The 277,305-nt window shown below is 40.7% G+C and overlaps 5 protein-coding genes and 3 long non-coding RNA genes across 37 annotated transcripts; 6 read left to right on the top strand and 2 right to left on the bottom strand.

Moving 5' to 3' along the window:
* Positions 1–14,399: 14,399 nt before the first annotated feature.
* On the top strand, positions 14,400–16,889 carry LOC145422009 (uncharacterized). The gene is made up of 2 exons (XR_013903377.1): positions 14,400–14,850; positions 16,638–16,889. It is a non-coding gene; the product is annotated as an uncharacterized LOC145422009 (long non-coding RNA).
* Positions 16,890–20,245: 3,356 nt separating this feature from the next.
* Positions 20,246–21,344, top strand: LOC145422008 (uncharacterized). The gene is made up of 2 exons (XR_013903376.1): positions 20,246–20,471; positions 20,575–21,344. It is a non-coding gene; the product is annotated as an uncharacterized LOC145422008 (long non-coding RNA).
* Positions 21,345–30,193: 8,849 nt separating this feature from the next.
* On the bottom strand, positions 30,194–31,946 carry LOC113027857 (uncharacterized). The gene is made up of 4 exons (XR_013903375.1): positions 31,809–31,946; positions 31,390–31,443; positions 31,067–31,292; positions 30,194–30,963 (listed from the first exon to the last, which is right to left on the bottom strand). It is a non-coding gene; the product is annotated as an uncharacterized LOC113027857 (long non-coding RNA).
* A 21,818-nt stretch (positions 31,947–53,764) lies between these two features.
* LOC113009894 (receptor-type tyrosine-protein phosphatase F) lies at positions 53,765–216,808 on the top strand. Of its 23 annotated transcripts, none has more exons than XM_026148492.2 (35): positions 53,765–54,261; positions 116,984–117,158; positions 129,378–129,523; positions 130,306–130,447; positions 149,951–150,139; positions 152,557–152,574; positions 154,728–154,838; positions 161,334–161,603; positions 162,890–163,471; positions 163,770–163,903; positions 164,256–164,400; positions 168,578–168,883; positions 169,668–169,861; positions 174,649–174,675; positions 177,714–177,831; positions 178,252–178,836; positions 179,590–179,690; positions 180,302–180,549; positions 181,763–181,841; positions 182,933–183,157; positions 189,264–189,418; positions 192,898–193,010; positions 195,417–195,449; positions 196,832–196,929; positions 200,496–200,619; positions 200,958–201,133; positions 205,632–205,751; positions 206,440–206,594; positions 207,073–207,358; positions 208,632–208,810; positions 212,754–212,880; positions 213,810–213,935; positions 214,985–215,139; positions 215,246–215,381; positions 216,021–216,808. In XM_026148492.2, exons 2-35 carry the CDS (start codon positions 117,059–117,061, stop codon positions 216,087–216,089), a joined length of 5,772 nt encoding a protein of 1,923 aa, XP_026004277.1. In that variant the 5' UTR covers positions 53,765–54,261; positions 116,984–117,058; the 3' UTR covers positions 216,090–216,808. The 23 variants fall into 23 exon arrangements, with proteins under 23 accessions (XP_026004277.1, XP_080149248.1, XP_080149245.1 ...); XM_080293119.1 differs by lacking the exon at positions 53,765–54,261 and adding an exon at positions 100,815–100,985; XM_080293118.1 differs by lacking the exon at positions 53,765–54,261 and adding an exon at positions 100,816–101,147.
* A 3,411-nt stretch (positions 216,809–220,219) lies between these two features.
* On the top strand, positions 220,220–222,507 carry larp6b (La ribonucleoprotein 6, translational regulator b). 3 transcript variants are annotated; one of them, XM_026148519.2, is made up of 4 exons: positions 220,220–220,358; positions 221,022–221,093; positions 221,169–221,355; positions 221,470–222,507. In XM_026148519.2, exons 2-4 carry the CDS (start codon positions 221,077–221,079, stop codon positions 222,415–222,417), a joined length of 1,152 nt encoding a protein of 383 aa, XP_026004304.1. In that variant the 5' UTR covers positions 220,220–220,358; positions 221,022–221,076; the 3' UTR covers positions 222,418–222,507. The 3 variants fall into 3 exon arrangements, with proteins under 3 accessions (XP_026004304.1, XP_026004305.1, XP_080149267.1); XM_026148520.2 differs by having other exon boundaries at positions 220,224–220,358; positions 221,004–221,093; XM_080293141.1 differs by lacking the exon at positions 220,220–220,358 and having other exon boundaries at positions 220,937–221,093.
* Positions 222,508–224,796: 2,289 nt separating this feature from the next.
* LOC113009898 (neurturin) lies at positions 224,797–234,025 on the top strand. 2 transcript variants are annotated; one of them, XM_026148524.2, is made up of 4 exons: positions 224,797–224,952; positions 225,121–225,549; positions 231,178–231,487; positions 231,986–234,025. In XM_026148524.2, the coding sequence occupies exons 3-4, from the start codon at positions 231,205–231,207 to the stop codon at positions 232,426–232,428; spliced, it is 726 nt and encodes a 241-aa protein (XP_026004309.1). In that variant the 5' UTR covers positions 224,797–224,952; positions 225,121–225,549; positions 231,178–231,204; the 3' UTR covers positions 232,429–234,025. The 2 variants fall into 2 exon arrangements, with proteins under 2 accessions (XP_026004309.1, XP_026004308.1); XM_026148523.2 differs by lacking the exons at positions 224,797–224,952; positions 225,121–225,549 and adding an exon at positions 227,708–228,331.
* Positions 234,026–248,141: 14,116 nt separating this feature from the next.
* On the bottom strand, positions 248,142–262,412 carry ranbp3b (RAN binding protein 3b). 5 transcript variants are annotated; one of them, XM_026149536.2, is made up of 17 exons: positions 262,302–262,411; positions 260,460–260,515; positions 260,103–260,139; positions 259,933–260,010; positions 259,748–259,819; positions 257,030–257,095; positions 256,083–256,175; positions 255,801–255,910; positions 254,169–254,288; positions 252,744–252,844; positions 252,557–252,632; positions 252,351–252,447; positions 251,731–251,855; positions 251,509–251,629; positions 250,749–250,891; positions 249,478–249,673; positions 248,142–249,359 (listed from the first exon to the last, which is right to left on the bottom strand). In XM_026149536.2, exons 1-17 carry the CDS (start codon positions 262,321–262,323, stop codon positions 249,316–249,318), a joined length of 1,557 nt encoding a protein of 518 aa, XP_026005321.1. In that variant the 5' UTR covers positions 262,324–262,411; the 3' UTR covers positions 248,142–249,315. The 5 variants fall into 5 exon arrangements, with proteins under 5 accessions (XP_026005321.1, XP_026005322.1, XP_026005323.1 ...); XM_026149537.2 differs by having other exon boundaries at positions 260,460–260,473; positions 262,302–262,369; XM_026149538.2 differs by lacking the exon at positions 256,083–256,175 and having other exon boundaries at positions 262,302–262,412.
* A 10,352-nt stretch (positions 262,413–272,764) lies between these two features.
* ccl25a (chemokine (C-C motif) ligand 25a) lies at positions 272,765–274,384 on the top strand. Its single transcript, XM_080292744.1, has 4 exons — positions 272,765–272,916; positions 273,121–273,238; positions 273,570–273,675; positions 273,763–274,384. Exons 1-4 carry the CDS (start codon positions 272,853–272,855, stop codon positions 273,790–273,792), a joined length of 318 nt encoding a protein of 105 aa, XP_080148870.1. The 5' UTR covers positions 272,765–272,852; the 3' UTR covers positions 273,793–274,384.
* The last annotated feature ends 2,921 nt before the right edge of the window (positions 274,385–277,305 follow it).

The raw sequence follows: 277,305 nt of genomic DNA on the forward strand, positions 1-277,305 counted from the left end.
CTGTCTAAATTCTTTCATCTTTAATAAAATGATCAGCGTGTAACATGATATACCATGTTCTGACTGAGAGATTTCGGAAAAATGAAAACGTACAGCTCTGCTATCACTTCCAACATAAATGAAGACAGAAAACTAAACAGCAGTGACGTTTGTAGGGTTACTGGTAGGGTTATCATTATACTGGTATATAATGATGTGCTACGTGATTGCTAGCGACACAGCTATGTTAGCATAACATAAACACAGTGAAGCTGGAGGATGAACGCTAACTGTTTTCCACTTGATAAAAGTGAGGGTTCCTGATGGTTAGGGACAAATGCAATCGCATGGCAGGATGCTGTAAATGGACCAAACTTCAGCCAGGAGAACAACTGAGATAATCCATCCACAATATGAGGTTAGTCATTAATATACTGCAACAACATGGGAATAGAGCAGCTGCCAGAGAATTCAACATTAATTAATCAATGGTACAGAAGTGGAGGAAGCAAGAAGAATGAGTTGAGCAAAGTTTGACTTACCTGACTGTTTTGTTTCGCTTAATGCGCCTTATAATCCGATGCGCCTTATGGACTGAAAAATATAACTATAAAATTATAGGATAATTCATTTAAATGTCTGCATCTTTGATTTGTTTTTTTTCCATAGATGATATGTCTTAATGGAGAATATTGATTGTCCAAATTTAGACCTGTGGCAACAACAGACTAGTGGCTCTACCACTGTCTTGTGATGCATCTGGAAAGACTTTGTTTATACATTTGAAAACTGCTTTAAGGAAACATAATTGAATGAACGCTAAATAGATCATATTTTAAAAATGTGACAATGATACCATGGAAGAGTCTTTTTATCCATTATTCTCAGAAACTAGTTGTATAAGGATGCCAGATGCTTAATTGTAGATGGTGACACTTGAGCTCAGGCAGTTATACAATACAAAAAATGAAAAAATGTCATAGAATGGAGGATGCAGGGCTTCCTGAGCGGGTATGTGGTATCAAATTAGCTTAAAACATTTCAGTTTTGTCTTAATTGCCTTTTAATTGTCTTCAAGTGGGAGAAAAGGAAGAAACACATACATTTTTATTTTTAGTACAAGACATTTATGTTGCAGCTACTGATGTACACCATCTAAAAATGAAGTTATTATTGCTGCTGCCTCGTTAGGTGACAAAGCAGTGGTACATGTATATATTTCAGTAGGCTTTACTTCCCTTTTTTTGTCTTTGTGACTGCATCATCTGCCTAAAACCAGCATCCAGCTTCTCAGCAGCTAGCACTGAGGTCACTGATGACCACTCTAAAAAGCAGTGGGCCAAGAACCTGTCCTTGGTTAATGCTCATTCTATCCTCCAGTGGTCTATGATGACATTTCTGTGAATTATTTGAATTGTTTTGATGTAAAATAATATTTTGTCCAATGAAGGTCAAAGGAGCTTGCAAAGAAAAGCGTCTGGACTTCTTTAAGTTGCTTGAAGACGTTTCACCTCTCATCCGAGAAGCTTCTTCAGTTCTAAGGTCAAATGGTGGAGAGTCCCAGATATAAACCTAGTGGGAGTGACCCCCCACAGAGGGACAAAAGGACCCCCTGATGATCCTCTAATCGCCTGAGCCAAGGTGGGAAACTGGGCGTGGGTCCCAATCAGCCAGAGTTTCGGGTGTCTTCATTGTGAAACCTGGCCCCACCTTATCATGCGAATTCCTGAGGTCAGATGGCCCAGGATGTGAGTGGGCGTTAAGGCATCTGGGAAGGGATCTCAAAACTGGATTATAGATGGCAGAGAGTTGGTGTCGTAAACCCCCGCCTCTGTTCAAAGATGGTCGCTCACAGTGGACATAGATGGCTTCTTTCACTCCTCTTTCAAACCATCTGTCCTCTCTGTCCAAAATGTGAACATTGGCATCCTCGAAAGAGTGTCCTTTATCCTTAAGATGCAGATGGACTGCTGAGTCTTGTCCTGTGGAGGTGGCTCTTCTGTGTTGTGCCATGCGCTTGTGAAGTGGCTGTTTGGTCTCTCCAATGTAGAGGTCTGAGCATTCCTCGCTGCACTGTACAGCATACACCACATTGTTAAGTTTGTGTTTTGGCGTTTTGTCTTTCGGGTGAACCAGTTTCAGAAACTGGTTTCAGAAACTGGTTTCAGAAACTGATCACACTCACATATGACACGGACCTTCACAATAAAACAGGAAACTCAGATACATGGAACCAGACAAGACATTGAACTAAACAGACAGATTCACAAACAGATGGGGAGACACCATAGACAGACAGATACAGACGCAGACTCAGAGGCAGATCGAAAATAACACAGAACTTAAACAATCATCTAGAAAATGATAACAAACTAAAAGCACTGGGTCACCGACCCAGGACCATGACAATATTTTTTATTAATTTTGTGACATATGTAATCATGTAGTTACAACACACATCTAAGGTATCTATCTACCTATATGATTCAAATTAATACATGCAAGGTCACATTCAGGTTGTATAACTTTAGACTTGGTCACAAAAATCTTTCTTGGTCAGGGCAGAAATGTTTTTCAGCTCTGGAATTTATTGTACCAGATTCATATTTGAATAATAATTTAGGTAATTCTATATTTCAGTGTTTCATCGAATCCAAGTATAGGTTAGTCTTTTACTTATTGGACTTTTAAATATCATTTCAATTTGATTCACAAGTACTGAATAATTTCCTTCAAAGAACACACAGACTTGTCCTTCCTTTACTATAATGCTAATTAGGATGAGGCAACCATCCCTTTAGAGGTTATTCACTAAACTCGCTGCGCTTGTTTATGAACAGGCAAAGTCAAATTCATTGAAGGCAATACAACTTACTTCTGGCAACTAATGCAGCTTATTTTTTAGTTGCTCGCCTCAGTGGACTCCTAGCTTAGATTCTTGTCAGCAGGTAACCATATTCACATAGCAGCTGAACATTAAAGTTAAAGCCTTTGATGCACAGAATTTAACTCGTGTGTTTGCCTTGGTTACATATTGTTCCTGCAAGGCTAATGCATGAATATGATGTGACGTACTATGGTGAAGTGTCTGCAGAATAAACTCTGAAGGGCCAGCACTACCTCAATGCCAGAAAATGAATCTTGCATACATTTGATTTTGTAGGAGAATCTATTTATAAAAAGCACGGTAATAAACATCACGACACAGTACTGTGCTACCTCTACAAGGTCCTCTCAACAGGTTCATTGAGGATTACTTTGCCCACAGCTATACCAGGACTACTGTCACGGGCTGCGATGGCAGACCGTGGAGTTGCAGTGAAAGTAGGGCCCAAACGCGAGACAGTGGATTTATTGACAGGGGGTGGAAAACACACAATTACAGTGGGGCAAAAAAGTATTTAGTCAGCCACCGATTGTGCAAGTTCCCCCACTTAAAATGATGACAGAGGTCAGTAATTTGCACCAGAGGTACACTTCAACTGTGAGAGACAGAATGTGAAAAAAAAATCCATGAATTCACATGGTAGGATTTGTAAAGAATTTATTTGTAAATTAGGGTGGAAAATAAGTATTTGGTCACCTCAAACAAGGAAAATCTCTGGCTCTCACAGACCTGTAACGTCTTCTGTAAGAAGCTTTTCTGTCCCCCACTCGTTACCTGTATGAATGGCACCTGTTTGAACTCATCATCTGTATAAAAGACACCTGTCCACAGCCTCAAACAGTCAGACTCCAAACTCCGCCATGGCCAAGACCAAAGAGCTTTCGAAGGACACCAGGAAAAGTATTGTAGACCTGCACCAGACTGGGAAGAGTGAATCTACAATAGGCAAGCAGCTTGGTGTGAAAAAATCAACTGTGGGAGCAATCATCAGAAAATGGAAGACATACAAGACCACTGATAATCTCCCTCGATCTGGGGCTCCACGCAAGATCTCATCCCGTGGGGTCAAAATGATCATGAGAACGGTGAGCAAAGATCCCAGAACCACACGGGGGGACCTGGTGAATGACCTGCAGAGAGCTGGGACCAAAGTAACAAAGGTCACCATCAGTAACACACTACAACAGCAGGGAATCAAATCCCGCAGTGCCAGACGTGTTCCGCTGCTGAAGCCAGTGCATGTCCAGGCCCGTCTGAAGTTTGCCAGAGAGCACATGGATGATACAGCAGAGGATTGGGAGAATGTCATGTGGTCAGATGAAACCAAAGTAGAACTTTTTGGTATAAACTCAACTCGTCGTGTTTGGAGGAAGAAGAATACCGAGTTGCATCCCAAGAACACCATACCTACTGTGAAGCATGGGGGTGGAAACATCATGCTATGGGGCTGTTTTTCTGCCAAGGGGACAGGACGACTGATCCATGTTAAGGACAGAATGAATGGGGCCACGTATCGTGAGATTTTGAGCCAAAACCTCCTTCCATCAGTGAGAACTTTGAAGATGAGACGAGGCTGGGTCTTCCAACATGACAATGATCCAAAACACACCGCCCGGGCAACAAAGGAGTGGCTCCGTAAGAAGCATTTGAAAGTCCTGGAGTGGCCTAGCCAGTCTCCAGACCTCAACCCCATAGAAAATCTGTGGCGGGAGTTGAAAGTCCGTGTTGCTCGGCGACAGCCCCAAAACATCACTGCTCTCGAGAAGATCTGCATGGAGGAATGGGCCAAAATACCAGCTACTGTGTGTGCAAACCTGGTAAAGACCTATAGTAAACGTTTGACCTCTGTTATTGCCAACAAAGGTTATGTTACAAAGTATTGAGTTGTATTTTTGTTATTGACCAAATACTTATTTTCCACCCTGATTTACGAATAAATTCTTTACAAATCCTACCATGTGAATTCATGGATTTTTTTTTCACATTCTGTCTCTCACAGTTGAAGTGTACCTCTGGTGCAAATTACTGACCTCTGTCATCATTTTAGGTGGGGGAACTTGCACAATCGGTGGCTGACTAAATACTTTTTTGCCCCACTGTATATACAAAATCCCGGGACTGTGGCCCCGTGGGGATTCTCCCTGAATCCCACACAGTGCAGATGTTCGTGAAAGGTGAAACAGTGGCAACTCCAAAAACTCCCACACCGTGACTTCCAAAACACACTCCGCTCCAGATTCCTGGTAACACAAACACGTTCAGGTTAGCAGGGAATCTACTTTCTCGAAGGTTTATACCAAGTCCACGCCTGTACTGACGAGTTCTGACGCAAGGATCCAGCGTCGGCCTCAGCTCAGCTACAGTCTTAGGCTACTTTCACACTGCAGGCGAAAGCGCATCAAATCCGATTTTTTTGACCCTATGCGACCCATATCCAATCATGGTATGACAGTGTGAACGGCACAAATCCGATATTTTCAAATCCGATCTGGGTCACTTTCGTATGTGGTACTGAATCCGATACATATCCGATGTTTTAGAAAGCGACTGCTGTTTGAACGGTCATGTCACATTAAATCAGTCTTTTTCGTCACTGACACAAGACAGACGCCAATTATCAGCGCCGGAGAAGACATCGCGAACGCTTCCTGGCCATCCAGTGTAGATGTCAGTGAAACTGTTGGGAAGACAACGTTGGAGAAACGTGAACATTTTATTTGTACTGTATAATCTGCAGATTTTGACAGAAATCTGCAACTATTCTTTGAAGCACTGCTCCTCTAAAACAGCAATAAGGATAATTATTAGGTTATTTACATTATTATGTAAATAACAAAATAAGTTAAAACAAAAATTGGGAAACGTAAAGTCCGAAGTCTTTATATTAAGGGCCATCAGTCAAACAATATTGTTTGCTCTGGGTCTAAACAGAGCACGTTGTGTGTGACATCTTCTTTTGCGCATGCGGGCCGCTTTGAGCGTTCACACTAGAGCGTGTTTGCTGTCGCATTTTATTTGTAGTGTGAACGAGCAGACAAAAAAATCGGATTTGATCAAAAAATCGGAATTGAGCATTAACACGGGCAGTGTGAACGTAGCCTTAAACGCCGCTCCCTTGACGAGCGTAATCTGCTGCAGCTGGCAGAGGACGACGAGCGGCAGGTGTGGCTGTCTCTAGAGCAGAAACACTTCCGGGTTCGCAGTCTCCTCAGCACACCAAAACCTCCTGAAGCTCACACGGAGAAACATGGAGAAAAAGGAGAGAAAACCAAAACAACACACGGAAAATATAAACATACACTAAAATACATGAGCCCTGGGTCCCTAGACCCAGGCCATGACAACTACAGCTTTAGACAGAAACCAGTTTTCTCAACCAACAACATAGAGCATATTTTCTAAGTTACATGTTAATTATAAAACCTTGAAGTGGAGGTTTTCTGAGTGAAATCAATCATTTTCCAAAAGCGAATTATTCAAATGTGCTTTTTCTTAATGAATGTCATATCTATCATCTATGGCTCATTAATTCCACAAAAGCATAGTCCATCATAGACTCATATTTAGATGATTCATGTCCTCATAAAATGGGAGGGTGTTGTTATCTTTGCACAGTAGTTTCTTATACTTTGTAGCACAAATCATACCATGAACCTTGATTAGATAAAACTGTCTGTGGCCATCCTTTTTTACATCAGATATCTGGCCTGTTTTCAGAGAGAAAGCCATCTGACTTTTTGTGTATTTCAGGACTGCCACACCTCTGACTGCCCAAACACATAAATGTTATGTGATCATTAATGGGGCTCAATATCAAGCCTCAGGACCAAGGGGTTTCTCCCATCTGGCCACTGGGCTTTGTGTGTGAGTGTGTGTTTGTTTGTCTTTCTAAGTAATCTGTTAGCACCTGATGATGTTTATTTGTGTCATTGTGTTTTTTACACTACTTATGTATAATTTCTTGCCATACACTCATTTGTTTTTTTGCTTGACTTACATTCTGGCAAAGTGATTGTTGTTTCTTCCTGTGTTACCCTAGACTTGGAAAAAAAAGTTTTTTCTACCAGAGTCATAAAGCGATAACATTTGTCAAAAAGGTACCTCGGAAGCGATTACATAGTTCCACAAAGCACATGTAGTGGAAAGCCCAGTGGGCTGATGCACTTTTGGGCCAATGGGCCAGCCTGAGGGGCCCGTACACACCGGCTGTACAAGGACTGACAGTAGCCCATTGGTTAATTTTCATTACTGACACTGGATTGCCCAATCAAACCTCTTAATGCGGCCCCTCCTCTACCTTCGCTGTGCACTCACAGCAGCATGCAGAAAAAGTTTAGTTTGGAACAAGTGGTGAAAAGGTGGAGCTGAAAAGCTGGGAGGAAGTAAAAATAAACTAAAAATAGATGCAGCAAAATGTGTCAAATTAACCAACACGTTAGCTGTCAGGGCTGCTTCACCATGAACAGTAGAACCAGCAAGAACTAGTAACCAGGTCTCACAGGAGGCTGCTGCTAGCACCAGCTGTGGAGAAGTGAAAAGAGACGAAGAAGATTAAATTATCGTGGTAAGAAAATAGGTGGAGGGACATAATTAGGAAGGGACAGATTCAAGGATTCGGGTAAAATGAATGGCTGCTTTGACCATGAGCCACTGCTAAAAGCTAAAGTGTTGCTTTTAATCATTGTCACATGTTGCAGTGCAGCTAAGAACTAGCCCAACAACAACTGTACCAGTTGTGTAATGCATTAAGGCATAGGGAATGGACAGCTTGCACACCTGGAAAGACATCATGTTCCCATCCTATGCTGCCACCCAGATGACAACCACCAAAATAATCATGACCTAGCATTGTATATTTTCTGTTTACATATTTGACTTGTTTTCTATTTTCTGTTGTGAAAAGAACATCAGTTTATGATATTATAAAACAGTTTACAATTATAATTACAATTTTTTTTAGTTTAAATTTCACAAGCATCCTAACGTCTTTAAAGATAGGCCTGTAAAAGTTATTGAAATACTTTAAAACTTTGACAGCGAAATTTTATGTTCTAAAATTAGAATATCTCACTCTCAAAAGTATCGATCTATCTTTTGGAATACAGCAAATATTGTCATTAGAAAACAAAACCAAAACAGCCTCGGTCCGAACGTGTTATACAGTATGAATTGGAGGAGACACCAGAGTGCCGGTGAGGTTGTAAGTGCTTTGGTCTGTAGCGTGTGCCATGACCCCTGGCAGGGCCTATTAGAGGAAATGTCTCTGTGGTCTACATGCCTCCAACCTCTCTGGCAGCCACCGAGCAACATCAATTACACCCACAGCAGCTCCAGCCTATAGCTACACTAGTATATTGCCATCACCACGGGGGTAATTGGTCCACTATACACTTCCAATTCTGAGCAAGTCGCAGCCTATTTTTCCAGTCAGTCGACACCGGTCCATGTTAAAATAGTTATTACAGCCCGCAGCTTCACTATGGAGTCCTGAAATTGAACAAGGGGGGAGGAGCAAATTATGATACGAGTAGCAAAGCCAGTGATCAACTGTCACATTGTTGATGAATTTAGGACTGATGAACTTTATGTTTTGGCATTGAAAATCTCTTACTAGGTGTAACGTGCAGTACAGTAATGAGGGCTTTCCTTCGCCCTGAGACTGAGTGAGATTGCATGATGCATCCTGCTCCCTGCAGCGTATATGACTTAAATGTCCTTTTAAGTGGTGCATGCATAAACTGTTGTTGGAATTATACGTGTGACCTTTTCATTTAGTTTTCAGTTTTCTTCCCACCAGGCCAATGCCACCACTTAAGGTCACTGGACAGTTCTCTAACAGGCAGGATGACAACAATAATTAACTCCATTTAGTAGAGTCAGGGATAATGTAAATGTCTCATGTCATTTCTCTTTATAATCCTTAACTTGACTGATATTAGCCCTGACAGCAAAAGGACACACACACACACACACACACACACGTTAACACTACAGTTACACGCTTGAATGCTTAATAGCATGCATATATGCTGTGAAGTGAGGCACACATGCATGCAACTTTATTTCTGCTTATGTAATGATAACATTTAGTAGATGATAAATAAATATAGCGTAGGGGTTGTATGTGCCACCAAATGCACGTGCACATGCAAGCTGCCCACAGTTGTAATATATTTTCTGTCCTGTGTGTGTGTGTGTGTGTGTGTGTGTGTGTGTGTGGTGCAAATTGCGCAGATGAAAGGTCAGATGAAGTACAGCCTGGCCCAAAGCGCAGCATGGGGTGTGTATATTCAAAGAGACAAGTGAGGAAGGAGCCACATCACGCCTAAGTAAAATATTTTCACCAAAATTCAGAAGCGTGCAGTGCTCGAATAGATGCACAGAGAAAGAAAATATAAACACAGAGTTGTGCAACCTACACTACGGAGAGATAAAGACAGACATGCAGAACCGCACATGGGTACACACATACAGAAACACCACGTCCCCTGGCTGAAGTGCTGGCTGAGGCACTGGGGCCAATTAGGATGCCAAGGCCAATGCATCATCTGAGGGAGCCAGCTGTCTGTGTGCTGCCCTGATGTGGCTGTCCTCGCTGTGCTCTGTAAGCTCTCTGCTCCGAGGGGCCTGGACCAGATCTGACGGAGACAGGCAATCTCTCCCTCTCTCCCTCAAAAAACAGGAGTCATGTGAGAAGCAACAGGTAAGCTGGTTGGCTCATTCAGCAATTTCCATTTCCCAGTTTAAATCATTAATGTTTGCTACATTTTAAACATTTAACAAGACCTCGGTCAAGTGGATCGGTATCTTACTTCCTCGCTACAGCCGTGTTGTTAGCCGCGATGTTTTCCAAAAAGTAAGACCCTATTTCTCATGAATAATTTTCCTGCTCTTTCGAATAAATCTCTGTCTTTGTCAGTGGGAAAACAAGGTAAACATGTCAGAACTTTTCAGAAAATTTCTTCCTCTTCCCCCTTGTCTCACCATCTGCTGCTGTGAAATCTCAAAGTCTTTGGCTTTCTTTGTTCTTGATAAACATCAGCGACCCACTGGCACATAAAGTAAAAAGCAGTATAGAGGCTAGCACGGTCTTTTTTCTCCATCTGATAGCTGTGCTAGTATCTCAAAATATATTTGAATCACCGCTTCACATACACAAAATGTAAAAGCTTAAAAAAAACATTGATTCATTGATTAAAAACACTGAATATATAGAAATAGGTCTAGGTATATATAATAATTAAAAGGAGGCTGAATAGTGGCTTTATTTTCAAGACAAAGATGTGATGTGCAGTTGAATCAAGAAGTGCTCAACCTTGACCATCTGCTGGGTGGGAGGAGGGCTGAAGTTTCCCAGAGGAGACGCAGAAGTGCTGCTGAGGGTGAAGGAGAAAGAAAACCCGACTGACAAGAAGGAAGGACAAATACATGTAGCCATTATGCACCGTTTCATATGCAAAAAAGCTCAATATTAAAAATACTTTAAACTTTACATGAAGCTTTTTGCTATACCAGGAATTGCTATGCACACTTTTTTAACAGCGGTGAAAACAAACTACGGAATTAGTTTATTTTTATGGCCTTAGGTAATTTCACAACTAATATAGAGGCAACTTTGTGTATCCATCAATCGATATGGGCACTTTTTCATCTTAGTAACTCTTAACCCTACAGTGAAATATTTGGTTGTAAGCTCAGATCAGCACTCTGTGAGCCAACAGCCAGCAGAATTAACTGTCAGTGCAGCAGCTTCAAGTTTTGTCATAGATCACAGGATTTCTTTCCCAGTTTCTTGATTTGGAGAGCGTTTGTTGACTTCACCAATTTAACTCCATCCGTTACAGTAAAAACTTAATACAGTATTGCGCTAAAGTCAGTTCTTTATATTCTTTATATTTTGCTAGCTTGTTTTTATGTGGCTGATATGCGTATAGGGATGGGTTTCCTTTTCCGCTTCATACATGTTGTATCAAAAATTTCATCTAGATCAAAATATGTACAGCGTACTTTGCACTCAACCAGTTCAGCGGGATCGCAATCTAAATGTGCAAGGGAAGATCTTCTGCTGTCTAAATACCTTCTGGAAAATAATTACATTGCCACCAGTTGCTCAAAGGCAAGTGTTCCAGGGTTTCGGTGCTGTGTAGAACATTTAGCTATGATCTGGGAGCAGATTCAGGCAGTTACAGTGGCTTGCAAAAGTATTCGGCCCCCGTGAACTTTTCCACATTTTGTCACATTACAGCCACAAACATGAATCAATTTTATTGGAATTCCACGTGAACGACAAATACAAAGTGGTGTACACGTGTGAAGTGGAACGAAAATCATACATGATTCCAAACATTTTTTACAAATAAATAACTGAAAAATGGGGTGTGCGTAATTATTCAGCCCCCTTTGGTCTGAGTGCAGTCAGTTGCCCATAGACATTGCCTGATGAGTACTAATGACTAAATAGAGTGCACCTGTGTGTAATGTAATGTCAGTACAAATACAGCTGCTCTGTGACGGCCTCAGAGGTTGTCTAAGAGAATATTGGGAGCAACAACACCATGAAGTCCAACGAACACACCAGACAGGTCAGAGATAAAGTTATTGAGAAATTTAAAGCAGGTTTAGGCTACAAAAAGATTTCCCAAGCCTTGAACATCCCACGGAGCACTGTTCAAGCGATCATTCAGAAATAGAAGCAGTATGGCACAACTGTAAACCTACCAAGACAAGGCCGTCCATCTAAACTCACAGGCCGAACAAGGAGAGCGCTGATCAGAAATGCAGCCAAGAGGCCCATGGTGACTCTGGACGAGCTACAGAGATCTACAGCTCAGGTGGGGGAATCTGTCCATAGGACAACTATTAGTCGTGCACTGCACAAAGTTGGCCTTTATGGAAGAGTGGCAAGAAGAAAGCCATTGGTAACAGAAAACCATAAGAAGTCCCGTCCCCACTGTCAAATATGGTGGTGGCAGCATCATGCTCTGGGGGTGCTTCTCTTCAGCAGGGACAGGGAAGCTGGTTAGAGTTGATGGGAAGATGGATGGAGCCAAATACAGAGCAATCTTGGAAGAAAACCTCTTGGAGTCCACAAAAGACTTGAGACTGGGGCGGAGGTTCACCTTCCAGCAGGACAACGACCCTAAACATAAAGCCAGGGCAACAATGGAATGGTTTAAAACAAAACATATCCATGTGTTAGAATGGCCCAGTCAAAGTCCAGATCTAAATCCAATCGAGAATCTGTGGCAAGATCTGAAAACTGCTGTTCACAAACACTATCCATCTAATCTGACTGAGCTGGAGCTGTTTTGCAAAGAAGAATGGGCAAAGATTTCAGTCTCTAGATGTGCAAAGCTGGTAGAGACAGACCCTAAAAGACTGGCAGCTGTAATTGCAGCAAAAGGTGGTTCTACAAAGTATTGACTCAGGGGGCTGAATAATTACACACACACACCACTTTTCAGTTATTTATTTGTAAAAAAATGTTTGGAATCATGTCTGATTGTCGTTCCACTTCTCACGTGTACACCACTTTGTGTTGGTCTTTCACGTGGAATTCCAATAAAATTGATTCATGTTTGTGGCTGTAATGTGACAAAATGTGGAAAAGTTCACGCGGGCCGAATACTTTTGCAAGCCACTGTAAGTGTAAAAAGTGAGATCTCCACATAGGCTGGATCTGACAAATGCCTACAGCTCAGTTCCCCACCAGCTTATCACCTTTTCCCTTGAGTTCTTTCATATACCAACCAGTATCCAGAAGCTAATTTTCCAACTGCTTTCTCAGCTTCAGTGTCTGCTACACAAATCAAGAAGCTACTACCAGCTGACACCAGCTTAGGAAAGGCATTGCAATGGGTTGCCCAATCTCTTCCACCCTTTTCACCACAGCTTTCGAAATCATACTCATAATGGTGAGTATGGAGTCAGACCACTGACTGCCAGCTCTGAGGAGTTACACGGACACGTAACAACTCTTCTCCAAAGATCAGCCTGTACCACGCTCAACCTGAAAAAGACTTGAAGAACTTCTTTTTGCATGGAGGATTTGTAGGAACATCCACCCAGCGCTTGGAGGTACCTTCTTACTTGTGTTTCCTCCTTCTTCTTTTACTGGTGTTTTGACCTCTTTGATCTCTAACCAAATTGAAAGTCAATATTTTGTATGACTGCCTTTAATCTTGAACGCGGGATAAACTCTCTTAGACGAGCTTTCTTTTAATTTCTTTAATTAGTCATATTAGTCACCAGTAGTTCTCCAGGCTTCATGAAGGACATTCACAGCTCTTCTTTAGGTGTTTGCAACCTTTTTCTGCATTTTCTGTTCAGATTATTTGACACTGTTTCACTAATATTGAGGTCAGATCTCTGGGAAGGACAGTTTATGACTGATAGTGTTCAATTGTCCAGGTTTGCTTTTACTGCGTTGGCAACATTATCAGACTGAAAAATGAAGCCATTTCCAATGAGATGCTTCCCAGATGTTATTGCATGGTGGATCAAAATCTGACAGTAATTTTCTACATTCATAATTCCATCAATTTTGACAAGATTTGTTGGTGCAAAAATAAAATGTCAGTCATATATTTAGCCATACATTTGCCCTTCTGTTATGTGCAGACACAACATTGACTCATTCCTTGAATTAGTTACTTTCTTGGTGGTTGAAAGATTCATGGTTAATACGAAGTGGCTTAACAAAAAGAAAAAAACATTCCTCTGAAAATGGCCAGGTAAAAGGACTAGACTGAAAATTGCTCAAAACTTTGAAAGACCTTCAGAAACCCTGGAGAACTATTGCTTAACACCGCTTTAAAATTAACTGAAGTCTGGAACCTTGAAAGCTAAATGTGAATAAATGAGGGGTCACTCAAGATTTTAGCACAGCAAGCCTTTAATTAGTTTTTAAGGGTTATTGTCAAGTAAGATAATCCATCAGAAAGTTAGTTTCTATTGCAGTATGTTTCTGTGATTCACGGGGCTGGTTTTGGATTGTAGTCGAGCTACAGCAAGAGAGCGGTGCACACTAGATGCTGTGGGTGCGACAGAAGTTCCTCTTGAGAGCAAACAACGCAGAGGCCTGTTCCAGGGGATGATAATTGAATGAAATAGAGATTGGATTGGAAGCTTCTGTCAGTGCCAGACATATCGTCAGGTTGATGACTCGTACCCCCAGGGTCTGGCTGGTGATAAAGAAACGGCCTACTTGGATTGCTCTGTGGTTTGTTTTTGCTTTTAAACTGTCCTGCTCGGACCAAGTGGCTCATAAATACACGTAGAAAATCCTTTTTTTCTCAGCACGAGTACTTGAGCGCAATCTTGTCCATTCCTAGAAAATATGCAGATACTCACATTAACTGGGGCTTTCAGTTAAATACAAGCATACACGTACACATACACACACTCTAACCCACACACTGAGAAAAAAAACAAAGGAGGGAATGGGAACCCTTTCAGTTTTAATTAGTCGCTGCTGCTGTGTTTTGGAGGCGGTGCAGGGGTCAACAGTAATTGGGTTGTTTTTTTTTTTATATTTAGGCATTCAGAGCAGAACGGAGGGATATGGGTCACAGCGAAGTGATCCCAGAATCCCACTGCCTGCTTTCCACCCTCTCTTCCTGCCCCCCAAACGCCCCACCATCCGCTCTGGCACCATCACATTAACTGGAAAGACTTGTAGATCCTGGCAGGCCTGGCAACTGGAGAGAGGCCACTGCACCACCCTCTCAGCACTGCTCCAAGTCGGTTTTCACCAAGACCAAATGGAGGAATCTGGAGAGTTCAGCTGTGACATGAAAGAATAGCCTTCTGGGAACATGTCTGGGAAAATAGAAGGAGGCAAGGATTCAGAGTAAGGCAGAGGAATTGCAGAAGTGATGCCAGGATTTTCTTCACCAGCAGAACCAGGAGAGCCAAAGTGTGGAGTGCCAAGCCAAACGGAGGGAAGCCAGCTTAGAAATATAGAAAAGGAGATGATGGGAATGGTAAGAAGCTGAAAAGATTCAGTGAGAGCACTGCTGCGGAGGATAGACACCATCCAGATGGTCAGCTCAGTTGCTTACAATAAATTATTTATCAACTTCTTTCATTTAATGACGCCCAAAGCATAAAACTTGGTCTTTACTTAGTATGAGTATTCCTATGAATACTTGTTTTGTGACAATTGCATCACATTAATACAGAGAGTTAGCATAAATTAGACACAACTACATAATGAATGCACATGGCTCTCCAAGCACTGAAGTGCCTTTGAGGGGTATTATGATACAGCAGAACAATGGCAGTGGACTTTCTAAGCTGATTGCACTAGGCACGTTTGAGTGATTTGAAACGATGTTGAAAGAGATTTTCTCACAGATGTGTATTAAGATGAAATCACCTGTAAGGATTCTGATATTGCAGGCTGTTTGTGATAGATTGTAACTTTTAGCTTATATTGTAGGTTATTGCAATTTACCTTTTTATACATTAAGTTCTAGTGTTCAGGAAGGTTTATACATTTTTGCTGACAGAGTATTTTTTAAAACGAATATTTGTTTAAATTTCGTTTTCCCTGGCATCCAGCTAGAAGTCAGTGCGTTCCATTAAACATGATAGTTGTGCCAGCTCATAGCAAAGTGCAGAAAAAATAGACTATTTGTATGAGGTACTAATGGTTGAATGTAATTTCTTCCCAGTGAGATTCTAGCTAAGCATTAATAATGAGACAGGACAGGCCTGTCGAGTTTAGATTTCTCTATATTTTGAAGAGGTGTGAAAATGCCTCTACAAAAAAATATGCATTCCTACAAAAACGTGCACAAACACGTTGAATGAATTGCATAGTTTGGTTTTCAGCAAGTTGCATGTTCTTTATAAAAGTGCAAGTTAGTAGCCAAGTGTTACTTCTAAGGCACTCATCAGTATCATGAATGTTGTGGTAATTTGGGGCTTTTGATGATTTCTTTGAAGTGTTTTTTCCAGGGTGGAATAATTGTACGGCATACGTAATTGGTGACTATAAAAACTAAGGTTTTATTTCTTTTGGATTTTCTCTAATCCACATTACCTTAATGCCCAGATAACTGGAACATAACCATAACAATAAGCCATGACAGGTACCAATAGGTAGCTTGAATATTAGTCTATAGTTAGAATATTATCATTTCAATTGATAACTGAACCATTGTTTTAATAGAATCCAGGTGGAATTATTAAAGCGGCCTCTCTAAAGATGTTTTAATTAACACACATCAGTATTATTAATTCACCAGTTGCAATTAATAAAATTTGCTAAACAGTTTTGTTTATTTTATCTCAAATAAAGAACCCAGTGTTTTAAAACCATGGCATATCAACACTTAATCTGCTTCTGCAGGCAAAGCTGTATAAATACAGCGCTAATTTAAAAAAAAAACTCAGCTGTGCAGGTGGTCTCTTTATATTCAGTTTAATTACTTGATCGTGGGGCGATCGTGGCTCAAGAGTTGGGAGTTCGCCTTGTAATCGGAAGGTTGCCGGTTCAAGCCCCGGCTTGGACAGTCTCGGTCGTTGTGTCCTTGGGCAAGACACTTCACCCGTTGCCTACTGGCGGTGGTCAGAGGGCCCGGTGGCGCCAGTGTCCGGCAGCCTCGCCTCTGTCAGTGCGCCCCAGGGTGGCTGTGGCTACAATGTAGCTTGCCATCACCAGTGTGTGAATGACTGGATGTGTAAAGCGCTTTGGGGTCCTTAGGGACTGGTAAAGCGCTATATAAATACAGACCATTTACCATTTACTCCTTCTTAACCAAAGGTCTGGAGATGCTGCCTGCCACCAGCAGTTCCCTGTCTTGCCACCAGGCAACTGCTTGGGAACCAAGGTCGGTGGAGGGATACACTACGGATACTGGATGCCTGTGCTGGCATTTCTCCTGCGGTGTTGCTATCAGTGTGTGAAGAGTGGGAGAAGAGGGTTGCATTGACAATCCAACACAATGGGCAGCACATTGAAGTGGTCAGAAACTTGTAAATAACTCATGAAAGAATAAAGTTACGTTGAAACCAAGCACACCATTGTTTTTCTTGTGACATTACCAATAAGTTTGATGTGTCACATGGCCCTCTTCCTATTGAAAAAACAAAAGTTGTATCCAAGATGGCCGACCTCAAATGGCCACCATGGTCACCACCCATCTTGAGGAGTTTGCCCCCTCACATATACTAATGTGCCACAAACAGGACTTTAATATCACCAACCATTCCCATTTTATTACGGTGTATCCATATAAATGGCCCACACTGTAGCAGTGGCAATAGCAGGCGAGACCTGTTATCCCTCAAGGGAAACTAAATGCTGCTGGTCTAGACTTAACTCTGTGGGAATGATACTTAAATATAACTTCCACTGTTATCGTATTATTTCCACAATTTATTTTGATTATTGAAATTAGCTCATTTAGGTAGTAGACCAGCCAAGTCTCAGAGGATTTTCTTTAGTAATCACTCCAACACTGGTTGGAGTCATTATTCAAAAAAGGTCAAGCAAGATAATTCTGTAAAGTAAGGCAGTATGTTACATAATTACTCACAAGAGAAAGTCATTCATTACACTACTCTTTATACTACTTTAGTTTTTGTCTGTAACACTAAAATGCAATGTCACATAGTTATGAATTAGCAAGTAACACATCAACACAAATCCTGGCCCTAATGTGGACACACGTGCAACCTTTCTTTTAATGTTGTTTGAACAGTTTAAACACAAAAACAGCAACACACAGCAAAGATGAAAACCAGCCCAAAGAGACTTTAAAGCAATCACCACAGTGACTGTACTTTATAATCATGAACAGGTAGACACAGAAGCTGTAAAGTGTGATTGATCAACACTGACTTTGCTATCTTTTGAAGATCAGATTCTAGCTGCTGAGGTGAGGTCAGCATAGACCCAGCTTTATAACACCACTCTGAGCTCTTTGCTAGTTTTGTGTTTGTGTGTTGTTTGTGTAGATGTGTGCAAAGGGCTGAAGTTATGTTAGCAGTATAATGCAGTTGTTTCTGTCCTAGGCGCCAACTCATTACACCCAACACTGCCAACAACACATAAGAAAAACTAACCCAAAAAGCAGTTGTTTGTAACACTGCATAAAGGCGACAATATTAAATATTTCAAAAATATTTCCACCAGTTTTGTCGCATTCTGTTTTTTCGGTTAAATTTACTACTTTTACCTGTTAATTTTCTATTGAGCTCAGCTAAAAGTCACCTCTGTTCAGAAATTTGATTAGCTTAGTTCAGTTCAGTTAGAAATGTAATGAACAACAATCAGCACATGACCCATTTGGTTAAAAGCAAGAAAACAAGGCTTTCACAGAATAACAATTCCATCTTGCAGTGGTGCACCACACCACTTCTTTTCTTTAACTCATCTTGCAAAAATACCACCGCATTGTTCTCAGAGAGTGATATTATACCCCTTATGTCAAACTGAGTGATTTATGACCCCCTTAATTGATTTATGACCCCTAATTAAATTATCCCCTAATTAAATTAGCTCCGGAAGTCCGGAAGTAGGAAGTAATTAAATTATCCCCTAATTAAATTAGCCCCTAATTAAATTAGCTCCGAAAGTCCGGAAGTAGGAAGTAATTAAATAATAAAAATATGATATTCATAAAAATATGATATTCATAAAAATATGATATTCATAAAAATATGATATTCATAAAAATATAATTGATTATTTAGAAAGTTTCTTATATATCAAAATAGCATTCTTTTATTTCTTTAAGCAATTAAAAAATTTATTTATTTTTTTATGCTCAAAAAACGCCATCTGGTAGCGGGTCAGTGTGTGCGCGCGCCCGCGCGCGCCCGAGGCTGTGTGTCTGGGCGCGCGGGGGCGCGCCCGTGTCTCCGGACCGTGCTCTCTCGGGCTCTGTGCTCATGTGTTTAAAAATGTATTAAACCATATTAAAATTGTTTAGTTAAACTTGTGCTTTTGTAACGTTCAGTATGGCCACAAACACATGCTGCATGCCTTGGGCGAAAACTTTATTTCGATTTATATGCATTTGTAGATTTAGAATAAAACTCATACTCAGAAAAAACAACTCGCGATCCCCGCAGCCCCCTTAACCTAATCCTTAGATACATAAGCAGGGAAAACTCCTTAAAAAACCCTCCGCTATTTCTCCAAAACCCTACAATAACTTGTTAGGGTACCCCCTCTATTCCCAAAACCTTATATTCGATAACAGGGAAAATCCTGAAAAAATCCTTAGTCTTTTTTTCTCAAATTCAGCGCCCCGCGGCTCCCTTCATGCTCAGCCAAACAAACCCAAAACTCCTTTTAAAAATTTCTCCGCGATTTCTCCAAAACCCCTAGAATAACTTGTTAGCTACCCCTCTATTCCCAAAAAAAAAGCGCTATAATCCAAAAACATTGGGAAAGCTCCTTACTCTTTTTTCTTCAAAAACTTGCCTCTTGCTAGCTACCTCTAAAATTCTACGCAGAGTCTAAGTTCTACCTCGCTCTTAATCGCACCGATCCCGCAACAGCTTCCAGAGCACAATTTTTTCCTGCTTGTTCGCTCCCCGCTCTGCTCCCGAATGCGCTGCTTACCTCGTTTGAAAATTCCCCCCTTAGACCAACTCCGCCTCACTGCGCCCCGCTGCCAATCACATAACCCTTGCACCGCTCCCTTCGCACCCCGGTTAGCCAATCGGCTCCAGGTCTGATTTTACGATCTCCCGCTGATGTTAAGACTATCTTCGAACCCCCAGAACACATCTGCCTTCAGCCATATCAACAACTGGAACCGCTCAGACTGCTTGCGACTTCGCATAGGGAGCGGCCGATTTCAACAGCAACTTGCGTCTCTTTCCTTATCCGCATATCATTCGGTAAGTGTTAATCTTGCTCTCTAACTACATTTTTGCATTTTCCTTTTTACCATTCTGTCAATCCTTTCATTTAAATAAATAAATAAATATCACAATGGTTTGTAACAGGTACAATACACCATCCATCCATCCATTCGCCTCCACTTATCCTTTTCTCAGGCTCGCGCAGTGCGCTGGAGCCTATCCCACGTGCAATACACTTTAAAATATATATAAGCTCCACTTTTAACCCCCGTAAAAGTTTATACATTACATGTCTACATCACCTATCATGGCCTCATCGGGTATCTCATTTTTTCTCACTCTTGTTCATATAATGTTTATATTTTTACTGTTTGTAAATACTCGATGTTATTTCTTTTCAGACTCTGAGATAAACCTGCTCAACTCCTCTTTTTTTGAGTCTCTCGATCGAATTGGTAGGTTTGGTTCATTCTTGTTCCCCTTCTTAACAGCTAATTGTACAAGAAAAACAAAACATTTACCCTCTTTTTTCATTTTTATCAAACTTTCTAGATATCTCTCACTTGGACACCTTTATTGGTACGAGTTCCCCGAATTCTTCACCACCAGTGCTTGTGCGATCCACAGGAAAGAATATTCGTCTCTCCACACGGGACAGAGAGTATTTGCTCTCTACGCTAGATCGCCCTGCTTCATCTGGCCCCAGTTCCATTCCCGTCGGAGCTTGTTCTCTCCCGCAACCCTCTGGGAAAAACTTGCGCCTGTCCGCCGGGGACAGGCAAGATTTGCTATATCATCTTGTTATTGTTATGTTATGCTTCTTTGATATTTTGCTAGTTTGCGTGTTTTAAAACTCTTTTTGTTTTTCTTTATATTTTTAGACCCAGATGTGTTAACCTGATCCCTGCGAAACACCAGCTCTGCGTGGATTTTGACCGCGAGTGACCGGATGTTGTTTCCGGCCTGAGGTTGCCTGAAATGCCGTGAGGCTCGTTTGAAAGATTGCGCCCGAGACCAACTCCGCCTCCAAGGCATGCCTACCTTTAGCTGCCACCAGTGAGATATCAGAGCCGGGCTCCACATATCCAATCAGGAGCACGAGCAAGACAGCTTTTGCAGACTCTCCAGAAATATACAAGTCCTTACCAACTGCTCTGCAACCCAGTGTTTCTGGTCCCCTCACTAACATCGCTTTTTGAGATATTTTTTATGAACCACCAAAAAAGCAATTTTACCCCACAGTACAGAAGACTGGGTCTGAGGGCAGCAGCGGGGAGAAATGATTGAAGCGACGGACATTTCATGGCTGGTCTTGCATAATCGTGAGTTATTATGTCATATGGTGATAAGTACATAGTTTTGCAAGAGGCATACAAGCACTGTGGAAAAAGTAATCATAAAACTGTTTTTGTGAACACCCTACGTTATGCTTTAAAAAATGTGATACATGTAATGTGATCATCAAAGAACATGATTTTTTTTTAAAAAACTTTTATTCTTATGCTTTTAAAGTATGTCAGATTATCTTAAAACACTTATTTGTATGTTATAATGTTTTTCTTACACCATGTGTAATTTTTATAGACACCTTATTCATTGTATCAATGTGTAATTATGTATCTTTGATAAATAAATAAAATATTTAATCTTGTATTTGTGTACTTTCTGGTGATTCAATAAAAAATTAGTCACATATCGCTCTGATAAACACAGATGGCTGAAAGAAATGTTTGATGGAACAAAGGAAACAAGTGTCTTGCTGCTAAACTTTTAAGTCACCATGGTTTAAATGAGAAAGTCTGTATGTAAAACATGAAAAACTCCATATCAGTGATATCTACAAAGGTGTACTCATTTCTTTGTAATGGTACTTTACTGTTCCAATGAAACAAAAAGAAAATCTCATTTTTAAAGTACATTTTTCGGCCATCCTGACCTATTTTCAGGGGCAAGAATGTTGATGTTAGACTGTGTTTTAAATCAGGTTGTGATCTTAAACTAACTATCACAGCACTGATTTCAGTTGTAATCTCAATTAGAATCCCAATTTGGCTTTTCTCCAGTCAGTGTTATGGTGAAATTTAACTTGTTCTTTTGTGTAATTGCACATGGCCCAGCAAAGGACCCCTTAGTAAACTGTACAGCATAAGTTTTCAATTCACTTTTGTCAGAAAACTTCACAGTATGAGAAGTTACAGCACAGTTTCTCCAAACGTGTGGTTCTTTTTCAGCCAGCGTGCTTTTAGAGCATCTACATTAGCTCATGTAGTAAAAGTACAATCAGTAAGTGTACTTTAACATTTGAGATTCCGAGTCACTCTTGCTTAGATCATGTGAACTATATCATGAACCTTTTTTTGTATAATGCATTAAACGTGTTCAAATCAGTTTATTTTCAATTTATTTTAACTAATCTAGAGACAAGCAACTCCTTTTTAGCTTCTGTTATGTATTTACCTCTCACACCTTAATCTAGATGTTAGTGTTCTCAGAGTTAACATGTCTCATGTTGCCATGTTGTATTTCTAATACCCAGCCTCAGTGTTCGCCCTGTTGACCCTCAAATCCAAACACCAATGATCTAGATATTCACAACATTCATAAGGAGATTCTTAAGGTCTTAAGTTTTGTTGTTTTTATGTTTTACAAAAAAAAACTTCACATTTTTTATATTTTTAAACGAAAGTGACATGCAAGGATATTTTTCTTTAGTGATGTTGCTTCAGCAATCTCAAATACTAATTATTCTGGGAATTTTTATGGTCAAACTATGTGATTTTCCAAATGTGTGTGTGTGGAGTAAAATGACCTTGTTCTTATGATGTTGTCACCGTGAATCATTTAGGATTAACAACACAAATTGTATCGATAGCAGAAACAGTCTTATAACTTATAATTCTCACACGTTACCGCTAGTTTTACAAACGCAGTCTTCTTCAGCTCTGTTTATGTAGCTTTTATGAAACTGATTTTCCATAGTACAAGTAGAATTTAATTTTTCTTTGCTCTCCAGTATAAATGCAATAATTTGCAGGCTTTTTACTGAAACTCTCACAATGCAACACTCAATGCTCAGAGCTTCATATATCAACAGCTCTGAAAATATCTTCTTTTTTAAAGTAATGTAGGACAGGATCTCTCACTCTCTGTGTCTCAAAAAAAACCCAACTAAACTGGCAATCACCACTAAACAAATGAAAGTAGTTTATGGCTTTTTTATCAGCTGCATTTCTTTCATTTATGTATTGATCCCATTGTTTATTGGTAATGCTTTTAGGTCACTGTTTTAGCATGTCTGCCTCACACTCCATTTAAACAGTTTAACAGATAGTGGGGTCTGGTAAGGAAGTTGGGGGGAAGCAGACAACTCCACAGGAAGAGTCTTTTTGTCTTTTCTCCACTGTAAAAGATAGCAAGGCAGTGTGAAACTTTCTTTGCGGGAAAGACAAAACTGAGAGCCATGCTAGGCTCAGTGAGAGACTCTGCTCACCCTCTGCCCCAGCGATGGCAGTCCCTCACCAAGCTCGATTTCTGTTCTTTGTCTTGATTAAAGAATGTTAGCTACCGCTCATCGCTTGTCTGCAGGCTTTATTAAACGGAAAACTTCCACAACAACCTCTAAACAGTGGTTTATGGCTTTTTGTCACCTGCAACACCATGTAACACTTGGATGTTAGATTCTTTTACCAGTCAGTGTTGTTAGCCCCAACCCCCAGGCTCCAGGTGTCTGAGCTCTAACCCTGGCTGCCAAATGTCCCCCTGAGGCCTTTGTGCCTTTTACCACCAGACTAAGTTTGTAGTCCTATCTACTAATATTATTTTATTTTTTTATTATAGCACAAGGTTCAGTTAGGTTACTACTTTGACTTCCTCAATTTGAGCACATTTCTGACCCGATACTTTATCAAGCTTTTACTCGAGTGTTTTTGACACTAGCAGCTGTACTTCTACTTAAGTGAAAATTGCCTGCAATTTTGCCACCTCAGTTGCCACTTTTCTGGAGTTTGTACACTTTTTATATTGAAACGTTCAACGTTTTACGTGTTATCCTTGATCACAGTTCTAAACAAGTTAACTTTCTTCACTTCAAAGTAACCCAAAAAAAGAAACTATATGTCCAGTTCTCTTTACTCCAAACCTGGTTTAAGGCTATGCTGTTGTTGTGATATGGCCATACAAATAATATTAAGTTTAATTAATCTTTTAAAAAAATGGCTGCTTCATGGCTACCTGTTCAGAGAATTTGCAGACTTTTATGGAAACTGTCACAATGTAACACTCTCACTGTCAAAACAGGGTTGATCCATGTTTCTATGAACACTGATTAATATATCAACAGCTCTGAAAATCCTTTTTTTTTTAAAGTAAAGCAGAACAGGATCTCTGTATCTCTAAAAATCCCAACAAAACTGGCAATCACCTCTAAACAAATGGAAGTAGTTTATGGATCTTTATCACCTGCAACACCATGTAACACCTAGATGTTAGACTCTTTTACCATCACATTTGCAAGGGTTTATGTGTTATCCTTGATCACAGTTCTAAATAAGTTAACTTTGCTTGACATAAAAGTAGCCCAAAGAAGACAAATATATGTCCAGTTCTTTTTTACTCCAAACCTACTGATCGGAAAACATTATGTGATGCTGGAAGTTTTCATCCTATCCATCTGCAAAACAAGTTTACCTGTAAGCCAACACATTAGACGTAAGCAAATTTGTGAAATTCCTGAACAATGTGCTTTGTGGAGTAGCAGTAGTACTAGAACTAGTACTAGTAGTCCTAGTATTCTGCAGCAACCAGGCTTCAAGAGTGATCACTCTTCTGGCTTTCAAATGGTGAAAACATGTCACAGTCTTAACTGCAAATCAGAAATGTTGGTAAATTTAAAAAGGAATTTAAACGTCAGCTTTGACATAGACACAGACTTTATTAATGCCACACTCAGGAAATTCACATGTTACACATGATTTAGCTCACCTGCTAAATCCCCAGAGCAATAACCACATCAGCATCATTAGCCTGAGTGTTGATCCTCCAGGTGTGTGTGTGTGTGTGTGTGTGTGTGTGTGTGTGTGTGTGTGTGTGTGTGTGTGTGTGTGTGTGTGTGTGTGTGTGTGTGTGTGTGTGTGATCAGAGGTGAAGCTGCTTTCTGCAAAGTCTCATCAACAACCAGGAAGAGTCTAAAAGCACTAAATATGAAACAGACCATTTACCATACCCAACACTGAGCTCCTGCACAGTCAGATGGAGTGAAACATAATGTCCCAGTGGTGTTCTGTTGGATTTAGCAGGTGAGCGTTGTTGCCAGTCAAAACCTTTTTGGAAACTCTTTACAAGAATCAATGTAATTATTTGTTTTACTTGAATCAAATGTATTGGTTTATATACCTGAAATAAAACTTTTTTTTGGAAACCCGTTACATCAAATAAAACTTTCTTGGAAAAGCATTGAAAGAATCAATCGAGTTATTTGTTTTACCCCATTCAAATCTATTGGTTTCATTACATCAAATTAAATAATTTTGGAAACCCGTTACATCAAATAAAACTTTCTTGGAAAAACTTTACAAGAATCAATGTAATTATTTGTTTTACTTGAATCAAATGTAATGGTTTATATACCTGAAATAAAACTTTTTTGGAAACCCTGTACATGAAGTAAAAGGTTTTTGATCTTGTAAGTTCTGGCTTTAATATTTTCAGCTGATAAAGTGAACTTCATACAAACTCTGTGTTAGAAAAATCAAACTGTGTCTCATGCGGGTGTATTGTGACTGCTCCATCACAATGTATAATTTGACTTGTGAGGTACACACAACAAGGCCAACAAGAAAAAGTGAATTAGAGATTCATTACAAAATACAAAAAATAAAAATAAATAGTGCACAAATTTAAAACAAGCAAAACACCTATGCAAGAGTAACTACTAATGATTTACAAATACTTGTCATATACAACCAATACACTCAGAGAATTTTACCATATCAGTATAAAGCTCTCTGTAATTCCTGGACAGTTCGTGAAATAATTTAAAATTAAATCTGCACTTCAGTTAACTATTCTTTTTTAACAACAGGTTTATGTCTTAGATCTACGGATACAGCTAAAACACTCTGCTTGTATAATGCTATATTCTCTCCCAGCTTATCCTTTTCTCACAACAGGGTGATTCCCAAAGTACGAGTCAATAAAACAATCACTCTAAAAACCAGAACAGAAAGATAAAGTTGCAAAATAAAAGATTAAGGATTGTGTTTTTATAGCATGTAGTAAACTATCCCCTTTTTCTAACACAGAGTTTGTATGAAGTTCACTTTATCAGCTGAAAATATTAAAGCCAGAACTTACAAGATCAAAAACCTTTTACTTCATGTACAGGGTTTCCAAAAAAGTTTTATTTCAGGTATATAAACCATTACATTTGATTCAAGTAAAACAAATAATTACATTGATTCTTGTAAAGTTTTTCCAAGAAAGTTTTATTTGATGTAACGGGTTTCCAAAATTATTTAATTTGATGTAATGAAACCAATAGATTTGAATGGGGTAAAACAAATAACTCGATTGATTCTTTCAATGCTTTTCCAAGAAAGTTTTATTTGATGTAACGGGTTTCCAAAATTATTTAATTTGATGTAATGAAACCAATAGATTTGAATGGGGTAAAACAAATAACTCGATTGATTCTTGCAATGCTTTTCCAAGAAAGTTTTATTTGATGTAACGGGTTTCCAAAAAAAAGTTTTATTTCAGGTATATAAACCAATACATTTGATTCAAGTAAAACAAATAATTACATTGATTCTTGTAAAGAGTTTCCAAAAAGGTTTTGACTGGCAACAACGCTCACCTGCTAAATCCAACAGAACACCACTGGGACATTATGTTTCACTCCATCTGACTGTGCAGGAGCTCAGTGTTGGGTATGGTAAATGGTCTGTTTCATATTTAGTGCTTTTAGACTCTTCCTGGTTGTTGATGAGACTTTGCAGAAAGCAGCTTCACCTCTGATCACACACACACACACACACACACACACACACACACACACACACACACACACACACACACACACACACACACACACACACACACACACACACACACCTGGAGGATCAACACTCAGGCTAATGATGCTGATGTGGTTATTGCTCTGGGGATTTAGCAGGTGAGCTAAATCATGTGTAACATGTGAATTTCCTGAGTGTGGCATTAATAAAGTCTGTGTCTATGTCAAAGCTGACGTTTAAATTCCTTTTTAAATTTACCAACATTTCTGATTTGCAGTTAAGACTGTGACATGTTTTCACCATTTGAAAGCCAGAAGAGTGATCACTCTTGAAGCCTGGTTGCTGCAGAATACTAGGACTACTAGTACTAGTTCTAGTACTACTGCTACTCCACAAAGCACATTGTTCAGGAATTTCACAAATTTGCTTACGTCTAATGTGTTGGCTTACAGGTAAACTTGTTTTGCAGATGGATAGGATGAAAACTTCCAGCATCACATAATGTTTTCCGATCAGTAGGTTTGGAGTAAAAAAGAACTGGACATATATTTGTCTTCTTTGGGCTACTTTTATGTCAAGCAAAGTTAACTTATTTAGAACTGTGATCAAGGATAACACATAAACCCTTGCAAATGTGATGGTAAAAGAGTCTAACATCTAGGTGTTACATGGTGTTGCAGGTGATAAAGATCCATAAACTACTTCCATTTGTTTAGATGTGATTGCCAGTTTTGTTGGGATTTTTAGAGATACAGAGATCCTGTTCTGCTTTACTTTAAAAAAAAAAGGATTTTCAGAGCTGTTGATATATTAATCAGTGTTCATAGAAACATGGATCAACCCTGTTTTGACAGTGAGAGTGTTACATTGTGACAGTTTCCATAAAAGTCTGCAAATTCTCTGAACAGGTAGCCATGAAGCAGCCATTTTTTTAAAAGATTAATTAAACTTAATATTATTTGTATGGCCATATCACAACAACAGCATAGCCTTAAACCAGGTTTGGAGTAAAGAGAACTGGACATATAGTTTCTTTTTTTGGGTTACTTTGAAGTGAAGAAAGTTAACTTGTTTAGAACTGTGATCAAGGATAACACGTAAAACGTTGAACGTTTCAATATAAAAAGTGTACAAACTCCAGAAAAGTGGCAACTGAGGTGGCAAAATTGCAGGCAATTTTCACTTAAGTAGAAGTACAGCTGCTAGTGTCAAAAACACTCGAGTAAAAGCTTGATAAAGTATCGGGTCAGAAATGTGCTCAAATTGAGGAAGTCAAAGTAGTAACCTAACTGAACCTTGTGCTATAATAAAAAAATAAAATAATATTAGTAGATAGGACTACAAACTTAGTCTGGTGGTAAAAGGCACAAAGGCCTCAGGGGGACATTTGGCAGCCAGGGTTAGAGCTCAGACACCTGGAGCCTGGGGGTTGGGGCTAACAACACTGACTGGTAAAAGAATCTAACATCCAAGTGTTACATGGTGTTGCAGGTGACAAAAAGCCATAAACCACTGTTTAGAGGTTGTTGTGGAAGTTTTCCGTTTAATAAAGCCTGCAGACAAGCGATGAGCGGTAGCTAACATTCTTTAATCAAGACAAAGAACAGAAATCGAGCTTGGTGAGGGACTGCCATCGCTGGGGCAGAGGGTGAGCAGAGTCTCTCACTGAGCCTAGCATGGCTCTCAGTTTTGTCTTTCCCGCAAAGAAAGTTTCACACTGCCTTGCTATCTTTTACAGTGGAGAAAAGACAAAAAGACTCTTCCTGTGGAGTTGTCTGCTTCCCCCCAACTTCCTTACCAGACCCCACTATCTGTTAAACTGTTTAAATGGAGTGTGAGGCAGACATGCTAAAACAGTGACCTAAAAGCATTACCAATAAACAATGGGATCAATACATAAATGAAAGAAATGCAGCTGATAAAAAAGCCATAAACTACTTTCATTTGTTTAGTGGTGATTGCCAGTTTAGTTGGGTTTTTTTTGAGACACAGAGAGTGAGAGATCCTGTCCTACATTACTTTAAAAAAGAAGATATTTTCAGAGCTGTTGATATATGAAGCTCTGAGCATTGAGTGTTGCATTGTGAGAGTTTCAGTAAAAAGCCTGCAAATTATTGCATTTATACTGGAGAGCAAAGAAAAATTAAATTCTACTTGTACTATGGAAAATCAGTTTCATAAAAGCTACATAAACAGAGCTGAAGAAGACTGCGTTTGTAAAACTAGCGGTAACGTGTGAGAATTATAAGTTATAAGACTGTTTCTGCTATCGATACAATTTGTGTTGTTAATCCTAAATGATTCACGGTGACAACATCATAAGAACAAGGTCATTTTACTCCACACACACACATTTGGAAAATCACATAGTTTGACCATAAAAATTCCCAGAATAATTAGTATTTGAGATTGCTGAAGCAACATCACTAAAGAAAAATATCCTTGCATGTCACTTTCGTTTAAAAATATAAAAAATGTGAAGTTTTTTTTTGTAAAACATAAAAACAACAAAACTTAAGACCTTAAGAATCTCCTTATGAATGTTGTGAATATCTAGATCATTGGTGTTTGGATTTGAGGGTCAACAGGGCGAACACTGAGGCTGGGTATTAGAAATACAACATGGCAACATGAGACATGTTAACTCTGAGAACACTAACATCTAGATTAAGGTGTGAGAGGTAAATACATAACAGAAGCTAAAAAGGAGTTGCTTGTCTCTAGATTAGTTAAAATAAATTGAAAATAAACTGATTTGAACACGTTTAATGCATTATACAAAAAAAGGTTCATGATATAGTTCACATGATCTAAGCAAGAGTGACTCGGAATCTCAAATGTTAAAGTACACTTACTGATTGTACTTTTACTACATGAGCTAATGTAGATGCTCTAAAAGCACGCTGGCTGAAAAAGAACCACACGTTTGGAGAAACTGTGCTGTAACTTCTCATACTGTGAAGTTTTCTGACAAAAGTGAATTGAAAACTTATGCTGTACAGTTTACTAAGGGGTCCTTTGCTGGGCCATGTGCAATTACACAAAAGAACAAGTTAAATTTCACCATAACACTGACTGGAGAAAAGCCAAATTGGGATTCTAATTGAGATTACAACTGAAATCAGTGCTGTGATAGTTAGTTTAAGATCACAACCTGATTTAAAACACAGTCTAACATCAACATTCTTGCCCCTGAAAATAGGTCAGGATGGCCGAAAAATGTACTTTAAAAATGAGATTTTCTTTTTGTTTCATTGGAACAGTAAAGTACCATTACAAAGAAATGAGTACACCTTTGTAGATATCACTGATATGGAGTTTTTCATGTTTTACATACAGACTTTCTCATTTAAACCATGGTGACTTAAAAGTTTAGCAGCAAGACACTTGTTTCCTTTGTTCCATCAAACATTTCTTTCAGCCATCTGTGTTTATCAGAGCGATATGTGACTAATTTTTTATTGAATCACCAGAAAGTACACAAATACAAGATTAAATATTTTATTTATTTATCAAAGATACATAATTACACATTGATACAATGAATAAGGTGTCTATAAAAATTACACATGGTGTAAGAAAAACATTATAACATACAAATAAGTGTTTTAAGATAATCTGACATACTTTAAAAGCATAAGAATAAAAGTTTTTTAAAAAAAAATCATGTTCTTTGATGATCACATTACATGTATCACATTTTTTAAAGCATAACGTAGGGTGTTCACAAAAACAGTTTTATGATTACTTTTTCCACAGTGCTTGTATGCCTCTTGCAAAACTATGTACTTATCACCATATGACATAATAACTCACGATTATGCAAGACCAGCCATGAAATGTCCGTCGCTTCAATCATTTCTCCCCGCTGCTGCCCTCAGACCCAGTCTTCTGTACTGTGGGGTAAAATTGCTTTTTTGGTGGTTCATAAAAAATATCTCAAAAAGCGATGTTAGTGAGGGGACCAGAAACACTGGGTTGCAGAGCAGTTGGTAAGGACTTGTATATTTCTGGAGAGTCTGCAAAAGCTGTCTTGCTCGTGCTCCTGATTGGATATGTGGAGCCCGGCTCTGATATCTCACTGGTGGCAGCTAAAGGTAGGCATGCCTTGGAGGCGGAGTTGGTCTCGGGCGCAATCTTTCAAACGAGCCTCACGGCATTTCAGGCAACCTCAGGCCGGAAACAACATCCGGTCACTCGCGGTCAAAATCCACGCAGAGCTGGTGTTTCGCAGGGATCAGGTTAACACATCTGGGTCTAAAAATATAAAGAAAAACAAAAAGAGTTTTAAAACACGCAAACTAGCAAAATATCAAAGAAGCATAACATAACAATAACAAGATGATATAGCAAATCTTGCCTGTCCCCGGCGGACAGGCGCAAGTTTTTCCCAGAGGGTTGCGGGAGAGAACAAGCTCCGACGGGAATGGAACTGGGGCCAGATGAAGCAGGGCGATCTAGCGTAGAGAGCAAATACTCTCTGTCCCGTGTGGAGAGACGAATATTCTTTCCTGTGGATCGCACAAGCACTGGTGGTGAAGAATTCGGGGAACTCGTACCAATAAAGGTGTCCAAGTCAGAGATATCTAGAAAGTTTGATAAAAATGAAAAAAGAGGGTAAATGTTTTGTTTTTCTTGTACAATTAGCTGTTAAGAAGGGGAACAAGAATGAACCAAACCTACCAATTCGATCGAGAGACTCAAAAAAAGAGGAGTTGAGCAGGTTTATCTCAGAGTCTGAAAAGAAATAACATCGAGTATTTACAAACAGTAAAAATATAAACATTATATGAACAAGAGTGAGAAAAAATGAGATACCCGATGAGGCCATGATAGGTGATGTAGACATGTAATGTATAAACTTTTACGGGGGTTAAAAGTGGAGCTTATATATATTTTAAAGTGTATTGCACGTGGGATAGGCTCCAGCGCACTGCGCGAGCCTGAGAAAAGGATAAGTGGAGGCGAATGGATGGATGGATGGTGTATTGTACCTGTTACAAACCATTGTGATATTTATTTATTTATTTAAATGAAAGGATTGACAGAATGGTAAAAAGGAAAATGCAAAAATGTAGTTAGAGAGCAAGATTAACACTTACCGAATGATATGCGGATAAGGAAAGAGACGCAAGTTGCTGTTGAAATCGGCCGCTCCCTATGCGAAGTCGCAAGCAGTCTGAGCGGTTCCAGTTGTTGATATGGCTGAAGGCAGATGTGTTCTGGGGGTTCGAAGATAGTCTTAACATCAGCGGGAGATCGTAAAATCAGACCTGGAGCCGATTGGCTAACCGGGGTGCGAAGGGAGCGGTGCAAGGGTTATGTGATTGGCAGCGGGGCGCAGTGAGGCGGAGTTGGTCTAAGGGGGGAATTTTCAAACGAGGTAAGCAGCGCATTCGGGAGCAGAGCGGGGAGCGAACAAGCAGGAAAAAATTGTGCTCTGGAAGCTGTTGCGGGATCGGTGCGATTAAGAGCGAGGTAGAACTTAGACTCTGCGTAGAATTTTAGAGGTAGCTAGCAAGAGGCAAGTTTTTGAAGAAAAAAGAGTAAGGAGCTTTCCCAATGTTTTTGGATTATAGCGCTTTTTTTTTGGGAATAGAGGGGTAGCTAACAAGTTATTCTAGGGGTTTTGGAGAAATCGCGGAGAAATTTTTAAAAGGAGTTTTGGGTTTGTTTGGCTGAGCATGAAGGGAGCCGCGGGGCGCTGAATTTGAGAAAAAAAGACTAAGGATTTTTTCAGGATTTTCCCTGTTATCGAATATAAGGTTTTGGGAATAGAGGGGGTACCCTAACAAGTTATTGTAGGGTTTTGGAGAAATAGCGGAGGGTTTTTTAAGGAGTTTTCCCTGCTTATGTATCTAAGGATTAGGTTAAGGGGGCTGCGGGGATCGCGAGTTGTTTTTTCTGAGTATGAGTTTTATTCTAAATCTACAAATGCATATAAATCGAAATAAAGTTTTCCCCCAAGGCATGCAGCATGTGTTTGTGGCCATACTGAACGTTACAAAAGCACAAGTTTAACTAAACAATTTTAATATGGTTTAATACATTTTTAAACACATGAGCACAGAGCCCGAGAGAGCACGGTCCGGAGACACGGGCGCGCCCCCGCGCGCCCAGACACACAGCCTCGGGCGCGCGCGGGCGCGCGCACACACTGACCCGCCACCAGATGGCGTTTTTTGAGCATAAAAAAATAAATAAATTTTTTAATTGCTTAAAGAAATAAAAGAATGCTATTTTGATATATAAGAAACTTTCTAAATAATCAATTATATTTTTATGAATATCATATTTTTATGAATATCATATTTTTATGAATATCATATTTTTATGAATATCATATTTTTATTATTTAATTACTTCCTACTTCCGGACTTCCGGAGCTAATTTAATTAGGGGCTAATTTAATTAGGGGATAATTTAATTACTTCCTACTTCCGGACTTCCGGAGCTAATTTAATTAGGGGATAATTTAATTAGGGGTCATAAATCAATTAAGGGGGTCATAAATCACTCAGTTTGACATAAGGGGTATAATATCACTCTCTGTTCTCACACATCTCAAAAGCATTGGCATTCCCATTTGTGCATGCCATACGTCACTTTTGTAACATTATGTTTGTGGAGAGAAACCCCGATGCGGCTCGGAAGTTTTCGGCTGCAGGGGAAACTGAAAGCCCGGAGAAGCAGAAGCGATTTTCGCATTCTGCCAGAGCTCAAGCTTTGAATCATCATTAGTGTGATTAATTTTCCCTCCAGTCCTACAGTCCTCATTGGTGATTCCCCTCCAACACTTTGGCCATGCTCCACAGAAGTGACAAATGTGTTCCCATGGAAACAGACCTGTCATGCCATTGTCACCGCTGGCCTGTAAAATAAAATCCAGCTCTGCCAGAGAGGAGCCAGCTGGTGACCTGACTGATCTCACATCAGTACATCAGTGTGACTTTTGACAACCAACTTGCTATTAAACTGCATATGAGCTCTCACTGTCACCAGCAGACACATGCCCATAACAGTTTGTTTTGGTCCCTTTGTCTCTCAGCCTCTTGTCCCTTTTCCTTTCTCTCCCTTTGGTACGTCTCTTTTTCTTCGCTTCCCATGACCTGGGCTCTACAAAGACTCAGCACATCTCACTTTGATGACACTGGTCAGTAGAAACACAGGTGCCCTGAGGGGGGACAAAGTCTCTCAGTCACTCACTATTCACTCAGAATAGTTAAGAAGTGACTTTGTTCTTATGACTCAAAAAGCAAAGAACGTTCTCTGTGATCAGAGGCAAGTGGAGCAAGGTTATGGCACAGAGATAAATCTGTCAGTTTGCAGGAATCGCCTGATCACACTGCGTGGAAAAAAAAACATTCTCTTACAAATGAGTCGCTATCGTTGCTGCAGGTAATATTCATTAAATGATGTCAATCACAAAAGAACTGTGTGTACTGTAACATATCCGTTTCCCTCACAATGGGACTCAGTAATGTAAGATAAAAGAATTAAAAGTTAAGGCTACAAAGAAATACAAAACTGAATTTCCTCAATTAACAAAATCTGGGAGAGCATTTTGTTAAAAGTTCAAAATTATGGTCATTATTGTTCTCAGTGTAATTACAGAGCTCTGTGAAATTGTTTTCCAGAAAGCATAGGACATTTTGCCTAACTTAAAGATACTTGGTAACCTAAGAAAGTCATTAAGTAATGACGTCACAATCAAACTAAGTTAATTTGTAGACAGGTTTTTTTTGTGTGTGTGTCATTGTACATCCTTCACGTACAGTATTTTGTGACTTCATCACATCAGCAGTAGGCAGCAGTTTAAGCACAGAATGCCTGTTGTGATATAAACACCTCTTTCCATCTGCTCCTGTTTTAATCAGTCCTTTGTGCAGCGTCTGTAGGCTGTTTATCTGCGGCTAACTGAGTCTACCCACAGCTCAGCTCAGTGAAATGCATCCAGCATGTCGACCTCACATCCCTCTCGTCTTAATCCAACCCTCAGCAAATGTTCTCCTGATTAGACATGGCTCTCAACATACGTGTCTTTGCTTTCACGAGGTGGGAGGAGGCGAATCGATACTCAAAATCTGTCTCAGGGTTCTAGAAATAAAGGCTCCAGTGAGTTTTGTGAGTGTCAGGAGCCCTTTGCTGTGAAATTGTTTTTCTTCAAAATATAGTGGCGAGCCTGAGAATGCATAGGCCCGCTTCATATGTGTAAAGTTGGTCAGAAGGTTCCTTTGTGAGTGCGCATGCGCCATTAGCGTGCTGCCTGCTGTAACCCCTAATTTCCCTCGGGCTGAATAAAGTATTCTGATTCTGATTCTGATTCTGATATTCTGTGTTTGCAACTTTCAAAGAGAAAAGTATTGATGATGGAATTACGTAACTCCTTTTCTTCCTCTCCCCGGCTCTGTTATCTTTTACTCTTTTCCCAAAACAGTTCATTAAAAAAGTACAAAAGAGGAAGGCAGCAATTTCTTCAGCTTAACCAAGTGTTACTGACATTGTTGAAATCCCACTTTTTGTTTTAATGCGTGTGATGCATTCACCGGCTTACATCTGCCAGACTTCTGCTCTGCTACATGATGAATTGATTAGGAATATTTTCCATGAATTATTAATGAGGTATATTTAGAGAATTGCTGATATTTGAGGGGTCATGAAGCCCAAGGGGTGGCGGTGTAATACATTTATATATGCTGCTTAAATTTCAATACAGTATGCAGAGGGAAAACAGGCAATTATAAAACCTGGATGTAAGTTATACAACATAAATGAATACTCTTGCTGGTCCATGCTGCCTCAGGATGCTGACTGTCCCAAAGTCATAGATTACACACCGTTTTACTGCCACTACATGACATGGAAAAGATGGATGTACAAATGAGGGAGCGCGACAGTGCCTATCAGGGCTCTTTCTGTGAAATGCGGCGGAATTGGCCGCAGAGAGAGGACTCGGGACATATTGCTTTGGTTAATGACTGGTGACACTTGCAAGATTTGTGATCTTTGAAGGTCGTGCCCCTGCTGAAGTCACACATGGAGGGGAATAAGTCGCGGGTTGATCCCTGCTGAAAGCTGCAGGAATGGACGGAGTCATGATTCATCTCTATCTCATCGCTCCTGCTGCTTGGAGATTCCACGGACGGCTGCTCTCTGTGACACTTTCTTCACTAGCCAGCTCTCAGCCAGTGACAGGAACCATGTGCTAAAATGTGGGCAAGTAGATGGAAGCACTCTGTCATTCTCTGTTGTAAGAACTGTTTGCTAGTATTGGGTAGCTATTAAAGCACCGTTTCACCATTCTGCTGTAATTCCACATTAGCCAGCACTTAAAATCATCATGATAACATTATAGACAATTCTACTCAGACACATTTGATGTGTTATGCAAATACACTCGCTCAGCACTTATGCACACTAGTTAAGTGAACCTACAGAAGCTTATTTTTTAAATGTATTTGTGAATCGTGTTAAAAATTTGCCTTTTATAGACACAAGTGAGTGTAATATGAAGTTACACAGACAGTTCAAGTATATTGGAGAGACACCATTATGTACACCAATGAGCCAAAACATTATGACTGCACACAGAAGTGAGCGCTGCAGTGTTAAACGTCAGAGCACACGTCAGAGTGTGGGATACAGGCCTATTAGACTGGACATCTGTTTTCATAGTTGGACACCAGAGCAGTGGGCAGATGTAAACCACTATGTTAGAATCCATATTGTTATGGAGGAACCACCAGCACTTCATATTCATACACTGATCAAAAATACAGTGTGGTTATTAATGAGAAACGATGAGGTCAAAATTACATAATGAGGCTGAGGAAATACACGCTGCACTGTGAAGCAGGATGTGAGGCTTAACAAGGTTGCTCCAGTTTTAACCCCGACTTTTCAAATGTGGTTAACTTCTTTCCAGGGTTCATTCTCATGATGGCTTCTGCTACAGAGCTGACCTGCTCCGGAGCAGGTTATGCTTGAGATAAGAGTTCAACAAGTATCATCGCTTACTGACTAATAAGTTCTCAGCAAAATAGCATTGCAACTCCCAGAAGACCCCATAGCGTCTCTGCCAGTGCAGAGATGGTATTAGGATCAAAGGTTTGGTTTTTTTTTCCAAAGTCTGTCTTAAAGTCTTTGTATTTCCCTGATGAGCAACATGAATTATTGGAGCAACTTTATTCCTTCCTCTCTTTTTTCCTGCTAGCAGCAAGCAGCAGAAATGTTATCATTCAAGATTCAATATATGGTTTCAAAATAAGGAACTTACTTGTCCTTATTAATGTTATCAATATTGCAAATATACCCGGCTCAAGAAATGGAAAAAAGGAACGTTTTAAAAACACATCAGATTTCATTGGGGGAAGAAAACACACTGATGTGGATTTGGTCACATGTTAGGAAAGAAAGGACGCCACATCATTTATGGAAATGATCATTATCAACCTTCAGAGGGTGTGTGTGTGTGTGTGTGTGTTTGTGTGTGTATCAGCTCGAACATTTTTGAATGAATTCTGATAAAACTTTACAGGCGTGTAGCATGGGGTCATGTTAACAATCCAGTAAAATTTGGCTAACATCCACCAAGGTCTTCAAGGTCATCTTAATGATTTATTGGTTGAACACTGAAAAAAGCCTTAGAAAGAAGGATTTTTACAAGTGTGCTGTCAACATAGAGAGAGTACTGTATGAGGATTTAAAATATTGTATCACATTTGACCTTTGAACTTTCCTTGAACTGAACTGAAGGTCAAAGTGATAATAATGCTATATAGAATTAATTAAAACTATGTTTCCTACTGTGATTGTTCGCATTGACAACATATAGGGATATACGAGGATTTAGAATCAGTGTATTCTAAACATTATGGGGAATCTAAATAATGTAAACATTTTCAAGAGTTTAAATTAGTGCTTTCAGCGTTAATCTCGTTAAAATGACGTTAACCCCATAACTGCATTAATTCGGAAAATCTCCTTTAGCGAGTTAGTGCGGATCGCCCTGCGCTTGGGACTGCACGGTGCTAACGCATTAGCGAGCTAACCGCGCTAACGCATTGACACCGTGCAGCCCCACCCACAGGCCGATCCACGCTAAGTCGCTAACGGAGTTTTGCCGCGTTAATGCGGTTATGGCGTTAACGTCATTTTAACGAGATTAACGCTGACAGCACTATTTTAAATATAACAACATCTGCATTGCATTATATCATCAAAACATTCTGAATATGGAGAAATCTCTGTGTGCAAAGGGACAAGGCTGAAAATCAGTACTGGGTACCTGTTATCTTTAGGTCCTCAGATGGCACTGCCTTAAAAACAGGCACAATTTTGTCACAGAAATCATTGCATGAACACAGTTCCTCTTCAAGAAGTCCAGATTTTGGTTTCCTAAGTTCCCAGATATTTACAGACTGCTGTTAAAAGAAGAGGGAATGCTACACTTTAGTAAACATGAACCTGTACCAACCTTTTTGAGATGTGTTGCTGCCATCACATTCAAAATTAGCTAAAATGATATAATGTTTTTCTTAAACTGGTCATTTTTCTTGGTCTAAACATTTGATGTTTTGGTGTTCTCTTGAATGAAATATGGGGTTATGCAATCAGTTTTTATTTTCATTTTACACAGATTCCCAGATTTTTCAGCAGCGGACTAAACTATGCTTTTCATGTCACCTGTGTTCAAACCACTGATTTTTGTACAGCAGTTTTGTTGCTTCAAGTCTTCTTTGTAAACTGTTCATGTTTGTGTTTGTGACATGCTGCTAACACCACACCTTACATATGAACACATTTAAAGCTAGATTGGGAAACTTTGTGGTGCTTAGAAAATGGTCAATTGGGCCAACCCATCAACCACTGAGTTAAAAACATAATCACAAAGACAGTTCTTAATTGAGGTTTTCCCCCTCAGACACAAAAACATGTACCTTTTTTAGACTTCTCATTCATGCAGTGCACATTAAAGGTTTTAAGATTCATGCTACGATTCACAGGAATTAACCATGGTGTATTTAAGCACCCTATCTCTTGTGCAGTTTATCTTCATTAACCCAGAGATCAATATGTCATCGGCTCAATTACAAGAGGCATTGATGACATTGAGCCCACCATCCATATTTGTTCCGAGTCACTTCATCCTGTCCTTAACCCAACTTAGACCATTTATTTGTGCACCTTCAACCATCTTGGGTATAACCTATTGCGAGACCATTTTCATAATAGTGTTTGTAGAATAAACAGAGCTTGTTATGATTATGTGTGCAGAGCTCCTGCACGTGCCCTGTGGGAGAATGGTTGGCTAACAGAGATAAAAGAATGGCAAAAGGAGTGCTAAAACATCTAAATTTTAAACTATTACTCTGCAGTAAATGAGCGGGCAAATGCAAACAAATGCAGGGTAAATGAGGGTTTTAGCTAATATTAACTAAGCTTATAAGTCAGAGCAGTTAATGATCTTTCAAATCAGCTCATGCTAGTACAAGAACTTTCAATTAATGTCAATTTAAAGCCTAAAAAACTTTTTTTATTCAAGCAATTTCAAGTCTGCACTGATAAGAGTTTTTCTTAGTGAGAAAAGTTGGTCTTGATGGAACTGTTAAAATTAAAGAACAATTACTTCCGAACACCCCACCCAAGAAAAAAAAAAAAAAAGAAAACAGATTCAGGGCTTTTTTTTCCCTCTGCTGCATTTGGACAGTTTCATGCATTTCAAAGGTTGTTTTTTCCTTTTTCTTTTTCTCTGTTTAGAGCCATTTCAGCTCAGTTGTATAAAGAACCATTTCAAAAGAGCTTTACATTACCCCATTACGTTTTTCAATTTCATCATACAGAAGCTGAGACAGAAAGGCTCTGATGTAGGATCACAAAAGTGCAGACCGATGCTCCTTATGAAATACTGGCTTCGGCTCTTCCGTGCTCCTTTAGCACCTTCCTTTGGCTGCCTCTTGAGCGGAGATCCACAAAGAAGTGATTCGAACTCGTGTGATGAGGACACAGGTCAGAAGAGCTGGTAGACTGCTGGTCAAAGCTGAGAGGAGCAGGTGTCACGAAGCTGTGTTTAATAGGATCTTCTCAATCTGCTTAGATGTATTCCATGACTCCAGAGCTGTGTCCCACTTACTGGATGATATTACTCCTCATATCTTCAGCCGGTCTGGTTTGTTGTGAGGTGGTGATTGAGCTAGTCAGCTGAAGTGAACGGCAATCTCTGCTGCCTTTGATTTGCTCTAATGGCCCTGTGATTTCTATTATTTTTGGAGTGCACTTTTGGCAGCTATGCCGGGACTTATTAGACTTGAATTTTATGCATTGAATACAAACAGGTTATATGTCTGCAGTAATAAAACAACAGCTTTGGTATACGCTAGCTTAACAGAAAAATATTTTGTTGCTCCTATGCGGTTTAGTGCATATTTCATTAACAGTCTGACACTTTTGAAGGAAAACATTTCTTTCTTGTGCTTACAGACCTGTTTTTCATCCCTAAACTGGAGATGCAAGCAGCTCGAGACTGTAATAAATAAATAAGTCCCAAAAAGTAGGCATGCCCATTGATGCCCATGACCTTAAGAGACACAGAAGCAAACATGAAAACACACATGCCTGGCCTGCTAATAACCTGCTTAGACAGCCTGGCACACTGAGCCATCTGTTGATTGTATGGTCAGCTGCTCATCACAAAGCCTCTTGACAGCTTTTGTCTTTTTTTAGTTCTGTCACCTAGCTTCTATGGGTCATGCTCTTGCTTCCAAAAGGGCTTATTTCTCTACTTAGGTTGCTCCAGCTTACATCCTTAGAGAGACAAAGGCCAGCACAGACTTTCTATCTTCACTCACTGGGCTGCCCACTGCTTCTTGTCCAAGGTTTAGGTGGTTAAATTTAGATTTAAAAAGACACTGTGCCTTTTTTTTTTCCAAAGCTCAGCACATGAGAATAGTACACCAAAGTATTAGAGCCACATTAAGAAACAAGAGCACTGATAGGCCACAAGGACAAGGGCTATAATAAAACTTTGATGTTTTCTGATGTGTTTATTACCATATGATGTCAGCCTGTTATGCCATAGGGCACACTGAAAAAAATGAAAACTGAAGAAATAAAGTGATTATTTTTTTCAAGGTCAGTTTTAACAATGAAGGTCAAGGTACATGTACCTTGACCTTACATAGTATGTTTTTTTGTTTGTATTTGTTGTTTTGTATTGTGAAGTTTGAAGACAATCCATCAAAAAGACCTTTTCATTAAAAAAAAAAATGTGGGTAATATAAAGTTTTTACAGATTATGTGTGACCTTGAGCTTTGATCTTGACCCAGTTTTCCAATAAATTAAATCAGAGCTGTTGTTGGTATCAACTATCACAAAAAAAATTGAAAATTATATGTTCAACACTGTGGAGGCTAGACTGCTAACAAACTGACAGAATTTTTTTTTTCATTGTGTTAAAACAACAACTTTAATCTCCACATTTCAACCTTATTCTCAAAATAGCATTTTGAGTTTAATAGCAAAATGTAAAATAATCAAAATGAACAACAATGGAAAAATGCTTCTATCTTTTTTTCTTTTTTCTTTTTTTTCATTAATGCGTCCATAATCCTCATCATGTTCAACAGTGAACACCGGAAAGCATTAATCTGATTTTGTTTTTTAAACTCAAAACTTTTTAGGACATTTCCTAACACAGACTCTGGCCTTCTATAATAGCTGCAGCATGCGATACTGACCTCATGGTATACCTATATACAGCAGATACGTAACTTAATATTTGCACAATCCCATGCAGTTCCATACGCCACTTACTGTAGAGGCGCCTGACCGCTGCATTAACCCCTGCTCTGCCACCACTTTGGCAGCCAGCGAGATAGTTATTTTCAAGGCAAACACAATTAAAGCTGTGGGTTGAAACACATCAGTAGGGGAGATGTGAGGGAGATGCAAGCATCTGTATCCTGACATGTTGTGTAGCTTCCTGCCTCCTCTCACATAACGCTGCACATTTGTCACCCCCCCTTTCCCGCCTACACGCTCTGCTGCTGATGTGGAGGAGAGTTCATGCTCTTTGGAGTGGCAGTCTCACTTTTATAGCAACAAGGAGGTGCGGGGCCGACACCCTCACTGGCAGACGTATTCATTATTCAATAAATATTTTTCATATTCCGAGTTATGAAAGCACAGTTCTTTCTTGGTGTGATTATCCTTTGTGGCTGTTTGCCCCAGGCTGTAGAGAGAGATAAACAAAGCATACCAATGATCGATGCCTTCCAGGAAGGACAGTAACAATATATTAAGTAGGAGGGATTGACTGTTCTCCCAGTTTTTTAAACATTGCTTTGTCTTACTTTTCTTCAGTTAAAGTTTTGTTACTGTAGAGATCAGATTAAACCAGCAATACTTAATGCAATCAAGTAATTGCTGTGGAAGGTATTGTACTAGTTTGCTTATTGAGGTAAAGGTTAAGGCCTGGCACTGAGTTTGAGGGTTAGCGGTTGGAGAGTGAAGATAATGTACACCAGTAGAGCTTCCTTAAATGGTGTGTGTGTGTGTGTGTGTGTGTGTGTGTGTGTGTGTGTGTGTGTGTGTGTGTGTGTGTGTGTGTGTGTGTGTGTGTTTTGTTGCTGTGTGTGTGTGTGTGTGTGTATCTGTGTCTGTTTTTCGCTGTGCTGAGCCATATTGAAAAGATAATCTGTGTTTTTGTGCCATTCCTGCCAAAAACAGTAGACTGATAACCTGATTTGCTGGTAACCTTACACTTGGGGGACACTGATGACAAATACCTTCCTGGGAGGCCTTGGCAGCCGCAGCCCATATATTACTGAAGGGTCACCTTGGCCCGGTCCCCATCTCATCACAAAATAGCGTTCAGTACCTTCTCACTGTGGACAAGGCCATACTTCATGCTGCCATATATCTTAGCTGCAGGAGCATCTCTGGGTGTATCAATATAAATAGTAGAAAACTGATAAACTCAGTGAGGATGTTGATGTTGTAATGCTCTGCAAAAACGATATTATTTTCCACAGCGTTGCAGAGATAAAAACTGCCTGCTCGCTGATTCACGTGAGGGATTGGAGTCTGTCTACAGTGCACACACATGCAGGAAAACACACACAGACATGAAGACAGTCATGCAGAGTATCATCTAAGACAAGTATAATGCAAGATTAAGTATTGATGTGTCACAGCACCATAGCCCGAGGTATTAAGCTCTATCTGGCATGTGTTACAATAACTACAAAAGACAATATTCCGAATGTGGAACAGGCCTTGTAGCAATTGTAGGATGTACCAACTTAAGACATGCAATAAAAGTTTAAAAAAAAAAAAAGTACAATAAAAAATAGTAGAAGGGGCTGATAAATCCCGGTTACCTAGCAACAAGCGGCTTAGAGAGAACTCAACACTAACTCTGGCTTTCGTTCTGTGGGCCAGTCTCATTCCATTTTTCATGATTAAGCTTAGAGAGGGAAGTCAAATTTAGAGACAAACAATCATTGTGGTGTTAATTGCTCAACTGCTTCTGCCAAAGCATTAGCACAAGCTAAAACTGTGAGCTATTGTGTGGCAGGACGATTTGGAAATCGACAATAATCAAAAATTGTTGCAACTTGTTGCTAATTTGTAGCATTAGGTGTGTTTGTTCAAGTGTAGCCTGTGGTTAAAAAATATTCCTCTCAAAGACTAATGAATAGATGTTTGTCTGACACTGATAAGTATTGGTGTCTAGCTCTGGTGCTGTGTGTGTGTGTGTGTGTGTGTGTGTGTGTGTGTGTGTGTGTGTGTGTGTGTGTGTGTGTGTGTGTGTGTGTGTGTGTGTAAAAGGGGTGTTAAGCACAAGAAAAAGTTTGCAGCTTGACTTTTATGCCAATACGAGTGTGTGTATAATGGATATGTGTGAGTGTGTATGTGTGTGGAGCAAGTGCATATTTCTATGTGTGGGTAGAATCTGATAGGTGCTCCCTTTTTCCTCAGTGCTTCTCCTCCGATCAATGCCCTCCCACAGGAGACCCCATGTCTTCACCCACAAAGAGGTTCTGTTACCTCCTCCCTCTTGTCTGGGAAACAAGACACCTCTTTACAAAAAGTGCTTTTTTTCAACCGCTTTCTTTTCAAGGGACCTTCATTTCATTATTCACTCTTTTTGCGCTACCTGCATATCTGGTAGAGATGCTCTACTAATAAGGAAACAGATACAAAAGAAAGGGGGGAAGAAAAAAGAAAGTACAGAAAATAACAATCAATAAGAGGCCCACCTGTCTCTTGCTGTCTCTGAAATTGATCTTCAATTTGCTGTTGTGTTCAGTGGGTTCTTTGGTTAACAGTTTTACTTGTATTTTCCTCTTTTCTTTGCCAAATAAGTCCAGTTAACCTGGCGGTTTCTTTACGGCAGCAGTAATGGATGGAATGGCACGCTGTGAGCACTGTGTCCTCACAGTAAGAAGGTCATGGGTTTGCATCCAGTCTGGGCCTTTCTGTGTAGAGTTTGCATGGTTGTCTGCTTGGGTTCTCCAGCTACTTTTACTTCCTACTACATTTCAAACAAATGCAGTTAGTGAGGTTAGGTTAATTGTGATTCTAAATTGCCCACAGGTGTGAATGCCCTGTGACAGATTGGCCACCTGTCCGGGGTGTACCCTGCTTCTCACCCTGTGACAGCTGGGACAGGCCCTAGCCCCACTGCAAGCCTGAATTGGATGAGTGGAAGAAAATGCATGGATGGATTGTTTGCCTGTGTCACTAATCCCACTGAAAAGTAGCCACTACTACCAATAATAATATTACCATTTATACCAAATCTACAAGGTAATTACAATGGCCCCCCGATGAGCAAGCACTTTTGCAATAGTGGGAAGGAAAATCTCCCTTTTAACAGGAAGAAACTTCCGGCAGAACTAGGCTCTGGGAGGGGCAGCCATCTGCCATGCTACTTCTGAATGTGAGATCCTCCGTATTTCCTTCTATGTGTTGAAACAGTGACTCTATCACAACAAATGTACCAAATCGTCTCTTAGATACTCAAGACAGATATCACTTGGGAAATTTAGGCCACTTTGACACAAAAAGTGATGTTTATTCGCCGGCTTGCCGGGGCTTCAGGTGCACAATAAAATCACAGAGCGCACACAAACATAGTCAGAACACGAATTCCAGAGAGATCTAAGCTGGAACTGGTCCAGAGTTGCACAACAACACAACCTTTAAGAGGAGATGGCTTAAATTTAAATCAGGTATGATTACTGATGTTTATAGATGGCTTTGTGGCACTATTAATGTCTGTTAATAGAGTCTATTAATGTTGAAGCTATAGTCTAGTACTAGAATGGTGGGGCAGTGTGATAAACAATGTAAAAAATAATAGTGAAAGAAAAAGATGGGGAAGGACACTGTTTTTGAGCAGCAGATTGAAGGCCTTTGTTTCACCCCTTTAGTGAAGTATTTAAGCTGACTCTGAAACTATGGTTCAACAAGTTTGTGCTTATGGTGGCATTTTTAGGGACGCCTGAAAGTGGCTGCCGACTCATGCAGAAGGAGCAGGTTGACAGAATGATGATTCGCAGCCTCTCAGTGCCTAGCAAATACAGATGGTATGGTGTGTAAATGGAGGCTTAAGGACGGAGACACAGAGGGAAGGAGTGGGGGTGGGATGCAATGAGACGTGTTCGTCTGAACTGAGACACTGAGCAAACCTAAATGAAAGCAAAGTGTGTCTGAATTAAAGGAGAAGATAATGGGACAGAAAGAGGGAACAAGATGAAGAGAAGCAATTGAGGTGAAGTGAGAGAACACTTGGAAGATACAGTGAATGGGCAGAGAGTGGGCTGAGCTGAGAAAAGGAGCTGTTTACCAGAGAGAGGAAGGCAGCGAACGAGAAAGAGACCGCAATAGAAGAGAGATAGATAATCGACGCGGGTCGGAGGGAATGGGAGAGGGGGCGGTCGAGAGTGAAACAGACAGTGACAGAGTGCACAACGGGGAGAGAATAAGATAAAGGTATAAGCAAGGGCGGAGGTTGTGAGGGAGAGATTTTCAAGAAATGGGTGACAGTCGTACTGCGAAAAAAAAGGAAAAAAGGGAAGAAGAATTCCTGTTGTGTCTGCTGGGTGCAGTCCTTGAGCCGGCCAGAGGGCAGCCAGGACGGATGCGGCCCTGGTTGGGGCTGTGGAGGGCATCGGGCAGGACAAGCACTTGCAATGGGGACATTAACAAAGCGTGAAATTAAAGCTGCCATGCTGCAGGGACCCTGGATCCTTCCTTAACCCACAATCATCATCACCCCTCTGAGGCCTGCCTCAGAGGCTGGAGGGAGGAAGTAGCTGCGGGGCATTGACAGGATGCTGAGGGGTAATAGAGCTTGGTGTATTACTGTAATGATGTGTGGAGAAAGGACAGAGGGGGGAGATTATAAAGGGAGGCTCTAATCACTCCTGCGTGACAGCACGGCTCTATCTGGTACCACAGGCAGTAATGATGCCACACACAGGTGTTCATGGAGTGACAGCACCGAGCTCTGTGTGTTTGTGCGAAATCAGAAATGCTGACAAGGCACATGTTCACGTGTGTGTGTCTACGCATGTTTCCCAATGTGAACATCTATGCGACCTGTCACTCACTGCGCTGCACCTGCATGTCTGTTTTCTCAAGTTGAGTTCAGCTGACAGGATGAGGTGGTAAACACTCTACTCAGCATGTTGATTTACAGCGGAAATGCTGATGTGAAATGGCAGTGGTCTTAACCACCAGTTTTTTACAAAGTATTTTAAATTCGTATTTTTTTCCCTACTTTTTAGGTTCCTGAATAACGCTGTGCTGAAAAAGAAGTTGTTAGGACATGGGTACAAATCCCCAGTGTGTTGTTTTGTTATTTATCCAGAAAAAGAGACAGAAGATCCACTTGCTTCAGTGTTTTAACACTGGAAATTGAATATCTTTTTGCTTTTTGGGCAGAACAAGCTTTTTCACCTTGGGCTCTGTGACAAGCATTTTTTTAACTGCCTCATCGATTCATTAAAAACAGTAAGCAGCACAGGAATCAAATTAAAAAAAAACAAACACTTTGTGCAGTCTTAGAAGATTTTCTGTTGATGCATTTTTCACTCTCCTTACATCACCGTTAAAAGAGCTGTTATATAATTACATTATTTCCTCTGGTAAAATGTTCACCTAATTAGATGTTTTCAAGCCTTTTATGTCATTGAGTGTAGCAATCTGAGCTCCCTTCAAAATCAACAACGTCGCTGTAAACAATCCAGAATGTACAACACAAATACTATGTGCCACTGTCATCTAGCTTCAGTTGGCTGTCGTTAATCTCAAAACACCGTCATCCCCATCTTCAGCAATCTAATGTCATCCCTGCTCTGCTGGATGAAAATGAGGACAGCATTGATTTTGTCCATGTATGCATCACTGTCATGGAAGCGCTGGTGCTCTGCTGCAGTGGCGGCCAGTTAATAACCCTAGTGTGAGGTCTAGTGATGGGGCATCATCAGCCTGCTCTGTGCTGCTGTCAGGAGCCATTTACCCCAAGCATCTCCTCCCCTAATGGAACATCTAAGTCAATAAAAACAATCATCACTGCCAATTCTACTGAAAGCAAGGAAATTATTTTAGGTCATCAAAGAAAACATGGCTTAGGTGTTTGAATCTATCTGTCCAGGGAGCAGCTTGATGTGCACTTAGCCAGACAACCTATTACAGTCTCGATCTTCTGTATTTGTCTTGTGTGAATACATTGATGACCCCAGCAGGGTTTTTTCAGCGGTGAAAGCCAATTGCCTCACAATGAACCGGCTGTTGTTTGACCATGCAGATGCTGCAGTTTGAGCTCTCTTGGTGGGCCGGGGAACTTGTTTAGTGGGAAACAGAAATCTATGTCTGACTGTGTTAGACTGGGTACAAACCTTATCAGCGGCCATGTTTTTACTCTCACCATGGTTTAATGAACCACTCTCAGCATCCACTCAATATCTCTTCAGCGAGGACCTCCATTGTGCTGCCAAAAGGTCAATAGCTGGACAGTGTGTCTTTGAGAGGCTTTCTGCCTTACTTCAGGACTCTTAATGGTGTTCAATGGAGAGAACCACATCATTCCCAAGGGGCCGTTCCCAGATATCCGTCCGTGATACCTAATCCGGGCCCATTAGCTCTCCTTCCAGCCGTGAAAGAGTGTGTCTCTCTTGCATCTCAGGAATTAAAAATTAACTAGCTATTATCCATTTGTCTGATGGGATGCTGTGGATGGTTGAAACAGCAGATTCCCCCAGCGATGGCCTGCAAGGGCCGGTTTGTGGAACCCAATCTGCTGGAGGGAAAACGCTGACTGTGATGGCAGGAAGTAACAAAGAAATAATGTCTCTCCATCACATCCATCACAACCGACTCGCATCTGTAACAGCTAACAGCTGGCTACAACAAAATGACCTCCCCCGTAAAAAGCTGCAGTCTATTCCTGAGCCGTCATGAAGCACGCCTGACCTTGCTGCCAGCGTCCTTACATATGTATGCACTGTCAGTGCACTGTCAGTATAGTGGAAGCTACATATGACTCACACCAAGCAGAATGTTGCGTTTTCGCTCACGTCTTGTAGATGTTTAACATTTAATGAGTAATTATGTCATCATATAAGATGGCACGTTTGCCGCCGTAGGAAGTGCTGCACTGCAAAAAGGCAAATAGTGTCACTGTTTTCAGCAGTGTTCAACACTCAGCAAAATCCTCCACATTGCAGAATAGAAAACAATTTGTGCTGTGTCGCCTCCTATTCCTTCTTAGATCCTTATGCTTAAGGGCCTTGCCAACCTGCTGGCTGCCATGCATCTCTCTTCTATTGCTGAGTGGCTAACTACTCTAACCACACTGGGAAAAAAGGAAGGGAAAAAAAAAACAAAGAAGAGGAGGACAGGCTTGTTTCTCTGCCCCCATCCCTCTGCAGGAATTTTCTGCCTTTGATTTCTTCTTTTTTCAATAACCAAGGGCTCTTTTCACCGTTGCCAACTCAATGAGAGCTTATGCGTCTTTCATCCAATTCCAACCCACCACTCTCTGTCTCTTGCCGGTACTGTCTCTTCCTCTTCGTTTCTCTGCATTTCGTCTTATAAATATAACTTCTGTGAAAACGTTGCTGTGTGTTTCTTATGGTTCCAGTCTTTGAAGAAGAGGAGTATTTCAAATCATTCACAGCTCTCTCTCATGGCTTCAGAGGTGTACATTTACATGCTGTTTAGTGGATCACGTTGTATTATCAACATTAAAATCCTGACTAATAGAATGTTTTCTTAGATATATTGGAAGAGCTATTTTCCTGTGTCTTTGGGTTAACTAGAAATATACACAGTGGGAATCCTTTCTGCTAATTCGTGTATGTCACACATGCATTTCCTGTCTAAAATTGCTAATGTGGGCTGCCCACATTCAGGTCCAGACCAAAAAGGCTAGGCAGCGCCTGTATCACCTACGACAACTGAGGAAGTTCAGGGTCTCTCCAAAGATCCTCAGGATTTTCTATACAGGCGCTGTGGAGAGCATCCTCACACAGAACATGACATCGTGGTTTGGGAACAGCTGTGTGAAGGACCAAAAAGCTCTCCAGAGAGTGATCCGTACAGCAGAACGCTGCTGCAGGATTGCTCTCCCCCTGCTTCAGGACACCTACACCAGGAGATGCCGGACTAGAGCAGCGCAGATTTCTATGTCTGCGCAGATTTCTATATATATATATATATATATATATATACATATATGTATATATATATATATATATATGTATATATATATATATATATATATGTATGTATATATATATAATGTTTTTCCTCTACACCTGCCCCCCCCCCAATTTTTTTGCACATGTCGAGGAGCGTGTCAGGCTACATTTCACTGTGTGTTATACTTGTATAACTATGCATGTGACAAATAAAGAACCTTGACCTTGACCTTGACCTTGAAACCACATTTAACCACATTCTCAGTACCAGTTTCCTTTTCCTTTTGAATGAGATGCAAAGGTAAGTATCTAAGTTTGGGTCTTTATTCTCTCTGACTGCAGGGATAGTAAACACAATCATTAACATGTTTGACTGCATGTTGGTTAATGATACAAGAACTCTGTGTGTTCTCATCATTAACTTCCATTAACTGTTTTCCTGCCTCATTGAATCCTGCGTTAATTGTACAACAGTTATAAGATAAAAGTATCCTGCTATATGGAGTTCGCGTTAGGTCTTTCTATCATTATTTATCAGCTCTTATCCAAAACATGTTTTCATTAGGATGCGTCAGCTGCAGTAATACATATAATATGTTAAATAGACACATATTGTACTACATCCAGTTCCAATAGACAAGCGTAGGATGCAAAAGTTATGCCTGCATTGGAAATATTTCGAAAATGGTCTATCCACCATGTATTGAAACAGTTAGTATCAGGAGTCAAATCTGAATTTTATTATTATGGAAACATCCAAACAAGTGCAGGGAGATGTCGATGTCATTTTAAGAATATTTAACGGGGAACTTTTATGAACCAGGACAGAACCAAATCAGATTATATGAATCACAGACTTTCCTGGGGGGATTGTGGTAATAATGTAACAGTCTCTTATGAGAAACAATTTTCTCTATGAATTTTGAAATAATTAGCATCTATATTTTATCATAAAAAGCCAATTTAATTCTAATAGCAGCATAGATAAGAAAATAGAGCAGAGAAGTTAAGCAGACTCTCGTATGGACAAGTATATGCATGCAGAGTCTGAATGAGATTAAGATGTGTCATGGTCCTGGGTCGGTGACCCAGCGCTTTTAGTTATCATTTTCTAGTTTATGATGATGATGATTATTATTGTTTGAGTTCTGTGTGTTATATTTGGTCTGCCTTTGAGTCTGTCTCTGTCTATGGTGTCACCCCATCTGTTTGTGAATCTGTCTGGTTAGTTCAATGTCTTGTCTGGTTCCATGTGTCTGAGTTTCCTGTTTTATTGTGAAGGTCTGTGTCCTTTGTCAGTGCGTTCAGCTTTGTGCTCCCCCTGTCTCGTCAGTGTAATCAACGTCAGCCGTGTCTCCCAGCTGTTTCCTCTTTGCTCCGTTCACCTCTTGTATTTAGTGTCTGTGTCTTCCCCTACTCGGTGTCGCGTCGTACCCTCAACTAGCTGTGTGTTCTGCTTCTATGTTTCCTAGTGTTTGGTCTCCTGCTCCAGTTTAGTGTTTCTTTCCAGTGTTTCAGTCCTTGGTTCCTCTGTTCTGACTTTTGGTTTTCTTTTGGTGAGTTTAGTTTGTACAAGGTTTTTCCCAGCAATAAAGCTGCGCCTTAAGTTTCACTTCCGTGTCTGAGTTCTGCATTTTGGGTCCACCACTCCTGCTTGCCTGCCACACAGCGATTCATGACAAGATGTTAGGATTGGGGGGGTTTGTGTTTGGCTGCGTCACAATAATGCCTCTGATCAGTCCCATCAGTAAACATTTCTGGGTAAAAGTACCAAAACCTGATGCAGAAATCTTTTTAATATTATTTTTAACCCTTCATATGGAAATTTTTTACCCACTGTGGAACTCCTTGTGCATACAACATGCATAAGCTCTGCCCACATCAGTGATTCTCAAGTAAAGGAACAGTGAGGGCCACTCAGAGAACTTCAGTGTCTCTTGAAGTAGTTCATAGTGAATCTTGAGAAATACTTTAGATAATTCTCCAGCAGAAGCCAGCCTCTTTTTATTGTCAGTGTCTTGACTGACAATGTTATTACTTAAAGAAAACCCATTTTTAATATCAAATCAGAAAATTTCCCATTTGCTTCTGGGATGAATAAAACCTCCCTAATCTACACAGAATGCATTTGTTTTAGTCACTTGAAAAATCCACAGCATGAGTAAATTAACATGCCAAAAGAGGCAAGTAACACTATTTCTTCTTAGAAGTCCAAAGTTAATATTAGTCCTGTGTGAGATCTGTGTGTTCAGTTTACATTTAGTCATAGTCCATATTCTATTTTTGTACAACTATTAAGTCAGCCTCAAAACCATCAAGTGCCAACTGAGGGTCTTCTAGATAGAAATTAATTTCTTTACAAGTAATTTCTCTTGACTAATTTCCCCACAGAGTTCAATAAAAATTTAATAAAGAGGAACAACTGATAAAGGGATCCATGTACTGTATGAATCTTCCTCCTAGCAGTGTTGTGGTTTAAGGCTGATATGGTACCTCAGACACTTTTTGATTTGCACTAATTTAGCTACCAATCAACTTCAAATCACAGCAATAATTATGAAGAGAAAGAAGTTTAGACGGGAGAGTTCGTTCCAGTACTATGATGAAAGTAATTGTTCAATTGACTGAAAAAAATGGTTTTAAGGTTCTGTGATGTATATTAGCCCTTAATAATTATAACATTAATGTGCAAAAAATGGAAGATATTCTACTGGTAAGAGCATCACAGTACAAAACTGTACTGCTAAGCAAATGTTTGGAAGGACAAAGTATAGTTGCCCTTTTAGAACTCTTTAGCAGTACTGCTGAAAAAACAAACACACACACACACACACACACCACTAGACATGTTCTTTGACCTTGACAAACAAAGATTGTTTATAGGTCTCTAACACTGTCCACGAGAGATGTCTAAAACTGAAAAACAGGCCTGGTTTTGGCCACCAGAGATATGTAATGGCGTTATTGGACACATGCACCACTTTCTCTCTGTGGCACCTACATACTGAAGGTTGTTGTGTCAAAACAATGGCCTCCTTTAAAGTGTAATAAAGCTGGCTCGGCCTCTTATTTGTGCAACAAGATTCTATTCCTGGAACAATGCATTAGACCGTGATTATCATTTGTCAGCCAAAAGGAACAGAATTCCCTTTCAATCACTCAGAGGTCAGGTAGCAAGTCATTTTGTTGAAGTAGAGGTGAATATATTCGTGAGCCTCTATGTGTGTGGTGAACTCAGGACCTGCTTGATTGCCCAATTGCAAGAGACATTTATGGCAGGGTAAAACCTTGTGTAAACGTCATTTGCACCAGTTATTAGGAAGGTGTGGCAGATAGGTTGGAGCTGCAGTACAGCAGGGGTTCTGCCAAGCAAACGATTGATCATGGTAAGGTTAGAAGGCGGAGTAGATGGGTTGTCAGAACCCTGAAGATATTTAGGTCCTCATTACTGGGGGTCACAGTATCCATGACCTGCACGTTCAGCTGTGTCGCTTGAGTGCTCATGCACTAACAGCCAGGCTGCACTGTAAGCAGAGCCCATTCTCTGTCCCCGTGAATTCTGTTGGTCCCAAAAACTGTCCTTGATTGCCAGTGGGTTACAATTAAACTGGATTCCAAGTCCAGATTTAAAGTGATCACCATCAGAAATAAAAAATTATAGCGTAATATACAAGGATTGCAGACCACAAAGTCAGTCTGCAAATCTTTCTTAAAAATAATTGTGGATTGCTTTAAAATCAGTGCAGTATTTGTTGTCAAAGAAAACTTGTTAACATGCTTGGGTGTCACTGCACAGTGGGGAATTGTTCTTGCCACCATCTCCCAAGGTTGCCTTTTAAAAAAACAAACAATTTCAGCTAGTGGTGAAAGAGCTACAAAGTTGCTTAGCACTTATAAATTATATTCATATATATATTGTACCTTTGTACAAAGCCTTCACAAGGTGAGATCAAGGATGAGGTTTGAGGATGCAGATGCATTTTATTAGCTGAAGAGTAGGGCAGTACTTAATAGTAAATTTTCTATTCTCGGTGGTAATTCACGACTTTGCTCGTTGCAGCAGTTAGTAGACAGTTTAATGTAAGAACTGTGTTTGCCTTCTGAACCATAATTAACTTCCAAATTCGCGTATTCGTTGCAGAAAAATGCCTTGTCTTCCATAGCAGTTGCGTATAGTGTAAATAGAGAAATCAAAATGACTGTTTTGAGAGCCCCCTGTGTCTAGTGCGTGCCTTCAGAGGCTACAGGACTTCAGGAACAGAGATGAATGGACACAGAAGCGAGTGCAGCCGAGTGAATCCGAAAATCCTGCTGACCGACCTGTATGTGTTTTCTCCACGGGGGCAGAAAGAAGCGTGACTGTGAAGGGAGAGACGTAACAACTCCCTACCTTCCACAGCTCCTTCTGTGGGGGGAGACTGTGCGCAGACTTGTGCTTACTAATTAACTTGCCAGAGAAGAAAATTCACACAAAAGAGAAGAAGTCTCATTTCTTATCGTCTCGGGGTTTTTTTTCCCCTCACATGCATGCAGCGACACTGAGCACTTAAAGCTGACGTTAACCCGTTAGCGGCGAGACGCAGGAGCTGCCACGAATAGATCCAGTATCCACGACCCCGGTCGGCTGACCGGGATAGGACCTCGTGTTCCTCTCGCACTGGACTCGTATCTTTCCCCCCCTCCTTCGCTTCTTTTACTCCTTGGACTGGTTCTAACTCCCGTTTTGTGGCTGTTAATTACATGAAGTGGATTGTTGTGCTCGCTACAAACTCAAAGCGGGACTAAACGTTGTGGTAGAGAGACGGAGAGAAATGCCAACGGCCGTGACAAAGAGGAGATTCAGTAAGTGCACGTTATCTCTGTCTAAATGTCCCCCATTGAACTTGAGACGCGGCTTTTAGCGGTGCCGTTAAGTTGCATAACTTGCGGATTTTTTTTATTGTTCAAACGTTCACGAATTTGTTTGTTAAAAGTGGAAACACTTAGAAAAAATGGCATTAAAGGTGCACTACGTGAACTGCTGTCGTTCCGTTTGGGGGGGGGGAAATGGGGCTCCGACTAACCTCAGACAGCCACGCACACAGTTTGTTGCTGTTTTATACATGCTAACTCTAAATGTATAGCTAACAGCAACTTTTATTTCAGTGCCGAATGAGAGCGACTAATATGTGGTCCGCTTGAGAGACGGTCCAAGAAATATCCTGCCTCTCATTTCATAAAGAAAGCTACCCACTCAGATGTAGGTAAAAGGGAAAAGATGAGGTGGAATATTAATCTTATTTTTTCCTTTTCTTTTTTTTGTAAGCGCAAACCTGCGCATTTCATAGATTGCATGCACTTTTCAGTGAGCAGGAGTCTTCGCAGGACCGAAATCTTTAACCATGCTGAAAATCTGTCGACAATTACTAATGAAAGAATAAACGGGGGGAGCAGTGGTGGTCTTTGGGCTGCGAGCCCATCGTCACCCTGTTTTTCTTTCTTCTTTCATTCCTTTTTTTCGCAGGGTGTGTAATTGCGATGCGGTGATTTTGATCCCATTTTGATCATTACAATAAAGAACGATTTGCCCGGAGGTCCTAGCTGTCTCCAGACCTGGCTTTTTCACTTCGTGCGAGCGTGCATGAGTGCGCGGGCACGTCGGTGAGTCCTCAACCCCCCTCTGGCATATGAAATCTTTGCTCTGTCTTTATTTATCATTACCAGACAGGTCGGTGAGTCCTTGTATGCCCATCAGTTGCAGAGGCTCCTGTCATGTGTGTCTCATCCCTCACACTTGCTGCAGCACTGGCTGCAGAGGAAGGTTTCATGTCAAGAAACTGCTCCTTGCATCTCTGGCAAGAAAAAGAATAGATTTCATCACCAGCCCTTCATGAGAGACTTTAATTGTGGAGCAATTTTTATGACAGCGTTTACAATTTGCAGGTGCGCCACATCATCTGATAACCTCGAGGCCGGTTCAGATCGTGAACAGATGTCAATTGGTTTTTCACTGGGTGGATATACATGTAGATTCCTCAGCATTGCATCAATCCCTCGCCCTGTTGGGTTTATTTAAAGAAAGGATTGGAAGCAATTTTGCAGGGTTGGTTATATGCTGAAGTGGGCTCATGGCCGTGCTTTATCAATACACGAATCCGTTTAAAGCTGTCACAGACACAATGAGGAGAGCTAACCATGAGCCACACTGTAACAGGATGATACAGGGTGAGTTAGTTTCTTGGAATTGCATCAGAGGCTCTCTGCAACCAAATCCTGGGCCCTGCTGCATGTTTGGGTTTCTAACTGCCAGCTGAAAAAAAAGTGACCCGGTGTATTTCTATTCTACATTTGTAGTGAGCTGTCCTATAGATGGTGTGTGGCTTATGCATATAGATTATTTTACCAGCAAACGTACGGATTTGTCAAACTTGGATGTCATTGCTTTCCCAAAGTAGGTGATTCTGATGGTGCTTCTGTTTGGCTCCATGTTTCTGAATTATTCTGGTGGACAGACATGTTATCAATTAAGCGTGTGTTGACAGAGCTGGAGCGTTAAGATTTTCTTCAAATTGCTTTGGATGGATTGTAGGGGAGTTAGAGTTTTTTGCTGTGTTTATCTTGGCTCATTTTCCTGTTTACTCTATTTTTTTGCGAGCTGTGAAAGCTATTGCAGAATGAATCTATATCTTTTTAATGCTCTCAGTGAAGTGTGTTTGTATTTTTGACCATGGTATATGTTTGTTTGAATGCTGGCACATTCCCACAAGCCATTAGGCTTAATTTACACCCCCCCCCCCCCCCCCCCCAAGAAAAGACGTGACTTATTTGACTGTGATTGCCGCAGGATTATACTCTGGCCCACGATTGCTTGCTTGTTTTGTTTTGGATTTTGTGTGTGTGTGTGTGTGTGTGTGTGTGTGTGTGTGTGTGTGTGTGTGTGTGTGTGTGCAGGAAAATATCCTAGGCCCTTAGGCGGTGACGTCATTGTGCACACTGAAATTAAGTAGTTCTTATTACTGAGGTCAATCAGCACTTTGCTAATTTCTTTGCTGATTAAAATTCATTGTTTTATTCTCCAGTTTTCAGAGCAGATATTAAACAGATCAAAAAACTTTAGCTAAGAAATCTGCTTTAGTTAAGATACTTTTTGGTCAGCTTGAACTGCACTGTAGACAAAGATGTGTTCTGCAGTGTTTCCCACAGAATTAGACTGGGTTTGAGGTATGTAAAGGATAAGAGATCATTACTTTGCTGGTTCTCCTTCAGTCGTTCTCACATCATTTGAACTGACTTCATCTTAATTGTCTGGAACTGCAGGTAGAAACAATGACTTCTGTCCTGCTCTCCAGCGTCAGCAAGTTCAGCGTAGCAGCACCAACAGGTGTTTCCCACCTGCTGCAGGTTCTACTTCAGAATGACCGTTTAGCTTCAGAGCAGAACAAGAGCTACAGTTGGCAGATGCAGTCAGAGATGGTGGAAGGTTGCTGAATGACATTGAGGACCACAACAGCGATCTGTCAGAGGGAAAACATTAGACAGGAAGGACCAGGGCTAAATGGCTAGTAGCAACTGAGCTTTCAAAATAAGAGTATCTATAAATAAATGAATACAATTTTTATTTACAAAATATTGCAATACTTGGACAGTCATTAATATACCTGCACAGCTTGCCTAAGTGTGTGTTTTTAGATACACTTTTTAAAGCCATTTAAAGCCATTTTAAACCCAAATTCTGAGAACAGGATTTGTGACATCGCATCGAGTTTGGAAGATAATCCTTGTCCACTGGGAAATATACAGTGTTGTCCAGAAACTTGAAGCTTGCATTGCTGATGAGAATGGGCTTTTGTGATGAGGGGGACATCTTGCATTCAGTGGTAGCGATGCACCGATCGATGTGCTGGTAATCTGAATCGGCTGGCTTGCTGCTGATTTAAGCTGACACTCACTTTCTTTTCTAGCAAGGGAATTTAGGTTTATACTGCAGAGGAAGTTTTGGTGCCCACCCAGGGAGGTTTCATCCAGGTCTGAAGAAAAATCCACTTTCCTTTTAAAGATTGGAATACCTAGGATGTCACTTCCTCGGGTGGGATACTCAGGCATTTGTATTAATCGAAAACAAGCAAATAAACAACACAAAACAGGAAAATGCAAAGATTTAAGTTGAAAAAGATAAGGGAGTGATTGGATTTACCCCCTCCTACACACACACACACAAAGCCAGGAAAAAAACAAAAAATTTGATTTTACAAATAAATCACATCAAATAAAAGGCTTTTTATCAAAGCATGGCATTTCTATACATCTAAAGCAGGCCTGTAGGCAATCATTATCAACATGATAGTTTCAGGTTTTTGGTATTCCTTTAAATGGTGGAAAGCTGTCACAATTAATTTAGCAAGGACACACACACACAAAGTAAAAGTAACGATACTCTAACCTGCTTTTAAAATATTTGAGTGAAAAATGAGGTTTTTCACTGAGGATTTACTTTCCTTTTCATGTTGTTGATTTGTTGTGTTTGTTGGCCTCAGTACATCTTTGGCCTTTGTGGTGATTTGTGTATTCTTGTGTAGGGTATTTCCTAGCAGGCCTGGTTTGGGGCTAGTAGCCAGAGCATCTGCCTCAGCTCCCTCATATGCCGGTACTCCCTGGCAGGGGCTGGGCTGAATGGCACTGTTAAGGAGCTCCAGCTCCTCTGTGGCCACACATTGAAAAACCACTCGGCACAGCCCTCTCCCCGCCGATGCTTTCTCATGCTTTCAGTATGGGTAAAATCTTGGTAATTTCAGGGCCCTGAAGTTCTAATGAGAGGTTTTGCCCATAGTGCGTTGGTCTGTGGTGGGCGGGATCAGCATTTCTCAGGTTTATAGGGGATTATAACTGTTCTGAGATGCCTCACTGGCCCACTGTCAGGGCGTTGGCACAGAAAAACCAAAACTCTTTTTTTTTTTTTTTTTTTTTTTTTTTTTAAACCACTCAAACTGGTTCAAACTGGTTGTGATGTGTTTCTGGCATAGAATTTGTTTGTCTGTAAGCTAAAGTTTACAATCAGAGCTGCAAATCAGGTCAGTAACTGTAGGTATAAGGGTTCAGATTCACATGCACATATGAGGTGTGCTGATTTTTCCGCCTAGGGGATCAGGATATCTTGCCGTTGCATCTATGGGGATGCTGCAAGCAGCAGCTATTGTCCTTTTTAGCATCCCATCCCCACATAGAGACAGGGTGCTCTTAGTAGCACGCATGGTGGATTTTTAACAATGCCTGTTCCTTAACGTCAGCAGCATAGAGGCAAAGAATGATTTACTACTCTGTCTGCAAGGGTAATGTAGGAGCAATTTGACTGCTGATTGAAACCAGGTCTACCATTTCAGAGTCCACTGGTGGCATTATAAACCATTTACACCAATGTTTTACAGGGCACCTCTGCATTTGGAAAAGTGGAAACAGACACAGGGGCTAAAAATGGCCTGCTCTACCATGTGCCCCCCCTTTTTTTTTTATCCATTCCTTGTGCGGTTTGTTGTTTTTTACTTCAAACTATGTGAGTGCTACTGAGTGAAGTAGTGAATACAGATGACATTGAAAGGTCATATGTTAGGTTAATCAGTTCTGTCTGTTTTCATTTAGGCAGTCGGAGATATAGGGGGTCCATCTGCTTTTGATTAGGCAGCCTTTTCCCTAAGTGGTAAAGCTTTTCTCTCCAGCTGCTGAGAGTGAATTAGAGCCATGGTCCAATTTGTTTGTGGAGACCTATGGACATGTATGTAACTTGACTTGCACTTGTGTATACATAAAACATCGCTATTACTTAAATGGACCAAGCAGCGTCGATTGAGTTTTTACTTTGAAGCACAAATCGACTCGTTCCACAGTTAAAGTGTCACTGAAGAGCAAGAAAAAGCGAGTTTTCAGAGAAAAGTTCCAAGACTAATGAGTGAAGAATGCTGGAATTTGATGGCTCAGCCTTGAGGATATCAGTGATCTGTTATTGCCTCTATTTATGACAAGAACTCAAGAAAAGCTGCAGTAATTTCACAAACCTGTCAGCTGAGGCCAGTGACTCTGGTGGAGTGGGGCTTTATTGGTTGCTTTATAAGTTGAGTTAGTGTTGCTGTATCTCACTTGTATTATTTAAAAATATTTAATAAAAGCTGGATATTTTAACATTTGTTAAAGCAAAGATGCAAACATCAGTGAAAACGGTTGGCATTTGCTGCACTATAATTAAATACTGTCTTTAAAAGGGTTTTTGATGCAACTTTTGAAGATTTAAAATCCCGAGAGCCCAGAACATCACCGTCTCTTTTTTTCCCTGTTAACAAATTTTCTGATGTGAGAAATGGAAACTCTGGACAACTGTGGGACATCATACACACAATGTGCAGTTAGCTGCCCATTGGTATGCATAACAAAGTCTACAGTGAGATGTAGAAACTGTTGCTATTCATCTGCTGTCCCTGTGATCTCAGACAGTCCCAGATGGCTCTGCATTCTCAAAAGGCCATCTAATTAAAACCCGTAACCCCCAAAACACACAGAAGTGGGGTGTCTTGAGTTTAGTAACTGTTTTATTTTTTTTTAAACGTCCTATGTCAGCATTCCTGCTTTTTTGTATATTTTCTTTTCAATTAAGCAAAAGAGAAAGATCAGGATCATGTGATTTGTTCTTAATGATGGCATTGTGTTTATTTTTGCCTTTTATTAAGAGGAATGTGATTCTTAAGTAGAGAATTATCAATAATAATGAGTTTGGGGCCTACTGATGACGATGCTGCTGATGGCTTGGAAAAATGTACAGTACAATGTCGTAAGTACTTATACAATAAGTTAAGTTACGATAATATATCCATGGAAAAGTGGCTTAGAAATTACTATCTGAAATACACTGAATATCACTGCCTCTGTGTTCTCAAAAAAAAAAAATATTTTCTGCTTTTCTGATTGCTAAATTATAGCGTATAACATGCTTGTTGTAGCAACACGTTGTACAATGTAGCATAACTCAGTGCGGCAATAAATCAGGCTATTGACCATGCAATTTCCTCAGTATCTGTTCAACAGCAGTGATATGGTTGTTCATCTGAAGCGATGTCTTGTGGTTTGGCACTACATGAGAATGTTTTTGTTGCATTGTATGTGGCGGCTTTTGTTTTTGTATCATCCCACTGAGAAACCTCTTGCAGAGACTAAACTCCATTGTTACACTTTGTGCTCTCGAATACCGTAGTTTTATGCCTTCATAAAGATGGCATCATAGTAAATTGAAAATGGAAACATGAGACTCGTCCTCAGGCAGACCTTATTTTTGCGGTGTTGAAAACATATGAAATTGTAATGCCACTGTAATGCATCAAATCCAAATGTGAATTTTATGAATTAGAGTCCAAATAGCTTCATGTGCTCTACACTTGCCGCTCGTGGGTTATTACTTCTTTTGAAGGAGACGTTGACATCAGTTTTGTGGATGCTGAGGCTCGGGCTTTGCCACTGTAGAGGGTATTATCCCATCCTGTGTACTGGTAAACGTATCGGGCTGTTGACAGGAACATGCAACGCACGTCTAAGGCCTCGGTGCCTTGGCCGTTCATCTGCCCAGTCAGCAGAAGTCTGCAGATGACGCACTCTTTCATTTTAGACAAATGCTGGATGGGGACAAATGGATAGAGCAGCGGTTCAGCGGCTGGTGTCATTCGTTGCGCTTGTCATTGACTACCTATTCTTTTCAGCTTCTCATCTAATTAGGGCACACTGACTCACATAGTCTCACAAACACACAGATTGGTACCTGAATTGATGCAGAACATTACATGAAGGTCAAACAGTCAGCTGTCTTATCAAGCTGATTTAAATGTCACATACATAGATTAATCACTGAGTGCAGTTCACAACGAGCTAGTTTTTCACCCTAAACACGGTTTGACTTCTCGATTTTCAGAAATATTGCCTTACACTAACACTGGGTAAATTATCTTTAGAAAAATAGGAGACATGCCCATCTTTCATTTAGTGCTTTACTGTTCTTCATTGACATGTTGCAGCATAGTTGCCTAAGTGATAATGGGAAACATTTGACAGTCATAATGCAATTTTCCAGTTATGTTAAGAATCATGACTTTGCAAGTTTTATCTCGCATGCGTTCTTTCTTTAGATGGATGTTAGTACACTCCAGCTTTCTTTCTTTTTTTCCCCCAAAAGCTCCTTTGCTCAAGGGAATAACTGTCCAGTCCATTACCAGCTTTGGTGAGAATATGGTTATACGAGGACATGGATTCTGGGCGCTCTTTAAGGTGCAAAAATCTTCCGAAAAAGAGCAAGAAATCAGTATGAAGAGAGGACACTCGTCAAATTCCTTTTAGCGTACAGCCTCTGTAAAAGCAGTTGAAGTCTCACAGTTGGTTTGGTTTTTAGAGGCTTGGTAATATTGAAATTGTGTCAAGACAAGACAAACATTTTTTTTCACACGTAAACAAAAACTGAGTAACTGACCTTGAGATGGTTGTGGCAAGTGAATTGTGACACATGAGCCCTCGTTGGCACTAACTGGTCATGCTAAAACACAACAGTTAATGGAAGAAAAGTGCATGCCTTGCACTCAGTCTGCCTCGCTGATATGGCAGATGGATAGGATTTTAGGGAGTGGGGGTGGGGCTCTTTGGCAGTGAGGGACAGAGATGACAGCTCTTCGTCTGTGGAGGGCTACCGAGGGCCTTGGCTCTGAGCACCTATTGTGTCCTCCTGACAGAGCCTTGATGCCATCAACGACCATTAGTGTTGACAGCATGTCATCGTGTCACACTGCAGCTCACGGTGAAGCAGTGAATAACTAAGAGCAGCAAATAAAAATGGCACACTGAGAAATAAACTGGATTTTGTAATGTGAGTCTGAAGATTTTTGTCTCCTATGTTTTGCAGGAAGGCTTGTCAGAGTTTATAAAAGCTGAACAGACCCAACACTTCATTTGAAATAGAAATATCCACTTCAAATAAATCACAAAGAATACAAAAACAATCAAGCTACAACAAAAAGACTAAATTATGTGCTGTCTAAATCTCATCTTGACTTTTGGCCTTTCCTTCGAGTGAGACGGTTGGGAAAGCTAGTGTTATGACACAAGTGAAGACAAGTGACTCCAATAAAGCCATGTAATGAAATAATTCAGTAAATGAATTAAGGGCTGAGCAATGCTTAAACGAGGACTTTTCCCACGGCTAGTCGCGCATTGCACAAACCCCCCAAAAAACCTAATAATATGAGGCTGCCAATAATGTGCCATCAGGTCTCTAACTTGTACTTGTGAAATACTGAAATGTGTAAAGTATTTATATATTCAGAGTATAAAGGATAGCATCTTTAGGGTCTCTGGCGTTAAACAGGTGATAACAATCACAAACATATGTGAATGTTTATTCTTTTTTTTAAATTTATGTACTTTTATGATAGTTTGATTCCTTTAGGATGTTATTCGAGTAAGATAACCAGGGGCCCGTTCTTCGTACGTCGCTTACTACATCCAAGATCAAATGACACATCCAAGATCAAATCATCGCGCTAACCGTGAGCTCGCTAATCCGGTTCCCCGAACACACCTGCTGTTGACGATTACTACAGCTGGACGCAGGAATGTGACATCACTGGGCGTCGTAAAAGGGGCTACGCATCGATAGTAGAAACATTGATCGGCAACCCGCTGATTGGTCGGCGAAAATGTCGAAGGGGCGTGCTCGGTATTTTCCGGCAGCAGAGCAAGAACTCTTGAGTGAGGGATTTCAGGAGTTTCAGAGTTTAATTAAAACGCAAGAGAACACTGCAAAGGCTGCAAAAGCAAGGAGAGAGGGCTGGCAGAAAGTTGCTGACAAATCAAACTCGTAGGTAATTTAATAATAATAATAATAATGGATTGGATTTATATAGCGCTTTCCAAGGCGCCCAAAGCGCTTTACGATACCACTATTCATTCACTCCCACATTCACACACTGGTGGAGGCAGCTACGGTTGTAGCCAGGCTGCCATATCGCGCCATCGGCCCCTCTGGCCAACACCAGTAGGCGGTAGGGTAGATCTATCATATGACACTATATTGTCCAATATCATATGGCATTATATTATATTATAATATGTTATATTATATCCCCTTTCACATTAGAGCCACAACAGGACCCACAAGAACATGGGAACAAGTAAAAGTGGAATACAGGAGTATTCTACAGAATGGTAATATTTATCTCTTAGATTGCTTTGCGTCTCTTGGCAAGGTAATACTGGCCTGTAATACTCTGTTAGTTTGTTCATAACAGCAACCAAGAAAAGGGCAGAGGAAAAAAAGACAGGTGGTGGTCCTGCACCCCCTCGTCAACAAGTTGGTTAAGTAAATAATACCCTCACGGGAAAATCGATATCTCTCTATGAGCACACTGTCGCGCTGAGCTAAAGGATCCTGTCTATCCCACAATATACGCTGAATTCTGAGGACTCTCCTTATCAATCTTGCACCTTCCGCAATGGGCTGCTCGCGTATACGGACAGGACATGGCTGCGACAGACTTCCCAAATCCACCTTCGCTTTTATAGCCGTGGTCTCTCATCTTGATTACACGAAGTAATTTACAATTACTACTCTGAAATATGAATTACATCTGTAATAATCACATACATGTAATAGAATGTTAATAGTACATTTCCCTTTTTTAGGAAATGACCTGTATGTATCTGTGTGAAATCAATAAAAGGATCAAGTGCTGCATTATCTTTAGTTACATTGATAATATTTATTTATGGTGAAACAGTGGAAAAATATCGCTGTTGCTTTCGTATAAATGAAGCGGACATACCTGCGTGGCCGCGATCTAATCCTGTTTACATAAAGTAAACCTGCTCCCGAGCAGGTTTACGCTTACGGCTCTGTTGCTATGACAGCAAGTCCCGGATGAGCTTCGGGGAACCGACTGATCCAAGATCACGCGAAATCGTCAACAATCTAATCCGGCTAACCTACTTAGCGAGGTACGAAGAACGGGCCCAAGATGGCCACAACAATCACAACAGGGGGACGAACCTGCAAAATTTTGTACATTTAGGCCTCACGTACACGGGTATTTTTGAAAACAGAGATTTTATTTTATTTTTTTTTTAAATCCGGTCCACACACGCAGATTTAAAAAAAATCTCTGTCCATATGTAAATGCAAAAAATTAAGTCAAACACTGTTAAGAACGCGCCAAATCCTAACCGCGTAGAAATGTTGGCCAATCAGAAGTCTTGAAGCCGGAGAGGGAAAGAGTAAGCAAAACCTTAGAAGTCTTAGTTTCACTTATCCAAAATGCCATTGACATGTGAATGAAAGGCCCAAACACATAGAAAAAGCTGCATTTTCAAAAATACTCATGTACATGTGGAGGTAGTTTTACACTAAACAACAAAATCTGCTGTAAAGCCAATGTGGAAATGCAAAAAAAAAAAAAAAAAAAAGTTCCTTCAGTGGCCACTTGAAGCTGGCTCTGAAAGCATCAATCGTAAAGTACTCACCAAAGACTCTTCTGTTAAAATGCCCAACTCTACATCATTAAATAGCATAGGGGTTTTTGTGGGGGGTTTTATGTTTTGGTCTGAAAAACCTTTTTGGTTTCCCCCCTTCAGATATCACTTTACAAGTCACTCAACTGGAGTCTGTGTTGTTGGTTCTTGTGGAGCATTTCGATGGACCAATATTTGTAATACTTTTGCTGTGTGCTACAGACTGTCCTAGGAGTGTGCTCCAGTTTTAATGAAGGAAATTCTAGTATTTTATCAGTCTGTAACTTTGCACTAACTCCAAAATATTAACTTGGCAGTGTCCAAAATGGTAATGAACATTAGGCTTCAAAATGCCTAGTCCAGAGCAAATGGGACGCATTCCCATCGACCTTAACAATAGTAAATAACCATATGCTTTTCTTTAGTGTAAGTCCACCTTCTCTGATATTATTAAAAAAAAAAAAACTTTAAATTTTTAAATTGCATTTTAAAAATTGCCAACAGATAAAGCTGTAGTGTCTGATACTTTCCTTGAGGGATTTGTTTTAGTGTTTCACTCCCATCTCTCTGCAGTGAAGTAAAAGTAAGAGGGAATGGAGAAGCGCTGAGACTTTTGAACTTGCTTTTAATGGAATATCTTTGCAGTGACCAACATGATAAGTTGTTTCCTGGATCCCATTTATATATAAATATGGGCTATGATAATATAAATGGCCCTGTGTGTAGGTGCACATAACCAACATTCATCAGACTCACAATAAGTACATTTCAAGGTTACACACTGCAGTGCACAGCTGAAATCCTGTCGAATTTTCCTAACTGTAGTCAGAAAGTAATGGAATATCACAGCATGAGGTTACAGAGTGGTTTAGGTGGTGGAGGGAGGGGAACTCATTTGGCTCTGTTGGTACTAAATGGAATTTATTGTAGATTTAATGTCTATGGACATTGGATAAAAGACTGCTTTCCATTTCAACAAGGTCTAAAGGTTATTTTCCATTACCGCACATTCATGGGTGTGGTAGATCTTCCAAATAAATAAATATTTATTTACTCATTTTTTTTATGTTTCTTTTTATAGTGGCAAATACACAAGCATAAAATGCAAAATACAGCATATCATAGTATTAAAGCTGGAGCTAATTTTCAGCTTTTATTGCTAGATAGATTTTTGCTTTAACTTAGAACTGTATTTAATATCGTACACAACATATACGCTATTATACAAGACAAACTACAAAAATATTAAAAAATACCCAACCTGTTCCCTAGAAGGATGCAAAGTCCCTGATGACTGATGACTACGTGCACTGGATCAACAAATGTGACTTTATTTTCAATCTTAGTTTTAATTCTTGGAAATTTTGGATTCTTGCAAGAATAAAATAGTAAACCCTTACAAGAAGAAGGCTAAGGCATTCTTAGTCTTCATAGATACACCTGAGAAGTGAGCTAGTTTGCATTTAATGATTTAATGATGGCATTAAAACTTGGCAATTTCTTTGAACCTGACTTTAATGAGATATTGCCAGTTGCAAATTTTAAAAAGTGTTATAAAATAATAGTGTAGTCAAATTGTTTAAGCTAATCCACAATCTTTTTGGAAACATTTCTTTTACTATTACAAAAATGATTTTGATTAAATTAACTTGAACAAATTTGTCTTAGAGCAAGTTGCAAAGTTTCCCTCAGGAAAAAGTGACGTATACGTAAACAGTATATGTCTATTTCACAGGAATAGATATGTCTTAGTCCACATTTACATGTTCTGTGTTTTTTCCCTTCTTTTTTTTTTTTTTTGAATGTCTCTTGATGATTAGCAGCCTAGAAAAAAGTTTTGTTTTCATGTCAATGCTGCAAGAGTTTCTGAACATATTTGACCTGGAAGGAGTTTTCCCAAAGGTCTATGACCTAAAACTGCATTTGCATGTGGATGACAGACATAGAACAAGCAGTGTTTTGGAAGAAAAAAAAAAACTGTGTGCTGTTGAACAAGACCTTTGTTAGACCTTTGTTAGACATCCCTTTTAGGCTTATATTATAAGTTATATTATGTCAGTGTCATTAATTGTTTTTTTGTTGTTTTTGGTGTTCTGTAGTATTGTATTCCTATCCTGCATACTAATTTGCGGTGGAGGGTCTGTTCTTTCTTTTAACCTGGTTTTCGTCAGCTCTGAGTCATTATGATCTATAACTAAATTTTTTGGATTTTTTTTTTTTTTAGTCATAGCTCAAACATTTTACTTTACTGACACCCTTTGTTTGTGCCTACCAGGAAGAGTCAAGAGGACCCTATGGACTCAGCAAGGTGAGATCCATGTTACAGCTCCACTAAAAGGGCAATGATTCATGAGGCTAGCTCTTCTGTCCCTGGGGCTGGGAGGAATAGCTGGCATTATCTTCTGCAAATGGGTTTGAAAATGCTCTTGGCCAGGTTGACCAAGGCTGATTTATAGCTCAAGATGCGCTGAATGGCTTGGCTCTCATTCCCAGCATAAGTATGAGCCCCTACTACCACCGCATGCCTAAACATGCACACAGAAATGCAAGTATACTTACACCTCGCCCAGTTCACTGCGTTCAATCTGCAGTTGTGAAGTTTTCAGCAGACGAAAAAAAAAAGAAGTAAATTTATGACATCAGAGCAGAATAAGTAGTCTGTAGTTCTTAATGTCAGCCCAAGGATAAGCAGTTTTCTACCTTTATCTTTCTTTGTCAAAGCGTATATACAGATACGAACCTTATCCTTGAGTTGAAGTTGGAACCACTGTCAAAGAAATAGAAATTGCCTCCGAAAAAAATTATTCCTTTTTATCTTGAATCGAAGATAGAGCTCCTCTTTCAGAAATAGTGTGAAACAGTGCAGTTAAGCTTCTCTGGACAGCTTAGTCTTAAGAATTTTCTTTGAGTGTTTCCCATCCTAATAAGTTGTATTTCCATGTCTGATCTTTGGATCCTCTTGGCAGCTCTGAATTTGTTCCAGCCAGGTAATATTGCATACAGTACTTGAGATAAGACGGCATAATCTGAAAATGTTTGGAAAAGCTTGAGTCCCTTGAAATGGTGCCCATTTATTTAAAGCCTTCAATTGTCACAAAGCAATTAATGTGGCAAACAACATCACCGTGCCTCTCGGAAGGGCTCAGGATTCTCTAGTCCCTATTAAGTCAGGCACTCCCCTCTCTGATTCCCATGCTGTTTCCTATGTAACATATAGAAATGGTCTCATGCTTCACACGCAAAGGGGCATTAGTCACATTGTCAGGTAAACGAGGACTGCGTATGAACAGGCGGATTGTAATTGAAGGTCATAACGACATCAAACATGTCCTTTCTTGTGATTGCATTTAGCCTTTTCTTATAGAATTGTAGGGACCGGCAGAACCAGAAATCGGGAAATCATATTACAAATAAGGTTACACAAACTAGATATGACTTAGTTTGTGAAACGTCTAAAATGCAAACTGACAGTGAATGTTTTAGCCAACATCACCTGCTTGTAGCGTTGCAGCAAACCCCTTTTTAGAAGATTCCTAGCTCTGTCTCACCATTCTTACGTAAGATCCAAAGGAAGGCAAAATGTGAGCTCAAATCTTGTCTCCCAGATGAGCCTCTGGAATTCAGTAGAGGATCAGCAGCAGTAACTCTGGATTTTAATGAGTGACATTTAAAGTCTCTCTGTGTTAGAAGTCTCCGCATGATGTTTGTCCAAGCTATTATGTATCTTCTCCTGCACCCCCAGCCCCTCATCAGAAAACCAGCTTTTCCAAGCAGGTTGTTAAAGTTTGTAAACGGTGTACTTACAAGTGGATTATTTAAAAGGTCCCCGTGTCAGACAGATCTTTATCTGGCGGCTTGGCAGCTTGACTCTGGCTCACTTGGCTTCCTGTGTCTGCATGTTGATTAGCTTGTTTTTCTCCCCTTCCCTGGCTTTGGTGTGTAGGTTTCTGAGCTAGCTCGTGTCGTGTAATATAGGCCAAGCTAGGGAACTTTTTAACTTATTTTCCAGTAGAAATATATTTTTAAGAAAACATCATCAACTGATAAGATAAGACTACGTTATTATATTAAAACGAGTTCATTTTTTATGTAAAAGGAAACTAAAGACATGAGAAGCTACCAACTGTAGTTCTAGCTAGCTGGTGATGCTGAATGTTGAGAATGCTCGTTTGGGCCCATTGAGCTAAGCCTCCTGACTCGGAACAATAAAACTGTGATCAAATACTACCCTTAGATAGAAAGAGAGAGTTCAGTGTATCTTGACTGTGTGAAGATCGTTAGCGTTACAACAGACCATTGAGAGCCCCATTAAAGCACTGAAGCTTATGAGTGGCTGGCCTCAAGTGTAAAATAAATGACAGTGGATGAAGGAAGTTGAGTGCTTGACATCAAATTTTGTCATGTTTGTTTGTTCAGCACTTGTTTGATGAAATACTCTTAAAGTAAATTCTCTACATACAAGCATTTTTTCTCTCAGTTGTTATTATTTTAGTGTTGATTTTCTTCTTTAACCTGAAAGTGTGTCTGTTGGGAAAACAGACACTAATTTGCCTTTTCGGCACAGACCAGTAGAGTCCATTTTCTACACATCTGATATGTTTTTGTTTTTTTTAATATATAGTTGTCAGGCAGGCTATCATTTCAGACAAATAAGTATTCGGACCACTTTCTAACTCTTTGATTAGCTTACTGTTGTTGTGCCCCATCACTGAGAGCGGTGCTTTTGGATAAAGAAAGGCAAAGGTAATGTTTAGCTGAAAAGTGCATTTTTCCCATGGATATCACTCTGCTATGTCTTCACTGAGTATTTTCAAAGTAAATGGGAAAGTAGATTGATAGTGCTGTTTGTGATTGCTTTTCATGTATGAAGCTCTGAAGTGATAGAGGCAAGCGTCATTGCCCACCCATACAAAGCTTACGAGATGGGGTTTGAAGTGAAAAGCATGAGACATGCTGCGAGTCTGACCCAATGAAAATAAAGAAAAGCTGTTAAAGTTTTTGTTATCTTTTCTTCTCAACGATTGAGAAAATCATAAATGTTTGATTTAAGAAAGCCCGATGCAATATTTCAAGTCTTTACAACCTTTTTTCCCCAATATTTTATTCTTGCCTTTTCACAGAGCGTAGTTACTAGCATGACACCATGCCTTAAATCTTTGTTCTAAAAATGATCAAAAATGAGGCTAAGGCAAGTACTGAATAACAAGACATTCACTATTATGAAGCGTCATAACCCAGAAAAAAGGTATTTCTCACATTTGCTTGTTTCAGGTCTTATCTATGCTTTTGTACCTGCACAAAGCTGAGCCACTTTGATCTAATCTGAAAGTAATGTTCAGGCATACTTTATCTGCTGAGGTACCACAACCAAACAAACAAACATCAAAGTAGAAAGTTGGGAAATGAGTAAGATTATTTTAATTGAAAAAATAATTGGAGTTCTAAATGACTCTTTCAGGAGAAAACCTTTGCATAATATTGATAGAAAGCAGCAAATATGGTAGCCACAGTTTGGTCAAAGTTATCATAATTAGGTTCTCTGAAATGACGCACAACTTTTAGAATAGTTTTGACTTATATTTTGGACAGTGTCGCATTGTTGGTAAATGTCTTGGTAAGGTTATTTTTTTGCATCATGTAAAATAAAACGAATCCACATGTTAGTGCTGCCATTTTCACTGGTCAAAGTGATAATGTTCTTTACAGCCGGAGATGGAAATTTTTAATGAACCGTATTAGCCCATGTTAGTCCTTGTGCCTGTTACTTTATTATCCGTGCACCAGCCCTCTGGCGTTGGGATTATTCCAATCAGATATGTCAGGTCTCTTATATAATGCTACAAAGTTCACGGGCAGCTTCATGTGGGTGTAAATTAAGATCAGTGTTTCTTTTAGACGTATTTGATGGCTCTATAGTTTTGTTTTAATGAGCTATGATTATCATTACCTTTTAATAATTAATTTGCAAATGAAATATTAACGAGTGTCTGGATAGTGTTTGCTGTATATAGGTAGCGGGAATGTTGAAATGTTTGCTCCTGTAGTATGTTGCCAGCTTTTTTCATGAAGCTTTGCCTTGTGCCAGGTAGCTAGTGAAAAATAAGAATTTCTTTCTGATCAGTTGGCTGCTTAAAGAAATGGTGGTACATTTGACCTTCTGGATTGCTTAAATAAACCCATGAACAAATAAACCATTGAATGCCAGTAACCATTAGTCTTAGTAAGTGCAGGTTTCTGGCTTTTGTCATTGTACTTGAGGTAATATTTGCAGAGGTTTAACTGTGAATAACTGAACCTTTCTGACAGGTAGTGGGCTGGATAGTATTATGTACTGCTTACAATGTTCCACTGGGGTGAAAAAAAGGTTGGGTTGGAAGCGATCCAGGACCTTGTCCTGACTACACAGGAAATTGTAACTTTGTCGTAATTTGTCTGGAGGGACTCGAACATAATGGTTTTACAAATTGTACAGATTTGTAGCTGCACGTTTGTGATCTGATCACCCAAGGAAAACATAGGTAGCAACAAGGTCACAGACCCAGAGACTTTCCATAGCTCGCAGTGAAATGTATTCCAGTCCCTGGTTTTGGTTCAGAATCAATAAAGTGAAGTCCTCCAAAATGCCAACAAACTAAAATGATTTATAAGATAAGCAAAAATTATTTGTGGTCGTCTGCATATTCATTGCTGACTTGTCCCATTATTCAGAGACTCATTTACATTTTAAGCAGCATATCATGGTCAAGGACTGTGTGTTCTTCCTCCTGTGAACCTCTGGAGCATTGCAATGAGTTTACTCTTTGAGGAAAGAGATGGGCCTATTGATTAGAGACAAATTGACCTGTGTTGGGAACAGATGAGTAGTCACTCAGTTCTAAATCTAAAGCATGGCGGTGATTGACCTTGTTCAAACTAAATTAAGGCAACAAAAACATTAGCATGTATTTTGTAATTGTTTCTGAATATGCATTAATAACTTAATCACAGATTAGCAAGATCAATGGATGTATTTTACCATGAAGTAGTAAGGAAGGAAGATGCTTGCCAATTATCTCTCTCCCTCTAGCTTTTATCTGCAGGACTCTTTTGTCACAGATGTTAATTGCAAGTAAATGTTTGTCAATAATATGTCAGTCCATCTGGGCTGATAAATATGTCTTGCGTTGGATGTGTGACAACCTAAATATGAGCAACAAGTGCGAATGTTATGAAATGTCAAATGCGCGATGATTTGTTGATGAAATCACATCATTCTTGATTTCTAGCCAGTTAAAAGAAAAGTGTGACTTTCACAAAAACTGATGAGCTGAATTCTTCTGTGCTGTACTTGAATCATCAAAAAACAAACCTTAACAGACAGATCCGCCCCCAAATAAGCCATTTTATTTACTTTATTTACCTAATTTATGTGCCTCGATTTAAGAGTCCCTGCTGGATGGGACTGCCTGCATACATACAGTCTGCCTAGCAGTTAACCATCCAGGAGACAAAAAGAGAGAAAATAGCTTTACTTCAGTTGATGACAAGTAATAAGCCTCCTGGAAGTGCAGCAGAAGATGTTCTCTCCATGTGATAGAAGAAAAGCAGTAAACCTGCGGGGGAAACACAGATGTTGAAGACCTATATTAATGCAACCAATGAATATATTATTTGAGCCTCTTGGGTTTAAAATAAATATGAAATTTTTTAGGTGAAACAGCCAGCAAAAGAAAAGACTTATCAGTGACATATTGTAGTTGTTTACATATTTTGAGCAAAATTTGTGGTGGCAGAAATGCACTGTATTTTTCACAGGGATATGCAGATGTGAATATGGTGCTTTACATATTTGTGTATGTGTTCTTTCCTCTGTGTTGCTGCAAGCACCCTAGGCAAAAGAATGATGAATTCATTGTTGCTTCTTCTGCACTGGTGCATCTTCTGTAACTATGTTTAAAGACCACTCTGGCATTTTTGCATGTTTTAGCCCACCCAATATGTGCTCGTGATGCTTGATGTAGCAGCTCTATAGCAGCTGGGCTTTGCTTTCTGTGTGCTGGCACTTGCAATGGCACGTGGTGTGTTCGTGTACTCTTGGGAAAGTCCAACACTAGAAAGCCAAAATGATGAACGTGAAGTAGGAAAAGGTTGTTTTTTTTTTTTTCTCTCCTTAGCTGCAGCCTGTGTTTATATTGACTGTGAAATAAGCCATCTTTACAATCCTCATTCTTTATGAAGCGTGGATGCATTTCAGCTATTGTCAAGCAGTAACAGTAGATTTGTATCAGGTTAATCTTTTTTATTTTTAAAAAAGCCTCATCACTCACTCTATTTTCTGTGCAAAAGTCATGGAGTAGTAGCTTTAGGGTGCTTTTATAATAATATATTTTTACAGTCAAATACAATTGTCAAGAAGTTGACCAAATGCACACACACAGGGCTATTGTTCTGTAATACAGAAATCATAATACCTCACAAGCATTTTTGCCTTGTTTGGGGAGCGATTTAAGTGACTGTGTCCAAAATGAGCAGAATAGAAGCACTGCAAAGCCCGACGAGCACTTGAAAAATTGCCCAACTCTGAATTAGACACAAAAAGCTGTGAAATTAAACAGTTCCTCACACGTGTGATAGATTTCAAGGTTATCTCCGTCATTAAACGATGGAGGAGACAGACATTTCAGGGTTCATGCCGGAGCCTGAAGAGTGCTGCAGCAGCCACAGGTCCAGAGCTCAGTAGGTGTCTATCCTGAGGCCCTCGTTCGCTGTGGTGCACTTCTCTAATGTGAGCTTGTGCTTCTTTGCATTAGCAGCAGTGATGCTTCCATTTGACCAAGCTGTTAACAAGTCAGTGCCATGTTTGTGTCCAATGCTAACACAGTAGGAGCAGCGAGAGTGTGCGCACACGGCTGGATCATCTTGGACACGTCAATAAACAGCCAGGGAAGATGAGGATTATATTGCTTCTGTCAATCTAGAAAGTCAGGAAAAGTAAATGACAGTTTTGCCTCGGGGTAGCACCCAATAATATAGTATCTTGGCTGCTGTGTATGTTATTAATCTTCATAATAAGGATTAGACCCACCAGCAGGCTTTGACAAAAACAATCGACCTGTCACTCGAGGCCAGTTACTCTAAAAAACCACCCAAAACTTTATGGCTTCAATTCAATATTTACCCAGTCTGCTGCGCTTGCCTTGGCCTGCCATGCTTCACTTGTCTGATCCCTCTTCCAACCAGCTCCATCAGCATTAAAGCGTCTTAAAAACCTAATTTGACTCTAAAGCCACTTAAATTTTTCTCAAGTCTTTTGTGCTTAATTGAAGTTTTTTTTTTTTTTTTTTTTTTTTATAATACACCTGGTATGAGCCACAAGATGCAGAAACAACACTTCATTTACTGTACAAAACTAGTGTTGGTAATTTTACATGATTATATGAGCTTATTTTGTTGCTGGTTTATTATTACCACATTTAAATGCTTGACTTGGATCCTCTTGGCGCCTAATGCAAATCTCCAAAAGTCTTTCACCCCCATTTTTTTCCCCCCAGATAAAAACATCAAGTTCAGACAGGTCGCTAGTATTCAAGCTGCTCTTTCTTTTATTCTTCTGCTGTTTGTCAGAGTTTAATGTGGTATTAATATAAGAATACAGATTTTTTTTTTTTTAAATGGGTATTGAAATTCTCTATTTACAAAAATCTATCTGCTGGTGTTTGGTGGAGAACACTTACTAAATATCAGCTCATGGCAAACAAAAGTACAATATAGTTTGTTGCTAACATGCAAAAATTAAGCAGAAATAAGTAGGAAGGATTTTAAAAGCAAAGCATTTCTGACTAAAGATATAAAAGGAGAGTAAATATGAGAAAAAAAAAAAAGAAAAAAAAAATCAAAAAAAAAATCTAAAGGGTAGGAAAAGTAACAGAAACATGAGGTATGAGAATTCTTTTTATATGCTTTTTTTTTAAGTACTTCCTGTATCATCAGAAAGCTCAGTCTGAAATGAAATGTAATTTTGTGGATGAACCTGTGCAAGCTGCTTTGGACTTTGTGCCCCTTAATTAGTGATGCATTCAAGCACGATACAATTAATTGTTTAACATGATACAAATGGATCCAAAACAGTGTTTTTGTGTTGATTTTCTTAAAGGGTTTGAGAGGATACCCTGCCTGTCACTGTATCACAGCTGGGATACAGGCCCCGCCACCCTGAATTAGATAAATGGAAGAACATAAATAGATTTAAATGCACATTTTTCCCTTCCACATAAAGGAATCAGTCGTTCTTGTTGAAACTGCCTGCAAGAATGAAACAGAAAGCACTTAGAGTCACGTGCACGGGAAACAAACAAGAATTTTAAGTATTTTGCGAAATGTGTTAATTTGAGCTTGATTTTCATCTTGGATTCACAAATTTGAATATTGAAATTTGTTCTCGCAGTCTCGCTGTTAGTCAGAGTGGCACTTTGGGGCACATATGACAATCTGCTATCAAGCAATCAAGATAGTGGTTTTATTGTGTATGGTTCAAAACGACCTATAGTTTACATGTTCCACCAATTACTGCGCGCAGCAGATGTATTTGGCTGATTTTTAAGGAAAATGACTGCAAACACAGACTAAATGGCCATACTGTAACTTGAGCCAGCAGCACCTTGTTTGTATGCTGGCATTGCTGCTTCCTCACGCCCCCACATCAGGTCCCAGTAATGTTCTGGCAAAACGAATCCGTATGAATAGCCATTCTCTGTGATTTTCCATGTTACTGCTGATTATATTTACAGAAAGGCTTCTGTTAGGCTTACTCATTAATACAAAATTTGCAGCAAGGACCAATTAATATTATGGAGTTGTTGAAAATAATATATTTTAAATTATTCACAGTCAGTTAGAGCAACACGGACGGATTTTCCCAAGGACTTTCCCCAAAGGCTTTGTCTTGCCCTGTAAAACAGCCAGTATAACGCCGCATATTAATTAATGAAAGGATTAATCTGACAAGTTCAAAGTCATTAATTCGTTTGGTTGCTTGTGCTAGAGTGAAAACAAAATCTTCAGCTTCAGCTGAAAGCCTTTCTTCATTTTTAGACCTTTGTAGTCTTGAAAATGCCACACAAATGCTTCTGCTTGTTCTGTGCCTTTAATAGACATAAAGTTAACTTCTGTCAGTTTGTGCTGATTATAAGTGATATCCTGTCTCTATGACGTCTGGCTTTTCATTCCACCTCCCAGTGTGACCATTAGAGACGACACTAAACACATTTGATTTCCAATTTGGTCTGACAGCATGTCTGAAGAACTTAGAGTCACCTATATTGTCTAGCAGCAAGATATCCTCATGAAACTGACTTGAAAGCTGGCAAACTCACCGAAGAAGTAGATTTTCTCATTTTGCGTACTTGTCAGGTTCAAAGCTGCATTTCAAGTTGTTTCACTATAGCTACGAGAAAAGATTTTGTGTCGGACAGTAAGTGCTGAATGGCATCAAGGTTTTTATTGGCATGTTCGTCTTGATGCCTCATGAACCTCTCCAAGATTTCTCCCATCAATCTAATACAAGAGAGTGAGCGTCTTCACAGGCTGTCTGCCATTCTTTCATTGTGGCCCTGTTGGGAATGGTGATTGGATCTCAGTCAACCAGCAATAGATTGATTGGTCTTCGACCAGGACGATCGAGTGGCCCTGCACTCTGCGCACGTGTTTTTAGCTTTGTGCGTGGTGTGGGCTCTTATCCTGTATGTATGCTGCTCTCTCTGAGCAACAGCACATCTGTTTCACTCAATCTCCTCTCTCTATTAAGTTCCTGTTTCTCTTTATTCTTTATTATTCTGGTTGCTTCCGTACATTTTTTGCCGCTTAACTACTCCCTCAGTTTTCATGCTATTTGCACTGTTCAAACTTTAAAAAATTCTGCTCTTTCTGCTAATTATTACTATGACTTTTGGTGCTCATAACTTCTATACTTTTTGAGATATTGAATTTTTTATGCAATATTTTTTGCCCATTTCTGCCACATTATCAGTGGGGTCACTGATTTTCCTTGCCTGGTTGAGCTGTGTTTTAGCTCAGTGAGATGAGCATCCGTTCTCGGACTGGGAGGTCCGGGTTCAAATCCCGCTTATGGCAACATTTCTTTCAGTTAACAGTTAAATTTTTTTAAATTCTTTTCAGCACAAATTTCAGCTTTTTCAGCTGTTTTCAGCAAAAACCTCTTTTCAGCAGAAATTCTGCTGATTCACCTCTTTTCTGCAAAATTTTCAGCCTTTTCACCTCTTATCAGCACAATTCTCAGCCGCTTCTGCTCATTTCAGCACAATTGTCAGTCTCTCCACATCTTCTTTGTGAGAATCGGTTTGGCTCAGTGAGATGAGTAGCTGCCTTGAGACCAGAAGGGCCAGGTTCGAATCCTGCTCAGGGCAATGTTTTTTTTTTTTCCAACTTTTTCAGCTCTTTTCAGCAGAAATCTTCAGCGTTAAGGCATCCACACAGCATTTTCGCAGGAAATGCAAATTTTTCTAGTTTGAATTGTCTCAGTCTCTGCCAGTGCTGCTGTGCTCATTCTCTTGCTAGGTACAGAGAAGGATGATTTTCCCGTGAACAAGTGTTCCTGATGTAGCCATCAAATTGTTATCTGAATCTATTCCCTATGGAAATTAGCATGCACAATGACACTATTAGAGCACGTGTAGTGTAAAATGAGGAAGCTAGACGAGACGTGAAATAGCAGACAAACTTTCCTTAACGCTCATGAAACAAAGACTGATTTGAACAAAAAATAAAGCATCTCTGCAAAGGTAATGAGTTTAGATTGCACAAAAATATAATCCCAAGAGATTACACAAAACACATAGCCTGTACACACATTTCATTTTTATTTAAAGAAAACATTCACACTGGCTGATCTCAAGGCACGTCACTTGTGTGCACCATGTTGTATTAGTCTATTCCTTTTTTAATGACTTGGTAATTGCTTTGTCCCAGGTTATTAAGATGACTGCCATGCACTATTACACCAGTGTAATGGTGTGTAACTATTCCTTTTAACAAAGCCATCAATCACAGGTGTTACTATGGTTACAGTAATAGCCATTATGCAGATGTTGTAGTCAAATAAATGTAACACCTTGCGAGGTAGCACAAGGACCGTATACAGCTTCTACTACCTGAGGAAATCAAGTTTTATGAGTTTTATGAAGAAAAAAATGAGTGGTTATGAAATTCTGTAAATGTTCATCTTTCTATGGATGCTATTTATAGTTTTATTGAAATGAGGTCTCAAAACTGTCTGCTTCCCCCCCCCCCCAAATCCATGCTTGAGATTCGTTTTATGAAAATGTACTCGGCCTGCGGAGCAATCATAAGGAATTCAATCATCTGTTTTTTTGTAGAAGGGCCAAGCTATTTCAATCAGAGCTGCTTAAACCTTGGACTCTCTTTTTTTTTTCTCCTCTTGAGTTGTTTGAAAGTTTTTATCTAAATCTCCGCTGCTTATTCCGGCCTTGAAGCTGCATAAAATGGAACATGGCAATTCAAAAGACATTTTGTGTTTATCCTGTCGGGCAGGCTAAGGGGTGGTGCAGACGAGTTGGCCCTTTTGCTGTTAGTGGCCATTAAGCTTTAAGCACTGTGTGGTATTGACCTTATGGTGACAATGGAGATGACAAGGGCCCGTGGGTCTCTCCTGGAAAACCAGAAAATGTGTCCTTCAAGAGGTTTTCCTTCAGACGTGGAGCCTACAGCTAAGAAAGGTAAGAGTGTCAGTCAACATGCTATTTGGAGAGATCTGAGAAATGTTATTGTAGACATTGCTGTTTCAGAGTATGGTCTGTTCAGGGTACTTCTGTCCTGGTTAGTTTCGTTCTTTGAAACCAAACATGTGTTTACAGCAGTAACTATTCCTAGAAATGCCCTAAAAGGCAACCCTCATAAACATGAGTGAGGAATTAATAAAAGAGGTGGTTGTTAAACTTAATTGTTACAGTTATGCTTTTTCACTTCCTGCTCTTGCCTCTTTATTTACTCTCTAATCTTTTCATTCCCTTCTTACTCCTAACCCCCAACCCCCTTTCCTGGCAGTTTAGTCATCCAATTCCCTGCACCCACTTACACACCTGTCCCACATTCCCCCATCACCTCTGTTAGTGGAAAATGAGTTGCTATAAAAACGAACTGCCAGGGTGTTGTAACGGCATTATCTCTCGTAGCTTGTTTTTCTTTTAAACACGATTTATTTTAGCTTCCTGTCTATTTTTGAATAGGCCTTGTTTCTGCCAAGTTTTTCCAGTGCATTTGGCTGCGTGTTGCTGACCCAAGCCTGCCTTGTAATTAGTGTGAATGCTTGAAAAGCATTCACAGTATTGTTGTTGTAATCTTTATTATTATTAGTGTGAATGCTTGAAAAGCATTCACAGTATTGTTATTCGAATCTTTATTCTATTTTATTCTGTATTCCGTACGTTTTTTGTACTCCTACTCCTTCAAAACCGTTCAACTTAGAAAAACCATTCAAACACCATTAGATTCCTCTTCTTTTGGACATGACTGCTTCTATTTTTCTCATTTTTAACATTTATATTTTTAATTTTATTCAACTTTATTCAACAAAAATTTCCCAAAATTTCCCATGTATTTCAATGGGGAGACCCTTCAAATCCTCATTCGACTTACTCATTTTTAAACTCTTACTACTTCCACATACATTGACATAGAGCCACCATTCAAACTTTAAAACGAAGACAAGACATTCAACTATTCAACTTGTATTTATCTTTTCAATATCTATTATACTTTTTCTTCAGTTCCAGTTTAAGTTTCATGATGTTTTTTCACCCGTTTCAGAGTTTATAATGGGTGTGTATGGGACGGAATGTTGGGGCTAGAGTGAGACAGCTCAACTGCTAGAGTGAGAGGAGCAAAAAAATTAATCTTAAAATCTTTTTTAAAACTGCTGCTGTGTCCACAGCGTTTGCTCTACAGGTATGATTTTACCCTCAAAACGTAGCCATGGCTGTCCTCTTTCATCCAATGTGTTTACTATTGTACTAGGTGTTATGGTTCTTTCATAAATGTCACCAATGCACAGCCTCCTCCCTCCAACTCTTCCATAGACTCTAATGTTAAATTGGCTCAGAAGGTTGGTTTGAAAATCAGAAGAGCATGGTGTCTTTCCACTGTCACCACGTCCATATAATAAACTCCACAGGCACGAAAACTGAGAATTCAGTAGACTAGAAGCTGCTGTCGCTCACGGTGAAAGAATTTCGTCAATACGACTTTTACTTTTCATTTGGGAGCGATTTGTTTCGGCCTGACTTTTCTGTTCATTTTAAGCAGCAAAAGTGAGGTGCATGTCTGTGTACGTGTGTATGGAGCCATTGGGTGCAGTCACTATAGCAACCAGGCTCACACCTGCCTGCTTAACGAGCTCTGCCTGCCACTGTACCAAGATTCATATTAAACACTTCTCTTTCAACTGCTGCTGTGTCCACAGTGTTACAGCCATCATTTTACCCTCAAAATGTCGCCATTATTGTTCTCTTTCCAACACAGTGTCTTTCAAAGCTCAGACATTTAAACTGTGTGGATCAAAGTGGAGGGATCACATTTTCTTCATTCAGTGATTCAAAGAATATGACCTTTTAATATTCATTCAGATTTTTTCTGACTCTAAATGTTCTTTTCTCATTTCTTAGGGTTTTCTAATTTACATTTAAAACATTTTCAGCTTTTTTCCAACTTCTGCTTCTGTGTAACCTTCAGCTTTTAGCAGTTCAGCACCTTTGTTTTCAGGTTAAATTTGGTTTTTTTTTTTGGTTTTTTTTTATTTCATTCAATATTTTTAACTCAAAATTCAGCAATTAATTCATTTCAGTGCATACATTCAGATTCAAGCATTCACACTGCAGTTTCTTCAGAAAATGCACTTTCTAGTTATTATATTTTATTCTGTATTCCGTACGTTTTTTGTAATCCTACTCCTTCAAAACCGTTCAACTTAGAAAAACCATTCCAACACCGTTAGATTCCTATTCTTTTGGACAACACTGCTTCCATTTTTCATATTTTTAACATTTATATTTTTAATTTTATTCAACTTTATTCAACAAAAATTTATAATGTATTTCAATGGGGAGACCCTTCAAATCCTCATTCAACTTACTCATTTTTAAACTCTTACTACTTCCACATACATTGACATAGAGCCACCATTCAAACTTTAAAACGAAGACAAGACATTCAACTATTCAACTTGCATTTATCTTTTCAATATCTATTATACTTTTTCTTCAGTTCCAGTTTAAGTTTCATGATGTTTTTTCACCCGTTTCAGAGTTTATAATGGGTGTGTATGGGACGGAATGTTGGGGCTAGAGTGAGGCAGCTCAACTGCTAGAGTGAGAGGAGCAAAAAAAAATAATCTTAAAATCTTTTTTAAAACTGCTGCTGTGTCCGCAGCGTTTGCTCTACAGGTATGATTTTACCCTCAAAACGTAGCCATGGCTGTCCTCTTTCATCCAATGTGTTTACTATTGTACTAGGTGTTATGGTTCTTTCATAAATGTCACCAATGCACAGCCTCCTCCCTCCAACTCTTCCATAGACTCTAATGTTAAAATGGCTCAGAAGGTTCGTTTGAAAATCAGAAGAGCATGGTGTCTTTCCACTGTCACCACGTCCATATAATAAACTCCACAGACATGAAAACTGAGAATTTGGTAGACTAGACATTGCTGTCGCTCACAGTGAAAGAATTTTGTCAATACGACTTTTACTTTTCATTTGGGAACGATTTGTTTCGGCCTGACTTTTCTGTTCATTTTAAGCAGCAAAAGTGAGGCGCATGTCTGTGTACGTGTGTATGGAGCCATTGGGTGCGGTCACTATAGCAACCAGGCTCACACCTGCCTGCTTAACGAGCTCTCTCTGCCACTCTGCCAAAATTAATCTTAAACACTTCTCTTTCAACTGCTGCTGTGTCCACAGTGTTAAAAGCCATCATTTTACCCTCAAAACGTCGCCATCGTTGTTCTTTTTCCAACATCTTGTCTTTCAAAGCTCAGAGATGTAAACTTTTTAAACTGTGTGGGTCCAAGTGGAGGGATCACATTTTAGTCATTCAGTGATTCAAAGAATATGACCTTTTAATATTCTTTCAGATGTTTTCTGACTCTAAATGTTCTTTTCTCATTTCTTAGGTTTTTCTAATTTACAATTAAAACATTTTCAGCTTTTTTCCAACTTCTTCTTCTGTGTAACCTTCAGCTTTTAGCAGTTCAGCACTTTTGTTTTCAGGTTAAATTCGGGGTTTTTTTTTTTTATCTCATTCAAAATTTTTAACTTAAATTCAGTAATTATTTCATTTCAATGCATACATTCAGATTCAAGCATTCACACTGCAGTTTCTTCAGAAAATGCACTTTCTAGTTTATGATACACATTGTACAGAATCCACCTGTGAAGCAGGAAGAACTGTAGGCTGAGCTAATGATAGCATTCAGACTTTATCACTTCTGACCTCTAATTGATTTAATCAAAGTTTGTAATTTGTCATTAATTAGTCATAGCCATATGGGCTGCGCTTGATGTGGAAGTTAAGGCTATTTCTTCCTCTTTTCCTTTAACGGTCACTACAGCAGATCATGTACCTCCACCTTCACCCTATTCCTAGCATCCTCCTCTGTCACACCACGCACTACATCTGTGAACCTTCGCTGTGGTCTTCCTCTTTTCCTCCTGCCTGCGAGCTTCATCTATAACAAGTCCAAACCATCCCAGCCTTTCCTCTCTAACTTTGTCTCAAAAGTGCTTTATTTGAGCTGTCTCAATTTCTCTCATAAATTGCCCACACTTTGACTGGCGCACTTTATGGCCAATAAACCACAGTAAATCTACATGTATGTTTTTTTTTTTTTTTTTTTTTTTTTTTTTTTTGTACATTTTCTCTGACAAGTCTATAAAGCAATAATCTCAAAACGAACATGAAAAATGTTATGATTAGGGAAAAAAAACTACTGAAAACAATTTAGAAAAGGGATTTATGGAAAACTCGGTATTGCTAAATATAGGATTTATTGAGTCATATCACACCAGTATCCCCCAAAAGCCAAAATGGGAAACTCAAATTCATCATCTCTATGCAGGCACAGTTTCAGCTTCCTGTGTGATGGTGTTGTGAAATATTGCACACGCCTAACAGAAGTTTAACCTGTGGTGGTGATGCTGGAGCTTGTTGACTCATTTTGGAAATTTCACCACAGTTTTTCATTGCGAAGGTGTACAGTGTACACAGTGTGCACTCACCACTTTTAGGTACTATTAGGTACACTTTGCACACATGGCCGATAATCCCACTGTGTTCATAAACGGATGGAGTCAGCAACAGTACTCGGGTAGGCTGTGGTATTTAAACGATGATCAGTTGGTACTAAGGGGCCAAAAGTGTGCCGAGAAAATATTCCCACACCATTATGCCACCACCAGCCTGAACCATTGATACCAAACAGGATAGATCCATGCTTTCATGGCGTTTACACCTAATTCTGACCCTACCATCCAAATTTTACTGAACTTTTTTCTCTTTTTGTGACAATTTCCTGTAAATGGATGGAAAAATCTCAGTAGATCGTCGGTTTCTGTAATACTTGGACCAGCCCATCTGGCACCAAGAACCACCACATCTTCAACTAACATAAATCAAGTAACTCGATCTGATGCTCAACATTGTTATTTGTTTTAAATTTCACAAGTCTTCTTGACCATGTTTTTATGCCTAAATATATTGAGTTGCTGCAATGTAATTGGATTATCCCATATTTGCATTAACAAGCAGTTGAACATCTTGCAAATTGTTGTTGGGGCTCTCACCATTCATTGGGACAGGCCATCTTGCCGGTTAGAGAGGAAGTACTCATTGAGAAGTGGACAGAGAATCAATATATCATACTGGTTGAGTACCATAGCAGTCAGTGGAACTGGCTACAAGACAGTGGATGATTCTCTTTAGCTGAAGAAATAGGTTTTAGTCAGCTTTAGTTATACAAACTGTATAACTAAATGGCTAATTAACGGGAGAGCTTTGCTTAGAATTACTTAGTTTTTCAGTCCTTTATCATGCACACATTTTTTCCCTACAGTGTAGTTACTGTACTGTACAAGATGTAGTCCTGCTACTTAAGAATGAGTTCAGCCAGAATGAGTCTTTTATTTTTTTATTTATTTTTTTAATACTTCAGTACAAGGGTTGGGCAGTTTCTTGCGGTTCCTCTGAATTGTTGTTTTTTTATTTAGTTTGCACATACTGTTCTGAATCCTGCTCTATAGTCCTTCGGAGGCACTCACAGGTCTACGTCAGAGAAGGTCTTTTTTTCCCCCTCCCTTGGAAACGGCGCCAAAGTTTAACGTGACAGTTCGTGCGGTCAAAACATGGACAAAGATGCGTACCGCCCTTAAACGGCCCACTAGTTCCTGTGATGGAAAAAAAAACAAAAAAAAAACCGTCCTATTGTGACAGTCTTGGCTTTGCTCCACTTACCCCCCACCTCCGCCCCTTGACCTCTTCATTAGATAAATAGGCCAGTCTATTCTCTGGCCTTCAGTTGTGATTGACAGCATCTGGCTGTTTCCGATACCCACCGTGAGAAATGTGGAGACAAAAGCCTCCATCTCCTCCATTTTCTCACAGCTTCCTCTTCTTTCTTGCTCCCTTGTATACGTCTCTCAGAAACGGAGCATGTATGATATCATACTTCTTTGAATGATCCACCAATATAATGGAGGGGTGGGACAGAGCAGATGCTGATTTTCCCCACTCAGGGTGTTATTTTTCAAGAGGAAGTAAAATTGATTGGTCACACTTTGCATAAGGATGGCAGTAATAGGTCCTCATGTGATAACAATGCTGTACTGCATGCCGTTTTCCTCAGACATATCTTCATACATTCCTGCGAGGATTTAGGCACATTAGGAAAATTATTTGGTGGGTCAAGTTAATGCACCAGCACAAGCTCCGCAGCTGATTTTCTCAGAACATCCTTCACTCCTTTGCTGCACGGCTTCTCTTAGTCTTTTGTTTTCATTAATATACTAAGTGTTTTATGCTCCTGGAATTAGCTGCAGTTAAAGATGTGATGAAAATCTGTTAATAAACAGGGGTTTGGTCTACATTTAGATGGAAGTTTCTAAACCCCTTCCTAGATTCAATTCAGTGTATAAACTTAGTAGATTATATTTATTGTTAACTGATTTTTCTTTTATTAGTTGATGAATTGTTTGTGCAACTGGTTTGTTTAACCAGCTGCACAGACAGCAAAAATAATTAATGTATAATGATGATTCAGAGTTGTAAATCTTTATATTTATGACACTGGAATCAATAAATAAATGTCAGGCAGGCTTGCCTGGTAAATTATTTCTCACTGATCCTCACGATTATAGGTATTCTATTCTGTTGGGATCGCTGTCAATTAATTGACCATTTGTTTCAGAACCAATCCAATATGACATTTACTCCTGTGCGTTGTGCCATTAAACTATGTAACTGTGTTTGTGATAGAGAGCCATCTAGAACTCTGTTTGACCAAAGACTATATTCTGAGTGTGTTCTGGCCTTCGGCAGAGGAGAGGAAAAATATACACAGTCCTGCCAAATTAATTTAGAGAGTCAGAACCTGTATTAGAAAAAGTACTAAACTGTGTTGCTCAGATGTTATGGAAACTGCCAACCCAGGCCTGTATGTTATGATGTGCTTGAAAGCTAAGCATTTTATCAGCACTTCTGTCTCCTTACTTTATGTGCACTAGCACAGCCGGACAGGCAATCTATCAGCCAGCAAATATAGTGTGCGTCACTGAGAAAAGTGCCCCAGCCGAGTGTGAGTGCCACACACATCCATATGTCTAATGTCCATGATGTCTGGTGTCCTTGGCTTGAAATTCAAAACTGTTGGTCTCCGTTAAAGCAAAACATGTAATTTTGCTAAAAGCTTTTTTCAAACTGCAAACATTTTGGCATTATTGCGTGCGCTGGTATGCTGTATGTACATGTACTTTAGACATAAATGGGATAATTAATTGCGATTTACCCCTGTGAGTCTTATTTCCCCTGAAATGTGTCACATTTTTATTAATGGAGTGAGAGTTAACACAAGGTGCCTTTAAAAAAAACCCTAAATTGATTTATTCCATATTTAACTCCTTTACTAAGATGGTACATGACCAAATGAAGCTCATTGTTAGATTAGAAGTGCTTTCTGAAGTAATGTTTGCACCCTCCTCTTATACAGCTCATTTGGTGCAGGGCAGTCTGACAGTTTCCAAAGAACAGGCCTCGGGGAATGCAGTGCACACGTCTGATGTCATATCTCCTTGGTCCAGCACTTGTTCTTTTGGAGCTTTGCTGAACCAATCCTGCTCCCCATACTTACCAGACCCCCAGGCCCCACTTTGATCTCACTTAACAACCAGGACAGCAGTTCAAGCATCTTGTTATATTTGACTGTTTAATCCATCAAATGTGTTTGTCTCAGCAATAGGCTAATGAACATCTCTATCAGAGCCTTGCCGCTGCCGAATGACTTCTGTGATAGCAAGTTTATGCAGGATAGAGTTGCATGAAATTTAAAAAGGGTAATTGCTTGTTTCTGCAAATTGCTTATGTCTGTATATTAGTAAGTGCAATGCTTATTTTCCACACTTTCTCTAAAATAACGTGCACTTTGCACAAAGGACAACGAATTACACCATCATATTTATCATATTTAGCATGCAATTCTACTGCTGTGTTCCATGTTCTTGGTTGGTTGACTTTTGATTTATTTTTATTTTATTTTTTTTTAACACAATTTTAGTAGAGCAAAGGAATTAGACTGCTGATTCAGCCTTTTAGGTTGTGTCTCTCTGCTAGCATGTCCAATACAATCTACTGTATCATCCCCCCTGTGGCTAAAATGCCAAGCCACTAAGCAAAATGTCTCAACTAATTAGGGACTTCTGAGCGAAGCTGTAGTAGTGCATCATGACGAAACTTTCTTTTTTTTTCTCTCCTCTTTTCTTTTTCTATCTTTTAGCTATATTTTCACACTGAAATCAAACAACTAGACGCTAGTGTACCGAGCAGAACAGCTTTGGCAGGAGACTTGATATGGAAAATGTCTTTAATTGGAGTCACAGACATCCGTCGTAATTATCGGGAGTGTACGGTGTTCTTCAGAAATGATGGAGTTTACACAGAAAAATGCTGGAATCTCAACAGATGTGCTGGAACTGAAGAGAAGCAGTAAACTGCATGTATTGGAGACATTTTTAAATGCTTTGCCAAGTTTATGGTATAGCCTTTTAGATCTAATGATGTCGTGTGTTTCTTTCATTTTTGGTAATCTGCTAAGATACCAGTCTTTTGTTTAAACGTTGTTGTGGAAAATCTCTTACAAATATTTTCTTTGTTACGGTTGAATACATTTTAGCACATCTTTGCTCTTTCCCGCACATTTTGCAAAATCCCACTGGGAGCCATACATTGTTGTAACTAATAGAATTTCTACGCTCTTCAAGGTCTGTTTCAACTCCTGACAGACATTTTCCTAGTTCACGTTCTCCGTGCTGCTTCTCCCAGATGCTCGGTACGTCTGATGTGTATTTCATAGTCGTTTACAGAATGCGCTCACTGTCACTTGATGTTCTTTTTTTTATATATATATATATATTTGCCAAGAACCTTCAATTAGGTTTGAACTGTTTTTATATCTTTGGGGAGGTGATCCTTTTGTCTCCGTAATGTCTTTTGTTGTGGAAAACAAAGCCACCTGGATTCTGTGTAAACTCCATCGGGGTTGGATATAGCAGACGAGGATGTATCCTGTTCATGAGGATGTATGGACTATCACAAGGATTGTCAGTTCTCATTTGTTTATTTCACAGCAAGCACTCTGGCGACGCAAACTGACTGGCTCTCCTCGAGAGTATCTTGTGTATGTCAGTCTGTATTATTGATGCAGAGAACCATGTAGAAAGGATAGCCCTCAAGGATGTCTGTATCTATGTATGGAGGAAAGCCTCTGTTGGCCCCAGATTCTAACCTTGTGAACCCAACAACGATTTACTGGGCCCAAATTTTAAATCTGTATGCCATATGTGTCAGGTCACCAACATTTACACGTATACTCGAGGCAGGGTTCTTGTATGTAGACTTCAAAATGATAGGATCATTCTTTTAACTCATTGTGTTACTAAGACAGTAAATCAGAACTCCAATTATCACAACAGCTACTTTCACAATCACTGACTTATTAATTTTCTTTTATTATCAATTAATTCAGTAACTAATCATTTTTGACTTCAGATTAAAACCAGTAAACTGAGGAAAGCACATCACAAGCCCCTCAGGTCTAATGCAGTGTAGGTTTTCAGTTATTAGTTCAAGTGAAACTAATGGAGATTTAAGTTGTTACCACAGACTCTGACTGCTGGCATTCCAACAAGACTTGGCTGTTGCTGTCCTCTAATAAACAGCATATATTACCTCTGTTAGCAGCTTTCACTTTGTCAAGTGCCTATTAAATTTAGGGCTGACAGTAAGCTTGCTAAGGCTGGTTTGCATGCATATTATACCGCTACTTATAACTTTAATGCGGAGGCTTGTATCTTTGGCTACAGTGTCCTAAAATCATATTATGATATTTATTATTTCATGTTATTAGTAAAAACACAGGGTAAGAGTGAGGTGAGCCAGAATACTGATGTACGGGATTTCTCGCAGCTTAAGTGAAGACATCTCTATTCTTCGGTGCCTCCTTGCACATCTGTGATCTTTCAGCCTCCCTTTTCCACTTTCGCAGTTTGCATAGACGTTTGATAAACCTTACACCAGGAGATGGATTTCCCAGCCAACCTAGCTCTCAAGTAATGGGAATCTAGAGCGTAACAAATGGTGGTGCCAGTAAAGTGTTGGCTCCGCTGGGTGTGCAGGTGGTCCTCCATTCCCCTTGTCAAACCCCCCACTGCTCCCCCAAAGTGGCCATGGAGACTTGAGCAAGATTATTTTGGAGTTCAGGTTACAGACCAGCTCTTTCACTGCCTATTAGTCACACCCCAATTTCTGTGATAGGATTTTTTTCGTTTCCCCTCGCGTTTTGTAAATGTACACACAGCCTTTCCCCTTCAAATTTGAAAGGTCGTAGCTTGTTTTTAGAAATACTTGTCTGCTTTGATTATTTTCATCTTAACAACGGTGCTGCGCCTGTGGTAAGCTGGTGTCATTTAGCCTTTAAACGTGAGAACTGTGGTGCAATCTCCACTTGACCTAAATTAGGAATAAAAGGTTTGCAGTAGAGTTAACAGGAAATATTAATTTGGGATTTCAATGATTTCAGAGTATTTTCCCTTAGATGGGATCGTTGTTTTCTTTAAACCTTACTCTCACTAAGCCAATAATGTGTATTGATTGGATTTTACCCGTGTGTTTGCACTTGCAAATCAAAGCCTGTGTGTTTTTGTGTCCAAAAAAAGCTGCAAGAGTTTGAGCAGATTTCACTGTTAGTGTATGTGTAATATTTACAGAAGGAGAAACCTATGCAAATACTGTATATCAAATGGCACGCCTAACTGGGCGATACATAATATGCAATTTTTAGATAACAATAAACCCTCAGTAATGATTTAGATTTTATGTGGCAGACCAACTTGCTGTTTAAATTTGAGTCATATTTTGCCCCAGAGACCATTCCTATTTCTCCACTTGTATTATTCAGTTACTGTTTAGCTACTTTATTTAAATTGCCAATTTAGTTTAGGTATTTGACATTTAGACTAATTTGCATAGTCACTTAAGGGACACGGGGTTAGTTTAATTCAGCAGTGAACATATTTTTCTGCCATGGTGGCTTGTATTGGCCATCTGGTGACAGAATTTCAAAGTCTCTCCCCTTGAAAATTAGTCACAGGGTTTCCAGAAGACTTACTTCCCTCAAGAATGCATTTTTATATGTCTGAGTTAATATATACACCTGTACAGTTTAATGAAATTTGATACAGCTGACTTGAAATAAATGATGATGAGATTTTTTCCCAAGTCAACTGGATGGCTATTTGTCACAGTGTGCGGCAGCACTCTGTATGAAGTTGCGAAGAAGACCCAAAATGCAGACACCAAGGAACAGGGAACAAAACTTGAATGTTAACAAAAAGCGAGCCGTTTAATATGGCTGATAAAAAGGTACAAAAACAAAAGGTAGATGCACACAGGAGACAACCTAACTAGAGCTAAACTGGGAAAATTAAATGCTGAACAAAGAACAAAACCTTAAACATGGAAAAATCCTGGAAACATGACATGGAACAACAGACGACCTGAAAATGAATGAACAAACACACAGACTAAATACACACAAGGGTAACGAGGGGTAGGCAGCACGGTGGCACGGTGGTTAGCACTGTTGCCGCACAGCAAGAAGGTCCTGAGTTCAATTCCACCATCAGGCCGGGGTCTCCCCGTGTTTGCGTGGGTTCTCTCCGGGTACTCCGGCTTCCTCCCACCATCCAAAGACATGCAGCTTGTGGGGATAGGTTAATTGGATAATTCAAATTGCCACTAGGTGGGAATGTGCGAGTGAATCTGAGTGTGAATGGTTGACTGTCCCGATGTGTTAGCCCTGCGACAGACTGGCGACCTGTCCAGGGTGTACCCCGCACTTATCTCGCCCTATGACAGCTGGGATAGGCTCCAGCGCCCCCCGCGACCCTGAAAAGGATAAGCGGTAGCGAATGGATGGTAATGAGGGGAAGTGGAAACACATGGGGAAACAGCTGACACTAATCTGACATAACGAGACAAAGGAAGCAAAGCTGACTATACTGACATAGGACACAGACCTTCAAAATAAAACAGGAAACATGAGACGCAGACATGATAACACAAACTTGATAACATAAGACACGCATCATGAAACACAAAGGGTGAGAGAAACTTAAATACAGGGGAAGAAAACACAAGGGGGATCTAATAAACAAATGAACTTCGATAACTTAATGAACTTAAACATAAACATCAAAATAAACTAAAACTAAAACGCTGGGTCAACAGACCCAGGAACGTGACAGCTATTATGTTTTGTTTTAACAGTGTATTCAGCACTGTGCAAAAAAGAAAATGGGAATTTTTGTAGACACAACATTATTTGTGGGTCAACGTTAAGTAGCTTAACAAACAAAGAATTCCTCTGAAAATGGTCAAGTACAAGGACTGGATTGAAAATGAGTGAAAAAGTAGCCAATGTCCAAGGAAAGACTTTGGGAGGCCTTCAGAAAGGTTAGACAACAATTGCTCAAGACTTGCATGAAACGCAAAATATATTTTATTATATTTTCTTAACATTTACTGCTATCTGTAATAATAATATTCACCAGCATGACTGTGGCGATAGACCGGGTCATCCATTAAAACTCTTGGTTTTAATCTTTAGATTTCCTAGTGTGGTGTTGAACTGTTATTGGGACACTCATCCCCAGAATCGCCCCAGTGTACCATTAAAGTACGAACGGTAATAAAGATCAGATTATTCGATTATTATTAAAAACAAAGGAAGACTTTTAGAAACTAAGCTCTTCCCTCTTTGTAGCTGTTGTTTTGCCAACTGAGCCCTCAAGCATAAACCTAGCCCACATGTGCAGATAATTGAATAGCATAAATCAGAATGAGAAATGCAACACAAATAAATGCATTTATTCATTATAGAGATCTGATCTTCTTTGTTTGTAATGCACCTTTTATTCTAAAATTGTTTAGGCTGATGCAGACAGCACCCTCATTGTGGTCACGCCTCTGTTGTGGTTACATATGTCTGCTGTATATACCTGAAATATGAAATCAGGCCTGAACTGCAGTAACCTTCCTGTCGGGGTTGATTATCAGTTGGACATATTTTTGACTGTAGTCTACATAGCGTGTTGCACCTGATTTTTTTAGAAATATATTAAAATGCAAATCTTATTACAGATCCATACATACAGTTTACATTTAAAAGTCAAATGTGGATTCATGAGCAGGGTGGCACGTTTTCACATTTGACACATTTAGACTCAAAGGTCACGCTCAAAAGACAAGTGTAGCCTGGTTCGTTGTCGCACCATGATGAGAGGTGGCATTTGTCCACTATAATGCTGTTCTTAATATTAGTAGGAATATAACCGGAGGGGCAAAACTCATTAAAGAGCTCAGAAGAGATCTGAACATTTTCTGAGCAGGAAGCCGTTTTATAGGCGAGGATGCATCAGGAAATGCTGGAGGAAATTACATCACGGTTCACCTAACATTTCAGTTTGGGGCTGTCCGATGGGATCAGCCGCAAGGCTCAGAGCAAACTGATCAAATAGTGGACGTAGTGGCTGTACCTTTACAGCCTAACTCTAAACTATGCTGCGAATCTTAAAAGTCTGATCTGTGATCACGGTGGCATGCTGTGTTTGCCGTGTAGTAATACCCACCATGTGACCTCTGCTATGGCTTTGACCTCTGCCTAAAATATTTGAATTCAGCCTGGGGAGGTATGCTAGTACAACGTTGCTTCAGTGTTACCAGCGTGGTGTCCCACTTTATGCCATGCTGGTGCTTCAGACAGTGGGGAGCCTTGATGGAATTTAGTAACTCCAGGAATGCTGATCTCTTTGCCGCGCCCAGTGTGAACACTCTAATGCAGAAAACCCATAATAAGAATAAATCTAATTTAATTTTCGATGTGACCTATGAGGGTTCTCAAGAAAACCTCCAAAATACTGGCATTTGGTATGCAGTTAGATGATATCTCAGTCAGTAAAGCTAGTATCAAGTGGATTATGTTCATTGCAACTAATATATTTCTTTAAGGGTAACCAACATGAAATGGGATTTTCAAAATTAAAAGGGACTTGGATATAACATAACAAATTATCTCAAGAATAGAACATCCGAGTCTTCTGCTGTTTCAGTTAAACTCAGAAAGGTTTCAGTACCTTTTAATTTCTGTTTTGTGTTGCTGATCACGTCCTTGAAGTGCCTGGGTTTTTCCCTCATATGATCCACTGGAGTCTGAGAGAGCCGGCAGTTGCCCTGACTTGACTGTCAAAGTCCCAGAAGTCTTTGTAAGCTTAGACGTTGGGCTGACGGCACAAATATAAGTAAGACTTTTTCTGGGGATTGTTTTTTCAGCTGTATGGTTGGTACCTGTACAAATTTTCCAATGAAATATGTAAAAACCAGTCAAACATTAGTAATTGGATATGCTTGGATTTGACAAATTCTCTGTGAATTTAGGATTACCGTAGATGTGCAGGTATTTCCCCCTCGGTCTTGTGGAAAAACTCTTTCTTAGGACACTTTTTATTTCTGTGCCTGCCTCAGCCCTGCACTTAGCACTTCTACATTTAGTAAAACTCCCCCTTCAAAAGGTAAAAGTGGCACAGAGAGCTCTGAACATTTTGAAGAGAGAGGGGGGAAAAACAGTTTCCCCCTGGGGCACTTAAGCTCAGATCTTTGTCGTTATTAGCTGGCTTCTTTAGCCACGGAGTCCTCTTTATATAACGATGGAGAACAATGCCTCAAACCCATTTTGCCTGATCTGCCATGCGCTAGAAATCCCAGAGATAAGTAATAGAAGGTGTAACTCTTAAAAGGCTAAATGGAGTTGAATTGGAAGAAAGCGAAATGACTGGCTTTTTTCTCCATTAGCACACAGATTAATCCACTCATTTATTCCCTTTAAATTTATGAGGTACTGATGCTATAATAAGAAGTTTTGTATTGAATATTTCATTTCCTTAATTATTTTGGGATAGCTTTCTAGTCAGTTGAAGTCCATTTGTTACTCCATGCTATGAATTGTTAATTGAGGAGAAAAGCACTGAGATTTCCAGTAAGTTGTGGAAGGCTTAGATTAGTGTTTATCTTTGGCCAGTTATTTAGTTATACTGTTGGGTATATTTAATAGCACTAGGCATTAACTTATAGGGCCATCATCTTCTCATGCTTATCATTTAAAATTTGTAAAATATTAATCCGTCTTACTTTGAGGTCTCCTTTAAATCTAGATAAATTGTAGTTAAACAGATAAAGATACCTATTGAGTAATCTAACACTGCTGCAGTAAAAGAAAGATGCATTTAAAAATGATACTATTTTATACTAAATACAAATTAAAAAAAAAAATTAAATTCTTTTTGCTGCTTTAAGCTGTGGAGTGATGATGATGTCATTTTCCCCCCCCATTTTGGTCAACAGAGGGCCCATTTTATTTTCCTTGTCAGTCAACCATTGCTGGAGAGAGCAACCCTGCATAATGCAAAATGGCCCAAGTGATGGATTACTCTTTTATTTGACAGGCTTTTCTTCGGCTGAAAGTATGTGTGTGCGTTTGCTAAGGGATCCATGCATGCTAGGTCTAAGGCTGACATGCAGCATTTGAATTACATGTAGTCATTTGCTAATATTCCAAATTTTAAAAAATGGGTACATTTAAACTATTATTAAGCAAAATTTGTTGTGTTGTCTCCTACATTGGGATACTTATTTAAATATATTTGAATTGCATTGTGGCAATTCCATTAACTAACTACCATTAACACTTCTAAAGCTATAAGCAATCAGCCCAGCATCAGCTATTCATGCAACAAGAAGATGGGTGACAAATGAAAGGGTTATTATGTTCCGCAGGGAATGTGGCTTGCTTGACGGCTGGATCACTGCAAATGAAAACATAGTTGTCCTGCGTGATCGCTTTTATCTGCGGCGAAGCATTTCTATCTTGATGGAAGCAGTCTTTTCCAGGATGACAGTCTCTCCCTACAAAAGGACACGAGGGGTCACTGATTGGTTTGACGAGCATGAAAGTGATGCAAATCATATCTTATCAGGATTATCGTGGCTCAAAATAGACCTTTAGGCAGTGACTATATAAGTAGGGAACAATGGTCTGCATATATGAGGCTTATTTTCATAGAAATCTGCTCATGTTTGTTATACTTGAGTAAATGAAACCCTATTCAACCAAAGAGGTTAAAAAAAATGTTATTACTGTGCTGTTGATTTTCCTTTCAGCTCTGGCTAAAATCCTCCTTGGGAGTTCTCAGAAATGGTGTTTGATCTCTCCAGATGTGTTTAAGAAACGTGTCAAATCAATATAAAGGCTTATCAAACCTCTTCTGGGGGCACATTGTGACTCGGTGCCTTACTAGGACATGTTGGTGTTTGTTTTTTTTTTTTTCTATTTAATTTGTGGTTTGTTTTCTTTCATAAGTGAACACAGCCTCCTCTAACAGAGGGAATAATTTCACGTCCCCTTTCTTTTTACTCCAGCAACGGGATGTACTGTGGTGCAAAGCAAGCTTCGGGAGATTTCACTAATGAGAGCTATTAACCACGTTGACGTTGATTTGTGGTTTTGAAAGCATCCTGTTGTTTTTTTCTAAATGCTATTGGCAAATTATTAGGACAATGAAATGCTTTATTTGAACAAAATTGGGTTTGTTCTCTGGAAAATTCCTTAGAAATGCGAGAAGCACATTTCGTTCTGTTTTCGTGTGGCTGAAGTCCAATGCATATTGACGCTGGACACGCACAAAGCCTAGAGTGTATTAGAAAAGCAGTTGACACTTCTCTTCGTAGCCAGTCAGGATAATCATTTTCTTGAGTGCTAGCACAGTGTGCTCTGTTTGAGGTGGAAATTTATTGAAGGAAAGCATCTGGAAGGCGTTCCTGTCAGAGACAAAGTGTAGCCTTCTCTGGTTGGGAGAGACGACTCTGTGGGGCTTTTATTAGGAGCTTCTCACTGAAAGCTTTTCAGATTTATCAAAGTCTCCTCGGCGCAGGCCATACCTGCTGCATCTGAGCTATTGCAGAGACTATTCTTTAGTACATGTTTGTGTTCGAGTTTCTATTACCCGTTTGGATGCCGGCTTACATATATATAGAAATGTTCTCTTGGAACTGGAAAAAATCTACATGATTAATTTGAAAAACTGCTGTCCAGAAATAATGGCAGTTTGTTGCATTTTGAGTAAAATGTGGAGTGAAAACCAGAGAACATTCAGGGACAGATATCTATTTCTCCATTGACAACATCTTCACAAAATTGGATGCATTGCAGAAACAGCTTGCATCTTTGCGGACAGCCTGTGAAATGTAACACTGCTGAACAGCTGGTCGCAGCACACCACAGCATTGCTTTCTCCACGCTGACTTTTTCTTTATTGGAAAACAAACTAGGCTGCTTTTGCTATCACTCTCTCCACCTACACAGAAGGTGAAACATCTAACGGCATCCTGGTCTTGTAACCTTTCAGTATACTTGCAAGAATGTGATGGATGTTTGTTTCTGTGTGTGTGTGTGGGTGTAGCTTTTCTAAAAAATAAATAAATAAAAAAATGCATGTGACGGTAATCTCTGTGGAATGAACATTGATCAAAAAGACAAAAAGAGGTCGGAAAATTAGACCAGTCATATAAAGGTGATAAGAGACGTGAAATAAGCCATGTATGCTTGAGTGGATGACACTGAAGGTCACCTGCTGTGATACGTTTGGATCAGTGAAGCCAGTATCTATAGCAATGATTGCCAGTTTGCCCTTTGAAGTTGCAGACATGCACTGACTTCCCTGTCTTGCATGCTGTCTGTGACCCTGTTTATATGCCTTTTCACCCACTGGAGATCATCTTAGTGCTAGAGCAGCCAGTACAACTCCTCGGGAGCAGCACTGTGCAAGAATTAGGCATGCAAGATGAAACAGTATAAATGATGCAATGTCACTCGGGCTCAGTATTGCTTCTCATATTGCATATTTCACCCGAAAGCAACTTCTCCGAGCCACCCGCTTCTTTGCTTTGCCTGCCACCCCCATACCCCCTCACCGAGTGCCATATGCAAGGAAGTCATACTCTGGAGGGCTCAAGGAGCACAAAAGGCTAGAGGGTAGAGAGGGCCACAGCTCTGTAAAGTGCCTCAATGTCGCTTCATTTCCCCATTTTAATTGGGCTATCTAAATGCATCCCCGGTTTGTCAATACCCGCCGGGGTCCCAGATAAAAATGATTTGTCTCATGCATTCGGCGGCATGCTCTGCTGTTCCCCCTTAGAGAGCTTGCCCTGCTAGTTGTCAGCAGCACAGTGTAATGGAGAGCGCTAGTTGTTTTTCAACCAGTAGTAGTAGACAAGAGGTGCATTCCTGTAGAAGTTCCACCCTTTTTTTTTTTTTTTCTGTACTTTGATTCTGTCACTCAGTAACAGTAAGCATATACACCCAGCGCTATGGAGACATTATAGGGCAAAGAGGCACAGAGACATATGCACAAATTCACATGAACTACATAACATGGGCCTATAGTTGTACAAGCATGTACACACGCCAGTACCCACTGAAGGTCAGCTCCATGAGACCAATCTTATCTGTGTTTTTATGTGCTCTGTGTCCTTGTCTTTTTTACACCTCCTGTTGCCATGTACCATCACTACCTCTCAGTGTTGGAGCCAGTGTTATCTGCAGACAGCCTTGAGGAAAAAATCAGGGCCAAAAGTGCGTCCTTGGTGGTGCGACTGTTAGGCAGAAGTCGCAAAAGATACATTTGTGCTGCATTTTAAAGCTAGCCATTTTGTGGTTTACTTACTCTGTGCAAGAGCTGCTTTTTATAATCCCCCGGGTGACCTCATGTATATATTAGTGTATATGTGTATGTTTGTATATATTGCTGCTACGTGCTTCCTGCAGATTTATTTTAAGTTATGATATGAACCATGTATGTAATGTAAATACCACAGCGCACTATCTGGGGGTGAATTAGCTCACAGACTAATGGCAGTAACCAAGCCTCACTAAATTGTGAACTGGACTGGGAATTCTAAACTAACAGGTGTTACCCAGCTGTGCTTATGGGCACGATGACATAGTGCTAGTCTTAAGAGCCCATCAGCAGCAGCAGCACACTGACTTTCACAGCTCAGTGTTTACGACACAGGTCAGCATTTTTTCACTGGCATGCAGCCACAGTTCTGTCCATCAACTATTCCACTGAATGGGAAAATAAACCACATCTGTTTGGAGTGCTTTTTAAGGATTTTTACATTTTTGTGGAGAAATTATATGTTTACATACGGCTATACATTATTTTAGACTGCAGTGTTTCAACAAATATGTCTTATTTTTGTAATGCTGTGGTCATTCATTTGCTTGGTACTCTGCTGGATCTATACCAAGAAACTTACCTCGAAGCAGAACCCTCTTAAAATGTTTTGGGAGACTTGTTAGATGGTGCAGACAGATATATTGATAAAGCCCAGGGCCAGTGTGATTCATCCCATCCTGCAGCAGCCAGTGCAGCATCCCATCAGATGAATGAAGGCACCACAGAGAAGCTGAGTTAAGATAGTTTGATTCATTGGCTCTTCACCTGCAAATAATCCTGGAGTTGCACAACAGATTTTATCCATGCATTTAAAATAAAGCCAGAAAAAAAAAGCTATCTTAAAAAATAAATAAATCAAATTTACCCTAAAATGTATTAACTGAGGCTTGCAGACTGGCCTAAATCAAGGAGAGGCTGGCTCCTTCAGATTGAAGAGGTTGTCAACCCCTTTTTTTCAGCCTAATGAAATGAGCGGGGGATGGGTGGTTGTCACAATGTTATAAATTCTCTTGGTGGGGGTGCTTCCAACTCAATCCGAGCTCTTTGAAGGGGGTGGGGGGTGGGGCCAAAGATAAGTCCTAAAACAGCCTGAGCCTCAAAACCTCACTCGAGGCAACAGTTTTAATCTTGCATCTGGGCGGGGGGGTTCTTACTGCTCAGGTTCCATCTGTGTTTTGAGTTTTACATTACATTAAAATGAGATTACATTTGAAACAGTTCATGCTGTGCAGCTGACACAATACAGTAGCAAACATGACTGTAGCTTACAATTAATTTTCTCTCCCACACTGCTGTTGGGACCACCGACCAATGATCTTTACTCCTGCCTTTTACTTAAGTGTGATTTGTTCAACAGTTTCATCCCAGATTCATTTGACATTTGATGTGGCACAAGCTGTTTACACCCACAGATATACTTTTTCTCTTCTCCCCGGGGATGTGTGGGTGTAATAATTATTTTCCAGAAGGTTCTCTCAAACTCTCAAGAGAGTCTAAGAAAATACGAGGCTTCCAAAACATCCAGATTGTTCTGTTCTCCTTTTTTGCAGATAGTTGTGATGTAGATTTCAGTAAGTTTCTATCCATGGTGCATGCATGATATCCCCATTTGTCTTTCAGTTCCGTTTTTTTTTTCTCTTTTTTTTAAGCCCATGCAGCTGAAATATATTTATATTTTAGTCCCTTCAAATTGAATCACTTTTTAATCAGATGACCCACATCCAATTTGTTATAAGCTAGAAAGAATGTTAAAGATAAAACAATTCTTTCTCTTGCAGAAATGTCTGTTGTGTTCTCAGATCTGCAGCCTCCAGTAAAATCAGACTGTCTTCCATTGTTAACAACAAAGAGAAATGTAGAGCACGTTGCAGTTTGCCATTTCCTCCAGTAAAGTTTAAGCCTGGAACAGATTCAACATTCTTACTCTTGGTAAAAAGCTTTATTTGTCCTTTATAGAATCTCATTGTGATTGTCTTTTGTTATGTTAGTTTATTAAAGTTACTATACTGGCACTTTCCAGAATGAAACTAGCCCACAGCAGTCCAATTCTTAAAACTTAGTTCCACTTACATTAAAATCTAAGTAATATGAATCATTTAAATATTATTGCAAAATGATGGCCTGTCTTTAAAATCTTATCCTTTCTTTGAATTCATTGAGTCATTGAACAGCATTTCCACTACATATATATATATATATATATATATATATATATATATATATATATATATATATATATATATATATATATATATATATATATATATATATATATATATATATATATATATATATATATATATATATATATATATATAAAAATAATATAAAAAAAAACAAAAAAAACCCCCACATCATTATGTGGAGGGTGAAACATTGTTGAAGCGCTGTTCAATGAGTCAAGTTACAGTCCACACAGTATCATTGGGATAAATGAGCAAACCTCTCCCCAAGGTCCGGAGGCTCTGTGAGCTATTAAGGCACGGGCGTCTCGCATGGCGAAGCTCAGAGAGAGAGGGAATGTTTTTGGGGAAGAGAATGGTTGTGCTGACATCCTCTCTCGGTGCAATCCCTTGTCCTTGTAGGACAGAAGAGAAAACAGCACCAGAGGCTGACTTGGCTGTTCCTCTGAGCTCCGTCATAAATCCGACTGAACATTTCTGAACATCTGTTGTGGATGATTAGCTCCATGGCTAGCAGAGTTTGACCAGGGGGAGTGAGAACCAGTGTGTTTGCGAGTCGTGTATGTGTGTACTCGATGCCTTGCAGTTTTAAGAATGAGGGTTTTGCATATTTATCCCCCCTGACGCATCTTCTCCTTTTTTTCCAATATATAGAGAGAAGGAAAAAATATTCTTGTAACTGTTACGTTATCCACAAAACACATTGGCGGGCATGTATTATCACAGTCCCTGGGGAATACTTGTTTAAGTCTCAAGGTCAAACTTAGTTAACCAGTTAAGTTTCACTAATAATGGCAGGGCAGATGCTTGAGTTTCATTTCAAAGCAAGAGTGAGGGCTCATTAGCCTGTGTGAGCTTACACTGGGACAGTCTTTTCCCTGGAAGGTGATCAATAGATAAGAGCCAGATACAGTCTCTAAGCAGCGGGAGTGCATCACAATCACATATACTCCTTCCCTTCTACGTGCAGGTAAACCACAAGATGATCATTGGTCAGAGTTCAAAAAGGTAAAGCCTCCTCCCTTTTCATACTGAAATTTGACACCATGACATCACACGGTGGGTTTGGCTTCTCCCAGGCAGTCCCCGACTGCCCCTCAGTGTGTGAACAAGCTGTGACTCTGAAGGATCTCTTCCCAAGCTACTCTGCGATATAGCCACAGCTGGAAACTTATTACTGGAGAGCAAAAAGACAGTTCTTCTGGTTTAATGAAATGCTGTGAATGGAATAACTAAGCAGGAACTGGAGACGACTTTCTCTCACACAGGGTATCTCTCACTTTCAGGAATAATCTTTTCCGATACTGCTGGATTTTCTTTTGTAGGATTTGGAAACTTGCTTTCTGGAATAAGTGCCTCGCAATAAAGAGGAATAAAAAGTATTTCTTTAAAATATTTCTTTATTTAAGTGGACCTACCTTAGATACATGGGTAAGTTCGAATTTTTTGCCACATAATCAGCCTGACATGAAAAAAACAGTTTTTTAGTTCCTAAAACAAGTAAAGAGGCACAGGTGCATTTTTTTTGAAAGTGGGTGAACTGTGTAAGATGGTGTGAATTTCATTTGCCTGTGTATCCCTCTCCCAGTACCCTGGTTTTTGTTTTGGGATCTAACTTCTTGCAACTTGCTTGGTATAATAAAAGTAACAATATAAGTTGATGTGTTACACTTCAGTGGTCAGGTATTTTCTTACTACTCTTTTGTCTCCCTTACTTTTGTCCTTGCTCACTCTTGCTTGTGAAGCCAAAACAATAGTTTAACCTCGTGTTGGCTTAGCTCTATTGGCTGGCTCTCTGGCAAATTGCCTTGTCTGGTGCAAGCCCTCCCCTACGTATTCAGAGGACTTTGAAAAGAAGGGCCATAGAATGTCCCTTAGCTACCGCTGCTAAGGTTAGACACCCTGCAGCTCTACTGCATTAGGCCTACGCTGAGGCTAAACAACCTGCTTTTTCAGTTGTCTATATCTCCCTGGGCAATCTCGAGGGTAAAATTTCAGGAACAAGAATTTCAGTTAGAAGTTGGCTACGAAAGGCTTTGAAATCCCAGATAATTGCAGAGGAGAACTTCTGAAAGTCACAAAATGTGATTTGTGGAAAATGGTTGAGTCTTGGTTGCCACAAAGCATATGCTGTAATGGGTGTTTCTTTGTGTGTCTTCAAATTTTGCTTTTCCTATAATTGTGAAGTACACCGTTATGAGTAAATCTGCAGGACTCTTTTTGATCCCGTTTAACCAGCTCTAAATGTTCCCTTCAGATGCAGTTGTGTGATAAATCTTTCAACTGAGAAAGTTTTTGACCGAGTTTTTTAATCTTGGCCACAGAAAATGTGGCAGTTGTTACTCAGTAACTCTGGAGCACAAAAGGAGGGTTGATGTCAGTGGGAAAATCTTTTACTTTGACCTTTTCCATCAAAGCTGTCTTAAGCTTTCAAAAAACACAGCCAAGACAGCATGTTTGTTTCATTTTGTTTGGCCTTTGAAAGGGCCAGACGTCCCCATAAGTCTGCTCTGCTGTAATGGGAACTTTGTGCTATTTGTACCAAAAATCGGTTGTTGTTTTTTTTTTCTTTTTTGTTCAGTGTGGAATCTACCTCTGTTAGTGCTGATCTCAAGTGGTTCCCTTAGACTTACTTGAAAAAAAAAAAAAAGATGGTTCAGTTTGGTTCAAAATGTCCACTCAGCAGCTCTGTAGTGTCACAAAAATGACAAACTGTCAACTGTGGTCATTTGTTGAAACAGAGCGACTCTTGTCCACCTCTTGGGTGATCTGTAAGTCGATGTCCTTCACCTCCGCCGGGCAGGCCGTCCTCTTTTGCGACTGTGCCTCAGCCCCCTCATCAGCACTAACGTTCCAGAGAAACATTAAGTGATGTCCTGAGGAAATAACTGCAGCCATTTGTGTACCACTGCTCTTTTATTAAATTCCCAGACCAAACATGGCCTATATAATATGCTTTGCTCAAAAGGGTGTCTTGGTTGAAGTCTTTCCTTCTGAATAAATTACCCTGTGAGGAACAGTCAGTCACTCAATCTCTCTCCCTAACGGATTCCTCAAAAGTAATTATGGGCTGAGCATATGGATTTTTCCATAGAACTTGATTTCTCATCATTGGTGGATTGGGTGATGTGTAATGACTTGTTAACGCATGACAGATTTGCTTAATCACTCTCATGCCTGTTGGGACAAGAAAGAAGTTGCTTACAATCACAGATCAATCTCTGTGAAGGCGGCTGTGTCAGTGGAGCAAGACATTTGCCGCGACACATACTGTAAATAGAAAACACAGAAGGGTTTGTTGGGTTGTTCAAGTTCAAAGCTTTGATGCTGATGCTTAAACAAATTCTTTGGTCTCAGACTTTAAAATCTTGGCAGAGGCGAGGGGGGTGTTCATTCGTTGGGTGTCAGCAATTGTTGCCCGACGCTGACAAGGTCATAGGTAGTTGTTTTATGTTGACGAGGCCCAATTCTCAATACTAAATAAACATGTTTACACAGTTAACATGTTTATGAGTGTGACAGATACATCCCGCATAACGTGCGATGTCAATCAGCGTCCACTGCCTGTGTGATGTGCTAGCTGTGCTGATAGTCACTTTGTGCTTTTATTTGTGACACTTCCTTCTTGCAGACAGCGACTTATTCGTTGTGACAGGTGCTGAGGAGAAGGTTTCGAAAAAAAGGCCCTTCTTTACCACTAAAATCACCAGTGTTTTGACAAGAATGCTTTTCTCAGCTGCCCCAAGCAGAGAGCTCATTTGATCGAAGTAGGTCTTTGCGTATCCTTTGACATCCGCGCACACGTTGAGGTTTTGACACGAGATCATATCCGAGACAGGTTTATTTTAGGGATGGCATTGTTATTTTTGTTGTAAGTAAGTAAGCGATGAATGGAAATAGTCCTGTTTAAAACAAACAAACAAACAAACAAACAAACAAACACTACATCCGCTAAAGAGTAGCTTTCGGTCATTGTTAAAAGTGAACTGAAGCGAATCTGGGCGCTCGGAGCGTAGATTACATTCTTGTCTTTCCTCCCCTTCATTCCTTTTCCGCGCTCCTGTTTACATTATATATTTTATTCTGCATTTTAAATGTATCTTTTATGGCCTGTTACAGCTTACCATCAGAGGTCTGTTTTGTGCTCATAGCCTTGCACCTTTCATTTAAACCTTGGCTTTTTGCATTACAGCCATGGGTTTCTCAACGGGAACACAAATCCGCTTTGTCAGAGAGGACATTTTCCCCCTTGCACAAAACTCATTTCAATTCCACATCATCCCATTACGCCTCCACATTGATTGAAACAGCCTCCATTTCCAGGGGTAGCTGCATTTTTCTGTAGTCTGCATGTATGACAAGGCCAAAGCTCACGCTTGTATATGTGCACTATGCGACGGCGCAGGTCCGAAACGTCCAGTGACCATGGCAAATAGAAATTCTGTAATGCATTAAACTATTTTCTGAAAGTGGAGAAAGCTAGAGATCACTGTTGTCTCTGTTGCATGATTGTATTCATGCACTAAACTGTTATGTCACTCAGTTATTCCATGGCACACTGATACTGATCTTATTGCTGAGGTAGTGTCTTTCACTGGAGTAAAACAAGGTCAGATTTCTTCCTCTTGGACGACCATTAAAGGGAAATGAACTTTGCAGCTTTACCTTCCTCTTCATTATGGCGGGATAACTGTGATGCTTAACTGCACAAACAAAAAAAAAATGTAGGCTTAATTTATTCTGTGCTTGGTTCAGGAAGTATAATCATGTGGCTGATTTATCCCTGGGCCTCCACCAGCACCTTTGTTTGCTCAGCCTCCCAATTTCTTCTAATGCCTTGCTGTGCTTAAACCCGACATTCTGCTTCATTACTTTATCAGCCCTCCTGTCACTTCTTTTATCAGCCCACGCGTGTCACTTCTAATGAAATAACGAGTCTTCACACTCTTGGCTACTCATACACGGATTTGGACATGCTTGCGTTGGAGAGCACAGAATGTGTGTTTTGTGGTGGGATGCGTTCAAGATCAAACATTTAGTTTTTGTTCATCTTGTGGCTCAATCCTCAAACACCGGTAATAACTCTTCCTCCTGCAGAACTCTTGGGTCCCAGGCTTGTTTTGGGAAGATGGATGGAGATTCATTTGGCTTCATTATAACGCCTGACTTATTTATAGCCTGCCTGCGCAGCGCCTCTTGGCCCACTGTGGCCCGGTAAGGATGCTGGAGGCTGCGGCATTGATGAAACATTCCTGTGTCCAGGGGGTATTCTCTGAGGAGAGCACTGCTTGTTTAAGGGAGGGTGATAATACAAGAACCATGGGCAATGCCACTGAAATCTTAATTCCACCAGCCCTGCCTAGCTACAGCATTCCTACTTAAAAGCTTTTCCTCTAGACTTGCGCTGTGGGGTGTTGGGCTTGGTTGTGATGCCACAAAGCCCAACATCATGAAAGCATGCGATGTGGTCTTGTCTTGTTCTGTGAAGGTAGTTTCCATAACAAACAACTGAAGGGAAAGCTTGCTTAAAAATATTGAACCCCTAAAACACACTTGTATATTCCGCCTATGCACAATTTGGAGTTCCACAGCACCAATCCCAAAACCTTTATCTGGATCTCCCCCTTTAGCCTTAGAGATTACTGCTTCACAACCCTGGAGCAGGGATGCTGTCTGCCTGGTAATTTGATGGCTAATCCCCTGCCTCCTCCCTACAAATCTCTTCCCTGATAAAGGGGTTGCCTCTACATTAGTAAACATGGGAGACTTGGCCGCTTTGGCTGACTGTTAGACAAGAGGACTGGTTGAGGAAGGGGGAAGTATATGGATAACCAGTGAGGAAAGCCCCTTTGCATTTTGTGCGATGAAATTAAATTCAAATATATGCCAAGTTGACTGTTTATACCAGAGAAAGGACTTTAAACTTGCTGTTAGAGCGATCTGTTTCTTGCATGAGGTAAATAATGCATAACACATTTTGTACTTGTTGGTCAAAGTCTTATACAAATGATCCCTCTGGTTCAGTATCTCTTGAGCTTTGTGGTTTTAATGGTTTGACGGGGAGCTGTGAAAATGTTGTGCTTTATAGAGCGATTCCATAAAAGTCATTGTTAATGCACATTCATTAGCTTTTTGACCCGAATATGTTATTCCAATGCTACTGCCACGACTAGACACGATGGCTCACTTAAAAGGAATTCACTTTCTCAGATCTTACTTCACAGTATTACGGTGGCCTGTATGGACTCGGTACGTGACCGAGCATTACTGATTGCAGACTCAAGTGTTTCATTTGGTTTTAGCCTACATCCCCTGCATCATTTCTGGTTCCCGGCTCACTGTTTATCTCCTGTGATGGTGCATCAACAAAACGCTAAGCCTGGGAATCAAAGCTGACGCCTTCAGCCTAAACATGCTCAGCCAAGTTTAACAGGACTTGGCAAGATAGCATTTAACCAGTCTACGGGATGACCTCATCATGGCGACTGCAACATTGGCTGTGATGGCTTTTCATTTGCTGACCTGACAGAAGCACTTTAGGCGTCAGGGTGGATCTGTTGAGATGACTGACAGGACCTGTCCCTGCACGTCTTCTTGTACGCGGAACGTCCTGGTGTTCGGTTTAATCGTTGTCACAGAGTGAGATGACATGTCAGCAGAAATTTGGTGAGATCTCTGTTTTGAGCACTTTGCAAACAGTCTGAAATCACATCTAAACAGAGTGACTTCAGTAAAGGTCCCACATTGCATGTCTTTTTTGTTTTTTACGAACCCAAGATGTCTTTGAGCAGCATGTATGTGTATTAGTGACTATAAAGATTGGTTAGACCGTGAGTGAGGTTTACTTGGTTTTTTAGCTTTTTTTGTGTTTTTTCGTCTATAAATGGCAATAAATCTGTGGCATGTTATGTTCTACTTCACTTTTCTTCCTGTTCTTTGTGCTGCTGTAACATGTGAAACCACAAATGAAAGTCTGTCTATGTCAACTTTAGAACAGTTTACTGCATTGGATGTATTTGTAAGTTTGCACTGAATCTCTGAAGAAGCCCTTGTCTAATTATTATTTTATGAAGTGGATTCTTACCGAACAATTTGATTAGTCATTAAAATCGTCTGACTCATAGTCAGCCTGGATTTTCTCTAACTGGATGCGTCGATGAGGTCTGTAATCACACTGTGTGTACTGTGTGTGTGTTTTGTGTCAACGTCTTGTTAGTGAAGCTACAGAACAGTGACTCTACACTGGCGGTAATTGATAGTCTACGGGCTGTCTCAGCTGCAGGTAAATCCTATCTGTGTGGAAGGGGGTGGGGCAGAGGAGAGAGTATAAATAAGTCTTCCAAGGACTAAGGATTTCAGTATAACTAGAGGCAAAGGGTGATGGTTGAAGAAGTGTTTAATATGGTAGAGGTTTTCCTTTGCAGACACTTAAAATTCTTTCCAGGATAGCACAGGCTTGAATTTACATTTCAGCTTTATTTCCCCGTGTTTCACAATATGTAATACCCCATGTTGTCTTTCTTTTGCATTTATTCCTTAAACTAGTGCATAAACACAAAGTGCATGTGCTTAAGTGTGGCTTTTTCCTCCTTTGAAACGCTTCCATCAGACTGGCAGTGAAAATGATTTTTGTGCTTTACCCAGAGAGATGGACCGTAGAGAGAAAGCAAGATAGAGCAAGAAGGGGCCGAGGGCCAGAGAGATTGGTCCCAGAGAGAGATTCATAGGTAGTAATGAGGACGTTGGTGAAGTGCAGGTCGTCGTGTTGTGGCTCTGGCCTGTCAGTATAATGGACCTTACTAGTCAGCTGGCGATCGATTGTACTGCTCACGACCTCGGCCGCCTGTTGTTCTTCACTCTTCCTGTCCGTCAACCTGCCACCCAGAGATGGAGGACGAAGCAGAATCTTTTCCCAGACGACAGATGCCGTGTCCAGATACTTTCTCATTACCTGAAAGGTGGCCTGAGGAGAGGAAGGCAGGTCTTCCTCCAAACTTCCATCTAACACAATCTGAGCAGATAGCCAAGTACTATTTTAATTAATTATTACTATTGTAATTCATTTATTTTTTGCCTGTGACTAGTAAGCACCAATCAGAATTCAGTTGGTTTGGGACTACAACTAATCATCTACTTTTATTATTATTATTATTATTATTATTATTATTATTATTATTATTATTTTTAATAACAAAAAATTCGGCTAAAAAAAAAGCCCAGCAAAGAACCTGAGGCATTGTTCTAATCTTATGAGCTAAATCAAGTTAATTTGTTGTTTCTTGTTAAAGCACGTACAGCATTTAACTGATGTTTATATTTGATATTAATAACTTTCTGGTATTGTAAAATTTGGTTTTGTCTACCCTGACACTTGTCGATATCTCATGTTCATATCATGTAGAAGAATATGTTAGATTAGAAACTTATTGGCAGACATGCCGAGTTAGTTTAGAGCCTACATCTTCCTAATTGATAGCTCTAGAGCATAGTTACTTCCTGCTAGCATTATCCTCATTTGATGAACATTGCCCAAGCTGAGAGTCCCTGCTTCTCTTGCCCTTTATCGAATGGCCTCTGTCTATTCCACACTCATCTCTTTTACATTTTAAATCCTCCGGCCTCTGGAGAGCGATGGGGATATATGGTTCCATCTGCTCCAGCAGACTGGCTCGTGGCTGAGACAGAGAGAAAGAGACAGAGAAGAAGGCATGGTCAGGGAGAGAGAGGAGGAAGCAGGGGGATGGAGAAACGGAGACTGACAGAAAGACAGAACAGCTTATTAGAATCTGCCTCTTTTCACTCGTTAGACAGTAGCTGAGAGGATAGCCGCCTGGAATCCAAGGCAGGACACAAGTTGGACCAGGACCTTGAGGGATTTTGTTTTTTCCACATTTGCAATTGCAGCTAACCCAAGTTAAATCTGCCCAGTCTTAACTGTTTCAGGTTGGCCATGAGTCTTAGCTTTCCTTTGTGTAACACCTGGAGTTTTTGTTTCAGGGTAGAGCTCAGAATAGCATTTGTTTGTGTTCTTGTTTGTGCACCTGGTATAAATGCCTGATTGTATACAAGGTGCTTTTCCCACTATGCCTCGAGTTAGTCTAACCATTCTTTGTGTCAACACAGGGTTTGTTCTTCTGTACCTCAGACCGCAGTGGATTGTTTTCCCTTTTACTCCTACATGCCCTAATGTAGGGATAGATAATAAGTTATGTCAATGCACAGTTTCATCTGTGAGTTTTACCTTTGAGAACACAAAAGCCCATTCAGTAGGCTATTGTATAAAAAAGGACATTCTGTGTCATAAAATAAATACAGTCTACAGCTGCGCACCCTCACGTCTGTGTTTAGCGGTTGATTTTCAAAGGTGTTATTGTGGCTGACTTAGCAGTTCCTTCGAGGTAGATCTGCATAAACAGATGTAGTGAGATAAGGAGCTGCTTGCAAGATCGCAACAAGATAAACATTCACTCCTTCATTTATGAATGACCACTTTTTCTTAATAGTCATCGGTAGAAGTCTGGTGAATATGTGCAATCAAAAGTTAGGGTGTGCAATATAGATATACCTCTCAATAAAAAAAAACAGTGTAATTAAGTTCTAGACACATCAAAGAATTTTATTAATTTTATGAAAAATTGCAAATCCAATAGTCTCTGAAGTCCTGCATTATTTTCTTTTTATAGGATACACTAAAGTAAGGGAAGAAGCTTCGTAAATTATCTGCCAGTCTCATTATATACATCCTCATACACCCCAACCTTACTAAGCATTGTGGCAAACAATAACCAGTTGCTGTGCTGTCATCGAACACTAAGGCCACAGCTTCTTTCTCATGTCGGCCTCTGGAGGGTCCATGCCAGCCAAAGAACTTCACTCCCAGCGCTTTACAGTTACTAATCTGGGCTGACACCAAGCTGATTTACAATACCCCCTACCCCAAACAGTGACTGACTAGAGGTAATTGATTTAGAACAGTGCAGACACCCGCTGAATAGTATGAAATCCTCATACACTATACAAAGCTTGCTCCCATATTCCCACCTTAATGCCAAATGTAAAAAAATAAAAAATATATGCATTTAAAACTAAACTTCTTACAATATTTCCTTTTTGGAAAATTTCTGCTGTTTCTGGACACTGCAGTCTGTCCACATTATATCCATGGATGAGCTGAACCTGAACAACTGCCTCTTGTTTGGCCAGTTATTGATCTATGGAGCTCTATATTTACCAGTCTTTGGGTGCACATGCCTTCACTCTGTTTGTCTTTTGCTGACGGAGACGAGGCTTTCTGCCCAGGAGGTGGGGGATTGAAGTCCTCTGCGTGGTGCGAAGGGGTGGAGGAGTGGGGGGTCCATGCCTTCTGTGCTGCCTGCCTAGTCATTTTATGGCACCATCTGTCCACAAGCTAACTGTCAAGTAGTGACGTCTTAGCTCATCTTTCTTGCCCGACAGTGCGGATTTTCTTTTGATATATATGTGCACATCTGCTGTTGAGAATGTGTCTCAGTTTATATTGCTAATTTAATGTTTGGCTATTTGCACAGAAGCAATTAATTATTCACTAATTCATTTCTAGACATCACTAAAATAAATACTAAACAAAAAGAAATCTTAAAACCTATTTAAATCTCTCAGCTAGGGCAAGGCTGTGGGCTTTATACACTATTAGAGACCCTGAAGTAAATAGAAAGCTTTGCTTTTACCATGCTCAGTTTTTAGGCCCCCACTTTGAGCAATTCTAGCTTGGCCTAAATAACATTAAGATTTTATGTTCAGTTGAAGTTGGAAGCTTATTCCCTTGGCCAATTACATTTAAACTCAATATTTAACATTGGTTGACATTTAATCCATGCCTTGGGTTATTTAAAATCTTGACTTTATTCTAAGAATATGATATGTCAGATAAATAGCTTTAGAATTATTTATGTCACCTTTTATTTAATAAATTGCATTCCTCGGGTGTCAGAAGTTAACATACATCCTATGCTTATTTGGTAGCATTGTCTTTAAATTATTTAACATGGGTCAAATGATTTGATTATTCTGCAACAAGCTTTTCACAAATAACTCTGGAATTTTGCCTCATTCCTCCTAACATAGCTGATATAGACGAGCGAGGTTTGTAGGCCTCTTTTTTGCACACACTTTTGAAGCGTTATCCACAAATCTATGTTGGACTTCAGCACCTCTACTTTCTAAGAGAAAGAAGAGGCAGCCTGGCCCCATGGATGTTATACTTGCATGCTGTTTGTACACATGAACTTTGTGCCTTTTTAGTTTGATTATTTTTTTGCTTTTTTTTTTGGTCTTGTGTATTTAATTTTGTCAGAAGCTTTGGAACACATAACTTTTGTTAACGTTTTAGTTTTTCCAATACTTTTTCTAAACTTCTAACCATCCAAAGTTGTGCACCAGATTCAGTCAATTTAATGTAGGGGTTAGTACATTTGCCTAACATGTGAAAGAGCTCCAGTTCAAAACTGGGGAAAAAGCACAGATCCATGGAACTGTTTGCTTCAAGCGTAAAATCTGTGCCAAATCAGAACATGCCGATTCATCCGCTGCGACGAGCCCTTGCGAATAAGGGAGCATCTGAAGGAAGCTTAAAACTGAGAAAAATCTGGCTGAAATTGTTGGAAAAACCTTCTGCTTATAGTAGTTTTCTCCAAAAACTGTAGCTTACTATGAGAGAATCTCTAAAATTCACATTGAATTTTCCATACAAGGCTTGTAGAGTTAAGAAACGGCCTTTAGATGACAGAGTGACACATTTTTTTTGTAATTCACCTTCTTACTTGAATGTTGGACTGTAGTTTTTAAAGTGAGCTGGTTTAAATGGGTGCTAAGGAAGGAAAAACTTGCTATTTAATGCACTTGATTGGTTCATGTACATGCAGCATTTCTTTTATTTGATGAATGTATGTTTTACATTGAGCCTGCCTTTTGATTTATTGCAGACCCCTTTGGCCAGCAAGCACTTTGTTGTGTAAGCTATTTTCTCTTTGCTGTGCTGCTCCACAACGCCAATAATCCTTGTTCAATAAATTCAAATGGAAGTGACACTTTGGTATGTCTTCTCTACTATGTGTAGTACATATCATTGTAATTCATTCCCAGATTGATTTGCAGTTGAAAAGATTGGTAGCCCAACAGAGCCGATTGTAAATCCACACTCGGAAATTTATGGAAGTGTCTGAATTTTTGTTAAATGTTCATATAATCAGGCCAAATTGCAGATGATAGTGTATCATATGGGAAAAGCCAATATGCAGTGGTGTTTGTATTCTGCTGAGAGGCAAGTTGCCGCTTGCGTTAGACAATAACAGTAGCGTGATGCATCACGTCTGCCCCTCATGCGTCACAAATGACGCCAAAACGCATCATGGAGACTGTGCGTAAATGTCGACTTAAAATTTACACATCTCCTATATTGCCTCATTATTAAATGGTGGTAAATAAACTTCTAGACAGAAAGATACCTTGATTTATTACACATGCTTTCATTGTAGGTCAGCACAATCAGTGCGCCATCGTTTCTATTGCTCAACTTAAGTGCACAAGTCTGTTGTAGGTGTCTTTTAGTCTTGTAATCTTGAGCTCTGCAATAATGTGTTAACAATTAACTTTGTGGTATCAGCTTGTAAACAGAATGGCTGTAAAATTCGATAGGTCACAGGACATTACCCTTTGTTAGGGGGAATTTAAGTGCAGTCTTGTTGCAGCTCTGTAAAAAGGACGTGCACCATCAAGTCTGTAGACACAGCAAGGCTTTTCGAGTCAGAGGGAAAACCTAATTTGGTTACTTTGCACTTTCATTTTACAATATGGTGCTCACCATCTTGAGTAATTCTCACAGGTGTTGTGATATTGTGTTCACTGCTGAGGTTTAAAAAAAAAAAAAAAAGGGAGTGTGAGCCTTCTAGGGCATGGAAAACTAATCAACGGCCAAAACACCGCTGTTGAAATTCAGCTTGTAACTGTGTTTATGGAGCCTTTGCAGGTTACGCCAACACAAACCTCTTTGGTCTGGGTTTATCAGCCCCAGAGACGGCCGTGATTAGCTCCCCACGCTGCTAGCCATATATCTCAGCTGTCCCACCTCCCAGCGTTCAGGATGACCCATTAAATAGAGACGGAGAAATAGAGAACATGAGTAGGAGGGTTAGAGACATTGGAGAGCAGAAATGCTACCTGTAGTTAGCGTAATAGTAGTGTTTACTCAGGCTGCGGGCTCTCTCTGTGTGCAGCTGCATTGTCTGTCTGCCAACTGACATTTCTGTATGGGTGGCCACACCCTTGCCACACACATTCACAGGGACTAATAACCTAAATGACAAGCAACTGATGTGGACGACAAACAAGGCGACCGGGATAGGTGTCTGTTAAGTGTCTATATTCCCCTTCCTTTTGAGCTCACTCAAAGCTCTTTTGTCCTCTACAGTTTACTATTTTAGATATTACCCTGCCATTGTTTCTTTGTTAATTACATCACTAAACCGCTTACTCTTCTGCCTATTGTATCGTATGTAGCTCCACAGACACTTAAGGCTCAAAAAGCTTCCATAAGAAGTAAGTCACTGTATGCCCTGTTGAATGGGAGCATTATATTTAGGCTCATTTCTGCTTCATCAGTTCAATAACTGATTCTTCTCTTTCATGTTCCCTTTGTGTTTCACCAAACTGCCATTCCTGCAGAATCACTTCCCTATAGGATGCGTGGTCTTGGCACTTTGACAAATTGGAAAGAACCACAGTCGCACCATAAATTGTTTCGCGTAGCTGCGGGCCTCCGAATCATTACTTACATCTCAAACTATGTGGAGTAAATTTTAAAAAAAAGAAAGAAAGAAAAAGTCTGGGTTTGTTGAGAATTTCTGCACTTTAACAGCAGTTTGCTAGTCTAGGAAATTTGAGACTGGAATTTATTAATCCTGGCCTCCCCTTAGTTTATTAAAGTGTGTGTGTGTGTGTGTGTGTGTGTGTGTGTGTGTGTGTGTGTGTGTGTGTGTGTGTGTGTTACAAGTGATAATGAGGTGGAGGACACAAACAAATCTATGGCTTTGCCGCATTTATTATTTCCCTGTATCTGGACACCTTGTCATGGGTGGTTTGCTAATTGTGTTTCCATAAACTTGCCTACAGTAGAAATTCTGTTCATTATAAACTGCTTTAACTTGACAGCGGAGTATGTTTGGTTTAAACCAATATATATATGTATATAAGTAGGAAATGTCAAACCAAATATTGTTAGCTAGAAAATTAATCTTGACAGATGTAAAATATGCAGAACTTCGATGCATGTTTTCACATTGTAATTCATGAAGAATCAGCTTTGTTTGTGCACTTCATTTTCAAACTGGATTAATTGTTGTTGCTGTAAAACAGTTTATCTCCTGAATTTAGCAGACTAATTATTGTGAACATTAATTATCGTCTCTCAGCTGAAATGATCTGGACGATCAGTTAAGCAGTAAATATGCACTGGTTACTTTGTCACTCTTTCGCGCACACAAATCAGGCTTTGGGGTGAAATCATTAGCGAGACAGAAGGATTCATATACAGTTGCACGGGGGCAAACAGCCACCCCTAAACGTTTCTACTGTTTTTCTCGCGCTCTCCCACGTCCTCGCAAACAATGCCCCCTTGTGTGCCGAGCCACTTGCTCAGATTTCGAATCACACTGCACCCTTTCCACTTTGGTGCCCTGTCCTCCTCTCGTTTGCACTGCTGCCAGAACACAAATGGACACAGTGGCAAGTGTTGTCCCGTAGTATTCGTGTGCAGCAGGGAGGGACCAGGCTACACTGGGATAAATAAGTAGGTAAATAAATAAAGAATAAACCTCGCTCTAGGAATTTGTCTTATTGAAGATGAAAAGCATCTGCCTCTCTCTGGCATCTGCTGTGAAAGATATCCCTCCACCGCTAAGGGTTTGGAGCACGGCAAGTAGCCAGCTCTATCAGCCTCGCTCTTTCTCTACCCACCAACGTGAACCAGCGCAGCACTGGTGTACACAGAAACGAACGTCAAAACAAATTTGTCGGCCAACAAACTTTTTTCTTTTTTTCTTTTTGCAAAGCTAACTTGAGGTATTAGCTTGAAATAAAAACGGGTTCTAAATGTCTTTAATACCAGTTACAGAGTGGTGGTGTGATCCAGTTCTTTGGCACCCCGAGCCGAGTGTTTGTGTATCTTTTTCTTCCCCACACTGCAACAGCTTTAACACAGCGACAATAAACCGCTTTCTCATTACCAGTTAAGGTGAAAGGCGCAGAGGGAGGCTTCTTTTTTAAATTATTTTGCCACAGGGGTTTTAAATGATTTCCGCTGCACTTGTGGGTATTCTCCAAAACTCTGCGTGCAGGGAGGAGTATAATACAGTTTGATACGATCACAGCTTGAACTTTCACTGACGATAGATGATGTCGACTGTACACGGTGTTTGGAAATTCCTTAGACGCCAAGTTTGTTAAGAATAAAAAAAAAAAGATTGGCTTTGCAGACATAAAAGCCTAGAGGAACATTCCTTTAAGTGACAAACGGTGATAAAGAGCTAGTTGTCAGTGATGGCTGTCTGCTACTGTGGCCAGGTGAGGCATGAGCAGGGACTCGCGTGCATTCCTTCACATAGTTTTAACTCGGTCGTGCCTGCTTTTTTGTTTGCCCAGTGACATGTCAAAGGAGGTGAAAGCAGATCTCAGATAAAGAAAAATAACTTTATCTAATAGCTATTGTATAGACTGTTTTCAGCTGCCTTGTTTAACAAAGAGGGCGGTCGAAGAGTTGCCCGTTGTGTGCATTTTTTTATTTATTTTTTTATTTGTTTCTACCCGCATTGAAACAGCCACATGAGTAATGGGCTGCTCAACACCTCCACAGGATTAGAGCCCACAGCATTAAGAGTTTTTTTTCCTCCACGAGATACTGGAGGCATTGTGTTCCTGATGCTCTGACGTATTTAGCTAAACTGAATAGACTGGAGCTGACTGGCCACCCAGCAAGCCTCAGGATATTCCACTTTGTGAGCGCTTTGTCTTTTAACACATATCAGCAAACGGCACTGTGTAGCCACCGCAGTGAACTGAGCAGTGAGACTGAACAAGACCGACTTAGATTTTGGGGTTTTCTGTTCAGTTCTTCTTGTAGAAGCTTTGTACAGAATCATCACCAGGCTGCTCTCTTTAAGACAAAAGTAGATTTAGTCAAACTTTCAGAACTTTTCTCATTTAAATTCAGTTTTTTTAAGTCCTCTGGAGATTCTGCTTTAATTCCATCAAAAGAGAGATATCTATCTATACCATATTGTGCTCTCTTTTACAGCATTATGATTACGCATCGCAGATGGCCATGGGCAAGGGAGTAGGGATAAGAAATTTAGTTAGCTCATTAATGGAGATACGCAGTTACTTTGTTTATAATAGCATTAGGCATCGAAACTGGAGGCTGTAACAAACTTAAGGTCATATATCTAAATTCTTAATCAGTTGGCTTAGTAATCTTCCTTCACTAAATCTAATTCCTGAAAAGACAAAGCATCGGTTCTTGTGCCATTCCATTTGAGGGACAGCTTTTGATTTTTCTGTTTCCACTTAACACAAAGGAGAAATGCTCTCTGTCTCGTTTAATTGTTGTTCATTTGTGGCACACCTGCTGCAGGCTTGTTGGTCAGCCATGTCCCCCTTGGGGTGTGTTATATGTTAAGTGTTTATGTATGCATACATGTCACTCTGAGATCACTGCACTTTGTGTGATTCGAACCCATCTGGTCACCGTTTCAATTTCCTAATGGGGGAACATTAAGGTGGTCTTTGGGGAGTTGTGTTTAGTTGGTCCACTGGGGTTTTAACTGATCCCCTTTGTAAGAGGTGCGCTGAGAGGCTTAAGCTCGCCTCCACCCCCCCTTTGTTCTTTTTATTTTTTCCCAATAATTTCTCTGTAAAACTGTGCAGCATTTGTTCCCCCCGACTCCTTTGCTGATGTACTTTTTGTGTTACATTCACTTTGCTTACTTCCCCCTGCCCCGAGCAGGATTTGTTGTGGGTACTAGATGCCTTGTTGATCGCGAGCAAAGATCTCCAGCAACGTTTGCTGTTGTTTTCTTACAAGTATACAAAGATTCTGTGTCTTTGGTTCTGCTTTGCGACTTGCTTTTGATATTTCTGCATTACTGTGTTATTATGCTCATTCAAATATATGCAAATATAGCGTGAGTTTGAATACTAATGGTTCTGTACCCCTGTTCTGCATGTGTTTGCTCTCCCAGGTGTTAGTCTTTGATCCTGTCAGAGTGGGACGCGTCTAGCAGGGGACTGAGGAGGGAGCAGTGCCAACTTTGAACATGGTGCCTAATATTCACCTGGCAGGGCCCCTTCTCCCCAGAGGGGCGTTGCTGTTCCTGCTTTTACTCAGCTGCATAGTCTTCTCTTCTCTAGCAGACAGTAAGTATGCTCATGTACCTGTGAAGTTCTGCCCTGGCTTTCCCACCGTCTAATACCACATTAAGCTTCATTTAGAGGCGTTCTCTTGATTTAAAAGGACTGCCGTAGCTATAAGTGGAATTTAACACGTGACAAAGGTGCACTTTAACTGAATACATCAGGAGAGCAAGCTCTCACGCTGTGCAGAGCAGAGCTTTGTTTAAAATAGAATATAGATTCCATTTACATTTCATGCCTTCAGTGGATTCCAGCAAACAGAAATAGCTGCTTGTCTAATGCGTGTCCCCAAGTATAAAGAGCTTTAACATCTTAACTAAAAATAAGCACACAATGCAGGCAGCGGAGATCCATCGGCCTCTGTGCCCGGTTGTCAATCCGAGTGACAGTTTTGGCTCAGAGAAAGCGCTCCAAGAGATATGTCACCTCAGCTGTACCTTTGGGTCTCGGGCGCAGCCAAGAAGCACTGCCCTGCCAAAGACGGGGTCAGGGACGAAATTAATTCAACACATGACCTCACCTACAGTGCTGTCATAGGGTCACTGTAATTCAATTATACCCCAACCCCTCCTGTTCCCCCACCCGAATGCAGCCACTGCCCTGTCCTTTCAAACATGTTTCGAATAGGATTTGTTTTTCTGTACCCTTTGTCTTTTCCCGCTCGGCTCTGTGCTATCATCCTTGTCTCTTGTGGCGTGTCTACTCTTGACCAGCATCGCTCTGAACTTGACCTTGCAGAAAAGTTTTACAGGCCTTTTGTTTTTCTTGGGGTCTGGCAAGTCTGTCTCTGCTCTGCTTCTAGTTTGATTGGATGGAATTGAATCTTGAGTGAAGCTGTAGTGCTCAACTTAGATACTAATTGTGGATGATCCAAAATAAAACTACTGTATCCTTCTACAAAATAAAAAAAATCATTAACAATTGATCCAAATTTTAAAAAAGTATGAGTTGCTGGAAGTTATAAAGAAAATTCATATTTGGTCTTTGAATACCTGGCAGAGTGCTCTTCTATAAAAAGGGAGAAAGACGTGCAATGTCAGACGTCTATTTGCGTGCGTGCACCTTGTTAACTGTGATATTATGTTGTATACTTGTGCTGTTTATGCCACAAGTAAAAGCATGTGCTTTTTAGAGATCATCAAGTTAAAAAATGCAACGTCATGGGCATAGAAGAAATTAAGATGGTATATAAATGTGCTGATTCTTTCACGCACCAGTCTGGATGGTTCTACGGGCCGGAGATATACACAGCTAACCAGAATAGTGTTTAATCTGTTCAAACAGAGCATTAATGTTTAACCTAAATCTTGATTATTTTTGTTTTGTTTTGTTTTTTACCCCACCCCTGTCTCTGTCTTAGTTTTATTTAGTGTGAAACATTTAATTTAAAGTACAAATATAGTCTGATGTGACGAGCTGGCACATGTGCATATATTCATAGACAAATAAGGGACACATCATAAAGTAACTCACAGAAAAGCCTGACTGTGGTCTGGGGTTAAATACGCATGTAGGTTAGTGTAAGCACATATGGGAAAAAGGCCCAGACTACTATTATCCAGACTGTAAAGCAAACAGACATAGAATTAAAATAAGACACTGGGGGGTGAGAGGGGGTGTAAAAATAACACCTCCCACTAATGGCAGGTTTGTGTGCATTTCTGTGCCTATAATTTGTATGTAACTCAGTTATGTGAGCCTGATGTTTTGGGTTTGGATTTCCTGTATTACAGAGCAGACACCAGACAGATATTATGGGCGGAGTACCTGGCAAGTTTCTGATTACATGGATTCAGTCTGATGCTCTTGTCTCCCCCTTGAACAAGTTAGGCGGGCAGAGAAACCACACGTAGCAAACATGTGTCAGCAGTGTCAGAACACACCCTTGGATAGAAACCATACATTAGTCTTTATCTATATAAATATATTAGGGGTGCAACGATACACAAAATTCACGGTTCGGTTCGGTTCGATACTTTGGTGTCACGGTTCGATATTTTTTCGATACAAAAAATGTTCATGCCTTTTTAATTTGTCATTTATTAAAATTATAAATATATATTTTAACTCAAAAGTACAGTTTTTAAATTTAACCCTAACCCTTGTGCGTGTTTTTTATTTTGACAGCGAATGCGCACCTGCGGACCACTTATGTGCAGCCCTGGTTATTTAGCTCGTCATATTGCAGCCACAGAAATTCTTTTGTCCATGAAACCATAAAGCTGCACTTTCTTTTTGCCTTATAGTCTGATTTGTCATAACTTCTCCGTTTTGTGGTAAGCTTTTCTTTGGCTGTCACTTCTTCACCCTGACCTGTCTTATTTGGCTCAGCAGAACTGAAATGCTTTTACACGCTCACTCACATAAGCTCAGCGATTCTCTGCGCGATCAACCTCTCACATGTTTAAGCTGCGGGAGATTTCACTTGTCATGTTTGCATAGTAAGCTAACGATTAATAAGACGATGTCAGAGGAATTGGTGCACAAATTATCATCACTCACAGATCAGTGCTGTCGCTCTCTATACACAGTTCGCACGATTGCAAAGTGAAAGCAAAAAAACAAGCGCAAATTCAAACGCGACTTCAATATGTCACATATTGACAGTGGCTCACCGATGCCAATGACATAATTACCCAGCTACATTTCTGAAAGAATGCAAAAGCATTGACATATATTTTTCCTACAATAGCCCGACGGGCAGGGAAGAGATAGATTTTGGTAGCCCGACTGGAAAAATCGCTAGCTCCGGGACGTCGGGCTAGCGATATTGCAAGCCCTGTATCTGATTGAGGAATCACTCATCTTTGGAAAAGAGAGTTTATTACAGAGAAATGTCTCTTTCCAAAATAAAAGCTATACTATCCGCTTCTTCTGGGCTATATTCTCAGCAGCATATTAAACATATAAGGAGAATCATGTGCTAACAGCTGTCTAAATGACTCGGCTAAAGTTAGTAGCATGCTTGCTTCTTTTGTCTGCTTCCACTTGTCTTTGCACTAGGATGATGTCGGCGTAAATGTGCAGTCATATTCGTTGTGTTCCCACTAGTGCTTTCAGGTTAATCTCGTTGAAATGACCTTAACGCCACAACACGGCAAATCTCCGTTAACGAGCTACCGCCGATCGCTCCGTGCATGGGGCTAGACGGCCAACACCTCAACGAGCTAACTGCGCTAACACACTAGCTCCCACCCATGTAATTGAGCATTGCGTGGCACATCCAACATACTGTTTTACTTTAGTCCATGACTCGCTTACCTTCAGGGTCATACGTCACATGAAAACCAAAATAATTCCAAACGCCAGATCTGAATGAGGGTGGGGGAGGTGCCCTGCCCTCTTCCTTCTGACTATGCTGTCTGTGTTGAGCGCTCAGTGGATCTGTGCTGGACAGTGCAGCCTAGGCGGAGTAGTCGAACGCAGATTCACTGAGCGCTCAACACAGACAGCATCGTCAGAAGGAAAATTGATAAAATAAATTACAAATGTTGTATTGTTCGATACATATGCGTACCGAACCGAAAGCACTGTATCGAACGGTTCAATATCGATACGAATATCGTTGCACCCCTAAAAAAAAAAAAAAAAAAAAAAAAATATATATATATATATATATATATATATATATATATATATATATATATATATATATATATATATATATATTAGTTTATTATCTGATACATTTCAAAATTTGTTTCCATACTATTTGTTTGGCATGACACTTAAAGATGGCACAATTCATCATGATTTAGCAGCACGGGTACAGGAAACTCTCCACGAGCCCTATCAGTGTTATAGCCTTCTGACATCATTCATCTTACAGCATCATTGAATAGGCGTACAATACAGAGTGATTACTCTGAGTGCTGATCACAGACGTCCCATCGATCCCCAGGGAGCTCTGCCTAATCAACTAGCTCTCTATACAGCCTCCTTCTACACAATAGGCCTCTGGCCCACAAGGTCAGCCTCAAAGTCACATACCCAGCACTTAAATGTAATGGTTATCTTTTTGTAGCGCTGTCATTGTGAGTTATTTCATTGGCTTTAATAAGCTTTTGATGTATGTGTCTCCTCTCGCTCTTCTCATGTTATAATTTTGGGTTGCTTTTCATGTGAGGTGCGGCAAGACTGCTGAGTCTTCTTTTGTGTCCGGGCCTTTTCTTGTCACTCTACTTCAGCTGTATCATAATTAACAAGTTTAAAATAACTTTTCTCTGTCCCACAATGCATCTTCGAGATTCTTATTTATGATCCTTGCACTGCAAACAGAGTAATTACAGATTACCAGTGCTTTTAACTATTGTTTCATTGTTACTGAACAATGGCTCAACCATAAATAACAGGTATCCCATGTGCAATCTATGCTATATATTTAAACAGTAGTTTTTTGTTCTTTTTGGCTTTAAACAAAGGCTTTCCCTTTAACAAGGCGCAGAATTTTTTATTATTCTTTAAAACAGCCTTTAAATCCATGCAATGTGCTCAGGAAACCTATGAAACACTCTTCACAGAGTGATTTCTAAATTTGCTACAATGGACTGATGCCAAAGTGGTTTGGAGATGGGTGACCAGATGGGGGGCTGGGGGGGCAAAAATTGGATTGTGTTTTTAAGTATCCATATGGTCACCCAGTTCAGAAACTGACAGGGATAGAAATTGATTCTTTTTTAATTAAAAGTAACCATATCCACCTTGGAGAGCCACTTGGAGAGTAATGCAGTTAGCGCACAGCTGGGGTCCACACACATCATACAGGCAGGCACAATGAGAGAGGAGGCAAACAATACAAAATATACTCTGAGGAAGCAGCTGCGAAAAGCATCATAGGGTAAGAGGACAACATGTATAAGATGAAGTGCCCGAGGAACAAATCTTAGAGGTTGGAGAGAATTATCGGAAGTTGTTTTCATAAGCCAGCGCAGCAATGTCAGAATAGAGGGAGGAAAGGGGCATCAGAGGTTAATGATGTGAGATTAATAGTTTAATTAGGGAGCTCAACAGCAGAGCCACAGGCAGTCACCCAAACCTTATGTTGTGTCCTGGTTTCAGAATTGCCACAGGACGACAGGCGTTTCCTAGTGTCTAGTGTCCTTCCAGAGAAGGGCACATGAGAAAAAGACATTGCAGTTCTCTGATCATCGTCATATTCTTATTGCCAAAAGAAACATTAGTTCCCTTAATGTACCACAGTAGTTCTTACAGGCCTTTTACGTGTTAAATTGAAATTCATGGTAGCTGGCTCTAAATTAGACACAATTAGACAACTTAGAGGCGCACACCTACGTATTGTTTGCTTTCAGAGTGTCCTGCGCTTACAGGCATTTATCTCAACCCTAATGGCCTGAATATATGTCAAGTGGGATATATTTTGTTTGCAAATGATCACCTAAGACTATAAATCATAAGGGGGGCACCAGAGAACATGCACGCCCGTTTAAAACCACATGTTGTTGTGTTTTATGTTCCTCCTGTAACATAATTTAATTTCCCCCTCAATTTTGATTAGTGGAGAGTTGAATTACTTAAGACCTCCAGGCCATGTGGGTGTGAAGACGGAAACAATGGTTGGGGCTCTTGTGGTCTCAGAGGGAAGGCTAATCTAGGGGAGGCAAATTAATGAGGTTAGTTGGGTCGCAAGGGGGTGTGCGGTGATGGATGATGAGCTCACCCCAAAATGGAATCTCTGAAGAAGCTAGGAGCCATCTCAGCAGCTGAGCCCCAAACACACCGTCTCCCGGGATCGCTTAACACACTTAACATCTTCTGCACGCTATTCTATTAATGTCAGGGTCCGAGCCAAGGATAGACTTTAACTAGCAGCATTAACAAAGCCCCCCAACAGTCAATGAGTTGCACGTTGTGCTGGTAGAAACTTTGGATTTCAATATGCTTTATTATATATTCACAGTGGTTTCAGAATGTCCTTCTCCAGCTTCATATTTTGTTTTACAGAGTATCCCCAGGTTACCACCCACACATGCCTTCAAATGCAACAGTGAGTTATCCTTCTTGGTTTCAAAAAGAGGGGAAAGACACTTAAGTGACAGTGCAAATGAGAACATTTCAGCAAGCGAACTAAACAAACATGTGAGTTGATGTTGCCCCAGGGTTATGCAGATGAGCTTTGGAGTTTGACACCTTACTGTAGCATGTTTTTTCTAGTAGGTGGGATAGTGGCACCGAGATGGAAAACGTACTCGCTGAAGATGGGGACCATTTTTTTTGAATTTCACATTTACATCATTCACATTATGTGATAGACTTTGTGCCAGTTATATTCAGAAAATAATGTAATGAGTCTCCCACCAGCAAGCAATTATGAGTGTTAGCTCTGAGGAAGGGAAACTGTAAAATACATATTATGGTTTGCCCTCATTTCATAATGATAATTCAAAAAAAAAAGGGAAAACAGCATCTGCAACAAAAATAGTTTTATCTTCAGAGAGCGCAACAAAGAAATCATAGTGGAGTTTCTGCCTTTATCTAATCTCTGTGAAATCTTTACCTTAAGGACTCATGTGGGTTGAAAGAAGTTGCAGGTAGTGAATCATCTTTGACTAGATCTAGGTTAGGCGCCAGTTTAAATGCCACAGGTAATAAAACACCTCAGACTCCCAATCGTGTGATATCAGGAACACCCACATTCTCACCATCAAAAAGTACACAATGAAACATTTATCCTTCCATATTTTTTAAACAGTTCCTATAAATGCCCACTCGAAGCAGAAGTCACCACAGCACATGGTTGTTGTTTTTTTTTTTTTCTTCAAATGTCATAATTTGACTGACAGTCAAGAAGAGATGCACAGGGTTGAGAGATACCTCCCTTGTTCCTAATCGGCCCGAGAAGATGAAAGCTATTACATTGTTGCTCACACTGGGAAGAAAGGAATGGAGGATAATTGCACTTAGAGTTCTTTTTCTTCTCCACTGCCTTGAATAATTCAGGGAAAGCTGGAAGGCCTGATAGAAAGCCTGTCTTCGTGGTCCAGGGGGGCACTGAAAGTTTGATGTTTTTCTTTTCTCTTGTCTCTGCTATAGGTTTTGACATTTTGTCTTAAGTACAGTATCTCGGTCGTGATGAATCGCATTACTCTTGAGATTTCACTTACGTTCTGATAACACATATAAAGCTCCATCAATCTTCAGCCACTATGCTACCATTCTAAGAAAGTAAGTTCCTTTGGTGTCTGTGTTATCATAAGGGACTGCAGCGTGAACTGACTATTAATGAGCTGGAGATGATAGTGCACCATCCACAAAAGCGTTTCTTGGGTCGGAAACCAAGTAAGGTGACAATACTAGACAGTGAACTTACAGGCAAAAATAAATTGGTTACAGTTTTGAGATTACGGCGGTGGCTGTAGTTAGTAGCAAATGATCTGCTAATCAGATGGTTGGTGGTTCGATCCTTGGCCGCTCCAGTCTGCATGAACCACAAGTTGATCTCTGATTTATTTCTTCAGACTGCGACCGTTAGATACGTGGGTGAGGCATGTTGTATAAATCATGTAAAGTAGAACATAGGAAGAACCGGTCCATATAATATATTATGTTTGTTTCTTTGTTTGGTAGGAAAAAAGGTCAAAGCTTTTATTGGTTTCTGCTCCTTAAATTTGAAGATTTCATGCTTTTCTGTGTTTTGCATGAAATATCATGTAGTAATAGTAGTTAAAACTATGTATTTGGGTTTTGCACTGTTCACCATATTAACTGCAGCATTTGGTTGTGGGACTAGAATAGGCATTTTGACATTTTCTAATGATAAAAAAGAAGAAATAATGCAGATTAATTGATGAAAAATATGAGCTGCAGCCGTAATTTACACTGCATGAAATTAAATAGCTGTTGAACTGCTGCACTGTTTGCACAGAGACGGTTGCACTTCTGTCTCCTTATATCGATGTTTAAGGCTTTTAAAAGCCCCGATAGTAAAGCTTCGTCATACTTCCACTCCTATGGCTCTTCCCCGATAATTGTAAAATGTGCTATGTACAACACAATGCTTGGCATTCAGCTGTAAAAACCATAGTGCAGATAGCACACATGATGTTTATTGGTTTAAACAAACAGCCTGAAGTGCAGTTGACTTTATCGGGGTAAATAACTTGCAGGGGAGGCAGCTTTATATGACATTAATTGCAAACAAGTTGGCTGCTAATGGGCTGAAAAGGCCTTAATGGAAGTGTTCCATTAAAACAACCAGTGCTGATGCCATCAGACAAATTTACACTAAGTGTTGCCTCATGAAAATGATAACTTGCTAATCCATTATTAATAAGAATTAATGGTTTTCACTGTGCCATGTGCGTATCGATCCCTGATACTCTACACTACTGAGTAGCTCTCATTGGGCACTCTGGCAAGCTTGGGAATAGACTAATTGTTAGCCACACAAGTGCCATTTACGCAACTCTCCCCGCTGTCTCTGCTTTTATTACCAGCATTGCTCTGAGGCCCCCGACTAGGAAAAAGGCAAACTGAATGGCTGCTTAGGAAAGTATGATGCATACAAAAGGTGTTAGCCAGAGTCAACAAAAGAAAATATCACTAGTAAATGAATGAAGGTTGTAACAGTCTTTCAGTTTTATAAGCTCAAGCATGAGACACAAAGCACAGCTCATTGCTTTTACTGTGCATACTGACTGATATGTCGCTGAGATTATTTCTGAGCCAGGACAAACCCAGATCTGTTGCCCTCCTGCAGTTCAGAAACCCCAATACCTTTTATCTGTCTAATGACCTCAGACCTCACAAATGCTGCTGCAGGCTTTGGGTTAAATGAGAGAAGCTTTTTAATCCCCCCTCCATACATAGCCTTTAGGCTCCTTTGGTGTTTTCTAAAAGCAGGATCTATAGAGATTTGTCAATACCCCGCGCCTGAGGTCATATTTAAATTTCACATTAGTAGTGCAGAAAAATGCACCTTACACTCAATACACTCAATCACCACACTAATCATAAATGCTAAATATTGTTACTTGTTTAAGCTGGCACTTTATATGACGTTTTTGAACAAAAAGGCCTAGCATTTGTTTCCCTAATAACCCTTCAATTTGTTTGATAATGAGGTTAATGCCTTTCTGTATTTGTGGGGGTACACCAGAAACACCTATTAGTCCAAAACTGAGTGTTTTTCACTTGCATGTATTGTTTTGAGCTTTGATTAATTCATTTATTCCATTCATTAGTTCTAACATGAAAGGCTTTTTGCTCTAGTAACATTTTTTTCAGTTCCACCAACCAGGCTGCTGTTTGTGTACAGCAGCACTGTTTTGCATGTAGGATCTTTCTGGTTTATTTATTTGGTAATTAAAACAGTCATTTGAGTGATTTTGATTTTGATAACCCAGTTTAGTGATACTAATTAAAGCATTGTTCTATTATGGCCAAATTCTGGTAAATAAGCAATACTCGTGAGCCAGTAACCCCAACCCTACGATTCTGGCAGCTTGCAGCAAAGCACTATGCCTGACAGTTATGGCAGCACTTTCCACACATTGCCAGAGAGAAGAGCGCATGTCAAGATATGAGTTTTGAATGTATTGTATCAAAGCATAAAGAGAGTGCAGCCCAAAACTCATAGTCAGTGGCTGAGAGAAAGATTTGCATAGGTAGGCTTATGTGTTTTCCACCTCGTCCCTGCCATTGTTTTCATGTGACAACTGTCTGACAGCCAGGAAAATGGGACACAGGCAAAGAAAAAAGGTTGAGTCTGGATTTTGTCTGTCTAAGAAAAGAACTGACAAACCCAACAGTTTGATATCACCCTTCAGTGGTGGCTGTGCTGACAGAGGAACACCAACTCTCGCAGTTCAAAAGTAAATGCCTCTGTCCTTTCAGTGGAGTGTGGTAGGACCACCATTAACCCCATGTATAAGTCTGTGGTTCAGGGTCACCGCAGTGACTTGTGATTTTGTGATTGATGCTCGGTGAGATCTGGATTAACGATGAGAGCTCTGAATTTGCCACAGTTTAGCCCGTGAGTCACAGGTCAACTATCGAAATTCAGGGGAAGCTTGTTTAAGAGGATTAATACGGGAAAAGCTCCATGAGTCCAGTTTCCACTGTTTTTCTGTTTATCCTTAAAATCCTAAAGATTTCTAAGATCCAGCAGTTTCTAACTTAAATGAGTGTGGCAATACACAAGCTTATGTCCTTTAATTTGAATCATGTGCGCTGAACTATTTTAATACTGTCTGATCCTTCATCCGTGCAACAAAGTGAAAACCCTGACATCAGTCTGAATGCTGCTGCAACAGACAGATGTTGGCAGCAACTCTTCTAAGACTGATGGCTGATAATCAGGGTTTGAGCATTCCAACGCACCACCCAAGCGCAGGCTCAGGCATGCTCAGGCATACACTCTTAATGCTTATCAGGGTGGACTTGTTAACTCAGGTGTCTTTCCGCCACATGCATGTGTGTCACAGCCACATTCTGATGCTATAGATTATTGTGCTTTCGCAGTTGCTGAATCTGTTTTCTAAAACTTGTTCCTGAAAATAACCAGGACAAAAAAAATATCAAAAATCGAATTCAAATGTCAGGTGAGTTTGGGGACAAGATCAACATCAGGTTGACTTCCCATTAACACTTTACTGTGCTGTAGTACATTTGATTTGTTTGGGTTTTTTTAAGGTGTTACATTTTTTAGACAGTTATATGACCGTTATGTGCCGTTACATGGCATTTAAACAACATGACATCATCACAAGAGACAAACACGTTTACCTTTCGTAACACACTCTTATGAGTTTTTTAGCTTTTATTTGACCTACACTGCTGTTATGTTATATTATATTTTTTATCCTAAGTACTGGCAACGTTGTCTCAGCTTTGAAAGAATAAATATGTGCTTGCTGTTCATTTCATTTTAAACTAAGAAAGTCATGATATCATGTCAAGACTTGAAATTAATATTAAATTTCATGAAATTTTAATGTCAAAAGATTTCATTTTGAAGATATTTTAGCAGAAATAACCTCAAATCAATAGAATTTGCATATTTTCACAAAGGTCACTAGAAAATATTGACGTCTGCATGTCGATCAATTATTCTGTGGTGCTTCACACCGTGGTAGTGCCTTTCTTCCTCCAACCAGTTGAATTTAAATATGTGTAACATATGGTATGTATGCATGCACACGCAACTGCCTGCAGGCTTGCCGTGTCCTTTTATTGTAAAACTGCTGCATTGCATTGAAGGAAGCACCTCTGTGGATATGTCCTCAAGCAAGGACAGCCAACACCACCTCTGTCTCTCTCTCTTTAGCCAAGTGAGTGCAGAATGTGATGATGTAGCAGGTGGAGCTTCTTTTTCTGAAAAAATTACAGCGTTGTGCTAACCAGATAGTGAACCTCCCCACATGCTTCTTTTCCAAAAAAAATACAAATGTTATGCTATAACAAGAAACAGTGGTGGAAGCCATTGCTGGATTTCTCCCCAGCGTGTACTCAGAAATGGGAAGCTGGCGTCTCCTGTGTGTACACGGCATAATGATTTACCCCCTTGTGCATGTCTCCATGGGGCAGTCTGCTCATCTGTGGTCTAGGTGTTCCCTACCTCCCTTTTTAATGACTCTGGAGATGAAACACGAGCTGACAGAGCTGCAATAGGGACAATGTGTCATGGTGCCGAAGACAAGATTATGCACATCTGAGGCTGTAGATAAAGCATAAAGCATTGCAGTTGTTACGTAGAGCTAAGGTATGCACATTGTAGCATCACGTCAGCCTTGACAGGCTGTTGAAACACTCCATTGTCGTATGTACAATGGTGCTGAGTGTGTTGCCCTGTAGAACCCTAAAGGCAAATGGGAGAAATCACAGTTGGAGGTGTTCTCCACGGCAGTACAGTATCAAATCATAGCTGGCACTCTCCAATTTTGGGATATGCCAACTATTTGATAGCTAAACAGCCCAATTAACAGAAGTGTATTTTTTTCTAGTGAGAAACTTCGTCGTGTTTTAAACCATGTGTCAGGTTAAAGGTAAGAACATGATACAGTGACAAGCACACAAAGACTAGACGTGTCTCTCATGACTGAGCTGCAGGTGTGCACAGCAACAATGCCTGTGTGGGTTTTCTCAGGGTTGCCTTTGTGTGGAGAAAAGTGACACCGATAGATAAGTTCTCCCTTTAGTCTCAGCCTCTTTCCCTGTCAATAACTTATTTTCCTTACTCTATCCCTTTCACCTCGTCTTCCTCAGGCTTGCCAAGTTTCGTCAAATCCCCTGAGGATCAGACGGGCATCTCGGGCGGAGTTGCATCGTTTGTGTGCCAAGCCACAGGGGAGCCGAAACCAAGAATCACCTGGATGAAGAAAGGCAAGAAAGTCAGCTCCCAGCGCTTCGAGGTGGGCACTCATGCGTGACTTTCACATCTCTGAGCACCTTTGCATGTACAAACATAATGCAGGCAGGAGCAAACACAGCACGTTAGACTGCTTTTATAACCTCTCATTGAGACCAGACGCATCCACACGTGCGTGCGGACTGGCAGCATTCACACAAATGACACATTCACACAGGACGCACAATGGCTTGCCCCTGTTATTGAGCATCACACCGACTCTTCAGTTCTCCAAGGGAACCTAGACAATCTTCCTTTCTCTTTAATCTCCCTCCATCTTGATTTATGTAGTCTGTTTCATCTCTGTTTGTTTTTTCACACGCTCATCCTTTCCCCCGTGTCCCCCGGCTACACCATCTCTGGGCACGCACCACTGTAACGTATGTGATGTATTTCCCCTCCCACTTGTGCTCCCCTTTGAAGATGAGGGGATACTTTAGCTGGGGGTTCTCGCCATTTCTGGCCACTCCTACCTCTGTGACATTACATAACTGTGGTACCTGAGGAGCTATTGGTTTGTACTTCTTCTGTTCTGTGTCAGTGTTTTTAGACGTGACCTCAGCTGATTTTTCCTTTTGATTAAGGGGGGATTGAAGGGATACATAGAAACTAGTAAAAGAGCACCAATGACAAATAAAAAATGCTTCACCTCCCACATTAGAAAAAATCAAGTAATCTGCATGTAGGAATGTATGTTGTTTATATCGCATAATAAAGGTAGTGTAATATCAAGGCCACTAAAAATGGAGTTCCTGCATCTTTACTTTCCTGTGGGGTTTTTTTCAGGTGATTGAATTTGACGACGGTTCGGGCTCCGTACTGCGGATCCAACCTCTGCGCACGCACAGAGACGAAGCCATTTACGAGTGCACGGCCACTAACAGCGCCGGCGAGATCAACACCAGTGCCAAGCTTACAGTGCTTGAAGGTAAGATAAGTCTCCTGCTTTTTCCACTTGGTTTCTCTCTCCACACTTGCTTTCACTGTGGTCCTTTTTTTTCCTGCTGCTTGTGGTTTTCAAATCCTTTATGTCAATATATAAGGAAATAGGAGTGTTTGCTTTAATAATTCATACATATGAAATTGGTGAAATTCCTGGTATTGCCCTTGCCAAGGAGGAACAGCAGTATCTTAATTTGCAAGGTTAAACATTTTTTTAAATAAGCTAGTGGCTCAGCAAATGTGTGAGCTGCAATCTTTAGCTTATGTTTTTATATATTTTGACAATTTTATACAGTTTTTGGGTATAACGCGAGATCTTTCAGCTGGTCACTTGGATTTGAGTACTTTTTAAAAACAAAGCCACAATCATCTAAAAAAGCAGCTGTAAATACTGCCTGATGCTAACATGTATGGCTTATATAAACGTTTATAAATCAATAATTCTCTGCCAGTCCACATAACTTCAAGAAAAAATTCTTTATAGGCATATAAATAATGTTTGGATGTTTGAGTGGTTTCTACATGTACAAGCACCCTCAGTGCCCGCAGGCTAGTTTGACCTTCATGGACCTCCTTTTCCTTTTTTTGCCTATAGAGTTAATGTATGTGTATGTGCAAAGTATATGGGCCTAGAGGTGCGAATTTCTTCTTTAATTGATTGTAATTTTGTCATGTGGCAGCTAGTCACCACAGGAGTAGATTTCATTACAAACTTTAAAGGAAACGAAAAAGCTCCAGAGCTAGCCAGAGGGAGGATTAAGGCCGTCTATAGCCATTACACCGGCATTAAAGCAGATCCCCTCTCATTCAAAATCAGCCTTTCCATCCCCAGTTTGAATCCCATCTTCCTTACACCCACCCTTCCTTTTTTTTTCTCTGTCCACGCTGATTTGGTGATATCATCGGTTGGGCTTGCATAATCTTCCCGTAGGGGCTTTTCTTCAGTACAAAGAAAGGTTTTCTTTTTACCCCTCTTTTGCACTATATCACGAAGAATGCTGTTTCATAAACAAATAGGTTTATGCGGGCAATATGACATAAAACTCATATGAATGAGATTAGCTTAATCATAGTCTTTGTGTACGGGGCAAGTTTGGAGTCCCTCACTCAGTGAAATACGGAAAATGATCTTACTCGACAGTGAGCAGCTGTTTATACCAGCAGACTTACTTTACATGAAAGCATCTTCTATCTGTCTTCTTTCTTTCATCTGTGGTTCATGCCATTTGATGCTTTTATCTATTAGGCTGTACTGATACATATTTACTGCACACATTTTCACCATGGAGTAGTGGCCAGACCTTAAACTATGACCGTGTTACCTTGTGAGGGAACTTGATACTCGTGAGACTGGCAATATCATAATCAAGAGGGAATATATTGTGCCAGGCTTCAAGCTGTGAACGTGAAGCCAAACCACACATTGTCCTATAAAAATGTAATGGCCAACAGTCACAGCTGAGGTGTTTCAGTTGTGAAAATATAGATATTTCGTCTGATCACCTGCCAAGTTGTTGTTGTTGTTGTTTTTTTTAAATTCTTCTCAACTGCTATTTTTTGTTACAAGGATGGCAAGCATTGTCTAATGACATGCTAACTTCATACTAGACTGACTGCTTGGTAGCTTTTATAGACTCAAACTGCATATTCTTTTTCCTCTTCACCACTTTAGGTTCTTTTGTAATTCAGATCCAGTCAGTTGCCAAGTATTTTTCTAATTACTGCTATTTTTCACAATGAAATGAAACATGTATTTTATACACTCCTCAGTTTTTGAAATTGACAATTTATACTTATGTGTACATGCATTAATATATGTTGTTATATTAAACTGAGGGAAAGTGTTTGGCAGTGCTATAGTCATCATATCAGTGAAATAGCAATACCTGAGTTGTCACCTCTCTGCATGGTTGGACCAGTTTTGGCTCATTGTTTTAGTTGCACAAAGCAAAACAATACAGGCTCATAACAACAGGTCCTGTCGGTGTACAGACTGATGCAAGCCCCATCTACTTACCTGTCCAAGGTGAGATGGCAGACAGCCAAAGTAAAGAAGTCTTTGTCAGCGCAGACACAAATACCTTTTTTATTTTGGAGCGTGTACTCCAGCAGGACTATCACGAGTTGGTTTGTTTGTGTTGGAGCTGAGCAACCAAACGTACGAGAACAGCTGTTCAAGTGTAAATAACAGTGATGTAATATTGTTTTTGAACTTTTCTGTCCATTCTCAATAAAAAAAACAAAATAGTAACATTGTTAGAATTATTGTATTTATTAGTTAAACAATTTATTGGATGCCATCTAGTCACCACTGATGTTTAGCATGATTGATTTGTGAACAAGCCATCTCGTAAAAGTTGTTCTCTACGCTTTCTCACAAAACCTGTCAAAGACCAGAACCACGCATCGTGTTTAAATAAAGAACTCGACTCCGCCTGAAGCCTTACGATGAGCTGACTGTTCATACAAACACACATGCACAGATATTCACTGTCAAACACACACTCAGAACAAACACGCGTTCCCTTACAGAGCAATGACGTCAGCTCCACTCTATTTTTAGACTATTGTTTGTAGCCTAGTGATATATCAAGTTCATATCAGCAGCACAAGAAAACACTGGGGCAGCACCAAACAGATGGAGACTAATGACCCTCGCTTTTAATGGGCCAGGAGTAGCCTGAAGGTTTGAAACGTGGGTGTCACATCAGAATATACATAGCCTTTTCACATCGAGAACAAATCATAAAGTCTGGGGAAAGAAACAGTGAAGGCGTCTGTAGCCAGAAATCTTTGTGGTGTCGTTGAGCAAGGCACAAAACCAGCAGAGCTACTCGGTAAATGTGCTGTTGCAAACATGTCGGGTTTGTCTGTCCTCACTGGAAAAAGAAACCACGGTCGAAAGAATGTCTTCATAAGCAAAACAGTCCTGTTTTTGCTTTTTTCCACTACGAGGAAGCTCACACTCTCCACATGAATTCAAGTGCATGTGACTTTGCATCCCCACGAAGCTGCCGTAGTGCTGTGAGCACCCCCATTCAGAGACGCAGCGAGAACGGTGAAGTCATTATAGCTATAAGTCGATCTGGATTATAGGTTTTAGCAGAGCAAAGGAAGGTCGAGCATTAATTACGATTATTTCATATACTGGCTCTTTATTTTGTTATGCCAGTCGTGCAAAATATGGATTATGACAGTCATGCCAGAGCAGCTTTACACCTGCTTTCTGTGTTGGCAGAGGAACACCATGCTGTGTGCACCTAGGTTCAGCAGTTCATTATTGTCTGGATCACTTGCTGTGATTTTTAGGGTGTTTTTTGGGGTTCGTGTTTATTTTGTGTCAGTAGTAACAGTGTCCTGTGGCACCACATGATACTTCAACAAGTTCCTTGAAGGATTTTTTTATTGCTTGTATTTTCTTCTTTTTTTTTTGAGTAGAAAAACTTAACAATGTGACTGTGGAAGTAGGTGAGCAGTACCTTCTGTTAGTCTTGCTGTTTGTGGGCAAGATTTAACAGAAACTATCAAGCAAAATGCAAAGAAACTTGGTCAAGACGTGGAGCACTGGTAACAGAAGGACTCGGGCTCTTTAAAAAATGGCCTGATAAGTCATTGCCTTACACTTTATTTAGGCTTGACCTCACTGGCAGTCACTTATTGTGACTCTGTGGTTGAGTTACTCAACTTTGTATAAAAAAAATCAAGACTTCATGAGAGTTATTTCACTTTATGTCTGACTTGTTGTTGGAGACCTACGTACAGATGTTATGTAATCGGATACTCACCTGCGGGGAGTTGCAAAGGCACGTTTTCACGCTAGCCAAGTCGGGCTTTAGCACTTTTGCAGTCATGAGTCTCGAGTCGCTCTGTAATTCTGTCACGCTGTAACAGCCCAGCTCTTTGTTCGTCGCAGTTCTCACGCCCCTGCTCGAGGGGTCACACCACTGAGACTTACATACGGGCCCAAAGTCAGCTTAGCCATTCTTCATTTTGTGTGTGCAAGAGACAAACACACACACGGGTGCGTAATAATAAGTACAAAACTGCCAGACTTTCATAAGTCAGCTTGTGAGGATCTTTTACTACAAGTCTTCTTTTTTTAACTGCAGTGTTTTGAACAATTGCCTTACATCTAAAATGTCATTTTTATGGGTACACGTGTGTGTGGGGGAGAGAGAGAATTGGTTGCCTGTCTGCAGCTCCGACCTATGTGGCTAAATGATGATGCAGACATTGCTAGCAGAGCTGTGATTGAGAAATACTGTTTCAGCCTTTCATTCCTCTTTTCTCTCAAACTCTTATTTATTTATATTTCCTTCATCTGTTTGCATTCATAATGGTTTTTCTGTGCCTACCCACTTCTGTCTCGCTGCCTGCTCTGCGTCACTGCCGTGGACAGTGTGGTGGCAAATTGAAGTTGTAGTGAGGTAGTAGATGACCAAGAAGAACAATGACTCATTACATGGGTAACGATGCCAATGGTCTGACCTTGAGCGCCACCTCCCCCCCTCCCTTGAATTGAACTGCCTCAGTAAATGTCCAGGTAAATGGTGCTTGTCTCTGTGATGTATGAAATAAACTACTGCCGTCCGGAAAAGACATCTCGGCTGACAACATCAGTCTTAAATGCCACTTCTCCATGTCAAGGCAATAATCCATATTTATCACCGCTAACATTAGATGAAATTTAAAATGCAACGACTCAGATCAAGAAAGGACTAAGGCGGTGTCAGAATCACGTCATGACAAAATTTATTAAAAACAAATTTGTCTCTGTGGTCCAGTTGATGGAGTCTTCGCAACTGCATGTCGACAAGGTTTGTCCAAAATCAACACCAAATTTTGATCAAATCGCCTTGAGCAAAAGCCTTAAAAGTGCTTTACTTTAATTGGTTTCCAATAGCTACCAGGGAAGTGCAAAATTGCCAAGTTCTGGGAAAGGCCTACAGCAGTGGTCTCATTATCAGTCTAAAGATTCTTAGCTCAGAGATTTTACAGTAACATTTAATTAGAGATCAGTTATCACAGTGAAATAAGAGTCCATAGATCCTAATGCTGCCTTTTGTTTCCTTTTATGGCATATAGAAGTGCAGACAGTTTCTCTGTATTAACACAGTAATTCATTTTTAAGCATGAAGAAAACTGTTTGTAGTTATTTGTATTAATCAAAAACTGTATCAAACCAAAGTAAGTTGAGAATAATGCCTTTCTGCTTTGACTCACTAACAATGAGTTTCCCTGGCATTAGGTAGTTTAAGCAAAACCTCTCCAGCATAAAAACCCTAAAACAAACTAAAATGCCAAACTGATATCTGTAGTTCTTCCCATGACCGCATGAGCTGAAACTGAAGATGGATCCTGTTGCTTTTTTTTTTTTTCTTTGCTGTGTTGGAGAACATTTTCCTGTCCTTTGGGAGAGAGCAGACAGGTCTTAAAGGAAAGGAGGAACCTTATTAAATGGTACCATATCAAAAGCCCTGTCATTACCAGAATCTTCCACTGTCAGAGTGTGACAGTGGTCCCTTTCAAACCACAAGTTTTTTGAAGTTCCCTGGTAACTCATTTCTGAACATGCAATATCGAGAAAAAATGTAATTTTTGGAAAGGTCAAGCGAGTAATATGCAAGGACTTGGAGTTTCTGTAGTTGATAAAGAAAAAAGTAGTTCCTTCCTTGATGAAAACATGCCAAACATCAAACTTTGGAGTCATGTAGTTCTGTGTAATATTAATAGAGTTTTGCCCTTTGAGTCAATTTTATGCCTCTCTAAGCTTAAGATGGAGAAAGGAGACCATAATTATACAGCGGTGTTGAAAACTCATCTGTTTTTTGCACACAGAGTTTAGAAAGTATAATTCAGTACAGTGTCCCAGGTTTACTGCGTTGACTGCATTTAGTGCTTCTGTATTTGGTGGCAGTAAACAAATTACGGACTCACTGGTTAGAAAGAGCTTTATTTGCTTGCCATGCATTATAGTCTCTTGTGCAGAGGCAGAAAATGACTGCGACACAATGCCAGTAATAAATATCTCAGGAGCCAGGCAAGTGCGGACAACAAACCTGACTGGATAAACAGCATAGAAATCTCATTGCGCCTCTTCCCGGGCAAGATAAATACATACAGAAGCTATATCGGAATGATTTTAATACCAAACCCTGCTCCTCCAACAACTTAATACTTTCCTTTCCTTCGCTATTCAGATCACCCACAATGACCAAAATAAAGCAGTTTTGTGTAACTGCTATTTCCCAAATTACTTCTCCACTCTCTGCGATTCTCTTTTTTTTCATTACTGGTGGGTTTCTCCTACCATTTAAAGTGTTATCTACCTGCCTTGTTCAACAGGATCAGTAGTCAGTTCATATTTAATATTGCATACCATAGGACGAAAAAAGACAGTAGCACAGACCTGCATGCTCACAAAACCGTCCAGGGACATGCTCCCACTCACACTGATCTACAGGTGTCTCCCATTGTCACCTACCCATGCATACATGCACACACACTCAACACACACACATGCGTCCGATGTATTCTTGTGGTCCACTGTGACAGTCTGTGTCACAGATTTAATTTCTCCTACCATCTGCTGGCTGGAGGCCCAGCATCATAGATCATATCCAGTCTGACAGAAACAAACTGCATCTGTCTATGCATGCTTCTCCCAAGGACTTGCACAATATGGCGGGGTGGAGTCACTCTCCTGGCCACCCAATCTGCATCCTTGCACCCTTGCTTCCAAGGACTTGGAGATTATAAGTAGGACAAGTCGATTTTTAGAGTTAAAACATGTTTATGCTGCTTGTTGTTTAGGAAGAAAATTAAGAAAACCGACACATCTACTACCACATTCCCATTTTCCTTAGCCAGCTTTGTCTGTCCTGTGTGCAAGTATACAGATGATGAACTGGCACGAATTTATAGGTGTGCAAGTCAAAAACTTTAAGAATTACCATCTGTTTGTGTGATCAATCATTGCAGATTTCTAAAAATCCCACCCCAAAAAAGTCATTATCTTCAGTCTTGTTGTATATACATTGGATGTACCAATTAAATCGACATTGATTAATCGCTCTATTCCATGAAATTTATTTGATGCTGGACTCAATATTTTATGTTACATGCAAGACATCTGGATGGAGTCATTTTTGCTTTGAGGCAGCCTTTAATCATCTGTACTTGTCCATCAATTGCTCTGTGCTTTTGGCAAGCTGTATCTGCAGTGTCTGGTATGTCTGCACCATCATTACTGATCTTGTCTATGCCCCTAGGGGATAGAGAGAGAGAAAGGTGGCAGAGGATAGCATGGAGAACCAGACAAGTCAGGCATTTATTACTACCAAAACGCTGTTGTTTTTGCACCATTTTTGTGTGGGGGTTTTTGTTGTGCAGTTAAGTGAATTTCACCTGGTCTTTAAAAGGTCTTTCTTCAGCATAGAAAGCATATCAATTTGTATTAAACCCCCAAAACACAGCTGCAGACTGGCCTAATGACTGTAGAGCGAATTTACATTTCTCTAATTTACTTCACAACTTCAAGCGCGCAGCTAAAAAACTTTGACATTGTGAAAGATGTTAAGAAAAGGCTAATGATGGATGAATTTATCTCATTTCAAAGCGTGTTTCAGTACATGTGAGCTTTGCAGTTTCTCCCAAAGAACACATTTGCTCAACTTCTAAGCTCAAGAAAGCAGGAAAAAGAAATCGGCTAAACAAATGCAGGCATCAAAGCGCTGTTTCTCTTGGCTTAAAGTCGGAATGACCGACTTTAAGCAAAAAAAAACAGGACCATCTCATAGTATATGTGTATATACACCAGACTGGAAACAAAAGTCATAAAACATCATTAATTTCCCAGTATTTGTTCCACTGCTGCCACACTGGGTTCCATAGTGCTCTGTTTTCTTGTGTCATAGCTTGTACATTGAAACTTTGTTGCATCTGGCTGCTGCCATGAGACCACAGCTGTAATCTGTCACTGTATTAAACATGAAGTTATGGCCTTTCATGATTGTCAGGACGGATTGCACTTCTCATCTGGACATTTTCCCCTGGATTTCAGAAGATATTGGAGATGTGACAAGACATGAACATCCGTTTACGTCTGGGTATTGTCAAGAACAGACAGGGATATCTGTGAATTGTCATCTGTTATTAAATATCTGCCACAAACAGCTGCAGCTGGCCTTTATCATTCAATTACAGACTTTACTAAAAAATTTGTTTGTGGGACCACAGCCTTAGTGAATTGGGTAATTTCCCACATCGATGCATACATTCAGCCTGCTTCCTTTACTGGATTACTAGAATGTAAGTATAAGCATTTTTTAGTTTTTATTGTAGTGTCATATCTCAAGCTAAACCAGTTAAAAAAAAATGTAGGGAGAAAAAGTCACACATCAAAAATGTGATACTAACATTTATCTAGAAATATAGGGAGTCTCTCTGAATATAAACACAGGTTGATGAAAACTGTCACTCACAAATGTGCCCCGTATCAAATTGATATTTGAAGGGTCAAATTCAAGTTAATAGGTACTTATACCCAAGAGCTCTGAGCCCTGCAACCACCTATAACGTAATTTTGCATCAAATCAATTTACTCATTGCTTTATGCTGATCTTTGTGCTTTAGTAAAAAAAGTGTTTTATGCTTGGCAAAAGTTCAAAATCTCAGCCTGGCTTGTTGGCATTCTGTGTTGGTTTTCTTATAAAGTTAATCATGATCTCTGCTGTATTTAATATCCTCTCCTTGTCAGGGAGAAAGCGTAGCTCTATAAATTGTAAATTAGATATAGGCCCAAATGATTACATGTGGTTTATTGACATTGTGTCGACCTTGGAGCAGAATTGCTTTTGATTTCTTCGATTTCAAACAAATATTTCATATAACAATTCCTACTTCATAATTGTATATTTTGTTGATTGGTTTAGTATAAATGGTGTCATCCAAACGCTTTGATGTTGGTGACAGTGAAAGCTGCTTGTCTCGGTCTTTGTCTGTCTGTGAGTCATGCCGAACCAATGATTAGACAACAAACAGACACCAGGGGAAAAAAAGGAAAATCCTTCTTGAATGGAAAGCAAGTAACAATCTAATATAAAAACCTTGAAAATTGATTTACTTTTATGGTCTATTTTAGCCCACAATTGTTGGGAGTGTTGCGTTGAAGTACATCAATTTTCAGCGGTGGGTCTAAATGTTTTGCTTTCTTATTTATTTAGTACAGTGTACCTTAAAAATAATTTTAAAGAAACATAGTTTAAAGAAAATATGATGTAGCTTTTTTATTTCTTTTGCAAGAACTGCATTTTGTGCTAATGTGTGTTTCTGTATTCTCTGTCGAAATAACAATGAAACAATACAGTCCAACAAAAAAGTTACAAAAAAATGTTTAAAGACTAACCTGATGTTTTTCTTTCCTTTTACTTACTAACGCCACCCTGAGTCTCTACCACTGCGTGTACCAAGAGCCAAGCCCACCGTGTAGCTCTGTAAGCCAATGAGTCAACATCTCCCCAGGCCCTGACTGGCTATGGATGGATGGGCTGACTGCTTGTCAAGGGGTCTAATACCTAGACTCAATGAGCTGGCTAATGGGAGTCCTTTCACCCTGACCCCTTTTCCTCACACATTTACACACCGAGCCCTCTTGGCTTATCCACTGGGCCACACAAGGCAGAGGCGAAGGGCTTGACTCACTATCAGCCTTATAGGCTGGCTTTAAGCTCCACGTTTCCCCCATGTTTAAGAGGAATAGTCCCATTTTGGCATAGTCCCATTTCCCTCTATGCTTCCAAGCTGTGTTTTTCAAGGTTGTAGTTTATTGGTCTGCTTGCTGCTGTCAAAGGCTCCATTGGTTTTTGCATCCATTACATCTCTGTCTATATTTTTAACCTGTTTTGCAAGAAACGGATCACTGAACATGCGTGCGCAGTTATAGGTGTGCCTGCTGTAGCACTCAGTGTTAGGGCATGTTCACGGCAAGTAATAAGCTTAACATGTTATTTAATGATTCCTGAGGTAAACTTATGTTTTTACCTTATTGTTGACTTGGTATTTCCTGATGGTGTCGAGGCTGGTGTTTAAACCAGCTACAAGGAATGGTCTAGCCATGAAAATGTGTGAATCGAATTGGCTTTAAAACGCTGCTATCTTCAGGAAAACTGGGCATCTGTAGAACTGTTACCAGCTGTCAAAGCGTTTGCAGCGGAAGGTCATGTTTGTCTTGGTTCTTCTCTGCTGTTGACGATTAAAATTTCGGCAGTTTTTCATCTGCTGTGGTTAACGGGTTGTGCCGCAGTGTGATGTTTTTAAGCGCTTTAAAAAATACATTTTTGCCCTTTTAACGTTTATGAGACGGGATGATGTAGAGAACTGACAGGAAAGCAAGGAGAGGGTGGAGGAGAATGACGCACAGATGGTATCGGACTCGAACCGAGGCTTACGGCATATGGGTCGCCTGCTCAACCAGGTGAACTATAGTGGCACCTCATTTTTGAGCACTTCTGCAAACCTCTACATAATCAATGTTGAAGCTGTCGACATTGACTCACAGACTCTGTGTATTATTCATTATCTCTGAGTGAGAGAATAAGTAAAGTCTGTCACAGGAGCCCAGTCAGTGAGGATTTAATTAACAGAACCTGCCACATTCCACTACATCCACTCCACTGCCTTTCTCAGAACTCATAAAAGCCATTCCTATCTGCGATAATTACACTAAACATGCCACAATAAAGCTCTGCCGATGATTAATTTGAGGAGCGGAGAGGATCAATTAATTCATTTATTTGCGAACCGCTGCACTGCTTCTTTTTGTACAGCGATTTCATTAACCGTCACGCTTCCTGATTTTTGATCCTGTCCTTGTTTTTCTTTCCCGTGACACCTGGAGGAATAGCCTGTCTTATTAGCCGCATCGCATTACTGCAGACATTTACCACGAGCCCTCAGGTTTTTCCATCTTAGAGGCAGTTACATTAAAATAAGTAGTAAACCACAAACCGTGTAGTCTGTAATACCATAATCTCAAGGGTCTTCAATCAAACTCCTGTTAGTAGGACCACAAGGCAAGAGGAGCTGTAATATCAAAATGAAAGCCTACAGCTGTGCTACTCGTATAGCACAGTTAATGGAGGATGTGATTCTGTGCAGCAGTGCTTGTCCCAGAAGGTGACTCGGTCAGCATAACCATTTGAAATCAGAAGACCACCCTTGGGTTGCAGTAATGGGTCAGAGGCCAGGGTGATGTACTAACTGGTGCGCCGCAGCATAAATAACAGGCACGGGGCATCTGGCAGGGCCGTAGATCATACTGACGACAGTGGAAGTATGATATCAGATGGGAGAAAGAGGGAGAAGCAGAGATAAATAGGGAAGTGGAGAGAGAGATGATAAGAAGAGAGGGAGGGAAGGAAGGAAGGAGTGGAAGGAGTTTGGGGGGAATTAGATGACTGTTATTGATTATCTGCCTGTAGGCGAGGAAGTAAGGCCAAATGTTCTGCTCAGCCAGACAAAAAAGTGTATTATTTCAAAGGTTATGGCATGCATTACAGTCTCTTTACTTCGAGTGCAGTTGGATAAACAAGAGAATAACTGCGCAGTGATGTACTACTACTAGCATGTAGTGCATTAGCGTGCATTAGCAACCATGCATGTGGTGTTTTTGTTATGGCTGTATTTTTGTGATGGTCCGTTGAATGCAGGTGTGTCTATCATGCAGCTCACGTGTCCTAAGGGACTGCTTGTTTGATGCGCTGCTATCTCCATAGCAACTGCCATAACACCTGGTGTAAGAGAGAGCTTACTGGAGCCAACTGGCTTGACAACATGTGGATTTCAATGGATATTTCAGTGCACTTTGTATGGATTTCCCACCCCTCAGAGTACGACTATAGTAGCAAATCTAGTAAACTGACTTCTCTGTCAGTCTAGTTGTCATGTAATTAACCACAGCGACATTAGTCACATCATCAATCTGTAGAAAAAAATTGTTTGGTTGTACTTTGCATCCTGTTTTCTTTGTTTTGTTTTTTTTCCATTCTGTTCCATTGAGATTTTCACCATTTTCATGTCATTACAACAGTATTACATCAATGGCCTCCTTTGATGTTGGGGTGTGCCGTACCATCCCTACCGAGGAGACCTCTATAGTGGGAGCTCTGCCAGCTAGTATTCCTCTGAAGAGCAGGAAAGGTCTGCTCACATGCCCTTCGTGGCACAACACGTGAGAAAAACCTGTACCCTGACATTGTGTCAGTTTGCAAGTCAAAAGAACAAGAGTAGCTACAAATTAGTCACTGCCTGTTTGTCACCATATTTCACACTCCCATTCCTATCACATACAAGGTCAAAGTGTACTAAACAGCAGGCGATGTTAATAAGCAACAGCTGTGGGAGTGTGTTTTACTGTAAACTTAAAATGCTGCTATCGCCAGATTTCTGCCCATTACTACTTTCCAGCAGAGTGTGTGACCGCCATTACGTTTGCAGTTTTATGTTTTCACGGTGGACTTAAAAACGTTATCTGCATCCTGCTACCCGCAAAGCTCTTTCGGCTGAACTTGTGCTTGTTTGGCTTTCTGTTTGTACCTTCTGCTGGCGCTGACACCTCTCTCACACTTCCATGTCTGAGGCAGATGCAAATGTCTGTCTCGTGTCTGTTGATGTTCTTGGCTGAAAACAGCTGGAGGCCATGTGCTTTGTTTCCGCCGACTGCTCATCTGCCTCTCGGTGCCAAATTGACTCAAGACTAGTTGAGACATCGACAACGGTCTCCTCACTATATTTAGTTTCACCCACAGGTTGGGCTGCCAGAAAGGTGAACAATTAAGAAAAGAAGTTGACACATTGAGATGATAATGGTTCTAGTGCTCATGTCAAACAAATAATATATTAAATAGATTCCTTTGTCAGACATTTAGCCGTCACTTAAGTGTTAAAAGCTACAAATTTCAACACTGAAAATGAAAAAGCTAAAATGGCCTTTGTGTTCTCTGTAAAGGCAGAGCAGTGATGTATGCTCAGAAAGGGTAGATTTTAGAGCAGTAATATTTCATGAGGCAAGTGGCTGTGTGGCTGCCACTGTGGTCTTTTGGTTCACACTATCAAAGCAGACATCACCTTTAATTGTTGTCATCCATCACTTGGCAAACAGGCACATGTGGAGATCATAAAGCCTTAGATTTCTTTTTTGAGACGACTGGCTCAGATCTATGAAACGAGCACCTTTGGAAAGGCGCACTTTTTAACCTTACTTTCTTAAGGCGAACAATTACGCCGAACTTGATTAACTATTCATACACTGCACGCTGACGTAATCCCCGATCACGTTTTTCATAACTGTATATTCTTTCCAAACGGGCCTCTCTCTTATGTAATCTTCAAAATATTAATAGCAGCTCCACCATCGTGTCCTTAGCGCTGTACGGAGGAAGATACCAGGGCGTACAGAGATGGAAATGAGGCAGGCATTCAAGTCTTGTATCTTGTGCCACTATGTCAGGGCTCCCCTCTTACAAAGGAAGTGGGGTGTCTGGAGTGTTTCCCCCCATTGAGATTAGTATGTTTTGGTTGTGGGAAAAACGCTGGCTGACGTTAGTGCGGGATTGAGCTCCAGCAGCCTCCCAGTGGGACAAGAGGACAGGGATGGGTCTCTTTCAGCAGGGCTCTGATTAGACCCATCGCCCTAGCTGCCACGCTCCACTCGCACTGGTAATTGGAGCTGGCAGGAGGTTGGCATGCAACCCTCCCCTGCTCCCTCCTCTTCTCCTCCTTTCCCCAGTCCCTTTTGAGTTTTTTTTCTCCTCATCTCTCATCTAAATCTTACTTCACCTGCCTATGGTTGTCGCAGAGGCATTCCTCCTCGACACAAGGGTTTATGATTACAGTTTTCTTAATTTGACTAATTAACATAGTAGCAGTGCCTCTTCTCTTAATAAATTATTTTTCCAGTGTTTCTCCTTGCCTTTTGTGTATAATCAAAGCTCCCACTGCTATTCTAATTGAGCAGTACGATCACAAAACCACATTAAGTGTTCCCCTTCTGCCCATTCAGTTTTTTACTGCGCTGCGATAACCACTGCGGACTATGTTCATGCGCTAAGCTGCTCACATTGCAGTATGACTCTGTGCGTGATAAACTGCTGTTGAGAGAACAATGGTCCTATTTATTATCACAACATGGAAGAACCTGTTCACGCGTACCTACATTTGCATCTTGTGCCCGCCTGACACCGCCTCTGGCCTTACTCATTGCAAATCCAGGGCGTTTCTACTGGTTTTTGTTGTTAACTCTGGCACAGAAACACTTTGCAAGTGAAACAAAAGTTCCAGTAAATACCACCGGTTTTAAAGCTCTTCAGTATGCAGCACAATATTAGATCAGTGGTAGAATAAAGGTTTGTACCCAGCATGCGTGATTGCAGATTGTTAAGTCTGCATGCAAACTGAATAAATTACCAATGCAGTAGTTAGATTAAAAAAGTAGAACACATTAATCTCCTTACAAGTGGAGCTCATGATCTTAGTATTCTTTTTTTTATTTAAATTTTTTTTGCTGCAGTACTGAACGCCTGTATGACATTATCACAGGATTTTTGCCTTGCTCATATTTTCTTGCATAGACTAGACAAGAGAATCTAGCTTTTCTTGAGGAATAACACTTCGGCATAAAAGAGGCTTTTTATTAAAAATTCCCTCTATCTTTATAAACATCAACCTGCAACGACTGCACTGTTTCATTGGTTTCTCTCCAAATTTCCCCATCTTTTCTTTTTCCTCCAAATTAAAGAGGACTGAACAAAGGCATGTCTTTGTCTTCTCGGGATGACAAGTTGGCAGACAAGGCCAGCTGCAGGAGTTGCAATAATAGAAATAGACAGACAGGGCTCAAATCTTATCCAATAGCTCGATATGATCTTTGATGAGCGCATAGAAAGGAGTTTCAATTATTCCTTTTTGCCAAAAGGCAAGGACATAGCCAGCTTTTTATGTAAAATGTAGGCTGAATGCTTTTAGAGCCGCTGGAGAAATTTCACCTTTTCACAGTGAGCTTTATGTTTAAAGTAAGTTGAAATAACTAGCTGTTATTAGCTTTTACATTTTCTAAAGTTATGGGGATTTTACAATGAACAACTTTAATCAGCTTAACTGTGCTTTAAAGTCTTTTGATATTTATTCTTACGCAGATGTACTATGCATAAATGATAGTGATTTTCTTTTTTCTTTTTTTAAATAATCAATTCTCTGTGATCTTAAGCTTGTGCTCCTGCAGAAGTTAAAAGGAAAGACAGTCATCAGTTTTTGTCCAATAGTCCAATAACATATGGGACATGCAGTTTAAATTTATCAAAAGACATCAGATGTTTCGCCTCCTTTCTTAGGAAAAACGTTGCACATGTGGCTTAGAATCACTTTTATTGATGTTGCTTTTAAAACCATTCAGTTGTCCTTCGTGCTCCTATGAGCACAATTTATGTAGCAAGCAAAACCTGCTTTGGTTGGTCATTAAGAAGAGCCGTGTTACTGTCTTCTAACTAACCTGGGATATTTCCCGCTCCCATTTAGGACACATTACGGAAGCAACACAAAAGCGGAGCGATGCTTCATATTTAAAGCATATTCTATATGTGCAGTCTGAACAGTGTAGCATTTAATAGTTTACCATGTAGAAATTTCCACATCAGTGCACTTTCCCTTGCAATGCAAACATTAAGCATAAATCAAAGACACATTAATCTTTAGGCTTTGCAGAAGCTTTTAAAATTATTCCCCGTTTGTGCTTCCTGAAACGACAGAGTCGCTGAATCATGTAAGAACTCCTTTGGGATCTTTCGACCAGTTTTGCCAATGGTGTTTATTTTTCACAGTCCAGTAACGTTTGCCAATAGTGTTAATCATAAATATTCTATAGGCAGCAATTCCACAGAGTTGGGTGGGTGGGCACTGTCATTTATTATGCCAGTTTCTCATGTGAAAGGCATAGTTCTGTAGTTATGTGTGTATAATAACAGAGATAAATTTCTTCCAAGTAAGGCATGAATGTTTTTTAAGAAATATGTCAAAGAAATGCATCAAATTTAATATAATTTTCTAAGAATCTTTAATTGTAACTGCAGTGTCATGTCTCAGGGAATCAGTTGGTTTTCAATGTGTAGAGAGAAGCCACAATTTTCTGGCTGAGGCTGAGTGACACCAGGGGGTCTGAGCATGTGCTACATGCACAAACAGCTGGCACTGCATGATTCATGAACACTGGAAATCAGTGGTGGATGATGGACAGGCCGCATATTGATTTTTTTTTTTCTGTTTATTTTATTTTTTGGGCGTATTCCACCTTGTGTAATTGTGTGTAATGATTAATCGTTAGCAACCAACCGACGGTGTTATTCAATTCCATTAAATCTATGAAATGTTTTTACGAGGGTCCAGACTTTTGAGAAAATTCATTGTGGAAAAGTGTTGCTCCATCACTGCCCAAGCATTGCCTCTAATGTAGTCCTTAAGTACAACCTGCTGTCCTGAACACAACCACCACAACCCACACCTACTGGCTAGTGAGTGCACCCAGGGGAGCAGGCACAAAGGGATTTCCTCTCAGATGATCCATTATGAACGTATTCTAAGGTCAGACAGGAGTTCAGAGTCCTGCACATTTAACTTAATTAGTGGTTTTCTCTGAGTAATGGGGGTTGGGGTTAGTTATCAACTTTTAACTCTACTGAATGGATTCCTTACCTGTATCAAAAATTACTGCCGCTTCAACATTATGTAGGGTTTTTTTCTACCAGGCATTTTTCGGCCTTATTCACTTCCTGTCTTTGGCTCCTTTTCTTTCTCTTTGAAGGTTAGTGAGAACAAACCACAAAGGAACACGGGGCACAACAATACTCTTACCATTATTCATACAGTGACAAACGGTGCAGCGGTATTTCATTGTGCTGTATTTGTGTGTTTCATAGAGGTATCCTCTTTTGTAGAGGTTTCCGTTGGGATGTCTGAAAACTGATTCTAAATCGTTAGACAGGAAGTAAGCCTTGCCACAACGATAAGAGGCCTTGCAGAGATCTGTCAGCTACATCTGAATATGAGACAATTTGGGCTACAGGCCAAAAACAAGGGTGAAAGAAGAAACAACTGCTCTGCTCGGGAATAGATTTAAAAAAACCTGTGGTCGTGTTAATGCTCGTCATATAGGTTTACATATGGATTTTTGACTCAGACGAGGCAAGTAGGGGCTTATGCAGCCTACTTAATGGGGTTTCACGGGTTCTATGTATTAAAAATGGCTTTTATTTTGTTTGTGGCATCATTTCTCATACAAATCCTTGCATTTGATCAGTGATACATAGTCCTTAGAGGATCTAAATAAAATGTGTTTTTCTTTGATGATCCATTAATCACAAGTTTGGAAAGAAGTCAGGCTTTTTTATTGATGCGTGTATATATTTACTGTCACAGTCTTATATATGTGACTATTCCAGTGGTTAAGGATTAAATGTTTACCCCAGACACCTTGGATCTAATGATTTTGTAGCAGATCATTCTGTTTTTTTCCATTAAAACGTTCTCATTTCCTGTCCTTTTGAGTTACAGGGTCATAGACAAATCCACAATAATGTGATTTTTATCCATCTATCCATTTTCTTCCACTTATCCAAGGCTGGGTCACCCTGGATTAGTGATCATGAGAGATATTTAATGGCATCATGTTGTTAAGAATAACTCAGTCACAATTACTAATACACAAAAAAGTATCACCATCGCGAGAAACAGATGAGTGGATTAACCCTCCTCCTGACTGTAAAACTGACTTAAATGACTCGGGAAATTTCAGAAGTCTCTGAATGTGGGACTTCATTGACTTTACAGCTTCTTCTGCACAAGGAGGTAAACCTCATGCAGAAGGAGCTGCCAAGAAATCTTCATGGAGGTTTCTGCAGTGCGTGTTTATTGTAATTTTATGAAAGAGAGAGGCCGCCAACGCTGCCAGCACTGTGTGTAGTGTTACAAGTGAATTACTCAATGTTACAGTCAAGCCACTGTCTGTGTTCTGATCTGTTAGAATGATGGACAGCCTTGAGATTTTCTGTCATTCTTTAAAATAGAACAACAACAAAAAAAAATCCACAGGTGTTGTAAAATATTCAGTCAGCACGACCTTGTGCAGAGGGTTCACCTGCCTCTAACCCGAGGTGAGCTGGAATGACCATGTGCACAGATAATTGCAGAGAGAATGAGTACATGAGCCGAGGTTCCTGTCCGGACAATATATTTCCCAGCTTCTCGTATTAATGTTTTTTTCCCCCATAAAGCAGCCTTTTTGCTTATTGTTACACAGCCTGCAGTTTAAAATCTTTTCATGGTGAACCAAAGGTAAGTTACAGTCATTAGCACTTACTTCAACTCAACACTATGGCCCCATGACACATTTACATATGGGGAGACAGATAAACTAAATTACCGGTTCAAGTGCAAGCTGATAATAAGATCTCTCAAGGGCTATCATGTTTCTTCTTGACTGTTGCTGTCCTGAGGTTAAATTTGGATTTATTATGAGGTTGAAAGCATCTGAGCTAGAACACATTTTTTTTATTAAAGACTGCAATGGCGAACAAGTGGTTGCTAGGGGAAAAAATGGCTATTGACTCACATGACTAGAATGCCACATATGCATACTGCAAGTTTTAATTAGCAGTGGTAGAGAGGTGTGAATGTGAGTGTGAAAAGTTGTCTATGTGTTAGCCCTGCATCTGATTGGTGACCTGTCCAGGGTGTACACCGCCTCTCGCCCTATGGTAGCGCAGATAGGCTCCATCCCCCACCCCCTCGCTACTCTAATAGGCATAAACGGAGCAGGATGGTAGGGACTGTATGCTTTGCGACATTTGAATCCCATGTGTCAAGACTGCCGCTATACACTGGGGAAAAAGCCTTTTTTTTTTTTTTTTTTTTTTTGTGGATCCCAAATTTTGGTTTAGGGATTATATTTTACTTGTTGTCATGCTCTTACATCCATTATGATGAGTTGGATTATTCAAATGGGTTTGTTTAGTTTGCAAAGCCTAAGGCAGCTCATCTATGCATGGGTACCCAGAGGCAGATTGCAGCCATCTTCCTTCTGTCTAAACCTCAGACTCCTTGTTTTGGGTAATAAGTCGCCATGATAATCAGTCGCAAACAGCATTCTTATTTCCAACCTAATCCAAATCAGTACCAGATCTAGTGTTACCCAGTAGTATCGCCTGCTCTTGCACAATGTTTTTTTTTTTTGTGTGCGTGTGGTCTGATTACTCTGAGGCCTGCAGCACCTGAAATTTATTTGCTCTATTTCAACCTCTTCTCTGGCCTTGCCAGCTCAACAGCTTTGTTGCACTCAACTCCTCTTGCAACAGCTGAAAATATATTTTCTCCGAATATTTTTCTCAACATCTTTTTTCTCTGTCTAGAGTCTAAAATTAAAATTTGCCTTTTTGCTCATTTTCAGAGAACCAGGTTCCTCATGGCTTTCCCACCATCGATATGGGCCCCCAGCTAAAGGTGGTCGAAAAGACCAGAACTGCCACAATGTTGTGTGCTGCCAGTGGAAACCCAGACCCAGAGATCTCATGGTTCAAGGACATGCTTCCTGTGGATATCAGCAGCAGTAACGGGCGCATCAAACAACTTCGCTCAGGTACGGTTTTATTTGATCTGATTTATTACCTTTAAAGTTTAACTTTATGGCATACATATAATGTTGCAATGGCAGCTCTGCATACCAACACACATAAATCATGTTAGACATGAGGAGATTCTGAAAAATACAAACAAAAACCCAAACAGCCTTTGTTCTGATATGATTTCATGTATTCACTTTCATCACAAAGGACATGAAAGTGTTATTGAACTTGTCATTGTCACCTTGATTACTTGGCTGAGTTCTTACAGAATTTTATTCCTCACAACAGCACAGCAGTCACTTTGAAAGTACCTCAGGAGTTGGAATGGTGTTCTCGTCTTAATCTGGGATGCTCGACAGCGACGAATGCTCCTGTAACCTTTTAAAATACAGAAAAATCATTTTCATCACATTAAACATTCCTTAATTATTTGTTAAACATGCAGCTGGGTCACAGTACGGCCAACCAGTGGTGCATTTTCTAGGATTTGACTTTGTGAATGCTCTTCACTCACTGTAGTTGCTCTGTTAATCACTGAAGACATATTCCCTGGCCTGGGCCAGATGGCAAAGGTTTTGCACCAATCTGCATACTAGATGCCTTCATTAGGGCTACATTAAACCAGGAAAAACAGTAGTTTTAGACCAAAATCACTGTGCAATCAACTCACAATCTCTCTACCTTTTTAATAAATAATAAATAAACACTCTTAGTGGCAGCTATTGCACACACATCACAAAGTAAGACATGCTTTTTGCTGTAAAACCTAGCTCAATTTGAAGTTTCATTATTTGATGGAACAGACGAGTTGCACTCATCAGTGCAGACTGACTATGACTGATTGCAGCATGTTGGCAATCTGCCTGCATTTATAGATTAGATGGTGATTAATTGCAAATCCTCTCCAGCCTGTTTGAGAGTGATTGCAGTCTGAGTCGAACCGAGATAGGTTGCGTCCAACCAGGTGACCTGTACAATCACCTCTCGACTAAAAGTATCTGTCTGTCATCCAGACATATAGTATGTCCCTCCTCACAAGAACAACAAAAGAGCCCCAGTATTTTCCACACGTACATAAGACTTGTTACTTAGTCAACATAGAGCCTACTTAAGTATAATTACACTTTTGGAGATTTAGTTAGCACAGTAACATGAGAGAGATGTCCCTGCCCCTCAAGTGCAGGCTGTAATCTCCCGCATGCAGCTCAGACTTACACACTGCACCAGGACAGGACATCCATTCATATAGAAGCCTATATGTTCATAAACCACTGCATTAATAGAAAGGGAGCGCATGTCTAAAAGCAGGTTATGAGCCATGAGGCCTGGCTGTAGGTCTGAGACCCAGGGATTAAATATGAGAGCTACTCCAGAAAAAGACTGGCATTAGAGCTGCACAGCAGAAGCCGGGGCACTCGTGCATGTTCACTTACCCACGCTGGCTCTTGGCCGCGCTGCATCAAAATAACCCAAATTAAATACGAATGCCTACAAAGTAGATACTAACAAAACTCCTTAATTGTTTGATAACATTTTAGTGCAACGTTTAAATTGTGCACAAACCTTTTTAAAAAAAAATTCTACTTGGAAGAGCAAACTTTTTAATTAGTTTTCTTCCTCGCGTATATTGAAAGTGCCTGAAAATGTGCTGATGTGTAATGCCCTCGGACTAACAATCCTTTTTTTATTCGCTAGCCTGTTCTTGACATCTGCTGCTCTATCAGGATTTACATTACTGCCTGTGACCTGAAATGAGGCCAATTTTGCAATAGCGGGAAAAAAGTGCATTAATTTGCTTTCACACTTTAACAGAAAAGAAAGACCCACTTCTATTGCATCACACAAGCTCGATTTTTTTTTTTTTTTTTTTTTTTTTATTGAGCGCGCAGCCACATTTATTCTTTCTCTTTCACACCATCCAATTCATTCACTCTATAGAGATACTAACTTTCTTTCAGTTTAATACCTCTGATCTTGATACTTCTTGCTATCTGCCATTCTGTTTACTGTCTATGACTTTCATTAATCGCTCTTGCCCATTTTTTACTAACTGCTGTCTGCAGAGTGGGAGCCATCTTAAATCTGAAAGCTTAATTAATATATCACCTTCAAATTCATCATTTTATAATCCTGCTGTAAAGCAAGGGTAAATGTGGTTGTAGCTTTTGTAGGAGCATTTCAAAATATTTGCTTAAGAGACGGGATCCTTCTGACAAACAGCAGTTTTTTCTTTCAGTGGCCAGTCCAAAATTTACCCTTGCCTCACAGCATTAAGCATTACATTACTTTTAAGTGGCTTCTACTCTTTATCAGGTTGTTTTATCTTTTTATATGTGGCCTGTCAGAAGCCATGTTTTTTTTCTGCCACTGTTGTAAGTGGATTACTAACTAATCTCTCAACCTTGTTTGCATCGAAATTACTCCCACCTAGGTGGTACACCAATTAGAGGTAAGAATGATGGAAAGTGTGTTGGAAAATATCACATCCACGCCATTCCCTCACACCCACATCAGATCTCTGTTTTCTCCCCTACGCCACCGACATCACCGACTTCATCAGTGCTGTTGTTGCCCACCCACTTCTGCCCTCATCTCTTCCCAAAATGTTCTGTCTGTTGTCTGCTCCTTGACAAACAAATGATCACCAACCCGGATGCCATGAGAATAGAAATGAAGTCCAATGTGTTATCTTGTAAATGAGCCTTTTGAAGGACCTTCCCATACTGTAAAGAATGAACAACACGTGAGGAAACGCACACAAACATTATTTCAGAGAAACAAACGTCTCTCGGCTTCTGCCTCTCTCATGGCTTTTCAGCAAAAAAAGGGTGAGGAGTCGCATTTTCAACTAAAGGCCACCATCACCACAAGAGGATTTACCTGTCGCTTCAGTGCAGACTCAATGTGAAGTGAAATGGCTGCATTTACATACAGCCTATGCACCCCCCCACCCCCCCACACACACACACTAGCATAGGCGCAAAATACCTGCTTGAGATTATTAAGGTGAAAGTTTGAACGCCTTTTTATGGAAATCTTCCAACTGAAAGCACGATTTTCCCTTTAAGAACAGCAATAGTGGATATTGTGGGGCAAGCTGAATTCGTTTTAGAGTCTCTGTGTGTCTGTTTGTCCTGATAAAACCCATATTCAATTAGATGTTTAACTATTTAGGAGCTGGTGTTATGTTATGACAGCCACGCTGCCCCTTAGTTTGTACCCTATAAAACAGTGACATGACCTTGTAGGAAATCCACAAGTGTTCTAGCGCTTGGAAGTTATTGAATGGGGTTTAGTGTTGCAGTTTGACAACTGTGATAGCAGTAACCTTCTACATTTCTGTAGTACTCAGACTGTTTTCCCCCATGGTAGAACAGGCAGATTGACAGATTTGTGACATCTGCATTAGTATGCAGGTACATGTCAGTGCTGAATCAGACAGCGATGAGCTCAGCAAGCAGAGTAAACACCTTGGAGGGATGTGTTGTCACGAGATCTAAGGTGATATTGTCACATGTCCCTGTCCAACTCCAGTTTTTTTCTTTTGCTTTTGGGGTCTTGTCTGGAGTCGAGTCCTCCATGGTTGGTGGTGAACCTGTTTGCTACATTCATCTCATACTGCATGATGTGAAAAATGTATCCTGACGTCATCTTATGCTGAGTATCTTTGTCACTTTCAAACTGCATGGTGGTTGGCCGCCGTTCGTCCTTCTGCCATGCTGCTTGGAGATGTGATACGTTTTATCACTCACTGTATACCTGTGAGAGAATTAGCTTTGTTTGTAGTGTATTTGAAATCAGGTGGGTCAGGTAAGTGTGCTGTTGCTCTTTCTCAACTTCTCAGATAAGAGCTCCGGCACGGAGTGTCAGAAGGACCTAAGTAAGACCGGTCTCCTGGGATTTTATGCTTTGTTAGGAACAAGATGTTAGTCTTCTCTTTGATAAATAGAGCTACTCAGGATTATGAATACTAATCTAAGCCATCTGGCAGCTGAAGCTTCTCCTTTCAGTGGGACATGGTCAGTAATGAGGTCACTGCTTAATGTGTACTCAACAATGAGTGACGAAAAGAAGCCTTCTTTCTGGAGAAATATGCTTATTTATGTCATTATTATTATTATATTATATGTCATTATTTACATTCAACTTAAAATTAAAGTTACATTGTTTATATAATGTCCTAACAGCAGCGTGACTGTGCATGTACATGTTGAGTCCATTTGGCATAACTTGGCTGAGAATAATCCTTTATCATGTAATCTCTTTGGTTTGTCAGTTATTTCCCAAAGCAGAAAACCTAATTAGACCGTGATGCTTTTGACATGTTATTCAAATGAATATTGACCCAGAGCCCTGTTTTTAACACAACGAAGAGAAAGAGCATCTTTTGTCATAAACTTGCCAGATCTGCTCTGTACTTGTGTTGCCGTAAGTATTTTCTTGACTGATCTGTGTCCGTGTCTGAGCATGAACTGGCTTAAACTAGTCGTCTGCAGAGTTTCTAGCAAGTCACTGTACAGATATCTGCTGTGGTTTCATGCCAAGTAATGTGTCCTATTGCACAACTGTCAAGACAGCTAAATTTGCTAATCCTCTATGCAGGAGCCCTGCAAATTGAGAACAGCGAGGAGTCGGACCAGGGGAAATATGAATGTGTCGCCATGAACAGTGCCGGGACCCGTTACTCTGCTCCTGCCAATCTCTACGTGCGAGGTAAAGTCAAATGTCTCTCTCAATCGTGGAGTTAATCAATCATTAAAATCATTCTGTTATCTCAAGAAACCACGCAAGCCTTTAAAGTGCCTCGGCTTAAATGCCTCGTCGAGCCACGATATGATTTAAGCCCTGCTGTGTGGGAATGTGCAGAGTGTGTTTTATTGACAGCTTCCTTCCTCTCATCCAACCTTGGTTGCCTCTGACAAAATGGGACAAATTACATCTCATTATTGATTGTTAAATTCTTATTAATGAATTGAGCAATTTCCAGCTTAGCTCAGTTGACCTTCAGCAGGAGGAGACTTCCAATCAGCCCAGATGAGCAAAAACGCTTCCAGTACCTTTAACTGTTGTGTAATTCTCATTTACCACATTTATGCCCACTCTCTCTGCCTGTGTATCACCTTTAAGCAATTCTCTCAGCATTATCCTCGCCATGCCATTCCTTCCTTACCAATGAGCTGCACTAACCTCAACCTCCTGTTTGGCTGCAAACTCCACCAGGTGCAGCCTCTGTGAAAACAGCTGCATTGAAGCCATTTCCTCTGTTGGCACTGATGCCAGGCCTCCTTTCTTTTTTATTTTGACTGTATCGAAAGGCTCCATTATTCCCCCCGCATAACCCAGAGCTCTTAAAGGCATGGATGAGTCTGGAGTTTCAGGGTTTGTTTTTGTTGCGGTGTCTCTGTGAGCAGACTAATGCAAGGCGAGGGCAGTGTTGCACCCATACTGGAAAAAGCTGGTATAGGGGAGAGAGTAGTGCGGGTCAGCCCCTGCAGATATCACCACCATGTCTGATGTACATGGAACAGAAAAGCTGGTGGAGGAGGGAGGGAGGGAGTGAGTGAAAGTGTTATGGTAAGAAAAAGACACGCTTGGCTCTCATTTCATAATTTTGTTAAAAGCACACAGTAGTGTATCATAGAGGCTCATTTACGGATGAGTGATTCCACTGTCTCCCTTTTATCCACTGGGATAAAATAAGTGAATAAGTGTCCACTGTTTTCCATCTAATCCACACCAAAAAAAACATAATCAAACCAGTTTGGGGAGTGGAAATGACCTTTTTAAACAAATTTCATTGTCACTCAGATATACTCTACTAATATTTAGCACCGATTTTTCCAAGATAACTGTTTTTGCAGCAGCAGAAACATCCTGCTGGATCAGAGGAATCGGTAAAATTCTCCTCAAGGATAAGAGAGGAATCAAATTTACAGACTGAACACTGAACACAAGGTTTAGATCTTAAAGCTTGACAGGGAGAGGTAGTCAGCAAAACAGCAAAGGCGAGGAAGGGATGTAAGTCTTGTCTATTAATCAGGACTTGTCTGTCACAGGTGCAGACGCTGCCTTTCCCCCCCCCTCAGAGGTAATTACAGTAGTTGTGCTGTGGCGCCAGCAAGACCCCCAGGCCCAGCTACTCTGTAACACCACCCAGGTAGCTGTCAACCCTTTGGCCTTAACACCAACTTTTTCCGCCAGCCTCACCACACCAGTGGAGAGATAGAAATCAAACCAACCATAACCTTTTAAAAGTGTGCTCGTCTGGGATAGAGAACAAAGGCTCAAGCCATGTTTTCACCATCTTTGTTACCGCTGCAAGAGCGAGGAGATGAGACCTGGGGCTATGCTATCACTGGGCTGCTAGATTGAGTTTAAAACATATGGGACTTCAGACGAGTGCACTTTGACCTGCCTCTCCTCCTTTCCTGTTGTTCTAGTTTATGTAATTCTCAGAGATGAGGGGAGATTTTGGCTGTTTTGAGGTTTGCTGTCAGCCAAACGCTTTACAAAGCTATAAAATTGTTATTCTCAGCCTTCACTAGTATGAGGAAATAAATGGAAATTAAGTGCTGAGATATGTGTTCACTCTGACTTTTCAGTGAGTTAATTAGAAAATAGGAATCTGTCACTTGATCAAATTTAGCTCCTTCTCAAAATTTTATCTGCCGTGCGTCGCGAGATCATTTGTAATCTTGAAATGCCAATAAAGTTAGTGCTGCTCGGACGTGAAATATAAAAGGACTGCTGTAAGAGGAAGAATGCTATTATTCTCTATCAACACCCTTCCAACACCCTCCCACAAGCGCACACTCTCTGCTGTCAGACTCGAATTAAATGTGCTTGTTGTGGGTTTGTCTACAAATGTGTTTGTGCTTTTTCCACTCATCGTCGCCGCCCAATCCGATTCCTGTCTGCAGGTACACAACATGCTGCCGTCACCACCCTTGTCTTGACATTTCACAGCCAACAGAGAGTGATGCCCTCATATTTGTGTGTGGGTGGGGACTGTGAGACTGAAGGAGAAGGTGGTTTTGTGGATGAGGTCTGCTCCTGGATTGTTTTTCCCCTTCATGTCTGCATATCTATTTATGTCCTTTCACTTCTCATCCATTAGGACTGCGTGCGTGGTTGGAGGTGTGCGAGTGCGTGTGCTCCCTATTTTTATTTTTTTTGTGTGACCCTCCTCCCAAGGAGGACTCCATCAACGTGGGCAGAATCGAGAGCGTGCTGTGATTGTGCATGACCGTTCATTTGTCAAGCGCTTATCCCACAACGGAGGAGGGATGTCAGCTTCTGTCTGCTGGCACTCCTTCATATATCCATGTGACATATCAATATGTCACAGAGGATAAAGTGCTGCAGCAGGTCTTTTCTTTCACCAAAGTATCTTCATGATGCTCTATGTATGTGTATTTTTGTGTGTCAAGGAGGGAAACTTGCAAACTAATTAATTCAGGTCACTTTATGAAGACTTTTACGAAGGCACTGGAGCATATCTAGCATCCCTTATGTAAAGGAGGGGTGGATAATGAGATAAATTTAACAATATCACACTGTTATGATGACTGGGATGCTAAACTAGAGTCTAAAATAGTCAAATAGGTCTCTACACAGTAGAAAAAACATTTAGTGAGTTTTAAAAGCGAGTTTCTCTCCCTGGTGCTTTATGTTGGATCTCTGTTTCATGTGCCTAACCTCCGCTGTGTCAACTGAAACACTGGTCTGTTTCACTCTGTTGTCTTCCTCTTCACTTTGTGTCTTTTCATTCCATCGCTCACCTTCATCAAATCACTTCATCCGCATACAGATCAGCGTGAAGGTTGGTCATTTTCACTTTTGTCCCTTCCCTTTAGTTTGAAGCAGGCTTTAGGTGAGGGCAACCCCAACCCCTCCGTGAATACACTCAAAAAAAAAAAAAACTCATTTAAAAATAGCTCCCCCTAATCCCCTGAACTCCAAATGTGTGTTGTCGAGTTGTTTGCATGTATCTGTGTATAGTTCTTGCATGCCTTCCCTTGCCGCTCCCCAAAACCTTGTTTCGATTAGTCTTGCCAAAACGTACAAAGGAGTCCTGAGCAGCTTGCTTAACTCATTATTAAATGTCTGTTGTGTTGTGTTACGTTGCTATTCACTCTCCCCTCCACACCCATATTGTCCCTGTCCAATGCTTCCACTAAAAGCTATAGCTGCTTTAACCCTCAGCCTTTCCATCCGCCTCTGTAGGCCCATCAGTGGTGTGTGATGGATTACTCCGGTATTCAGGTGGCAACCGGATTTGTCAGGTATTTAGGCAGAAACCCCTCTGCTCTCCCACTGAGGGACATGGGTATCAGAACTGACAAAGCCATTCTCAGGGGATTATGTCTGTTTTACTACCATGGGCATCCTCCACCCAGAGACTGACAGATTTGACAGACATGTTAGCGTAATGAGACATTTCCCCAGAACACGTTTGGAAAAAGGTAATGATGTGTAACTGCAAGAAATACAGTATGTTTACTCTTGCCGAAAGCCCTATATGCTTAACGTGCTATATATATCTATAACTATGACTTTCGGTCCCATGTTTACAGGCTGAAAAAAATCGTAAAAATCAATGAATGATTATATTCGCTTTGTCCACAACCCAGGTAATATTTTGGAAATGGTCTCTCCTCGTGCAATATTTGCAAAACGCTGATGTGCAAAGAGCTGACCTGTAGGATATATAAGAATGAGCTGGCAGTGTGCTGACAGGGGGGATGATCAGCCATCATGGTAGCCCAGTGCTGCTGCCAGGAAGCCCAGAGAGCCTGCTGAATCTGTGCCATTGTGTGCCAGATATTGATTGACTGAACAGGTTCTGCTATCCTTGGGCACTTTGTCAAGGCAGTTAAATTTATAGGTATCCAGCAAGCAGGCAGGCAGGAGTGGAGACTGCGCTTATTTTGTGGTTTTGATAGAGTCCCGGAGCCCATCTCTCCAAAACCGCTCTCAACAGGAGAGAGGCTTCGGGGGAATCGATAACAATTACCTGCCCTCTAGTCATTTTGTTCCACAGCACCTCTCCAAACTTAACCGCACACCATGAATTATTCACAACATTAAGTGTTCAATATACGCAGACCCCATTGACAGACTGCTCTTAGCACTGTTTAGTCTATGGAGTGATGAAAGAATAACAGATACTTTGAGCTTAATGGTTTTACATTAGGCATGCTCCTCTCAGGTTTCTCTTTTTCATAAGCATATGAAGAAAAAAAATTGCTGCACTTCGAGGGCGTTGCAGTTGTGTGGGAAGACACAGGTGGCCACCAGCATGAACGGGATGCTGACACTTCTTTCTCAAAGGTGTTGCAAATTAACGATGCTGGAAATCAGATCTTCGGTCATTAACGTGAGAAAATGGTGCAAAGTTCCTCCTTTATCCTCTTCCCTCCAGCATACTCAGACTCGCTATCCTATTCCATATCTTTCCTCAGCTCCCGTGCTTGCTTTGCTTGAGAATGTCGTACCCATCCAGTTCCCACCCTGGCAACACTCTGCCTGTCCAGTCTCTGCATGTCATCAGTCATATTCCCAATATCCCCTGATATCAGATGTACTCATTTGTGGAAGTTTTTAAGCTAATTTCTTCCTCCTCCAAAAATGTATTAACTCTGTAAAGTTGTCCGATATCCTTCGCTAACTTTACGAATATTAAACTGTCATCTAATATTTGATTGTAAATTGTGCTGAAGCTTAAACGACCTCTTTAGTCTTCCCGGTGTTATCAGGAAAACACATCCGTGATTTCTTTTCTATTTGTGCCTCAGACCAGGAATATTAATATTTTTGTGGTATTGAGCAAAGTAGTTTAGCCCCAGACGATTCTGTTGATTAAAACAGCAGAAGGTCTAAATACAGCACCTCAATTATTATGGGAAAATTCAGATGAATATGAACCAGGTCCCCCTTATTATAGTGCAGTCCAGAGAACAAGCCTTTTTCCTGACTGGAATCTCAAAAGGTGCTTTTGTGTTTTTCCATTTCGCCACATAATGAGGGGAATAACAAGCATGGCTGTAACGACGTTCCGGTTCAAATTAGATCGGGGAGGAAGGGGTGGGGGTGGAGGAGGTGGAGGGAGACTCATATTTGAAAATCCATTTTCATGTAGACCGGTGCAAAAGAGCAATTACAGTCAAGGGCTTTTTTTTTTCCAGAGAGAGACAGCGATATTTTAGTGTATTAGGGGAAAACATGCAGTATGAATTCTGCAGGGATAGTTTCATGCTGTTGTCTTTAAAAACATACATCCAGCTGTAATGGGACAGTAATAATGCATCCGTTGCGGTGAGCTAAATATTTGGCCAAGCTGTATTGAAGGTTAAAGAAGTCAGAGCTCTCCCTCCTTACTCTTAGCACGCACTGTATTGATATTCTTGCATGTCATAAATGTAACAGGTCTGACACTGATGGATGCTCACGTAGCGCTGTCAGGCATTCATGTGAAGTGAAAAACTTTGTTGTAGTTGCCAAAAGTTACCAAAAAAAGATCTAAAATGTTTAAAATGGGATGCATTCTCGCGCATCTTCATTTAAATAGAAAACAAGTCATATGTAAATCCTGGTTGCCTGTTTATTCTAGGCTAGCTTTTCAGTATTGCATGGCGCCTCTGCACTGGTGTTTGCCTTGTCCCTAGCGACGTCAACGGGCCCTTCTTGTCTCCATGGGAACCCCTTTTTAATGTCAGCCTATCTGCATATCAGAACCGCACAAAGAGAGGGAGCGAGAGAGAGCGAGAGAAAGACGGGCTGAGCATAAGGAGCCGGAGAGGCAGCGAGAGGAGAAATCAAACAATAGCATCTCCACAGGGTTTCTCAATGATGCAACTCTCGCCACTGCTTGACACTCTAACAAAAGAGGGCCAGACACAGTCTCCAGCAAAAACTGGGCTATTTTGATTATATTCCCTTTTGTAGGCAAGAGGATAAAACACCCCCTCAAAGATTTCTTCTGAATTTCCAGAGGCATTTTGTGACAGTCCTATTATTCCCATTGTGCTCGCCTGCACATTTGGACAAAAGCGATCACCCTGCGTTCTGTTAGCTTTTCTCAGTTAGCTTTTAGCCTTGTGGTGTTGTATAGAGCACGATCATTCTCACTAACAAAAAGAATAATACTCACCTTACATCTCCTACCTATTGACTCCTGTCGCTTTCTTCTTCTCTCCATTGCCATAGTGCGAAGAGTCCCACCCAGATTCTCAATTCCACCCACCAATCAGGAAGTGATGCCGGGCGGCAGCGTCAACCTGACGTGCGTGGCAGTGGGCTCACCAATGCCCTACGTCAAGTGGACCACGCCTGACGAGGAGTTAACCAAGGAAGAAGACATGCCACTGGGACGCAATGTGCTGGAGGTCACTAACATTCGCAAATCGACTAACTACACATGCGTGGCCATTTCTTCTCTGGGCATGATTGAAGCCACTGCTCAGGTTACTGTCAAAGGTGAGCGCTGTTTTCAGACCAGTTAGTGCCCGTTTATTTCTGAGGTTGCATGGCACTTAATAAGCCACATCTACATGCCTCTGAATGTGCTCAATCCAAGGTTTATTTGTCGAGGACCCTTTGTTGATACTGAGAAATAAAAGTTGATGGCTTTTAGTCTTGTTTTTTGCAGCACTGAAGCCAATACAATAATCTATGTTTCTCTCTGCATTCTCAGGTCATTTTTTGTAAAAATGCAGCGCAACTTTGCACAATGCACAACTTTTCTTTCACCAAAGTGTCCTTATGTTGCTCTATTTGTGTATATTTGTGTGTCTAGGAGGAATGCTAATCAATTCAGGTCACTTAATGAAGACTTTTACAAAGGCACTGGAGCATATCTAGCATCCCCTGTGTAGAAGTGGGGTGGGGTAATGAGATGAAATTGACAGTATCACACTGTTATAATAACCGGGATGCTAAGCTTGAGTCTAAAATGATCAAATAAGTATTCAAAGACTCCACACTTTGTTACTTTGAGTGTGTACAAACAGTAAAAAAAATATTAAGTACGTTTTAAAAGCGAGTTTCTCTCCCTGGTGCATTACGTTGGATCTCTGTTTCATGTTTCTAACCTCTGCTGTGTCAACTGAAACACCTTTCTGTTTCACTCTGTTGTCTTCCTCTTCACTTTGTGTCTTTTCATTCCATCACTCACCCCCGTCAAAGCACTTCATCCATCTACAGTTCAACCCGAAGGTCGGCCATTTTCACTTTTGCTTCTTTCCTTTAGTTCGAAGCAGACTTTTTTCCTGTCCTTTTTCGGTATCTATCTGTCGACATGAATGCGCCCCCAACCGTCTTTGTGTTTACAACATTGTGACTGTGTTGTTTACTTGTTGCAGCCTTATCAGTTTTTGTCTGCATTGATTTACTTTCCAGTCTACTGGTCAATACACAAAATGCCACAGTCATTAGAGGGACCGCGGCAATCCAGGCCAACTCCTTTAAGGAAGCTATGATGCAGACCATTTGTTTTGTTTGCATTTGTCACCACAGAACAGTTTGCTTGTGTTTTGAGAGATGGACAGGCTGGACTAAATGACTTCAGTCTATTTCCTTTATTTTGGGGAATATTGGTGGTGACTGTTATAAAAATTAGGCCACGAAACACAGCTATTTTCTAGGAGTTACCTAATGTAGCACTGCACCATGTATTTTCCCCACAAGGTAACAAGAATTGTTTTTTTTTTTTAAGTAATTCATTTCAGTTCTTTAAAGCTAATATTTTGCTTCTCCCTCCTCAGCCTTACCAAAACCCCCCACCTCGCTCAGGGTGACTGAAACCACAGCTACCAGTGTGACGCTCTTATGGGAGTCTGGAAACCCAGAACCTGTGTCCTACTACATGATCCAGTACAGAGCCAAATCCTCCGACAATGGCTTCCAGGAAGTTGAAGGTGTGGCTACCAACCGTTACAGCATCGGCGGGCTTAGTCCGTACTCTGAATATGAGTTTCGTGTCATGGCTGTTAATAACATTGGCCACGGGCCTCCCAGCGACCTTGTGGAGACACGCACAGGTGAACAGGCCCCCTCCTCACCGCCTCTACACGTCCAAGCGCGGATGTTGAGCGCCAGCACAATGTTAGTTCAATGGGAGCCACCCGAGGAACCCAATGGGCAAATCAGGGGCTACAGAGTCTACTACAGCTCTGACATGACAGCGCCACTCAGCGCCTGGCATAAACACAACACAGACGATAGCAGCCTAACTACCATCTCAGGACTGACTCCCGATATCACCTATAGCCTCAGAGTGCTGGGTTTCACCTCTGTTGGTGATGGGCCACCATCTGACATCCTGCAAGTCAAGACCCAGCAGGGAGGTGAGCAACCAACCACTGTGTCTGGATTTCAGTGTTTTTAACATCTCTATTCATGCACATACAAGGTTAAAGGCGTGATTAAGCATATACAATGAGTTGAAGCTCTGTAGTTTTTCTTGCTTTTGTGTTCATTATGCATACTGAGTGTCTGGGAAACTGCTCTTTAGGTGATTTGTGCACAGGTTCATCTGCCACGCAGTAAAAGTTATGGAGGTGATCTTTGCAGGAGCTTTAGTAACATCCTCTCTTTGATTCTTTTTGTTCTTTAACATTCGCCCTCTCACCTACTCTTTACCAGTCCCTGCCCAGCCATCCAGCTTTGAGGCTGAAGCCGAGCTGGACACGCGCATTGTATTGACGTGGCTGTGGCCCGTACAGGACCCCATCACCAAGTATGAGCTGCAGTACTGGGAAGCTGGCTCAGACAATAAGGTTAGAATAAAAATCTATGCGTGCATCTATCTGTCAGTCTTTTCTTATATCTGTAGGGAGTCTGCAGATATATGAATGTTGCCGTTGATGATGTAGAGTTTCTTTTTTGTCCTTTCATTCAACTGGACCAGTTGAGGGCAAATTGTTTTTGAATCACATGGCTCTCAAATTTGACCGTATTCTCAAATATGAACGCATGTATCAATAAGAGACAGCAACTTGTGCTCTTCAGTGGCAGAGTAACTCCAGTTTGTTAAAGCAAAACAGCTCAATCCGTGAGTAGGTTTGTGTGAATGTCTTTGCTTCTGATGAGTTCTTCTGACATTTTTCCTTCCGCTGTTACACCCTCCAGATTCACGTGACCTTCAACCCTGCAGGCTCCTATGCTGTAGAGAACTTAAAGCCAGACACTTTGTACTATTTCTCCCTGGCCGCCCGTTCTGAAATGGGTTTGGGTGTCTACACCCAGCCCATCGAGGCCCGCACTGCCCAGTCCAGTAAGTACACATTCGTCTGTCTTGAAGCTGTCCCTGTCCTCTTTCTTCCCACTTTTTATTCACTAACCAGTGATTTCAGAGCCACCCTCAGCCGGCTGCTGCAGGTTTAGGTTGTTCTGTTCAGTGTGAGCGAGTGACTGAGCGAGTGAGACAAAAGTAGAGTTTTATAGCGCTTAAATCAAAGAGCGTGGGCAACTTGAATGTCAAGTCAATTTCAGCGCCACATAAAATGCTGACAGTGCAGCTATCCCGGTCAGCTTCATGCTTCCACCACCTCCCCTCTGTCACCAACACTAACCCTCATGTCCATCTATCTGAGGGCAGGCCCTGTGTCAAAGGTACGTTTAATGTGTCTGGTTCCCACATTTGCGAGCTGTGCTGTTGTTTTGTCTCATATCATTATGTGCTTTTACAGTGCCAGCACTCAAAATGTCACTCTCTGCCAGCTGACTGATTCTTTCTTATTTATTTATTTCATTTTTGTGCTGATGTGGCACGGTGCTTGTCCCACGGTGCGTGTGTGCCTCACACATAAAACTGAGAACAGAAAAAATGTCACTTTTAACTTTTAATTGTAGCGATTATGTGAATAAAAGTTTAACTCCTGAGAAAGTGACTCCTAAAACTGACTGATGCGCTACAGACGACTAGAGAGGAGATTTATCACTCTGCTGGATTTGGAACAAAAGGCACAGAGTTTTACAAAGGTGTTACATCACGAGTTTGTTCCTTCACAAAAGCTCTTTAGCGCAGTACCGACGCCAGCTTACAGAGTGGATATAAGGCTGATACGTTTAACGATGGAAAATGATCAAAGGTTCAAGATTAAGGCTGATCAAAAAATTAACATAAATAGTGAATGTGAACACTGGTGTAAATGAACAATTATCAGGTGTCAAACACTAACGTTTACTCGTATCTGCCACATAAACCTGCCTGTCAAGCAGTGCTGCAGCAGGAGGGGAAAGTGGGACAATGAAGTAAGAATCAGATTTAGATTTTCTGTACGTTATACATACAAACAGACACAGATCATCAAAAATTTCAAGAAAAATGTAAAAAAAAATTAAAAATCAGATGAACAGTAATACTCCTGTCACAGGACCCCTGTGACGTTGCAGTATATGTACTATATGCAGTTAAATTTCTCCCATAGAACAGAGAAAATAAATGAAAACCTAACCTCTGTCAGCTGCACATGACTGTAAGCAGAGACCATGAGTGCTGATGGTCCTTGTGCCTTCTGCTGTCAGTAGACACAGAATTTGGCGGAAATAATTTGGATTTCAGGCGCTGGTAGGATCGTGTGCATGAAATAAGCAACAGCTTTGGGAAGGTTCTGAGGCAAGCAGGCGGTGGGAAAGTGTGACATTTTCTAGTGCTCCATTTAAATATTTAGTATCATTTTTTTGAAGACTCAGAGAAATGAACAGTATTGAGCTCTATTCATGTTTTTGTTTTTAAATATTTTTGCTGTGCATTGCTCTACTAGTAAAAAAGGTGGTAGGAACACTGCAGTGGGTTCAACACATCAAACACTAAGATGCATTAATAATACTAAAAATCAGCTCATGGAGGAAGAGCTCGCTGTATAAAAATGGATGTGACGTCATCCATTTCTGTTGTGGTGGCATACAGAGCCAAAGTAACAAGGAACCAGTTTCAACATTTCATGTGTCTCTATTTTTCTCACATTTGACAGAAACGGGGTCGTAATAATGTCATAGAGACGGGGTTTTGGGCTCTGTCACTTCAATAATTGCATCTCCTTCTTAAGTCCATTCTTTGGTTCCCTGTTTTTTTTTTTTTCACTCTGAGGCATTTTCTTGCGGTGGTGTCCTTGCCCCGTCCAATTTTACCACTGCAATCTCTTCTGAGAATCGTCAGCACTGTTTTGATTCAGTGTGTAGCTTTTTAATTTTTTAATACATGTGGTGTTGTCAAGTTTTCGTGGTTTTCTGTCTACTCTCTGGTGGATCAGGGGCCACCTGGTGAGACTCACTCCTCTTTTGTCAAGTGCTGTTTTGTAAAGGTGGAGTTTTATATTCGGGCATTAGTTTATTGGAATAATATTTGAGCTCACTGTTCATTTCTCTGCTTATTAAAGAATACATTTCACAGGCATGCATTTACGGAAACATCTTGCTTTGAATTTTCATGGTTCATTTTATTCTCTTTTGATTTGAAGGTTGTTTTTCGCAGAATAAAGAAATTCTAGATTTAGCTAGTTGCATGAAGTGTCTGAATGCAATCATTTCTTTTCAGTTTCCCTTTTTGTTCTTCATTTTGTATGTCATTAGTTTTCTATTTTTACCTCCTGACCTGAGAGTTTTTTGTATTTAAGCTGAAGCTGTTGTTCATAATTAAATTTTATGCAATAACTATTTATTTGAGGAATGTTATCAGACTCCATTTTCCCATTACATTATAAGGCATTACAGGGTGAGGTGGACTGGTACGTTCCTGCTGTGATTCTAGCGAGGAGTGGAATTTATCCCATCTGATAGAAATAAAAAAAATCAGCTTTTCTTGGCAGTGAGTATGAACCAGACGTGGACAGTGCCTGTAATGTTTCTAACGGTTATTGATTATAAAATTATAGCTTTATCTATAACTAAATATGTAGTGTAGCTCAGCTACAGCCAAGTGCCGCAATCAGGCCCAGAGCTTCTGCATGAATGTGCAAACACCAGTCAACACTATCAGGCACTTGTTTACCACTTACAAATCTGTGGCAGTTTGTTTCTCCCTCTGTTTCCTGCAAGAGGGGACACAGAGGGCAGTAAGGGACAAATTACGGTTTTATAAAAACGTTGCCCTGTAGAATTTTGGTGTACTTTATATTCTGTTCACCTCACCCTGCACTCTCATGGCCTCTTGCATAAATGCAGTGCCAAACACAGCTTCAGCAACGGTCCGCTAATGTGTTTTTGCATCCAATCTCTCAGTCTGGAGGCAGCATCCTGTGCAGTATGGAAGCTTTTTGTAGTCACAATTTAAAAAATTTAAATTTCATATTCAGACGTGTAATGATATATTGATAAATATATTTCCCATGCACAAAGGGACTCTAAATGAGCCTTTACTACTTTGGAAAAACAGCATTTTGGTTACAATTTATACAAATGTGTGGTGTGCAAATCCTGTTATACTTTTTACATTCTTACATTAAACTAGCTTGTTTAATTGCAGGGCAAATACATAAGTGTGTACATTAGTACTTTAACATGAACATAGACGATTTTGAGTTCAGTTTTCTGTATAGAGTGCCAAATCACTACATCAGTATAAAGTACCTCAAGGTGTAAGAGACGTAAGAGAGAAAATCAGAACAAAGCACATGGCGACAGTGGGAAGGATAAACTCCCGTGTGAGAGGAAAAAACTTCCGACAGAACCAGGTTAGAGAGTTGCAGCCATCTGCTGTGACCAACTGGGAGTTAAGGGGAGAAATAAGAATAAAAGGGAGATGGGACAAAGCAACAACCTATACCATATATCAAATTCAGTGCCTATGTTCACAAAGATTTGAATTTCTTAATTAACATCTGCACAAAGGGGGGGAAAAAAAGCAATTTCAGTCTTCATCTCTAACCTGATTTTATTTACATGACCCATATTTACACGGGACTGCCGTAAACTGTGGACCTCTAGCAGTTCGGAGTAATTGTGGAGGTGTCACATGATCTTAATCTCATGTGAATATGTAAAGTAAAAAAAATCCCACTGCAAATTACCTGCCAGTGTTTTCATTAAGGCTTACATCTCTACACAGCGTGAAGACCCATTCATGGAGGGCTCCTGCTCAGGGAAATCTCAAAGGATGATGAAACAGAAACACACATGCTGACCTCAGATTTTAGTACATTCAAGTTAAAAACAGAATATTTATCATGTGTAAATGGGCCACAGGAAACAGACAGCGAAGGGTAAATTTTCATCGCACGAGGTCCCCGGTATGAATAGAGCTGTGCTGTATTCATACAGTATAATGACAAATTTGAAATATAAAAAATATCTTGTGATTCTGAATATGACATTTCAAATTTTGATATTGACTGTTATACAAAAAGCTTCCATAGATTTTCCCTTATTTTTTTTGCTTGTGCTGTACTTTATTTTTTGTTTGCTTGATCCGTGCCCTTCCTTCGTGTGGTTTTGCTCCCCTCCCCCTACAGCCCCGTCCGCCCCTCCTCAGGACGTACAACTGGTCAGCCTGAGCTCCACCAGCCTCAAGGTGAGTTGGGTGGCACCACCTGCCGCTAGCCGCCATGGTGCCATAGTGCGTTACACAGTCAGCTACCAGGCCCTGGCTGGAGAGGACACGGACAAGCACGAGGTCACTGGGATCGGTGCAGACGCTACCAGCCATGTGCTGGAGGGCCTGGAGAAGTGGACTGAGTATCAAGTGTGGGTGAGGGCACACACTGATGTGGGCCCAGGTCCTGAGAGTGCCCCAGTGAGGATGAGAACCAAAGAGGATGGTAGGTTGATACTTCCCTTGAAGCAGAGTGCTCTCAAACTGTTTTCCTCTCTGTTGCTTGCGGCAGCCTTTGACGATTGTCTTTCACCCTCTTCAGATGTTACACCACAATTTCCTTCGTCCTGCTGATGAATTTTGAGATAATGAGGTGGTGGTCGTGACAGCAGGGGTCACCTTTTCTTTGTTTCCTCCTCTTCCCAGCTTGTTGTCTATGGCCTTTGCACCTTTTGTGGGTTAAGACTGATCACTCCCAGGCCTCAGTTCTCCACCACTCTGGTTTCACTGGCTTCTTGTCTTCTTTTACTGTTCTGAGGAATGAAAGTGGACCAAATCTCCCGCTTTTTCACTCTGTCTCTCTTTCCCCTTTTTCTCACTCGTTTTGTTTGCAGTGTGATAGAGGGCGGCTTCTCCTAAGAGAGTGTCGACTATAATTAATGTGTTTGAAGTTTGCTGCAACACAGCTTATTTCATTCTGGAATTAAGAGCATTACAGACATTGCTAGACCACATGCTGTCCCACAAGGGATGTTTTTGGGACGCAGTAGTCTTAGAAGGTCTAAAGTGACTAGAAATTATTAATTCATGGTCAGTACATGTATCACTTCATTATACACAGCACCCCAGAATTTGTTTTGGATTGTCATTACAAAACGAAGTAAAATAAGATAAGTCACGACCTCGTCTCTTTCTCTTTGCTCTCTTCTCATCCTTTCCACTGTCCCTCCATCTGTCTGTGTTTCTGTCTTACTCTTTTAATCTGCCCTTCGTCCTTGTCTGATTTTCAGTGCCGGGAGCACCCCCGAGGAAAGTGGAGGTTGAGGCCATAAATTCCACAGCTATCCGAGTCACCTGGAAGCCACCCCTGCAGGGGAAGCAGCACGGCCAAATCCGAGGCTACCAGGTCGTCTTCTCCCGGCTCGAAAACGGAGAACCGCGAGGCCAGCCTAACATCATGGATGTTTTTTTGCCAGAGGCCCAGGTACTGCATGATGTTTTACTCTTGCCTGGTCTTTCTGCTCTTCTTCCTCACTGTCTATATCTGTTTTATGCTCATTTACCATTATTTTCATTCCCCACTGCCTCCCTATTCTCTTCCATTGTCTGAGTTCACACTTCATTTCCCCCATACTGGGTGACACACATGGAATTTTCTATCTTGTCAACTGGAGTTTCCATCCTCCCCTCTTTTCTTTTTTGTTATCTATCTCCACATGTGACATTTGACTCTAAATTGGTACCCTGCTCCTACAGCTTTAGATTAGCTGTCCTAATAAGATCCACTTTAATTCTGCAGTAATAGCTATTAAATATTTTATGTGTTACATCAGGATGTGGCTTAGTGGAATCAATGCACCTCTCTTTGCGGTTTTAGCAGTAATACATATGCACTGCCTTGTTACCATGTTTATAAATTAGAGCTATTTTCCTGACATCGTCCTTTACGCATTAATGCAAGCTTCTTGGAATGGCCCAAAGCTGTGCAACGCCATGAGATGGATGAGAGATTGTAATCCTTAAGAGGGATTCAGAGATTCATGAATATCTTAAAACCGCACTCGTACTGCTTTTTTTTCTCTCTGTGTTTGAGAGAGGAGAGACCAGCTTAAGAACCTCCTTCTGATTGTTTGCCGGGAGTAACATTTGCACGAGCACGCATTCACTCCCGCCCTCAGTGGTCTTCCACAAAAGCATCTAATTTGAACAAGGAAGTGCTCTCTGGCCACAAGAAAACCACCCACATATATATATATTATCTGAGCTCTGTTTGCTGATAAATGGCAGCTGTGGCAGACCAACAAGTTGCTGGTTCAGTTCCCAAGCAGTGCAAACTGCCTTGCCCTTTCAGAAGAGTTATTAACCCTCGTTTGCTGTCCTGTGTCTCATCATTACACAAGTGGAAACACTGTTAAAGTCACAATGTGATGAATCAGTGTGTTACATCCCAAGAGATGATAAGTAGGAGCTTGTGGATTCCAGTTGTGTAATGACATATTCTGTGATTTAAAAAACAAAACAAAACAGAAAAACATCATAAATCATTTATATGTGGCTGTCAAACTCACACAAGTCTCCACAGCAAGTGATTGACTGATGCAGTACAGCCCGTCGATGTCTTCACCTGGACGAAGAGAACTGCCTTGACTCCCGAGCACAGTCAGCCTTTATTTTACAGCAGTAGTGTTTGGCAGCTGCTACTGACAGTTCATTGTTATCAGACTGTCTACAAGAGTGCTTGACAGACAGGACAGCATCGCTTGATCTGGAAAGGGAGAAAACATGGTGGCTGCTTGTCTTCCTGTAAGTGTTTTCTCCACGTCGACATGTTCGGCGTGATTTTGTTTTGCATTGTGGAAAAACTGAACTAAACATGACCCTACTTGTTATGCAAACAATTCTCCCTGCCATGTCTCATTTGTGCCATGTTCACACAATAAACACAAAGACGCACTGTAATTTGGCACCCAGGATAGCTCTCATGTTCCAGTCTAGTGTCCAGGACACCTCTCAAACAGACTGTCCCCTCCCTGGCAGACGGCTAAATTTCTTCTCACACCTTCTATTATTTTCCTCTTCTCCTTCCCTTCGGTTTGCTTCCTTTTCTGCCGTGACCTCCTTTTGCACTCTCGCTGCTTAAAAAGCTGATTGAGTAATTACCAGAGGCTTGCGTGCAGGTTGGTTACCCTTGATTGAGTCATCTCAACAGATTGTTTTCTGAGACAGCACTGAGTAACCAACCTGCAAGGACCTGCCCAGACGTCATTAAAGACCACACAGTCAGCCAACGGTCCCTTATCCTTGTTCGCCCAACTGGTTTTAGAACAATCCCTTCTTTGTCACACATCTTTCCATTCACGCACCACAACAACTAGAAAAAAAAATCTAGCAAAGATAACATGCGCAAACACGATCACTTGTTAGACCGACCTTGTAGTAGGTGTTCCAGCTGGTCGAGAGGAGTTCATGAGTCATCCTAGAGACATGCAAATCCCTCATACGCACACCTGTAATTGATGATGAATAAAACGGGAAAAAAGCAATATCCTTCTATCCTGGCACATCCCATAGTGTTTCTCTCATGAATTTCCCTAATGTGTTGTGAAATCGGTTCCACATCCACCCTTTTTACCTGAATTGGATTCACAGTAAGCTTGCCAAGAGGAAAAGAAAAATCCAAATTTTCCAGGGCTCTCACATCATACCTGAGCCTCACCTTCAATCACGATTCTAAGCCGACTGATTGAATTGCAGATCCTGTCAAAATGGCTATCACCTTTCCCCTTCTCTTTGTCTCTGTGTTTCTGGCTCCTCTCCTTTTCGCCCTCTCTCAGGGTTAGCTGAAATACTGGGAGGAGAGCTAGGAGAGCTCGGCTGTGCGTGGGCGGTTTAAGCGCCTCTTTTCTTTTCAAGCAGGAGCCCACACAGCGCCCTCATTTCCCTGCTAAATTTAAACCAGAGGCCATGTTAACAGTGTGATGTTATCGACCCCTTTGCAAATACTTCTGTTGGAAAAGTGGCCTGGACCTGAGTTGGCAGCTCCCACACCACACGGTCTGCTCCATCACGGTGCACTTGCGGCAACCTCTGTGGCAGTGTATTTCATATACACATCCATAAAAGTGTGCAGAAAGTGCTGTGATTGAGTTTGAAGCCATTAGCCGCTGTCTGTGATTTCATACATTTTCTGCACAAGTTTGCCTTTATTCAGCACTACTTTCCAGGTTCATTTTGTTTGACCACTCATGCGTTTTTGTAGTTTGTGTGAGCGAGGCAATGCTTCACTGCCTCTACGGCCTTCGCCGCCTCAGATTGGAGTTGAATGGGAATCGGGGGGAGGAAAAAAAGAGAAAGAAGCACCTCAGCCCGTTTCACTCCATCAATCATGACAGCTCCTTCTCTTCCACATCACTCGTTCCCCCCTCGTTCCCATTTTTATAGCCACACATCTCAGCCCATGTCATCACATTTGCATTCACCCGCCTGCAAATTATACCGCTCCGTTTCCACAAACGACGCTTATCAGCAATGATGTGTTTTCAGCTTGCGTTGGCATTTGAAATATAAATGGAGGATAATTTATAATTCTCCCATGGATTTAAGCAACAAAAAAGAAAGAAAGAAGCAAAAGCAGTTCCGATAGGAAGGAATTAAGCCCAAGATGAGATAGGAACTCTTGCGAACCTTAATGTGTTGCTTGCTCTGTTGACATACTGAGTGAAGTTGACAGTAAACAAATTAAGCAATTAGGAACATTGCAAACTGTTATTCATGGAGTTAAGCAGCAGCTGTTCTTTAATGGTACTCTTTAGTGCCCCGTTATGTCTGGGGAGCATGAGGCAGCAGTTTTTGATGTGCCGTGTGCCTCAACCAGTCACAACTGAGACCTTACAGAGGCCTTGCTCATACTTCACTTAACTGCTTGGTAATAAAGACCATCCACAGGGAGGAGGAAAAGTTGGGTCTTTTGTCTTTTCATATGCCAACAGTCAATAGAGGATGATGAACACAGTCTCCCCACCGCACAATAAATCAGCAGCGTGTGAGGCTTGCTCCTTTTGTTTGTGAAAGTCTAGAATAGCAAGGAGGGAGTGATGGGTGATCAGGAGGACCGGCTTTACTTCCAAGTATTTGTATTTTTTGCAGACTCCTGCCCGGTTAAACTCTGGTCATGTTAATAAAATGATCCTGCAAAGTGTTGATGCTGGGCAGATGAAGAAGCTCTTCGTGTGTTTTCTCAGTGTTTGACAACGCATGACATTAAGTTGGTCTTGTTTGTATAGTTAATGGACACAAGTGTTAGCAAGTACAACGCCACTGGAGTTAATATTATGTAATACATTTGGGGGCACCGGCCCATTCACAGTAATTCTTGGTGGTTAAATATTGATTTTTGTCCCAGCCACGTCAATTGCTTCTCCCCTTTGAGTGTTCGCCTCTGTGGTACAAGCAGCTGTGACAATACTCGTGCACCCTAATGATAACATTTTTTTCCCCCACTCCACCGTCCTCACCCGCACTCCCACCCCCTTTTTCTGTTCTCCACTTTGTCCCTCATCAGTGTCAACAGTGTCATCTCTCCTGCCCCTTGTCAGCCGGGCCACCCATCAGTGAACCCCTCTGCAGGAACTGAACTGTGGAGCACGTTGCTGGTAAACGCCAGCGGTGGCGTTCTGCATCGATGGGGTTTGATGTCACAGGGCTAGCATAGCAGCACTGGTAATAGGATTTCATGCTCGGCACTGACGGAGCCCCGCGGCACGAAATGGGCTTTCACTTCCCCCAGGAATCACTTGGCCAGGCACAGCGAGCAAGGAGAACATTTTGAATACATATTGAAATATAATGAATAAAAGGCCTTCCCTCAATTTCTGTAAGAAAAAAGGAAATGCTTCACGGACTGTGCAGAGTTTACAGTTCTTATCCAAAGTGTAATAGTCATCATAGCGAATAGAAGTCTCCTGATTGAGCAAGAGGGGGGCTTTTTGTTGGATTCATAGGCAAACCAAAAACAAGGCAGTGCATTTAAACAATAAAAAAAAAATTACAATTATGGTTACGCAATTTGTTGTATGCCACTCAACTTGTCTTTTTTTTACTCCTTCTCTTCCATCACACTCTATCCCACTGTTTTGTTCCACCACACGACTCTGCTGACACCTACATTCATCTGTCGGCGAAAAAAAGACGAGCGCTTTTTTTCCATGGCTGTTGTGTTGTTTCTGACTCATTTCTCTCCCCACCCTGTGTCCTGTGTCTTCTCTCCATCAGTGGAATATTGAGGAATCCACCGAGCATGTGAGTAACCCACATGTGTGCTGCTGGGTTCTCTTGCAGGGCAAGCTCTTTTCCTTTTTGCAGTTTGGGGGTGCTTGTGTGTTTGGATTATGAGTTGTGTGTGGATGTGTGTTAATTTCTGTGCAAGGTGTGTGACTTTAATCTACTCTGTGTGAACCCTCAGGAAAGATCATAACCGCAGCACGAAACGTGTGTCCAAATGTTTTCTTTTGTGTGTTTGTGTTTGTGTTTGCGCGCGTGTGTTTGTGTGTGTGAGAGAGAGAGTTAGTGTGATTTAGTCTAAGAGCTCCTACAACTTCAAAGCAAGATCTGATGCAGGCTTATTTTACCAGAAGAAAGAACCTTGTAGAAACAGCTGGGCAGTTGCAGGTGAACTGAGGCAATTCTGTACAGAGCGCATGAAGCATCTTCCCCCATTGAGAGTACAGTGTAGTCAAAGGCTTTGTGTCACTATCCCCGTGTGATGCCGACATTAATCGGCCTCGCCTAACCTGCTGTCTTCCCCGCTGTTTCAGATGACATGTCTATCTGAGGGGAGGAGCTGTGACTTTTATCAGCTCCACACATCTCCGAAATTGCCACCAGCCTTTCATGTTCTTTTCACGTGCCTGGTTTGCAGCTCGCTGCTACGTGGCTGTCAAGCAGCTCTTTGTTATGGCTTATTACCCCCTAGACGTCATATTGCACTGGCATAAATGCAGAGCCACTTACTGTAGCCAGTCAAAAAATTCAGTAGAAGTCTGCCAGACTAACGGATCCTATTTTCAGTGTATAAACAAGGGCAAAGATATGTTAAGAAAAAGGTTTTCAGCTTTTATAAAGTCCAAAAAAAGAATTCATTTGGGATATTTTCACTCCTTTTTTTCACCTGCCGACATTTCAAATGGAAAACTTAATGAATCAGTAACCACCTGTAGAGGCTGAGGCTGATCTCTTTTTGTTCTTCCTTCATCTGTTTATATATTATTTCAGTTAGTTTCGTATACGAGCCAGTGGGAAGTGCGCACGCTGTCGTATTTATTTGCTATTAGCACCAAGTTAAACGGAAACCTGGCTGCACGGCACACGGATTCCTCAAGCTACACCCACATGGCATGAGTCAGGCTCGCCTCCTCTCCCTCTCCTCTTAATGCGTTGATTAACACCTGACAGACAGCGAGCTACACGCTGTCAGAGGAGGACATCTGTTCACACATCTTTATTATTTCTTCAGCAGCCATGTTTAGGCCACAGCAGACTTTGTGCTTGGTAGCTAATAGAGTACGAGGCAGATGTCAACACTGAAAACATAAGCCTGCGTTACTGACCCATGGCTTTGTTCTCAGGGAGTTTTTTTTTTAGCTTTCGGGAAATTTTGGCTGGCGTTAAAAAGCAAAAGATGCATATAGAGGACATTAAATATTAATCTTGAGCAAAAAGTTATCTGAAGGGATTTGTTTTAACAGCGCAGCCCATTTTTCTCTTGGTATTTTTCCACTCTAGTGAGGATAGTGGTGTTGAGAGGCTTGAAGAGAAGAATCCACTTCTATAACTAGTCGACTTGTTAATCTCTATAATGCCCTTTGGTGCTGTTCTAAGCATTTGCTCTAAAGGGAACTTTGAAGCCTGGGTTTTTCTATTTTCTGCTGAGTTTTAAAAGTGTTGCTAGAACTGAATCAACCTTGTCAGAATGAAGAGAGGACCGATCTGTGCAGCTGCCACTGCTGAGATTGTTAAAGCCATTTTGCATGATTAAAGTAATGAGACTTCCTCCATAAAGTTAAAATGGCTTTATGATACAGTAATTTAGCATTTTCACCCTCATCCCTCTTAAAGGTTAGCAGGGGAGCACCAAATGTCCCTTAAAGAGAGAGGCAGTAAAAACCACCGTCAAACAGCGCTGGGTTATGTAGACTGTTTAATGTTCTTCTATGGTTAGGAAATTAAAACTTCATTAGTTGGAGAAACCGCGTTAGGGCAAGGCTGTATAATATTCCAAGCGTCTGAGAAGTTTGTGAGAAGTTCCGGCAGGAAGGCTCGTAGGCATCTGTGTGTTCGTCCTCTCAGCGGCTCCAGTCAGAACCGGACAACTCCTGCATGTGCGCTCAAGCCGAAGGCATTAAGTTGTTGTGCGTGTGTGTGTGTACCAATGTGTGCGTGCTGATGTGCACATTTTACGTGCATGTATACTGTGTGTATCCTTCATTTATGTATATTAGTATGTGTATTCCTGTGTGTGTGTTTCTGTTTGTTTGTTTGGATATGGGCTTTGTTCAAGCTCAGAGTATTTAATTCCAGCGTGTGGGTGTGTTTTTGTTCAGACTGATGCAGTGTGGTAAAGTGAGTGCCAGCACTGCAGCAGGTTAGCCGTAACAGTGTGTTACCTCAGTTGTTTTTCTGTCTGTTCATTCCTGACTGCTGAGTTACTCATTTGTTCATTCACCGTAGTGTGTCTGTGTTTTTGTGCAGAGACTGTTTGGGCAATCAGCCAGAGGAGAATAAGTACCAATAATCTTATTCTTAAAAAAAAAAGTAATTTTTAATCACCCTGATGTTTATTTATCTGAAGGATTATGTTCAAAGAGTTTTAACAGCAGTCCCACAGTCGGTGTACTATTTTGTGGGTTTTAATAGTCTGTTTAGCGATGAACTTAAGCTCCTCTGGGTATTATCTCATGCTTATCCATGCAGCAGGCATGAAAACTGACACACGGGTGATGTTCTGATTAATTTAGTTGGTTTGTTAGTTAATGGGTTCAGCGTGTTCCTTACAGTTAGGTACAGGAGCTTTTCAGTACCAAGAAAAGTTCCTGGGCCTGTTTGTGTGCCTTCTTTCTCTATTAAAAGTTTGACATATTTTGTTTTTAGGCTAATTGCTCAAGAACCCACACGTGGTTGGAGAAGGGGGGTTAATCTTACTGCGGTTTCCTTTGGTGCTGTGTGTTTGTCAGGGGATCGGAGCTTGTGTGAGAGGGTGGTTGGAGAGGTTTCGCTCAGGCTCACTGACGCCTGTTAACATCTGACCTTGTGATTTTTTTTTTTCTTTTTCACTTTTACAGGAGGCCATAATTGGTGGGCTGCAGTCTGAAACCACCTACTCTGTAACTGTAGCAGCATACACCCTGAAGGGAGATGGTGCTCGTAGCAAAGCTAAAGTCATCACCACAACTGGAGCAGGTCAGAATCAGTGTTAGTGGGGTTTTCATGTGAGTCTGTTAGTGTGGAGTCTTGCTTTGGAAATCATTTGCTCATTGAGTAATGACTTTGGCTAATGATTTGTGATTGACAATGAACGACTGAAAAATACCAAAGAAAATCAAACTTGTTGAAACATGGTACGACCAAAGATTACAAAATGTATTTTGTTCAGTACGACCCAAAACGAGTGACTAAGAGCAGCCAAGTGCTTACAGAGGTCAAGTCTTTTCCATAGACGTCACAATCACAACTATCGCCATCTTGTGGCCTTTAGATAGAATACAGGTTTTTACTCATTAAGTGCCACAAATTTGATGTGAATTGAAAAATATGTCTTTGACTTATAAAGCAATTAAAGTGCAAGTAATTTTTTCCTATTTAAATCTTTACTTCAACCAGTGCCAGGCAAACCCAGTATGATGATTAGTACCACCATGGGCAACACAGCACTGCTCCAATGGCAGCCCCCCAAGGATATGGTGGGGGAGCTGATGGGCTACCAGCTGCAGTACAAGCGCACCGATGAGGACACCTACACCTCGCGCGAGATGAGAAAGACTGACGACCACCATACTGTCACTGGCCTGCACAAAGGCGCCACCTACGTCTTCCGCCTCAGCGCGCGTAACCGTGCAGGCATCGGCGAACCTCACGTTAAGGAGATCAGCACACCCGAAGACGTGCCCTCAGGCTTCCCGTCCAACCTCCAAGTTACGGGCCTGACGCAGTCCAGCACCCAGCTGACCTGGAAGCCCCCGCCGCTAGCGGAAAGGAATGGCAAGATCACACATTACTTGGTGGTATACAGGGACATCAACAGTCAGACAAACAGCACCAACCGCACCACCGAAACACACATGACTATCCAGGACCTTAAACCTGACACCACTTACGACATCCGGGTGCAGGCATTCACCAGTAAGGGCGGCGGACCCCTCAGCCCCAGCATCCAGAGCAGGACCATGTCGAATGGTAGGATAAGTGGTAGGACATCTGACTAACATTTATACATAAACACTTCAGAGATATTTAATATGAAAACATAATGACGTGCTTGCATAAACATTGGCACTCTTAGACGCACAGTCATGTCATTGCTCACCATAAACACATGTCACTCGCTTCTGTTTTAAACTTTATCGGTGCTGTGTCTTTCCCATCTTCCACTCAGCATACTGTAGTACATGACTGTGTTTATTGATTTATAGAGTACTAATCTCATTACACGCTACAGTCACATTACCATGCCTCCTCGTCCTCCCTCCCATTACACACAAATCTAAATGTTACCCAGCATGTAGCTTCTCATGCATTTTATAATCTTATAAATGAAAGATTTCTTATTTATAACCATGCACAATGCCTGTTTTAAGACACATGTTGCCACTCCTCATGTCATATGCATTTCTTGGTAATCACAGTGATCTCGGCCTGTTGAGTGTGTCTTGTGAATGGGCGGCAATAAATGGGACAGGCTCAGGGAAATGGAGTCTATTTTTGTATGATCTGTAATCAAGCGTGAATGCGATTGTTAATGTTCTCTGAACACTCCTGTGGCTTTTCAGGTTTGGTCATAAGGAATTACAGCAGAATATGTTCGCGTTGTTTACTGAAGGGGCGACTTGCTCGTGTGCTGCTTTATAGTAGTGTGAAATGAAATTATGCACAGAGATTACTTTTTGTGGTGTACAAGATGTCTTACTTGAGGTATTAATGAGTGGATTTTCCTCATCCTAGCTTTCCCCACCCTGAACTTTGGTGTCAAAGCTGTCATGAAAACGTCCGTCTTGCTCACCTGGGATTTGCCACCAAACTACAAACCCCAAGCACCTTTTAAGGTAAGTACCAGCCAGGTAGACGGCCATTGCTGACACGAGGTGCAAAAAAGATTGAATATGAACTGAGTTTGCACAGACAAAATACTTGCAGTACAATTTAAATTAAAAAACGCTGGATTAAAAAAAAACAACAACTCTTATTCTACTTCAATAACATGTTCTGACATGCTGTACAGCCATTTGTAATATGAAAAAGCAATATTAGGTGCTGACACTTATCACAATATGATTGAGTCACTTTTTGTATTTGCACAAAAACTATGAAAATCCCAATTCATGCTCGTTTATGAGGTGTAATAATCTGTCAAAGTGATATATCAATTCCCACCCAAATGATAGGGGAGCAAAGACAATTTAAGGTGTAAAAGAACATTGGATATGCGCCAGTGGGCGAGTGCGACGCTTGAAGCACTTGAGATGAGGTGTCAGATAAGATGGGCATCTCCCTTAGGACCATACTGTTTTTGCTTTTCTTTTCTTTTTCTTTTTTTTCCACGTGTGTGCGTTTGAGAGGGAAGAGAGAGTGGTGCGTGTGAGCAAACGATATTCAGGCTGTATATCTGTGCTGCCGTAAATCACAACTCCCAAGTTTCCCCCCCGTGTGCTTACAGATCTTGTATAACCAGCAAAGCGTGGAAGTGATGGGAAACCTGAAGAGGAAGCTGATCACGCAGCTGCAGCCAGACACAGACTACTCCTTTGTACTGACAAGCAGGGGCAACATTGCCGGAGGTCTTCAGCAGCAGGTGTCCATCCGCACTGCCCCTGACCTGATCCAGACCAAGCCCAGGACACATCATGCTCAAGGTGGCAAGATGAACATCACCCTGCCAAAGATCCAGACCACCACTCGTGTCAAGTACGTACTGATGGGGACTAACCACACAGGCTTGCTCTGGGCTAGAAAATGATTGTTATTAGTCAGGAGTAACAAACAGGTTTTGCTTTTTATGTACACAGATTGTGATGCATATAAGTTATACATTTATCATTTTAAAATTGATGTTAATACAAAAATTTACAGCCACGAAACTGTAAATTTGGGACCTAATGCGACACGTGTGTCTGATCGCTACTAAAACTATTCGAGAACTTAGGATTGCAACTTTTACTCTGAGCCATTTTTGTGACACGGCAGCTGATGATAATTGAGACTTAACATCAGGTCGAGCTGTGTTATCTTTTGACGCAAATTGTTAAGAGGAGAACTGCACCTGACCCTTTTCCTTCGAACGCACACACATAGCGACACGTCTGTGTAAAGGGGGAGTACACGGGGTTGATTGGTAAAAAAGATTACAGGGCTGTCAGGGCTGGCCAAGGTCCAGCACAGATTGACAGCCACGGAGTGCCTGTGATTGGGGATGGGAGGGTTGAGGGGGTGTGTAGGTAAGAGGGAGGGGGTGAGGAGCCTTGTTATACGTCTCTTCTCCCACTACTAGACTTGAGTGACTGTTGAATCACAGAGTTGAGGTCTGGAGAGAAGCAGCTGTTTTTGCTGTCAGCAGCACCTGATTTTACAAGTAGTCAAATGCTGCATCGGGGGGGAAACTTGTACCCGAGACAGAGTCGGGGCAGAGACGAAACATATATAACCTAATGCATTCTCCAAAGCATTCTCCTTTATTCATCACCTAGCCTCTTAGCTTGACTGTAAAGTCTTAAATGTCTTACTAATGTCTTTCTTTTCCTTCTATTTTGGTCTTCTTATTGAAAGCAGGAGAACACACACGAGTAGTCACATAGCTGCTTCTATTAACCTAAGGAATCCTATGGGGATCTATGCTAGCTGAAGGCTCCCCTCACTGGGATTGTGTTTGTTCCAGTCTACATGGCAGATGTTCTTAGTGATTAGCAATTAATTGGCGAATGCATTGCCAATCTGCTGGTGTTCGACCTTGGTCGGAACCACATGTGTTTTACTTAAATTTTGAATTCAGCCCAACAAGGATCACCGTCAAAGTACGCCTCCTTGTTTTGACTGTGCTATTAATGCACTTGGCCCACTTTGTTCTCAGTGTGTACGTGCATCGGCCGGTCTTTCTTAACACAAGCTTTATTTTTCATGGCAGGTGGTACTACATCGTTGTGGTGCCCATGTCCCCGGTGACACGCAAGTGGAAGAATCCAGACGAGATGGACATGGATGAGGTGAGTGCCAGCCCATGTCTGATTGGCTAATGTGCCAGGTCAGGGTCCCAAATAGCACTCTCTGGTCCAACTGGGTAGAAAGTCACGAGTGGAAACTAATTAGCTTTACCCTCCTGGGCGCCAGAAGAAAGAGATTTTAAACAATGACTCACTCAGCTAGGTGGGGAGTGTCCTGAGTGAATGCCAGGTCTGCAGACACTGCCCATTTGTTGAATATAGCAATTTGTGTGTACATAAAATAGTTTGGTCTTTGTTTAATTATTTGTATTGTTGTAGATGTTAGGCAATCAAACTGTGTGGTCATTTTCACAATTGTAGTCAAAAGAATTACTGCTCTACCTCTATATTTTTCTTTAAATTGTTTATAGTCAGGCTTTGCCGCCTGTAGACAAAGTTTTACATGAGTTATTCAAATGAGGACAAAGATTTATGACTGCCTTAATATTCCATTGAATAAAGGTCTTCCTTGTCCATGAGGGAATTTAAGCTAAATGACATGCCTAAATATTAATAGCATAATTTTTAAGTAAACTGCGAGGCTCGTTGGTCTGAATCGCTATTGTTCAAGCTCCCTGTAGAAATAACAGAAGAGACTGAGAGGGAGAGAGATGGGACTCCCTGAGTCATTAAACACCGAGCAGGCCATTGTCTCCTCCCTCCGACATAATGATTTAATAAAGCTACATCTGGAGCAGTGCATGAGACATCACTGACAGAAAACAAAATGCTGCTGAAAACACAATGCCGCAGTGCTGTATGTGCCTGCTCATTTATTAACCGGGCTGGCAGTCATGCTGAGTTTGTGTGCTAGAGCAAGTGCTAATTGCTCACTTCGTAGATTGGCTGCATTGTTTGCAGTTATATTGCTGTGCAAAGGCCATTTTAGCTGTGCACAATCATTATCTCTTATTTGGAGGCATGCTAACAACCAAACCTGGATGTCTAGTGCCAGTGCAAAAGCTTTTTTTAGACTTTAGGAGGAGTTGATGAAATTTAGAGAAGTTGGATGCCATTGTGTATATGGAAGAGAGATTTTTGACCAAAGAGCCAAAGTTGTGTATTATTGAGAAATCTCTCTTTTTCTACCCCAGCTGCTCAAATCAAGTAGAAGTTCTGTCATAAGACACCGACGTCACTTGGATTCCACCAAGCCTTACATTGCTGCCAAGCTTGCGTCACTTCCAACCACCTTTATGCTGGGTGATGAGAAAAGGTACGACGAATTCTTCAACAAGCCCCTGACGAGCTCACAGCAGTATCTCTGCTTTGTCTTGGCTGAACTTCAATCTGAAGGGACTGACAGCACTGCTCAGTATGTAAGTAAAACATCCAGCCTTGATGGCGTAAGTTGCTTCTTTATTTTGCTTTTTAGTAAAGAACTTGCGTTTGTTTTTTAAACACTGAAGCTTTTCTGTATTTTGGTACATGTGAATTTTTCTTTTCTCGGACAGATTATTTAAGTTTATCACCCATCCTCAAACTCTAATCACTCTGCTCCTCAAAGCGTTCCAAAATAGCAGTGGGAAGTCTAATTGTTTTTGTTTTTATTGCCAATTATCCTTTAATACTGCTGCCTCTAAAAGTCATTGTAGCTTGTCCGGATAACTCCCTTATCACTTAACAATGACATCAGAGATCCAGCTTTGCCATTTCGGCAGCAGCAGGGCCCTGCGCACATCTCTTTACAATGCTAATACTAGACTCTCGGCTTTCTCAGCCAGGCCCCAATGCACTCGTCAAACAGCTCCAACATGGAGGCCCAGTTCTCCGTGGGACGGTCTGGAGTAAACTTCACAGCAGAAAGAATGAGCGACTGTGATTGCTCGGAGCTTCACCGCTACCCGGGACATGTATATTCAGTAGCTGTGCCCTGAGTGATTTTATTTTATTTTTTTTAAATGGAAGAGAGCGAACGCTCCAAGTCCGAAACCCAATCCCAGACTTTTCACCTATTTCTTTCTCTTCACTCCCTCCTCTGAGCTTTTTTCCTTTACCCCTCTCTCTGCTTCTCTCACCCTCTCCACATTTCTCTACCATGAAGAGAGCAGAGAAGATTGATTAGAGCAGCTGAAGTTAAGAGGGAGATGAGGGCCTGGTCTCAGGGTCTCGGGAGTCTGTAAAGCAGGCCTGATTCCCTTGAAATGCTGCTTTACATGTCCCTAAAGCCCCCCACCACCACTACCCTACTCCAGTAATCCCCTACTCTTTCACTCAGGAAAGAGGAGGGACATGCAGGGGAGGCTATAGCGGGCAACCACGGTATACTTTACTTCAAAGCAGATGCTTAAATCCCATCACTGCACAACACTCTCACCGTACCTGCAAGATACACCATGCTGGATCAGCAGCGCTCAAGATTTCTCTCTTTCTGTGCACTTGCCCTCCTTAAACTGCGTCGTACCCACCTGCTTTTAAACTTAATCACTTGGATCAATCAGATTCACTCACTCTGTGAGTCAGCCAGTGTGTTTACCTTCACTTCAGCTTTCTGCAGCAAACTCATTTCCTAAAATGTATGTAAATAGGACACTTAATTTCCTGAATTAGGATAGCAGATTAAAGCAAACATGAATAGTAATGCTGCAGTGTACTTCTGATGTACAAACACAAATGGTTTTCTAAAAAAAACATTTTACGGCGCCACATGACAAAGACTTTAGACAGAGAAAGTGCTGCCGTGACAAAGATTAAAGGAGAGATCATTAGACGTGGCAGTGCATTCTTGGCCCTAAAATGAGTATTCGAGTGTGGATGGCTAAAACTCACATTTTGAAGCTAAATCAAAATAAGCTGACAACCATTTCAGAACGTTGGTGCTTTTGTGAAAACATTCACAGAGGTGTGCATACAGATCGTGAAAGCAGTCAGTTTTTTCTACATATCATGTCCCCTAACTGAACTGTCAAAATGCTCTGACAGAAAAAAACCCCACTTCAGGCTACAGCTCACAAATTCACTTAAAATATGCCATCCATGGTTCAAAAATACAATAAGGGATAAAAAAAATCCAATAGCTGGCCTGCTCCATATAATAAGCACAACATCTACACTAACAGGATTATTATAGAGCATGTAAACACCTTGATTTTCTCATTTCTCCTATCCTGGCTTCACGTGTGCTTTTAAGCATACTGAATGGTGAGGTGGCTACTGCAGTCATTGATTTCTGCACAAATCCCCTAACTGCACTCCTTGGGAAACACGGCAGTGTTTGTTTTTGTCACCCCCAACGCGCCGCTTTCGAGCGTTTATTACTAAACACACGGGTACAGAAGGTAAAGCATGCAGGAGGATCGAGCAGTTAGCAGAAGCTGCCTCGAGCAGGATCTTCACCAGACCCAGGAGAATAAGACAACAAGTAGTGGAATAAATGACTTGTGTCTTTACCACACTTTCTCGCAACCACCCAAACTCCCCCAGTGTAGATCAAACAAGACCGCCAGGATTTAATAAGCCCTCGTATATCAACGGCCACAAGCAGCCAGCAGTGGTTGGAGGGAAGAAGAGAAGGAAGGCAAAGGGGGAAGAGAGCGAGGAAGAGAGAGGGGCAGAAGAAGAGAGGGTGCCTTCATGTCTCCCCAGCACCCAAGGCGGATAAACAAGCCGGGGGAGGTGTGAAATGGGATGATAGATGCTGGGTGTGTATAAACAGTATCATTTAATGCGAGAAGAGAGTGAGGGAGGGAGGAGGCATGAAATATTGTGTGATGTGAGACAGAGAGTAGGGGTGGCGTTTGATAGAGGAAAAGAGGGTAGCAAAAATTGTGTCTCGCGTCCTGTCCAGCCTGTGAAGCCCAGATGAGAGGAAGTGAACGAATGTTTGAGGAGGAGCTCGTGTTTAATGTGCGCTTTTATTTTGAGGGAAATTAGATGTTCTGGGAGAGAGAAAAAAAAATCATAATGGGGTGTTTTGCTATTTGCAATGCTACCCAAGCATTTCCTGCGTTCCCAAAAAGAATTGATATTGTAGCACTAAATCTGCCGGTGCTATGAACTCACAATCCCCTCAGCATGGAGGACGGGGTTGTTTTTTTTATAATTTAAAAGGCTTTGACAGATAATATTAAAAAGAGAATTATGACAGGAAAACAAGATGGGAACATGAGCATATTCAAGTCACTGAGTGGAGTTTAAATAAAGGCAAAGTCACCTTTCAAATGCACTGTGTCCCATCCACTCCTGGAGGTATTCCCCTGTAGCAATGCCTCCAGATATCTGAGTGCTTGGTATTCAGACAGTTAGAAAGGAGTAATACATGTAGTTTCTGGTGCTGAATGGTTGCATGGATAAGAAAGTAACCGATGAAATAGTGAGGTCATCGTACGAAGTAGCCACACTTCTGTTCTTCATGGATAAAGGCATATTCATACATACTATCGTCTTTCCCCCTCAAGTTTTTGTGCCTTCATTTCTCCTCCCCTATGTCATGCAGTGATGACAAGCGTGTGGGCTTTTCAGCCTCCCCGGGGAGGCAGAGAGAGCGGCGGATTCATAATAGGCGTCTTTGCGCGTTTGTGTTTTTTGTTTGGCGCGCACCCCGCAGCTTATTTAAGCCACTTTTGGAGAGTTGAGGAGCTCGCGGGGTCAACGGCGAGTTGAAACAAATTTGCCTGCGCTGTGCATAGCGGATTCTGTGCTCAGGGGATGGAGGAGCAGTGGCTGACTGCGGAAGCTGTGTAGCTCACGGGCCAGATAGCAGACTCGATACACTGCTACTACCACAACACCTTTTCCTCTGTCTCCTCTCTCTGCCATCTCACATCACCCACTATCTCCCTCTCTCTCTCCCTTGTTCTCTTACTTTGTCTCAGACAAATATAGTCTCTCTCTCACAGACACACACACACACACACACAATCTCTTCGCTAGTGGCTGCGACCAAAACAAATACCTTCACTCGTGCAGGCTTAGAGAAGTTTGTGAAAAGGCTCAGAAAAACTGATGTTCCAGGTGTGCTCACACAAAAACATACACGCTTTTGTTTGCAGTTCTTGCACACAGTCGCACACACATACGCAACCAAATACATCACTGATAATTCTTACAGTTGTATATATCTTTATCTACAGTATTCCTTTTATTGTTTATTCTCTTCTACTTGTCATTTTCTTCTATCTCTTCTCTAGTGGGGATGGCATTTAATAGAATTTTATCAAATCTGTTTTCAGCATCTAATTCACTTTCTAAATGCGATTGCACTGCAAAATGTGTTTAGCTTCATCTCTCTGTGTTTTTACCCACGTCTGTAGCCCCTCCTGTAGATGTAGATCCTGCTACATCTCTGTGGACAAAAAGAAAAATTATGCAATTTAAATAAACATGGTAAACTCTTTGGCCTTGTTCTGTTTCAACATTTAGGTGGGTGATACATGACAAAATACCATCCATATAAACGTCAAGGCTCCAGTGTTTCCCAGCAGTGTAACAATATGATCAATGTATTCACTCCATGTGTACGTCGCGCATATCCAAACACACTGCATGCCCATACTTTACAGAGAGACGCGCACTGATCCAGAGTTGTAAGGGATGCACTTATGTCTTTCACTGTCTCTGACTCACTCTCAGATTCGCACATTCCTTCACTGCACCATTGCTCCATTGTGATACCGCTGTGCGAGGGCAGAAGCATTAGGAGCTGCGTGACTGAGCTTTTATCAGATATTAGGGCCGTTCAAATGGATGATCCCACTACTTCACCGTGACCACCAGACAAAAAGCCCTCTCTTTTTGTTCAGCTCTCTCCTCTGCTCTTGCTCTTCTTCTCTTATCCTTCTCTGAAAGCACAGCTGCAGTTATTTGTTACCTCATTAAAAAAAAAGTTTTTCCCAGGATTCCCTGCAGGGCCATATCCTACAGCCTTTTTCGGGCCTTCCCAAAAGAACAGGAAGCCTTGTGGTGTCGTCACATCAGCAGCGTCCCATTGCTGTGCCGTTTTTCTTTGTTCTTGGATAATAGGTTCCTCCCAAAGGCGCTCAGAATGGTAGAAAGCTGGTCTCATGTCCCTGCTGTGTGTCTGTCTGTGTGCGTGTGTGTGAGAGAGACAGAGACAAATGTGAAACATTGCTGCTGTAAACTATTGCTGTCATGAAAATGTGAATTTTTTCACTTTCCTGCTTGAGTTATCACTATGAGAGCATGGTGGTTTGCACGTACACCACTGAGACGTGCCGTATCACACACACCCAAAGTGTAAGTTTTCATGGCAGTTGTCCAAGAGCATGAGTGATAACAGAACTATATGACAGAGCGCAGGACTCTTTGAGCTCATCGCAGCTTATCTTTCCAATTAATATCTGCCTGTGCACTGAAGAGCAGGCTGCTGTGCAGCTAATGATCCGGATTACTGCTGCCTGCTGCCCCACCATTCCCACTGCATGCTGGGAGCCCAATTCCCTTAGAGGTCTGCGATCTGTCACCCATATCCTTCCACACTCTGTACTCCCTATCCCAACCTGCATCTCCTATCGTCATTCAATAGGTGTCACGCTGAGTTCTAATGACAGATGCCTCACGCCTCCCTTTTTCTCATCTGTCAGCTTGCTCTCTCACAGTTGGATTCCTTCTTCTTCAAACCTTTTTTTTTTTTTTTTTTTTTAACCATGCACCATACTGCATCCCCTCGGGTACCCCGTCCTCAGATACATACACACCGATGCATACCTCCCCACCTCCCTTTCCCCCATCATTCAGAGACGTGGAGTGGAAAGATGTCTCATTTACAACCAAGGTGGAAATGCACCCTCGTCGTCACCTCCTCCGCTTCTGTCACGGTGTGAACACTAATGAAGAAGAGATGAGTCCTCTCTTGTGCCCCCATTTATCTCAGCGACCAAGGGACATGCACACTTATCCCTGCCTCTCCATCTCTACCTCCCTCACTCTGGTGTCAGTCGCTCTGTCATCAGCCGTCTTAGTTTTTTCTAACAGAAATATATAAACTTGATTTGAGTTTGGTCGATAGCTCTGTGGCCTGCTCTGCTTCATCACTGGACTGTCATCTATTACTAAGTTGACACAACTTGACTATCCGAGTGCCAGAAACAAGATATGGGAAGTGAGATATTTGGTTTATCTCTTATGTAGAAAACTTTGTTTCCAGTTTTGTTACTTCAGCCACAGAAAGTGCTACATATTCAAAGTGTCAGTATCTTTTTTAATTGTCCTTTAAGTATATAAGTGGTTGATCTACAGTTGAACCCTGTGTAGAATTTTAAATTCATGTTAGCAACATGCTCGTTCTCCCCGAGTCCAGTGCCTTTTCCTTTGATGTTTGAGCTTCTTTTTTTTAACTTTAGGCAGTTTTAAACACCCTAGGGAATCCAGATTACACTTAAATGAGAAGGGAGACCTTGCATACATACTAAAAAGTCTGAAGTGCCTCTCTGATGTACCTGTACTCTCTTTTCTGTTTCCTTACAGATGACATATTCAGCTAGTCCCTACTCAGATCCAATCGAGGTCACTTCAAGTATGGCTCAAGGGATGGAGCAGTCTGAAATGCTGTGGGTCATGGGCCCAGTGCTGGCTGTGCTGCTCATCATCAGCATCGTCATCGCCATCCTCATCTTTAAGAAGTAAGAAGCCATGCTTCTGATTATTAGTTGGTTGAGGTTGAAATGCGGTGACACTTGTGATTGTAGGTTTCTTATGGTTGCATCAGGAATGGTAATGAGACGTGCTTCTTCCTGCCACTTGCACCAGGCTCCTCGCACACCAAACTATAACATCCACTTTCCTTTGCATAATATACACGGTAATGAGAGGAGAGCCAAAGACACGTTGATTTGTTTTTTTTCATACAAAATATTTTGGCCCAGCTGGCTATTTTCAGCAGTACTATGTGAAGTCTCAGCAGAAATGGCAACTGACATTGCCTCCCTAATAAAAAGCACAGCTTGGCTGTCAAAATCTCTTAGTTAGGAGTGAGGAATGTGTTTTTGCCAACACCATTGGTCATTTGAAATAAGAAACAGAAGGGTGCAACAGAGGGCTCAAGTAAACGCTTAGTCAATATCTCTTTAAAGCACTTCGGGTGCCTCTGTGCAGCACACCATGACTATGTACAGACCAACGAGGTGCTTTGGAGAAACTTTAATGGCTAATGTTAAAACGACTAGTCGATTAGAATTAATGATTTTAAGTGATTTATTAAACAAAAATGCCAAACATTTGCTCAGTTCTGCTTATAAGCTGTGAAGACTTCCAGCTATATTCTAATGAATATTTGCACTTTGAACATCTTTGACTTTTGTCCTGTCAGACATGACTTTCAATTATAGATTTTCAATAACAAAATAATGGAGCTATAATTAACAATTAACCTTTTTTTCCCAAATAACCAAAAAGTAACTCATGCAGCTCTATAAAACCAGCCTTTCTTCAAGCATGGTAGTCATGCACAGTTATTTGTACATCATTAATTTTAAAGAATATTGCACTGGCTGCAGGACTCTTTCCCCTCACTTCACTTCTTCATGATTAAGTCCTACCTACTATCTTGTCCTGATGGATCCATTACAAGATCTTAATTTCACATCATACGTGCCTCACCTGCCATCCTCAGCCTTGCAGCCTTGCTATGTGGCTGCTGTCTCCGGCAGACTTAGAAAGGGACTGGTTAATAATAGGCCTTGAGACAGCTCACTGCTGAGTAGCACGTCCTCTGTCTGGAAGCCCTTTCTTCATGTAGACACAGATTGACAGGAGGGACTGTGGGGAGGTGGCTGCGTGCCCTTTTCACTGCGGACTGGCAGTAAATGTGCAGAGGAATAATCACACTGTAGCTCTGGTTGTTATTGCTACCTGCAGAGTCGCCAAGACCAACACTAGCAGCAAACAAAGCCATGATTATTCTCAAAAGGCTCGAGAGATTTTTTTTTACGATAACTTTTTAAAAATCATTTGCTTTCAATATTTGGCTTTTTTTTAGTCTTTGGAAAACAGTCCAGTTAGATCAAGATATGTGTTAAAAAATACTTCTGCATAACTATTACACATTAACACCCCGACTTCTTTCTTGCCTTTGTGAATGCAGCAAACAGGAAAGGTGGGTACTTTCCCTGAAACATCCATCACAATTTCATCTCCCACTGCCCAAGTCGTTTTCATCCGTGTTGTGAAATTGGTGGTATTAATCATCTCTATGGGGTTGCAGAGTTGGCTGTCTCTCATCTCTAATTGACATTGCACACCAAAAGCATCATCTCAAAGGAATCTCAGGAATCATCTTTGTGTCTGATGTGTTCGACTTTAAGAAATTGTACAATACATGAGAAAGAGCAGACTCTGCAGCCCTGGGTAACTGAGGTCAGAGGAGCTCCAGGGTCATGTCCGTGTACCGGTGCATGTTTCACATCTAGTCCCAGCGTTCCTCCCACAGATCGTTCTGTCTGCTGTGGTTTGTCTCCGTGCTGCGTTTCATTATCCAGCCAGTGTCAGCGTGCCCCTTCAAGACTGGCCCCATCTGAATATGCCAAGGCATCACCTGCTGCTGAATGGGCCATTGTGAAGTAAATGCCAGACAGAGAAACTGCTGAAAAAGAAATGTTCCCATCTTTTAAGCTGACATTTTCCACTGAGACCCATTCCTCTACTTTTAGCCTTTTTTCCCCTCCTTTTCCTGCTTCCCCTTGGCAGGAGTCGCAACAAAGGGGCCTGTTCTAGCCTCATTAAGCACACCCTGTACTGCAAACACACTCATGTTCTCACAGTGTGCATGTGCGTCTACTTTACATTCTCACATTTTAACCATCACTTTGAGCCCAAGATGAGCCACATTTACTTTAGGACAGCACTAAAGTGTCATGTAGCACTGATTGGCATCTGAGTGGGTCAGAGGTATGGATGAGGTGTGCAGAGGACAGATCTCTCTCATCCCCTCCCTCAGTCTAGCCGAGCCTAAGAGCAAACTCTGGGAAAACCAGATACGGTCTGGCTCAGCTCTCGGCTGGAGAGGAAGTGATGCTTGTCATAGATTAACCGTCATGCAGCTAGCATTAACTTAAGCCTCTGCAGCATAAGATAACAGGTGGCAGAGAGGCCCCCAGCCCCAGTGGCTGAGGTGGACCGGGTTAAGGCTGTGTGTGCACCAGCAGCTTTGTGTATTCTCACCACGCTGGGCTTCAACAGAAGGCCCTGCTCTTTCCTAAAACCCACGCTCGCCACTTGCAAATGGAGTGCAATGAGATGTGAAATTTCCACAGGGCACCCTGATGCTTCCTTCCGCCCATTTCCATTTGCAGTCAGAAGGCTTGTGAGTGTGCAGCTGTATCTGTATGAGTGTCTCTGTGTGTTTGTACTTGTAAAAGTTGGAGAGATGGGAAAGCGTACATCTGTGTGCCTGTTTGTGTGTGTATGTCAACAGATGCCGGCTATCTGAAAACATGCTTTCTTTTCCTTTTCACGGTCGACTGAGCTGAGCCAGTCCGAGCTGTGCTGCTCTGTTCTGTGCTATGCTAGACTCAGCTAGGCCGGGCCCAGCAGCACAGGTGCTGCAGAACTGGTCTAATTACCCTGTGTTGTGCCACCCAGCTGATGAGCTAATTACAGCTTCCGCCTGTTTTCCTCTCAATCTGGAAGCCAGTAAACACAATGTGTTGTTAGCACTCGCGCACACAAACAGCAGCGGAAAGCACACATTTCTGTCTTTACTACACACAAACAGGCAGTCATGTACACATTCCCACACTGCAGCTGTCACCTATCCAGCCGCAAACAAGCCAAACCTAGCCCACTCCAGGAAAATTACGGTGTTTCTTCAAACACATTAAACTCCAGTTTTTTCAAACTAATGAGGATGATGCATACTATCTCTTGAATTGGTGGTCCTCAAAAGTAGCTTTGAAAACCATCAACTATGTCATTAACCTCATCAAGTGTGAAACAGCATGAAAATGTGTGCATTTTTTATTTGTTTTTGTTCTGAATAGAGGAATCACTGATGTAATTTTGAATCTTTCTGCATACAGCCTGTATGCTTTTATTCAGCGTACGGCTAACTTTGAGCTTAGAGCTCAGCTTGAAATGCCCTTACTGTCTGCTTCTACCACCACAGGAAGCGTGCATCACCCTTACCTAAAGACGAGCACTCGGGTGGGGTGAAAGACTCCCTGCTGGGCAACTCTTCCGACCCTGTAGAGATGAGAAGACTCAACTACCAGACCCCAGGTAACAAACAGCTACACAAGGAACAACAAAGAGTTTATGTAAACTTTTCTCTGCTTTCCGCTCTGAACTTTCTGAACTTTCTGGTTTAAGACAGTAGTGACACAGTTATCCGTGTTATTAAGACAGTTGCAAGCTTACAGAGTTCTGCTTTAATAAAGCATTCGAAGCTCTCTTTGTAATTTAAAGCTTGAGGGTTGATGTTTACAAGTCGATGTAACTTTGATAAGACGGGAAAAAGGCATCAGCCTCAACTTCTTCTCATGGGTCTGTTTAAGGGTAAACCTAGAAACTTGTACATGTGTGTTTTATTTTTTAATCAGTGCTTTGCAGGAAAAGAATTCAGTTTTTTAATATCAAAATGAAGAAAAAAGGATATTCTGCTTTTTGACTAGGGATTTGAAAGAGCGTCATTTCCAAAATGAAAGCGCTCCTAAAATTCATCAGTCGTTAACTCAAAAACAGATTTTATCTTCAGTGCTGAAAGAATATATAAAGGTCACTCATATCTTTAATAGTATTCTTTAATGTCTTTTATTTTCAAGATTTTTTGAAAAATAGTAGATATTGCTTTTTTCCCCCCCCCCAACTCGAATCTGCACAGCCTTCCCTGAAGCTGAATGCCTTCCTTACTCATTCCTTTGATGGATCTCTTCTTTATTAGTGTTTTGTAGCATGTGTTACTTTATGACATTCACACGTACGGCTTATTTGATTTGTTGTCAGGAAGAAAATTTCACCAATTCTTTAAAAAAAGGGCAGCAAGCAGAAATCAACAAACTGTGATCGCGTCATACCCAGGTGACGGTATCAGTGAAGTCAGGCTGAGTGAATTCAAATTCCAGCCGCACACGCTGCTGAAGTCTGTGTGTGCGTCGTGTAAGGGTGCCCGCCTCGGCATCCTCCTTCTTCCTTTTCCCCCTGATCTTCTTCCTCCTCCTCCTCTGGTCTCTTGCTCCTCCTTCCTCCATGAGCTCCTTTCATTCCCCCCAGCTGATAATGAGTCCTGCTGCCTCTGATGTCAAGGTGAGCCAGGCGGAGGGAACAATGGAGCTGAGACAAAATGTCAACCTCAGTGCACGCGCACGTTTCTGTGTGTTTTTCCTGTGTGTGTGTGTGATTGTGTGAGCGCGTGTGTATCTCTTCTCACGGGTTATTAAAGATCCCATTTGCCATACACTCCCTCGCACGCACGCACACACAGAGCCCCTATGAACCCCTGCAGAGGAATTAAGCAGTGCTGTCGCTCTGAAAGAGCCCTGTTCTCCCATCCTCCCACTCCACCTCTTTCGTCTTTTGTCTTCCATTTCCCCCTGCAGGGTAATCTCTTTCTTTTTCTCCCCTTACACCCCCCCTTTTCTCTCTCCCTTTACGTCAACAATATCTCCTTTTTCTCCTTTTCCACCTCGCTGTTTTGCTTCAAGAGTGGTGATTATCAAAAATTACCAAGGCTGTGTCTAGCTTGTGAAATCATAGAAGACTCCAAGCCTGAGCTGAGAGAATATTGAACGGCCCATTCCTCTGTCCTGTCGCTCTTTTCTCTCTTTGATTCGCCCCCAGCAGGTGAACATTCCTGCTCTGATACTGATTGTTGTCGAAACGGTCCGGCCGATTGCAGCTCACGTCTCCGGCATGTTGGTTTGTTCAACAGGCTTTCGGCTGTGCGTTTTTTGGCACTCCAGCAGCAGTCGTGTGGTTCTCTGAGTAACTGACCTGATTTATCCTTGACAGACGTGGATCAGATGGTATTTGCAAATATTTACTTAAGGTCATTTGTTGCTAACACTTTAAATATAGCATCAAGTACCACTTGGAGACAGTTTGCCGAAGTAATAGGAAATCACTTGTTTATGTGGGGAATGTGGTAACTTCATTAAAGAAAAAAAAAGATGTTTAATGAAGCAAAGACCACTCTTATTAGGAATTTAAACCAGCCCTCAGTTTAACTGAAAAAGTCTAATTATTACCCACTCTGTCAAGTTGTTCATCACAGTTGCTTGGCTTCCCGATTGACTGGGTGGGTACCTGTGCATGCAAATGATTCACGTACAGAAAGGGATTTTAGCAAAACCTTTACCTTCAAGTAAAGTTTTCACCAACCAGATGTCAACATTTCCTCTTGACACTTAAGCTGAAACATCTAGTTGCCTTTACTCTGTGATGCAGTGCACTGAGTTTACACATCCTGCCACAGGAGAGTACTTTAAAGTCAAGCTTTGTATGCACTTTTGTTTAACAGTGTAAACTGCACTACTTGAATTGTCCCAAGAGGGCAAACAGCACTTGCTGCACACTCCAGCTAGCTTGAAAGGTTATTTGCAGATACTGTTTGGCCCTAGTCTGGTCTTGAGCCACCTCCATTGATTGAGTGTTCTTCTTCCTTCCTCCTTCACTCTCCTCTCTCCACAGGTCCCAGCTCTCATCGCTGCCCCAACACTCCAAGTTAGTCTGCTTTCTCACCTACTGTGTATTTCCCACACATGCAGTCTTTCTTCCCTCTCTCCCGAAACCCATTCCCGCGTTGCAATCCTGACAGACATCATGAGCCTACAAGCTTACAGCTTCTGGCATTCCAAGGATGCTGCAATGTCCTCTTTTGGTTGTGAACTTCCCACAACACCTTTATGATAGAAGCAGTGGATTAGATGGTTTCATGGGTAGTTGAGCAGTGCGGACAGTTACACATGCTCTACATTAGCCTTGTTATCTATGGCTTCACTCTCCATTTAACCAACAACACTGCTGTAGAAAAAAAAAACCTTGGTGAAAATGCACAAACACATGTACACCGATGTTAATGTGTTCATAGGATCCTCTGTGTGATAGAATTCAATTTGGGTAATTGGCCAGGTCTCATCGTGTACAGCGGCCATAGTTACTAGCCATTAACCATTAACGTTAGAGCATTATTAGGGCTGGAGCGGTCTCTCATCTGAAAGCATGACCCATGACCTTATAGATGTGCTCAGCCAAAGGCACTAATGTTAATATATCTGCATTTTTAAAGCGTCTGATCTGTGTGACTTCAAGGCTGTGTGTAAGGTTAATGATGCTCTGTGTATAACTTTAAAGTGTCTTCATGCATTACATACAGTTAACTTTTAACACATGAGCCAAGTTCCCAGCAATCCCTTTAAGTACATAGCCCTGCCAAGTTCAGAGGCACAGGGGGAATTTGTGTCGGTAGATTAGCAATAAATCATCCAATAACCCAGCGATGAGAAATCTAGAGAGCGGCAGGGGGGTTGTTTGAAATTAATCCAGCCCGAGCGCTCCAGGCTGGGCCGAAAGATAGTCTATTGTAGGGAAAAGGATTTTCAAAGAAATGAGTTTTGGCTGGTGACCAGTCAGTTTTTTTCCTCAGTAGGAAGTGACAGTGTGACTGATTTGTAGAGACTTGCGGGTTCTTGCTCTGGGCCCACCTCTGCCACCAATTGAGCTTTGTGGAGTCAGAGAGATGTCTGTCTCCTGCTTCCTTCAAGGAGCATGCTCACCCAGTCACTCATGTGCATCTCCGTATCAGCCCCACCTCTGTCCTACTCACTTAGCATGACGATATCACCAAATGTCACCAAATGTCACAAGCCTGTTTCAACTTGTGCACTCTCTCTCTCTCTTTCTCTCTTTCTCTTTTCTCTCCCTCGCCTCATGCATTGTTGAACAAAGTGCACACTCCTCACTGTTACACAGCCACCCCATGGTCCCACCGGCAGCCTCACTCACCCTGTGGTCCTACCAATGTTTGTGCAACTCAGTGTTCGTGTTTGACGCAAAAACAGCCAGGTCTCACTCTTTTCTCCGCCCCCCTATTTTTCCTCTCCCAGGAATGAGGGAGCACCCCCCCATTCCCGTCGCTGACCTGGCTGACCACATAGAGCGACTCAAGGCCAATGACGGCCTCCGCTTTTCCCAGGAGTACGAGGTAAGAGCAGCGCACTAACGCTGTATCAGACATTTTCACTCCTTCAAGCGTGAAAATGTGTTTCTTTGTTATGATATCTGGGGGGAAGTTTTTCTCTTTGATCCCATATGCATGTATTCTAATAGATTATGGAAGCCTTCTTACGCGGACATTCCTCAGTCATTTTTACAACTCTATTACCAATCTCACTAGGAAAGCAACACTTACATTAAATGCCGTGAGATGCCTTTTCACAAAACTAGTAGGTGGCAAGTTGCTTAAGCAATCTGTGTGCGTGTTGATGTTTTCCTGAGGAATGTTATTTTACAGGCAGCCTCGGTGAGAGATTATCTCTAGTCTAGTGTTCTTCCTCACAAAAACAAAAGCAAATTTGCATTTAAAGTGGCACATTGTTCGTCTGGGTACTGAGCAAGGCCAGATGAAGTGGAGAGGCATCCTTGAATGCAGAAAAAACAAGAGCCATCTTTTATTTATTTGCTGATTTGTTTGATGTGTTTTCTTTAATTAGCTTTATTCCATCAATGGGTCCAACAAGTCTTTTTTTTTTTTTTTTGGACTGATTGTTTTACATCGATTTAGAAGGTCATGTTCTCGCCTCTTTCAGTTTGTTCCTGACCGTACATCAAGATGTTATTCTGTGCAATTTTGCACCCCGAGAGAAACAGCAGAGTAATTTTGCCAACCTCATAACCATTTCCCACGCAACATCATAAGCCCAAACTATAGCAAACATTTTATTTGAGCTGATCGGCTATCTGCCCCGTCCAGTGATTACGGGGAAAATGACATCAATTTGATAGCTTTATATAACTGTTCTAACACACTTGCTGACCCACAAAGCAAGCTAGATAAATACAATTATAAAAATTCTTCCTTGAAAATGTAGTGTTTGTGTACTTTGCCTTATGAATGATAGAGGCCTTGTTTATTCAGTTTTCATTTTTTGGAATACTCCCAGCTAAAACTAACACAGCAGCTGTGTGATTAATCCTTTCTTTAGAAAGCGTTAGTGTTTTGCTGCAACACGTTGGAGCTGAAAATGTGTGTTGGAATTTTGCAGGTTCTAGTTTACAGGACCTGCTTTACTGAGAAATGTTTTGATAGGCCGCCGACCTCTGCAGGATGTAGCCTGCCTTTCACCCAATGACAGCTGGGATGGACTCAAACCAGCCACGATCCTAAGTTAGATAATAGTTAAAAAATGGATAAATGGACATTTTGTTCACTGAAACATCAAATATCTCTGAGAAGTAGCCGTTAACAGTGCACGACAAATTATGCATACATTTGTCTGCAAAGTTTTTCATTTTATAACGTACAGAATATGTTTCTAAAGGACATTTTCTGACTCGCTGTGAAATTAACAACTAACCGGGGAGATAATTAGGCCTTGGTAAAAATCTGCTCTCAATTAAGTTCTTCCTTGTGTTGCTCAGTGCCTCTCTACAACATCACCCTGCCGGCCTGTTGAGTTAGTGTAAACGAATCAAGCCAGAGAAGTGGCTTGTATGACTGCAGGCAACCAGCCCAGCACCATTCCCTTCCTGCACCAGTCATTCCAAGCCAGGGAAGACCCCCTCCATCGCCCGGCAGATGGCCATCCATCTCTGTGCCAGCCATGGCGCTGTGGCAGAGCTCATGGCGCTTTGTCACAGTCACGTTCGCCGGCTGCTCCCGTTGCGTCTTACCCCAAGGCTCAGAATATCTAGTGGCTTTGCCACTTCCTCTCATCACACTGAGCAATGAGCACACTGGGTAATGAGCAGAATTTGTCAATCAGGCATGCTGCAGCTCCCCTGACAGTCTTTTTATCGCAGGAAGCAATATCATGCAGCCGTCGTCATAGCAATATCATTATGTTTATTTTAAAATATTTCCACTGTGTCATTGAGAGTACCTTGGGCATTTGCCTCTCACCTCTTTCTGCCACTTCTACCTCTAACTTGTTTGCTAGTTGTCATCAGCCTAGTGTGCCTGCTGTGTTCACTGAGCTCTCAAATCGATATGACATGTTTTGACTGCAAATAAAATTTTTCTCTTCACACTGACGGCCACGGACAGAAAAATTGGCAGTGCTGAGCTCATCAGCAGCAATAGGCTTGTGCCCCTGTGACTCTCACCGCAGAGCAAATTGGAGCTGTAGTTGCATATGAGCATTTTACATTTTTATGTCCTGTTCAGAAACAAAAGTGCAGAATAGCTTAAATTTCAATTTTAAGCCACATTTATACTAATGTAGGTGCCACTTTAGGAACGCTATCAGTTCATTGTGTTTGTAAGAAAGCAGCTGAATGGCAATTTGCTGTACGTTTGATTTACAAATAAGGAGAACTACACCTGCTTTGTTCGTATAAGGACTTTTTGCAGAAACATTTAATGGCCCAGGATCTTTATTTTCCTCCTCTCGAGGCTTCACCTTGCACCATAGATTTTGTCCATTATCCGAGTATTTTTACATGAAAGCTGTGCTGTAACATTTTGACGTAAAATGACCTGTAATAATTAACTCATTCACTGCCAGGGTTTTTGAGCATTTTTACTCATTTTTGAAGAGCCACAGAAAACTGTGTGTTATGATCATATAAACGCTGAACCTACCAAAATGAAGAACAGACTCTCTTCTTCCATCCAAAAAAAAAAAGCTTGTTTCTACCATTTTCCATTCTTTAGTAATCAGCTGTAGAAGAGAGGTGGGTTCCACCAAAAATGCCTGTTTTGACCACAAAAAGGGAGAAAACGAGCTTTTTGTGAAAAATACATTTCAAGCAGTCTGATGTTCACTGACAAGCTGCCCGAGGTTGTATTCTAGCCCCTCCCATTGAAAAACGTAATTGACGTCTATAGACGTCAATGGCAGTGAATGAGTTAAATTACTGAAGTTGCATTAAGTTAGAGAATTAATTTTGAATGTGTCATTTTAACTCCTGCTGGATTTGTGAGGCACGAGGCCCGGGGAATTACTGGACATGGTTCCGGCGTGAGCTGTGGGGGATCGATATGGCATAACAAGAGATTCTGTGACATTATCTAGCAAGGGATAAGAGGCCATCACATATCTCCCCGGATCGATATATATGCAGCCTGCTGTCGTGTTAGCCCAAGAGACAAATGACGTAAGAGGGTCAGAAAGAGAGAGGACAAAAACACAAGCCAGGAAGATACGATAGAGACAAGAACAAACAGTTGTGGACACTGCACCAAATTGTGCAGATGACCTCCCAGGATAAGGTAATTCAGTGGAATTGTCAAATTGTGGACTGCAAACTTAAAACCTTTCTAACTTCTCAACTAAAACTAAAGCCTTTCTACACTCTGCCTATGAAAAATTGAGACCCTTTATATTTGTACTTCATTAGCATAAGACAGCAAATGTCACGCAGATAACCAAACTGTTAATCCACAAAAAGCAGCTGCAGAGCAGCAAGCATCAGGGATTCACTTTGTAAGCTGGTATCCACAGCACAGCTTCTCGTTTTGCTCGGTGGCTCTCTGTTCATTCTCTCATAATCATTCGTACTTCATTTATTCATTTTGTTGTTCCCTCCTTCCTCTGTCCTGTCTCACAGTCCATTGATCCAGGCCAGCAGTTTACCTGGGAAAACTCAAACATGGAAGTAAACAAGCCAAAGAACCGCTATGCAAACGTAATCGCCTATGACCACTCCAGAGTGGTGCTCACCTCCGTTGATGGTAAGAGCTCACGTAACCACTTAACCCCTCAGATAGCTATTGACTGACACCGCCATCGATTGAGGCCTCCTTCAAAACTTCCAAGGACATGTTGTACGCCTGCAGGTGCAGGTTTAAAAGATGAAAATTTTGCACACATAAGTATCTTTTTTTGTTCCGTATTGATTTAAGCATGTAAATCATAAAGACCTGTGTAATCTAGGTGATTGACTGACAGGTTGTCTTTGACTTCTGGCAGTGTACAAAGGGAAAATATCCATAAATGAACAGTGAAATATTATAATAGTTACTGTACTGTCTAATAGGAGTTTTATGCACACTGTTTGTCTTTTTTGCAGCCGTTCCAGGAAGTGACTACATTAATGCCAATTACATCGACGGCTACAGGAAGCAGAATGCCTACATTGCTACTCAGGGACCTCTGCCAGAGACACTGAGTGATTTCTGGAGGATGGTGTGGGAGCAGAGATCCAGCACCATTGTCATGATGACCAGACTGGAGGAAAAGTCAAGGGTAAGGAGAAGCCTTAAAAATATTGTAATGTGCAACTTCATTCCTCAACAATTCCTGCACAAAGCATTAATCATGCATTGATTTAATTTAATTTATTAATAATGAACCCCATAAAAGTGATTATAATAAATTATTAATTGCAATGATAATAATGAATTTTAAGTGGTACATAATGTTTAATGCTTGTTAATATGTTAGTTGTAAAATATTTTGTTTAATATTATTGTTTATCTTTTTTGTTCACTGTTGAGTGACAAATCAACAAACCAGTAGCTGTTATTGGTGCAGAGAGGAGAGCAAAACGAAGGACTCTTGTATAGAACTTAAAGCCACCGAGGCTGACAATGCTGCAAACAAACCCAACCATCAGCTGGCGTTTGGAAGTCAAAAAGTGGACAGAAATGGAGTTTTCTGATACACAAATGGCCTGTGTATATATATTTATGTAGCTTCACACTGAGGAACTTTACACCCAACAAAGCCTGAAGGCATATAGACACCCAGTCCTGCTTTAAAGCTGGATTTGTCAGCCTGATCAAAGTCACAAGGACTTCAAAGGATATTTTGCTTGTCTGCGGACAGTATCGCTTCATGTTGCTGCTCTTCTCCGCAGTCTTCGGCAATCTCTAAAAAACTTCTGCGTGAACTCTGTCTAAATATGTTTGTGAGGTAACAGCACAAACCTTCGTACCGTTTCCGATTTCCCCTCCTGTTGTTTGCTTGTCACTTACGATGAAGTTATCCTGGCAACTGTGCGTCTAACTTTGCAATCCTGCTATTGAACGGTCCCACGTGAAAGTGATGCATGTGCACTGCTTATATATTCAAATCTGATAATGCAAACTCTTTGATTATTTAAAAATTGTTCAATACTCGATTTCTGCGTATTTATTTTTGGCACTTCCTTATCAAGGTTCCATACATATAGTAATACCACGAAAGCCACAGCACTATAATGAAATTTCTGAAGTTGGAATGAAAAAGGATTGTCATCTAACAACAGTTGTGGGCTCCTAAAATAAATCTATGCTAATAAAAGAAGTGGAGAAAAAAAAGAGAAAGAGCACCAGACAACTTGAGATTCAAAATTGGACTGGGTTTATTTAATTACCATCACAAAATCATGCTCATGAATTCCTTGGAGGGGGAAGAAAATATCAGCATGGAGCCCTGCCAGTATGTGCTGTTTTATTAGTGTATGCATACAGTACCCTAATAAAAGACAGTCTCCAGATGAAGAACGGGAGAAGAGAAGAAGTATAAATAAGAGTTTGTTTCCAAAATCCCAGACTCAACTGTTTTGGGGGAGAAGATCATTACCTGAAGCTGAGTTCATCTATACTGATTCTTCGCAATTGTTTTGTCAAGCTTTAAATTACTTGCTATCCTTCACAACATATCATCTGTTTTAATTTTAAGCTATCAGTGCAATCAATCATTTAGGCAAATTGTGAGCACAATATGTCTTCTCAGAACAGAACTCATTTATTTGTTCCTCGGAGAATATATTCAGCTTGATTAGATGAGTTTTATTGCACATTCACTTGATGGGGAGGACATACTTGTATTCACAAACGCCTCTTGGTATATTTAGTGCGTCTGAGTGGCAATTTCAGAGCCCTGTGACAGATAAACAGGCTCTCCTTCTTTGAGCCCAGAGTGGTGGCTGTGCATATACATAAGGATATAAAGAACTGAAACACCACGACACGAGGAACCTAAAGAAAAATGAATAGGCCTCGGAGCCAATCCCCACCTCCTACACACATTTTGAAATCCGCTGGTTTGCCAACACCATGGAGAGAGACACAAAGAACCAAACCCGCCTTCAACCAGCTGGGGGTGGAAGTATTTTTCCAAATCATATCAGACTACATTGGATTTTTTTTATTTTTTTGTGTGTGACATCACAAGAGTGGTGGACGAAGCTTTAGGGGTGTAGTTTCATTTCCGAACCAGGAGGTGGTGTCTCGGTGCAGTGTTAGCCCCTCCAAAATCATTTTTACTTTGCATGAACCTTCCACAAACTTCTATTTTCAGTATAGCTTATAGCTTAACGCTCACAAAGAGCTGTGCAGTAATACTTTGTAAACATATTGTGATACACGTGGTGCATCCAAATCAAAGCAGTCTTTCTCTATACAGAAGATTAAACATTTAGTTTAATCATGATTAGCGGCATGTATGTGACAACTTTTAAATGGCTTTTTCCAAAACGGTATCAGACAGCCAACAGTCAGCTAAACTGATTAGATTCCCTAATTTAATTTTGGAATAATATTGAACACTTAGGCTCCAAACTGTATCAAACAAACAGTGTTTGCAGTGTGATAATGAAGAGAAATGCATTGATACATTTGCAAAATCATCCCAAAATAATGCCTGTGCTTCTAATTAGACACATGGATTTACTTCACTGTTTCAGGGAATTTTGTTTTTTAGGTCCACTCCTTTTATATAAATACACAATCTTTATTTGTCTGCGTCTCTCTCGCAAATGCACTCAGGCGCATATGGTGCGTGAGTCAACCTCCCACCACCCAGTTAGACTGACGTCTCATGCCAAACAGAGCAGCTGCTTGACAAATATAATGATGAGATCCGGCCGCAGGAAAAATTTCTGCTTCCTCTTGCATTACTAGTTAGTAAAACCCTAAAAGGTCAGGACTCGAAATGAGACCTGTGGTATTACTCGTGTGTGTGTGTGTGTGTGTGTGTGTGTATAGATAAGAGGTCTATGCCAGCTGCAAAAGGCCAGGCGACGACATGTGAGAAAGCAAGGTTCAAAGCAAAAGCAGATGATAGTGAAACCTGGAGCCTGTGTGTGTGTTCGTGTCCCTCTGTAGTGCTTTGTGTAGGAGAATATGCCACCCAACCTCAGGCAGCACAAAGATATTCATTACAGTGGTGACTGCTAATCCATATGTTTGTACGGCAAGCAGTTCCCCATCACTCAATTGAGTTTCTCCTGCGAGGTCTGCCTCTGCCTCTGAATGGAAACTGTCACCGGGGGAGGTGAAATGTGAGGGGGTGAATTTTAGTGCATTTTGTTTGTCAATTTTTACCAGCTTTCTGAGACAGCCAAAGTGCTTCCAAATGTCAGCTCTGTACTGCAGTATCAATATGATTAGCTCACCCGTGCCACATCTCTTCCTCTCATGTTATCCAAATCAATATCAGCAAGTTCTTGTCCCAGGATTCCTGACGTTAAAGCTGATTCTGTAGTTGTTGTTTCCGTGCCTGTAACTGACTGGGAAAAAGCCTTGAAAGGGTCATACTGAACATGAAGTGCTTCCAAAGACATTTTTAGACAGGCCAGGAACTAGAGGGGAAGACCACAGACTGTATATTAAAGAGAGAGGATATTATAAACATGTCTTAAATATCTTATGTTATCTCAAAAGAGCACATCACTCTGAGTGCAGACCCCTTGTTGTGAGTTTCCAGAAGTAGAATAGGAACCACTCCCAGTTTGAATTTCAGAGACAGACACCTTCTCTGTTTTTAGGATTGGGCTTCAGACTTTCTTTCTTGATCTTTAACCATCCCATGTTTATGCCCCTATAACCTTGGGATGAATGAACTACCTTCATGTTTCTGCCTGAGCGTTTCCCACTTGGGCAAGACCAGGCTGGCTATTCCGAGTGTTTAGGTATCAAGGTGATTCATCACCTTAACCATTAAACTTTGTTCAATAGTTGTTGAAGGCGATGAAAGCATTTCTAAATATCAAATGACTGATTATGTGATTGCATTTTTGTAAGTCCAGTTTTTGCCAAGTTACCTTCAGCAATTAAATTCATCAGTTTGGTCAGGAAAGGTTATTTCTGAGTGAAGAATAGCTGTGAAAAGAAACATTTTCTTTTTTATTCTAAAGTAGTGACAACTACACGTTGCTAAGCCACAAGGAGTAAAATGAAGGCCAGTCGTCATTTCAGAGATACACAAACACTCGGTGCTAGTGTTTGGAGAATCTTTAGTCTCATCCACAGCGAAGTTTGTGGATGAGACCAAAGATATGGAGCACATATGGAGCCAGGTGGCCGAACCTGCTGTCCATTCACGGCTGGCCAGAACAGGCTTTTAGACACATCTCCCTCCACAATGCAGCACCCGATCAGCACAAATGCGCCAAAAGCATACATGACAAAGGAGTGCGAACCACCCGACAATTAGCTAATTGAAAATGATCACAGGCTGGTAAAAGACAAAGTGGGCTTTTTATGCTCGATTGAAGCCCGCTTCAAATGTGGACACACATGAACGCTCATGCAAAAGCTTGCTTCTGCAGTGCTCTTTTTTTTTTTTCTGTAGCGGATACCCGAGCTGATGCAGAGTCTTCAGTTTTTAATTAGACAGTGGACAAAGCCTTTGATCTGACCTCTTTAATGTTCCCTCCTTGTTAATCAGTGTGATCCTACAAGCCTCTCACTAGCCTCGTGGTGCATACTCGCAGCAGTTCACTCCTGACAGCGTGCCCTCTCTTTTGCTTCGCCAGGTGAAGTGTGACCAGTATTGGCCATCGCGTGGAACAGAGACCTATGGGATGATCCAGGTCACCATGTTGGACACTGTAGAGTTGGCAACGTACAGCGTCCGTACTTTCGCCCTCTACAAGGTAGAGTAGCCTTTTTCATTTGCAGTCTAAATGCAATTCCTCATTTTTCTGCAGACAGTTAAAGGCTATTATACATGAATAATTTTTCCATTATTGTAATTGTTTTTGTAACTTCCAACATTCATCTCTTCTTCTTTTAAGAAGCACTTTTTTCTCTCAATTTGATTCGTATACTTCAGTGCAGTGATGATGTGACTAATGGTTTGTCCTTTATTTCTCCTCTTCCATTTCTTTTTTCCATCACTTGGTTATAATTTCTAACATTATTATAATTCCTAATTAAATGCAAGTCTCTGGCTGGAACAATTAATTGGTTTCAATCAGAAATGGTGACAATGCCAAGAAACCCCTTCAGAGAAACCGCTGGGGCTAAGTTCCAAAATTATACACGTTATCTACACCTACACTTGCAGCATGATCACAGGCCTAAAAGTAGAGCGCTCTATGTACTGCTATCAAAGTTATGCGTTAACTTGAGACCTTAAAATAGTTAATCACATGTGCTTTTCAGACTTTACTGCAGATTTTACGTGAACGATGAAGAATGATGAATCGCATGAAAAAAACAGCATGACCTTTACTTATTAAAGATGAAAATGTCTTACTTTAAAGGAGCCAGTTACACTTTACCATGCCAGGATCTCCCACTAGGCTTCCTGTTTTATTGACTAAACTGATTCACCCACAGAATGGCTCCAGTGAAAAGAGGGAGGTGAGACAGTTCCAGTTCATGGCCTGGCCAGACCACGGGGTGCCCGAGTATCCCACACCGATCCTGGCCTTCCTTCGGCGGGTAAAAGCCTGCAATCCTCCAGATGCAGGGCCCATGGTGGTCCACTGCAGGTGGGAACATGAAGAAACAAGCTGTGTTTTTAGTAGTGCATTAATCAAACAGAATAATAGATACATACTAAAAACTGAAATACCATTAAAATATATTTAATGGAAGTAACAACTTGTAACAACAGGAGTTATGAATCTGCTCTGTAAAGGACATCATTTGCAACAGAGATGATAAAATGTTGTTCTTGTGGACACTGATATTAATTTGCTGATGGTATTATTATAGAGTAATGATATATTAATTTGCCCCAGTAATTTGTTACTGTTAGCAGGTGTAAAACAACTAACCCCGGATGATAAGATGCTGAGTGTTCAGCTGTCAAGTGTAGAGAGAACATTAAAGAACCGGGAATCTTACTATACTCTACAGTCCTCCTGATTGCATGTTTGTTTTTTGTGTTAATGATGTCTTTCCACCGCATGATGATCGTCTGTACAAACAGGAAAACATATTAATTTTTCCGTTTCTCTCCATCAGTGCGGGCGTGGGCAGGACTGGCTGCTTCATTGTGATTGATGCCATGCTGGAGCGCATGAAGCACGAGAAATCTGTAGACATATACGGCCATGTGACGTGCATGCGTGCCCAGAGGAACTATATGGTCCAGACTGAGGACCAGTACATCTTTATTCATGAAGCCCTACTGGAGGCCGCTACCTGCGGCAACACCGAGGTGCCAGCCCGCAACCTTTACGCCCACATCCAGAAACTCACCCAGCCCGCACCTGGAGAGACGGTCACCGCTATGGAGCTGGAGTTCAAGGTGATTGACGCACACACATCAAATAAATTTCTTTCATAATTACATAAGCATATTTAACTGTAATCAAGAGTGTGTAAAATTCAATGGATTGCTGCACAGGAAGTGGTAATAAATAACAAAAGTTACAAAATAAAGTTACCATTCTCCTTGTTTTTCCTCACATTAACGAAACCTGTTTGCTCTGCTACTTTTATGGTGGAATCTTGTCAAAGGTGCAACCGATTGCAGCTGCAAAATCCGTGTCGGTGTCACAAATAATTAATTCACCCAATCGGCCACTGCACAAGTATTCTTTTTGGGGTTTTTTGTGTTTTTGAATCAGTGACATCAGCGCTGAGACATCACAGCCGTTTGCACGGCAGCATCACTGCATACAGACCAACACATGTTTCAGGGACAAATGTACAAGAACAAGCACACATAAACACCAACACGTGAGCACACATACACATGGAGAGTTACAAAATGACTGACACTCGCACATACACACAGCTGGTGCTCAAGGTCGCAGTCACACGCGCACACCTTCTGTCAATAGCCATTGACTGTGATGTTATTACGCACTCTCCTCCCAGCGCGGCTCTGCCATTAGCCCTCTTATGACCATGATCCATTCTGTTTGAAGTGATAATAGCATCTACACTCCTGCCAACAACAGAGAACGAAAGAGTGAGAGAATGATTGTGGCGTACGTGGGGGCCACAGCCTCCATGCCCACACAGTCCGGCCACATCGCACACGCACGTGCACAAATTCTCCTGGAGTACGATAACTGGGCATACACGCTCCTGTGCTGTCCATCTGTGCTCTGTCCACTGCCAGCACTGAGCATGTCACGCCTACAGTCCTTCAAGCAAGCTCTGGGACGCTATGGGAGACAGTCTACTGCAGACAGCAGATTTCTGAATCAGACCATCTCTAGTTAGGAGTAAACTTTTGAGTGGACCTGTTGTGCTTTTTCCTTAAAGTGGTTAATGCTCATAGTAAATGTGGCGAGTTGTGCTTCAGACTCCTGTAAACAGTTTTCTTTTTAACTCTTGGTACTCTGTAATGTCAAAGAGAGCAGATATCCCTATTATGATCATCTTAAACACATAATTCTGGCTGCGAGCAATGTAACCCTGCCCACCTGCTCTTTAAACCTTTTACTTGGTAGGGGTATCCAATCAAAAGAAACTATGGATAGAGAGGCATCCTTGTTTATTTACTTGACTGATTTTTTTTCTCCCTATCTCTTTCCCTGCCTGTTTTCTTCCCACCGTTTCTTAAACAGAGACTGGCCAACTCCAAAGCCCACACGTCACGCTTTATCAGCGCCAACTTGCCCTGCAACAAGTTCAAGAACCGCCTGGTGAACATCATGCCTTTCGAATCCACGCGTGTCTGCCTGCAGCCCATCCGAGGTGTCGAGGGCTCAGACTATATCAACGCCAGCTGCATCGATGGCTACAGGTCAGTGAAGGACTTCGTCTTCGAGATCTGAGCAGCTGTGAATTTAAATAGCTGATCTTGCGCTTGCTGTAAAAGGCGAGTGTGGCGTTATTGTGTTTTTCTGGCAACAAATCCAAACCAGCTAAGCACCACTCATCCACTAACTTCACTACAAATACTGCAGTGTCTTTGACTCACATTTCCAAGCCTGTTTGTTCCTACTGCAAAAGAAAATTGTATTAAAACAAAATGTAAGCCTTGTTTCAAACATTACTTTAAGGAAAACTTACAGGATTAAGTGGAGAATTTATGGAGTAATTTGTTCAGATACTGTTGGTATCCCCAAATACAAACAGCACCAAGTAATAGAAGAGTTTCCCACGCTGTCTTTGAAGTGTCCTTATGAGTGTTTCCCAAAATTCACCACCATCATCTGCACATCACCATCCCTGTTTATTGTCTGTAGACAGGCTGTGTGTAGGCTTTCACTGCTTGTTCATATTGCTAGTTTGGACAGCCCTGTATGGGTTAGGCATATTAGGGCCACTTAGAATATTGGGGTGTCACACGGTGTGCCACCAACCTTCTGTCTGTGTGTGTGAGAGGGGAGGGGGTGACGATGGGAAATCGTGAGGGACATACAGAGTGACACAATAGGAATGGCAGAAATTATATATGCTGGAATAAATAACAAGTTAATCAACTTATTGTAGGGTGTCTTCCTCTCTCTTGTGCCCCCCCTCGGCCCCCCTTGTTGGCGCCCCTGCCTGTATGTGGGATTGGCTCTAAATAAACTACAATTTGAATGCTAATCGTAATTAAGAGACATTTCAAAGGTTGATGTGTTTTTAACAGTTTTTAAACAAAAACAAATTATGTAATGCATTAAAAAAATGAACTGTATCAGGCTTCGGCAACAGATGCAAAACTAGTGCAATTAAGAAATTGTTGGTTTTGTTTCTGTCAGTGGATTCATAAACATTAAGAGAGTACAAAATAACACCAGGCAAACCATTTGTGGTTGTTTGAGGGTGTTCACATCTAATTTGTGGTAACAGTAAAAGGCTTTTAGACCCTTTTTATACACAGGGTCAGACTGAAGGCAGAAAATGAAGATGAATGCTGTACAGAGCTGGCAGAGCATCACCAGGGAAGTGTCTGCCAATGTTAATGAGTACTAGAACTCAGGCAGACATTGATAGAGCGGGACTTGCAAGCAAATATTAAATACAATAATTACTTTTTTGTTAACCTTTCTAGTTAGCCTCTGTCTCCTGACTTGGAAGTTTTCATTCATTCCTGTATGTAAACACTCTTTTGCAGCCATGCTCCAATTCAGTGTCCTGGAGTCCCGGCTTAAAACAGCAAAGCAATGCATCGCTATGCTGATACTTTTCTGACTATACTGCATGTAGCAGGCCTGCAGCCTTCTTTCTCTTTTTTTTGGCATCACTGATTGTTACAGGTGTAAAGAATACCATAGGAAGGCACAATGGAGTGGATAAAACGTATGGGAGGGGATTGGAAGATGAGGCAGCAGTGGGCAGTTTCAGCTGTAAGAATTACTCCCGGCTATGTCAATGTGACTTTCATTCAGTAAGCCACTGCTGCCTTTATATTGAGGCTTCTGCTGCTGTCCCCGTGAGCTCTGTGAGTCCAAATTGCTTCCTAGAGGAAGGAAGATGAAAAGGTGCCTCTCTGTTTTATATCTATACAAGCATGGGCAGAGATGGCTCCTCTATGGTGGAAGTAAAGCGGATAGAGTCAGGTAGCATGAAATGTCATTTAGTCCATATGGGGGCTGTGACCGAGACAACACCTCAACTCCCACCTCCCAAATCCCCCTCCCCCACCCCCATCTTCAGTCCTGTTATTAATGAGAAGGTGCTCCACAGAGGCAGACCCTCCATTGTTGCTGTGTAAATGGCATAATTGCAGCAAGAGAGTATCGTAATGAAGTGCGATTTCTAAAACCCTCCCTGCCTTTTTCTTCTCTCTCTTCTATTTTCCCCGCCCGTCTCTGTCTTTTTCCTTCTTTATTTTTACCCCTTTCTATCTGTGTCTCTCTCTGCTCTCCTCCCTAATCTGTCTCCTTTGCACTTTTTCCCCCCTCTCCCTGTCTCTCTCTATCTCCTCCCACCCTTTTCTCCCACTCGCCATCTTAATTTTTCCATCCAAACACCATGGCAGAGACAGACATCCGGGTGGGGACCTGTTGTGTGCACCAGCGGCACTGTGTAATTAAGCTGCTTTTAAACGTGGGCATAAATAAAAACTAAACAGGGGCCTCCAGTGCCCTTCACCCCAGCGCCTTCAAGAAAAGCCAATAATATGCTAAGCTAATGAGAGGCGAGCCATTGATTCCAGCTATGCTATCAGGGGCGCAAGCCCTGGATATGCTCCGATGCGGGCTGGAGTTTTAGCATTGTAATGAGGTTGAAATGAAACACTATGTCCTGAAGCACTGCAGTCATGTGGGATGATGCAGAGAGTGCTTTGTGCTGTTTGGCTGTGCACTCATTGGGACACTGCAGCGAAGTTGTTATTGTGTGATACACTTTGAATTGTTTTTGTTTTGGTTAGGGGCCATTTTATGGGAGGGTTAGAGGGGTCCACCCTATCAATTTCAATTTTAGTATTCATCCCCTGCTTAGCTCTGCTTTTTCTTTGCTTCCCTTTCTTCCTCTGCTGCTCTCAAATCCCCCTTTCCTGCTTTCTCATTTTCTTCCTTTTCCTCTCCCCCTGCCTCCTCTCTTCTGTTCTCTTCCCTCCACCCTCCTCGTCCTCGGCAGCGAGTCCTACATTGCACTCTGATGACCAGCTGGAGAGAGCAGCGTTCGCTCTTTCATCTCATCTCAACATCCTCTCAGTACTTTGCACATCTCTGCTGTATAGTTTGCGCTTTCTTCCCCCCGTTTTCATCTTTTTAATTTGATTCCTCACTCTTTTCGCCTCCCCCTCTCTGTATGTCATCTCTTCTCCCCCAATCTGTTGTTTCTGTGTTTGTGTGAGCGAGGCCCAGAGTACATTCTAATCTCCCAGTTCCACATTAGCGCTTTGCCTGCAGCACCTTCATTAGCTGTTCAGCCATGGCTCAGCGTGCGTGTGTCTGCATGTGAATATACTTGCAGAACTTTTGCACCCAAAAATGCCTACACCTGAATGCCAGTTTGCATGTGTTGCAAACATGTGAGAGTGTGTGCGCACATGCATTCTTCTGCTTGGGTTTGTGTGTTGGATTACTCAGAGACTGCTCTCTGTTGATCGGCGCTCTGCTGCCATCTGCTGTTTGACAAAACAAACTGCTCAGCTGGACCAAAGTCACGTAGGACACCAGCACAGCTCTGGCACCTCAGTGGATGAGCTCATCTCTCGTTTTGTGAGCATATCAAGTGCTGCCTCTCTCTCTCTCTAAGTCTGTGTTTCAAAGAGGAAAGAGGGGGTCAGAGGATCTACAGGCTTGGATTACTCAAGAATGAGGATAGCTGCCATCAATTATTTACCATGTACAGTAAATATGCAGGAAATGTCTTGTTGACATTGTCACACTTTCAGCATATACAAAGCCTGCAAACAGGATCTGAAATACCCAGCTAAACAGCTTCAAGCTGCTTTTGTTTACCTTTACTAAATATCACATTGTGTATATACTGTAAATGTGTATATACTGTAAATGTCATGCAAATGTGTTGGGTTTTTGTTTTTCTGCCCTTTAAGTTTTATTTCAATAAGTTCATGTCTGAGTATTCAAGGACTTTGTAAGACGTAATTTTCTGGAAGCACAGTGGGAATAATTCCTTTGCTAACCACTCTGCAGCCACAGCTCTTCTTTAATCATTTAATCCTTTCTGGTTATTGCTTTGGGATGTGCTTCTTAATGCCAGTTGTAAAAGCACCATAAAATTTATAATTATTATGTGTGATCTTTACTTTTCGCCTCCTCTGTGTGAATTTGCATCTTCAGACAGCAGAAAGCCTACCTGGCCACCCAGGGCCCGCTGGCTGAAACCACTGAAGACTTCTGGAGGATGCTGTGGGAGCACAACTCCACCATTGTTGTCATGCTCACCAAGCTACGAGAGATGGGACGGGTAAGACGCGAGCGCAGACTAAAAATGAGATGACAGTGTCTATACGTGGGCTAGTTTCTTCTTTCAAGGGTTGAACTCCAAATTGTCTAACGCCGTCACTACTTTTGAGACTTAGATTTTAGTTTTAGGATGCGCATCCTCTCTCTGAATTATATGCCTGCGAAGTATAGACTGTAAAGCTGCACTCGGGGAACACTTAGCGTAACACAAAGGCTGGATACGGGGGCAAACCGCAAGTCAGGCTCCATCATGGCATACCGCTCGTTAGCCGCCCCCTCAAAGAGGTACTGTTAGACTGTTTTGGAGGTTTTTTTGTTTCTTAACCTTTAAACAGTGCGAAGTTGGTTCTTTTCAGTTGTAATGACAAGTTAAAATAACCAAGTGTTGGCTCCAAATTTTAAGGGTACAGCATAAAAATCATATTGTCTAAACTTCACTTTCAGCGAAATGGCAAATAAATCTCTCAGATCATCAGTCACATTCCTTACAGGGAAAGAAATGGGACACTCATCTTGGCAGCAATTTGATTAAATCCATAATATCTTACTGTGAGCTGTTCTGTGATTATGCAGGTGATTCTGACAGCACTCAACTGCATTTTACAGCTTTTATCACCCTCTCAGCCGTAATCACAGCTGATGAAAAAAGCTCTCATGCAAATCATCGCTGTAGTTAAGAACACAAACAAATTATGTAAATATTTTGCCACCTAAGATGAATCAGGTAATATTTCAGAACCACAGATTAGTCTATCAGGATTTTCTTTTGTAAGCAGAGCCGTTCTCATGACTCCAAATGATTAATGACGTACAGTAACCCGTCCTAAAAACATACCAATAACAAATCGGAGCAGTCATTTTTCCCCTAATGGAGAAAGGTTGTTTAAATTTAAGAGCTGAAAGTTTCTTCCTTCTCTTTTTCTCTTGTAGGAGAAGTGTCATCAGTACTGGCCAGCAGAGCGGTCAGCCAGGTACCAGTACTTTGTGGTGGATCCGATGGCTGAGTACAACATGCCTCAGTACATCCTCAGAGAGTTCAAAGTCACAGATGCCAGGGTGAGTTCACTCTGTGTGTGTGAAACGCTGCATATGTGCCCACGTGTGTGTGTGGACTCGAATATGTCTACGTACATGTCTTCAAGGCAGTGGAGGTGGGGAGGTTCATTGGCATTTTCCACAAATACAGCCGTCCAACCAAAAATCCATCTTAATTTTAGGTTTTCATCCAAACGCTGACATTCACGCTAAGTGTTAAGAATTATACCGACTGTAATTTCAAGGTAGAGATGATCAGAACGCGCTCTGTGTTATTTTTCCTGACAGGCTGACATCAAGTGAATGCGCCATCAAACATTTTCACCCGGATTTAGCATCAGCGTGCTTGTGCTATGAATCGTACGCGTTTTTTGTGCTTCTAGATGTGAGCGTGTGTTGTATGTGCGCGTGCACGCCGGTGCATGTGTGTTTCACGATCGCTGTGAAAATACATGAAAAGCATAGCCTTCAATCCCTGAGGGCCAGTACTGCAACTCCCTGTGATGCAGTAGTTTCAATGAGCTATAAATATACTTTACTGTCATCTGAAGGCTCCCAGCACAGCAACACTCTAATCCCACATCCACTCTTTCTTTTATATGGGTGTGTGTGTGTGTGTATAAATATATGTTCCTCTCTGCAGTTTGCAGACCTGAATATTTGTCTATATGTATGTTTTCGCTTTGTGGGCCACATTTTATGGTCCCTTCTGCAATCCTGTATAAACAAAGGTTGAACAAATTATATGTTTAGAAATGCGCTCATTTACTCCGCATAATTCTGACACTATGCTGCCACAAATCTGTCACTGTGATCCAGGTGGTCAGCTTTATTCATACTGCGTCTGAGGTAGATATTTGATGATCAGACGGCTGCAGTGACAGCCAACAGGATACTCATAAACCTCAACATGAAACCCTCTGCTGGGTTGTTGTTTATTTTTCCCCCCTTTTGAGTTCAAAGCACAGCGAGATCTGTGAAGCGCACACTCCAGAGTACAGCAGAGAGCTATCGGGTCTCTCTTTTAAATGAAACTTCTCTCTGAAGCTCCATATCTGCTCCCCCCTCAGGATGGCCAGTCCAGAACAATCCGCCAGTTCCAGTTCACCGACTGGCCAGAGCAAGGAGTGCCAAAAACTGGAGAAGGCTTCATAGATTTCATTGGACAAGTGCACAAAACCAAGGAGCAGTTTGGACAGGACGGACCAATCACTGTACACTGCAGGTGAGGAGAACGACTGTGCTTTGGACTCTGCTCCCACCACGACTTAAATTTCAGAATATTTAGAGAGCAGGTGTAGTAATACTGTCTGTGTGTGTGTGTTTGCTAGTGCCGGGGTGGGCAGGACCGGAGTCTTCATCACCCTCAGCATCGTGCTAGAGAGGATGAGGTACGAAGGTGTGGTTGACCTCTTCCAGACAGTAAAGACGCTTCGCACCCAGCGGCCCGCCATGGTGCAGACAGAGGTAAGGGCGATGTACTGATCAGGCGATTGTTCCCGCAGTGACAGGACGGCGTTTGAAAGTCAGCGTTGTATATTTCTCTGATTTAAACTCTGTGCAGTCTGAAGTGTCCCTTTTCATTTTGGTGCCATAAAAGCAAAGACTTACTGACAAATCCTTCCTTAATCAAAAAAAAAAAGGTTGTTGGGAGGAGGGGAGGGGGGTAAGAAATCCCACAGCAAATTCAACTAATGCTATCAAAGCAGCCCTGCGTCAGATTCTCTTCAAGTGAAGAAATCGTAAATACGTTACATAACAAAGGATATTAGAGGGAAAAAGACATGATGTGAATTCAAATGAGTTCATAAACCTTTTAAGGTTTATGATATAAAAATGTCTTTTTAAGCTATAAAAAGAAAAGGAAAAACATTGTAGCGCCTCTAGTGTAAATACTGAAAAGTACTACAGCTAGTTTTGAGAAAACCTCTGGCCTGCTTTTTAAAGCTTTGTTTACAAGAAACCTTAATAAATGCAGATTACAAGAAATGCTGCTTTAAACCAAGTTAATGAATATTTTGTTGGCTGGACGAGACCAGTCATTATATTTAACAGCAGGAAGTTCGATGACAACTTTCTCACCGTCTTCTTCCTTCTTCTCCACAGGACCAGTACCAGCTGTGCTACAGGGCAGCACTGGAGTACCTGGGGAGCTTTGACCACTATGCAACGTAACCACTCCCACCGAGCACCTTCCCCGGTCAGACCTCTCAGGAGTGTGCCAAGTGTCCCATCTCAGCCGCCATCCAATCACTTGATCCCCCCCAGTCCCCGCCCCCACCCCGCTACAAACCCTGTCCCCTCGCAGCTACCGGAGGGGCGGAGAAAGGGATGAGCTTGCTGACCCGTTGACGGTTTTTATCCATCACAGAGATACACGCCGAGTTAACCAACCACCTGAGATTTTTTTGCTTTAAAATAATAAAACATTACAGTGACTATTGACAACTATGACAACTCTTGTACAGACCCGACGGTGCAGACTGGCAGCTCGTCTCTCTGCTCCGTCGAAGCCAATCCTCCCTGATTGTCAAAGGCTACTGGTAGCACAAAGAGAGCATTTTCATTTTTTTGTTGTTGTTGTTTTTATTGTGTTTTTATGATTCATTTTGTCAAACGTTATTGTTTAATATACATTTTTTGGGGGTTGTTTTTAATAATCGTTTTAATATCATGCATTTCTTCTGTCTTAAACTGCCCAGCAGCCTCGGGTATGCATTATTTTCATAATCATTTATAGGGTACTTTAGCAGAGGGGACATGTGTTTTTAACATGTTCCTAGGTACTAATACAGGAGGACCACTGTTCTCTGAGCTGCTCTCAGATGTTTTTTTGTCACATCACATTGTTGTTTTTATCATTTTATGTGTCATAAACGTTGTTTTTGGTCTTACTCAGTTCAATAGCTCAAATTTTGCCTTTTCACTTGCCGTTTCAAGTGTACGGAAAAAAAAATCAACTGAGAAAATTGATTTCAGAGCACAGACTTGCTGTAGTTGTCTTGTAAACGTGGTAGCTAGCTAAAAACACAAGTGAAATATCTAACAAGAGACTAAATCAGAGTTGTACAGAAATGGAAAGCACATTATTTGTACGGTTTTTGGGTTGTTGTTTTTTTTTTTCTTCTTTTTTCCTGTTTTGTTTTGGGGGTTTTTTCATCAGAAGCCTATGGCATTGAGGCCTTCATACTCCACTGAGGAGAACTTACCTGAGGAAAGACAGACTTTTATACCCAAAGGGTAGGCGACAGAATATAAACTTCCGCTCTCTGAACATAGATGCTCTTCAAGTCCCTCCCATCTCCTCACTCACCATTAACCTCGGTTTGCTGGAGTGGAACCACGCAGACCAGACGGGAGCGGAAGTGGTTCATATGGGCTGAGGAGCAGAGCCATCAGCGTTGGTACCTGTACAGAATCAACCATTCCTACCAGAGGGAAAAAGACTCAGCCCTTTGGACTGATATTATTTTATACAGAAATAGAACTATAAATATATAATTATGATTGATTATATATATGTACAATTACACATAGATATATACACAGCTTCAAAAGTATATTGTTAAAAAGGATAAATTCTGCTGATCTACCTAGAGACACCGCAGAGAGCCTGCTGTCCTAGCGTGTGTATTAATGGAAACACCCGTTGTATCTACTGTACTACCATAGTAACTTTGACAGCCGGTTGTTCGCCCGAATGAGGAAAAACAGCACAAAACCCCCCCACGCACACCCCGACCCCATCGAATGGACGACTCCTCACTCGCCACGGGCATCGCACCGCTCAAGCACACAGCTTCTCCCACACAAACTGCAGGAGGGGAGCTTCAGATCCACAAAGATCCTAAGTGTGGTGGTGGTGGGAGGAATGGGAGGGAGTGGGGTGGGGGGACTTGAAAACGCTGGCAAAAAAAACAAATGTTCATTTTTACCTTGTGAATGCTTAGTGCTGTAGGGGTTCGATCTGTTGTACACAGTCTGTTTTCTATTTGTTGATAAAGAACTGGAATTTCAAAAGAAACTGTTGATGATAAAAAAAAAAAACCATTGATGTTAATAAAGTTACATAATTGGGTTTTTGTACAAAGACTGGCCTGTGATCCTTTGTTTCTTACTAAAAGTGAAAAGTTTACATCTTACAAGATGCTCTTTACCTCGCGCTCAAAGAGACACCTGTGACCGTGCCTGCTTATCGCCCACTGAGCATGTGGTCGCTCACAACTGTTTTGTGATGCATGGCTGCTATAGTTGCAGTTAATTGAGTTTCCTTTGTGTTGAGGTATTTCTAAAAGTGTGTTTGTGGAGTGGTGGGGAGAGTCTCTGACTTGTGAAAGATGCCAGCCCCTTAGTACTTTTTAGATTTTAATCTCCCCCCACCCCTTTGGAAAGAAAAGTTTTCTTAATTTCTTAATCAGCTTCTGATTATACCTTTGTACACCGTCTAAGGCAAAATAAGCACAACTCAAGGCTTCCACAAGTGTTTAAATATGTGGTTCATTTCACATTAGAGAACGCTTGATTTGTTTTTCTTTGCTTTGAAGCAGAGGAGGGTGCTGGATTGAAGTGGGCGGGGCTGTGACATCCTTGCTTCTGTTGCTGTAGAGTGAACTCCACCCGTATAAAAGCACATGAGCTCAAATTCAGACTTTTCATTTATACGTATAATGTCTCATCTTCCTCCTGTAAAATGTATTTTTTTATGTATGTATATTTGGCTTTACATTTCAATGTGCCACATTTCACTGACTTTAACAGCTGCAGTGAGGTGCGAATGACAAAGTGATCATTATTAAGTGTCCAAAGCCCATTTTAGTGATGACTAGTGAATAAATGTTATATAAGAGTAGTCATTCAGTGTTTAGCAAATTTTCACATTAACTGTGTATTGTTCGTCTGATTTGTAGCATAAACTGTTTATAAAAGTAGGACATGACCAGTAACTCCCTGAGAAGCCTCAACTCTAGCGTTTTAGCCATGACCACTAGTAACCCTGTTTAGCACCTTGGTTCACTCACAGACTGAAGCTGGTTATTAGTGCCAAATAATGGAAAATACTAGTACTTTACTCATAGAAACTTGAGAAACTTCTTGGACGTGCTGTTAGTAAAATGAACTACATAGCGCAGGCCATGTTGTTTTAATTCCATGAAAACGGACCAACGCCTCAAACACATTTCACTGTCAAATTAGCAGAGGAGAGGGCTAGCACACAGCTACAGTCTCTGTTGGCATAAATATAAAAACTTTCAATCTTTAAAAAAGTGTAAACGTGAGTTTTTAAGGAGAAGACACACTGTTAGGTTTTTGACACTGTCCCCTTACAGCAACAAGGTCCTGGGTTTGAATCCAGCCCAGAGCCTTTCTCCCTGTGTCCGTATGACCTTCCTTGGGGGTACTCCAGCTTCCTCCCATATTCCAAACACATGCATGTGGTTAGGTTACTTTGTGGTTCTAAACTTCCCATAGTTGTGTGTGTGTGTGTGTGAATAGTTGTCTATCTCTCTGTATTAACCCTGCGACAGACTGGTGACCTGTCCAGGGTGTACCCTGCATCTCACCCCTTGACAGCTGGGATGGGCTCCAGCACCCCTGCAACCCTGAATCGGATAAGCAGAAGAAAATGGAAAAACATGTTGAAATTAAAACTACTTCTGCTCAGAAGTTTGACATCCCAGCACGACAGTCAAGAGGGTTTGATTTCCCCGGGGGCTCTTGGAGGGAGCCTCAGGAGGCCAGTGGAGGAACTGCTGTTTACTGCTGGTTTGGAGTGCTCTGTTCAAATGGATCGTCACATTTTTCTATCGGCCTGTTTCTGTCCACCTGTCTGATTGGGAATGATCAGCAATTGTTTACTTGTGCTTCAGTGTGGTAAAACCCTCTATTTATTCTGTCTAGAGCTCTGCATTTACCCTTTCCACCTTTACAAGTATTGTTTTCCTTCGTAGTGGAGGAAAAAACGAGTATCCATGTCACGAACAGGTCCTTCTGTTTGCAATCAGAGGTGCAACACATCTGAGTGTCAGTGATGATTCAAGATCACATTGATTCATCAGTGCCTGAAAGCTCAATTTGCTGCATACCTTGGAGGGATACAGGAAATGAGTCACTGAGGGAGTGATTTTTTTTTTTACCCAAGACCTAATAACAGTTTGGTGGTTGTTTGCTCCTGTTGTCATGGAAATGCTGCTGTCACTCGTATTTGAATAATGATGAGTTTTGATGAAGCGGTTGTTGAAGTTTCGAATTTTTACACAGTGCAGACAATTTCAAGCTAACACTTTGTAATCTTAACACACGTGTGTATATCCAGTTTATATCCATGTCAGCGGATGTGCTCGGAACACCCCGACATCTCCTTTTCCCCTCCTCACTAGAAGCCCACACGGACTGCTAAATCACCACCTGCTGATGCCTCATAACAATAAGACGGGGGGCCGGGGGGTGAGTGGAGCTGAAGAACAGCCTGCAAAGGGTTTTATATTTATAATTAATCAAGTTTGTTGACTAAAACATGGAAATAAACCATCTCGTGCGAGTGATGGATCTGTTGTTGCTTTCAGCGTGTAGTAGCAGGCCCACGCTAAAAAGGATGAATGAGCTTAAGACAAAAGCACACGAGCATGGATTTAAAGGATCATTTTTGTTGCTGTTTGTAATGTGCTGCTGTATCTGTTTTGTTTTTTGAAAGTCAGACGGCATCATAATTTTCCTTTTGATTTGATTGTGCGCTTTTAACTGCTTTAAATTCACATCTCTAATGATTTAAGTGCTGATAGTAATACTGATTAACTGCTGGTTTTTCTGTTGTGCACAGTGGCCCTTAATTGTAGCCCTGGTAATATTTTGTATAGCAACAAACAGTTTGTCCTCATGATGGGTTTTTTTGTTTCATTTTGGGATTTCGTTTTGTTTGAGTTTTTTTGCTCTCTTTGTTTTTAAATGTGCTGTTGTTGCTGGTGGAAGTTAATTTTGTAATGTGGAATTTCAGCTATAGCATTTTACAAAATGTTGTTTTTGGATTCCTTAGAAACCAACTGAGGCTGTTGTGCTCATATGAACAGTTGCTTGATTCTGTGTTAATTACAGCTGCCTTTCATTTCCAAGGAAATAGCAAAGACAACAGTTTATTGCTCTGCTATCACAATCCTTACGACACACCATGAGCGATCTGATTAGGTAAGGAAATCTAAAACTTACAAAATGAAATGTTTCTCTTGAAGTTGCTTGCTGATTATGAATCGTTTGTCACAGATTTGATCAACTGCGCTTCCAAAGTGAAGATGACTGTGAAGGTGAGGTGCTGTGTTTGAAGATCAAAACCCATTTGGAGGAGCTCTTCTCTGACAGCCACCTGGCAGAGGACGGCTTCCTGCTCAAACATGTGCAGAAGAACAAGCAGGGTTTCGTCAGTCTCAAGCTTCTCACTTCTTTGAAAAAGGTACAAAACACAAAAAACATTTGGTGCTTTCTGTGGTGTTTACATTCCAGCAGTTTGAATGAAAACAATCCAGTAAAATACGAACAAAGCTGAGGTTGCCCGTGTTTCCCACAGATAAGGACCCTGACCAAAAACTGGTACATGACTCTGGTGGGAGCATTGTACTCAGACCTTCTGGAGGTGAATGATGAGTCCACCAAAGTGAGGCGCATAGAGCCGCTTCCCAAATGGCTGATGTGTTCCCCCACCAGCAAGCACCTCCTCGCTTGGAACTTTTCCGAGGAGCAAAGCAGTGACGACGGTGCAGCCCGAGGCCCGGAGCCCGCTGCGCTCTCAGAGAATGTGCTCCAAAAGTTCAGCATTTACGGCAGAGTTACTTCACTCCAGATTCTGCCACCTGGAAGGGAGCTTCCCGCAGATATGCAGTGCTACGGGAAACGTCACAAGGAGCTTGGCCAGCACTTATGTGCGGTGATCAAGTTTGACAGTTTGGAGACCGTTCGTAAGGCCTACAGTGCCCTGAAAGCAGAAGAGGAGAAGTCTAACGGGAAAGGCATGTGTGTTGTACCTATGGGATTCCAGTCAATGCATCATTTCACTGAGGACGAATCCCCAGAAGAAGCAAGCCAAATCCTTCCCGAGGAGGAAAATCCACCTGAAATCCCAGAGAACTTAGTCCAGCAGGAGAATTCTTCACCCACTGCGTTTTTTGATGAACCTCCAGACACACATCAGCCAAACGCGTCCACGGATAACCCTGCACCGCTGAATGTTGACCCGATTTCCAGCAGCTGCAATGGCCAGTCCTTCCCTGGTTGGAATCATAGTGACAGTAGGATGACGTGGAACTCTGGAGACTGCGATAAAGAAATTTCCCAGAGCCCGTGGGTGCTCAAGCGTAAACTAGCGGCCCTTGAATTGAACCGCAAAGAGACCGGGCACCCGAACGCACCCAGCTCGATTCAGAGGGTAATACGTCAGCCCTTTGGCCCTGATGGCACCAGTGGTTTTCAGCTCAGAGTGAGGCACCGGGAACAGCTCGACCTCCCTCGGAAAAAGTGACATTAACAGATTTATTTAAAAAAATGTTTGAATTAAAAGCTGAGAAGCAAAAATATTTGCTTTGCAATAAACAGCACACGCTCTTTAAATGTTTGCATCTTGATTGTTAAGACCTTGTTCATTCGGGGGGGGGGGGGGGGGGTGTAGTTATAAACCACTGACAAATGGGGGCAGCATTTAGCCACGTTCACACTTGTTCACACACACTGCAAACGCAGCATGTACATTGAAATCAGTACATTTCAGGGTCTTTACCTTACAATACAAAGCACCTTGAATCCTTGTTATTGTGATTAGGTGCTATATAAATAAAACTAAATTGAATTGAATACATTTTAGCAGGAAGTTTAAATTTTTAACCCAAACTCAGGATTTTAAGAGCTGGAATGAAAGTGTCTCAGAGTCTGTGCACACCTCTTTTGAAACCTGAGTGGCCTCTGCACCTCTGGGGCCTCAGCCTGTCTGCTCACAACTGCAAATTGTATTGTATATTTGTTCTCTGGCAGGGATGGATTTACCTTTTTACCGCTTTCCTTAGACAGAAGGCTTGTCTTTCAACATGAAACACTCATAAAAGGCCCTCATTGTCTGAGTGCATCGTTTTCTGTTTAGATTTTGGTTCTCTAAAAAGCAGTTTTCCACTCGCCGAGATGACATTTGGCGAAAGGTTACTTGTCCAATCATCAAACCACGTCTTGTGCAAGACGTGCGTAGTAGCAACATTTGTGCCTTATTTCCAGCCTTTCTAATGACACCTCAACTGGAATGGTCTGTTTATAGTGTTACTGATTGAGGGCTTCCTTAAAATCTTGCCCAAAACTAAACAAAATGTGTTTCTTCACTTATCCACGCCTAGTGGAAAAGATTCAATCACAACGTGTATGGAATTCTATCATATTGAAATTGGAAACATGCTATGTTGCCCCCCCACCTCGAGTATTCTCATGTGTCAGACTGTCTTCGTGACTAATGTAATCGTAACTTTTTGAGCGAGACGTTTTCGTGTATACAGATCAAGCCTTTCACTCGTACAGTATCTGGCTTGATTTAGCAATTAACAGCTGTTGGGTTTATGCTGCAGCTGAGGCAGGTCTATGAAAACTTTACACATCTGTGAACAATATGTACAGAGTAGGCATGTTTCTGTCCGATGTTAGGAAATGTCTGTGTGCAGATAGCTCCTTTTTGAGGCTGGAAAAGCACAATATTCCCTGCTAGGTGGAAGTCATTATGTCTTTACATAGGCTGTTCAGGCCAGTTATTGAGATGTCTGTTAAATAAGTTAGTGTAATAATAATATTTTGCACCTGCCGACTGTAATGAAAAGAGGTTTTCTTTTTTCCATTCTTCATTTGTTCTGTTGCTTTTCTCCAAGTTGCTGAGGGTTGTGTTAAAATGCGTTGCCTGAACTTTTGGGCTAAAAGAAATATCTACCCCTTCAGGTCACTGTGATAACAACCTTAGAATAATATCTGTTGATACACAAACGACACAAAGCTTTGGGCAAAGATTCCTTTGGTTTGTCCCACGCAACGATGAAGGAATTTTAAGTCTTAGAAATTTCACACTTGGCCACATCTCCACCCCTCTTGTGGAGCTTTGATTTGTGTATAATTTGGCCTGAGGAAATCTGAATGACTCATGTTGTGAGAATGAGATATTTGTTAGCAAATAATTAGTTTCCTGTTGGTGTGCTGGCTTTATTACTGTGCTGCTTTATTTCCAGAAACGATTCTGGATCATACATCCTGTTTACCTGTAGGTTAATGCAACCCGCTCCACGACAGCACCTGTGAGGCTTCGCGTATCCCCCTCAGTTGTCTCCCGACTGATCGCCGTTTGTTTATACATCGCTGACCCCACACACCTGAAGCATTTCCCCCTGTGGCTAGGGTATTTATTTAGATTACAGTGTGGAGCGCCTGATACCTTCCAAAAACACAACCATCTGCTCCTCATTTGCCACTCAAGGCTAAAATACTGTATTGGAGGGGATGTGGATGTGATCCTGAACAACAACATCAATGGGTTTATCTCCAGCCAGCTGTAGATTGGGTTATCATGAAATACCTCTGCTGTGATAATTCTGTTTACTCGGAGTTTATGTTGTCTTAGCCCCCTTTAAACCAATTGTGAACTTTCTTAATTCCCACTAAAAGATTGGAAGACACTCGTTTTAGCAGACCCCGCTAAACTGCACTGATCTGCCCATTTGAGGCTATTACCAATTGCCTGCTTAAGATGGCACGCTCTCTTGCGGCAGAAGGTAAATGTAAGCCTTTACTCAGGCCAAAGCATCCTTTAGTGCTTCTGGAGAGAGATTATCATGTCAGGAGTAATCCGACTCGGCCCACAAGCACAACTATGGAGGAGGAGGAGCATGAGTTGAAGGGGAAGGCACTCGGAGGCATCGGAGAAGCTCTGTGCTCCACTTACGGTAACTACACTCTCCCTCCTCACCCTAACCCATCTTCACGACCCGCAGAGTTGTTCTTGCTTGAGCTGAAGAGGAGACCTGCTGCTGGAAAAAAAAGGGTAAGGAAATGTGCATTATCCTTCATCGGTGTTGTTCCTTGGAGAAAAAATAATCATAAGGCAACGGAAATTCACAGAAATTCACAACAGATGTGATAAAAGTAAAGAAATCTGTAAGATCTGCTTATTACATGCCACCGTACCCTGGTTCTGCTCTGTTCTCCCAAGGTTCAAGTTTGCAAAGAAGACCACCAGTTCTGTATGGGGAAGCATGAAGACATGAGTTTTCTGAAGTAAAACTGACCACTCAGTGGCTTCTCTAAACATCCAGCTCTCCTCTTTTTGGATGGATAAGGCTGAATGCCATGAAATGCATGCTTATATTCAGAGGAATGCTGATTCTGATCTTTGCAACTTAAAAGATTTCTATGGAAGTGCAAATATGATGGAAGAATAATACACCCTTGGCTTGAATCAAGTCAGGACACCTCCCCTACTTGCAGGCACAAGGAGTTGTGATGATTTTTAGAAAACAAGCAGGAGTACTGTCCTCACTCCTCGCCTGTGATGATGATGGACTTACCCAGCCAGCACTCGCCTGTGGAGGTCAGCTGAAGACGACGCCACACAGCTAAGTCTGGATTAGCCGGCCGAACGGTAAGGACACCACATCTCCTTTTGTTAGTCTAAGCCAGCAGCTTATGAGGAAGGCGTTAGGTGCTGCTGACAGAGATGGCTCTCCAAGTGCTGGGGTGGCAGAAAACACACGTTATCCGTGTCAATAAGTGGCTCCTCGGTAGAGCCACATGACAATAGCGCACTACGGCCTGTCACAAAATGCTTGCAGAGCAGTAACCGCTCACTGGTCGCAAAAGGGGGTATCCCGTGTTGTTGGAAGAGCAAAAAGAAAAATAAATTAGCACTCAGATTTTCTTGCAACCTCTCAACACTCAGAAGAGTTTATTTTGCGAGGGAGGAATATTTTTCTTTGCCTGTCATTTGCCCAACATGGTGGTTTGCCTCATTCTAATGCATGAGTGCACTCTAAATACACGCTCCTTTAAAAAAAACTTAGTTCCCTACTTAGACTTGATAAGAAACTGGGAATTTGGCTAATTATTTTTTTGTATTAATCATTTCAGGGATTTCCGCACCTTTAATAGTTTAAATAATTAAGAAGATCAGGATCACAATAGAGGCGCTTGATGACACTCATCCTTGGCATTTTTTACTGAACTGATGATCCCTTTTGCACTAAGCCCATATCATACATGGAGATTATACTGTATCTGGCTGTGCTCCGAGAGGAGGGATAGCGGCTAAGCCTAAAGTCAGTTGAGCTGTTCAACTTTCATAACCTCCCAAAGCTGCTCATATAAACTGATGGGGAAGCTGAACACATGTACTATTCCTCATTGCCTCAGTACATACGTGCTGCATGCATATAATGCAGACACTGCTAGCCTAAAGAAAGTATGGTCAATAAATGCAAAATCTCAACATATTTTGGATGTTTGTACTTGCTTGTGCTTGCTGGCGTGGGTCATATTCGAAAGTGGTATTCAGTGTGTGCCAGATGGCCGCCAGCCTTTTGTAAAAGCAACATCAACATGTTTAACATGGGTTTAGAGGTGATGTTGTTGTGCTAAAAGAGGATCCGACAGAGACAGATTAAGAGCCAGGATAGACTCTTTAGAAAGTAGCTGAGACGCACATAAAAAAAAAAATGAGGCAACGTTGTGTTTCTCTGCCAAGAATAATGCAATCGCTTCACATCAAAAGGGTGATTCAAATGTCTGCACTGCACTTGGACTCTCTCCTCCCATAACAGCACAGGCCAGAAATACTGAGACAGGTGTCAAATGTGCATCTTTAAATCTACCTTCACCTCACTCCTCAATAATCCTGCTTTAACAGCAATAGGTATGAGTTGTGCGATTCCGTGCTAAGCCGTTGGGTCACTGGATTAATCCGTATCTAATCCAGGGGACCCGATAGTAGGCCTTCTAAAATAAAATTGAAACTTTTTAAGCCACTTACCCAAATCCAGTGGACGAAAAAGGATACCAGAATCGTGTTTAAAATTCAAAGAATTTGACCAAAAATTGTCACAACTTTTCCGGCATTGCTCAAAAGCTTCCCTTTTTGCTCAATAATGAACATCAGCTTTCTAGCTAACAAGGAACAGGCTTGTTTTGATTATCCCATGGTCTCTGAGTGACAGAGCACGAGCCAACCGATGTGGCTACCAGCAAAATTACACCACAGGCTTTTTTTGGTTGCATTAGAACCGGGGCCGGATATAGAACAGCCAATCCTGGCTCTGAAATCCCACTTTATTTTACAACCTCTTAGCCCACCCTGGTGCCACCACAACAAAGCTGGCTCACCAAGTTTGTCACTTTGCTTCTTCATTATTCTGGCATTTTGTGGGCAGGTTGGGATTTAGTGGTGGAAGAGCCTGCAGGTGCTCATTCTCTGTGGACCTTGCATGCTGGGCTAACCTCTGAGCTAGAGGTGTCTGACGGATTAATACGGACACACACACAGAGCGAGACCTGTGCTCTGCCACCAACACTGCAGCCAGGTGTTAACCCACGTGACTGCAGATAAAGCCGGCAGGCATTAGTGCTAATCCCGCCCTGATCTTTGGAATATGTCCCTATTACCTCCCCAAGCACTCTCTAGCTGTCCCCAGGTCTCCTGATGGTCACTTAAGAGGGAAAAGACAAGACAAAGCCTCTCTAGGACTCCAAAAAGCACGTTGTTTCTTTGCAGCAACATAGTAGGTGCCTTTCCCACTCTTTGGTTTGCTACTGCTATCTTACGAGTGCAGGTATTTACGGGGTGTGTTCATAGTAATACAGAAACAGCCAGTCACATGGCTCCAGCGAAGCCGCAACTCACGGTGCATTAACAGTGCTCTGTAGGCACAGGCCTCACGTTTATGCAGTGGCAAACACACTGTGGTTAGACCTGGAGAGATTTCTTGATATCAAGAAACAGCAAGATGATATAAGAAAGATAATCTAGTCTTATGTGATGGATTTTAGCATGTGTACACCATAGAAGTGAAGTGGGTGTCTGGCCAACAATTGAAGGTTGTACTTTGTCTAAATTTCTAGACAAGCATGCGTCAGATGACTGGGAAAGAGTGAAACCACGCAACTGCTGTACGTGTGTGTTTATGGTATGTATGAGTCACAGAGAGAAAGGGAGACAGGGTGAAACAGAAGAGGCTGTATTTAGAGAATATATAGGAACAAATGCTGCTGCATGGTGAGACATTGAAGTTGGTATCTGCTTCTTTTTTTTCCAGCACAAAGACGCTCTTCATTTTTGCTGTTCTGTGATCTTCTGTCACAATGACCGTGTCTCACTGGTCTCGATCCAGACTGGCTGACAGGAAAGCCCCCCTATCTGCTGTCTTCATTCAAAAGTAAAAACCACAAACGCCGCTTATCCCCATTTTGACAGATCTCTACTTCATCCGTAGGCTGTGACATTCTGTTGAGTGTCTCCTTCTGGCCAGAGAAGGAGGGGTTTGACACGGGTGCCATGCTGCTATATAATTACATTACCACCAGCTTAGAAGCACCAAGGCCACTGACCCAATTATTCCCCGAAAACGTCGATTTTATTGTGTCATTTGAAAGAATGCGATCTTTCAGATCATCAACAAGAGCTCAGTTGATCGCTGCAGATCGGCCTCCAACTGCGCCATGCGTGCATGCATGCGTTAGAGAATACATAATGTCTCGGGAATGGCTTTGACAGACTTAAGCATTTCTGGATGAACAGTTCACTTTCATGGTTTGCCTCAGACACGTTAAGAGCCTTCTGGGACTGTTTTCTCTCTGCTGGTAGCTCTTCAGGTGACATATGGCCCAGAGCAAATGTCAGGTGTGCTATCACTCCCACACTCTCTCTAGAATCACAAAATCCTCATTTCCGGCCGTTTCCATGGCTTCAGACTGTTTTCTCGTCGTAAATAGAAGATTTTATCCCTTTGTTTTGGGCCTGACACAATCAACCGGCCTTCATATGCACACACTGGAGCATGCATGGGCATATCATGATGCTTTGTGAGGGCCAGACATGTTGTGTGGGAGCTGGTTTAGTTGTTTTTGCGAGTCATCTGCACTTTTATACCTCTGTTTGAGGATGAGTTTTCCTTCTGCTACAGAGTCCTAAGGGCTTCCACTATATCCTCTCTGCATTTACTGCTCTTCTCTGTTTGCTAGGGAACGAAAAAAAGCAGTATTTGTCCTCAGGAAGTCAGCTACTCATTTACATATCCATTGCTCTCCCAAGAAAACGCAGGTGCCTCTTCTCTCTATCAGTAAGTGTATATATATGTCCACAGGGGTGGGGGCCAGTTACACATATTAAATGTCTGTGCTGATTAATCATCCGTGAACATCTGAACAAGCTGCAGTGTGATCCTTGGCACTTTTATTGGCGCCAATTGACTGCAGATGTGACTAATGTGTTTCTGAGTGGTGCAATTATGACAATCAAAGTGTCTTCAGGGACATGAGATCAGTGCTTGATGATGAATCTCCATCCAGTGGCAGAGACAGTGGAAGACTTATCTGTTCTTTACGAGGTAATTGTTTTATCAGGATGAGCCACGGAGGCTGAGGACACCGATGCATCTCTGCCATGTGAAATCGCTAACTCCATGGATTAATAACTGCCCAAAATTGGCCTATTAATAGCATAGGAAAACAAAGCTCTCATCCTTAGCTGTGTAGAGTAGAAAACGGCTTCATTTAAACTGAGAATTCCACAAGTTAATGCCTGGTGGACCGAGCTCTCTGCCGTTAGGGTTTGGGGTCAAAGAAACAAAATGAAAGTTCCCATTTAGGCCTCCATATATAACTTCTGAGGCCTTCGCAGGCGAGAAACAAGCGTCAGACATATGGCCAGTCAGTGAGTAACATTCGGCCACAGCTACCACGCCACCTCCATGTTTGATTTACTTAGACTGTGTGTCAATTGAGGTTGCTAGGTGAAATGTTTGACTTTCAAATGATTGTCGTCGTACCCCTTCATTGTGCAGAAGCCGCTTACCACGTCAAACACATATGGAATTATGAGTGATGACTCAAGCTTTGGCTGATATGACTGGTTATACCTGTTTATATGCTGTTTGCACCACTGCAGCTCATGCGCACAGTCCCTTTCTATTTTCCATCTGTGTTGTCCGAATCACGCAGATGCAGAGGAGTGCAGGGAATTTTCAACCACCATGAGAAAACTGCAATGCTCCTACTGTTTTTGTCTCTGTCCTGTGATCTATAGGAGTTGCTGACTTTTAGAGAAAACACTTATTTTAGAGTTTTGTTTCTATAAAATATCGGGCAACCATGCAACATGTTTTCTCATTGTAAACAATCCGACTGCCTGCATACATTCCCCTGCAGAATCCGGCCTGGCAAAGCACTTTCTAAAGCTGGTCTGGATTTGCTGTTAGTCACTGCCAGTGTACTGTTTCCGGCTCTGGGGGAATGCTTTGCTCATTGCTGACAAGATGTGAAGAGAACAAAGCAGTGGGCTTGTAAAAAAAAAATATATATATACCAGTGGTTTGACATTAAGGGAAAAAAGAAAACATGGCACATAAGTCCTCCAAATTGAGTTTTGTGGCTGCAGTGTTGCTGCATCTGTTGGAAGGGAGGGAAGATAAAAGGGTATACAAGCTTGCACGTCCTATCATACATAGAATTCCAAATAGGTGTGGTTGAGACATTGTAAAGGAAGGAATGTGTTTTCCCTCTTTTCAAAGGTTTTTTGGGGAGGTTTTAGAAATTGGGGGTGGAGGCGACTCAGATGCTCATTCTCATCAGGTATTTTTATAAATTATTTTCTGCAGGTTTGCAGGGGTTGCATCCCGTTTGTCTTCAGCTCAAATAAGGAATCGCAGTCGTGTTGTTTTTCCTTTTTTCTACTTTTTTCACTTTCCCACACATCTGCATTCTTGGGTGTCAGCGAGTGATGTCGAGCTCACAGATCGTGACCTCACTTATAGTGAGAATGAGCTGGCAGCAAAATCAGAGAAAGTAAACCGGTGGTAAATTAAAAGCCCCGCTGCAGAAGCCTCACTCGAGAGAAGTAGATTTGTGGAAAGGTCGCAGCAATGTGATGGTGGTAGATATAGCAGTTTCGACACTGATGTGTCTGTGCTTTAACGTGACAAGTTCAAAAGTACATGGCTGAAGGCGTGACTGTTTAAACATGTCTGATGTTGCACACTTTGCCTCTCTCTCGCTCTCTCCGCAGAGTTTCAATGCTCCTCCACGTTCTAAGATGAAGTTATGGAAAGGTGCTACTTTTGCCTTTATGCTCTGTGCTGCAGCCCTGTCCACCATCCTCATTAGAAACATGGCCACCATCAGACAGTTCAAGCTTAACACAAAATATCCATCTTCACCCTCGTCGAGACCGTCTGCATTATTAGAATCAGCATCCAAGACCTCACCGCCATCATCGTCATCGCCCTCCTCAGAATCAAGGCCAGTGCCCCAACAGATGGGTGATCTGCATCGGAGGAAACGCTCAACAGACGACATGAAATCTTTCCTCTCAGAGTGTAAGATAAGCTGTAGTTTTCATCTTCACAAGCTTGTGAAAGGGTTCCGACAAAACACTCAGCACCTGACTCTGTTGCTTACGGAGCAGGTTTAACTGTTCACACACTGATGTCAGTTAGCACCGGTCATAGTTCACCGGTTCTCCACAGAACATCTCCAACCTCTAAGATGATGGTCTTTTTTTTACCTCACATTGCAACAGTGACAGACATTCATCAACAAACCTCGCTCTGTGGAACTTAAACACTTTCTGTTTAGCTAGCGCTGATAAGGATAGTTTGTTGCTGTTACGATAGATAACATTTTTGTGGTCCTCTGTTTGCACCTGACTTTGATTTCCATGCCAACGTCAGTGCATTATCTGTGTGAGCCATCTGTTCTGTTGACACTTCTGATTGTTGAAAATGTTAGACACAAAATTACACAGAAACCAGATAATCCCACCTCATGACCTGTCAATAACACTTTCTGTTGATTTATTCCCCTTTTTTTGTCAGTTACCATGATGTTGCAGAGCTTCACCGAGGGCGAGCTTCAGCACATGGTCGGAACTGTGCTAGAAACTAAGCGAAGGAAGAGCCGGCGGCTTGCTAAGACCCAGGGCCGCAGGACTAAAAGGGCCCGAAAGCCCAAGTCGTGCACCGTCAGGACGCTCGAAGTGAAAGTTAATGAACTGGGTCTCGAATATAAGAGCGAAGAGACTGTGCGGCTGCGCTACTGCAGTGGCAAATGCGATAAACACCGGGAAAACTATGACATGGTCATGAAGCACATGATGACAGTGGGCTTCAGAGAGAAGGGCCGCAGGGACAAAGTTAGCATTCAGCCCTGCTGCCGACCGATTGCATTTGAGGACTTTACCATCCTGGACACAACAGTAAACCCCAGCCGCTATCAGAACATACACAATGTATCTGCAAAGAACTGCGGATGTGTATGACCCAGAGATATGGACTTCTTTATGCTGCTCTCTATCTCTGATGGAAGAGTCATGGTTGCTGTTAACAGAAAAGCTATGGAGTATAAACTCAATGAGAGGAAGATGTGAATATGTTCCTGGATGCTCCAAAGCAGCTTTTTTAAAAAATAATAATTTTATTTTTTTTTGTTGGACAGATAGACTATGGCATTTGACCATCAGTCTTCACAAGCTGAGACAGTGTCACGTGGACACCAAGACTTGACATGTACAAAGGCAGACAATGGCTGCTTAAATCACAAGTTTTTATCTTTTCTATCCATGTAGTAACACTGTAAACTGTGGTGTAACAACAATGTAGCAAGGTTTTGTTTGTGATGTCATATTTCAGTAGTAAATGAAACAGATTATGATTTATAAGCTGTAGGGGACCAGATCAGTGCTGTAACTGGACTTCATTCCCACCGGTGTTAATCACAGGACATTTCAGCCTCGTGGCCTGATTATAATGTTTTGTGATCTGGCTTAAAGCGTGTTGTTATTACAGGCCATGACTTTGGTTCCCTACTTCTATGCAATGTTACTAACTGCAGTGTTATTACACAGGTAAAAGAAAAAAGTGTTACTGATTAGAATTTGCTAATGCAAATCTATAGCTCCAGGTTTCATGCTCACGTTAAAAACTCCAGTGTATGTCGATTTGTGTTGAATAACAGCAACAGAGCAATTTAAACATTTCACACATCTGCTCCCTTGAGTTCTACTTTCTCAAAATACCCCAGTCTAAAATACGCAATTACCCATAATTTTCAGGAATTATTTTCCCCAAATAATTGCCATAACACACCAAGTCAAATCAACACGCGCGGGAATCCACAAAGTTACATTCATAAACATCGCACGTATCAGGTTGCCGGTGATATAACCCGTTTCATTTTTGTCTCTGGGTGTCATTTGTGAATGTTTACACTTGCACGGTCATTAGCTAATTTGAGAAGAGAAAAATGGTTTTAGTGAAAAACTAAAAACTTTGCAAAGTAGATGCTGGGATCTGAAGTGATGTTCGCACCTCTCCATAAAACCATGTAACCTTTCTAATCCAAAACCCACAGTACAGCCTTCCACTGGCCCTTCAAATGCCTCCTTTGTTGTATTGCCTGGTTGACTTTTAGGGGAGAAAAAGCTGTTGAAATGAATCATTAAGCATCTTTTTCACCTTCGCCGATTTTTATTTGGTTTGAACCCATAGCAACTGGCTGAAGTAAAAACACATTATGTCTGTCTGGTTTTTTTTCCTTTTGACTTTTTTTTTTTCCGGGAAGGTGAAATGGAGATGCGGTGCATCTTTTTGTTGTTGTTCTTATTGTATTTATTTGGGAAATAAATTATGGTTTTGCATATTTATTTAGATTACCACACAGAAATGGGACAGCTTATCATCATTAAGAAACTGTGCCAAAAATGTTTATCTTACATTCTATACTGACTGCTGAATAAATATAATTTCAGACGTATGGATGTTTATCGTTTCTCCCAAGTCACTGATTTTGGGGGTGTCAAATATTCTGTACTCAGATTGTATTTAAAATAGAAAATAAATAAAACAATAAACTTTCAATGTATCATCCTCTTGATAATTGCAGAAATTTCAAACAGAAGGTGACGTCTTTGGTGAAGGCAGGATTGGCTTATGATCATATTACAAGAAATAAAGATTAAATATGCAGCGCCACTGTCATGATATTGTATACAGTGCTCTGTGAAAGCAAAAAGAAAATTCTGTTTTTAAATGATCATTTCATTTATTAAAGGGAAAAAAAAAGCTACACAAACCTTCCTGCCCAATGTTGAAGTAAATTGCTCCCTAAACCTAATGAGTGGTTGTGCCACCCTTGGCAGCAAGAACTACAATCAAGAATTTATGATAACTGGCAATGAGTTTTTCGTATCCCTGTGAAGGAATTTTCGGCCTACTTTTTTTCTTGTTGTTTTAACTGTTTTAATTCAGCCACATTGGAGGGTTTTTGTGGTCTGTTTAACGTCGTGCCAGAGCATCTCAATCAAATTTAGGTCTGGACTTTGACTTGGCCACTCCAAAACCTTCCTTTTATTCTTTTGAGCCATTCAGAGGTGAACTTGTTGATATGTTCAGATTATTGTCTTGCTGAATCTAACTGAATGTGCTTGTGCTTTATGAAATGACAGCTAGACATTCACCTTCAGGATTTTGTGGAGCAGAGTTCATGGTTTCATCAATTACACTAAGCTATCCAAGCCCTGAGTGGCAAAGCAGTCCTAGATCATTACACAAGTAGCACCTTGTTTTAGGGATGATGACTTTTTATAAAATGCTGGCTAGTTTTACACAAACCCTCCAAAAAGTAGCACTTTTGTCTGGTCAGTGAACATGTTTTTCCCCCCCAAGTCTTGTGCTTAAGGAGTAATTTTGGTTGGACAGCAACTCCGGGGAAGGTTCACCAGCGCATAAAGTTTTCTCCATTTGTGGATAATGGGTCTCATCGCAGGTCCTTAGAATCCCAACGACTTAGAAATGGCTTTGTAAGTCTTTCTATGCATTTTGTATGTACTCAGGTTATCTTTGCCCATCCATTTATTCTCTAAGGCGTGTTTAATTCAGGGTTGCGGGAAGGCTGGAGCCCATCCCAGCAACCATAAAACAAGAGGTGGGGTAGACCCTGTACAAGTCACCAGCCTGTCGCAGGGTAACACAAAAAGACAGGCAATCATTCACATGCACATTCACACCTATGAGCAATTCAGAATCACCAGTTAACCTAACCCTACTAACTGTATGTCTTTAAACTGTGGGAGGAAGCCAGAGTACCGGCATAATAATGCACAGACATCATCCTACTAGTGTAGTCTACTATTACAATGTTTGAGATGACGTGTTTGAGATCATTAAACAATTTTTGAATGTTATCTTCCGTCTAATATTAAAATTAGTTTGATGATCTCAAACCTATAAGTGTGACAAATATGCAAAAGAACTACAAAATCTGAAGGAGTCAGATACTTTTTCACAGCACTGTAATCTATTATAGCAGCTCTGTGGTGCTGAACGAGGCAGCCCACAGAGCTTTCACCCAGACAGTGACAGGGAGTAACAAAACAGCAAACATTGTACTGCCTGTGAATGTATTTACTTTCAGTTATTGAGATTTAGAAAATAAAGAAAGTAAGGCCGGTCTTCATCTCAATATGAAACACTGTGGTTATAATGTTGTTTTTTGTCAAAACATTCGAAAAGCACTTCACAAAAACTAAACAAAAGAGTATTAAAAATGCATCAAACACCATCCTGCCGTTAAAAAACAACATCATAATTCAGACGTGTAAATCTGAGGGACAACATAATCCCCGGCAAGATCTATTGTTTACTCCAGTCTGAGAAACCGTTTAACCAACTAGAAATAAGCTAAACTGTAAATTTGAGACCTGTTTTAAAGTTATCAGTAGGAACTGACTGGGAGTGGAGACCCTGGGGGCAGAGTGCTGCAGAAACAGTAGTCAAGAGGAGATTTTGATGTGGGGAGAATTTAAAACACTATCAAATAATCCTCTCAGTGAAATCCCACAATTCTTTATAAGCAAGCTAGTCTTCAGGGAATGTTTTTCTCTAAAATGCATAAATGCATCCCTCCAAGCCCAGAACATTGTCTCAAGAAGTAAACTTTTTCAGGTAGAAGTAAACAACCTTACTTTTTTCTTTGACCACCATGCAGCTTTTGGTTTAGTAGAATGCTTTCTTAACACTTGAAGAGCATTTTCTTACAGGGAAATACCCTTAAAAAGTACGCTTATCTCAACGCTGTGCTGTAACTAAAACAAAACAAAACAAATTTTGTCAGTACCCGATAGTATTTCGAAAAGCAGAAAGTTTAGGTTTGGTTTTACCCAGCTTCTCAACATCTGCCTCCACTTAAATACAGTGTAGGTGGAGATAAATTTGTTTGTGCTCGTAGCATTGAAAAATCAAACAGAAAACATTGCACACGAGAATTCATGAGAAAGAGCAGTCCAGTTATACTGGATAATCTACAGAATGGGCATAACCTTTTTCATGGGAAGGTTTTTACATAAAGGGCCCTTTATTTATTTTACAGCTTAAGGATTTCTGATGTAAAATAAATAATCCCCTAACTTTTTCATTTTCACTTCGAAATGTTGACTGATGTCTTTGTTTACTCATTTTCTGTTTAGAATAAGAAACATAATAAGCATTATTAATAGTAGTAGCAGTAGTACAAAATGATACTAAGTGCAGGTTTGGTTTTACTTCCAGTACAAGACTAAAAACTACACTGCAAAACTGTTAGCTAACTAGACTACACTGCAAAAAAATAGCTAACTAGCTAAGCTAATAGCTTAGCTTGTTAAATTTGGTCAGTGACAATCTTGTTAACGTATACCACATATGTAAAACAGCAGCAATATAGCTTAGCTAACCCTAAATACTATACCTTTAGTTTAAATTTAGTCCCTTGGAGGTTGACCTGGAAGCCCCATTCTGTACTGGATTTTCATGTATAGTAGTCTCTTCTCTGCTGAGTAGAGCTGTGCCCGTCTGTGACTCAGACACCAAACAGCAGTATTAGTGGAAGAATCCAGAAAGGTAGGGCTTGTTGTCTTTTGTATACCTTGAATCCCTGTATTAGCGGGCAGCATTGTTTGCATTTATAATTGCACTCTGGTGTGCCTGCAATGTTCTGCCATGGAAAATTAAACTTGCAAGTTAAATACTGCATGGACAGCTGCTGAAATGTAGTAAACTGACAAGACTTCAGAATTGTCTCTGAGCATTTGAACAGCATTTGTCTACAGCAGGGGTGTCAAACTCAAATACACAGTGGGCCAAAATTCAAAACTGGAACAAAGTTGCGGGCTAACATTAATATTTATTGAAAAACAAAATCTTCCTCCAGATTTAAGAATGAATCTTTTCTTATGGACTCAAACAAGTTTTGCTGAAAAACTGAATATGGTACAAGCAAAGCTTAATACTAAACGATATATATATTAGCTGTATAATACCAGTAGGCCAGCTCTAATAGTAATTTGTTATGGCTTCACGGGCCAAATGTAATTAGGCTACAGGCCAAATTTGGCCCGCGGGCCAGAGTTTGACACCTATGGTCTACAGTGACAAAATCTATTATTAGATACTGAGGTATCATCTTTGTAATACAAATATCCTGTGTTTGCACTGTACATTACCATCAACCAGTTTTAGGCATCCACATCACCACAACTTGTAGCTGAATGGCTGGGAAGATCAGTAGGCTAGGCCATGGGGTATACCCTCCAATGTAGTTACTTTAAATAAAGCATTAAGCTTGATTGCTCGATTGTTTCATCAATAGGCTAAGTAATGTTTGCATTTACTGAGCTTTTACTTGAAATTACAAACAAACTGATGTAATTTCAAATAAGTCTCTAGTGAGGCTGTGTTTAAAAAGTGAACTTTGTCTTTGTTAAGATGCTATAGCAAACTTTAATCCAACCCTATTTAAGTGTGAGCATTTGAGTATGTTTGGTCATATAATACACTGCTCAAACACTTTATTTTCACAGTATAACACAAAATCAGTTAAATCTCAGCGGTATTTATTTGTCCTGATGGGAAGCATTGACTCTGTGAGACTGTGACTCCATTTTACCTGCTTTGGTGCAGAAGACAGTGACAATAGGAGCACTGGAGGCGATGGACATAGACTTCCGTGCACCCCATATCCTACCTGATTGATTTTTGTCTAGTTTAGCTTTGTTGCACATGCAGCCCAGCTCCTCCCGGACAGCATATCCATACGTGTCTCTCCAAGAAGGTTTCCTGTGTCTGCCAGCATAGTAAATCTAAAAACAGCAATCACATCAAAACATTGCTGCTATCCAAGTAGAGCTCGACTGAGGCTGATAATACCTCTATACTGATGTACTGCTATATCAGTACCTGCATTTATAATAGCCAATAAATGAACATTTAAAAAGTAAAGGAGAGACGGGAGAAACACCCTTCAGCTAAGTTGTCAGTGTTGGTGTTGCATAGTTTGTCCACCAGAGGACACTGTGCAGCAACAGCCACAAACACAACAACCAACCAACTAGAGTTTCAACAAGTAATCGTTGGTAAGGGCTAATAACTACATACGTAAAACAAATGTTAGGAAAATCTGTTTATCTTTCATTTGCCTGAAAGTTTTCAGTTTTGAATCAGCAAATATGGGTAAAAATCCTACATCATTGGGTTTCTATGGTGGAGTCCTGGAACTTTGTAGGACATAGGATTGATTGGTATTGTCTCATGTTATTGTAGGTAAAGAACAGTTGTGTTTACTATTTTTATTTAATGGGTTCACTGCTATGACTTATTGGGATTCTGAAATGGAACATCATTATTTTATTCCAGTTTACTGATGATATTCCTGCTGTAAAAAATGGCCGTGGAAAAAGGACGGAGAAGGGAATGTGGTTTAATCAATGAAGCTAATTAAGAACAGTTCCTGAAACTCTAAATGAGCATCTGTGCTGTCATGTAGGCTTTAACTTAAAGTCAGAGGGTTTCTCATGTGGCAACACGAGTGTAGTATATACTGTATTATTTTGGAAATACACCTCTCATGGGAAGGTAATTCAAGAGCTGTATTTGTTTGAGGTATCTGCATGGTGAGCAGATGCCAGCTCGGATTTATTATGATGAACAGTGCAGTGAGGCTGTAGTGGACAGAAATCATGGTAATGTATGTCAGGTGTGCTTGTTTTGCTTAAAATTTATACTCTGGATTTCACCGTGGCTGCAAGATATCTAAAATTTAATGTGTTGTCGCCATTATTCATCCTCCGACTATCCACTAAATTAAGCAGGAAAAGCTCTTCCTGAGTTATACATGCATGAAGTGCTTGTTATACCCAGGAGACACAAATCCCAGCAAACTCCAGACGCCAAAACTTCTACAAGTTTCTGCTGGGTTTAAATGAGGCAACGCCGCCTCTTGGAGCTCATCCGTACACCGTGATTGCAGGAATTTGAAGTTAACCGAGGAGTCGGCTTCAGTTATCTGAGTTTAGAGCTGAACAGAGATAGTTCTTAGAGATTACGGTCAGTGAAAACTTTTGTATATTTGTGAGTTAAAAAAACAAAAAAAAAAACCCTTTGGGTTTTATTTGGCCAAGCAAGCACATGTTTGAGCTTGAGTGGGACTTACTGTATTTACTACAGCTGTGGGGGTGAAATGATTTCAACAGTTTGTATTTTGAAAGATTTCTTATATTAAAGTCAAGCTTCAGGAATAGCAGGGAAGTGCATGCCTCTGTTGCATGAAACACACAGTACCCTCAAACATTTGGATGCAATTAGATCTGAAATATAAAGAATTTCACCCTTGAAATGACAACTCCTCACTCCAGTTACCACCAGAGTGAAGAGAAAAACTTCATGCATGTTGCATTTACATTGTTTTCTTTCTCCAGTTTCCTGATCGCTTCTCATACACTGCGCCCTCAAAAATGTGCTTAAAAATGTTTATAGCTGCACTGAAAAAGAATCTGTACCTCTGACATAAACAGATATTTCCGCTACTTACCACTTCAGCAAATGGACGTCAAACCAAAGCGCCTGCACATGCATCCGCAGCAGAGAACTGGAAGACCTGCAGGAAAGAAATGTTGATAGCTGCTTAATCAAAGCAACACTGGTGAGAAATGTAAACTACATAATGACACATGGCACCCATTTGATCACAAAGTATGATTAATCTAGAGGAATCTGTAACACTCCTGCACCGTGGTTTGACATTTTCAGAGAAATAATCATTACAGCTATTTGTTTTTCCTTGTGTGATTTCATGGAGCGTTAAAAGAAGGTTAGACTTCGGGCCAGCGGGAGGTAATTAAAGTCCAAATTGAAAGAAGGGAAGCCTCCTGCCGACAGCTAAGTAAAACCGAACCAAGAAGATGTTGAGCGACGCTCAGTTAAACCATTTTAACCGCAATAATCCCTCCTTAATGTCGCCTTTTTTGGACCTTTCTTGTGCAATGTGTAAGCTGTCCGCGTGCTGGAGAAAGTCATCACAGACGAAACAGACGATTGTTTGTGTTTGCAGAATTAAGGGAAAACCCCGGAATATTCCTGTCAACATTAGTGTTTTGGGGGATAATAGTGTTAGTGCATGTAACACATCTGTTGCTGCTAACGGCACTGACAAGATCTACAATAAACATGCCAAAGTTTTACAACCCCCCTCCCATGTCCAGCTGCAGCGTGTTGGTGAATTCAGACAGTTTTAGAGGAAGATAGAGGCACGGAGGATGCAGCGATGACTCTGGAGAACCCAAAACAGCCTGAACAACTGCAGCGCGCAGGTGTTTCTCCTCTTCCTGAGCAACCCTGAACTCTCCAAAGACAAATTAGCACAATCCCTTCTTGGCTGTATAACAGTATGCTTACTCTAAGACACTGGGCGTTAATATTTTTAATTAAATTACTTGATTTATATAGGATTTGTTTTGGGGGGTGGGTACTTTAGATCATGGATAAATCATTTTCTCATAGAGATCGATGTATATGAGTCATAGAAATGCAGTTGTACATCCTTCTTCATTCATAATTTATGTTCATTTTGCCTTCCACATCCATAAATATTTAAGTGCTTAAAACATAAATAATCATTAATAATTCATTACATTCATACGGTGGATCACTGAAAAACACTTGTCGCACTTTGTGTTTCAGAAAAGACCTTAGTCTGTGATTAGTTTATGTTGCATATGGCATAAATGATCACAGTGAGGGGCAGAATATCGTAACCAGATCCACTTGGGCCGCTGCAGGATTGAGCTGATTCCACTGCACTAGTGGGGAAACGGTGGCTTGATTTGGCAACGTCTGTCTCTAAACAGATCTTGGATTGCACTGCCTCTGCTGTTGAAGCTAATGACGGCCATTCTGCGGGCAGGCTGGCGTGAGTTTATGGAACTGGGGATGTTCTGTTTTCTGCTTGTGATGTCCTCCGGTGTGAGTCTCTGCAAGCAGTGAACACTCGGCTGTTAGCCTACCTCACTTTGTCAGCCAGGTTCTATTGAAGTGTTTCGTTCGTGTTGAAGGAATGTCGCTGCAGAGATGCTACTGAGAGCTGGGCGAGCTTCAGCAATGAACATTAACGGTGCCGATAGCATGCTGAGATATGTCAGGCATCGACAGTAAAGCTGACAGTGTTTTCTCAGCCTCCGCATTCTTCCTTTATGCTCTCTGTGCTACTTGCTGTGGTGCTCTTATTTATTTGTTTATTTAGTGTTCCATTTAGTGATTGGTTCCCATCTGGATAAGGATACGCTCCACACCTTGCAATCTGTAAACTATAGGCTCTCTCACAGTTCACACACTAAACAGGCAGGGGAGAGGTGTTTTAAGTTAAAATGCTTTTGATTTGAGTCAGATATTAAAAGGCCTGTGCGTGCAGGGATGTTTATTTTTCAATGCTGGGTGTGTGAGTGTTTGTAGTGTGCATGAGTGTTTGTAGGGGCTTTGGGGTGGGGTGATCACTGGGAGTGGTGGGATTTGATGGAACAGTGGAGGATTAAAGGGAGGGGAGGAAGAAAAAAGGAAAGGTGTAGGTCTGAAAGGCCAGAGGAAGCAATGAGCTTACGGCACACTTCAGCTCCAAGATGTTAATGTTCTTTTTTTAGGGTCATAATTACACTGATGAATCCCAATTTTAAACTACAGTTTGTTTGTCTTGTATACAGGAAGTTGCTGCTAGATATTTAGTCTGCAGATTTAATCTGCTAATAAAGTAATGACTGTTATTTTTCACACGAATAAGCTTTTTAAATGAATTTATTGTCAGATTTAAATAATAAAAAGGTTTGTTATTCATATATTATTATTGTTAAATATTTACAGAGGCAAGGTGGCCTCTTATTTATTTATTTATTTATTTATTTATTGCCATAGAGGCTTCACCTCAAAGTTTCACTGAACTTGAGGCATCCTTCTCGTTTCACAGCCCCACCTTGTGGAATATAGAAGAAGGACAGCTTAAAAAACAGTATATGATGTGATTTTATATCTAAATGTAAAAAAAACCTGGGAGGTCCAACTGCTTTAAGGACATGCTGCATTTACACCTGTTATCAAAAAGTATAGGGATGATATATATATTTCATTTTCTTAAACAACTTCTAGTCCTTCTGCTGTTTCCCAGAATTTAAATGCTTTGAAAAGAAATCCTTCAACTGCTCTGAATATGGAAATCTGAACATCTAAACTTCATGTAGTGAGGAGGAGTCAGATGTAGTTACAATTTAGGAGGAAAAAGAGACAAAATTGAATGCGGCTCATGCATAATGAAACAATTCCTCGACATCTGTGATGCTTTCTGCTGTCGGTACTGCTGTCTGAGCTCTGCAGTACACAAACAAGTGTTTGTCACCAGACAAACGTTCCCTGGGTATCAGCGCGGAGAAAAAACACAAGCCATTTGTCTAGTGTCTAGACTTACAATAAAAAACCATGCTAGATCATTAGGTTGGGTTTGTGCATTTGGCTAAAATTCCACACCATTTTGCATCTCATTCATTCTGGCCAATATTTTTCCTTTATTTATACAACATTTCCATCCCGGAGGAGGATGCTGCTCGTAAATGTCTCATACTTGAAATAGGAATGCTGAAGTGATTTTTATTTTCCCTGGCCTCCTAGGAATGGCTTAATTCCTTGTAAGGAAATAAATGACACAAATAAAGAATCATCGGCGCCTCTTTATGGGAGATCATATAAATATTACTCTGGTTTTGATGGCTGTTTTTATGTGGCACCTGCTGTTCACTTAATCTGCTCAGAAGGAAGGATATAATACGACTATGATAGATACTCACCTCTCTTCGCTGACATTAAAATACTACTCCCCCTTCTCCTGCATCACAATCTTTTATCAGCTTCTACCTCAGAACTTAATCCTCTCTGACAAGATTGTCCTTCAAGCATTGCCAAAACTTCTCGGATCAGCTAGAAGTACATGACTCATTTACAGATCTGCCTTTTGTAAACACGGTTCAGCTCACGGGTGATAACAGGTCTTAAGACACGGCGTCCCTTTTAGTGCCATGTGAGTTACAACACCAGCGCCGACTCCATGAAGAAGAGCAGCGAGTGTTGTGTTAGCAATTGTAATTTGTCCTCTGTAAGGAATTCTTAAAGGGAACTTTTTCAGCGGTGATATAAGAGTTCATTCCTGAGCTTTTACTTTCCTAAACAATGCATAATAGGTGCGGTATCACTTTGCAATAGCTTCCACCTGGTCTGAAGTAATGTGTTTCTACAGCGCGCCATTTGCATTTGTTGGGCGAAAAGCATCAGTCTGAGTGTTCATTTGATCCTGAAACGGTGCAAACTGAGGGCAACATTTTTATTTTTACAGTGATGAGAAAAAACTATATTTTTCCCCTGATTTCCTATTTGTTTGCATATTTGTCACATTTGCATGCCTCAGATCATTAATATTAGACAAAGATAAATTGAGCAAATGCAAAATCTGGTTTTTAAGTGATTATTTCATTTATTTGGGAAGAAAAAAACTATCCAAACCTACTTAGTGATAAAGTAATTGCCCTGTAAAACTAATAGCAGGTTATGCCCTTTGGCACCTTTGGCAACAAGAACTAAAAATGCAATTTGTGATGACTGGCAATAAGTCTTTCACATCACTGTGGAGGAATTTTGGCCTACTCTTCTTTACAGGATGTCTTTAATTCAGCCAGATTGGAGGGCTTTCAGGTATGACGGGTCTGTTTGAGGTCGTTCCAAAGCCTCACAATTGGATTTTAAGTCTGGACTTTGAGTAGGCAACTTCAAAACAAACTCCTTGTTGTTTTGAGACTTGAGAAGACAATCTCTTTCAAGGTTTTCTGGTAAAGAGCAGAAAGGATGGTTCCGTCAATTAAGTCATCTCAGCCAAGAAGCAGAAAAGCAGCCCCAGACTGTGTTTGTCTGTTGATATAATGTTCATTTATGAAATGCTGTTAGTTTTATACCCGATGTAACGAGACAGAAAACTTCCAAAAACTTCAACTTTTGACTTGTCAGAATATTTTTCCAAAAGTCTTTGGGATTATCAGATGTTTTTTAGTAAATGTGAGACGAACCTTTGTTCTTTTTTGGCTTAAAACATTTGTGTCCATGTTTTTTTTTATTTTATTGTTGAATCATCAACACTGGTCATAACTGAGACGAGTGAGGTCTGCAGTTCTTTAAATGAAGCTCTGGGTTCTTTTGTGACCTCCTGGATGAGTTGTGGATAATGGGTCTCAATGTGGTTTCAAAACCTTGGAAATTAGAACTTTGCTTCTCATCTGTTCTTTAGTTTCTTTAGAACGCAGCATTCTGAAATCTTTTAGCCTACTTCCCTTTGCCACACAGGTTATACTCTAACTGATTTCTTGATTCAACAGGTCTGGCAGTAATCAGGCCTGGGTGTGGCTAGTAAAACTGAGCTGAGCTTTCCAAAAACTTTAGTTAATCACAGTTAATGTATGATTTAACAAGAGGAGGCAAATACTTTTCTACACAAGACGGGGTATTAATAAATAAAATCATCAACTGCATTTTGTGTGTATTCATGTTATCGCTGTCTAATATTAACATTTGTTTGTTGCAAATTTGCCACACAAATTTCATCCATTCATTCATTCTAACGGTTTGTTCAAATCACGGTTGCGGTGCAGGGTGGAGCCCATCTCAGCATGTTACCTGTGACAATATTTCCTTGCAAAAGGTTCCTTAAAAAAAATGACGAATTATCCTTCAAATGAAATCATATTAAAACACTCTGTGTGACCACACCACAGATGAAACTGAGAAGGAATAATTCAGTTAGAACAGATGAAGAGTCAGGAAATCTATGGTGACGTTTAAGAGAAGTAAGAAGAGGGTTTAAGCTCCTCGCATAGTAATTTTCATTCGCTATGAGCGTGGAAAGCACTAATGTGTATTTAATTCTTATATATTTCATGTATTAAGGCAAGAAAGGGGAGCAGAAAGACACCAAGTTAGCAATTCTCTTGAATTTATCAGTTCTACTCATCATCCCATCATCATAAAATATGTGAGCGAAGTGAGAGTGGATGGATAAAATAAAAACCTATAAGGCTGGACAAAATGACGACAACCTTACCAATGTTAACCACAGTCTGAACAGACAAATTCTTGATGGGAGTATATTTCCTGAAAAGCCTCGAGTCAAATGCTGACTCCCAAAATTGGCGCCGTATGTCTACAGGTAGCCGCGTATTTCTGTAGCTGCAGTGACACAACAATCTGGATCGATGTGGTAGACTGAACATTTGCAAAACAGACCAATTTCACTTCAAGTATCATCTGCTGTAATATATCAAAAATATTTACCTTAAAGTGTTGCCTAGTAGTATCCACAATACATGGCGATTATGGAAACACTGTGATTATTATTACCTCTTTATGACACCAGTGCCTAAAGCAAACAATAAAAGATGTGATTCAGAGCACCAGTTATGTTCGAACACGCTTTTTTTTTTTGGGAGCTAGCTGAAAACCTACCACTTGTCAATATTAAGTCCACTTTTTCCAGGGGATTACTGTTTGTTTATTTAATACTTTTTTTTTCAAGGAAAGCTATCTACAAACCCCATAAATCAACACAGGCTTGCAGAGAAGAGGATTTTTCTCATCATCCTATGATGGGAAAAAATTAATCTTAATTTAATGCCAGTCTAACAGCATTACAAAGCATTACAAAATACATTTAAACCCAGTGCTTTGGATCCACATGCTCAAGTTTCATTATTCATTATATGTGAAGATAAATGAAGAACTGGAGCTCAATTTTTTTTTTTACTGCAAAGCAGAATTCATGACTATATTTGGGAGACATCCCCAAGATAACACATGGAAACTAGGATGAGATGCCTAATGAAAAGTCTAGCTAGAGCTCCAGTGTGACTACAAAAGATAAGAGGACAGACTCAGCAGTGGAAACCACGTTAGCACATTTATGTTTCACCTATGTTTTAGTATGCTCTAAATTTCTTCTTGAATGTCTGTGGCTTGCCAACTCTAGTAGAAAACTGTGGTCTTATATTTCTTCAGCCTTAAAAAGTGCTTGTGATCCATTTGATCAGCTGGAAAATAAATGTGGTCCAAATCTGTGCAGGACCAGCAAGTTTTCTATGAAGAACAGATGCAGGGCTAAAACAAACTATTCACAAGGTATGCATTTAAGGAAATATTTTATTTCTGCAAAAACAGACAACAGGAAATAAGATTTTCTGTCTTTCTTTAGAATTGCCTTGAAAAAACTGTTCTAACCTTGTCGTAATTATGCTAGTAATAAATTTATGCTTCACATTGTTTCATTAGTTCCTCCATTTTTTCATGTATCAGTTTGATGGTGTTATGGTAAGTTTAAACCTTGGCATAGATACCAATCGCCAAGAAGTTCTGGGAGAAAAACCCTTTTAGTCACAGTAGCTGAGTGTTAGTGGAAAACCCTGATAAGTACAGTCCCAATTTTAAGCTCCATTTAAGTCGAGACCATGTCCCAATCTCTCTATTCTGACCTAACAAGCTGAATCACAACCTGACTAACTGCTTTGTTTGTATAACTAACTTTAAAACGCATTGCGGTTATAACTTAGTCATTACATAGTTTGACCTCACTACTGACAAAAGCCAGGTGAAAAAACTATTCAAGTGTGTCTCCATTTAAATCACCTTTGGTGGCTTTCTTCTGATTTTAGAACTGGGGGTATGCATGTTGTGCAATTCATTTTCCTCTCTGATGCTTATCTCACCTCCTTCCCCACTACTTTAAAGTACTTTGAGAAAATGTTAAGAAGATTTCTATTGTTTGCGGCCCAATCTTTCAGGTGAAAACCAAATGGTTTATGTGTGAAGTTTAATGTTTGGGAATTCAATGAGGCGAAGATCCTTTGTGCTGACGACGACCCTGCTTTTAACGACATGTTCACAAAGTCAACAATCTTTCAAACAAACACCATCACAATAAAGATGCGTGCCCTTGGTTGTTACCAGTATTTAGATTTTTAAAAGAAAAGCATGAAGATGAATCACATTTGATGAGAATTAAAGAGAATCTGCAGCGCACGTCAAGGCCTCAAGTAAAACTCCAAAAAGTTAGTAGTGCTTGACTTGTTACACTAGCCCAGCATCTAAGCTCGGAGTGTTTAGCTTTGACTTTCACCACACAACTGCAATCATTTACGGGAGACGCTGCAGAAAAATGCTTTCCTGCCGAGTCACCACAGAAAGGCAGATAAGGCTAAGAATTTGCGAGCAGTGGCAGTTATGTTTCTAGTTTGGATGTATACGATTAGGCTGGGCTGTTATGATAGGTACATGCATCAAATATTCATGACCTTGTGCCTGATGAATACTGTATATAAACAAGATTTAGTCTGATTCCTGCTCAGTGCAGTCAGCACAGCATTCATCAACCTGCAGGCCAGATCCAGCACATGAATACAAAACAGATAGGCTGTTCTCATTCCACGTATTCAATTATGTCCAAGGGTAAAATTTGTTCCCTCTTTAGAGAGTTATTCATTATTGTACTGTTGCTTACAGGTACTACTTATCACTAGAGACAATGTCTAAGTATTACATATACTATACTGATACCCCTCTTGCTAGTGCAGAAAACCCAGTTTCAGAGGGAACAATAGCGGTCAGTCCAAAATGGTTTATTTTGTAAAGGGGGCAGCTGGAGATGAGAAAACATGGTGCGCTACTAAATGATGATATATTCAAATGTACATGACATTCAAAGGGTATTACAGTTGTCACTCAAATTTTCCACACATGAATTCTTTCATTCAAAACCTTTTTTCCAAATGTAAATGGATAAAATAAAAATAAAAAATCTTCAACATAAAAATATGAATCAACACGATAAACCCCTGGGATGCTGGAAAAGGAGAAAAGTAACAGTTACATGCAGAATGTAGACGGGTGAGTTCATGTTTTTTCTAATTTTGGAAAAAAGTAAAAACCAGACGCTGAATGACTAACACATCGTAGAAATCTAGACGAAACATTGTGGTGAACTGCCCTTTTGTCCCCAAATCATTAACTCACATTAGCGGAAACTGCACTGTTTCAGTCTTTTATTTGCTATAATATAGGTCAATAGGAAATATAAGAAACTGCTATTAATGACAACTCGAGTGGTCTTGGCTAGCCATTACAAACAGCACATATGTGTTGAGATGCCTCATGAAAATGACAGCCCAAAATAAATTACATTTGCCAAAACTTAACGCACAGACTGGTCAGGATGAGGGGGGCAAGAGGAAGGCTGGACTTGATGTAAGAGAAAAAAAAAGAAAAGAAAAAACAACAAACGACTGGATGACGAGTCAAATACGATGTGAATGAAGCTCCTCTGGATGTGTGGTGTCCAGAGGTACGGCTGTAGAGTGAGTATAAAGGTCCCAAAGTAGAAACTGCAGTCTTAACATGTGCCATACTTTAAAATGTAGAGGAAAACACCCTTACACTCATCAATATGATGAGCAGAGAAGTCCCAAACCAAAGCTTTGAAGTCTTTATTTTTGCTATCGGGGAGAGGAAGAAAAAAAAAATACTCGAGAACAAAAATTAAACACAAAAACAGGAGAGGGCGGGAAGAAACGACTCCAGATATTACGCTGAACGCAGAGAAGATGAACTGCACGAGTTGGGTGAGACACTCCGGCACAGGGGGTTATTTCCTGGAGCTAGACTTCTAATATCCAAAAGTACTGGTCTGGAGGACCCACGTTGGTCATGGGGTGTCCATGGAGATGCCTGCAGCAAAATGCTTCTACAGCGGCATCTCAGCAGGCTTTCCAAGAGTGACGCTATGTGCTTCCAGCTGCCTGGCTCTCTCCTCCCTCTGAATTACCTGCAGGAGCAGAGTCGCAACATGTCAGCAAAGGTATTTTAGTTGAATCACTGAAAAACAAACAAGAGCTGCTGCAGTAAAAACTAGAAAATCAAAATAAGAAATACAAATCACTGACTTGTAGCAGGAGTAGAGGCTGAAGCGGAGGCAGAGGCATTGTCCTCCTCGTCGCTGTCATCCTCGTTGGACTGCGGTACCTCGGCATCGGGGATGGTTGTTGCCGGGGTCTCGGACTCCTGTTCCACCCTGCTCTTCAGGGCCAGGATACGGTGATGTAACGCTGCAGCCAGCTGACCTACGTCTTTAGAGCTACCCTAAATATGCAAAAGTGTAAACAAAATTCAGCCACATGGACATGACACATGCACATTGCATTGGTACACTGTAACGCTCCATTTGCAGGATTTTCCAAATTATCAGTAGGATGACTTCATCTTGTTGAGAACGCAGCAGCCAGAGTCCTTACAGATTTCAACATATTACCCAGCTACTGAAGTCACTTCACTGGCTCCCAGTTCAACACAGAATTACCTGTACAAGTACTTCTACAAACTTATAAAGCTCTCAGTAGTTTGCCCTCCCAGTTCATCTCTGACTTTCTCAGTATCTATAACCTAATTAGATCTTTTAACTATTCTCAGAATTAGATCCAAGTGTGCTGAGGGTGCTTCAGTTACTGTGGAAACTGAACCTTGGAACAAGCTGCCTGCTGACTTGAGGTCATTTACAACTGTTTACACTTTACAAAACAAGCTTAAAGCCTCTTTTTTTAAACTTTCTTGTAAAGTTAGTTTTTTATTGCTTTGACTTAAGTAAGCCTACATTTGTTTTTATGTTTTTCATGTTTGGGTTATGCACACTGAGTTTACATTTAATGAAATGTGTTATATGAATTATAAAATTGCCACTTCGATACGCAGATGTTTCAGATTAAATGCTTTCCAAAACCCACAGAACGGCTGGAATGTTAAACATCTGGGGGAGGAAGTAATGCATTTTATTAAGAACAGTTTTTAACTACCTCAAAATAATATGTTTGAAAGCAGTATTCTTGTACCAACTGTAGGCATTGAATGTTTTAATATCACAGGACAATACTGAGCTGATCAAATTAATAACATGGAAATGTATTCACCCTTTACTAAAGAGGAAAAATACACAAAAACAGAATGAGACCGATGATAAAGACGCATTAACAGTGGAAGGGACAGCGTGAAACCGAGGCAGAATATGTTTCACCACTTCAATGCTTGTTAAAAAAAAAAGAAATTACAATTTTCTGTGTTTTTCTTACTTTTGATGTATACACAGGGAGGGGAAAAACACTTAAAAGCTAACACCCTTTGGAAAAATGAAATGTTCAAATGTTAAACGTTTAGTAACACATACCGATATTAGGAAGACCTTGACACCCTGGTCCTCCGTGTCCATGGCAGTGATTCGTACACTCTTCTCGCTGGCCTTGTCCACTTGCATCTGGGGCCAAAGTTTAGTGTTGAGGATCAACCGGAGGCTGCCCTGGGTCCTCATTACTGCAACACACGACAGCAGTGACATACAGATGCAAATATGCACGTGTTTACCATTTCAGCCCACTGACTGTAAAATCTCTTCACTAAACAGGCACAACTAGTATTTGCAGTAAATACACAGCTATAGTCCTAGAAACTGCTCTGTTCTGTCACTGAGAATGTGATTTGTACCAGGATTTCACAGTCTAGTCAAATATTAACCAGGATACAGTGAAAGGAAACTTCTGAAACTGTTGAATATTCATTAAAAACAAAACTTCAGAATGCTTGTCCACTTAGATTTTGATTTGTCTGAATGAAACCACCATATATAAACATTACCACAATACTACTGCGGTGGCCAGTCAACAGAGCCATGTAGTAGGAACAGACTCCCTCTTGTGTTCATTGTTAGGTTTTGTCATAACACGTGTAATCAAAACAAAAGGTATGTTTTGGTTTACTGAGATAATAGTCGCCCCTACCTGTCCCGGTAGAATAACAGTAAAAACAATCAGATGCTTTCGTCCGCTAAAGCTATTTGGGTGACTGAATTGTAAAAACAAACGTGCACATTCATAACAGAAAGGGTTTTTTTTTTTTTCCTCTCTCCAGCAGCTTTTTGAAGGTGCTTTTACCTAGACGGGACTGTAGCGTGCCGTCGTCTGTCGATGCCATGTCATTGAGCCTCAGCAAACCCCGACCTCTCTCTATCCACGACTGAGCAGTCTTCTCAAAAACATACAACTTGCACTGCATCTGAAGTAAAAGAGGAGGGGGAAAAAAAGAAGATTATAAAACATTCTCACCATGTTATTCGCTGCACGTCTTCAAGTGAAATACCCCGCCTTGTCTTTCACCTGTAAAACATTGCTTTCTGATTCCTCTCCAGTTTTCACATCGACTTTCTCTAAGATGCACTTCTTGGCTGTGGCTTTGGTGTATGCTGCTGCAGACTCCTCCAAAGACTCTGACACGTTGTTCACTGGTGAAATAAAACACAAACATATAACTGATCCTTTAGCAACACAGAAACAGTGCTACTGCAGGGTAATCAAGGAGCTTGTCTTCCATCCCCGAACAGAGAAGCTTGATAATGTTCTCTGCATCATTTCCAGAGCAGAGGCACTTGAGCTCTGCGCCCACATTTATGATTGCCTGGGCACTGAGTAGCTATGAAATGGTAAATTATTTTTCAAAGTCACCGAACAAAGTAAAATATTCTCTCACTCAGTATTCCCCTTTTGTATGTTAAGACACGAACCCTGGACACTTTAAAACCTTGCTTCTATGACATAAATCAAGCTTTTTTCTTTTTAGGTGGACTTTAAGTTTAAGACAATATAAAACGAATATACAGTCATAAGCCCACAGGTCTTGTTTTTGTCTTGAGTGGAGTAAAGTTTTGTGCTTACACCTACTAGTAATCAATCCAAATAGCAACCATTTTTGTAAATAATAGGAGGGGTGGGTTTTTTACCTTTCTCTGGGGTGGCTTCCTGCGATGAGGGCTCTGAAGCAGGGGCAGCTGACACGTCTTTATTTTCCTCATTTGAAGAGTCACCCTTTGGTGGACTCTAAAAACACAACAGAGTTAATCATTGCAGCTCGTTCAATTGTAGTCATTAGGAATTCTGCAGTATTGCAGGAGGTAAACAGACTATTGAATTCACCCTATTAACTCACCAGAACTCGTTCAGACATATTCTGCCCGAAAACAAATTTTGCTCCACTGTCTGCACTGTTTGTGGCATTTTTTGAACTGAAAAGGCAGAAATGCAAGTGTGCATCAACGCGTTGATCAAAGTTAATACTGAATTTTGCAGAAATACTATTTTAAAAAAATGTAGAAGTAGAACACATTTTTAATTACCTTGTGGTAGAGATGTACTGCAAGAAATAATTTGTGCCCTCTGATTGAGAGTCCAGTGGCACGCCGTCCTTTGAATTGTCTTCTTTATTGTTTTCCTCCAACTAGAGAGAGAGAGAGAGAGAGAGAGAGCGAGAGCAAGAGCGAGAGAGAGAGAGACACACAGGAAGGAAATCTTACGACAGAAAGTAGATTAAGAAATCTCTACAGACAATCCTTAACCAACCCAATATGATGTAATCCAAGCATCATGTTGGTCCAAGCAATAAGTAAGCACTTGTTTCATGTCCACTTTAAAGTTTCACAATAAATATTTCCACTTACTCTTAAAAAAAAAAAGTGCCATCTTGTGTGAAGAATGTGATGTCATTAGGTGGGTTGGTTATTAGCATATAACTTGTGACAGCTAAAAAGCAGCCTAAGGCTCACTTTTATGGTGCCCCTGACTGCAGCAATGAGTTTTATGTTAAAAACAAAAACTAGAATATCTTGTCCACTCTGTCTCATAGGCAGAAAGTGGTTTCTTCACTGTTGGCTAGCTGCACTGAAACGGGAATTACCAAAACTAGCCATAATGCTCAGGTTTGTAGATGACTTTGTAAAATAGGTCTGTGTGAGGGAGAGCCTGTTTGAGTCAGATGTTCACTGAACCAACTAGCTGGAGTCAAGCACCTTCCCCACTATTTGATTTGATCTCATGAGGTCGGTGTACAGACCGAGCGACCAATCAGCCGACAGAGTGCATACCCAGAAAATAGGATCAGTAGGTTTAACCCCCAGTTATTTCGAAGTTAAATCTTTCTTTTCACAAGCACAGCGAAACTACAAGATAACTGGTTACTACATGCATTACAAACATAACGTTTCTCATCAAAGCAAGATTAGGAATCCTGATAACCATCAGCATCTTCGCAGGTGGGACTCTTCACGTCTCACTCCCCTTCACTTATTTTAATTTACTTCATATTAGAAGTGAGTAAAAGTTATCAGTGAGATAATGTGCTTACCTAAACAATTTTCCACAGCAGTTTCCCAACAGAATTTCAAAACCAAAACAAACAAAGAAGGGTTCCAAGAACTACGGCATCTCTTCCTTGGAAGCTCCTGTGTGCCCCCCCTTGGGTCATCGCCCACATTAATCTATTCCCCTCTGAACATCCTGATGATGGTAGGCTTCTTGATTGCACTTTGGTAAGAAACTTAGTTGCATTTGCACTGTGTCACCAGTTAGACTAACATTACCATATGTTAGCTATTAGCAGCAACCAACCAACAACGTCACATTATGTACTAAACAGGATGGTGCTACACATGCTATAGAAAACTTTATTTTTTAAATCCAATTTCACCAAACACACACACTATTGCTTGACACAAAAATTCTTGCTTCGAATTCACCTGCTCACAGCCAGCAGAAGGAAAACTCACCTTTGCTCTGTCTTTGATATTCTGACCAAACACAAATGATATTGCTACATTTGACTCTTTCTTCTCTTTTCTTTCTCCATCCTTGTTACCACTCGAGCCATCTTCCTCATTTTCATGTTTCTGAAACAGGAAGAAACAGAGCAGCAGGGTCAACTAATATAACTAGTGTTCACTGAGCCTTTATCAGATTTGAAGGATCTTTTACCAACAAGAACTTCCCCTGCATGCAGCAAGTTTCATTAATATCTTCCATAAACCACACTGACTGCAACTTGCACCGTAACTGTGTTTGCAGTTGACTGTGCATTGCATAAAAACAAACGGGACCCAGTCTCACTTAGAAAAAAGTGACATTGCACTTTTAGCAGTCTGGGTCATTGTCAAGTATGTAGCCAAAATACTAGAAAAGTGGCATACAGCAGCAAGACGTGCCTAATTTTCCTAATGCAAATCCATTTACCTAGCAAGCCTATTAGTGGCACAGCAATATAGTTAATATTTCTGGATGAAACTCATTGCAGATCATTTAGTTACTAGTTAATTCATGCAATGTAGTGTGAAGTTCCCATCATAAAGAATCAAGAATAAGAATCAGCAAGCTGCCCGAGTCTCTGGTCTCACTGCAAATCCAGCTGCATAGCTTTAGACAGTGGCTAGTAATAACACTCTGAAGAGCTAGTGAAGGGCCAGCTGCAGACAACAACAGTGGATTTAGGGTCTATGCACAGGATAAAAACGTACAATTTCCTTTATTCATCCTTACAAAGAATCAACAGTTGTAATATCCAGTATTGTGGGAAACTGAATACAACTATGCTAACCCTGCTGAAGCACATATATGTGCGGCCAAATGACTCCAAGGCGGTCTCGTTCATTTTCATGCTGTTTGAAGAAATGTGTCCAAGCAACATCTGTGCTTCATTATTTCTTCAATTATCAGAATTTCTAACATACTTATGACTTAAGAAATAATGAAGCCAAAATGTTTGCTTTACTTGTACAAATGATACGCATGTGAATGAGTCATCACTTTGAAGTCATTTGGACTTTATTGGGTGCTGAAACCGAAGCCTAATCATAATTAATTTATTAAAAACAGTCACAGCACAAATTTTTATTTGGCCTAAACAAATGACTGAAACTGGCTGGACTGCTGTTCTGAACACTACGAGGAGCAAACTCACGCAACCTGTGTGGTTTCTCTTTGTTAGTCAAATTATGTTTGCCTTTTTCAGCTGTGGCTGAAAGATTCATTAAAGAAACAAACAAACAAAAACCCTGTAACGATGGAGACCTGAGGTAATGACAGAAAAGCAAGTGTTGCAATGTAGTAACATGTTTGTAGTAACAGTTTACACATGTATGTTTTAATAAATAGGTTTATATTATTTAATCAAATGTAAACAAAAAACATTTTTAAAAAAACAAACATGAATTTTCTATGCTGGAGCTTTTCATTCTATGACTTGTGTCTATTAACACAGTAAAAAGACAAATATGTCAACAGGACAAATAAAACACACAAGCAAAAACTGTAATACAAAAACTCAACAAACAAAAACTGCAGGAAATGCAGTCATGTTTGATTTCTGTCTCCTAATTATAAATTGTTTAGGTTTCGCTTCTTCTCACCGGTGTCTTAGTCAGCGTGGCTGAGTGCTCTGTGTTGTTCAGGAAGAGGGACTGGGTCACAGGTGCACCATCTGAGGACTTTTTCACACCATTGGTTCCACAACTGGAATCTACAGACAGAAAAAAAAAGGGAAATTATTCCAACTTTTCACCTATCCTGATAGCATTTGAAGCGACACACCTCATGAGCAAAACAGCTTGCACAGTGAGAACAACGACTGCAATTATATCTTAAATTACATGTGATTAACTAATGAGTGTAAGACTCTGAGCTTTACTCACTGGACTCTAAATGTGATTTAGAGGGCGGTGCCTGGAGAACTGCAGGGCGGAGGACACTGCGTTGCTGCTCCTTGGGTTTCTGACTAGGGACACCTGCAACCGAGGCAGTTTTTCTCATGCTTTGTACACACAGTTATATCTTTTATATGTACATGTTGATGTGTGGGCTGCTCAGAAAGAATTTTTTGGATTCACTAAAAATAATCTGCAAATATTCAAAGCTTTGCCTGGGAGTAGAGTACAAGTAAGGGGTAGGTCAATATGACATTAGTAGTCATTTGGGATCCCTTCATTTGAGGGGGGGGGGGGGGGGGCGGCATATTTGCACAATCTGATGTTATTCCAGACCATAACCTGCATTCAAATGCTTGACTTTTTGTGACAGCTTTCAAACATAGTTGTAACTTGTATAATCACATCAATTGTTCATGAGGACTGTACCAATGTCAGTGCTGATAATTAAGATTAAATGTCCTCATCAGATAAAGCCTGAATAATAAATGATAATGCATAATGAACAGGATCGGTCTGAGTAAACATCTGCCAAGGATGAAAGTTCCCTCCACCCTGTGCATGAACTGAGTGTCTGGATCAACAATGAGTTTACATCTAGATGGGTTTTTTTGAGCCTCATGATGATATCTGATGATATCTGCCAGTTTTTCTTATTTCAGTAACAAATCTAAAGTAATTGTGAAGATATGATGCAATTTTGCTCCATCTAAAACAGTAGAAACCTTTTCCAAATATTTTGTATGTGTGGACCAAGTAACACCTAATGCAAAAACATTTCATGCAAATCCAGCAATAGCTTTTGTATTATACTGCAAATAAACAGAAAAACTGAACCAACTACAAAAGCTACTTGCCAGATTTTTGTGGTCAGGTATATAACAAAACCATAGTATAAATAGTAAAAATAACACAAAAACATGTTAAACATCTACCTGAACTTGGTGCCTGTCCATGTATGAGAGTCGGTGGCTTTAAACGGAACCCCACGGGCTTCTCCTCTGGTGTAACAAACCATAAAAAGAAGCAAAAGTTAAAAAAAAAACATATTCAGGTATTGCACAACAACAACCTAATGTGAGCATGCTCTTCTGTCTTTGCAAATTTTGTAACCACAGAGCCAGTTACCACAGCAACCCTTGTACGGCCTTAAGAGTTGTGTTGGAATCTCAGTAATATGGCGGGCTCTAGGGCCTTTGATCTATTTCTACCGCCGTCTCTTCATCTCAGTGGCTTTATTGGGATACCATCAAGTAATCAGCACTAGAACAGAAACCCAAAAGCACATGCGAAAAGCCACATCCTGTTTGTCCTCAGCGTTTAGGAGACCCTTCCAGTGTGCATAAATGTGTGAAGCTTAGATTACACAGATGCTAAAGAAAAACATTTTCAATCTAATTATAAGAAGTATTTGCATAATTAAATATAAATGAATGTGAATATCTTTCAACATTTTTACTAACCAGCAACTCTCAGGACATGCATGCAAACAATGAAGAAAAAAACCACACAAGCAATAAAAGCACTATAAACATTTTAAATGCAACTAAAATAACCAAACTTCCAGCACATAGTGTAGTTCTGCGTCCCTATTAACAACATTTTTTGAGTCTGTTCATCATTATTTTTACTTTCAAATACACACATTATGTAACATGCTTCAGGCAGTTATTATCTACAGCCTGTTTGTTTGCTCAAGTGGAAGTCCTCTCCGTAAATCTGTTGACTAGTGATTTAAACCTCTACGTCACTTTTCAATTGAGCTCAAGCCATTAAAGCAAAAAAAAAAAAAAAAAAAGAAGATTGGGTCACTTTTATCTTTGACAAGAGATGGGATTAAAAAAAAAATCCATAAAAATCATACTTCCTTATTCTCCCTTAAAGTGCTTCTGCAATAATAATTTCATATCTCTATTAACTAGTCAGTATTTTTCATAATGATATTTTCCCCCATTTTGACTCGTCTTACCAGTGTAATATGACCTTGATGAAAGTGATTCAACAAATTAAAGTATGAACGGCTACTCGGCAAATGACTGATTAAGCTGAGCTTCACAAATTAAACAAAATCATTTAACATCTAAAGTGATACAACAAATTTACTGGTCAGACATCCTATAAATATTATGCTTTGGCAGGAAAACCAGACACAGACGAGTGCTGCTGAGTTCAAAGCAAAGTTACCACAAGATAATTATTTACAAGCTTTGTGTTAGAGATATGCTACTGATAAACAATGTTGTTAATCCAGCTTCACCCTAACTTCCTCTCCTTACAGTTACTGTTTAATTTCTTATTTAACAAATATGCATATGTTTTTGTTCCCATTAGCCTAATTTATGCCAACTAACATAACTACTTTTTTGGCCTTGTAGACTTCCTGTGCAAATGAACAACAGATATATAAACTGCAAATGACTAAATTTATTGTTTGGGGTGGGGGGATTTACATGGCTTTTTAACTTAACAAAAGGGCATAAACAACATAAAAAAATGACAAATTTTAGTTTGACACAAACACACCTCTAACCCTGGCAAGGAGCTTGCACAAGCAAGGTCATGAAGCGGAAACCTTTAAAGTTTAAAGCCCAACTTACCCTAACCTACCAGCTGCAACTTGTTTAGAATTTCAGGTTATATTTTATACATTTGCAAAGAAAGAAATACTTCAATTACAAAGAAGGATCTAATGTGGGAACAGCTATTATATCCAAGTCATACTGTATTCATAGAAAGACACCATAGACACCTAAGACGGCGCTAAATAAACTAGCTTTTAATACCCAATAAGCTAGTCCTCTGTAGCAGTGGCACTTGGAAAATTGCTGTCAGCTATCACCACATGACACTAGGAAATCATAATAACAAACCCTATGTATTTACTAATGTTAACCTTAACTCTGCCTTTTTTAAATTCAAGCATCACACATTTGTTTACCAGTTGAATCTGGCAGTTCAGAGCATGGAGGCAGGATCACAAGCGACTCAAGGCCATATTGTTCTTATAACTTAAAAGAAAAACAAATTTTCTGTATTACTGAAGGTTTTGAGAGGGCGGCAAATTACAAAATATAGAAAAAGACTTCTCCCTGCTTGGTATACTGAACGGTCTTTGTGCAACACATGACACAAACTGACAGATCTTTGGAGCAGTGAGAGCCAAATGAGAAATGAGCAAGGAGAAGTGAAATCTCAAACCAGACTAAATACAAAGACTTAAATTTAAGCCAAACAAAAACAAGATGCAGAAATATTTTGAATAATTCAAAAAGTTGTAAAGTAAATACCAATACTACATTTATAAAAATTTGCTTTCAGTTTATGTTTATGCAGTAAAGACTCTGAAAGGACAGCAGTCAAAACTGAATGGACAAAATCAGAGTAAAATAGCTAAATAAGAGTCAACTAGAACTAAGAGTCAACTTGGTGAGAGTTAAGAGTTTGTGACACTTTTAGAATTACCAAAATGATCTGTGACTTAAAATCTTTAAGTGAGCAAAAGCTACTATTTACCAGTTTTAGTGAGCGTCTTGTGCCAACTGCCTTAAATTGTTGAAGCGTTTGATTTTTAATACTGAGATTTTTTTTTTTTTTTAACCACAGGGGCCCTTTAAGCTGTGAAAGGAAAACTAATAGTGGTCTAGATTGCTCACCTGGCTCGGAGTCAGAGTTCCCAGTCGGAGACTGGCAGAAACTTGAGGGCATGAATACATTGTTCTTGGGAACTGCAAAGTAACAGACAGGCACTGCACTCAGCATACAAATCAATGTGTACACCACAGGCAAGAAGCAACATAAAGTAAACGCTCTGCTTTGCTTAGTCATCACGTGCCCTTACCAGAATGTGGGGGTGGGAATGATGAGGTCCTTTCCCTTTTCACAGGGGGAGTATAGCTTCCCTCATCTTTATCTGAATCTGAATGAAGTGAAATGATAATGACTGTATGTCAGTTTAAACAGAAAGATAACATGGACAAACAAAGTGGCCAATTTGGATATTTCATTTACCTTCTCCATCCTCTGCACTTGAGCCCTCAGCAGATCTCTGCAAGGAAGTGCAAAATGTTTGGGGGGGGGTTTTATTTATACCAAAGGAGCACCATTACTCATAAATCCTAGGTAGCTTTCTTAAATGCATGAAAATTTGACTTAATTAAATTAGAAACAAACTAGCAAGAAAGATGTGCGCTGATTTTGCAGGAAATGCTGCTAACAGTGACAAATTTGAATCCAACAACTTTTCTAGGATGTGTGCTTTTCAGAAACTCAGCTTGACTAAATGTTGGCATAAATAACATCTGCAAACTCAAAAAGGCAATTTTAGCCCTTATAGATAAAGAAAAGCAAAACAAAACAGAAACTTACCTTCTGTGGTTTATCTTTATGGAAAACAAACACAGGGGGCGCTATGGCAGGCTTGTCTGTTAAGAAAAGATGTAGGCTAGTCATCTAAACACTAACTTAAGGTGTGCAGCAGTAAGTGTATTTGGACATCTTCTATTTTATAGACTGTACAGCTGATTAAAAATAAAAAGTCTAACTTTTCAAAAATTGCTGTGGTCAAGATTCCAGTGAGTTAAACAACTGTTCACAACTAATTTAAATGTAAGAAACTTAAAAAGATGACCTGCAAAAATGCAGCTTAACAACAATCTGATTTCTATCTGTGTCAACCAGCCAGGCGAAATCATGCCATCAAACCGAGTACACTAAACTTAACCATACAATCCTATTAGAAGTTCCTGGAACAATTAAATCACATTAAGTTTACCTAAAGTGAACAATCCACAATAAACTAAATAACGTGATCAAATGTGAGATATGCAAATACACGTATTGCAGAATGGGCAAACTAGACAGAGACTGTGTAATTTTAAATAAATAAATAACTAAATGAGAAATTATGACGCTTTCCGCCGGTATTTTCTTGCCTCCATAATCTATGATCATAACATAACAAGAATAACTAAAGCCAGGCTAGGCGATAACATGATGTCAGCTCAAGCCACTTAACGACTATGTTCACACTGTACCCTGGTGTAAGATGTGTAATCCTATAACGTTAGCAGACAAAGGTTTTCCTCTGTCTGGGTCAGGCCTGCACACTGAACAGGTGTAGCATCGCTGTAGCTGCGCAAAACATGCATGCATGCGATATCAGCCAAAAGCCGGCAGCACATAGCCACGATTGTTTCCTGAAGCGACAATCACCGCTTTGACACACGCTCCGCATGGTTTAAGCTGATCATTTTTGTGTGAAACTAAAGAAAATGTTGTGTGACCTACATTTTACCCCCACCTTTGTATCTGCTGTCTGTCTCACAATCAGCTAACTTGTCCAATGAATATAAGATTTCCGGCATGAAACACTTCTATTCACATCTGAAATACAAGTAGCCCCAATGCGTCCCTTGCTTATGTTAACCAGTTAGCATATATACCCATCTGACCCTTTTCAGTAAATAGTCGGCGCCACTGGTTGTTCCTTAAAGCCCAGGGAGGTTTAGCTCGATGGCTAGTTAGCCTGCTAATGCGCTCCAACCAGCATGAGTCATGTCGCCTGACAAACAATGTCACTACAGTCCTCGCTTCATTCTCCCATATTAGAAGCCAAACAAGATGACAATCTGATTTTGATGGAATAAGAAAACGCGCAAACAAGCAGAGGCTAAACCGAAGCATTGTCTGACTGGCTGACATTTTCCTCTACGCGCCTAAATGAACGTCAAGCAAACCTAAAACGTAAAGCTAACAACATGAAATAAACACGGACACTGTTTCCAATCACTGCTGTTCTTACATATTAGCTTCGTTACACGCTGTGCTTTTCAAATGTGGCTTAGCCAAGTTTGGCGTTTATAATCACCTTAGATCGTTTAGCTCACCACAAATGGCAACAAATACACACACACCGACTATAAATAGCCGGGTGCTAGCGTTAGAAGGTAAACCGGCTAACTGACAGGCAGAACTGGAGGGCGTTCCAAGACATTCCAGGTATTACCCCAAGCCCAGCGTTAGCATTGTTAGCCTGTTTGCTAACGCTGTAACCTTATAAACGCCGCGACGTTATTAATCCACCTGAAGTCGCCATTTACGTGTGCCACAGTTGCTTGATTTCAGCTATCAAATATGCAAACCACGAACAGACACGCTTTACATGGCCACAGTAGCTGTATTGTTTTTCTCATTCTGCCACTTACTCACCTTCGTTTGCCAAGTCCGCCATTTTACTTCGACGCTCACACACCCACAACCCACCGCGCAGATAACACCAGTCAAGGCAGCAATGTGCTCAGAGATACCCGTTTGCTAATGCAGCCAGCGACCCCTGCCCTCGCCAAGACTCTTTTTGTAATCCAAAACTCTAGTATATGTCCATGCTTATCGATATGTTTATGTGCTTATTTATAATTCAGCTGGCCCAAAGGAAGAACGTGAAGTTTGCCTGGGTCGCCTAACCCACTATTACAGCTTTCCCAGGCCCCTGTGTACCAACACAGACTTTAAAGGTATTATTAACTACGATAAAGCTGCACAAACACCAGATGATGACATGAATGGCTCAGGTTTCTTAACCTAGAAAACAGTGGTTTGGCGGAAAAACAAAAATACAGCCTTCGAGCACGTCTCAAAGGCATCGCCACAGCCAGTGTTAAGTGGTGATTTAATCAGATTCCCGGTAAAGGTAAACAACCAATGCGTCGTTCATATTTCCTGTTTCTAAATGATGTGTGTCCCGTAATCACTGTGCTTACATTTATACACATGGTTTATGCAAGGTCACCTCATAGTAAAAAGCCCTGTTAGTTTGAATCTATTGCCCCTTTTTTTTCTCCTGGGGTTTACGCATTGGTGTTGTTTGTAAAGGCCACATTTACAGTGCCAAACATGACAACACCACTGACTTTACTGCAGTGCCAATTGGCTTTGATAGACACACACATGCACGCAAAAACTGTATTCTTTAAGATAGCACAAGTATAAGATCAGACTCTGTTATTAGTCCTACAGCAATGAAATTTCAAGTGCTAGAGCAGTACAGAGATAACGCCATAAACGTCACGCCTAAGTAAAAGAAAATCGTGAGTAGTAAAGAATAACTCAAATGAGCAATACCAAGATGACAAACAAATAGATCAATAACATTTAAACAATCTCTGTGCTGATGTAGCACTTGGAATTTACCAGGCCTGTAACCAAAACACTGTGTGATCATGACTCACATTATTTACATGAAGTGTATTATTATAGGAGTGATTAGGTCATGATTAAATCCTTTCCTAAGGATGAATTTGAATTCTGCCCATTTTCTCTGTTTTTGTTTTCTAGACGTGTGGACCTTTTCAGCTGTCAGGAGATTTTCACAGCTATGTGTTTTGCACAGAAATGTGCAATAACGTTGAATGTCCTTTTCCAGTGTCCTGTCAGTGCAGTTCCACTTTGCTTCCACTAGAGGGCGAACTGTTACTGCAACTGAGCAAATCTGTTACAGGTAAGCAGTGTTTGCATTTTTTAGTGATGGCTTCTGGACAAGCTTTGAAACTACAGGCAACTTTACAACACCAACTACAAAATTCTACAACACCAACTACAAAAGCAGTTCATATTGTTTTCTAAAAAACAATAAATAATTATATAAAATATATATTTTCTCCTATGGATGAGTTAAACACAAACCATAAACTGCACAAGTGCATGAAGTACCAACTCTGCAGTGACAGTATAAATAAAATTATTGACTCGTGGGGGTTTGCTGTTTGCATTTTGTACTTTTTTTGCAAATTCTTTGTACAAAGCAATTTTGGCGTGCATATAGTAAGCAAGCATTCACGCAGATATCCAAATGTGTAAACTACATATGTTTATTCTGGATACAGTATCATGAAAAATATGGGCGGAAGGTATTTCCTTTGTTTCCTGAAGGAGTTTCAAAACAATAAAACCACAGCGGTTGAAAACAAAAAGATTTGTGCTATACATAAAAAGAAAGAACGAAAGCAAGTTCTGAGCTTATTTGTGCATCTTGTTTGCCTTGGCCGGCTTGATAAAACCTAAAGCCCCACCTGGATTTATCAAGTATAATTATGGGGGTTGTCAATATTCTCTGTTAAGCCGGGTTTTCTGCTTCAAGTTGTATGCGTGGTCACATATAATGGGGCATTTCACAGGTCGTGACTCCTCTACACTAAATGATCCCTATGAGTGACGCCTATTCCAATCAGAGACATTATCAGAGGATCATGAAGATAAATGGTGGTTAAGTGATTAAGGTGTGGCTACACATTAGACACTTAAGAGCTGTGGTTTGTGGGCCAGTCAATTGGAAATTAATTTCACTGACTGAAGCGGTATAGTTGGTGTGTGTTCTGTGTTCTTTTAGCTGCAATTCAAGTAGTGTGAAAGAGACTTAGCTGTAGATTCGACTCAAGTATGCAACCTTCAGTTTGCACTTTACTGTGTGGTTTTCTTGCACATATAAAATATATTCCAGCAGAGAATCTATATTGCGTTATACTGCATGCTGTAAATAAAAGAATCATTCAAATTATGGTGCTTCCATAAGATTTTAAATTAACACTGGGAAACATAACATGCACCTGACCAGGTGATGTGTTTGGCATAAGTTACCACGGTAATTTATCACAAGCACTTCTGTGACACAGAAACTACAACTTTAAGCCCAACATAGCTTAGTAGGCCATTAATCTCACTTTCCAGTACACCCTTCAGGCCATAGTCTTTGTGGAGTTGAGTCTGGCAGTTTGTAAAGTGCCTGAAGTGAAATGTAAAGCACTGAGTTGTTTTCTTTTCTCTTTTTTCTTTGCATGTTTAACAGACAACTGTGTTAAACTTTCTTTAAAAAAGCGTAATGCTGACAATGTACATGTGCACGTTTAGTTTGGCTACAAGTGTTGATGTGGTTGTAGTGGCTCAAGAATCACTCTTAGAGCTTAAACATTCATAAAGTATCATAAAATACAGATAGTGCATGCTCAGACAGTGAAGGCAAAGCTGTGACACTATGTGAGAATGTTTAATTAAATTGAAAATATTTGAAATTATTTCTAATAATAAAATGTTAATAATTTTAGCCTTCTTTTAAAAGGCCTTTGCTAGCAGCTATATGTTCATCAGCTTTCAAGAGCCTTTTGTAAGTTGAGCCGACTCGAAATTGCATTTCCCATAGCACTTGTTAAACTTTCCAGACCATCTCTTATCGTAATACAACATTCTTCCTGAAGATAACAGGATAATCATCCTGTTACGATTAGAAATGTTGTAATGTGGGAATATTGGTATTACGTGATTCATTATTTGGTGATAATGGTAAGTACCCCTGCTTTTCATCTTCCAATAAATGGTCTTTCCCTGCTGAGCCATCTGCTTAGTTATGAACTAGATTAAGAAATGTAAGTTAGGCATAAAACAATAGTTAAATACAACACAGTCATAAATACAAACCAGATCTTTGCCTGCTTTGCTCAAATGTGGTTAAGGAACACTGAAAAGAGGACATTTCATAAGAGTTTGCCTGAGTTGACCAAAAGTTGGTAATAATAATCGAAATAATCGTGCTTGAGATTTCCCCTCAGGCTCCCCTCAAACAAGCCACTGCATGTGTTTATACTCTTTGCTGCTGAGGGCTGTCATCCATCAGACGAGCTTGGCTTCTGCTTTGGGTCATATCAGTTTCTCTTTTGTACTTATCCACTGGTGTGGCGAATGTCCACTGTGCATCACTGTGTTTGCGTCTACGGGCAACAAACACCCCTCACTCAAAAGTTGGAACACACTCCCCCGCATACGAATAGCAAACTGGCTCTGTAACGCTCACCAAACTCTAATGCATTCGATGGTGTTTCTATCATAACGAGTCAAAACCCATCATGGCAGATCCTGTAGCATTATTACGAGGGTAAAAAGTAGTCTTTCAGTCAGAATCCATGCGTGGTGCAAAACCTGACTTTCTGCCTTCCTGATATGTGTAATATCTGTGTAATGATAACATCTACTTTGAAGTAGTCCAAGATTCACAATACTTTTTACATAACAGGCTTCTCATTTTCCAGAGTTTTGTAACTAATACCTAAAGATGAAACCCTTGGGGGAGTCCCCTACAAAAACAGGGGGTAATTATGGTTATGTAACTTTCTTCCACAAAATCCAAAACCATGTTATTTGTTCAGTGGTATAATGTTGGATCTTATCTACTGAAACTTGTCATTTGAAGGGCAGAGCTGATTGCATAATACATTAGAATAAAATAAAACCGCTAGGGGAAAATTAAAATCTCCAAAAATGCTCAACGTAGCCGCAACATATGGACAAACGTATTGGGCCACATGTCTTAGTCTTTGAATTTAGCTGTTTTCTGCCCCATTGGCACATGCATATAAAAGATCCTAGCCATGCAGCCTGCTTTTACAAACATTTGTAAAAGAATGAGTCATTCTAAACAGCTCAACCATAGTAATGCTGCAGGATTCCCTCCAAGATACTCGACAATTGATTGTCAGTGATATTATTGCAAAGTGGAAATGTTTAGCAACCACAGCACCGTAAAGTTACAGAGTGAGCTTGATGAGTGATGAGGTATATATTGCCTAGAAATTTCAAAGCTCCTCTGGCGTTAACATCAGCACAAATCCAGTGCACTGGGAGCTTCATCCTCTGGTTTTCCATAGTCCGTGGTCTACAGCTGTAATGTGCCATACTCTTTGGTCCATAAAGTTTAGCAGTGTTGTCTTTCATTTCAACTCTAATCCCGCAAAAAAAGTGCATATTTGGTCATTTGTTTTGGGTTTTCTAGTGTGCCAAATGTGTTTGAAGTGTTCTCCAAGTGTTCTCATTTTCTCCCTGAGTCTGCAATACATTTTTCCAGACTCTGACAGACAACTCTAAGTGCCTGCAGGTGTAAAATTACTCATCTATCATTAGAGTCAGCTTCGTGATTGACTGGTGACCCGTGTCTTGCCTCTCACAGTCTCACAGTCATAGCTCAAACAAAATCCAAGCCCCCGCAACACTCAGCAAAGTACATCGCTGATATATGGATGGAATAAATTACAGGTCTGGGACAGGACAGGAATATGCATCAACCTAATCTTACTATCCACATCACTACATAACATGCACACATAGATTTGTCTGCCACTGTGGTCTGTGTCAGTTCTGCCATCACAATCAGGTTTTATTTTGATGCTGCAATAAATGTTCTGTGAAATTGGCCATTAAGGTTCCCGGAACTTCTGGGAAATTGTTGCATCTCTAGAGGTGGCTTTGTGTATGTTTATATATGTTTATGAATATATAAAATCTCCTTATTGCACTTGCAACTGGCTACTGAAGGTCTGATGTCCTAACCTAACATCAAAAGACAATAAAAAATACTTGTTATTGCAGAGGCCTGTAAGATTATAGTAAACTTACGCCTGTTTGTTGTATTCATGTCCTGGTTGATTTAATGTTGACATGAAAAGCAAAAAGGCCGAATCATAGTGACGTTTGCGGCACAAATCAATGCCCCTGAGATTAAAGAACCTTTTGATCATGTTGACACGGTTATTTTTCCTTCCAGAAAGCAGTCAGTTAAAATTTAAACCTCAAATGAATTTTGAAGGCCTCCTCACAGGCATGCTTCCAAAAGAAAGGAAGAGCGGAAGGAAGGAAAGAAAGGACGGATTTGCAACTCCTTGACCTTTGCTTCAAAATAAAGCAATAATAATAAAACTGAAAAAGAAATAGTAGAAGCTAACTTGTTTTGGATAGCTTTCCCATGTGTTTGCTTTCATTTTTCCTTTTTTTGGTACACTGCAGTTTACAAATGGATCGTTGCAAGAGAAGTAAATGTTAAATCAGTATCATTATTCAGTCTGCAGCGAGTAAAAAGCCCTGTCCTCATCTATACTGCTGCTTCTTTTTTTTTTTGTACTGCGTGCCAAAGTAAAGTTTCTCACACAATGATAAATGTATTCTTGGAGATGTTAAATGACAGCGATAATGAAGGGATAAAACAACATATCACATTATCTGACGGGAATGCTGAAGACAACACTGTGCATCTTTGCACAGACAGAGTCCAAGTAGCTTTGGCAGCAGACCATCATCTTCTGACAAATACTCAATACCATTAATCCATCAGGATTTTTCAAATATGCAGTCACATACAGGAACAGAGCTCGGCACAGCCAACAACCTTTTTTTTCTTAGAAAGTTACTCATTGGTTTGCCAATGAATGTTCAGTTGAATTGTACTGTGATCAAACCCGCACATCTAACATGAAATATTCACTGCAAGACCAGAATTGCCCCTCCAAAAAAAAAAATAGAGACAATTTAATCAGAGCAATCTGAACGTATGTAAACGTCTTTAGAGCCTGGGTGGCATCAAATGCAGATTCTTTCTTTACGACACATGCAGGTTGCATGTGGGAGCAGTAAATAACTGAAGTGAGCACAAGTATCCTGCAGGCACAAAAGAAAAAGAAAGGGACAGGTCAGTGGCACGCTTCACACCGAAGAGTGCTATCAGATGTCCACTTAGCCGCTTGAGGCTCATTAGTACCTGTCACAGGGCGTTCAAAAAGAATCCTTCTAAATGTGTCGCAGGAGCCTCTTGTCAGGAATTAACATGGGTGGATATGCATAGATGGATTCTGACAAGTATCTTTAATGCAAAGTTTATCATCTGTCAGAACTTAATATGACTGTAGGGAAGATGCATGTACATCCTGATGTACTCTTACAGCTCAAGTTTCCCACATTAAAGTCAGGTTTTCTGAGAATACTGAAGAATGTAAACAAGCGTTTAATGTTGCGCTAACATGTATCCCTACACCGCACATATCAGACTAATATTGCTTCTGAAGTCAATATATCTGAGCCTAAAAGGCAATTATTATTGTCATGTAAGGTTGGGCAACATTAATGTTATATAAACCTGCACTTATGACTTGAAAATACAAAGACTTGTTGTCTCTTTTTTATGTCCCCTTTTTGGTAAGATTCAAGGGTCAAAATGGAGTTCTCATATTTCCGGAAGGCCTCGTGAACTATGCTGATATAAAGTCTTTATGGTCCGATAAAACTTTGCGTAACACCTGCAGGGAATTTCCACACATTTAAGAGTAAATGAACAACAACAAACCTTTCGTCTTTATTCTGTGATAGACATCAAAATGTTTCTTTTTCTATAGAAAAAAACACCATACATTTACTGTGTGCTCTTAAAATATAGGTGGGGGTGTGAAGATTTATGTTATCAGATGAAAGGATTACAGTGTTTGAGAGTGATTCAGTCAAATGAGGCTTTAAGATGAATTTATCAAGCGATCTAAAGGAAAATCTTATGTTTGTATGTAGTAAATATGCTGTTAGCGTGTCAGAAAGATCTTATCAAGCTACACAATTGCCAGTTTCCAAAGAAAGAAAAGACCCAAGAAATGGGAATGGTTTTCTGTTTTGGAATTTTAATATTCAACTAAATCCTTATTTTTCTGTTTAAAGGGTAATTTATTTTGACATGAACAGAAATGTCTTATTAGTTGGATATTTGACTTTTATGGCTGTGGCAGCCACTGCTCTGATTTTGCAGTTTGATACAATCAGCAATTATGCAAGAGCACTTATGCTCCAGTGCAGAAGCCCTTTGCACCATAATGGCTGTGTGGTAATAGTCTGCTCCTGCTCAGTGGAGAGTAGGATACTTTGTTTATTTAACCTCATTACTTAATTATACCTATTTAATTTTCTCTTGCATGTGGTGGCCAACTTGTAGATTTTGTTGTTTTCTTTTGGATTTTTAAAAATATCTACAAATAGTTTTATCAATAAAATAAATATAAAATATGACATATGTGGTATACTATTAGCAGTGCTGTGCGTATATTAAAAAATGTCAGTTTTGCTTCTATGATTGTGTTTTTATCCTAATGTGTGTGAATTTAGATGAACTGCCTGTGCCGTCTGTATGTTGTATAATATATAATAACCATATTTTTTTAGTGTTATAACTGATAATCATTTTAATATCTACCAAATTTGAGAGTGACGGTAAAAAGAAAGTACGCCTTCATTCAGTTCTAAAGTTTTATGTATCAGTTCATGATTTAAAAAAAAAACCTTAGATGACACAACACAACATGTTACACTGTGCCATTATTTATTTAACAGAAACAAAATCAAAATAAATCAGAAGCAGTGTGTAGAAAAACTAAGTAAAACCCACGATTGATTATTTGGGCAGCAATAGATTGAAGTAACTGTTTTCTGTAAGATTCATCGATCTCTTATGGTTGTAGGGGAATTTTGGCCCACGCTTCCTTACAGTGTTGCTTCAGTTCATTGAGGTTTGCAGGGATTCATTTATGCACAGCTCTCTCTCTCCTACCACCACTACATTTCAAACAGGTTGAGGTCTGTGCTTTGACTGGCCCATTGCAACACTTTGATTTATTTCTTTTTTTTAGCCATTCTGTTGTAGATTTGCAGTTGTGCTTAGGATCATCCTGTCGCATGACCAACCTTTGACCGTGCCAGATGACCTCACATTGATTATAGAGTACTTTGATATAAAGATGAGTTCATGGTCAACTCAGTCACTGCAAGATGTTGGAGATCCTGTGACAAGCTCCAACCTCTACCACCGTGCTTGACAGTTGCAATGAGATGTTTGCGCTGTGTCTGGTTTTCTCCAAATGTGATGCTGTGGATTATAGCCACACATTTCCACTTTGTGTTATCTGTCTAATTATTTCAGATGTTTAATGGTTTGCTTAGGTGTAACTTTGCCAACCTAAGTTGTTCTTTTAAGAGAGAATAGACTTACACACTATACACAGCAACCCTTCCAGACAAGCCTTACTAGTTCAGTCTTTTTCTAATTTTACTATCATGAATTTTTAGTTAGCAGGTTGGGTCCATGTCTTCATGTTGTCAAGACCAAATTTCAACCTTACCACCCGTATATCTCAGCAACAGTCAAGATTCACAGTTTAGATGTTACCTATGTAACTGTCAACAGCCACAGATTCGTATTGGAGCCCAAGCCCAGGGATCATTGCTGTAGATATTCACCTAAAGTTTACCAAAAAAGTTCCCATGTTCAAGTCTGTTATTCTGTTAATGTCATTAAATACTGTTAAGTACAAGGATTTCCCCAGCAGAACTTTTTGGACAAGAATTGAGAACAAGTTACGCAAGTAAGAATGCACTTAACACCTTCATTCAGCAGCCATTCAACAGTATTTCTCAATATGTAACTGTCAGTGTGACAGTTACATATTGAGAAACCTTTAGAGTACAGTATGCCACACTCCAATTACAAGAGCCTCAAGCAACATAGGAGTAAATGTTATAGTTAGAGACGTATATTTCAGATAAATAAAGCATAATGTAGACACTAAACATTTGTTTAACCTCCGCCTTCACACGCCGGCAGTCTGTTTGAATGCAACTAAGGCAGGTGTGGCACTGACAACCACGTGAAAGATATGAAACGAAACAAATAGGATTTTGTTTTAAAGAGAATAAGCACAAACTTTTGCATTTATTGTGCATTTATTTAAGCGTGCTCTAACTTGGATTTTTTTTTGCTGGTAATGACTGACTGAAAAATTACATGATCTAATGCGTGAACTTTTTTAAAGGCACCAAAGTAGGGCATGTCAACAACATGAGAAATAAACTGGGATCCACCTAGTTACTGGAAACTAACTGCTGTCTTTGTTTGATCAGTATTAGGGGACATGTCACTCTTTGTTTCACCTTTTATCGTTATATTGGCCCAATCTTGTCTTTTTAATCAGCGTGCATTGCATCTGACCAGCTTGATCCCTCACAGACACGTGCCTTTGCACGAAAATGCAAAAAGTCAAGTTTCTATCAGTGCAAGTTCATTCAAGTGTTTTTACTTTTTTTTTTTTTTTTTTTGGAAAAAATCAGCAAAACATAAAATTGCAATGCCAATCAAGAAACCTGAGGCTGACGCCTTAAAGGCATTCATCAAACAAGAGTTAAAAAAAAGTCTTGGTACAAAGGTTATGGAAATATGATACTGCCCCTGAGTGTCTTTATAAGAGTGCTGTGCCTGCACAAGTTGATAGACACAACGTTAGAGCTTCAGTCTACACCTGGAGAACGGAGGTGAGTTATCATATTCCTTTTTTTACAAACAGACATTGCGCTTGGTTTTCACATGAATGCTTTACTAATTATAGGTTTATTTATTATCATTTAATTTTATTAGTATAGTAATATTAGTATTGCATTTGATTAGTTTCAGTAAGTTTTGCAGTATTTGTAAGAATACCTCAATGAAAGTAATGATCTTATAACACATTTTGCTATAAAATCATTTAAATAGATAATAGAATAGATTCAAATAGAAACTGATTTGTTGTTTATTTGTTTTGAATCTTGTTTCCTTAACACATTTGGGCAATGGATGCATATTAATTCACATTTTGTGGTCTAATGGCCAAAGCTAAGTAGTCCTATTTTTGCAAATAGGGTAACATTTCTTTACCAGCTGAGCTTAAAAGATTAATGATACATTTCGGTAACAAGTCCAGTTAATGTACAATATTTGTTCAAGGTTCAAGGTTTGAGATGAAAATCATGAACGCATGGGAGGGGTTGAGGCACCATAACCACAGAGTGATAAGGCCTATAATGTTGATTGCAGGGAAAAACTTATATTTCTTATATGTATAAACCTGTATTTTTTTTTTCAGCGCTGCCACAACAGACCTCGCCATGCGGTTCAACACTCTGTTCTTCCTGCTGATCCTTTCCTGCGTCTGTCTGGCATTGGCACAAGGTACAGCAATTTTAAAGAAAGAAATCTGAAAACAGTGTCATATATGCAGCATGCAATAAAGAGGCATGAAGAGATAAAGGAGGTTGTTTTATTGCTGAAGTGTGTGCGTGGGTAGATGTTGCTTCACTGCGTACTTGTCTTAAACAATATATCTTTGTTGTGCAAATTTGATCATGTTGTTAAATGGTGATTTTATGTTTTCAGTGCCCTATGATAACTGCTGTCTAAAGTATGTGAGATCAATGAAGCCCGCTGCTCAAAAACACGCAGTGAAGTACAGACATCAGATGACAGATGGAGGCTGCAACATCCCAGCTGTAATGTAAGTGGATGTACAACAAATAGTGACGTTATTATTGTTAAATAAACAGTCACAAAAATGCTTTTCTGGTTGTGTCTGTACTGTAACACCCATGACATGATGTCTTTAAGGGGGTTCCTCTGACAAATACCCCTTCATTGTTATATAATAATAATGATAATTACAGTGAAACTAGCAAAAAACTAAGTGGAAAGTGAACGTACATACAAAACTTCCATTTTAGCACTTTAACACAGCAACCTCTCTGAACTCGCAGTGATTTTTTCTTTAACCCATGTCTGTTTTATTTGCATGCTAAAAATAATCCTCACCTGTGCCAATTATCTTTCAGCTTCACCATGAGGAAGGGCCGTATCATCTGCACAGACCCAAACGAAACGTGGGTAAAGGATCTGATGAAAAAAATTGACGAGAGACCATGGAAGCTCAGTGATATGGTAATCCCTAAAACCATTTTGCGGCCTGAGGATTTGCTTGCGCATTTGAAAAACTGATGTTCACACTGTTGTCTCTGTTCTTAACAGCGACATCGACGACATTCAAGGAGAGGCTGAGGGCAGCTGCCAGCTAACATTGGCCCCCGTTCATCTTTCTGCCATCTGCTATCTTATAAACGAGCAATGTGTGGTTTTATGGTGGTTTTTATGGTGTCTTACGGGAGGCAGTTGTGGAAGCCTGCCAAGAAATCTTGTAGCATTACTTTTGCTTTCACTCTGTGCAAATATAAGGGTCAAGCGCTTAAAGTTTCGGCACTTTGCTCTTTTTGGGTTGGACTCTTCGAGCTAAATGGCCACAGAAGAATTAATATCAATGCATGGCTGGAAATATTTCAATGAATTCACTGAAAATATTTGCTACTGTTTCTTGCCTTTTAAGACATGTGATATTCAACAAGCTGCTTAATAATCTAAATTGTCATTGAGTGTAAATGTTGTACTATTTAGAATAGCTGGCTCTTATGTAATGTGTCCAGATGTCTTTCAAACACAAGTCTTTAATTACTTTTTGAAATCAGCAAAAATAAAATAGTCATAATTTTGTCCATGTTTGAAATGTTAATCTTTTCATATATTTTCATGTATTTTGTTTGCACGTTTTACTACAGTATATATACTCAAATAAACATAACTTTTTGTATCATGGTCACAGAGGCTTTGATGTTTTCTTGCTGTCACACAGTTAATCACAGTATATGCAGAATGGGATGAATTTAAGTCTGAGTAAATAAACAAGTTGGACTTAAAAACCTTTGGTAAATGCATATTATCATATTATTTTCATACTGCGTACCATCCGTGCCAGTATTTATGTCTACATGTGCGGTCTCTTCAAGAGATTTCACGAGGCTGTTTTAATGCTCCTCCCTTACTTAATTCAAATAAAACATTTCTAATCCTGGGTGTGCAGTCCTAAACATCAGTTTTAGTAAACAGCCCCAATCATAAAAGACCTTGACGTTTAACTACTACTTCAATAATACAAAGAAGGCTGCAGTACAGAGATTACTATTAAAGTTTATGTTAGAGTGATGGATGCACATGGTTTGCCATTGCATGCTCTGATAGTCTTTGTCCACCTCCAACAAATAAAATTGCTGCATTCTCTATTTTTCCTTTTAGTGGAGCTTCAAATTGCACAAAATGCACAAATTCTTCAGTTTAATAATAACAAAATAAGCGACTGTAATATCAAGATTTAAATCCTCTGACACAAGGAGGGAGACAAAAAGGAAATTCTTGAGAAAGAAATCAGGCACAGGCAAATCTTCAATGAAGTATCTGTGAATGATGATTAACAGCAGTATGATCTGATTTGACAGTGCTGGGCACATTCATTGATCTGTGCTACTGCTGAGACTTGCAAGTGATAAAATCTCGCTGTGAGTAATGTAGGTGCTTTCACACAATGCTGCTCTGCAGAGACCTTTTTTTTCTTACATGCAACAAGATGAAGCAAGTTGGTAAAGTATGGCTCATGTACTAATTTTCTTGTGTTTGTTGATTAAAGAATTAATACGAACACTGCCGACAGCTAATGTGCACGTGAGAAAGAAGTGAGAATGATTGGTATTGCTAAAAAAAAAACAAAACTTTTTAGCACAGGGCAATCGAGATTTTAAAAATCGAATCTTCCTTGCATGCAGTCGAAGTATTTGTTTGAAAAGGTTGCCAACTTAGCTGAAAGGCAAAAGTGATGGATAGTCTGACAAATACAAAATAATTACTGAGACATCAGTGGCATAAAGAATATTGATGGACATCCAAAATTGCATCGAGTATGATTAGTAGTTGTACCACCATCGGAGGTCAAAGAATTGGGTTGCAGCTTAAAAAGGTTTTCGTTGCTGAGGCTTTGTTCCTTCGTGTTTATACAACAGTAATGCTGATGAATGTGCATGCTGAGGCAGAAAGAGCTGGCTGGTTGGCAGCCTGAGCAGAAATTTTAGCATCTTTGTTTAAGGGGGGGGGGGGGGGGGACATGAAATCAAAACATGTGGAAAATCACTCTATGCTGAAACAAAAGTGATGCATTACAGGAAAAGTGGTGTTTGAACACATATTAGAGAAGCAGAGGAATTTATGTTTTAAAAAAACTTGAGTAGAGACTTTTTTTCCCCTATTCATCTTTGCTTTTTAACTGCTGCTGGTAAGCAGCACTCATCTATTTGTGAAGTCATTAAAATACAACGGGAACATAAATGTGTGAATCCCATTCATCATTTGGTTCATTTTGTTTCCAAAAATTGCAAAGTGAAACAGATTTGGTGCCAGAGACATGAGTGATGCCTATAAATCATGGTTATTATGAAAATGTAAAAAAAAGGGAAACAAATCAAGTACCTAGATGAAAGAAGTTGCAAAAGATTACACATAGAAAAGTTATTTGAAATTGACATTATATTTATTACTGTGATAATTTAAGACTTTAATCAAACTCCTAAGCTTGTCACCACAGCTACTTACTTTCACTCTGACCAGTGAATGCAGTGAATGAAAAATATTTGTCTAATATGTGACACAAATATGTAACAGAACTGTAATGACTGGACAAACGTGCAGTTTCAACCACCAAACACTCTTTGGTAGATTTCCCATCAAAGAATGGCCTGAAGGAAGGAAATCACAACACAACTTTGTACCTTTTATTTATGAGAGGTGTGAGAGTGCTATTTCTGAGAGATGTCGGTTCACATTAAAAAAAGAAAGACTGAGGCAAAATGCAGAGTTTTTAAGAATACATGGACTTTTACATATTTATTTACTGAACTTGAAAGTAAACTTGCTGTGCTTATTTTGTGGAGAAAAAGGAGAACTTGAGGTGTTTATCAAAGAAAGCTTGGTGGACTCTGCAGCACTATAATGGCCCAAGAAAAAAAGAATTTAAAACAACCAGAGTGCTTCATAGGCAACCAAAATAAATACATAAATAAATAAAACAGATCGAGGATATTGTGGGAAATCTGGAGCTTCAGTTCATAAACAAAGGAGATAATTTGACTTTTTCTCCTTGGCTCTGGATGAGAGCTGCAATGTTCACAACACAGCACATCTTTGTATGTTGGATAATGACCGGCTTTTAGATCATGCATGAGCTGGCATCAATGCACTCAGTGAAAGGGACTACAAGAAGGAGTGATTTGTAAGTTTTGATAGGCTCGGGCTGAAATGGGACAAACTTGTTTTACATGTGTTACAACCACTGGCTGTCCAAATGTGACAGGGAAAACTTTTGAAGCAGATCCAAGATGAAGTGACTAAAATAAACTTTTGATCTACCTTTATATACGAACAAACAATTTCAGTGATAATGTTCAAGAAATCCAAATACAAAGCTTCTCTCTGTAATGATCACCTCTCTGGGTGATCCAAGGCGGCTTTAATCTATTTGTTCAAGACCAAAATAGACCAGATGTCTCTTAGTGAAGAAGAAAAAATGAAAAACCTAAACTATGTGCAGTAACAGTCTACAGAAAGTTTTTGAAATTTTGCAAAAGAAAACATGGCCATTTGTTCACAGTTGGTTGTTGATTAAATAGTGAAATGTTGGTATTTTACTATGCTATTTCA

Source organism: Astatotilapia calliptera, chromosome 18 (genome assembly GCF_964374335.1).
Source record: "Astatotilapia calliptera chromosome 18, fAstCal68.1, whole genome shotgun sequence".
Lineage (NCBI taxonomy): Eukaryota > Metazoa > Chordata > Actinopteri > Cichliformes > Cichlidae > Astatotilapia > Astatotilapia calliptera.

What these genes read in the sequence shown, in the direction of transcription:
- LOC113009894 (XM_026148492.2), top strand. Translation starts at nt 117,059, where the DNA reads ATGGTGCCTAATATTCACCTGGCAGGGCCCCTTCTCCCCAGAGGGGCG. An exon ending in GATGAGAACCAAAGAGGATG is followed by an intron (nt 168,884 to 169,667) that starts GTAGGTTGATAC and finishes TCTGATTTTCAG; the next exon opens with TGCCGGGAGCACCCCCGAGG. An exon ending in GTCGAATGGTAGGATAAGTG is followed by an intron (nt 178,837 to 179,589) that starts GTAGGACATCTG and finishes TCCTCATCCTAG; the next exon opens with CTTTCCCCACCCTGAACTTT.
- ccl25a (XM_080292744.1), top strand. Translation starts at nt 272,853, where the DNA reads ATGCGGTTCAACACTCTGTTCTTCCTGCTGATCCTTTCCTGCGTCTGT. An exon ending in CTGTCTGGCATTGGCACAAG is followed by an intron (nt 272,917 to 273,120) that starts GTACAGCAATTT and finishes TTATGTTTTCAG; the next exon opens with TGCCCTATGATAACTGCTGT. An exon ending in CATGGAAGCTCAGTGATATG is followed by an intron (nt 273,676 to 273,762) that starts GTAATCCCTAAA and finishes TGTTCTTAACAG; the next exon opens with CGACATCGACGACATTCAAG.
- LOC113009898 (XM_026148524.2), top strand. Translation starts at nt 231,205, where the DNA reads ATGAAGTTATGGAAAGGTGCTACTTTTGCCTTTATGCTCTGTGCTGCA. An exon ending in GAAATCTTTCCTCTCAGAGT is followed by an intron (nt 231,488 to 231,985) that starts GTAAGATAAGCT and finishes TTTTTTTGTCAG; the next exon opens with TTACCATGATGTTGCAGAGC.
- ranbp3b (XM_026149535.2), bottom strand. Translation starts at nt 260,543, where the DNA reads ATGACTAGCCTACATCTTTTCTTAACAGACAAGCCTGCCATAGCGCCC. An exon ending in CAGTACATCTCTACCACAAG is followed by an intron (nt 252,633 to 252,743) that starts GTAATTAAAAAT and finishes CTGCCTTTTCAG; the next exon opens with TTCAAAAAATGCCACAAACA. An exon ending in CAGAAAGCAATGTTTTACAG is followed by an intron (nt 251,630 to 251,730) that starts GTGAAAGACAAG and finishes CTTTTACTTCAG; the next exon opens with ATGCAGTGCAAGTTGTATGT.
- larp6b (XM_026148519.2), top strand. An exon ending in TTCTCACTTCTTTGAAAAAG is followed by an intron (nt 221,356 to 221,469) that starts GTACAAAACACA and finishes TGTTTCCCACAG; the next exon opens with ATAAGGACCCTGACCAAAAA.